The 270,002-nt window shown below is 31.6% G+C and overlaps 22 protein-coding genes and 1 pseudogene across 31 annotated transcripts; 10 read left to right on the top strand and 13 right to left on the bottom strand.

The window, feature by feature from the left end:
* Nucleotides 1-2,802: 2,802 nt before the first annotated feature.
* LOC130950547 (uncharacterized) lies at nt 2,803-5,106 on the bottom strand. Of its 3 annotated transcripts, none has more exons than XM_057879071.1 (5): nt 4,986-5,106; nt 4,651-4,864; nt 4,409-4,537; nt 4,118-4,307; nt 2,803-3,561 (listed from the first exon to the last, which is right to left on the bottom strand). In XM_057879071.1, the coding sequence occupies exons 2-4, from the start codon at nt 4,840-4,842 to the stop codon at nt 4,122-4,124; spliced, it is 507 nt and encodes a 168-aa protein (XP_057735054.1). In that variant the 5' UTR covers nt 4,843-4,864; nt 4,986-5,106; the 3' UTR covers nt 2,803-3,561; nt 4,118-4,121. The 3 variants fall into 3 exon arrangements, with proteins under 3 accessions (XP_057735054.1, XP_057735055.1, XP_057735056.1); XM_057879072.1 differs by having other exon boundaries at nt 2,803-3,558; XM_057879073.1 differs by lacking the exon at nt 2,803-3,561 and having other exon boundaries at nt 3,686-4,188.
* Nucleotides 3,207-3,572, top strand: LOC130948319 (F-box/LRR-repeat protein At3g48880-like). The gene has a single exon (XM_057877042.1). The coding sequence runs from the start codon at nt 3,207-3,209 to the stop codon at nt 3,570-3,572; it is 366 nt and encodes a 121-aa protein (XP_057733025.1).
* A 2,695-nt stretch (nt 5,107-7,801) lies between the features above and the next one.
* On the bottom strand, nt 7,802-11,301 carry LOC130948017 (multicystatin-like). Of its 2 annotated transcripts, none has more exons than XR_009072901.1 (6): nt 11,203-11,301; nt 10,923-11,081; nt 10,686-10,813; nt 10,393-10,581; nt 8,991-9,910; nt 7,802-8,201 (listed from the first exon to the last, which is right to left on the bottom strand). XR_009072901.1 is itself a non-coding variant. In XM_057876730.1 (6 exons), the coding sequence occupies exons 2-5, from the start codon at nt 11,059-11,061 to the stop codon at nt 9,887-9,889; spliced, it is 366 nt and encodes a 121-aa protein (XP_057732713.1). In that variant the 5' UTR covers nt 11,062-11,081; nt 11,203-11,297; the 3' UTR covers nt 7,802-8,201; nt 8,991-9,886. The 2 variants fall into 2 exon arrangements, 1 of the variants encoding a protein (XP_057732713.1); XM_057876730.1 differs by having other exon boundaries at nt 11,037-11,081; nt 11,203-11,297.
* A 19,149-nt stretch (nt 11,302-30,450) lies between these two features.
* Nucleotides 30,451-34,748, top strand: LOC130951066 (aromatic aminotransferase ISS1). The gene is made up of 9 exons (XM_057879678.1): nt 30,451-30,634; nt 30,816-30,863; nt 31,513-31,641; nt 31,839-31,898; nt 32,322-32,478; nt 32,773-32,879; nt 33,096-33,154; nt 33,429-33,537; nt 33,969-34,748. The coding sequence occupies exons 1-9, from the start codon at nt 30,572-30,574 to the stop codon at nt 34,431-34,433; spliced, it is 1,197 nt and encodes a 398-aa protein (XP_057735661.1). The 5' UTR covers nt 30,451-30,571; the 3' UTR covers nt 34,434-34,748.
* Nucleotides 34,749-35,083: 335 nt separating this feature from the next.
* LOC130947308 (uncharacterized) lies at nt 35,084-40,775 on the top strand. Its single transcript, XM_057875975.1, has 6 exons — nt 35,084-35,235; nt 35,549-35,680; nt 36,641-36,712; nt 37,070-37,192; nt 39,290-39,394; nt 40,544-40,775. The coding sequence occupies exons 1-6, from the start codon at nt 35,142-35,144 to the stop codon at nt 40,627-40,629; spliced, it is 612 nt and encodes a 203-aa protein (XP_057731958.1). The 5' UTR covers nt 35,084-35,141; the 3' UTR covers nt 40,630-40,775.
* A 1,555-nt stretch (nt 40,776-42,330) lies between these two features.
* Nucleotides 42,331-47,762, top strand: LOC130948313 (uncharacterized). Its single transcript, XM_057877031.1, has 6 exons — nt 42,331-42,412; nt 42,903-43,046; nt 45,396-45,485; nt 45,559-45,678; nt 46,231-46,338; nt 47,593-47,762. Exons 1-6 carry the CDS (start codon nt 42,331-42,333, stop codon nt 47,676-47,678), a joined length of 630 nt encoding a protein of 209 aa, XP_057733014.1. The 3' UTR covers nt 47,679-47,762.
* A 5,108-nt stretch (nt 47,763-52,870) lies between these two features.
* LOC130947411 (gibberellin 3-beta-dioxygenase 1-like) lies at nt 52,871-55,941 on the top strand. The gene is made up of 2 exons (XM_057876111.1): nt 52,871-53,500; nt 55,139-55,941. The coding sequence occupies exons 1-2, from the start codon at nt 52,998-53,000 to the stop codon at nt 55,719-55,721; spliced, it is 1,086 nt and encodes a 361-aa protein (XP_057732094.1). The 5' UTR covers nt 52,871-52,997; the 3' UTR covers nt 55,722-55,941.
* Nucleotides 55,942-65,673: 9,732 nt separating this feature from the next.
* LOC130947478 (probable 2-oxoglutarate-dependent dioxygenase AOP1) lies at nt 65,674-69,262 on the bottom strand. The gene is made up of 3 exons (XM_057876182.1): nt 68,839-69,262; nt 66,936-67,260; nt 65,674-66,026 (listed from the first exon to the last, which is right to left on the bottom strand). The coding sequence occupies exons 1-3, from the start codon at nt 69,216-69,218 to the stop codon at nt 65,778-65,780; spliced, it is 954 nt and encodes a 317-aa protein (XP_057732165.1). The 5' UTR covers nt 69,219-69,262; the 3' UTR covers nt 65,674-65,777.
* A 2,071-nt stretch (nt 69,263-71,333) lies between these two features.
* On the top strand, nt 71,334-75,707 carry LOC130950711 (probable 2-oxoglutarate-dependent dioxygenase AOP1). The gene is made up of 3 exons (XM_057879272.1): nt 71,334-71,785; nt 72,562-72,886; nt 75,371-75,707. The coding sequence occupies exons 1-3, from the start codon at nt 71,403-71,405 to the stop codon at nt 75,614-75,616; spliced, it is 954 nt and encodes a 317-aa protein (XP_057735255.1). The 5' UTR covers nt 71,334-71,402; the 3' UTR covers nt 75,617-75,707.
* A 1,232-nt stretch (nt 75,708-76,939) lies between these two features.
* Nucleotides 76,940-113,069, bottom strand: LOC130950616 (pleiotropic drug resistance protein 1-like). The gene is made up of 23 exons (XM_057879169.1): nt 112,981-113,069; nt 112,214-112,556; nt 111,209-111,329; nt 110,929-111,102; nt 110,013-110,172; nt 109,814-109,890; nt 109,674-109,727; nt 108,120-108,512; nt 107,207-107,488; nt 106,237-106,553; nt 105,404-105,567; nt 104,772-104,875; nt 104,489-104,645; nt 104,151-104,240; nt 102,747-102,874; nt 101,358-101,690; nt 100,548-100,838; nt 99,125-99,208; nt 98,880-99,013; nt 98,063-98,290; nt 97,237-97,408; nt 96,441-96,695; nt 76,940-77,200 (listed from the first exon to the last, which is right to left on the bottom strand). Exons 2-23 carry the CDS (start codon nt 112,552-112,554, stop codon nt 76,940-76,942), a joined length of 4,320 nt encoding a protein of 1,439 aa, XP_057735152.1. The 5' UTR covers nt 112,555-112,556; nt 112,981-113,069.
* A 4,412-nt stretch (nt 113,070-117,481) lies between these two features.
* On the bottom strand, nt 117,482-131,930 carry LOC130950484 (pleiotropic drug resistance protein 1-like). Of its 5 annotated transcripts, none has more exons than XM_057878993.1 (22): nt 131,511-131,930; nt 130,219-130,339; nt 129,920-130,093; nt 129,097-129,256; nt 128,721-128,797; nt 128,537-128,590; nt 127,796-128,188; nt 127,279-127,560; nt 126,348-126,664; nt 125,228-125,388; nt 124,419-124,535; nt 124,161-124,292; nt 123,416-123,505; nt 123,029-123,156; nt 122,237-122,569; nt 121,302-121,592; nt 121,072-121,155; nt 120,835-120,968; nt 120,362-120,589; nt 119,973-120,144; nt 118,880-119,134; nt 117,482-117,987 (listed from the first exon to the last, which is right to left on the bottom strand). In XM_057878993.1, the coding sequence occupies exons 1-22, from the start codon at nt 131,837-131,839 to the stop codon at nt 117,727-117,729; spliced, it is 4,293 nt and encodes a 1,430-aa protein (XP_057734976.1). In that variant the 5' UTR covers nt 131,840-131,930; the 3' UTR covers nt 117,482-117,726. The 5 variants fall into 5 exon arrangements, with proteins under 5 accessions (XP_057734976.1, XP_057734975.1, XP_057734977.1 ...); XM_057878992.1 differs by having other exon boundaries at nt 124,161-124,317; nt 124,432-124,535; XM_057878994.1 differs by having other exon boundaries at nt 123,029-123,141; nt 124,161-124,317; nt 124,432-124,535.
* Nucleotides 131,931-138,820: 6,890 nt separating this feature from the next.
* LOC130950487 (uncharacterized) lies at nt 138,821-142,708 on the bottom strand. The gene is made up of 2 exons (XM_057878999.1): nt 142,439-142,708; nt 138,821-142,330 (listed from the first exon to the last, which is right to left on the bottom strand). The coding sequence occupies exon 2, from the start codon at nt 142,148-142,150 to the stop codon at nt 138,971-138,973; it is 3,180 nt and encodes a 1,059-aa protein (XP_057734982.1). The 5' UTR covers nt 142,151-142,330; nt 142,439-142,708; the 3' UTR covers nt 138,821-138,970.
* A 9,707-nt stretch (nt 142,709-152,415) lies between these two features.
* LOC130949852 (molybdate transporter 2) lies at nt 152,416-154,141 on the bottom strand. Its single transcript, XM_057878466.1, has one exon. It carries the CDS (start codon nt 154,075-154,077, stop codon nt 152,641-152,643), a length of 1,437 nt encoding a protein of 478 aa, XP_057734449.1. The 5' UTR covers nt 154,078-154,141; the 3' UTR covers nt 152,416-152,640.
* Nucleotides 154,142-156,586: 2,445 nt separating this feature from the next.
* LOC130948306 (uncharacterized) lies at nt 156,587-161,851 on the bottom strand. The gene is made up of 4 exons (XM_057877024.1): nt 161,761-161,851; nt 159,514-161,141; nt 156,902-157,115; nt 156,587-156,789 (listed from the first exon to the last, which is right to left on the bottom strand). Exons 1-4 carry the CDS (start codon nt 161,849-161,851, stop codon nt 156,587-156,589), a joined length of 2,136 nt encoding a protein of 711 aa, XP_057733007.1.
* Nucleotides 161,852-161,905: 54 nt separating this feature from the next.
* On the bottom strand, nt 161,906-163,438 carry LOC130948304 (uncharacterized). Its single transcript, XM_057877023.1, has 2 exons — nt 163,198-163,438; nt 161,906-162,963 (listed from the first exon to the last, which is right to left on the bottom strand). The coding sequence occupies exons 1-2, from the start codon at nt 163,436-163,438 to the stop codon at nt 161,906-161,908; spliced, it is 1,299 nt and encodes a 432-aa protein (XP_057733006.1).
* A 22,156-nt stretch (nt 163,439-185,594) lies between these two features.
* On the top strand, nt 185,595-189,064 carry LOC130951308 (uncharacterized). Its single transcript, XM_057879961.1, has 7 exons — nt 185,595-185,803; nt 186,147-186,262; nt 186,377-186,495; nt 186,794-186,956; nt 187,076-187,311; nt 187,429-187,753; nt 187,925-189,064. Exons 1-7 carry the CDS (start codon nt 185,642-185,644, stop codon nt 188,862-188,864), a joined length of 2,061 nt encoding a protein of 686 aa, XP_057735944.1. The 5' UTR covers nt 185,595-185,641; the 3' UTR covers nt 188,865-189,064.
* A 47-nt stretch (nt 189,065-189,111) lies between these two features.
* On the bottom strand, nt 189,112-191,685 carry LOC130948301 (ABC transporter B family member 10-like; annotated as a pseudogene).
* Nucleotides 191,686-202,663: 10,978 nt separating this feature from the next.
* Nucleotides 202,664-205,321, bottom strand: LOC130947988 (coleoptile phototropism protein 1-like). Of its 2 annotated transcripts, none has more exons than XM_057876699.1 (3): nt 204,485-205,321; nt 203,360-203,680; nt 202,664-203,143 (listed from the first exon to the last, which is right to left on the bottom strand). In XM_057876699.1, the coding sequence occupies exons 1-3, from the start codon at nt 205,304-205,306 to the stop codon at nt 202,922-202,924; spliced, it is 1,365 nt and encodes a 454-aa protein (XP_057732682.1). In that variant the 5' UTR covers nt 205,307-205,321; the 3' UTR covers nt 202,664-202,921. The 2 variants fall into 2 exon arrangements, with proteins under 2 accessions (XP_057732682.1, XP_057732683.1); XM_057876700.1 differs by having other exon boundaries at nt 202,918-203,143; nt 203,293-203,680.
* Nucleotides 205,322-207,789: 2,468 nt separating this feature from the next.
* LOC130951242 (pentatricopeptide repeat-containing protein At1g15510, chloroplastic) lies at nt 207,790-210,738 on the bottom strand. Its single transcript, XM_057879886.1, has one exon. The coding sequence runs from the start codon at nt 210,642-210,644 to the stop codon at nt 208,008-208,010; it is 2,637 nt and encodes an 878-aa protein (XP_057735869.1). The 5' UTR covers nt 210,645-210,738; the 3' UTR covers nt 207,790-208,007.
* Nucleotides 210,739-212,624: 1,886 nt separating this feature from the next.
* Nucleotides 212,625-216,686, bottom strand: LOC130950542 (ADP,ATP carrier protein 1, chloroplastic-like). The gene is made up of 5 exons (XM_057879065.1): nt 215,701-216,686; nt 214,482-214,736; nt 214,060-214,203; nt 213,612-213,959; nt 212,625-213,353 (listed from the first exon to the last, which is right to left on the bottom strand). Exons 1-5 carry the CDS (start codon nt 216,472-216,474, stop codon nt 212,973-212,975), a joined length of 1,902 nt encoding a protein of 633 aa, XP_057735048.1. The 5' UTR covers nt 216,475-216,686; the 3' UTR covers nt 212,625-212,972.
* Nucleotides 216,687-250,521: 33,835 nt separating this feature from the next.
* LOC130951534 (protein DUF642 L-GALACTONO-1,4-LACTONE-RESPONSIVE GENE 2-like) lies at nt 250,522-253,697 on the top strand. Its single transcript, XM_057880208.1, has 3 exons — nt 250,522-250,603; nt 251,293-251,802; nt 253,123-253,697. The coding sequence occupies exons 1-3, from the start codon at nt 250,531-250,533 to the stop codon at nt 253,665-253,667; spliced, it is 1,128 nt and encodes a 375-aa protein (XP_057736191.1). The 5' UTR covers nt 250,522-250,530; the 3' UTR covers nt 253,668-253,697.
* Nucleotides 253,698-254,339: 642 nt separating this feature from the next.
* Nucleotides 254,340-259,118, top strand: LOC130948092 ((6-4)DNA photolyase). Of its 2 annotated transcripts, XM_057876794.1 has the most exons (14): nt 254,340-254,729; nt 255,251-255,322; nt 255,401-255,481; nt 255,630-255,800; nt 255,868-255,939; nt 256,123-256,209; nt 256,333-256,431; nt 256,528-256,611; nt 256,908-256,994; nt 257,390-257,461; nt 257,543-257,656; nt 258,037-258,124; nt 258,210-258,305; nt 258,609-259,118. In XM_057876794.1, the coding sequence occupies exons 1-14, from the start codon at nt 254,424-254,426 to the stop codon at nt 258,791-258,793; spliced, it is 1,614 nt and encodes a 537-aa protein (XP_057732777.1). In that variant the 5' UTR covers nt 254,340-254,423; the 3' UTR covers nt 258,794-259,118. The 2 variants fall into 2 exon arrangements, with proteins under 2 accessions (XP_057732777.1, XP_057732778.1); XM_057876795.1 differs by lacking the exon at nt 256,123-256,209.
* A 376-nt stretch (nt 259,119-259,494) lies between these two features.
* Nucleotides 259,495-263,474, top strand: LOC130951345 (putative cytochrome c oxidase subunit 5b-like). The gene is made up of 6 exons (XM_057879997.1): nt 259,495-259,802; nt 259,986-260,074; nt 260,514-260,564; nt 261,792-261,858; nt 261,974-262,053; nt 263,151-263,474. The coding sequence occupies exons 1-6, from the start codon at nt 259,637-259,639 to the stop codon at nt 263,211-263,213; spliced, it is 516 nt and encodes a 171-aa protein (XP_057735980.1). The 5' UTR covers nt 259,495-259,636; the 3' UTR covers nt 263,214-263,474.
* The last annotated feature ends 6,528 nt before the right edge of the window (nt 263,475-270,002 follow it).

Below are 270,002 nucleotides of genomic sequence, written 5' to 3'. Positions count from 1 at the left end.
TTCTCTAAAAAGTTTAGTATGTATAAGATTAATGTCAGTTTACGCTATCCTTTACGAGCTCATCGTAAATTAAAAAAATTTTTATAAAATTTTTTTAATTTATCAAAGATAAGAAAACTCAAACCCACAATTTCTAGATAAATATAAAAAAAAAAATCTTTACAAAATTGCTCTTAAATAATTAATTAAAAATATTATAATATTCAACTATATACAATCCAAATACGAAAATAAATCTTTGGCGTGACCTTATCCCTTAAATATTTTTATTCCATTCATTATATGTCCAAAAAACTACATACACCCATGATTTAATTTTATGTTTTGTTCTTAGATACAACACTTGTCCCCAAAGCAATAGCCGCCATCATCCAAGCCATATATTATTATTATTATTATTATTATAGCTAATAGAAAATGTTACCTAACTTAAAGGAAGCAATTAGTAGTAGTGATATATATTATAATAGAATAATCCAGTAAAACAGAGGAATAAAACTAAACTTACCTACTGTATGAAAATCACTAATATATATATAATGTATAGCAGCAAATGGCCTTGAGTTTTGCCATTATGTTGAATCAGGTCCTCACTCTTCTTTCACTTTTCTTGTACATTTCTTGAAGTGCACCTTCTCTTCCTACTTCAACCGCACCTTCAACAGAAAACGAGTATGAAAGTTCATTTTTAATATTGTTAAGCAAAAGAAAATTATAATAACCTAATTAAAAATACAGTAAAATTATAAAAATTCACAGAAAAATTAAATCTTCTCTTAATAAAATGTTTCACGAACAAACAAGACAGCTATATAATAAGATAAAATTAATAAATAATAACACTTTATTATTTAAAAATAAAATAAAAATGCATGCAATTCTAAGAAAAAAAATTTCATATGATTTTTTGAGAGGTGAAACTTCAAAAAACGAAAAGGTTTGGTAATTTTTAAAATTATGAGAACAAAAAAGGCCAAAATTACTACAATAATATAGATTTTTTTTTAGGGTTATATCTGTAAAAAAAGAATTAAAATTTGTAAAAAAATAAATTTTGTCACTATTTTAACTATGAAAATATGTTAATAAAAGTTTTGTCAAAAAAATGTATTTTGAACATATAAGTAATTGTGAAAAAAGTTTAAATATTATTTTGATAAATATTTGAAAGATTACTATGTGTTCATAACACGTAGCGGAAAGAAAAAAAAAGTAATCCTAAAGATCTATTTTGTGCTTAAATTTTATTCCAATAAACAAAATATAATATATAGATAAGATCTAAATACCTTTAGACATTTTAGTAAAAATCACTTTCTCCTTCGATGGTACGAAGGTGCTATGCGTATCCACACCGAAACCAACCTTTGCTGTCAACTCTTTGACAAATGGATATCTGATCTAAATTGAGAACCTCTTTGCAACTTTTGCGCGTTATAAAATTCTTCTCCAAGAATTAGGTTGACATACATTTATGTGTGTATAGGTAAAGGAATAAAACTCTTGTTATTCTCTCTTTATTCCCTATGTTCCTCTATTCTGGACATACATATATATAGTATGAGATTTGTTATTGATTTTAAATTTAATTCTCAATTCAAATTTAAATCATATATTTAAATTCCAAATCTGAATCCTTCAAATTTTATGAATCATATCATAACAATTTAAAATATAATCGATTTGGATCTCATCCAAATTTATAATTCAAATTTAAAAATAGAATAACTAATTATTCTCAAATCTCATTTAATATTCTCAATTATCATATTATTATTATATTCTTGGTGCTAGCAAAGAATATAATAATATTCCATTTGAAATTTTGAATTAATATAATTATTTCTTTGATCAAATCAAAATAATAATTAAATAATTCTATAGCAAAGATTAGAATACTCGTTAGTGTGTAACCCCATAAGTTCAATACTAAGCGGGTAGTAAATTAGTCATACTAAATTTACTAATCAAAGTTGGCGTCTAGCAACACTCCTCAACGACCCGATAGTTTAAAGTAATCTATTTTTACTAAGAACCTCAAAATAACAAAGTATAATTCTTTCCATGTCTCCTCTTGTTTTCATTTCGAATTCTGGATTTCTTAGATTTGGTTAATCAGAGTTGCGGTGGTGTTTGGTTATGGACTTGTTCTGTTTTGGATTTCCAACTTTTGAGATCTGGTGCAGAGAATCTCAATTGAATGTGGCAGTTGGTATTCTCTTGTTCTTTCTTATCAATTCTTCATTTCTCACTCATTTCATTTTCAATGACTGAAGATGAGGTACTTCTTTTTTCCAAAACTAGCCGTATACTCATACCCATACCCATACCAGATACGGCTTCTCCAAACAGAACAGAACTCCACCCGATTTGCGAGTTGAGATTGGTTGAGTCAAGGATCTATTTTAATCAGGGGCGAATTTGGATACAAGTTGATTGTGTGATTCAGTGATATCGAACCAGTATCACTTCTGCTAATTTCTTGAATAATAACAACCAAAGTTGTCTTGTAATTTGAAATTGTAGGTAGAGTGGTTCTTAGGACTTGAGAGTATAATAACAATTAACGGAGCACTTTTTGGATTAAATCCTCCTTTGTATAAATGAAAAGCTAGTGCCTTGATATGATTCTTAGGAAATGGAATCTACCTACATCTTTCTTAGTTATTATGGTTTGTCCCTTTTGATCATCTTAGTACATTGCATCCTCTGTTATCTATGAACATTTGTGATATTCGAGGTTGCTATTAGCTAAGATTGTGATTTTACATTGGATTGAGGGGGACACAAACACGTAAAATGTGGAACATAACATGGATCATAAGATCCTCCACAATGACATTTTCATAAATATATATGTCATGCTACTTCATATAAATACATAAATAAATCACAGTTAACCTAATTAAACTTAAACATAAATAACATCTGAGCTGTGCCCCTGTGCCCACGAAGAGGCTGCTGCTTATGACCTCACAAAAAGGCATAGCCGTGCCTTTTGCCACCTTTAACTACACTGTCGAAGACAACCAAATATTTGACAATGTGTTGATGCTGTTAATTGCTGTCCCACTCTGTTTATTTATAAATATGTATATTTTCGTTTATATGTTCTCCTGTATACTTTTTCAATTTAGTGTTTTGAACTAGTTGTTGGTATTTTTTTATAGATTGAAATTCAGTAAGAATCTTAGGAAATTGGCATAATGGAAGATGGTGATTATAGCATAAGGAGATGGGAGGATCTGGACATAGATATTTTGGTGAAAATTTTTCAGCTGCTCGACATCTTCGAGTTAACGGCTGGCATAGCTCATGTTTGTAGTGCGTGGCGCATGGCTTGCTGCGATCCACTTCTTTGGAAGACACTTGATTTGTCAATGTTAAAATCTAATTTCATCAAGATTCCATTGGAGCCATTTGTTTATGTTGATGGACGGTCTGACAGGAAATTAACCCGTTTATTGAAGATTTCCTTGAGTCTTCTTAGCAGGCAGAGTATAATGACTTTGATATTTCACTTCAACTTGTATGTGAGTGATGAACAGTTGACATACACTGCTGAAAGGTAATTTCAACATTTAAAATCAACATCTCTTTATGTAAACATATAAGTCCATATTCTCTATGGTTCTATATATATGATAATTAATTCTTATAACTTAAAGTTTGATGATATGCTGACATTTTTTATGAATTGATTGTAAAGCCAACGTTGCTTGTTGATAAAACAATAATTTTTTGAAACTAGCTTTTCATGAGACTTTCTTGTTTATTCTATCCCTCCTGTGCTGGAAAGTATCTGAAAAGTAATAAAGTGCTAGCAAAACTTACAAAACAGAGTAGTTTACTTCCATTCCCTTTTTTTCTTTGTTTTTTTGTGTTTTTTTGGGGGGGTAGTATTTTCAGTTACCGAACTATGATTACTCATGCAAGGAATTTATCAATCACAAATAATTATCTAAGTCACAATTGTATGCAAATCTTATGATAAAGTCATCACAAAGCAAAACATTATAGAAGTACAAATGCATCCCCACACAAACAACAAAGTCATAACTGAAACAAACAATATGCCAAGATACACCAAAAGAGATCAGATAAATCATGATGGTACCTGCTTAATCACTTGCCATCACACAAAACTTAACTTCTGTTCCCTTATTCATTACTTTTTGCCATACTTTGCTGCAAAAGGTTTGAAGCGCATTATCCCCAGAGCATGCAGTAAAAGTAATGTAATACATAAAGCCGGAAACAGCTTGGATATTAGCCTTGACAAGATGATCAAACTCAAAAATCGCATTCTACATGGTAACAACAAAAATAATATTAACAATAATCATTAGTGAACAAGATTATAGACATAAACTAATATCGATAAAGCAAGAACCATCATAGACAATACATTTTGGTTATTGTAGACTTGCAAGGCTTGCTTAGCAAAATCGCTCACGAGTTCGTCATATCTTCCACCCAGCTTCATGGGTCTAATTCCGCCAGCTAATGCACATCCAAACTCGGGAACATCAAATCCCTGTAAACAAGGAAGAAAATTCAAAACCCTAAAAGGTTAGATTATTATATTATATAAAAGGAATAAAACAGGACAAGAAGAAAAAAAAAACAAAAAAGGTAAATTGTGTGCACATTGCTGCTGAAGGACCGTCTATAATACTCCGAAAGTTCTTCATCAGTGAGTTTCTTCCTAAAGAGACGCATAAAAGCTGGTTCTGAATCGCAATCGTCGTCATCATCTTCACCAGAAGAAGTTACTCCCACCGTGTTATTCAATTTATCATCCACATCATCCCTACCTCTTTTTTCTCCAGCACTAGCCATCTGTCTCTCTCTAACGGTCAATCTGATTTCAGAATCAATCAATAAATAACACAGAAACAGAAGAGAAACACGCGGAGTTTCAATTCAACGACGCACAAAATCACAAGTTATGTGGATCGGAGAAGAGACGGCGGAGTACTTACTTGACTCACCGGAGCGTATGAACAAAGAGGTCGATGATGCTGGTTTTGATCGGATTCTGATTCTGTTGAATTGGGATTAGGCTTAGGGTTATTATTTTTTTCGAGCACTGGAATATTAAAATTAATTATCAAAATTAGTTACTAAATATAAAATATAAATTAAAATATAAAATATAAACTTTATATTATTCAAAAATATTATATATCTTATGCGGATAATTGAATATAGTATAATTTATTAATATTTAATAATATTAATGTTAGGAATGTCTGCAGATCGGATCGGATCGGATACGGTCAAAAATTTGATTTGATCCGCACAATTTTCATCGGATCGGATCGGATATGATATCCGTATTTTTTAGTGCTGGATCCGATCTGATCCGCACATTTGCGAATCAGATCGGATCGGATATCGGATATATCTGCATAATTAAATCTTCTCTTTTTAATCATATTTCTATGTAAAAGAATTCGATAAAAATACTCCTTTCATACTTTTAAACTTATTTATTCCTAAAATATTTTTAATCAAACTCTCTTTAAATAACAAAAATAAAATAATACAATATATAAATAATAATTACTAACTAAAACATACAAACAAGTAAATATAATACCAAACATATGTATATTTATTTATTTTTTAATTATTATAGTGCGGATCTGCAGATCCGCGGATGTAAAGCAGATATCTGCGATCCGATTCGCAAAGGGTGCGGATCCGATCCGATCGATTTGTGGATCGGATTGTATCCGCAATTTTCGGATCGGATGCGGATATTTACCGCGAATCTGCGGATACGATCCAATTCATGGACACTTTTAATTAATGTCACAAGTAAACATTGTTAGATGATGATAATCAAAATTAAGTTATAAAGCTAATAAAACATAATTAATTTTTGATATCCTGACACATAGATAATTTAAATAATCGTTTCGTCGATAATATAAATTAGATATAATATAAGTAAAAATATTTAAGTTCTATAGAGCAAATCCAAATAAACAATTGAAACCTTTTTAGATAATCAAACAAATGATTAAAATTGTTCAGTAGTTCGTATCCTGAACGAATCGGTTGAATGGGTACAAAAGAATAGTGGGAATTGGGAGGCTGGATTGGATGGTCCCTAGGAGGGAGCGACAGTGTTATACACATACAAATACAAAGTAAAACTTCATATGCAAAGGAATAATGTATAGTTGAATGCAAACGAATGTATAGGCTGCTAAGCAGTCTTGCCGATCATAATAAAATTTATCAGTTATAACTGGAGTAAATCTCTATAATAATCTCTGAGATTCAAATCGTTATCCAATGTGATTTCGAGATTGTATTATTGTAGTTTCTCAAATACAGCTTCGGATACTATAATAGTTCTGGATATCTTTCCAGTAATGAATCATTATCGAAACACTGACGTGATCACATTTTGTCACGCTGGATGGTGCCAACGGTTTGTTGAGCTGACACAATTTCAATTTATACTCAATTTGGTCTCTTCCTCTATATTTAACTTTAAAAAATTACCAAATGTTCAGTAAGTTAATTTCTTCTTCTTGTTCATCTTTCTCTTCTCATTCTTCTTCTTGTTATTCCTGGAACTGGAAGTTAATATCCATGATGGGTGGTGGGAACACTGGAGCTGGAAGCTCTATTTGTTCACCATCCAGTGGCCATCGGACAAGAACGCAAAACAAGAGTAGAAGATCGGAGGTACCAGAATGGTGCGGTTGTGGTGACAGATTCAAATCCAAACAAACCATTTTTTTGTTGTCCCCATTATAATGTGATCAGTATTAAAATATAAAATATAAGATTGATATTATTCAAAAATACTATATATCTTATACTAATAACTAAATATAGTATAATTTATTAATATTTAATAATATTTATGTCACAAGTAAACATTGTTAGATGATGATAATCAAAATCAAGTTATAAAACTAAAAAAACATAATTAATTTTTGATATCCTAACACATAGATAATTTAAATAATCGTCTCACCGATAATATAAATTAGATATAAGTAAAATCATTCAAGTTCTATGGAGCAAATACAAATAAACAATTGAAACCTTTTTAGATAATCAAACAAATGATTAAAATTGTTCGGTAATTCGTATCCTGAACGGGTCGGTTGAACGGGTACAAAGGAATAGTGGGAACACTGGAGCTGGAAGCTCTATTTGTTAGGAGCAGAAGATCGGAGGTACCAGAATTGTACGGTTGTGGCTGTCGACCAGTTCTCAAGTGGTCTGGGATAGATTCAAACCCAAACAAACCATTTTTTTGTTGTCCTCATTATAGTGTGAGTTATTAGTATTACTTGTGCTGTTATGATTGTTCTTACCTCACTATTCTTCTCTTGTTCTTCTCTAAAAACTTGAGCTACATGAGCCGCTTGAGAAACTAGCCGGATGAGCTACATGAGAAACTAAAATTTTATGGAGACAATCATAAAGTGAAAATGAACTTTAATTGGAAGCAAAAGTTGAAAAAAGATGTTTGGAATAAAAAATTGATTAACCAGTTGTTGGTATTAGTTGTGTATGTGTTGATAGTATTGATGGTTATTTTGTATCGTAAATCATGAGTGAAAAGAGTTAATAATGTGTACCTTGTATTTATTGAATGAACAATATATGAAAAAATGATAATATAATAATGGTATTAAAAATTGATGAATGGCATTTGTTGATGAAATGTGAACTTGGGTAACTATTCAATTCATGAAAATAGTAGTATGCTAAAGAAGGCAGCATAAGCGATTGAAAACCATAAAGTACTGTATTAAGATAATGATTCAAACTTAAAACATAAGTGTATTAAGATAATGGTTCAACTTAAATCAGTCATTCATAAAACACAAAAGGCAGTCAACTAACATGAACATGGTAAATATAGTTGTCTCAAAAGAGAGGGTTCACAGCAAAACATAAAGGATCATATATCCTTGTGTAGTCATTGTATAGTAAAAAGTTTGAAACCCAAAATAGAAAGTCCTATACATATTACGTTAAAGTCTTCAATTCTTCTTTCTTGGAATCTTAAATCTTAGAGTTGGGATGAACTTCATGTAATTGGCAAGTCTTGTTACAGTTCCTGAACTAACACCCTGCATGGAATTCACCGGGCCAGAGGTTGCTAGTGGAGAGGATCTTCTCCTTGGTGACAATTTTAAAGGCCTTTTTATTCCACGATTCTAGATAAATAAAAAATGGCATTACACATAAATGCTTATTCACTTGAATAAAAAAAAATTTAAGAAATGTAAATATCAAGCTATCTTTTGAGAATTTTTTGCATCGGTTGCATCGGAAGCAGTTGGCTGATAAACAAGCTATTATTCGAATAATATACCATTGTTCCTTCTTGGTGTTTTTTGAAATTACCCCCTTGATGAAACATAATATCCAACATCTCTTCCATGTGGGAAAAATTTTTTTCAAAAACCATTAATTGACAATCACCATAAACACAAACAGATTTTTCTGTCCTATTTACACTAACTATTTGCAGGATATGTACCATTCGTGAGCCACTTTATTTAAATAATGTGTTTCCTAAAACAGCAACAAAACTATACAAATTCAATCATACAAAAGAAGCTTATATACATATACAAACAATACAATGATATCTTAGATGTTTGAAAAACCAATTTGAGAACACTCACGATCATGAAACAGAGCATGGTTTCCAACTTTTTTGAGAAGCTAAACCCTCCACTAGTTAATACTCATTGTTACCCTAAACCCAAATAAACCAAATGTAAACTAGCTAAACTTTTGCTAACGATGAATGCCATCCCCCAAGAAGAGACAATAACAAAACACCATAATCAAACAGAGCATCCTCATAAAACCCCAACCTAATCAAATCCTAGAACCACAGTAACAAAAAAAAAAAGCAGATAACACCAACCACACTCACAACACAAGCATAAAGAAAAACCATCATGCATTGCAAAAGAAGAATAAAAAAAAATTACCTTCACTAACGGCAGAACCTCTTGCTTATGATGGAGGAGGAGACGAACGACGAAGTGAGACCTGATTTTGATGTCTTCCGAATGCAAGAATTTCAACCTCACCGATGGAACCCTACGGCAGCAACATTGATGAAGAGAGGAGGAAGAAGAAGAAAACGGAGGAGGGTGGAAGTGGAGAAGACGAGTGAGGAGAGCGTTTGATCAAAATCGTTTAACATTCTTATTTTGCCTACAACGACGACATTTTTTACAAAATGGGGCGCCAAACCAAAACAGCAATGTTTTGGTTCCCTCCAACGTGGCAAACTCGTGACATGTCTGCGCTTCGGTGATGACTCATCACCGGAAAGATGACCAGGGACTATTATGGTGCTAGGAACCGTATCTGGGGGACTACAATGGTGCAATTGGGATCTTAGAGACCACATTGGGGTAACGACCTGAATCTCAGGGACCATTATGGGGATTTACTTGTTAAAACTGTCGTGGATTTGAAAACCTATGTATAATTAGAGCTCTAAACAGGTTTATAAAGGGTCCAACCTTGTTTTTCTTTGGGACAATATAGTAAAGATCAACATATCGAAAGTATAAAACACATGATAAGGGACCTATAATCTCTTTCATAAGTATTAAAATTATATAATGGCATCTTTAGATTGTTTTCGTTCTTGAAAGAGCAAACCATAAAAAACAACTAGAACATGACCTAGACTCTATTTCATCAGTATTAAAATTATATAATAGCATCAGTTTTTTCCTTCTTGAAGGAGCGAACCATAAAACACAACTAGAACAGGGACTTAGACTCTTTCATAAGTATTAGAGAGTTTTCCTTCCTGAAGGAAGGACCCATCAAACACAACTAGAACAGGGCCCTAGACTCGTCCCGCGACTTACACCTGATATGTACCAGCTTCCTGTATAAATAAATTAAAATAGAATCTCAACATGCTAACATTAACTCCAATGCAAATAATCAATGCAGAAAAATAGACTAATCACATGAAAAGTAGGGGGAAATGTTTAAATATTTAATCAAAACTATGAAATACTTGAAGCCATGACATGATTTAATTTTTATTTGTCAACAATTATCAATATATACAAGAAGATCATGCTAAAATCAAATGAGATATCTTGACAAGATAAAAATTAGAAGTAATATCACTTAAGTATTGATGATTTTATAATAGGCAATAACTATGATTACTCATGTAAGGAATTTAACAATCAAAAATAATTATCTAAGTCACAATGTATGCAAATCTTATGATAAAGTAATCACAAAGCAAAACATTATAGAAGTACAAATGCATCCCCACACAAACAACAAAATCATAACTAAAACAAACAATATGCCAAGGTACACCATAAAAGATTAGATAAATCATGATGGTACCTGCTTAACAGTTGCCATCACACAAAACTTAACTTCTGTTCCCTTATTCATTACTTTTTGCCATACTTTGCCCCAAAAGGTTTGAGGCGCATTATCCCCTGAGCGTGCAGTAAAAGTAATGTAATACATAATGCCGGAAACAGCTTGGCAATTAGCCTTGACAAGATGATCAAACTCAAAATTCGCATTCTACATGGCAACAACAACAAAAATAATAATAACAATAATCATTAGTGAATGAGATTATAGACAAAAACTAATATCGAGAAAGCAAAAACCATCATAGACAATACATTTTGATTATTGTAGACTTGTAAGGCTTGCTTAGCAAAATCGCTCACGAGTTCATCATATCTTTTACCCAACTTAATGGGTCTAATTCCGCCAGGTAATGCACATCCAAAGTCGGGAACATCGAATCCTGTAAACAAGGTAGAAAATTCAAAACCCTAAAAGGTTAGATTATTATAGGAAATTATATAAAAGGAATATAACAGAACAAAAGAAAAAAAAAGGTAAATTGTGTGCACATTGCTGCTGAAGGACCGGCTATAATACTCAGAAAGTTCTTCATCAGTGAGTTCCTTCATATACAGAAGTTACTCCCACCGTGTTATTCAGTTTATCATCCACATCATCCCTACCTCTTTTTTCTCCAGCACTAGCCATCTCTCTCTCTAACGGTCAATCTGATTTCATAATCAATCAATAAATAACACAGAAACAGAAGAGAAACACGCGGAGTTTCAATTCAACGACGCACAAAATCACAAATTATGTGGATCGGAGAAGAGACGGCGGAGTACTTACTTGACTCACCGGAACGTATGAACAGAGAGGTCGATGATGCTGGTTTTGATCGCATTCTGATTCTGTTGAATTGGGGTTAGGGGTAGGGTTTTTATTTTTCTCAACCACGGGCACAGTAAAATTAATTATTAAAAGGTAGTGCTAGGGAATCAATGGCTTAAGCATACAATATTCATACTATCCAGAATAACCATTCGGACTTTTCGGATCTAAAATTCTAATACCATATCTGAAACCACTCATCCCAAAACGTAACCTGACAGGATAATGTAGCACTAATGGTCATATCTCTAATACTTCCTAAACCTCCATTGTACACATTGTACGCTTAGGCTATTGACTCTCTATACTTTCTCTTAGGGGTGTGCATGGGCCGATGAAACCGGATTTGATGTGACCTAGACCCGACTCGAAATATATACCGGACCTATTTGTTAGACCCGAACCCGATCCTAAACCCGATGAAACCTATACACTTTTCGGGTCACGATTATACCGGGTAAAAACCAGGTGAAAATCGGGCCGTTAACATTATATTACCTTGATACCTTCTTGTAAGTTAGCATGTAAAAATATCTAAATTTTCAAGACTCCAACCATTATTTGACATGGTAAAATTCACTTAGAAAAATATAATAAGAAGTAACTCTTCTCTAAAATTAAAGTATAACCATAATCAATACTAATATTGCCTAATAACACCAAATATTTAAATCAATACAAATAACACAAAATTATGCATTAGTCTAAAGTTTTATGCATTTTAAACATAAAACATTAACTTATAGTCTTATATATAATGACTAATAACACAAAATATTAAGGTTTACAATACTTAAATTTCACATAATAATAGCCATCATCCATCACTAATAACACAAAATATTAATTGTGTATGATGACCGGACCACCGGACCGATTTCGGGTGACCCGAGCTATGGCCCGGACCCGACCCGAAATAATGACCGGGTCTACTTTTGAGACCCATACCCGACCCTAAACCCGATGAAATCACATCAAATTAGCCCCCTAAAGTGTTCGGGACCGGGCCGAGTCTTCGGACCGGACCGGACCATGCACACCCCTACTTTCTCTTATTAAAATTAGTTATTAATATATATTTTTTACTTTTTATTATATTATTTTCATTAAATTCGTGTTAAATTTCAAAAATAATTTCACCAAATAGTTCCATTGTAATTTATGGTTGTAAAAAGCAAAATATTCAATTAACATAAAAATTAGTTGCTATGTAATTCACATATTTTTTAATAAAATAATAAAACTTTTAATCAAATTTGAGGTAGCAGAAGAATTAAACTTTTTAGAACAACGTAATCAAACTTTTCATTCAACTGGTGCCAAAGTGGCAATGCAAGGCACTTTCAACAGTTATGTGCTCAATTTGTTCTAACTTGTAGCAGCGAATAATTGAGGCATACCATTTTATTAATGTGATTTTATATGCAGCAATCTATTCATCAAGGAGACTAAGTTTATCATCCTAAAATAAGCAGGAAAATTATATTCCAGCAGATGCATAAGTAAGGTTATTTTATTTATTGATATATTTTTCCTTAATAAGTAATGTTATGAAGCTTTAGGGTGGAGAGCGAACCATAGTGTCTCAGGCACCATAATAATGTCCATCTTGTATTTTAGGCCTTCAAGCATTATATTGCTTGCTTTTTCAGTTATTTGCTTCCACGATTCTTCTAGTTTCTCACATTGTTCCTCTAACCACCTCCAGGATGTGCAGGCACCTTCTCTTGACAATCCACATGACGTATGCATTTGTTCTTTTAATGTTTCTTTTGAAAAAATATTGGGGTGATTAGACCTGATTTTACTTTCTAGAATTAATTACACATTATTACTTTAGAGTTTAGATGACTTCTTGGCTTCTCTTAGCAGGTTCCATCAAGATACATAACACGCATTTGTGTATTTTGAATTTGATTAGGATGTTTGTGTTTTTTTTCTGCATTTAATGCGTATATTTTTATCTTTGAAAAATTTTTTTGATAATAAAACAGAACCTGCAAATCTTTGTTGGATATTTGGATTCTATCATACTTCACATTAGTTGACACCACTGTAATATAAATCTTATAAACTAATTTCTTCATTTATTTGATCTTACACACCTCAAACTTTTACCATATACTAATTTTTAGATCTAACAAGTTTGATTATAGGATAAAGACACTGTTATCAGTAAACTTCACACCCTTTCTTTTTGTTTTTATAAATTTTTCCAAAATAATACATTAGAACTAAAAAATTATTTTCACTTGATATTATAAATTTGACACTCTATTTCACAATTACCTTCAATTGGTATATATAATGCCTCCACCTATTTATAATCCTAAAGATTACAGTTGATTATCATCTCGATCTTCATAATCCGCTACACAATGTAATAGTTTAGTATCCCATTTTTCACATAAATCATGGAATCTTTCACATAAACCGTGGTATGTTGTCGTTGAATATGTTTTTTCTTCTTTTTCGTAAACACGACTGGGTACAGTAGATTATGTTTAAGTGGACTTGCTCCTAATCCACTGTAAGGTGCAGCGAATTACATACTAATCGTAAATGGTAGAATATTCTCATTAGTTCTAATTATTATTAATTTTAGTTCTAAGTTTTAGAATAGTTAAATATGTATGAATTACTATTTAAATCCAATTTATTTAAATTTAAATGTTGACCAATGGAATCATTCACCATGGTGGTCCATGATAAGCTAAGATGGTAAATGTGCTTAAGTCAACCTAAATCTAAAACTAGTACACTATAATTCTCTCCATAGTAGTTTCCCCTTTTTAGCTTTTAGGTGAAGAAAATAAAATCATAGCTTTATTTCCAAGGAGACTCACATGGTTAAAGCAATGTTTTGTTACATTAAAGCAGGATTGATACTTAATTATTCTTATTCAAATTTATTTACTAAAAGTAATAAATTGAGATACATCTAATCGATAGGATAAGTAGAGGCTTAGTGATAAATATTTATTATGTCAAATTGATAATATAATTTAACCTTTAGAAGGTTGTTTAGCTCTTATGATATATATGTGAGTTCAAAGTTGATTATGGATTAAACTTTTTAAAATAATAATAATAATAATAATAATAATAATAATAATAATAATAATAATAATAATAATAATAATACTTTGATCATGTTTGAATCAGGATAATATAACTCACTCATGATAAAAATTAAATTATAAATTTATTAGTAATTAAAATATTATTTTATTAGTTTACTAATTTTCTCATTTTATTTTTTTTCCATTCAAATTAAATGAAACATCACATGCCACTGGATATATATATATATATATATATATATATATATATATATATATATATATATATATATATTACCATGTATAAATCTCATTTTTTCTAAAATAAATAATTAGTTTAGGACAAAAGAGGAAAATAATAATGATGGATTAGTCTATATACGTTTTACTATTCCGTATTAATTTAAAATTTAAGATTTAGTAATAACAAAATCGTTATTTTTCATCAATAAAACAATTGATTTTATATTTTGGTCCTAAGAAAATAATTTAGTCACCTAGTTAGTTAGTTAAAATTTATATTTTATAACAATGACGGATTCAAAAAATTTATGTTGGGGGATAAAAATAATACACATTATTATCAAAAGATATATTAATTTAAATTTAAAAAAATAAAAGTGCACATTAATTATTCGAATACAAAAAAAACTAAAAATTACATTAGCTGCTAATTTCTTCTCTTCAAATCTTGAAGGAACTTCTCTTCTTGTTTTTATATTTTGAAAATGTTAAATAATTATTTTATTATCAACTTGATTGAATGTCTCTTTTTTATATATATGTAACTAAACAATCATTCAACCACTAATCTTCCATTCAATCACTAAAAATATTTTTTCTAATGGAGTGACTTCATATTCTAATAGTAACTTTCTTTTAAAATATTTTTTCATCACTATTTCTAAAAATAAAAAATATTTATTTTAAATTAATAAATTAATCAATTTACTTTAGAAATTTATATACAATACAATTACATATAATAGAATAAAACTAAAGATAAACAAATGAATAATAAAGATCAGTAAATTGAGAATAAAATAAAATATATAAATTCATGAAAAGAATAAAAAAATATATTACTACCTAAACTATAATTTGAATTAAAATTTGCAATTGAAAATATCAAAAAGAGAAACAATGAAATTAAAAGATACATAGAGTCATAGAGAGTTATACAAAACAAAATAGAGAATTTAAAATGTATCTTTTGATGAAGAAAAAATGACCACTAAACAGGAAATAAAAAAAGAATGTATGTTGAAAATATGAAACTAAGAAGAGTGTTTAAAAGAATAAATAAGTGACAGATGAAATTTGAAAATAAAAAAAAAACTAAATTTAATTAAATTAATTAATAGTCAAAATAATAAAAGATAAAATAAATTTAAGATTTTAAATCATTAGACTTAATTTATTTATAGTGGAATAATTTAAAATGAGGATATATATATATATATATATATATATTTATTTATTTATTTATTTAAAAAAATGAAATCAGAGTGTCCCCCATGCCACTTTGTAGGTTCGTGTCTATTCTATAGCATTATCTCATTCACTTATATATATATTCATTCACCAATTACAAAGAACATCACCAATTCATCAAGTTTATTTACTCTTCTTCGTTCTATAAGCCGCTGATGAAATCACAACATGAATAATGTTTTTAATAAAAATCTCTCTAATAATGGAATAAGGGGGCATCTAGTGTACAGATGCATTTTTAAAGATTTTTGTCTTTTATGGTTTTGAAAACGTGTCACTAAAAGTGTTATTTAAATGGAAAGTGTTACCCTTAATTGTTAACTTGGCTCTGATACCAATTTTTCTTAATGCACGTTTTTGAAATATTTTTCTTGGGTTGGATTTGCATTAATAAAATCTTCTATTTCTTTTAATAACTTTTCTATTTCTCTTGATATGCATTCTATACAATTTTTACAGAATTGTTCTACTTCTTCTCTATTTCTTGTGTAAACGTTACTATTCTGTAATCTTACTTCATAATATCTTTTTTGACTTTTCTGAAGATCTAAATCATTTTTTAATTCTTGTAGCGTTTGATTTGCTAAATCAGGCATTTTATATTCTTCTTAGATTATAGGATTTTGTAAAGGTGATAAAGGAACTTGTAATTCTTGTTCAGATTCGATTTGTACTTGTTCTAGGGGTTCAACCTGTAGAGGTTGTATTACTTGAATATTTTGAACATGTATTCTTGATTCAAAAGCTTGTAATGCAATCATATTTTGTATGTGGAGATAGTGCAGTCTACGAGCACGATAAATTTGTTTATTTTTAATATTTTCTTTTAGACTTTTGACTGATTTTTTAGTTTTAAAACGTTGTATTAATTTTCTTGTTCTAATTATCTTCTTATTTACCTTTTTGATTTCTGCTTCTAAATCTGAAGATTCAGTTGCCAAATTTCTTATTTTTATGGCTATAGCCATTATTCTTGTTTTCATATTTCTTTTAATTGTTTTTAAAGAAATAAGACTTTTTTGAAAATCTTTCATATTAAAATTTCCGCATCTTCTGCCATAGCTTCATTATTATTTTCTAAAGATTCTATTATTTTTTCTAATTCTTCAACTTCTTTTTTCAGATTATTATAAGATAATATTAAAGCTTTGAAAGCTCTTTGATTTATTTCAGAAAACTTTAAATATTTCAAATGATTTTTTCTTTCAAAAAGTTCTTGTTTCTTATTTTGATAAGACACATATATTTCTTCTTTGTTTATTGTCATAGCTTGTTTTTTAAGGTTTCATTTAGTGTTTCAATCTTTTTTGTCAATTCTCTTATTTCAGAATCTTTTTCATCATCTTTTAAATGGGATAAGCTTAAAGGACTATTGATTTTAGATTCTCTTATTCGAAAACTAGAGGAACACGATTTTCTTGATGGTTCCCTTAATAATAAAACTGGTTTTTCAATAGGTTTGCGCTTTGGTGTTTCAGTTTTAACAACCTTCTGGAATAAATCATCAATATAAATTCCTTCTTTGTTTTTAAATTCTATACTATGGTGACTATTGGTTGATGCATAGTTTATTGCATATGTAATTGAAAAAGGTTCGTCGTTTTGTTCCATTAAACTTTGTCTATGAAACTTATAAGCTAAGCTTATGGATCTATCAAAATTCTTTGTTGATAAGGGGATAGCATATCCAATATGGGTATTAAATTTAACATTTACATTTGCCAGATTTCCATGAATAATTCCAATTATTTGATCTGTGGGATCAATAATTCTTTTATCACAAATTGCTAGACTTATTGGTGAATTAATTCCTTTCATATATGTAGATTTTACTAAAACTTGGATAGTACTAATATGAATCCATCCGATCTTAGATCTTTTTTGTTGATCTTTAATTTTCTTTATTTGTTCGTTTATTTGTTCTTCATCTATTAGAGTTATTTCAAGTTCTCCATTAGCATATTCTATTTTTACAGGTGCTTCAAACTGCATTTTTCCATAATATATTATGTTTTTTCTATTAAAAATTTCTCTTAAAAAACTTTGTTTAAAATTCTCATTTGCCTTGAGATCTAGTTCTGATTTTAAAATAGCTTGTTTTTCATTATCAAGTAAAGCAGTTATTTTATAATAATCAGATTCTTCAGTTATTTCCAAATCTTCTAAATAATTCATAATATAAATAGATTGAGATGAAGATGTACCTTTCTGGAGATGAACTTTTATTTAATGTTATTTTACAATAGGTGTTTTTCTCCAGAGGGGAGATTCTACAAATTAACTCCAGAGGGGAGTTTCTTAGAATTATTTTTCTAATGGATCAGACTCCAGAATCGCCTCAGCTACTTCCTCTTCGCCCTTCTGGCCTGTGAGTACTCTAAGCTTCCTGCTTTCTGATTTCTGATGCCCTAACAAATGACTTAGCACTCTATTTATAATGGTTGGGTCTGATGGACAAATCCCATCCTTACCCTTCTTGTGACGTCATTGTATGCGTCACTGAGCACTTAGTTTGCACCAACTACATTATTGGTGCTTTTGTGACGTAAGCTCTTACGTCATTCCACAATAATGTTGATGGATGACTCAGATGTCTCATCTTCTTCTTTTCCCACGTGGGTGGGGTCTTCGGCATTGTTGCTTTCTTCAGACATTTCTGAGGTGCACAGCTGGCACCTATGGTCTTCATTGTCTTTTAGTAAATGGCATAGATTCCTCCTTATACCGTCAGGAAGCTTTTCCAGTAATCCAGAAAAGTTGTAAAATGCTGATTCAAAATCCACTAGGAGTCTCATCTCTCTTGATTCAATTTGGTTTTTCTTACTAGAAACAATTAGAGTGTTTCTGCTTTTGTAGTTTATTCTTGTTCTGGATTCTTTGTTTATTTTTTGGGCTCTCTCGAAGACTCTTGCCAATGTGCTGGCCAATCTTCCTTCGTCGCTATAAATTGATAGATCTTGAACTTGTTCTATTGGTTGAAAGTCTCCTAGGAAGACTGACATGAAAACTACTTGAAATGCTGGGATCAAACATTCTCCTTCTTCATTGAAGATTGGCTGACTACTTGTAAATTTTAGGGATATATCCCTTGGTTCTCTTGCATCAATCATATTTTTAAATTTTTTTACTGCATCTATAAAACCTGCAGGAAATTCTTTAATGATATTTAAATTGTCAAAAATTAGGATTGTATCAATTAATCCGTATTGGAAAAACTGATATGTATCAGAGGGTGAAGCCTCTGGGAAGATTACCAGCTTCGTTAGCTGTTCTTTGTTAATGGGATAATATCCCAATATTGCTCTTTTGTCTAGAGTCCAGTTTAGAACCAGATTTAAGGTTTCTCTACAGTTTGATCTGCAGACCCTTTTCTTGTCATTTATTTCGGCCCTTGTGGGAATATTTTTCATCATTCCTGTTCGAACTTGGACTGGAGTTCTTTGGGCTTGGGCTGGAATTTTGTCAGCTCTTCTTAGAATTTGCTCTGGGTGGAGCACTTCATATTCTCTGAGGGATTCTTTTGCTTCTTCTATTGTCAAGAATCCTCCTTTGTGAATAGTTTTGGGCTGGTGAGTGAATGGGGCTGCTTTAGCCCAATCGTCGTAGACTCCTTTCATTGGGCCATTATAGATGACGTAATATTTTTTGTCCTGAGTTGATTTTTTAACTATTTCTGCCAGAGTTTTATTTTCAGGGATTTTTTCAGAAAAAATTAGTTTTGATTTTGGATTTTGTGGCTGGTCCACCACGCTCAGCTGGCTGAACTCTGATGGTGTTGTCAGCATTGGCATTGGAGTGGGTAATGTTGCTTGTTGGGTTACTTTCATGGCTTCCATGGCTTTTTTGATGGATTGAATTTGAGCTCTTAGCTGCTGACAGGGATTGCATCTTTCAAGCTCTTGTTCAAGCTTCTGGATTTCTTGATTCATTGTGTTGACAATGAACTCCATTCTCTTGTTAATGTATCTGCAATAATATTTTTATTTCCTTTAATGTATTCAATCTTAATTGGATATTGTAATAAAAATATTTGCCATCTTACCAGACGACCATGATTATAATCAGCTTGTAGATTATATCTAATAAAACCTGTTAAATAGCTTGAGTCTGTTCGTAATGTAAATTCTTTGGGAAGTAGATCAATCCTCCATTTCTTAATAGTTTTTATGGCTGCTAGAGTTTCTTTTTCATGGGTGGTATACCTCTGTTCTGTTGGTGTAAATGTTCCAGAGATATATCTGCATAGTAATTCCTTTGAGGAATGTTTAGAATCTAGTGATTCTTTTTCTTTATTCAAGCTTTTTTCAGCTTTTTTAGCTTTTAGACATCCTGACCAGGTCCTGTCTGAAGCATCTGTTTCTACTATTAAATAGTCATCTTCTTCTGGAATATAAAGTTCTGGAAGATTTTTACAAAGTTCTTTAATTTTTTGAATCTGCAGGCTATCCTTTTCTTCCCATTTCCAAATCTTTTTTATACTTATTTTTGAAAATAAGTTTTTAGTATGGTCTGTTATATTCTTTAAAAATCCTTGATCAGAAATATAATTTATGCATCCTAAAAATCTTTGTAATTGTTTTCTATCTTCCATTTTATCAGGAAATAAATCTACTTTCTCTAATACATTTGGTTGAAGTTTTAACTTCCCTTCAGTAGATAGAATTAATCCGAGAAATTCTATTTCTTGTTTTGCTAGTTTAGCTTTCTTTTTACTAAGGACTAAACCTTTTTCTTTACATCTTTCTAAGACAATTAGTAATTTTTGAAGATGATCTTCTTTATCTTATTTTGTAAAGATTAATATATCATCAATGTAAACTAGAACAAATTCATTTAAATCTCTTAAATTTTCTTCCATAAATCTCTGATAAATACCTGGAGCTTGTTTTAGTCCAAATGGTAGGACATTCCATTCGTAAAGTAATACTCCTGTTGACTCTTTTGTCGGACAAGTAAAAGCAGTTAATTTCTTTGTTTCTTCGTCTAAACGAAGTTGCCAATATCCTGATTTTGCATCAAGCGATGAAAACCAAGTTGCTCCTTTGATCTTCTCTAGAATGGAATCCTTTCTTGGGAGCTTATGAGCATCACCTATGGTTGCTTCATTCATTTTTTTATAATTAATAACCATTCTTCGTTTTCCTCTTTTAATTTCGTTATTGTTTTCAACATAGAAGGCTGGGGCCGCATGAGGGCTTTTACTTAGTCTTATAATTCCTTTTTCCAAAAGATCTCTACATTCTATTGAAAATTCTTCCTTATCTCTTGCTGAATAAGGGATTCTATTTTGAACATTTACTTCTTTTGAAGGATCTTTCAATTTAATACTTACTAATTCTTTATTTGTATTTTTAAAATCCAGAGGATTCTCGGCACAAACTTCATTTAAAAGTTGCTCTATTTTAATTTCAAGATTATTTTTAGGAATGTTTATTTGAAAGAATAGATTTAAATAACATTCTTCTAATATAGAAAATATTTTAAATTTTAAAATTTCGTTTATAGTAGTAGTTGGAATTTTTATTAATTTTGCCCTTTGATTTAAAGAGGAGTCATATGGGGCTTTTAGAACTATATATGTTAATTCTTGGATAAAAGGGTGATATAGCTTTAGGAAATTATTCCCTATAATTAAATCTATTCCAGATTCTAATTTATATATAGATGGGACAATGAATCTGTAATTTTGAATAAATATTTCAATCATTTCTGCTTTTAAATTAATTTTGTGTATAGATTTATCGGCTATTCTAATTCTTAGTGGATTTTCTAACTTTTTCCAGTTAAGCTTTATATTTGAACTTGCAAAACATTTTGTTGCCCCTGTGTCTATGAAGGCATTAATAAATTTTTCTGTAATTTTTACAGTAATAAATGTAGCACTATTACTCAGTTCCTGAGTTTGTTTCTGAGTCTGTTTCCGAGACATATTCAAAAATATATTTTAGTTCATCATCATATTCTTCTAAAGGTTCCATAAAACAGGTTTTTGCAATTTCCAGTTGTTTAGTTAGGTCTTTTTTATCCTTCTTTTTTGGACATTCATTTGCATAATGTCATTCTTCTTGGCAATACCAACATTTACAATTTTCTTTTTTATTTGGGCAATAGTTTTTTTGTTTTTTATTGATACTTTTTTCCCTGAAATATCTCTTTTTTCTCCAATTTGGATAATATTTTCTTTTTCTAAACTGATATTTTCTTTTACTTTGGATGTTTTTATAAGGATGGTATTTCCAAAAATTTTTATTAGAACCATATTTTTGAGGAATTTCCTCATTATCTTGACAACAAATTCTAATTATATTATTAAATCTTTTCTGAGTAGCTTCTTACATACAACGTTCTTTTATTTCCTCTCTTATTGCAGATGTTGCTCCACCGAAATTATTTTCAATTGTTTTATTATTTATTTCTCTTATAAATCTTCCCATAATAATTTCGTTAGCAGGATATGGAAGTTTTGTGATATACATGCTAAGATAATGATTTTTATCTTCTTCTTTTAATTTATAATAATATATTCTGTATTCACAAATATAGGATTCTATATAGCATAGATCGAATATTTGAATATTGGCCAAATGATTTTTTGCTTCTAAATACTCTTTTTCAGAAATTTCTTTTCTATGATCTATGACATTTTTTCCAAAAAATTCTTTGTATAGAACTCTCATTATGTGTGCTATTTTATCATAAGCTGTTGTTTTTGCAGCTAATTCTTCTATTATTTTATTATCTATTGATAACATATAGTTTCTTATAGTTCCTTTAGTGTGGAAACCTATGAAATTCCAGATATCCATTTCAAATAATTCATTTAATTTTGGGTTTGTGTAAGCTTCTAATAGAAAAGAGTTCATCCAATTTTCGAAAATTTCTTTTTCGTTCTTTTTGCAATCTAGATCAAGCATTTTTTCTCCTTCTAGATCTTGAATTTTAGGATTATATTTTGATGGTATTTTAGTATATTTCGAATTTTTGCTTATAAATCCTTTTTTGAAGGCATAATTTTCAAAACCTGTTTCCCATTTAAATTGGGTTTGATCATTATTCCCAGATGTTCCAGCTTCATCTTTTACTTGTACTGGATGTACTGGTTCATCATCACTTGAATAGTCTAAAACATATTCTTCTCTTTCAGAAATTTCTGGTTCTTCTTTAATCTGAAAACCTTGTTCCATAAAATTGTCTTCTTGAGCCATTTTTAATTGTTTAAAAAGCATTGTAACTTCTTCTAATTTTTCATCAATATTCATAGCTTTAGAGGTGGTCTAACCTTTAGGTTTGTTGTATCGATTTTATTTTGGACTTCTTCTTTCTTAGGAATTTCTTTTTGGAAATGTTTATCAAATATCTGTTCAATTTTATTTATTATATTAGGTTCTTCTTTTTCTTTATTTTTCTGAAATTTTATAGAAACTAATATTTCTTCAAGCATATCTATTATAGAATTTAATTGTGGATTGAAAGTATGATGAAGATGGGGATAATTATCTCCATGATAACATTTTTTAGAAACTCCGTGTGAAATATAAGTTTTTTCAGGTTTTTGAATTCCTTCAATAAAACTTAAAGTAAAATTGAGATTTTGGGAAAAATCATTTTGTATTGATTTTAAAAATTCAGTGTCATTACAATTGACATTAGTTAATATCATTAGTTTTTGATCTATTAATTTTGATAGATTAATTATTTCTTCTCTTAAATCTTCTAATTTACTAGTTTTTTCCATTAGGTGACGCTTTTCTTTGAAAAGGGCTACAGTTTTAAGTTAAAAGTGTGGTTCAGATTTTGCCACATAGCACATCTTTAAAACAACATCTTTACCATATATTTCACCATGGAATAATATAGTAAAGATCAATATAATATCTACGTTTTAAAACTGTATAGATATGCATGTTGAAATATATGAGAGTAGACAAATTTAGAGAGTAGAAGTGTTAAAATTCTTCGAAACACGGATATTTCTGCGGAAACTGTTCTAAATAGAGACTTAAAGGCGAGGAATTTTTTTCGTGGAAATGGGGATGGGACTAAAATCCTTCCGAGATAAGAATTTTTTCCATGGGGATGGAGATGGGGACTAAAATCCTCCCGAGACAGGCGCGGGGACCCGAGCGGAGATCCCTACCCCGTCTCCGATAATTTTCTAAATTCTTCAATTTATTTAAATATTCTTAATTTATTTCTAATATAGGGACTTTTTCGTAACTTTGCCTATTGAAAACCCTAACCCTACCTTATTAAATGTCTTCCATTCTCTCCTACTATTTTACTTAGTGCCATTTTCAAGCTCCAACTTTTTAAAAAAGTTCAAAACTCCCGATCCCTATAGTTGTATCCACAGTCACAGCCATAGCAGCATACCTCCCGTCAGTCGCTACCGACCACTCTTCCTGCTCAATGCTTACCCCTTATGGATTATGATTTGTTATGTTGTATTTATGGACTTATAATCTTGGATAAGATATGTTTGTAATAATGTTTTGTAGTTTGTTTTTTATTTTAATTTTTTACTATATTTTTCATATAAATGTTCAACATAGATATATGGGAGAATGAGATTCCACAAAAAACAAGAAAAACGCGGAGAATAGAGATGGAGACGATTATCCCCCATGACATGAATTGAGACAAGAATGAGAATCAATTATGCGGACGGGGACGGAAAGCATCCCCCGTCCCGCCCCGCTCCGCCTAGTTGACATCCCTACTAGAGAGCATAAAATTTTAATGGGTAATTAAAAGTTACTATATTTAGAGATTTTAATAAGATTATAAAAAAATAAAAATAAAAATTAAGTTAGAAATCTGACCACAGGGTTTTCAAGAAAGCGATGAATGCGAAGGTAAAAATAAAATTTTAAAAATGAGTTGAAATTAATTAAAAAAAATATTTCTAGTTATACTCTTAATAATTGCTATTTTTTTTTGGAGCCATAAATATAAAAAATTAAAAAGGTAAAAACTTATGTGTATATATTTTTTAGAGCTGTCAGATTAGTATATAAAAAATATTATTAGTATACTAAAATTAATTACTAAAATTAGTTACTAATATATTTATATATAAATATATGTGTAGTTTAATTTATTTTTAATATGTATTTATATTTTAATATATATTTTATATTAGTAACTAATTTTAATAATTAATTTTAGTACGTACATAATATAATTATTAATATATTTAACTAAATTATCCTGTAATAATTTTTTTTATGCACGCGAGTCTTTCTTTTTTCTGAAGAGTGCCAATTTCGATCCAAGAACTTTGGGTGTGTTTGGATTAATGTTTGAAGTATCTAAAGCTCCTTTAATTTTTGAAAGTTTCACTTTTTTTGTTTGACTGTTTTTCTTTTTGTAAACGTAAATTTAATTCTATTTTTCAACCCACGTTTACTAAAAGCTACCATTTCTAGTTTTTGCGTTCAATTTTTCAAGTTCAACTGAAATTTATTTCTATGTATCAATTGTGTCCTTTATTATTTATATGATGAATTTTGTTATTTTTTTTATAATATTATTTCTCTAATACTCTTTCATCCATATTTTTATTTTTTTATAAAATTTTTATTATTTTTTATTTATATAAATGTTTTTTATCGTTATTTTTATTTTTTTGTATAGAATATTTTTTTGCTTTGAATATGATTCTATTAATTCTACTAGAGTATTAAAAAGTATTGAGAATACTAAAAAATATTAAAATTTATTTAAATGTCTAAAATAAAATTATAAAATAATATAAAATAATTATTTAAATTTATATCTTTTTCTGTAATTTTTCATCTAAAAAGTGATTTTAAATAATGTAATTTAAATAATATTTAATTTATTATAATCCATTTTGAATAAAAATTATCAAAAATAAATTACGTTACTACCAACTCACTTTTAATCAAAATTAATTTTGTTAAATCATTTTTATACAAATTTCAATTTACAAATAGTAATCCAAACACACATATAGTTATTAAGACTTTAAGAGCAATACTAATAACCTTATAGTTACTTGAAAACAGCCATGCACATGACTAATCTTAAAAAGGTAGTGGGCCGACAAAACACAGGGATTGTTAGGGATGGCAAAATTCTCCAAGACGCGGGAATTCCTGCGGGACTGTCCCAAATGAAGATCTGATTGTGGATAATTTTTTTCGCGGAAATGGGGGATAAAATTTCTCCGAAGCAGGCGCGGAACTCGAGCGGGGATCCCTGTCTCGTCCCCGCTATCTCCCGAAATTTATGAATTATTTGAATTATTTTTAATAGTTTATTTCTCATATATATTTTTTAGTCATTTCTCACACACATATATATAGAAACTCAAAACTCATAATCTTTATTTGCATAACCCTTCTTCAATTCAGAGATCCTTACGGCTGTCCATACTCCATCCAACCTCTCTGCAACCACCCTCTCGTCACCCTTCTCACCGCATCGTCATACCTCAACGTGCCATCACCCTTACCGTGTCGTAATTTCTATTTACGGCGATCCTTTTCGTAACTCTGCCGTCGTGTCCATTCTCCTCTCTGTTGCCGCATCTCCCACCTCGTCCACTGCTTTTTTCTTTGGCTCGTCGTTGTGTCCTCCCATTGCGTTATTTCAAAAGAAGTCACCATCGTGTCATTTAGACTTTTTGTATAAAATCTTGCAGTTTTTGTATAAGATAGATACTTGCAGCTCTATTCTTATAGAAATTAATAATTAGTCAGAACTATGTAAATGAGGAATTGGGTCTCCGTGGAAAATGGGGCTCCGTGAGACATGGGGATGGAAAGCAATATTCCCCTACGACAAAGAATAAGAGCGGAAATTGAGAATAAATCTAAAGGTGGGAATGGAGAGCAGGGAGACATCCCCCGCCCCCGCCCTAGCCTTAGCCCTAGTCCTACCCCATTGACATCTCTAGGAATGGCGCGTAATGCAATCCTGAAAGGCCATGTTATTGGGCGCAGTACAAACCTAAAGGCCCAATCACTTTTTGTTCTCCAATTTAATTTATTGAATTATTCACCAAACAATTAATTGAATTAATTCTTTTTTTATTATGAATACTGTTATAACAACAATAAAAATAAAATTTTATTCCATTAGATAAAGTTGATTACATAAATCAAACAACGTCATTAAACTCTGTTATATACTATCTTGTTTATATGTAGATATTGTTTAACTATCTCATGAATGATCTTTTTAGATTTTTTCTTTCTTTCTCACTCACTTATATATATTCATTCACCAATTATAAAAAACATCACCAATTCACTATCAAATTTATTTATTCTTCTTCGTTTCGTAGGCTGTTGATGAAATCACAACATGAATAATGTTTTTGAATAAAAATCTCTGTAACAATAGAACAATATAGTAAAGATCAATATAAAATATCTATATTCTAATACCGTATAAATATGCATGTTGAATGGGGTGAGAGTAGACAAATTTAAATAGCATAAAATTTTAATGGGTAATTAAAAATTATTATATTTAGAGATTTTAATAAGATTAAAAAAAATTAAAAAAATTAAGTTGGAAATCCGACTGCATATACAGAGTTTCGAGAAGTGATGAATGCAAAGGTAAAAATAAAATTTTAAAAATTAGTTGAAATTGATTAAAAAAATAATTTTCTAGTTATATTCTTAATGATTGTTATTTCTTTTTGTTTTTTGAGCCATAAATATAAAAACTTAAAAGTGAAAACTTATGTGTATATGTTTTTGAGAGCTCTTAGATTAGTATATAAAAAAATTATTAGTATACCAAAATTAGTTACTAATATATTTATATATAAATGTATGTGTAGTGTAATTTATTTTTAATGTATATTTATATTTTAACATATATTATACTCGTGACTAATTTTAATAACTAATTTTAGTATGGACATAATATATTTATTAATATATTTAACTAAATTATCCTGTAACAATTTTTTTTTTGAATTTTTTTCCTTTTGAAGAGTGTCAGTTTCGATCCAAGGATCTTAAGTGTGTTTGGAATATCAAAAGCTCGTTTAGTTTTCTAAAAAGCTTCACTTTTTTGTTTAACTGTTTTTTCTTTATGTGAACGTAAACTTGATCTTACCCTTTACCTCATGTTTACCAAAAGTTACAATTTCTAGCTTTTGCGTTCAATTTTTTATGTTGGATTGAAATTTATTTCTATGTATCAATTGTGTCCTTTATTATTTATACGATGAATTTTGTTGTCTTTTTATAATATTATTTCTCTAATACTCTTTCATACATATTTTTTTTATAAATTTTTTATTATTTTTTATTTATATAAAATTTTTACCATTATTTTTATTTTTTTGTATGAAATATTTTTTTGCTTTGAATATAATTCTATTAATCCTATTAGAGTACTAAAGAGTACTAAGAATACTAAAAAAATATTAAAATTTATTTAAATATATAAAATAAAATAATTATTTAAATTCATATTTTTTTTTAATTTTTCATCTAAAAATAATTTTAAATAACGTAATATAAATAATATTTAATTTATTATAATTCATTTTAAATAAAAATTACCAAACCACATTAGTACTAGCTCATTTTTAATCAAAATTAATTTATACAAATTTTAATTTATGAATGATAATTTAAACACATATTTGATGGTTAAAATAATCCTCCAATTACTTGGGAAATCAGGCATGCACATGAGTCTTGACCAATGCTGAAAGGCAGTGGGCTGGCAAAACACAGAGATTGAACGTAATGCAATCCTGAAAGGCCACACATACCTGATACCTAATTGTTAAAATAACCCTCCAGTTACTTGGGAAATCAGCCATACACGTGAGTCTTGACCAATCCTAAAATGCAGTGCGCTGACAAAATATAGGGATTGGACGTAATGCAATCTTGAAAGGCTATGTGTCATTGGGCGCAGTACCAATCTAAAGGCCCCAATCACTTTTTGTTATCCAATTTAATTTATTGAATTATTCACCGAACAATTAATTGAATTTTTTTTACACATTCATATACATTATGAGTAAAGAATTTAGTGTTATTTGTTGGACAAGTAAACTTTTATAGTGCTTATTTTGCATTTAACTAAAATTTATAATTTTTCATAATTATTATGAATACTGCTATAACAACAACAATAATAAAATTTTATCCCATTGGATGAAATTGACTACATGAATCAAACAATGTTATTAAATTTTATTATATACTATTTTTACAGAGAAATTATTTATATGTAGATATTCTTTGACCATCTCATGGATGATCTTTTTAGCTTTTTCTTTTTCTTTCACCGTCTCATCCACATTTTATTTTATCGATCTTCTTCTCACATGTCCAAATATTCTACCATCTTTTTCACAATAGGTGTTATTCCAACTCTGTTGTATCTTTGTTCGTTATTCTATCCAAATATGTATGACTTAATTTATATTCGTGCTCTTTTTTGGCCGCCCAACACTAGATACCATAAAGTATAGCTGGTCTAATAATAATGTGATATAATTTGCTTTAAGTTTTAAAGATAATTTTTTGTCACATATAAAACCAGACTCACTCCGTCATTTTGACCGACCTATTTGAATCCTATGATTTATATCTTATTCAATCTTTCCATTATGCTGTATAATACACCAAAAATACTTAAAATTTTAACTTTTCATGGATGTATTTTTCAATACTTAAAACTTTTACCATTTCACCATTATGAATCCTGCTAATACACAAAAATTCTATCGTTTTATTAGTAAATTTAAATACGATGTTAATACACAAAAATTTTTTATTAATATTTTTTATGTAATTTATTTATACAATTATATGGAACACTTTTTTTTCAAAAAATATAATTTTAATTTTAATATAATATTAGTGAAATAGGTATAATTAATTAAGAACTATCTGAATTAGTGAATTTCTTTTGAAGTGTATTACTTGTATTTATTAATATATTTATGTAATTTCTTACCAAAGCTAACACAGTAACAAATCCACATAGCCGCATTGTTTGAAACTTTGAACTTTGAAGAAGGATGAACAAAACAAAATCCCCCTCTCTCTCAAATCTCATTAGTTAATACAAAGTTGTAGTTGTTTATTGTTTCAGTAGCCAATAATTGTGTAGCCGGGAAAAAAGGTGCAAAATTTTCCGGGAAAATATCGAAATTCAGAGAATCATTAATGTGTGCTAACTTGCGTTGAATACAAGAGTCGGTAGAGTGATTCCCTGATATCCCACTTGCAAAGTTCATTTTTTTAAGACAAAGTTTCAATCTTTAAACCAAACACGAAAAAAAAATCACCATAGATTTTTGTGGGGTTGTTGATCAATGATCAGTGATGCAATTAGTTGGATGAAAGGTCGGCGAAGAGGAACGAGAGAAAGAGATGCACGACTTTCAGCATGTTTGGTGAATATAATATATATATATATATATATATATATATATATATAATTAATTCGTTAATTAATTTTTACAAATTAAGAGAAAAGTACCTTGGCTTTTTGAAAATAAGGGGTTGGTGTGTGAACGGTGAACTTGCGTGGCACATGAAAAGTTAACTTTCTTTTTGTTTTTAGGTGGGTCCAAGTTTTGACGTTTCATTTTCTTATTGGTTGTGACTTTGTGCTTTGTTTTTGTGTATTGAATTCACTGTTTCACTGCGAAGCCCGATTGGAATTTTAGAAGCTCTCTTTCTAGGCAAAGGATTTGGTAAGAGAGAGAGAAAGAAACAGTTGCGGTCTGTGTCTCTGAGAGAGAGGAGAGAGAGATGGGTTCGAACAGAAATCTAGCAACGAGGGCTTTGGAAACAGATATGCCGGTAATGGTTCGGGTAAATAATCTCAACTCACTCTACAAAATCTTCTCTACTTTGCTCTTTATGTTTGTGTGTCATTGGAATTCGGCATGTTGATGAGTTTTCAATGAGTGTTTTTTTTTTGTTGGTTTGTTTGTTTGACTTTTGATTTCAGAAATCAAGGTTTTGTTTTGTGTGTTCTTGTTTGTGTTTGCAGATGCAGAAATTGCTCCGAGGAGCTAAGAATTGTGTGTCTTTGGCTCAGGTATGTGTTATTTTAGTATTTGGTTTATGTGATCTGTGTTTTTTTTATTGATTTATTTTTTTTCAATGTCTGAATTATAAATTGGTCTAAACTCTATTAAAGCTTAGTTGGATAATGTGTGAGTGTTTGTTGGAAATGTAAACCATAGAGAACATTCATGTTCCTGTTCTTGTTCTTTAAAAAAGAGCTTAGAACTCCAAGGAGAATTGGTTTATGCTAGTGTTCTTTTGGGAAGTGTTTTTCAAATTTAGCTATGCATATATGACCCCTTTTGTATCTAGAAATGGAATATCAGACATGTGTTCTTAGCTCTTATTAAAACCGAAAGGCGTGTTTGGTGTTTGGTGTGGGTTTGCAAAAATGGCAGTCATTGCAAAGGGTTTGGGATCACAGCATTGTAAATCCGTTGAGAAGGCTAGAACTTTGATTATCTGGAAAGGTTGTTTATTTTGCATTTCCATGTGGCTTTTCTCATTGGAGACTAGAATTTTGCGTTTCCAAAGGCTATAAATTTCAATTTGGAGTTTACTAATCATGTTTTGGATTTTAATGATCTGACTAATTGGTATTTAATGAACTCTTGACATCTTATTTGATCCTTACTTCTATTTAACGTGTGATTCGTGATGGGGTTGTTGAACTTTTTAAGGGTGTGGTTTATTGGAAACCACCGGAGGAAGCCTTGGAGAAGGTGCAAAAACTTGTATTTGAACCTTCTATTAGTCGTTACGGTGGCGATGACGGTCTTCCTGAACTTCGAGCGGCATTAATAAAAAAGGTAAACAGAAACAATCTAGACTCTATCTTCTTCTTACCACATGTAAATGTGTCTTAACTGATTGCAACTTCTTCTTTTTGGAGTAAAACTTGGATTTCAATAAGGGTCAACTGCATATTAAGTTAGAACTGTTTTTAGTAGCTGAAATTCTTGAGAATTGGTGATCCTTCTATTAACTCCTATGCTTTCGATGGCAGTTGCGCGATGAAAACAATTTGCACAAGTCCTCGGTTATGGTTACTGCAGGTGCCAATCAGGTGATCACTTCTCAGAAATATAAATGTGTTTTATAATTTTTCCGTGACAAAAGAAAAAATCACACATAGTTAGTGAAGACAGTGCACTTTATAAGCATTTCAGCTTCCATTTGATTCCTTATGTTCATGTGTATAAGCATTTGAAATGCTTCTTGCTTCATGTAAAAATACTATCTACAATTACCATAGTATAAGGTGCTTCTCTTCCCTTCAACTACCATTGGTTGTTTGATTTTCTAATCTATATATTCCTCTTAAAACTTCACCATTCCTATATTTAGCAGCTTTCTTGGCATAGACTAAAATTGTATGAGTTTTGTAAATCTTAGGCTTATCTCCAATGTGGTGTCTTATTTTGTTTACATAATCAGTATTGTTTGCATACAGTATTGTGGTACTCATTTCCAAACATATGCAGTGCAGGCATTTGTTAATCTAGTTCTTACTCTCTGCGATGCGGGGGACTCGGTGGTTATGTTTGCCCCTTACTACTTCAATTCATACATGTCCTTCCAGATGACGGGCGTTACCAATATACTAGTTGGTCCTGGTAAACCAGAAACACTTTATCCTGATGCAGGTAAGATGCTGCATGATCCAGTTACTGCAATTTGTTTTTTTGTTAACTATATTATTGATCCTATCAGTAATTTGATGGACTAGCTCTGGATTTATTGAATTCTAGAAAAGATTGACAAACTAGGAACCAATATGCTAAAATGTCACACATGCTTAATTATCCCACTTTGGTTTTAAGTTTTTGTGGAATACATTTATTGCTAAATCCTTGAAGCATATCATACAACATTGTCCTGTTTAATAGTTCAATGGTTTCTTTGTTTTGGCCATTTATTTTAATTTTGTTGATTTTCAGATTGGTTGGAAAGAATTTTATCAGAAACTAAACCTGTCCCAAAGCTTGTCACCGTCGTAAATCCTGGCAATCCATCCGGTACCTATATTCCAGAGTCTCTTCTTAAGGTCTCTCTCTGTCTCTCAATGTTGTTTTTAAGAATTTTTTGTTCAAGTTTTATTTCTACTGCCTCTTTTTCATTCCTCCTATGAAGGCAATCAACCTATCTTTGAATATTTTGTATGATCTTAAAACTAAAAGTTGTTTCGTTTTCGATCATTTCTATTTGTTTTACTTTTTCTGAAAATTTCTGAGCAAGCAGTATTTCTTTTTTAATTGGCCAGAGGATTTCAGATCTCTGCAAGAATGCTGGCTCTTGGCTTATTGTTGACAACACATATGAGTAAGTTTTTTAAGTTATTTTCACCTTCATATATATATGAAAGGAAAATTAAATAAGAAAGAAGTCTCAGATATATGTTTATGAAATTATGATATATTCTGCTTATTAATATGTAAGATCCTGGTACCATTGCAGTAGAATATAGGGTAAAGAATAGAAGAAGACAGAACAGAACATGAGGGGCTGCACTTGGCATGCACAAATTTTATTGTATTTATGGATCTTAGTCTTCCTTATGGTACTTCATTTTGTTTAAAATAAAATATACATACAGGTACTTCATGTATGATGGTCTAAAACACTCTTGTGTTGAGGGAAATCACATTGTTAATGTTTTCTCTTTCTCAAAAGCTTATGGGATGATGGGATGGCGCGTCGGATATGTAAGTAAACTCTTTCAATCTCTTCATTCTTGTACCATTGGATGCTGTAGAAATGTAGATAACCAGTGCTCTCTAGTTGGATTTATGATATTGATATTCCTTGATGCTTGTTTGGCAACGGAGATAGTCATTTTTTCAAGGCAAAGAAGACATTTAGGTGTCTTTCTATGTCTCCTTATCCTAAGACAGTTACCAAACAAGGCCTAACGGCCGAGTGCATTGACAAGCGAGCCGTACTCCTAATCGAGCAATGTGACAAATGTTTAGAGGATTCCCCAAGTCTTTAAATTTTTTTTTGGTCTAGATTGTGTTTCTTTCCCTATAGTTGATACAACTTTTTGATTGCATATTACATTAACTTTGCTCATGAATCTTTTTCAAAAAAAAAAAAGTTATAATCTCTACTAATTTTTATCTTTTATCTATTGTAGATAGCATATCCATCTGAAGTAGAAGGACTTGCTGATCAACTTTTCAAAGTACAAGACAACATTCCCATCTGCGCTTCCATAATTTCGCAACACCTTGCCCTCCACTCCTTAGAAATGGGACCTGAGTGGGTTACAGAACGCGTCAAGACTCTTGTTAAGAACAGAGAAATAGTCCTAGAAGCTCTCTCCCCTCTTGGAGAGGGTTCTGTGAAGGGAGGAGAAGGTGCTATTTACTTGTGGGCGAAGCTTCCTGAAGGACATGGTTACGATGACTTTGAAGTCGTTCACTGGCTAGCTAATAGACATGGGGTCGCCGTGATCCCTGGAAGCGCTTCCGGTTCGCCTGGTAATCTTAGAATCTCGTTTGGAGGCTTGATAGAGAGCGAATGCAGAGAAGCGGCCGGAAGGTTGAAGAGAGGATTGGAAGAATTGGTTAAGCATGGCTTGGTGAAGGAGCAAGAGTGAAACTTGTAGCAAATCTCTATAGAAAAAGAAAAGAAAGAAAGAAAATGTATACTAAAGGAGAAAACAGAAGAAAGAAAGAAGGTCCATTTTGCAAGTGAAACAAAAAGCTTGCAATTGCTGCAATTTGAATAAGAAGGTTGTAGCCTTGTAGGTTTGCAAGGTTTTTTAAATTTAATCTTTGTATTTTGATTTTGATATTAAAAAACAGTGATTCAGTTCAAGATAGATCCATATGCAGATGCAATGCACTTGTTTTTGTACTCATTGAATTCAGTTCAAGGTTCATAAAAGTATTATTTTCCCTTCTATTTATTATTATTTTTTCTAAGTTTTTGTGTTGAAAAAAAATATTGGAGATAAAACAATGAAAATTTCAAATTACATAAAACATATAAATATTAAAATATATAATTTATGTGTATATTTAGAGTAACCAAAGTGAACTTTAACCTTAAACAAAAATATTTTCTTGATATTGTAAACACTGATTAAGCTCTCTTCATAGTCTCCAAATTATATTTAATTATAATCTAGTTTGGCATATTAAGATTACTTTCCTTGATATTGTAAACACTGATTAAGCTCTCTCTCTATATATATAATGGAAACAATTCTTCATAGATGAAACCGAATACTAATTATAAGTTTCTCTCATGAAATTAAACTACAATAATATTTCTCTTCTTCCTTAATTTCTTCCTAATAATAATGGGAACATTCAAATGCAGAGTTTTCTCTGTTGTTCCATTTTATCTCTTCTTATTGACTCTCTTCACTTGCAACCATTCTTCTGCTTCGGAAGGTATACATACACTTAATATTATAATATATATAGTATTTGGTGGAAATTCAGATGTAGATAACTTCATGTGAAATTGATATAACTGAGAATCGTTAGATGATAATTTAGTCAAACCTATCAAATCATTTTACGATTCTCAACTATCAACTTCACATGAAATTAACTGCACTGAATTTCTATCATATTTTACAACAAAAATTAATATAATATGTTTTATATTCTAGTTATTTTATAGTCGATGTGAGTAATTAATAACTAATTTTAGTATAAATAAAACATAATTGTTGTAATTTCTTTTGGTGGTTGCGTGCAGATGAATGCAAAACAGCATTTTGTGGGATGGGAACATGCCATGAAACATGGGCAGGTTTCGAATGCGATTGTAAGCATGGTTGGTCGAAGATTCAACTTGGTCCCTTCTCATCTCCTTGTGTTATTCCTAATTGTGAGTCATCTTCTTAATTAATTACTTTAATTCCTTTTAATAAAACAAAGGTGAAAATTCAGGTACAGTGTAAACTTCATATAAAGTTAACTACACCTAAGTTTCTTCCTAAAACAATTATATAATTAAAAAAGAAAAGAAATTTTACTAACATGTCTAGTTTGATAATTTTTGTTATGAATAATAGTGAAGAGAATTGTTTAGCTTTTATAAAATCTATCAAATAAATATCACTTTTAAACCAAGTTGGGTTGGTCTAGTGGTTAGACCACTAGTCCGCTTAAGCAAGTGTTGGGGGTTCGAATCCCGCCTTGTGCATGCAGCAACCCATTGGGTTAGCCAGCGGCAAATCCTTAAATGGAGTTTAGTACCGCGGCGGATTAGTCCTTGGCCTGCCGGGTTGGGGGATACCGTGGAACCCAAAAAAAAAAATATATCACTTTTAAATCGTTTTATATAATATTCACTACATTAAAATTATTAATGCAAAGATATAATCCACGTAAACAGATAAGACCAAGGAATAAATAAATAAATAAATAAATAAATTTGAGTTTCTCGTCTTCATCGACTCATCTACCTTTGTATTTATCACCATATCTCTCTATTTCTTGTCTGCTAGCATTGTCTCAATGTCTCTCTGTGTTGGATAATTGGATTTATAGTTTATACAATATATAGCTAAATTTCATTTATTTTAATACAATAATAGTCCACATTATACATTTATACATTTCCATCAAATTAATGTTTAAAAGGATTAGAGTATTGCAACTATAATACTATATGTACATGTAACGAATCATATTTAAATAACTATCCAAAATAAATAGTTTTATATGATTATGATTATATATACCTATGGTTAAAAAAAAAAGTTTAAAAGTTTGCATTAATTATTAGGTGTAATTAAACAAATAAACAAATTAGTGAATATGTTAATGTGGATAAGAGGTGCAGGTACCTTTGATAGCCAATGTCATGTACCTCTTCCATTTCTTCCTCCAGCTCCTGCTCCTCCTTCTCATAAATGTAAGTTCATAATCAATTTATTTATATTTATTCTACACATTATTATTATTATTATTATTATTATTATTATTATTACCTCAAGTAGTTAAATAATTTGCTGTATATGTATACTATTATATATGTTCACTGTTAAACCAATTTAGATTAGCTGAATTTTAGTTTACCCGTTTGTTTAAACAGTTTTAAAAAATTTAAATGTTTCTTTGTATATATAATAAAGTAATATATCACATAACTAATTTGAGTTAGTCGAATAATCAGTTTATTTGTCCACTTATATAAATATCAGAGATTTAAATCCTACCTTATGCATGGAGCATTCAAAACGGATTTGGTAACAATTGTTTTATGTGGCAGCTAGTTGTTTTTATTGTGGAGAGGGAACGTGTGAGGAAAAAGGGTTATTGAACGTTGTATGTCATTGCAATGAAGGCGCCGCCAATCTCTTCAACGATCCACACTTCCCTTGCTTTCCCAAATGTAATCAATTTTATTAACTGCTTTTCAATTTCTTACTATACGTATTATCACTTTCTTTTATTATTTTCCCCCTTTTTAAAATATTGGATAAAATACATCATTAAACCAATTTCAATTTAGTCACAAAAAAAAAAACCAATTTCAATTTAATATTACACAATTTATCTTAATAAAAAAACATTACATAAATCTACTCAATTACTTTTCTGTGTAAACTGAATGAATCACACTAAATTTAATTCTTTATGTAAATTTAATCAACTTATTTTAATTTATGCATGTTATCTTAGTAAATCTAATTACTCTATTCGATTTATATATGCATATATACTGTCTTAGTAAATTTAATCACTCTATTTCGATTTACTAAAACATCATGCATGCATAAATCGAAATAGAGTGATTAGATTTACTAGAACAGCATTCATGCATACATAAATCGAAACAAGCTGATTAGATTTACATAGAGAACTAAAATACACAAAAACATATTTTTGGCATTTAAAAAAATTTAATAAATTTCACTAATAATTTAAGTTCAACTAGAATTTAATTTTGGAAAAAAAAATTCAAATTTCGAACCCATAATAAATTTCTACATGTTTCACGCACTATTGCTCATAGCTGGTATTCACACAATAGTAGCATCATCTTCAACCTTTGGATGGGTGATTATATCCGATTTATGATTCAACCAGTAAAAAACGGGCCGACAATCATATCTCTTTTATTTTTCATGTTCTGGTGTTCAAATATATTTTTCGGCCAAAAAATTTTGAATTTTTTTTAATAAGAATAACAAGATACAGGTTCACCATTGAAACTTAAATTTTCATTGTAATAAAGGTTAAACAAATATTTTAGAATAAAATAACTTCTTCAACAAATTCATTCTGATCTACATTCAAATAAACAAAATTTCTGCTTAAAAGAAACAAAAAAAAAAAAATGCAATCAAGGTACGGTGAGCAACAGCAAAAAAATCGACCTCCAAAAAGATTAAAGTTGTTATATTTATTTCTTTCATTAGAATAAAATTCTTTTCAGTTTTAACTAAAAAATAATTAAAATAATAAAACACATAAATCAAAATAATTTAAATAATAAAACACATAACTAAATTTAATTAATCAACCTGTTTTAATTTATGCATGCATGCTATCCTAATAAATTTAATTACCTTGTTTTGATTTATTAGGACAGTATGCATGCTTGCATAAATTAAAACAGAGTGATTAGATTTATTAGTACAACATGCATGTATATATAAATCGAAACAGAATGATTAAATTCACTTAGAGAGCTAAATCTAGTCTGACTCGTTCAATTTACATAGAAAGATAATTAAAGAGAAATCCATGTAATATTTTTTTATTTGAGTAAATTGTGTAATATTAAATTAGGTTTGATTTAATTGTATATTTTACCCTAATATTTTTGTCCACAAATAAAGAATAATATTAATTTGAACTTAATTGTTTGAAATAAATAAAATTAGTTGTATATATATAGATATATTCTAAAATGTCTATAATTCTGTGCTACGATGACTATAGTAATTTAAAAAATATTATTAAAATTAAAATAAAATATTTTTTATTATTTAATTTCACTATATTTTTTAATATATATATTACTAAAATATAAAAAGAATATCACTTTAATTTTAACAATATATTTATATTGCAAATTTTATATATATATATATATATATATATGGATAATTTTCTTTATTTATATAATTTTAATCAACCGCTACATATATATACTAATAATGTTATATATACATTTATTAATTTTCTTAGTATGTATGTTTTTTATTTTTGAACAAGATGACGATGACGATATGATAAATTTTACACTGGAAATCAATCAATAATTCATGTAATAAATCCAAAGTTCTTTTTTTTTGTAATATCAAGCTAAGGTAATGCAAATTATTAATTATTTTTGACGTAAACACGTCACTAAAATTATTATTATTATGATGAATTCCCACACAGATATTACTAATATATATCATTATATGGCTACACAGTTTTGCAATGTATTTTTATGATGAATATCATTAATTAGTTAACATGAAATATGTTGAAGGTGCTATAAGAGCAAATTGTAGTGATGGAATTGATCTTGGCTTCGGAAGTGATCCACCGCCATCACCACCACCACAACAATCTGGCTCCCCTGGATTTTCCGGCGGTAAGCACTTCACTTTGATACCAAATTTACTTTTAATATTTTTAATGCAATGTGCCCGGTTAAAAATATAAAGGATGGTATGTATAATTTATTAATCTCTATCGTAAAATTATTTCTTTTAAAAAATTAAGTTGATAAGAGGAGATATATGAATTCTTATAATTTTTAATACATTTTTTTATGTAAGAGTCTGAATTTTTTTATTAGTCTTATGCTATTTTTTTTTTCAACAAAAAAGAATTCTAAACTTTTAAATCATACAAATTTTAATATTATGTCATAAAATTATTTATCTAAAAAATTTAATCTAATAGAAAAAATACATAAATAATTATATATTTAACAATCTTAAAATTATTATTATGTATTATATATTAGACGGATTCAATATAAACAAGAAAGAAAACAACAAAACTTTCAAACAGATTATTTTGTTGTTTTAACTGTTGAGAATATTATTATGGGTTACTTACTCTGTTGGTTTCTATAGTTTCGCAGAATTTTTAATTAGATTTTTATATATTTTTTTTAATTGGGTTCATGTACTAAATTTTTTTTTTCAATTAGGTCTCTTTTAACAGTAATTGATTTAATTATACAAGGATCCAATTAAAAAAAATGGTGCAGGAATCCAAATAAAAGGAAAAAAATATAAAAATCTAATTAAAAATAAAATTTGGTGTAAAGACTCAATGAAAAGGAAAAAAAATTATAAAAACTTAAGTGAAAATTTTGCAAAACTATAGAAATCAACAGAGTAATTAAATCTATTATTATATATGTGTTTAGTTTATCACTTAGTGTTAAAAATGAATGGACTTAGTTAGCAGTTATCATTAGTCTCTAAATAATTCAAGATTTTAGGCATTAAACACCCCCTCCCCAAAAAAAAAATATAGGAGAGTTTAGATACTTATAATAAATTGAATTTTATTCGTATTATTTTTGGAATATATATATATATATTGCTATAGTCTCTAAATAATTCAAGATTTTAGGCATTAAACACCCCCTCCCCAAAAAAAAAATATAGGAGAGTTTAGATACTTATAATAAATTGAATTTTATTCGTATTATTTTTGGAATATATATATATATATATATATATATATTATTGCATTGATGGAGTTTTGGTATATGTAACAACAGGGTCAGGTGAAATGCCGAACAGCTCAAGGGAACTCCATAAACTAACTACCATGGTGTTGGCAACAATATTTCTAAATTGGATTTAAATTTGTATTAACAAATAAATTAGTAAAAGTAAAATTCCATTTGTTTCAATAATCTTATGACTGAATATGAGAAAGGTGTGATCCAACAAGGTTGAAAGAGGCAAAATCATATCTTGATTTTTTGTCAAGAGCTTAACACTATTCTTAATCAAAATCATTATTATTCGCTGCAAACAGAAAAGCTATAAAAAGAAAAAGAATGGGAATATCCAAATTTAGAATGTCTAAGACAAATGACATCTTGAAGAAGTTGCATTTTTATTTTATTGTAAAAAATTATCAAGGACGTATCTAAAAAATTTAATATGGACGGATCAAATTTTAGATAAAAAGAGTAAACACCCAACTCGGTCCTTGTCCATTTTTACGAAGGACAAAGTGATCTCTGTCCAAAAAAAAGGGACACTTTGACCCTTAACTTTTTTATTTTAGGACAATATGATCCCTTTGTTAAAAAAGTTATTTAAATAATAATAAAAATTAGTTTTGTGAGAGTTTTATTTGTATTTTGTGGGGATTTTAAACCTCCACAAACTATTAATAAGTTTGTTTTTGAAAAAATTCCTTCACCAATGGTGGTTAAGTGAAGAAAAACTATCAATGAAAATGATGTCACAAAAAAATAGTAATTATAGTACAAATACTTTTTAAAAGAAAAAAATAACATCGAATAAGAAATGAAAAAAGAAAACTTTAATATTGATAATATTGGTATTAACGATGATGATAGTAGAGGAGATAATGATAATAATAAATCAATAAAAATAATAGAAGTAGGAGCCATAATAATGAGAATGAAGAAGATAGTGGTAGTAGTGGTAGTAATTAGCTATATTACTGAAAATAATTTTGTGAAGGTTTAAAACTCCCACAAAATACAAATAAAACCTCCCACAAAACCAATTTTTATTATTATTTAAATATTTTTTTAACAGATGGATCGTATTGTCCCAAAATAAAAAGGTTGAGGGTCGAAATGTCCCTTTTTTTTATAGGGATCGCTTTGTCCTTTATGAAAATGGACAAGGATCGAATTGGATGTTTACTCCAAATTTTTTGTATGTGATCTATCTACTAAAAATTTTATTCATTATCTTGATATATAGATAATTTTAGTTGCGAAAAAAAAACCTTATTTGATATGAGCGGCATTTTACATACTGCAGAAAATACCCCATTATACATATTGTATTTTGAATTTTTCACGGATTAAGAAAAAGAATTTTTTTTGTCTATTTTCTTATTTCACAAATTACGAAAAATATGACTTTCTAATTTTTTGTTCGTTGCGAAAAACAGACCAGTCCAGATATATATATAAATTATCCTAACTATCCATTTTGATAAATTACACCAACTATAAAAAATTATTTAAAAAGTTAATTTCTGTGCATACAAAAATCCTTTCAAATATAAATATATTTTTCACTCCAAAATTTTCTGATATTTTTTTCTTGTTTTTTAATTGAGCGTTCGGTCAAGGATATATTCTCATAGTTTCCAAATTATATTTAATTATAATCTAGTTTGACATATTCAGATTACTTTTCTTGATATTGTAAAAATGGATTAAGATTTAAGAGCTCTCTATACATAATGCTGAAACAGTTCTTGATAGATGAAAATCGCTTACACATTATAATTTTCTCTCATCAAACTATAATATTTCTCTCCTTCCTTAATTTCTTCCTAATAATAATAATGAGAACCTTCAAATGCAGAGATTTGGCTGTTGTTTTCTTAGTAACTCTCTTCACTTGCAACCATTCTTCTACATCCCAAGGTATACATATACTTAACATTTTAACATATATAGAGTATTTGGCTAATTTATTTATAGCTGTTGGAATTGAATTGGTTATTTTGATTAATAGTGTAAGGAGACATACAAATGATTTTAATTTAATGGTTTGTTTCTGTATATGCATAGTAGTTTATATTACAAGCTAAGTCCCATATTTTAAAGATAAAGTCTTTGAAAAATTTAGAAGTGTGAGTTATCTTATGAGCTGTTTTATTATTTTGTATATAATTAAAAAAAAAACATACATAATACATAGAAAAAAATAATTTTAATTCAATTTATAGGATATATATTACTATAAGACACGTGAAAAATTGCGGCAGTTTTTTTGGAGATTTGTGATAGTTTTTAACCGTCACAAAACAGCATACCAACAATATAAATAAATTATTTTATGCATAACTGATTAATAGCCAAATATTAGTATAAATATATTATAAGTGTAATTTATTTTGGTGGGTGTGTGCAGATATAGATATATGCCAAGTGGTATTTTGTGGGGTGGGAAGATGCCATGAAACAAGAGAATTTCCAGGTTACAGATGCGATTGTAAGCGTGGTTGGTCGAAAATTACTCTTCCTACTATCTCATCTGCTTGCATTGTTCCTAACTGTGAGTCATCTTCTTAATTAATATCCCTTTTAATACAACAATTATATATTTTGTTAATATATTTTAGTGGAAAATCTGGCACTAACAATTACTTCGAAAAGACTACGAAACTCTTAACAAATAAAAATACTCAATTCAGCGGCTCTTAAACTTTATTTTTATGAGATTGATTAGTCTCTGTATAAAAAAAAATATATATATTGACACAAAAATTAATTAGTTCTATAAAAATAAAGTTCAGGAGCTGAGTTGAATATTTTTTTTTTTGTTAAGAATCTTATTGTTTTTCGAAATAATTGTCAAAACCCGTTTAGAATTTTTCTCTATTTTTAGTGAGAAGAGAATTGTTTAGCATTTGTAAAATCTATCATATAAATATCACACTTAAATCGTTTTATAAGACTCACTCACATTAAAATTGTTGATGCAAAGATATAATCCACGTGAATAAATAAAAGCGAGGAAAGGAAAAAAAATGAGTTTCTCGTTTCACAAAATAAAAGCACGTTAATTTTGCGGGGTTTTTTTTTTTTTAATTTGCGACGATTTTTAACTTCTGTAAATAATTGCGTTACGACAATTTAATAAACCGATGAAGTTAAATATCTTGCAAAATAATTACAACGGTTTTTTATTCTTTTACTATTTAAAATAAAAATTACTGTTGATAAAATTTTTAACAAAATAAAAGATATTTTTTATTTTTAAAATTAAATTTATAAGACTTTTTTAAAATTTCTGTTAACAAACTCCTACAATCAGGGACGGATTTAAGGGAGCAAGTAGTGGCCTTGGCTCCCCAACAAATTTTAAAAGCTCATATACTATTATAATAGATATTTTATATAGAATAAAATTTATAATGTAATGATAGTAAAAAGAATTATTATTTTTGTTAATGAGCTATAGTTTATATGGCATAGTCTTTTCATACTCAATTAAGAGGTCGCGGGTTCGAGTCTCTTTATTTTTGGTAAAAAAAAAGAGTTATTATTCTTTATGTAATAGGGTTTAAATTTTTCTACATATATTTATATTATTTATATTTTTTATTTAATTCAATTTTTTTATATTTTTTTCTTAAGATTAATTTTAACATTTATAATTATATAAAAATACTTTAATATTATTTATAATAATATTATTTTTTTCTAATTTTATTTAGTTATTTTTTTATTCCTTTTTAATTAATTTTTACTCTATTATTATATAAAAATACTTTAATATATTTTAAATTTACGTAACAAAATTGTTAGTACAATTAACTTATATTATTTTATGTCATATTTCTTAATGATATAAAACATAAAAATATAATTTATCGTCACATAAATACTTAATAAAGTAAATTAATTAATAAAATATTTAAAAATATATAATTTTATATTTCATTAGATATAAAACCATAAAAAATTATGAAAAAATTATAAAAATTGAGATAATTTTTTTATTTATTAATTTTTTAAATTAAAAAATTAATTATAATTATATCTATTATTAAATATATAATATTATATTTAATTATATAATATTTTAATTTTTGACTCCTCTATTCTTTGATTTTTGGATTTGTCCCTACCTACAATATAATTTTTTTTGGTAAGATCTTCGTCGACCTCACCTATTATTTCTATCACTTTATTTTGTATTTATCACCGATATGATGAGTTAATTGAGGCGATTCTAGAATGAATTTTGGTGAAGGCTACTTCACTCCAACCAAAAATCCACCTCAATTAAAATTTACTCTACAACAAATTGAATACTCGTCATGGGAGAATGGATATAATAAAAAATTATCCACATGATCGCTCTGGGGCGGAAGTTAATGTTGGAAATGGGAGGTAATAAGGCCCTCAAATTAAAAACTTTAATGTATAAGGATCATTAATTTTTATATTATTTTTTTTATTTTAAACTTTTTTTAGAGTTATATATTTGTATTAGTCTCTTAAAAATTGCTTTAGTCCCGCCTCTGCATGTAATGAAATATTTATTTTCTAAAAAAGTATCAAATATTAAAAAATAAGTACTCTATTTTTATTTTTGATTATTTATTCAAAGAATAAAATGTTTTTTTATGATTCAAAAATTCTTTAATTAGTTTTTAATTCATTTATAGGAATGACTTAGACCAATAATAAGAGCAATCATATAAAATGACAAAACACCACATTCAACTCAAAACTTTAAAACATCAAATTAATGAGTCTTTTATCTTATAAACTCCTCACTCTTTTTTACTTTTTTTGATATGGGACTAACTCCTCACACTTACAACACTAACAATATCTTCTCATCTTATATTATCTCACTTGATTTTTTCTCAAAATCTCTCCGGAATTGCAGGTACCATTGATAGGCAATGTCATATACTACCTGTTCCTCTTCCATTTCCTCCAGCTCCCTCTCCAACGCAGCTTCATGATCGCTCTGAATGTAAGTTCATCATCATCATCAGTTATTTCCTCAAACTTGAAGGTTTATTTATTTTAATTGTTTTATATGACAGCTTGTTTATTTTGTGGAGATGGAGAGTGTGAGGCAAAAGGCTTATACAACACTGTATGTCACTGCAATCAAGGTGCCGCCAATCTCCACAACAATCCACTCTTCCCTTGCTTCCCCAAATGTAACTTTTTCATTTATCACTACACTTACTTATTATTACTTTCTTTTATTATTTTCTCTATTTTTAAATATTTGTCAAAAAATTAAAATAATTTAATTTTTATGTATTGTTTCGATAAAATAACTTTACGCATACATTTAATCACATAACGTTATATCATTAAAAATAACTGTTATTGTTATTAATTATATGAATGGTCATCTAAAAGAACAGATATAATTTATTATATAAAATATTTTTTACTATTAATACATTAAAATTAAACTCAAATTAAAAATAATATTAATTATATTTTAATAAGAATATTAACTTAGTTGTAAGTTAAATAAATATCAACTGCATATATATATATATATATATATATATATATATATATAAAAGAGTAACTTTTTCTATTCATATATTTTTAATTAACCACTGCATATCAATATTATATTAATTATTTAATTTATCACACTTCGTTCTTAATATGTATTTTTTAAAAATATTTTGATTTTTCTTTTACATAAATATTACGTCACTAAAATTATCTTTATGAGGAGTGTGTTGTAGGTGCTATGAGAGGAAATTGTAGTGATGGAGTTGATCTTGGCTTCGGAGATCCACCGCCATCACCACCACCTCAACAATCTGCCTCCCCTCCTCCTCGAACTTCCGGCGGTAAGTACTTTGCTTTTATCAAACAAATTTAATTTTAGAGTAAATATCACATTCGGTTCCTGACAATAATTTCGAAAAGACAATGAGATCCTTAAGAAAAAAAAAAACACTTAATCCGGTTCTTAATCTTTTTTTATTGGACTGATTAGTTTTCGTGCCAAAAAAAATAATATTGATTTTTTTTTTGCATAGGAGTCTCGTTATCCTTTCGAAATAATTATTAGGGACCGAATTAGATAATTTTTATGTCAAAGGCCTCGTTGTCTTTTGAGATAATTGTCAGGGACTATTTTAAATTTTTTCTTAATTTTAATATTTTTAATGCAATGCACGCTGTTAAAAAAATAAAAGAAAAATGTCTTGATTTTTTTACTTTCTTTCAAAAAAGCAGGGGATGATTATGTATTTATCTATTTATTTAATTGCACAAAACAATAAATTGGAATGCATAGTCACTTATGAATGTTAAAATTATTATTATGTATATATTACACGGATTTGATAAAAACTAAAAAGCAACAAGAACATCACAAAAGTTTCTAACAGTTTATTTTGTTGTTATTACGGTTGAGTAGAATATTATTATATATATATATATTTATTAAAAATATAATTATTTTATGTATTCTATTAATTTAAATATTTAAAATAAGTAATTTTACGATATAATATTAAAAATATTATAACTAAAAGATCTAAAATTCGAATTATGTTAAAAAAAATTTGCTTATGGTAAAAATAAAGCCTATACAAAATATAAAAAAATATATATTAAAAATATAATTATTTATATATATTTTTTATCAATTTAAATTTTTGAGACACCGCACTATAAAAAATTGGCAAATAGCAGTGGACATTTAGTAGCGGTTTTTAAAAACCGACACTAAATAAAATCTAGCGACGGTTGCTGCGACAAATCAGAGAGGAGCTACCAAAAGCTTCTCATTTTATAGTAATGTTGTTTTAACTGCCACAAAATATCGATTTTCAAATGTAATATTCACTCTTTTTGCAACAATTTTCTCTCAACTGCTGCAATATATTTTTAATTCAAATTTTTTTACTTAAACGTTGCCTTATAAAATATACTTAACTTCTCATTATTAAAATTGAATGGATTTAATTAATGCTTAGTCTCTAATAAACTGAATTATGTTCGAATTATTTTTGGATTAAAGTTATATATATATATGTATATATATATATATATATATATTATTGCATTGATGGAGTTTTGGTATGTAACAACAGGGTCAGGTGAAATGCTGAACAACTCAAGGGAACTCCTCCATAAACTAGTAGCTACCATGGTGTTGACAACAATATTTTTAATTTAGATTTAAATTTATATTCAAAATATTCCATTTTTCCAAGAACATTATTGTCCATTATTCGACCAGCCGAATCTAAAGTGCAGCGAACTATTCATAACTGTCATACATAACGAGTATTACTGAATTCTCTAGAGAGGTCTCCGTGTTTCTATTTTATCAACTTTATGTGTTTTTTTTTTTTTTTTCAAAAGTCAAATTATTACTATATATGATAATATAAACAATTATATGTTCCTTTCCTTTCTTAGCTTTTCACCGATATTAAATTATAGTATCAAATAATGTGTTATATCTCCCTTTTTTAAATTTTGGCTATATTACAAAGAGTAGTAGAAAGAATAAAAAAGGATGAGAATTGAATGGTGACCGTTTCGGCTCATTTTTTTATATTGATTAAATATATATGTAATAAAGTAAAAAATAAAAAAGAACAAGTATAAAAAATAAATAATTAAAAATTATAAAACTTGTATTAAAATATACAAAAAATTTACAAGAGTTTGAATAAAAAAATAAATTAAATAACAGAAATAAAAAATAAAATTGAAGCTATCGAAATAAAAATGAAGTTTTTAATATTTATATGGACTTATGACTTATGTTTTTGTAAGTCAGTGTGACTAGAAATTTTTAAAGTGAGTAAATGTGTATGTGAATAAATAGAACTCCTCAAACTTATTGAAACTAATCTTATTTATAGAGAAAAATTATAAACTAATTGGTATAATCTTGGATTTCAAATAAATTTATACTTCAAGTAGTTTTAGATCTTAAACAAATTTAGACAGTAAACATAAAGTAACTTGACCACCAAACCTAGCTTATTCTTATTTTTTTCGACCATAGTGTGTTTCATGTATATATGATTTATTTGACTTTAACTAACGAATTTTTTCTGGCATCGACCATTTGTGCCAAATTTTTTGCACAACAAAATACACCTTAAAGTTTTGGATGACTTCAATTTTGATGAAGAAGCATTGGAAATTTTGAAATTGTCTCTAAACTCAATTTAAAGTAGTAGAATTGATTTTCGTCTTATATATCAGTTTTTACAAGTATGTTTATTTTAACTGTTTGTATATTATATACTTCTGTTTTTCTCTTTTGCAATACACAAAAAAATACATAATTATATTTAATTTTGATTTTCTTTATTGAATCAAAAAGTCTAATAAATTTTTACTAACTTTAAAGTATATATATTTTACTTTGAGTATGTTGATGTTAAACTGAATTTTTTTATTTTATCATGGTATTAATAATAAACTTCTCAAATTCAACAAAATTTGAGGTAGCAAAGATTTTTACTTTTAATAACTCTTTTATTTAAAAATACTTTATCTTCGACAAAATTAAGAGATTGAGAGTTTAAGACATAAATATTAGAATTATATATGCAACCAAAATATTTAATTTACACTCTATATGTCGGTATACCCCTCCCATTTTGTTATTTTAAAAATGGGGAGTGCTAGGGAAACAATAAAAATTTTAAACAACATGAATAATTACCAATCAAATAAAAATACACTATATCCTAATTTAATACTACTAATTAAATTTATTCTTTTAATCCTATTAATTCACATTATTTACAGATTATTCAAAAATTTTGTTGGTTATCTATATTTTTTCTTTAAAAATATAGTATCTCCATGCACACTCATTTCAAATATTCTTATCCGTGTCGGTGCTTCATATCATCTTGCTCTAGCTATATATTTATGTGTCATTGGATTAATATAGTGCTCCATGTACACATCATTCTGGTAGGTAAAAAGTAGTGCAGCTCTTGAATATACCAAGGGACTAATAGAATTGAAAAGAAAAAAAATTGGTGTACTAATTAAATATATGTCACATCGAAACCCTACCTATATGGAATTATATATGTGTAACGAATGAGGAAAATGTAATAATTTGTATATATATGATAAATAGTGTGTTGTTGCTATTGATTATTTTGCCAATAGAATGATGGCCCTATAATATGTTGTCTTATAGTGAATGAGTGTGACCATAACCATTAACTGAGCTGGAAGGGTTTGATTTTGATGTTATCCTCAGCTTCAAGACAAGACAATGGCACATCACATGTGTTAGTGTAGGATTGTAGGGCTACTAAGGAAAAATTATTTTTACTAGTTATTTGTTTCGTTCTTAACGATAATAAATAATCGCTAATATATTTATCTATAATTAAACGATATTAATCGTTTTATGTTTTGATATTAAAATTTTTTATTAATAATTATATAATTATTAATAAATTTTTTTAATAACTACAAAAAATATATAATTATTATAATATATAATAATAATAATAATTATATAATTATTATAAAATATAAGTTAGATAAAACGTATAGTAATTATTATTTAAATATCATTAAAAATCATTTTTATTGTAGTGAGATCCATGCTTCTTTTTCTGGGTAATATTTGTTTTAAAGTATTAGGACGAATATTAAAAAACTGTGACTCAATATTCTATTTATTGACTTAAAGATTAATATTAAAATTTTAATCTCTATTCTTAAATTTAAATATTTCAATACTTTTAAAAAATAGAAATATAAGAAATTAAAATTTTTTAGACACAAAAATTAAAATTTTAATAACATTTTATACTTAAAATATTTTATTTTAATTAATTAATTTTAATTTTATTCTTTAAATAAATTAAATTAAAACTTTATTTTTAATTTAATTTTTATCTTTTATTTTATACTAAATACAATATTAAAATTTATTTCAATTTCTATCTTTCGATCTTAGTTTTTCAATTTTTATCTTTCTTCTAAACACTACTTCATCGTTAATGCGCGTAATGAACTGATCCATGATTACTAGTGATTCGGGTGGGTTTCATGGAAAATAGATTAAGTGAAAAATAATAATTAAGGTGAGAGATTAGGGGTAAGTAAACTTGTGAGGAAGACACTTCTGTTAATGGCAAATAAACAATACAAGAACTAATAGTGAGAAAGAGAGGTGGAGAACAAGTGTTGAGACCTCCACTAATATCACAAGAGGATGAATGAGCTTTGTTTAAAGTGGACAGGAATGGTTTACAGAGAAAAGAAGCTCTCAGAAAAGGATGAAAGTGAAGGTGAAAGTAAAGGATGAAAAGGGTTTCAAGGTACGTGAAGAAGAAGATGTCAAGGTGAAAGTGAAAAGTGAGAGTGAAGGATGAAGGATGCTTTACAGAAGTGGCTTGAGGTCCTTTTTATAGTGTAAAACCATGATGAAGAGGGCACCCCTTGGCCAATGATTTTAGTCTGACATTTGGTTTACTGCTCTTTCCAAAATATCTTTAGGTATTTAGGATCACCTCAAGTCTTGTCAACTGAAAAGAGTAGGAAGTTGATTTTTACACGTTAAACTAAAGCTCCTGACATGTGATATTAGTGAAGGGATATCTAGTTTAATTTTCTTTCAATTAAATGACACATTTACACTCCAAATCCAACTAATCCACTTCCACCAATATAGTTTCCACTGAAGAAAAATTCAATTTCTCAAAGTATTATTTTGAGTTCTATCCTTTTAGCCCAATACTTTTAGGAGGAACTTAACTCTTTTTTTGACCATATTTATAGGTCATTATAAAAATAATTATGTATAAAAAAAATTTATATTTTTAGTACACAATCAACCAGGAAATAATATTTGGCTCGACTACGTATTGTAATGATCTCAAAAGAGTATCTATTACATTATCCTGTAACAACAAAAATCTTTCAATTTTCATTATTTTGGACTCGAATCTATATATAATTCTAAGTTAAATGGAAGGATAATGGTTAAAAAGGTGTTTGAAATATTACGTATATGTTAAGATTAGGCACTTCAAGTTTTTGAAAGATATAATTATAATAAATTAAATTGATTATTTTATCCGTTAGATGACATACCAAAATATAATTACTGTTATCTACGTGTTATTATTTAACTGACAGAAAAAAGTAACATTTTTATTACGTCATATATATCTCCTAGATTTCCTCTCAATTTTAATTTGTTATTCCAATAAGATATATATATATATATATATATATATATATATATATATATATATATATATATATATGTCGTTATAGTATTTTTAAAACTTGATTTACATGTACATATATAATTGAAATTCACAATTCTATAATTTATACCAGCTCTGTATACACTTTCCTAGCAAAATTCAACTCTTACACGATTGAAATGTCAAATTATTCATACACATGATTCCACACACCTTTAAAAGGGTATCGCCATCAGTTTGTACCAATAATAGTGAAGTTGGTTGTCCTTTCCTTTTTATATGTTTGTTCTTCCCTTTCTCCATACATAAATCTTTCTTTTTTCTAACGTTGATTTTTGCGGACTTGCGGTAGAGTTTCCTAATATAAATTATAAATTCACAATAATATTTTTTAAAAAATATTACATGTATATTAAAAATTATTCATTAAATCATTTTCTATATTTATTTATATATATACATGTATTGATTCATACTTTTATTTTAAATTTTTTTATATACATATTACTAATTTTTGTATTTTTTTTTTCAAAAACACTAATGTATTTAAACAATATTTGCACTCTTTATTTTTTAATAGAAGAAAATTATTTATTTTTTAAAAATTTAATGTGAAAGAAAAATAAATACCCCTACCTTGATTATTAAAAAGCACCGTAGCATATGGGGATCATTCATAATGAAAGTTCAACAATAATAATTGACTATACATAAGATTATTCTATTTTGAAAATAATATGTGGTATTTAAATATAGATATCATAGAGTTTATTTCTGCCTTTTTAAAATGTATGATTTCTAATAAAGAATTATCTTGACCTTTTAGTATCTAATTAATTACTTAAGTCATAAAAATTTTAATATTATATTATAAAATAATTTATTCTAAAAATTTAAATTGATAAAAAAACAGATACGTAAATAATTATATCACTGTCAAACTCAAGCAATAAATTTAGTTATTAATTTTGAGCCAGGATAAGTTATAAAATTATGGCACAATGAACATACACCATTAATACTATTTTCTTTAGGTTTATATTATATATGTTAATTAATAAACAAATAAAATTGTCTTCATCTTCTCCATCTTCTATTCTTCTCTCTATATATACGCACCCAACAAAATCTTGTTCCCCATCTTATTATATGTATAAAAAGGAGTAAGTTTTTTCAAGCAAGTACTAGCTAGCCCTATATTCCTAATTTGGCCACACAACTATTATATATTCACATAAACACTTATTTAATTTCTTCTTTGGTTCTAAAATTTCTTCAACACCATGCCTTCACTCTCCGAAGCCTTTAGAGAACACCCTTTGCACCTTCACCACAATAAGCTCCTTGATTTCAATTCCTTAGAAGAACTCCCAGATTCATATGCTTGGATACAAATAGATCAAGAAGATCACACAATAACTAACCCTAATTACCCTTCAAATTCTTGTCATAGTGATGAGAGTGTCCCAATTATCAACCTCAATGACCCAAATGTTCCAAAGCTTATAGGCAATGCATGCAAAACATGGGGTGTGTTCCAAGTTGTGAATCATGGGATCCCCATGAGTCTTTTTCGAGACATTCAGCAAACCGGTCAGGCTCTGTTTTCATGCTCGACTCACCAAAAGCTCAAGGCAGCTCGAACCCCAGATGGGGTGTCGGGTTATGGTCGAGCCCGAATTTCGTCCTTCTTCCCAAAACTTATGTGGTCTGAGTGCTTCACTATTGTTGAGTCCCCTCTTGAACATTTCATCCAACTATGGCCCCATGAGTACAACAAACACTGGTTGGTAACCAACAATTATAATGCATGTGTTATCAAATAGTGAAAATTAATGCTACACGCTAGTCATCAATGTTTGCTTATTTTTGTTTGATTTATTATTTTTAATTTGTCATAAAATTACTTCTCCCAACAATCTAAGTTGATAGATAAAGATATAAATGGCTATTATATCTTTAATATATTCTCATATTTTATTTTTTTTCTTTAAATTTGCCTAAACTTTATTTGTTCATAAGTTTTTTTTTTTAACTTTTTTATACTAATTTTTTTTATATTAACCAAGTTGGACTCTAAAATTTTTAATTATAGAAATTTTAGTTTGATACAATATCATAAAATTATTTTTTTTAAGTTTAAATTAATGAATAGAAAGTAGATGATATAGTTATAGTTTAATGACAAAATTGATTGATTATATGGAACTAATTGAATCACGATGAATAAAAAGTTTATATATGTATTGTTTAAAAATTTTATATAATTATTTGATTTTTATTTTAACATGTGAGTGATTGAATTTTTTATTAATATATAATTTCATCACTATCCTGTGGAGTTGTGGCTTTGAAACAGATCATTTTCCTAAGTAACATTATTAGTTAAACTATTCTTAAAAGTGGCAGCATAAAAAAATTGAAAGAATTGGCATATTTTGAATTAAAAGTTGCAATGTTCAATGTTATGAAAAACAAAAAATATTATATAGACACTAAAATTAGCTATCATGTATTTGTTTATAAATATATATATATATATATATATATATAATATACTTTATTTTATATTTTAATATATATTATATACTATTATTAATTTTGATAATTAATTTTAGTATATACCCAACATATAGTTGTATTGAAAATTAGTAAATTACCATGTTACAACATAAATTGGGTTCTCTATCACACATTTCATTAAAAATTTCCATCTGTGGCAGCAAGCATTTTCTGTATCATAACATTTAAAAAATTATTGCAACATATTATATTTTTCAAATATAATACGGGAGCAAACCCCACTATTTCAAGTCTTCTTCAATAATGTTTATGTTTGAATCTTTACCATTAATAAACTGGTTGAGGTAGAGATATTATTATTTAGTTAGTCACATTAATTAGATTCAAAATATACTTCTTATACATATTCCTTCTTTTTCTCAAGTAATTTTAACAAATACTCATTATTTATTTATTACCAAAAAATTTAAAAAATATTTCTTTTTTTTAAATACTAATAAAAAATTATATTCATTCACAAGAATATATTTTTAATATCAATTATAAAGAAATGTTACTTAATAAGCACAAAAATTGCGGCCAAATCTCATATAGAAAAAGACTATTCTTTTAATTTTATTTATTATATATATATATATATATATTTTAATTTTAAGGGTGTAGTGACCTGGAAATGTGTAAGTCTATTACCTTATCCTAATGCAATAAATCCAAGACCACAATGAGAGGAAAGGACCCACGAGGAAGATTTTGGGTGATGAGAATCTATTGAACCAAAGGTTCAAATCACCATTTGTCACTGTTAATTATTTTGTTGGAATCGAAGCCTCTTATATTTTTCAATATTGTTTTATATTTTCTAAACACAGATCCAATTGTGGGGTTCATTTGGTCTTTTCAGTGATGTAGTGGTGCAATATGAAGAAGCCATGAAAAAGTTAGCACAAAAGTTAATGTGGATGGTGTTGACTTCTCTTGGCATTTCAAAAGAAGAACTCAAATGGGCCGGCCCAAAAGGTGAATTCAAATGGGCCTGTTCAGCCTTGCACTTGAACTCCTATCCTAGTTGTCCGGATCCGGATCGGGCCATGGGTCTCGCCCCACATACCGACTCGACTCTCCTCACAATTCTATACCAAAACGATGTGAGCGGGTTGCAAGTCCTAAGGGAAGGCGTCGGCTGGGTGGCGGTGCCACCCCTTCCCGGTGGACTTGTGATCAACATGGGTGACCTCTTCCACATTTTGTCGAACGGGTCATACCCGAGTGTGCTCCATCGGGTGCTGGTGAACCGAACCCGGCAAAGATTTTCGGTTGCATATCTATATGGGCCCCCATCAAATGTCCACATACGTCCACATCCAAAGTTAATAGGCCCAAATAGACCTGCCCTTTATCGGCCAGTGACTTGGAATGAGTACCTTGGAACCAAAGCAAAGTATTTCAATAAGGCACTTTCATCAGTTCAACTTTGTGCAACGTAATGTATGTAACTATATATATTAATGGTTGGTTTGATGTAAAAAACTCTCATAATGTATAGTAGAGTACAAGTGTCTTGAATATGCTTTTTTATTATTATATTCTTCAAAGGTTAGTAGTGTTTTTGGGGGGTGGGTCTATATATATAATTGTGTTGTTTAAAGTTGCGACTGCCAAGTTGCCTTTTAGATATAATAAGTACAGTATGCTTTTATTTGTTTATAGTTAATCTATATTTTATATAAATTTATGGAAAAAGTATAAGAAATTAATTTTTAATTATTCAATATTAACTAATTTTAAAATATGTTTTTAATTTAGAATTTAAAATTAAGAAGTTTATGATTTAGGATATAAAATTTAATATAAATAAAATTATTTAAAAAAATTGACTAATGTTGATTAAAAAATATTAGTTCTCTAGTATTATTATTGTAAATTTTTTTATCGATCAGTTCCTTTATGTATCGAAATAATAGATAACTTACTGGATCAAAATGCATATCAAACCTAATTTGTTTCTTATAATTAATTAAAATCAGGAAATATAGTTGTTTAACGTCACAACTCCTACTTAAATTAGTAGCAAAAACATTATTAGATATATAATTAATTAATTATTTAACGATTTAAATTTTTAAAAGAAATAATTTTATAATAAATAATACAAAAGAAAGAATAATAGAAAGTTATCTTTTTTATATATATCAAAGATAAAAAGACTTAAATTCACAATCTTTTAAATAAATACAAAAAAAACTATATTATTTGTGTTATAATTCATTCGTATAATAGAAAGCTATCTTATTTAACTTATTTTTGTGCCTAAAACTTTTGGCACTTGTATTATTTAATTTGTCCATAAGTTGTATAATGAGCTACAAGATGGTGTATTCTCGACGATTTTATTCTGCTGGTTAGAACCTTCTACAAATATCTCTTTTTATTGGATAACTTAACAAAAAGACTAGTATAATAAATTATTACAAGATTCTGAAAAGACAATAACAATCACTACAACAAATAATTATTATAAGAGTTTTTAAAGTCTTTTATAATTTTTTTTATATTTAACATTTTAATTTAACTAGTATTCTTTTTTAAATATTGATCTCGAAATATTCTAAAATCACTCACCTCAAAATTTAAATTTATAGAAAAAGGTATTATTAATAAATATTTTTAATATTTTTCCTAAAATAAGAATCTCTTTTAAATTTATTTAATTTTTTGTATAGATTTTTTTTTCTTTATTTATCTTATGCTACTTTTTTCGCTTTGAGGATTTATCAAGAATTAAATTACTATAAACTTTTCGGATATAAAATTCTAATACTATGTCATAAAGTGACACTAAAATTCAGAGACATGTATGATACCTTTTATAAATAGTTATATCTATAACAATTTTTTTAAGCAAATAACTTTTTTTTGGATTTATTTAATTTTTTGCATAATTTTTTTATTTGTCTGATATTATTTTTTCTACTTTTGAAATTCACCAAGAACTAAATTTTAGATTTTTCGGACATAGAATTTTAATATCATATCTTAATGCTACTATTCTAAAAGTTTAAACGAATTAAAAAAATATAAATAATTATATTTCTAACATTAAAATACCTTATGTTCTTCCTATATAATTTATGGATAAAGTTAAATCTGAAAGAGAATAATGAATTCCACCCGACCAAGTAGTGATTGCATGGTGTGTGGTAAATAAGGGACTGGCGTGGCTCATAAGGAAGCCTATAAACAAAGTAAACTCCCAAAGACCCAAAGAAATGGAATTGTCAACAAAGTGAGGGAATAAATTCTCTTCAATCATTCCACTTTGGAAAAATAATCGTGCGAAAGATATTGCATTTCCATGTTCTTGTCCTCCTTGTTTCTTAAAGACACCAACCACACTCTTGAGAACCACCGGTATTAAACTACTCTTCTATCTTAATCCATGATAACAATAAAGAAGTTTTATAGTCTATAAATTCAATCAAACAGAATATATAAATTCAGTCCAACAGAATACATAAATTTAGTTCTAATTTTAGTCTTTATTATCTTATTTTATTTTATCTTTACTTTTACTTTCGTAGGCAATGCACTATATATATTTAGTTTTACTTTCATAATTTAATGTTAAAATTCAATTAATCAACAATCAATAAATTTTTTTTTACTTTTCATATTCTTTCACAATTTTATCAACCGGTTTAAAAGGATAGAGTATGGAGAATGGTTATCATTTTTCTTTTTTTTTCAACTATGTTTGGGAAAATTATTGATTATTAAACTAGTTATACACACATTATAATCTCATTTATATTTACATATTTTATTCGAGAAGTCATTATTTACAATAAAAAATTATTTTGATACTTGAGATTGACACATTCAAAACAATTTTTGAAATAATGAACTTTTATTTATAATAAATTTCAAAGAGTTGTTTATGTATATGTTACGTTTATCAGCTATTTTTCATCTAAATTTAAAATTATTATTCCATTTTTTATTATAACTAATGATTTTGCAAGGTTGCCAAACATGATAACATTTTCCAAATGGAGTTGATTATGGTAATGAGCTATTTCTAGACGTGTTATGGGATATCGTTAAAGATTTGTTTGATTAATATTTTTTTTTTTGTGTGTAAACAATTACTTTTTTTATTAAAAATATTTTTCATATATTTTTTTTATAAAATTTTAAAAATAAAATTTTAGATTCAATTTCTTAATTAAAGTAATATAAAAATAGCTTTCAAAAAGCATATTTTTATTCTATAAAAATTCTCAATCTCACAATTATAAAAATAATAAAATATAATTATTACTGTCCAACTCTTCTATTGAGCCGAAAGCTATATGGTCAGCCCATGTACATCTTTTTTGAGGGCATACCAACCCGTAAAAAAAAATCAGATCATATTCATGTAAAATTCTACAAATAACTCATAAATAAATATCCATTTAAATCTATTTTAGATCTTTCATCAAATACAATAAATAAAGAACTTGTTATCTTATCTGTTCTTGCCGAGTTTGATTGGTGTATAACTCGTTCGTCGATGAATGTCTTTAAGCTTCTCGTCGAAATGAGTTATACGTCGGCAAAGAGAGAATAAGGAGTGGATAACTGCAAAAGACACTCCGACACTCAAGTCAGTAAGTGTTTAAGAGGTATAAGAATAATTTTATGAATATAGAATGTAAGACATGAAATAGAAGTTATCATGTGTTGTGTGTTATAATAATTCTATGAATATAGAATGTATATAGACATATCTCTCGAATGTCCGGTGTATATAAAAATTGGTATCTTTTATAGACATAGAGTTGATGAATAGAGTTGATGGTATGACCGTTGATCATTAAGTCAGAATAATGGTCATTAAATCAGTAATAAAAGTGTCGGTTACAAAATGAATAATAATTAAGGCCGAGTTATCATTATCCTAATTCTTATGCATATACTTCTTTAATATAAAGAGATTTAATCGTTGAAATTCTTTGTAGATACTCATCTGATGACTCGCAAATTATAGTTGATTATTGAAAGGTTCTGTTCCATCTAAAATTAAAAGAGCAATTCAAAATAGTTATTGCTAAACAACAACAAATAATTGTAATAAAATTAAATAATTTTATTTCTTATGTTAAAATTTTGTAAAAGCAATAGCAATCAATCGAATTCTAGAATTTTTTCTTGAAAATTTAAATAATATGTCATTAAATTATTTATTTTAAAAGTTTAAAATATTAAATAAAAACACGTAAAAAATATGAAGTTCATGAGTATATTAGAGATGAAGTAAGAGAAAAATAAAGAAGTAAATCAGAGTGTTAAACTCTTCTTTTATTCATAAGTAGTTTAAATAAATTAAATAATAATTGGAGACTAAAAAATGAGGTATTTATAAAAGAATACCTGAGACACAAGCTAAGATCATCTTTGATTATTAGTTATTATATATCCCTATGGTATGTAGTTTAAAGGACACCATCATGAGAGTGATCATTACAGTATATAAAATAAAAAAAGACAGCTAAAAAATACCAACTTTAATTTGAAGAATAATTGGTGACTGGTTTAGGAGCAAAGCCAACAATCTTTTTGTGGTGAAGTCTTGATGTTATTGTGTTTCATTGTAGCCATGTTATTACACTGCTCACTGTACTGCAGAATATTCCTTCCATTTCATATCATAGTAATTGTTCTAAAATAGTAAAAATATAGACACTTTTTTTGGTAAGATAAAGTTCAAGTCTTCAATAAATACAATTAATATTATTTATATATCTTCTTTCTTAAAATTATATATTATTATTTATAATTTTTTAATTTAAAATATACAAATCGAACACATATTTATTATAAAACGGAAAGATCAGAATATTACTTACTATAATTTTTTTCGATAACTATCGATTTAAATTTTCGAAAAAAAAGCATAACATTTTAAAAAAATATTTTTACGTGAGAAAAAACGATTTAAAAATTATGATGCATGGACACTAACATGAATACGGGACACGATACAATACGGAATATGTCAACACGCGAATTTTAAAATCTTACATGGGACACGGAGACACACATACATATAAAATATAAAGTATTTTTTATATAAATTGTAATGAAGATTTGATATTTTATTAATATTAAAATATAAATTAATTTTTTTAATGTCTTATTTTAATTATATTAAGTATTTAAAATATTTTTTGTTTTATTAATTAATGATATATATTATATCTAAATTTATTTTAAGAATATATGTTAAGAATAAGATTGGACACGCTGACACATGATGGTATTTAAGTATGTCCAGGCGTGTCCGGAGAAGATTTTTTTATTAAGACATGATTCAACACGGCAGACACGCGTATCAAACGAGTGTCGGTGAGTGTTGTGTCCAACTTGTGTCCAAACGCAGATACGACAACTCAGCAAAATATCCGTGTTTCGTAAGTTAAAAATATAACTATTTTTGTGTTTTATTCTATCGATTTAAAAAAACTCAGTGTAATTTAATTACTGTTTAGAAGTTATACTTGAAGCAAGGCCTCACACATGGAGATGATACCATTATTAGGCGACAAAAGTAAATCATTAAAACCATGAAATCTTACAAATTACAATAGGTTAATGTCACCTCAAATTGTGATGAATGGAAAATTCTAGGAACCAACAATTTTATTAAATTTTGGTCAGCATGTAATCAGTAAAAAAAAGTGAGCTATTAAATAAAATTTTACATCAATCTCATACCATTAAAATTATTATTAATAGTTATTTGATGGCTATAAATCACCTACTTTCCTTTGGCATTTTAGGGTCTCCATCTCAATTTATGATTGTGAGGAATCTCTCAGGGTGTCTATTATTTGATTCTAACGAGAATGCCTCCAAATTCTAAAATCTTGTCAGTTTTTTATATTCTAATTCTTACCACAAGGATGGTCTCCTAGCTAATAATTATGGAAAATATTATATGAATATTAAAATTAATTATCAATTAATTTTAAAAAAAATATATATTTGATCTTTTTGAAAAATTTGTTTGTAATATATTGTAAAAATATTTTTTTATTATTTAACTATAAAAAAATTGATTAATATACTTATAAATTATCCATCAAAGTTACTTTATATTGATAGAAAAAATAAATATTTTTTTTGTGACTAATCTATATTCTTATAAGATATGAAATCATTTTTTGTTATGTCCATCTTTATCCTGGTGACAATTCTAATAGTTATTATAACTAATAATAATTCTAATTCTAATTCCATATGTTTCTGTTCCAACTTCTTCTTCTTTATTTTATTTTATTTTATTTTTTATTTTAAGTTTTGACCTTAACGGGTAACCTCTACTTTTCCCCCACTTTTTGTTGTCTACATCAGAGAAAGCAACATATAAATAAATCTATTAATCTCTAGTATCATAAAAGTTAATGTGATTATTAGCCATTACCGATTGTCTCTACTTTATTTTGGACAGTATCTATAATATCAATCATATGAATTATTTTATAAGATTTTTTTTTCTCCCCATAAAAATAAATATAAATACGCAAGTTAAGTGCGTTCAAACTGAACAGGCATGAGTCTATTTGAAATATGAATGAAAACAATAATGGTAAAAAGTAGTAAAATTTTGAGAGATGAGAGAAGGAGTGAGACATAGGATCAGAGTGGATTAGAACTAGAAAACATGTAAAAGATCACAGAATTTGAATCGAGAAGAATATCAACGGTTGAAAAATGAGTCTTTCTTCATTTTTATTGATAATCTTCCCGAAAACATTTTGAAGAATGAATTATTCCATCTATTTAATTGGACTAGACGCATTAACGACGTTTATGCATCACGAAAACAAAAAAAGGTGGTAATATGTATGTTTTTGCGTTCATCCAGTACACAACGAAAGGTGGAGCTCTGAAGGCTATAACAGAAATGAATCGTATGAGGTTGAAAGGGAAGATTGTGTACGTGGGAGAAGCGAAGTATAGACGAACAACTGAGACAAAAGTCCGAAAGACAGCTCAGGAAGAAGGTGATAGTCGGAACAAGACGAATTCTCAACCTGAGGAAAGAGATAACCAAAGGCAAGTAGAGAAACTAACAAGGCACCAAAAAGAGCCAGACTCGCATGGAAATGGGTGGGCAAAGAAAGTGGAAGTATCGGTGGTGAAAGAGAATCTGGAGCGGCCACAGAGAAGTCTGGTCGGCAGTACGACGAAGGCAATTGATTTAAGTTCCTTGAAAAAGATGATTGGAAAAAACCTGCCTCAAGTTGTCCAAGTACGGGAATTGGGAGCATATAAAGTTCTTTTGACTTTTGATTCTGTATTGAATGCGGATGAAGCATATACGTTTAAAATGCATAGTCTCTTGCAATTTTTCCATAGTATATGGAGATGGAATGAGACAGAGCGATGTGAAACTCGAAGAGTGTGGTTAGAATGTTATGGAGTTTCATTACATGCGTGGTTAGCAGATACCTTTAGTATGTTAGGAGGCCAATGAAAAAAAGTAGTCGGTTATGACAAAGTAACAGAATCGTGCATGTCTTTTAGTGTTGGATGAGTGCAAATTGATACTTGTATCATGGATATGATTAATGAATGGGTCCATATCACAATAGGTATCAGTGGATTTGATGTGCTAGTGAAAGAAGTGAGACGGGAGGCTTTTGGATTGAATTGTTATGAAGAAGTTAAGAAAAAAAGTGACTATAGTTGTGAACAACGAAGAACAATTGCGGAAAGGGAGTGTGTGGGTACGAGCTTAAGGAGTGCGCGGGTTACAAAATCGGCGATTTTCAATGACCAGGTTGCCGATGTGGTGATGGGGGAGCTTAGGAAAGACGGAGAAGATAAGGGCAGGTTGGTAATTTCTGAAATTATTTTGAATGAGTGGATTAATGATCATTCAAAACAAAATCAGGTAAAAACGGTAACATATCAACCAATTTATGAAGGAATTGAAGGGATAGCGGATTGTGTGGGATGTGATCATATTAATTATGAAGCTGATTCTGAAGATACAATAACATGGATTTATGAAGATAACTTTAATGGATTAGAAAGGAGGGGCAAAAGGAATAAGAAAAAGAAGGTTCTTTGTAGACTTTGTGTTAGGCCCAACAATTTAAAGATGTCCAAAAAAGATAGAGAAGGATCTTTGGATCCGGCTTCCTCAATTAACCAATTCAGTGATGTTGGGTTGGGTCTAGAATTTGAGTCAAGTTTGATGGAAATAGAGCACGGTTTTCATGATAGGGATGGACACGCTAGAGAAGGGTCTACGACAAGTGTGCAGGAAGCTGCATCTCCAAAACTTGCGCTAGAAATCGGCGCGGAGAAGATCGAGGGAGACCGAATCAGTGTTGAAGGAGGTAAGCTAAAGACTGGCCACGACAAAGGAGGTTCAACGTGGCTAGGAAAATGCGCAACCCTGACGCCACCTATGTTGGGTTATGAGATCGAGAAGAGTTGGTGCGGAGAACCAAGCCGCTACTCTTCTGGCGGTGACATTGAATGGAGGGACTGGTGGATTGGGTGTGTATGTTGATGATGATGGTGCAGAAGACGTTGATGAAGAAACGCGTGATAGGGATGACATTGTGAATAATAGTGACATGGGTTTCAGCACAAAGGGAATAACATTGACAAAGAGACATGGAGAGCTATCGAAACATGATGAAGAAGTAGTTGGGAAGAGGATGGTTGATGATGGTGGTTTGGACAAGAATGAAGGAAGTAAGGGAAACAGAAGTAATATTTTAGAGGAGCAGATGCTTGAAAATAGAAAAACTTGGGACCTAGCGTTGGAATCAGGTGCAATTTTATACAATGAAAAAGATGATATTATGGCTATTCTACAAGTACAGAATGAAGAAATGGCTCAGAAAAGAAGATTGGCAAAATAGAAAGAAAAAGTAAGACGCTGCAGGCCCAAAAAAAAGGTGTGTAATAATTTATTAAAATAATTGTTCTTGAAATGGTAGGGGTTAATGGGTGATGAAAAATTGAGCATGGTCAAAAACTTCAAGAAAAAAATTAAGTTAAATACGTTGAGCTTGTTTGAGATTAAGTGGCGGGTAGTGACGAAATTTGATGTAATAAGAATTCGGAAGAGTGACGCTGCGGGCTGAGAATATGTTGAGTCGGAGGGTGTCTCAAGTGGTTTACTATTAATTTGGGATGAAATAAAGTTTAAAATGAGTCGTTGTCATAAAAGGGAGTTTTGGTTGTGTGTTGAAGGGGTCTTACTAAAAATAATTTCAATTATGCTTTCTGTGGTGTATGGAGTTCATACAAGAGAAGAGAAATTTGTTGTGTGGGAGAAATTGAGTTATATTGCAGAATTATGTCAGCCTTTATGAGAGACTTCAACGAGATTGTACAGGTGAAGGGGAAAAAGGATGCTATCAAATTAACAGAGTTTTAGTAAGAATGGATAAAAGAAGATATGCAACTGGTAGACTTTTGCTTAGCGATCGCGATCTTACAATTGGATTGACAGAGTTTTGATAAGATTGGAGTGGTTGAAGATATTTTCATGAGTACAAAATTAGGAGTACAAAATCAGGAGGAGGAGCACAAAAAATAGTTGATGAGTTTCTTTGTAATTTTTTTGTTTAATTACTCTGTTGATCCCTATAGTTTTGTAAAATTTTCAATTAGGTTCCTATACTTTTTTTCTTTTTAATTGAGTTATTGCACCAAAATTTTTTTTAATTGGGTCTTTACACTTTTTTTTTCCCTTTAACTTAGGTCCCTATACCAATTCTTTTTTTAGTTGGGTCCTTATAAAATTAAGCCAATTACTACTAAAAGGGACTTAATTGAAAAAAAAATTAGTGCAGAGACCCAATTAAAAAGAAAAAAAAATATAGAGACCTAATTAAAAATTTTACGAAACTATAGGGATTAATAGAGTAATTAAACCTTTTTTTCTTTTTTAACTTTTCTATTTGCTTATTGTTGTTCTTGCTCCACTTATTGTGTTGAGCTCTCTTGTTCAAAAAAAAAAAATTCAACTCCAAGTCCCAAATTTCACACCCCTCCGACTGAATCAATAACGAAAATAAAGAATTTGGCGGTGGTTTGTAGAACTGCTGCAAAAAATTATAATGCTATACTTGTGTTCTAGTTCTAGCGGTGGTTACAAAACAGCAGCAATACAAATGCTGAATTTTTAAATATTATTCACATATTGTGACGGTTTAAAATTGTCCTTAATAATACATAACCAATTTTAGTTTCGAATATAGTAGCAGTTTTAAATTGTCGCAAAAAAGATTCACAACAAAATTCTAATTTACAACGGTTATTTCAACGATTTAATTGTAGAAACCACCGCTAATAAAGATAATGATGATACTCATTTAGCAATCGAAAGTTCTAATAACCATCATTCAATTGGAGAAGATGACATGACACATAATAATGGCACAATTTTATTAAGTCAAAGGTAAATAAATTAAAGTAGTGCATTCAGAAACACAAATAATTATAAATAAATAAAGCTTGTATATTTATTAAACACCACAATAAGTGCGTAGAGCAAATTGATCTGTCTGGCCTTGTGGAGAGTAATAATAATTGAGGAAGTCAACATGATCATAAGGCTTAAAGAGAAGAGGGTGATCATCATCAACCATCTCTTGTGGTGCTTTTATAAGGTACCCACCTTTTGGGATAGAGAACAACCCTGCAGAATATCTTGCTTCATTCCCACTCATCATCACCCTGTGAAAAGCTGAATGGACCCTCCCATTTGACCATGACTGAAAAATCCGGATAACAACCACAAAAATCATCATAAATTTCAAAATCTTCAACAAATTAAAACGACGACGACAACAATAATAATAATATCGATGAAATATATTTTTATTTCTAATGTTTGCGATTTTTTTTTAAAAATATCTCTAATATTTAATTACATTTAATTTTATCTTTAATATTTTTTATTTATATTAAAATTATTCATAAACGTTAATTGCAAAACAAAAAGTTTTTAGAGATAATTTTGAGACAAATTAAATGTTAAGAACAAAATTGAATGAATAAAAAATATTGAGGATAAAATTGAATGAAATTAAACATTAGATGTATTTTAAAAAAATTATAAATATAAGAGACAAAAAATATACTTTACTCTAATAACAAATTTTCTTATCATATTTATAATAAATATATGTAAATGCTTTAGTTTATATATTATTTGAAAAGCATTTTCCTATAAGAACTTTGATTTTTTAGGTCAAAATATTTTTTAAATTTGGTTTAATTTTAATTGGAAAACATTATTATAATTTACTTTCAGCAGCCTTACACTATACTTAAACCTAATTAATTATCATAAATTTATAGGGATTTTAATCAAAACAAAGACTTAAGTCATAAATTTTTTTAGCAAGCTCACTTCTTAACCAAATCAAGTTTGTAGGGACAAGATAAAAAATAATTGGTCGGAATTTAAATAAAATATTTTTATAAATATTGAACATGTACCAGAATTAATTAAAAAAATAATTTGATAGATCAACCACAACTATCATTCTCAATATTTATAGGGATGAACACTTACCTAATAAATTCTGAAACCTGAAAACAACAATAGTAACACAAGAAAATTTTTCCTTTTGCCAAATTAAAGTTGAGAAATGGTGAAATAATAAGGAAATGATTACATGGAGAGCATCACCAATCATAGCAATGAAGGTGCCAGGTTGGGAGGGCTTGAGGCTTATCCATTTTCCATCTTTAGTCAAAATCTCTAAGCCATCAACTTGATTTTGGCACAAAATGGTAACAACATTCTTGTCTGTGTGAGAGCTTAGACCTAGCTTTGTCTCACTTGTTTGAGGGCCTTTGTATTTCATAACCCTAAGAAGGTAATTGGTTGAGTTCATGTGCTCCTCTAAGTACTTCTCAACTCCCAAGCTCTCCAAAACCATCTTCCTAATAATCTTATCCAACTCTGATAGCTTTTCAGAGAAGCAATGAATAGTTTTGCTGCAAAAGTAACAAAAAAATTTTTTAATAAAAAACCCATTTTGTTGTATAGATATGATATAGGAAAAATTTTAAATGTACCAGATATACTATTGTTTCAATAATTTTAACTGTCGATTTCAATTATAAAAAATCGAAAATGTTCAATAACAAAAATATTTAGTCAAAATTAGTCAAAATTTATTTTATTTAATATTTATTAATTACTGTAATAATTAATATTTATTAATTATTACAGTAATTAATAAATACTAAATAAAATAAATTTTAACGATTTTTTTATTTTTTATTAATATTATCATAAAAAATATATATCATATATATTGATTAAAATTAACCGTTAAAATTATTGAGATATTGATATTTTCAGTACATTTGAAAACTAAAACTTTCCTACTATATATAACATGTCACTTGTGAGTGGTGAGTAGTATTGTGGTACACATGTATCAAGTAGGGGTAGCAATGGGTAGGGTAGGGTAGGATTTGGAGTCAACCCTAACCCTATCCGCGGGTTGAGATTTTTATATAAACTCAACTCTAATTCTACCCGCTCTAAACCTGTGAGTACCCGATTCTATCCGCGGGTTACAAAAAAAGATGCAATATTATTAGATAACTTGATGATAATTTAAAATAGAACTGACTTTTATGTAAAAAAAGTTTATTAAATTATCAATTAATGATCTTCTTTTAATAACTAAGGATCTTTTGCATTTAGTGAGAGGTCTTTGCTTCAACATCCACTTAAAACATATTTTTATATAAGTATATAACATATACATATATAGGGTGCGAGTTGGTCGGGTAGGGTTGAGACTCAACCCGCACCCTACCCGACCTACACGAAAACCCTACCCGCACCCTACCTTACTCGCTGCGGATCAGATTGGCAATCCTACCCGACTGGGTGGGATCGGGTTGGGTACATATTACCACCCATAGTATCAAGGCATGAAAAGTGTTTTCATAAATGGTATCATGTTATTGAATTTGTTAGAATATAAAACCTTTTATGTTATTCTTATTTATGTAATAGCTTATTTTTAAACAAAATTTGTTTAATGACATAGTATTAAATTTATTATGATATCAAGCTTTAAAATTCAATTATTATTATTATTATTATTTATTATTATTATTATTATTATTATTATTATTATTATTATTATTATTATCTCTCATTCTTAGACACTAATGTGTCTCGTTTATTCTTCTTTTAATTTATTAAATGTGTATATTATTAATAAATATAAAATTAGTCAAGATTATTTACACATTCTAACTAGCTAGCTAAGAGAATTTGGATTGAAGTTTTAAAAATAGCAAAATATTTTTTAATAAATATACATAATGAAGAATATTTCAAGAAAAAAATTATACACTAGTTTACATACAAAACTCAATCTCGCATAAAAAAAGCATCTATATATTCCTATGCATTTGTTTAAGTTTTTGGTGGGTGAAATTATTTTATAACAAAAAATCCACTCATTTGAGAAAGGGGCTAAAAGAAAAAAAAAGGTAGGTAAAAAATTACAAAATTAAGTACTTTAAATTTGAACAAGCAGTGGATACCTGAAATTAGGGTTTCCATTAGGCCACAAGATGTTGGTCATGGCTTCAACTTTCTCAAGAACATTTGCATCATCTATTCCCATGCTTTCATAAAGTGGCACCATTGGAAATTGGCCAACATATCCATGATAGGGCTTCTTAGAAGCATTGAGTTTCTTGGTTTGTATAGGGAGATCAAAAAGCTCTTCTAGTGAAGGAAACAAATCTTTGCAAAGTTCTAAAGGAACTTTATCAAATATTGCTTCAAAGCAACCATACTCTATTAATGCATTGTACACTTTTGATTTCACTTCCTCCCACTTACAATTATTATTACTATCATCTATGTTTAGGTCATTGAAGTCAATGGTAGGAAGCTTTAGAGGGGTTTCGGTTCCCATTATTCTCGCTTCTTTATTTTTTTTTTTTCCTTCTCTAGTTTATTTTGATTGCAAGTTTAATTTGGATGATATATATATAATTCTTAATTGAAGGTGGGGTTGGATCAATAATTTTGGTGATCAAGTTATAAAATAATAGGTATGTTGTTTATTTCTGTGAAAACGATATATCATATATTAAAATATTTGTGTCGTTATATGACTGTAATTATCAAATTACGCACACACACACACACACATATATATATATATATATATATATATATATATATATATATATATATATATATATATATATATAATTCTAAAGGTTGCAATCATTTTGAAAAAAAGAAAGATTTTCTTTGGATTTGAACCTAGCAGATAAAATTGGCAACAAAATTATTCGGATTTTGGACTTGTTAAGAATTGTCATATGAACATAATCTTATGCTTGCGTATCATTATTCCAAAAATAATATAAATAAAATTCTCAAAACCTTTTTAAACATTAAATAATTAATATTAAGGCTCACATTGCCTAAGAATAAAATTGTCGTCATTTTTATAAGTGAGAGACAATTCCTTATTTCTTAAGTTAAATTAGACTTGAGAGTAATTTTTAATAATAAATTTTTAATTTTAATAAATTGATAATGTAAGATGTTTTATACTATTATTTAATTATATTTCTTTTTTGAATAATCATTCGTATGATTAAAATAAAGTAATTATTTTTACTTATGTAATATTATATAATTAAATATATATACTATAAAATTATTATTTTAAATTAAATAATATAGTAAAATTAATCTTTTTAATATAGTATTAGAGTAAAGATAAAAATTGTTAATGAGTCATCCATTACCACATACACACATATCCAAGTAGTCATTCTCAAGTTTCAAAATACATTCTGATAATTCTTATAAATGTTAAAATATTTGGTTATACTTGTTTTTTTCACTTATGGTAACGCCATATAATAAGGATAAACTAAATTAAATTACAATTTAGAGAAGAAATGTAATTCAAATGATGAAATGAGTAGTATATTATAGGCAAAATGGGTATATATTTTTAGAGAGGCTGATAAAAGGTAAAATAGTAAATTAGGATATGCGTAATTAATTAGTGTATAACTGACTGATCTTTTGGGAAATAACATTTGTTTGAACAATATAAATAATAAATTAAAAAAATTAATTTTAATTTTAAAATTTAAATTTTAAGCTACTTAAATATAATCTTTGTTAATAACTTAGTGGACTTAAAATATGATCTATTATTCATGTTGTTTACATCTTTCATAGTTTATTTAGCAGGGTTAATTTTTTTGGTGTCTCATATGATCATAGAAAACGATGTCATATAATAACATAATATATATTATCTTGGTCATTTATATAAAATTTAATGGTTTGAACAAAATAATACAACACTCTTGTTGAGTGTGTGGACCACTGTACTATAAATCATTTTCATATTTTTATTTAAGGATCAAGACCAACTCAATAAATTGATTAGGTATCGTTACGTAGTACAATTATTTGCACCAAGAAATAGTACAAAATATCATAATACAAAAAGTTAAAAAATATATATCCAAAATCTAAATACTACATGTACAAAATTTATATTGGCTAACTTTTATTATTTTCACAAATTTACTACTTAAAATTTTTAATAAAAAATTTATTGTTGATCAATAAATTATTATCATATATAAAACAGAATTAATTAAAATTTTTAATACTTGTCTTATTTAAACAGATAAATAATTTGACCACTCAACCTATTATTTTATTAAGAAATGTAATAGAACTGTATATGACGACTTACTTTAGTACCATTATTATTGTTAATATGTGCTTAATTAGTAGCGTGATGAAACATTGAGATTCATAAATCATAATCATATAGTGTGGTCCATAATAATAATTGAGTAAAGAATAAAATATATGTCAAGGACAAAATTTAATAAAAAGGGTTGAATAATTATTATAACTGCATTTATTTATTTTTTTAAATTAGCGTGTCTAAAATATTCTATTTCAAAATTTCACATAATTAAAATAATTCAAAACATTTATCATTTACATATAAGATGAAATTTTAATAGACAATATCAAATATAGAGGGACTTTTATTAACTCCATTTTCTCTACCAATATTTTCTTCATGCTTTCCTGAAAATAAATCATGAATTATGAAGAACATTCATCTAATTCCCAAGTTCCTATTATCAATTTCAGTGATGAAAATTTGAAACCTCGCACTGAAAATTGGGATTCAGCTTGCCAAGTAATAAAGGAAGCCCTAGAGGACCATGGTTGTTTCTATGCACTATCTTATAAAGTTCCTATGGAACTTAACAACAAAGTTTTTGGTTTAATGGAAGAACTATTTGATCTTCCATTGGAAACAAAGATGCAAAAGATTAGTGACAAGCCTTACCATGGTTATTATGGGCCACATCCTAGTGTTCCTTTATATGAATCATTAGGGATCCCTGACCCTTTAACTATGGAAAATGTTCAACACTTCACTAAGGTTATGTGGCCACAAGGATATCATCATTTCAGGTACCTCTTCCTTAAGAATAAGTATGAAAAATTATTAATTTTTTAATTAATTAATATTAATCAATTTTTATTGTAAATTTATTTTTTTAACCCTCATCTTTTGAAATTAAGATTTAGGACTTAAAATTTAAAATTTAAGGTAAAAAGGTAATTTAAAAAAATTAAATAATATTGGCTGAAAAAATTAGTCTTTTAATTGAATTCATTGCTTAATTAAGAATTAGTTATATATGTTTCTCCTCTCTTTCATATTTTTCCTCCATAATTATTTCATTTCTTGTTACATGCATGATGATATATGGACATCGATTTCGTTTAGATTTTAGACTTTAAAGATTTGACCTTAGCTTACATAAAATAGAATATGGTTGTTGAAGAGTAGAAAAAAGTATTTATTTTCATCATATCTATAGTAAAAATTAGAATATCGATTAAATAGAAATAAAGATAAGTATATAAAAAAAAAGTTTCCATTATTAAAATTAGAAGTCCAATATTAATTAAAATGATTTATATATAGCATTATTTTTCTAGTTAAATTATGTACGTTACGTTTATATTGTTATTGAGCGTTGTAAATGCTTCTAACCTTGTCAATTCTCGGTAATGCTAGCGAAAAAAAAAAAATAGCTAGAACTTACCTTATTTAGCATTCATTAATTGTCACAACAATTAATAAATACTAAATAAGACAAGTTATATCTGTTTTTGGCTAATTTTTTTTGTTACCAAACATTTTCGCTTAATTCTCATGATTATATATATTGTTCACACAGCGAGACTCTTAATGTATATGCAAATTTGGTGGTAGAATTGGACCATATTGCTAAAAGAATGGTGTGTGATGGGTATGGTCTAGAAGAAAGGCACTATCATGACCTAATTGAATCAACAAGTTATTTGCTTCGGAGCTTTAGATATGCACTTCCAAAGAAGGATGAGAGTAATTTGGGATTGATGCCTCACAAGGACACTTCTTTCTTCACCATATTGCACCAAAATAATGTAACTGGATTGCAGGTTAAATTGAAAAATGGAGAGTGGTTTGATATTGATCCTTCACCCTTCATGTTTCTCATTCTTGCTGGGGAATCATTTCAGGTGGGTCACTACTTGCAATTTTATCATTATCTTGTGCATACTATAATGCACTGCATTAATAATAATTCATTCAAAAATGTTATATTATATACATACTAAATAATAACAACCATATTAAATATAAACAAATACGTAGTAGTTAATTTTGTGACTAATTTTAGTATATAAATAATATTTTTTTTAAAATTATTAAATCAGTCATTAATTTATATTTATATACCTCTATTTTTATTCTCATTATGTGACTCAATTGAAATAATTTATCAATTAATTTCTATAATATTTATTATAATTAAGTACGTCCAACTACCAACTATTGAATAAATGGCTGTCTTAATAATTTAAACGATTTAATTAGCTGTTTAACTTTATATAAGAATTTTTTGTTAGAATAATATTTAGGAAAACATTTTTGAATTGATGATACCTTTTTATTGTATGTTTGTTTGTGTTAATTTTAAGTCTTAATCTTATGACATTAAAATCTCACATCACCTTCCAAAAAGATTTTATAACAATTTTATTGATGGTAATTATTGGCTAAAAGAAGAGGGGGTTGAATCTTATTCTTTTTTCGCTTAATATTACTTTCTGTCTTTTAGATAGTTTTAGGAGATATTTCTGCTTTTTGTCTCATAACAAGTCAAGAGACATTTTCTTTGTCTCGTAACTGGTTAGGAGATATTTTTCAATTTTGTCTCCTACGTAACAGAATCAGAAATGAAGTAGAAGAGAAAGAGAGAATCACACCCAGAAGTATCCTGGTTCAGCTGCTAAGTGCAATGCAGCCTACATCCAGTCTCCATCACAACAGTGATGGAATTTCATTATAATCAACTGATTACATACACCAATTCTTCCCTAGAAACTACCCATTCCTATCCGGGACAAGTCCAGAATCTATCCCCAAAACTGAACTTGACTTGGACAACTGCCAAGTTTTCAAACACAAAGTGCTAACCCAACTTGCAAGGAAATCCCCACAAGATCATGAAACACAACACAGATGTACAAAGGAACTCTTAGACATCTATGCCTTTTTCTTTAATTTTGCACTCTCTGTCTTTTTCCTCTCACTGACTTTTTCTTACAAACCTCACTCTGTTTGCCTTATTCACCATAAGACTTAGACAGACAAAACTAAAGAAAATACAAAATAAAACCCATTGAAGGAAAATAAATTCAGATAGCTTCGGGTAGCTATGAGAACTCTGTACTTTTCACTCATTGTCTCAACCCTTAGCCGTTCACCCTTATTATAGAAGGGGAAGCTTCCAAGGTTAAAATCGGTTCAACCAAGCCACCTTCTTCTTCTTCAATACCAAGGTCGGTTCGGACATAGAGAAGAGAGACGAAAAACCAAAAACAAATCAACATGCATGTACCTCTCTCTCATCCCTTCTTATCAAACTTTATCAATCTGAGCCTTCCATCTTGACTTTGTCCCCAAGAAAGAATTCTGACCCTTGATTAACTCTTGATCCTTGACAGCTTCATCTGTTCCATTTTTGCTTCTTCCTCCACGTAACTACAGTAGCTACCTTTTGTTTTGGATGAACAAAAGTGGAAACGAGTTTTATCTCAGAAATCTTTTTCTTTGACCGAAATGGATTGCTTCTTCTTTTGGCATGGAGATCTTGAAGCTTCTTCTTCACATCTTCCTTTTGTGGCAAAGATTTAAGCCACGCCATGTTTTAGATCTTCTTTTTTCAAAGGTCAACAACCTAGCCTTTTTTCTTCTGTAATTTTCTAATGACTTCTTCTTTCTTCCTTTCTATAGGACATGACCGAATGCAAATAGAGAGGAGAGAGAGAAGAGAGAAAAAGCTTTGGATGCAATGAATGAAATTAAAGCAAATTAAATCCCACTTCCAATCCCTTATGTATAATAACATATGGAGCATTAAAAACAATCAAATCAATTTGAATTTTTTCTTTCATGTTACCAATGCATTCATTTAATTTAATTAAACTTTTAGTTCCATAACCCATAGAGAAAGTTAACCGTGGAAAGCATGCTCCATTACTTTCTTTTCTTCTTCAATTTTGAACAACAATTTATTGAAATATTTTTGTACAACAGCTGAATATGTTCTCATCACGTTGGGCTTGTAACTTTTGGCCCAATAACAAAATCTGCACACTTTAACAAAATTATTAAACAACCAATTGAAATAACAAATTAAGTTAATAATTTTGTAATTAATATTTTTAATAATATTTGATCATCACAATAATTTAAAATTTTTCAAACTCATCATTTATAAAATCATGTCTCCAATAACTTAAACTAATAAAAAATACATATAAATAGTTATATTTTTAATAAATTTAAATAACCTGAAACTAACCCGTGTGTCTTTATAAAGTGTAGGCAACCCAATCTCATGAATTAATTTTTGGATGAGATTGAATTATATGTTCTCAATTTTATTAATTAAATTCACTGAAATTCATTCTCCTTTATTTTACATGTGTTGCTAGGTTTGGAGTAACGATAGGATTCAAGCTTGTGAACACCGAATTATCATAAATGAAAAGAAACATAGGTTCTCTATGGGGCTATTTTCACTTGGCACCACTATTCAACCACACCAGGAGCTAGTTGATGATGAAGAACATCCAAGACATTATAAGCCATTTAATTATTATGATTATCTTAATTTCGTTGGAACAAAAGAGGCCTTGGAATCTAAGTGTAGAATCAAAACATTCTGTGGCATTGACTAGCTAGTATGTTAATAAAAGCACTCAAAGTTGTATTTGGATTATGTTTTTGAGATAAATAGATGAGGATAGATATTTTTTGTGCATACTTACATAAGAATATACATAAATTATAACACTTTTTTATCTCTAAGAAAAATTTCATATTTTTGTCTGTCTCTACAACAACTAAATTAAACAAAATTATATATATTTATATTTATTATTTCTGTATTTCTATTTTTAAGATAAAATTCAAACATAACCTTTACATATATTCACTATTCTGTCAGTATATGACGGCAGTTTTTAAAACCGCCACTAAATAAAAGAATAGCGACACTTTTTGAAATAAATTTAAATTAACTTGTAAAATCATATAATTTAGCAGCAGTTTTAAAATTAGTTGTTGCTAAATAAATAGTATACCAATTAATTAAAACTTGTTATTCCTTGTATACATTGAGAAGCATTTTCTCTTTGAGAACCTTTTTTTTTGCCTGAACACAAGGGATAAAGGCGCGAATTACTCTTTGAGAATCTTTGTCGCCGTGTAGCTCCCTTCCTTCGATTTTCGGTGTTACATCCTTTCCCCCAATGTGTTGATCACTGCACTGCTTCTTCTCACTCGACCTAGTAGCTCTTTCGGTTTATTCTTTGGTTTTCTCATTCTACTTGATTCATACTATGCTTTCTATTATAATTTGATTTAGATTTTGTCTTTCATTAACATATTTATAAACCACCATAAAAATAAACTGACACAATCTTTTAATATTATGACAGTTATACTAACGGTTGCTAAAAGTCACCACAAATTTATTTTCTAGTGCAATCAACCAAACACCTTATAAAACCGCCACTATTTTATGTACGCTTTGTATTGATTGTAGTAAACTGAACTTTGTCACAAGAGTGATTGCTAATAGTTACTCTTAATTTTAGTGTTACATTAAGATTGATATTCAGTCAAGAGCAAAGTAATAAAGATCAAAATCCAATGTAAAATTATTTAAATAAATATTTAAACTTACTCTTATATATCATACTATAATTGGAAACAAAAAATAACTAACTTTACTATTTAAATGTTATATGAGCATGCTATGGGTGAAAATACAGTTCTTATGATACAAAAAAAAAGTTTATTATAGGAACATATAAAAATAGATAAATTTTCTAATAGAGTATTTCACAAAATATAAAATCCTAAATTCTAACATTTAAATAAAGTATCTGATGATATAGAATATTTCACAAAATAGAAACAAAAAAAAAGGTTCTATTTGATTGTTACATTGCTTGTGAGGTGTGGATTGACTTAAAAATTAAAACCCAACATATGTGCTATCGTCTTTGAAAGTTTAGGACCTTGATTGCAATGGCAAAAATGAGCGCAAATAACATTGCAAACCCAAAAACCACAATTGCACAAACTCCTACGAAATCATGTTTGAAGCCATAATAACTTCTTATGAAGTCTTGCACTGAAACATGTTCTGATTCCATTATATGAGTTATGTCTCCAAATTGTGATGCAACTGTTCCATATAAGGTCCATGACACAGGACATGCCCAATAGTACCACTTCCACCACACTGGGATCCTCTAATATTGAAAAGGTATATAATAAGAAAAAAATTAAAGAAAATGAAAACGAACAAGATGCATCTCCATATACATAAAATATTAAAATTTGCAACAAAAACAATAAAAAAATTAAAAACTCTAGTAACTTATCTTGATGTTTCTAGTACTTGATTATTTAATAAACTTCTAGGTATATCCTACTAAATACCTAAATATTTGTTTTTACCAAGCAATCTCATGTTTTTAACCGTCGCAAAACAGTCATTGTTTTCATTTTCCTGCTATTTAGCGGTAGTTTGCAACCGTCGCAAAATTGATACACATTTTGTGAATTCTCTACTGATGCATTTACATCATTAGTAGTTTTAACTTGTTATTTTATTAGCTTTTTGTTTGTTTTCATGCAAATTTAGTTAATAAACAAGTGGATTCATGAAATATCCCTACATGCATTGGTTCATCAAGCATTAGTGAAATTGTAATCATTTCATGAAAATACAAGAGTTATATAGTACAAGAAGTAGTGTTAAAGAAAAGGTTTGATTAAGTGACTTCTTTGCATTTAGATAGGATAGAAAATCTTGTATTAACTCATGAACTATCAAAGCTTTGATGTACCTCCCTTGGTTAATGATAGGAGAAGCAAGGTAGAGAAAGCAGAGTCCAGAAAGCACCAAGAGCAGCGGTCAAAGTGGCACTTGTTTTGGCACTCACTTACTCAACACTTGAAGCATGCCTTAGCACTCGAAGTAGCGCTCATTTTCACGCTCATTTTGCAAGCGCCAAAGAGCACCTAGAGCATGCCTCAGCGCTCAAAGTAGTGCTCATTTCCACGCTCATTTCCAAGCACCAAAGAGCACTCCTGGAGCAAGGTCTGGTGCTCACTTGGGCGCTCGTTTGCACGCTCAGTAACTTAGCGCATTCGATACTTCATCTTGGAAAATTTGATGGTCACGCGTACGAGTAGGCGATGTGTACGCGTGAGGATGAAATGAGCGCTGGCGAAGAAGTCCACGCGTATGTGTAGGCGACGCGTACGTATGAGGAGGTGAATTTGTGCCCCCTGGAGGTGAGACCTGGTGCTCGATTTGCTGAGCGCTTGCGATGAAGTCCACGCGTACGCATAAGCGTGAAATGAGCGCCAGGATTGAACGAGTGCTGAGTTGGGCGCTTGATTGCTTAGCGTCATTGATAAGGGCCAGGCGTACGCGTGGGCGACGCGTACGCGTGATAAGAAAAAAATGCCAAGCGCTCGTTTGCACGCTCACTTACTCAGTGGCAGCATCCTGAAAGGATCCAGCGCTGGATTTGGGCAGCGCCAACCTTTGTAAAACCCGGTTAATTAACGGCTAATTAATCCATAAATGAGAATTTATTCTAGAAAGCCTAAAATGTGATTTTTATGGCTAAATGTGATAGAGGAGACTGAGACGAGAATTTTGGTACCAATTTTATAGAATTCGGACCAAGATTGGACCGAACGGGCCAAACCGGGCCAACCGGACCCAAAGTGGGCCCTTGGCCTAACATAACTAAACCAAAACCCTAGTTTTCAGCACTCTCTCTCCTCACACAACACCAAACACGCTGAAAAAGAGAGGAAATAGGGGAAGAATACTCTCTCAAACTTCTATCTCTCACTTGATCTTCAAACCACCATAACTTTTGATCTAGAGCTCCGATTGCCGCTCCGTTTGCGGCCACGCGTTCACCACGGAGAGCTCTACAAAACCCATACAATCAATCTTGAGGTAAGCCACGTGTTTCTGTTCGAAATTCCAGCCCTTATTTTCGAGTTTCATGGGTAAAATGTTGAGATTTTGGGTTCTTTGATGTTATATGACCTAACTCTCTTGAAGGAGAAGGTTAAACTTGTCTCCTTGGACCTTGGGTGTGGTAAGATTCTCAACCCTAGTGTGATTTGTTGTTCTATGATGTTTGGGTTTTGAGATGTTGTGTATGGGTATGATGGTTGTGGCTTAGGTTGTATATGTGTGGATATTGGAGCTTGATTGGTGATTTTGAAAAGCTTGGAAAGGGTTTGGTGGTGAAAAATCTGTTCTTGGAGGTGTTGAGGCCTTGAGAGCTTGTGGATAAGTGATATGGAACTGCTCCGGTTTAGCTTGGGAAATTCGGCTAAGGTATGGTTTCGGTTTTCCGTATCTAATATGTAATGTGGTAGGAAATACTTAGGCTAGAGGCCCTAAGATAGGCATTGAATTGTTGATGTTGTTGAATGATTGAGATATATGATGTGGTCATATATGTGATGATGATTATTGATGCTTTGGTGGTATGATGTATGAGAAATATGCATGTTGTGATATATGCTTGATGATTGGTTATGGTTGAATTGTGGGTTGAACCATGTTGATGGAGAGTATGATGTTGATTGTGTACAATAATGATTTATTGGAATTGGTGTTGTTGAGAATTGGCATGAGGAATAGTATATGATATGTCAATGTGTTTGAGTTTGAGCCACTTGGGTGAAGTGGGGTAAAATGATGAGATAGTGATTTTGGTAAATTGTGGTAATGTGTCAATGTGTGAGTTGAGGAGGCTTGATGTTGAATTTGATATATTTTGATTGATTTCAAAGAAAAGGGATGAACTTGGCATGTTTTGATTGGTTTTGAAAAGAGTTGGAAATGGCTTGTTTTGAAAATGGCACTTTGTGGTTTTGTATGAAAATGTGGTTTTTGGGCACACTTTGGTGGGACATAACTTGGAATACGGATCTCCGTTTTGTACCAAACCTGTTTAGAAATGAAATTGGATCCGGGATGTCCATGCCTTTCAAAGAACGGGTGAAAAACGATTTAAAATGAGGAAGTTATGTCCGTTGGAAGATTGGGGTTTAAATCTGTGAATTCTGTAGCTTTTAACTTAGAAAATTTTTAGCAGAATGACCCCTTGCGCGTGGGCGCACTTGGCGCGTACGCGCCGTTCTTCCGAAAAGTGCCATCCACGCGTGCGCGTGATGTGCGCGGGCGCGCCGATTGTGCTGCACCCAATGCTCAGCCATTTTCCAGAGAGTTATGCCAGAACTGTGCCAGTGTTGTGCCTGGGGCATGAGAACACCCACGCGTACGCGTGGTTGACGCGTACGCGTCGATTGGAAAATTTTGAATCCACGCGTTAGCGTGCATGACGCTTGCGCGTCGATGAGTTTTTAAGGCCATCCACGCGTGCGCGTGGAGTGCGCGTACGCGTGGCCCTGTTTTCATTCCAAAGTTGATTTTTGAGTTTTAAAAGCCAAATCTCATACTTCTAAGCCTCCGATCTCACCATTTATGTCTTAAATCATTATGACATGCCTAGCTGTTAAAAAGGGGCTAGTGAATGAGGTGACTTGCGAGTGAAGCAAGGGAAAAATGAATGATCAATGAGGATCAAAGATGATTATGTGAGATGCGGATGATGGTGGTGGAAGTGCTTGTTATGCCATGGGCCGAAAGGCTATAATTGTTAATGAAACGGCTGGTTATGGATTTAACCGTGAGCCGGAAAGGCTGTGTATGATATGAATATTGGCTAGTTCTGGACTGAACCGTGAGCCGGATGGCTGATATGGATGTTGATCCATGAATGAGAATTCATGCATGTTTATGCTGAATTATTGATAATTGAGATTTGCACTTCCACTATCAGAGGCACGAGATCCCTGGGAGAAAGCAGTGGCTAGCCACCACGTGCTCCAGGTGGAGGCTCGAGACTCTGTTGACCCTATGTCGTAAGTGTGGCCGGGCACTGTGAAAGACCCGGATGAGCTCGCCCCCGAAATATTCACCAGTGAGGGTGATGGATATGGATCATGTTTATGATCAAGTTTATAACGAGTATAACTCGAGTTGGGGATGCGCGACAGAGGGACAGTCCAATGGTTAGCGACCAGGACTTGTCGGGTTGGCTCTATAACCGACAAGATGATATCATCAGCCACTAGGGACAGGCATTCATCATATGCATACTATGTGAATTTTTTTGAGATTGCCTATTTGACTGCATATTATTTGCTAATTGTCTAAATGTCTTAACTGCTCCTATTTGTATATTCTTTGTCTGATATAACTGTGTTTGCTACTTTATACTCTTGCTGGTGGTTGGGAGGTGAGAAGGAATTGGAAAGGGAAGTATTAGTTAGACTGAAGAATCTTTAGTCAGATGCCCTTATATGGTTTAGCTTGTTTATAAGCTTTGAATTGTATGGAGGAAGTTCTAGGATTGCCTTTGGCTTTCCTCTATTATTATGTATTATATATGTGAAAGCTGTTACCATGCTGGGGACCTCTGGTTCTCACCCATGCAGATTTTGTGGTTTTCAGATGCAGGACGTGAGGTTTCCCGCTGAAGTATGCTGGAGACTTCTAGATTCGCGAAGATTCTTTGTTCTTGGGGACTCTGTTTAGTTTATATGTTTTGCTTAGATACTTTTATCTCCATTAAATAATACAAACTATGATGACTCCTCTTATGGGAGATTTTGGAGAATAGGTTTTATGTATTTGTGTCCCTTTGGGTTTTCTTTGGGGTTTTCCTTATTTTATCATATGTATATATTGCTATGCTCGGACCGGTTATTTTCGCAGCCAGATCTTGAGTCTTGATATTCCTGTTTTTGACACTCCTTTGTATATATATATAATCTCGCGTTGGTTTATCCTTGTTCGTTACGTTATCGATCGGAGTGTTGCGCTTTTGAGTTGCGGTTTTTTGTTTACCCCTTTTTCTACAAAGGCTCCTAGTTATAATCAATCATTCATACTTCTATACATACTAAATTTTATTTTAGAGGTCGTAATATCTTGCCATCTCTGACTTATGACTTAAGCATAAGACTCTGTATGGTAGGGTGTTACATTATGGTATCAGAGCAGTTCGTTCCTGTAGAGCCTGAGGGATGGACTGACTATGCTTCTGTGCATTCTCTGTGTGTGTGTTATGTGCTATTAGTATATCTGCTTGATATAATTGGCATAAACGTTCATGAGCATGCATTTGGGACTTTGAAGCACTAGACTTCCGATATTGAGACTGATCAACTTAATATCGATTGTTGGGTGTGTATAGGAACCAGATGGCGCCTCGTGGACGTGGTAGAGGTAGTGCGAGAGGTCGTACGAATGCTCGTGCATCGGAGAATAACCCTAATGACCCGGTGAACTTTATGGCTGCGTTAGAGAACATGACTGCTGCTATGCAAGCCACTGCTGAGGCTCTTGGTCAACAGATGAACAACCATGGTAATGATGGAGGTGGAGTTCAAGGCACGATGACTCTGGCAAACTTTTTGAAGGTTAATCCGCCTAAGTTCAAGGGAACTACTAGCCCGACTGAGGCTGATACATGGTTTCAGGCTATAGAGCGAGCATTACAAGCACAAGTGGTACCTGAAGGACAGCGTGTCGAGTTTGCCACTTATATGCTCACCGGTGAAGCGTCGCATTGGTGGCAAGACATCCGACGTCTTCTACAGCAGGGTGATGACTATATCACCTGGAATGTCTTTCAAGAAGAGTTCTATAAGAAGTACTTTCCGACTTCTGCTAGGACGGCTAAGAAACTTGAATTGTTACAGCTGAAGTAGGGTACTATGTCCATATCAGAGTATACTGACAAGTTTGAGGAGCTGTTCAGGTTTTCTCGTATGTGCCAAGGGACTCCGGTGGAATATGAGGAATGGAAGTGTGTTAAGTATGAAGGAGGACTCCGGAGTGATATCTTCAGTTCAGTGGGACCAATGGAGATTAGGACTTTCTTCGAATTAGTGAACAAGTGTAGGGTTGCTGAGGAGTGTGTGAAAAGGGCAACCGCTGAGAAAGGGAGTCACAAAGGTTCATTTCCACAGAACCGAGGGAAGAGCTTTGCACCTAGAGGTACGTCTTTCAAGAGGGGAGGCTCTTTCAGGAGGCCCAACAACAACAACTCCCAAGGAAAGAAGTTTGGGAAGCAGCCTCAGAATGATCAAGCTTGTACTAGGTGTGGAAGTCACCATCCGGGAGCACCATGCAAGGCCGGATGGGGTTTGTGCTACAATTGTGAAAAGGCGGGGCATAAAGCCGCAAGTTGTCCTGAGAGGCAAAAACAAGGTACTGGGAAGGCACAACAGACTGGTCGGGTGTTCACCACTTCAGCTATAGATGCCGAGGGATCCGAGACACTTATTCGAGGTAAATGTGAAATGGTTGGTCAAACTTTAAATGCTTTATTTGATTCGGGAGCATCACATTCATTCATTGCATTTGAGAAAGCCCATGAGTTAGGATTGAATATTGTAACCTTAGGTTATGATCTAAGAGTGTACAATGCTACCCATGAAGCCACGGTAACTAGGCTAGGATGCCCGGAAGTTTCCTTTAGGTTCAAGCAGTGTGATTTTGTTCATAATTTAGTCTGCTTGCCGATGGTCGGTCTTGATCTTATCTTGGGATTGGATTGGTTATCTAAGAACCATGTTCTGCTTGATTGTTCTACAAAGTTGGTGTACTTTATGCCGGAAGATACAGAAGGGCCGGTCGTGGTGAATAATTATTACTTGAACTCGATGATGGTGAACTGTTCTGGAATCGAATGTCAGGGTATCATGTTGTTAACCGCGGGCGTTTCGGGAGATGATCAAAGGTTGGAACAGATTCCGGTTGTGTGTGAGTTTCCGGAAGTGTTTCCCGATGATATTGATGAGTTTCCACCTAACCGAGAGGTTGAGTTTGCTATTGAATTGGTGCCCGGGGCGGGACCAATCTCAAGTGCTCCTTATAGGATGTCACCGTTAGAGATGAACGAGCTAAAGTCTCAGTTAGAGGATTTGTTGGGAAAGAATTTTATACGACCAAGTGTCTCTCCGTGGGGCGCTCCAGTGTTACTGGTGAAGAAGAAAGATGGGAGTATGCGGCTCTGTGTGGATTACAGGCAGTTGAACAAGGTTACAATAAAGAATAAGTACCCACTACCGAGAATTGATGATCTCATGGATCAGTTGCAAGGAGCTGGAGTTTTCTCCAAGATTGATTTGCAATCTGGTTATCACCAGATAAGGGTGAGGGGTGAGGATATCCCTAAGACCGCTTTCAGAACTCGTTATGGTCATTACAAGTACACTGTAATGTCTTTTGGGTTGACGAACGCTCCTGCGGTATTCATGGATTACATGAATAGAGTTTTCCGTCCGTTTCTGGATAAATTCGTTGTTGTCTTCATTGATGACATACTAGTTTATTCCAAGACTGAAGAAGAGCATGCGGAACACTTGAGGACCGTGTTGCAGATTCTAAAGGAGAAGAAACTCTATGCAAAACTGTCTAAGTGTGAGTTTTGGAAGAGTGAGGTGAAGTTTTTGGGTCATGTGGTGAGTAAGAAGGGAATAGCCGTAGACCCAACTAAGGTGGAGGCTGTAATGGATTGGAAACAATCAACTACCGTAATAGAGATAAGGAGTTTTTTGGGTTTAGCTGGCTATTACCGAAGGTTTATCAAGGGCTTTTCACAGATAGCTTTGCCAATGACAAAGTTAACCCGCAAAGACACTCCGTTTGTTTGGACTCCTGAGTGCGAGGAGAGCTTTCAAACATTGAAGAAAAAGTTGACCACTGCACCTGTGTTAGTGTTACCCGAGCCGAATGAGCCTTTTGAAGTGTATTGTGACGCCTCATTGAAGGGTCTAGGGTGCGTGCTGATGCAGCACCATAATGTGGTGGCGTATGCCTCACGACAGTTGAGACCTCATGAAGTTAGTTACCCTACGCACGATTTGGAACTCGCTGCGGTTGTGTTTGCCTTGAAGGTGTGGAGGCATTATCTCTATGGGGTTAAGTTCCAAGTTTTCTCTGATCATAAGAGCTTGAAGTACCTCTTTGATCAGAAAGAGCTTAATATGAGGCAGAGAAGGTGGATGGAATTGTTGAAGGACTACGACTTTGAATTGCATTACCATCCGGGAAAGGCGAACGTAGTGGCAGATGCGTTAAGTCGGAAGTCGTTATATGCAACTTGGATGATGCTTCAAGAGGAGAAGTTGCTCAAGGGATTCGAGAGTCTTAAAATTGGTGCTCGAGAGGTATCCGGAACCTTGTGTTTGAGCTGACTAGAAATCTCAAGTGACTTTAAGTCCGAACTCCTAAAGGCTCATCAAGATGATGAAGCGTTATGGAAAGTGTTACCGGCCATTGAGCAAGGAAAACAGTGGAGAGTGTCGGAAGAAAAAGATGGGTTATGGAGATTCAAGGGTAGGATCATTGTGCCGGATGTTGGCACTTTGAGGCAAGATATCTTAAAGGAGGCACACAAAAGCGGATTCTCCATTCACCCGGGAAGTACTAAGATGTACCATGATTTGAAGGCGATGTTTTGGTGGCCGGGTATGAAGAACGATGTGGCGGAATATGTTTCAAAGTGCTTAACTTGTCAAAAGGTAAAGATTGAACATCAAAAGCCTGCCGGTATGTTGCAACCTTTAGAGATTCTACAATGGAAGTGGGAAAGTATTGCAATGGACTTTGTGTCAGGATTGCCAAGGACTAGGGCTGGTTTTGATGCTATTTGGGTGATTGTGGACCGACTGACGAAGTCAGCTCACTTTTTGCCCATTCGTATGACTTACACCCTTGAGAAGCTAGCACGGTTATACATAAAGGAGATTGTGAGACTTCATGGTGTACCTGCTACTATAATCTCTGATAGAGATCCTTGTTTCACTTCAAAGTTTTGGGGTGCATTTCAGAAGGCTTTTGGAACCCGATTAAGCTTGAGCATGGCTTACCATCCTCAAACAGATGGTCAATCTGAGAGGACGATCCAAACACTAGAGGATATGTTGAGAGCTTGTGTTTTGGACCAACCGGCGAGTTGTGATCGGTATATGCCATTAGTGGAGTTTGCATACAATAATAGTTATCATGCGAGCATTGGAATGGCTCCGTATGAGGCCTTGTATGGGAGAAAATGTCAATCTCCGCTATGTTGGTATGAAGCTGGAGAGAAAAGCTTGTTGGGACCGGAAATGATAGCTGAGACTACTGAACAAGTCAAGAAAATCCGAGATATGATGCTTACGGCGCAGAGTCGTCAAAAGAGTTACGCCGATCAGAGGCGAAAGCCCTTAGAATTTGAGGAATGAGACCATGTTTTTCTTAAGGTTACTCCGACTACGGGAGTAGGTAGGGCGATTAAAGCAAAGAAGTTGAATCCTCGATACATTGGTCCATTTCAGATCCTGGAGAGGGTTGGACCGGTGGCGTATCGAATGGCTCTACCACCTCATCTTTCGAACCTGCACGACGTGTTTCACGTGTCGCAGCTTCGGAAGTACACTCCTGATGCTAGCCATGTGTTAGAACCTGAGTCGGTCCAGTTAAGGGAAGATTTGACGCTTCCAGTGGCTCCAGTCAGAATTGATGATACTAGTATCAAACGGTTGCGTGGAAAAGAGGTTTCATTAGTCAAAGTGGCTTGGAGTCGAGGCGGTGTTGAGGAACACACTTGGGAACTCGAGTTAGAGATGCGATCGAATTATCCGCATTTATTCTCAGGTAATTGCATTTGAATTTTGTGGGCAAAATTCCCAATTAGGTGGGTAGAATGTAAAACCCGGTTAATTAATGGCTAATTAACCCATAAATGAGAATTTATTCTAGAAAGCCTAAAATGTGATTTTTATGGCTAAATGTGATAGAGGAGACTGAGACGAGAATTTTGGTACCAATTTTATAGAATTTGGACCAAGATTGGACCGAACGGGCCAAACCGGGTCAACCGGACCCAAAGTGGGCCCTTGGTCCAACATAACTAAACCAAAACCCTAGTTTTCAGCACTCTCTCTCCTCACACAACACCAAACACGCTGAAAAAGAGAGGAAATGGGGGAAGAATACTCTCTCAAACCTCTATCTCTCACTTGATCTTCAAACCACCATAACTTTTGATCTAGAGTTCCGATTGCTGCTCCGTTTGCGGCCACGCGTTCACCACGGAGAGCTCTACAAAACCCATACAATCAATCTTGAGGTAAGCCACGTGTTTCTGTTCGAAATTCCAGCCCTTATTTTCGAGTTTCATGGGTAAAATGTTGAGATTTTGGGTTCTTTGATGTTATAGGACCCAACTCTCTTGAAGGAGAAGGTTAAACTTGTCTCCTTGGACCTTGGGTGTGGTAAGATTCTCAACTCTAGTGTGATTTGTTGTTCTATGATGTTTGGGTTTTGAGATGTTGTGTATGGGTATGATGGTTGTGGCTTAGGTTGTATATGTGTGGATATTGGAGCTTGATTGGTGATTTTGAAAAGCTTGGAAAGGATTTGGTGGTGAAAAATCTGTTCTTGGAGGTGTTGAGGCCTTGAGAGCTTGTGGATAAGTGATATGGAAGTGCTCCGGTTTAGCTTGGGAAATTCGGCTAAGGTATGGTTTCGGTTTCCCGTATCTAATATGTAATGTGGTAGGAAATACTTAGGCTAGAGGCCCTAAGATAGGCATTGAATTGTTCATGTTGTTGAATGATTGAGATATATGATGTGGTCATATATGTGATGATGATTATTGATGCCTTGGTGGTATGATGTATGAGAAATATGCATGTTGTGATATATGCTTGATGATTGGTTATGGTTGAATTGTGGATTGAACCATGTTGATGGAGAGTATGATGTTGATTGTGTACAATAATGATTTATTGGAATTGGTGTTGTTGAGAATTGGCATGAGGAATAGTATATGATATGTCAATGTGTTTGAGTTTGAGCCACTTGGGTGAAGTGGGGTAAAATGATGAGATAGTGATTTTGGTAAATTGTGGTAATGTGTCAATGTGTGAGTTGAGGAGGCTTGATGTTGAATTTGATATATTTTGATTGATTTCAAAGAAAAGGGATGAACTTGGCATGTTTTGATTGGTTTTGAAAAGAGTTGGAAATGACTTGTTTTGAAAATGGCACTTTGTGGTTTTGTATGAAAATGTGGTTTTTGGGCACACTTTGGCGGGACATAACTTGGACTACGGATCTCCGTTTTGTACCAAACCTGTTTAGAAATGAAATTGGATCCGGGATGTCCATGCCGTTCAAAGAACGGGTGAAAAACGATTTAAAATGAGGAAGTTATGTCCGTTGGAAGATTGGGGTTTAAATCTGTGAATTCTGTAGCTTTTAACTTAGAAAATTTTTAGCAGAATGACCCCTTGCGCGTGGGCGCACTTGGCGCGTACGCGCCGTTCTTCCGAAAAGTGCCATCCACGCGTGCGCGTGATGTGCGCGGGCGCGCCGATTGTGCTGCACCCAATGCCCAGCCATTTTCCAGAGAGTTATGCCAGAACTGTGCCAGTGTTGTGCCTGGGGCATGAGAACACCCACGCGTACGCGTGGTTGACGCGTGCGCGTCGATTGACAAATTTTGAATCCACGCGTTAGCGTGCATGACGCTTGCGCGTCGATGAGTTTTTAAGGCCATCCACGCGTGCACGTGGAGTGCGCGTACGCGTGGCCCTGTTTTCATCCCAAAGTTGATTTTTGAGTTTTAAAAGCCAAATCTCATACTTCTAAGCCTCCGATCTCACCATTTATGTCTTAAATCATTATGACATGCCTAGCTGTTAAAAAGGGGCTAGTGAATGAGGTGACTTGCGAGTGAAGCAAGGGAAAAATGAATGATCAATGAGGATCAAAGATGATTATGTGAGATGCGGATGATGGTGGTGGAAGTGCTTGTTATGCCATGGGCCGAAAGGCTATAATTGTTAATGAAACGGTTGGTTATGGATTTAACCGTGAGCCGAAAAGGCTGTGTATGATATGAATATTGGCTGGTTCTGGACTGAACCGTGAGCCGGATGGCTGATATGGATGTTGATCCATGAATGAGAATTCATGCATGTTTATGCTGAATTATTGATAATTGAGATTTGCACTTCCACTATCAGAGGCACGAGATCCCTGGGAGAAAGCAGTGGCTAGCCACCACGTGCTCCAGGTGGAGGCTCGAGACTCTGTTGACCCTATGTCGTAAGTGTGGCCGGGCACTGTGAAAGACCCGGATGAGCTCGCCCCCGAAATATTCACCAGTGAGGGTGATGGATATGGATCATGTTTATGATCAAGTTTATAACGAGTATAACTCGAGTTGGGGATGCGCGACAGAGGGACAGTCCAATGGTTAGCGACCAGGACTTGTCGGGTTGGCTCTATAACCGACAAGATGATATCATCAGCCACTAGGGACAGGCATTCATCATATGCATACTATGTGAATTTTTTTGAGATTGCCTATTTGACTGCATATTATTTGCTAATTGTCTAAATGTCTTAACTGCTCCTATTTGTATATTCTTTGTCTGATATAACTGTGTTTGCTACTTTATACTCTTGCTGGTGGTTGGGAGGTGAGAAGGAATTGGAAAGGGAAGTATTAGTTAGATTGAAGAATCTTTAGTCAGATGCCCTTATATGGTTTAGCTTGTTTATAAGCTTTGAATTGTATGGAGGAAGTTCTAGGATTGCCTTTGGCTTTCCTCTATTATTATGTATTATATATGTGGAAGCTGTTACCATGCTGGGGACCTCTGGTTCTCACCCATGCAGATTTTGTGGTTTTCAGATGCAGGACGTGAGGTTTCCCGCTGAAGTATGCTGGAGACTTCTAGATTCGCGAAGATTCTTTGTTCTTGGGGACTCTGTTTAGTTTATATGTTTTGCTTAGATACTTTTATCTCCATTAAATAATACAAACTGTGATGACTCCTCTTATGGGAGATTTTGGAGAATAGGTTTTATGTATTTGTGTCCCTTTGGGTTTTCTTTGGGGTTTTCCTTATTTTATCATATGTATATATTGCTATGCTCGGACCGGTTATCTTCGCAGCCGGATCTTGAGTCTTGATATTCCTGTTTTTGACACTCCTTTGTATATATATATAATCTCGCGTTGGTTTATCCTTGTTCGTTACGTTATCGATCGGAGTGTTGCGCTTTTGAGTTGCGGTTTTTTGTTTACCCCTTTTTCTACAAAGGCTCCTAGTTATAATCAATCATTCATACTTCTATACATACTAAATTTTATTTTAGAGGTCGTAATATCTTGCCATCTCTGACTTATGACTTAAGCATAAGACTTTGTATGGTAGGGTGTTACAACCTTCCCCCAAGTACACCCAACTAAAGGTCCATAAGCCCAATTCGAAGGCATCAAATGAAGAATAGAGAAGGCAGAGAACTAGTATGAATAGAGGGAGCTTTGAATTGTAAAGGAGACTCCCTAGCAGGGATTACACATCACTTTTTACTTGTACTCAACTTTAATTTTAGTTTAATTTTCAGTCTTTACATTTCTAGTTTTTATGTTCACTGTAAAGGAGTTATGAGTCACTAAACCCCACTTCATTGGGGGAGGGAGCTCTATTGTACTTTAATGGATCAATAGTAATACTTACTTTCTTCTTCTCTTCATCTCTCTTTTGATATACTAGAAAGATTTTCGTTCTTCATTCAAACACTTAATTATCTTGGGAAAGAAGTTGAATGCATATGGACTCTATGTGAGCCTTGGGAAAGGGATTATAGAGTCATGCTTGAAAATCTTTCTCACACTTGAGTAGATCTTGTAATACCCGGTCTAACCAAAATTAATTAAATAATAAGCTAAATAGGAGCGAATATGGTTGGAAGATTTGGCAATTGAAATTTGATGATTTAAATATGATATTTGGATTCAGTGAATTTTTTCGAGTCGGAAAACATAGTTTTCTGCGTAAAAGCGCGCAGTGGAATTTTGACCGGAAGTACCGGCTGAGATCTGTCTGGTGCTGCAGCTGAGAAAATTGATTATGAGTAAATAAGATTAAGAAATGAGGAATTATAATTAGGGGAGGTATAAATATTTAAAGTGCGATTTGGAGCGCTAATCTTAAAGGTTTTGGCCCAAAATTGGGCCAACGGACAAAAATAAGTGAACCGGGCCTAAGTGGGCCCAAGACCCAACATATATAAACATTAGTTATGATCATTTCAGCTCATTTTACCCTAAAAGGAAGGGTTGGGGCGCTGAAATTGAGAAGAGAGAAAACCTAACTCTCTTTGATCTTCAAACCACCATAACTTGAGCTACGGAGCTCCGATTGATGAGCCGTTTGTGGCCACGCATTGCTCTTCTCATCCTCTAGAATTCTATCTAAGTTTTGTGGTAAGTATTCCATTCATCTCTGCCCAGTTTTCGATATTCCCCATTGTTACACGTTTTTGGGTAGTTAGTGTTGAAATCTTGTGATTTTGGATGTTTAGGGATACTCCAATATGGATTCCAAGTGGGTTCTATCCCTACTTCATATGGGCTGAGGTAAAAAGTGCTCAAACCTTTGTGATTTGTCATTTTTATAAGCCCTAGGTTGATGTATGTATGTGATATTGGTTATGTTAGTGTATTTGATGATCTTGGTGTACAATTGGGAGATTGGTGTTGCTTGAGGAGCTTTGGTGAGGCTTGGGGCTAAGGTTGGTAGAGACTTCTAAAGAAGAGGCTCAATTGGTTTGGCTACAAGAGGTACGGTTTAAGTTTCATTTAAGTACCGTGTGGTGTGATGAGAATTCCTAGGCTAGATGCCCCTAGGTTTAAGTTTGGATTGTGTAAATGGTTGGTGCTAATATGCATAGTTGGTATGTAATGTGAAATAATGATTGGGTTGAGAATTGTGTGACCTTGTATGCTTGGTGTATTGAAAATTTGATGTATTGGGTAATGAGTATTGATTTGTGGTTTATGCATTTAAATTATGAAATTTGGCCTGAGGCCGTGAATTTTGGGTTGGAGGCCGGAAAGAGGTAAGGAAGGTAAGTTGACGTGTGCATTGTATGATGACACAAGTGATTGGATGGATTTCAGATAATGAATATATGAATGATTGGTTTGGTTATTGACTAATAAGGTTTGAGGAGTTGAAGTGTGGAATTTGGTAATTTTGGGTGAAATTATATAAATGAGGTATGTTTGGTTTTGGTTGAGATATATTATGTGGTCATATATGTGATCATGATTATTGATGCCTTGATGGTATGATGATGCATGAGAGATATGTATGTTGTGATATATGCTTGGGAAATGATTAAGGTTTGTTTGTGGGTGAAACCATATGATAGTGAGTATGATATTGATTATGTATAATGATGATTGATTGAAAATAGTACTGTTGGAAATTGGGATGAGGAAGGATGTATGACATGTTAATGTGTTTGTAATTTAGCCATTTGTTTGAAATGGGTAAAAATGGTTATATGGCGGTTTTTGTGAATTGTGGTAAAGTGTTAATGTATGAGTTGAGGAGGCTTAATGTCGATTTTGGTATACTTTGATTGATTTCAAAGAAAAGGGATGAAATTGGCATGTTTTGGTTGATTTTAAAAAAGAGTTGAAAATGGCTTGTTTTGAAAATGGCACTTTGTGGTGTTGAGTGAAAACATGATTTTTGGGCATATTTTGATGGGACATAACTTAGATTGCGGATTTCTATTTTGTGCCAAACTTGTTTAGAAGTGAAATTGGATCCGGGATGTCCATGTCGTTCGAAGAACGGGCGAAAAACGATTTAAAATGAAAAAGTTATGTCCGTCGGAAGATTGGGGGTTGAATCTGTGAATTATGTAGCTTTTAACTTAGAAAATTTTTAGCAGAATGACCCTCCACGCGTAGGCACACTTGGCGCGTACGCGTCGTTTTTCAAGAAGGCACCATCCATGCGTGCGCGTGGTGTGCGCGTGCGCGTCGATGCGCTGCACCCAATGCCCAGCCATTTTTCCGAGAGTTGTGCCAGAGTTGTGCCCGTTTTGTGCCTGGGGCGCAAATGCACCCACGCGTACGCATGGCTGACGCGTACGCATCGTCTGGCTGTGTTTCAATCCGCGCGTCCGCGTGTATGACGCATACGCGTCGATGAGCTTTGTGGCCATCCACGCGTGCGCGTGAAGTACGCGTGCGCGTGGCCCTGTTTTCATCCCAAAGTTGATTTTTGAGTTTTAAAAGCTAAATCTCATACTTTTAAGCCTCCGATCTCATCCCTTATGTATTAAATCATTATGATATGCCTAGCAAAGAGGAAGGAGCTAGGAGATGTGGTAACTTGCGAATGAAGCAAGGGGAAAAGTTGTGATCAATGATGATCAAAGATGATTATATGAGATATGGAGGATGACGGTAGAAGTGTCGTGTATGCCATGAGCCAAAGGGCTATATTTATTGATAAATGACTAGTTTTTGATTGAACCATGAGCCGGATGGCTAAGTTATTGCCGGGTTACGGAAAAGCCATTATTGATTATGGCTGAGTATAAATGCATATATGATTAATGAATGAATGTGTTAAATGGATAATAATGGAAATTGTTGAAATGTGATGTGTGACCCCGGGTAGTAGGCAGTGGCATTGTCCACTTGCTCCGGGTATGAGACGGGAAAGGATGTTTATGATAAATGAGTTTAATTATGGAGTTTTGAATGAATGTATTTGTGATACCTGGTTAGTAGTAAGGGTGGTAGTTCATCCCGCTTGCTCCAGGTTAATGTTTGAGATTTGATAACAATGACGATTGCTTTTTTAAACTGAACGAATGTATGTTTTGAGATCCTGGGCAGTAGCAAGGGTTGTGGTTTGTCTCACTTGCTCCAGGTCAGAGATTGTGATGCCCGGGTAGTAGCGGTAGTAGTGGTGAATCCACTCACTCCAGGTTGAGCTTTTAAACACCCGCTTGGGTAGTAACCGCAGTAGTGGTTGTTCCACTGGCTCTGGGTTGAGCAGGTAGTAGCAAGGGGGTTGTAACTCAAACTTACTTGCTCCGCAAGGGGTGTTTCTGTCCAATGGTTAGCTACCAGGACATGTCGGGTTGGCTATATAACCGACAGATGATATCATCGGCCATAGGGCAGGCATACATCATTTGCATATGTTTGAATTGTTTGGGTTTGCCTATTTGTTTTGGATTTCTACATCATATATGCTATGTTACCTGATTATGTGCTACTTGTTCTACTTGTACCTTATTTGTGTATTACTTGCCTGTATTGCTTGTGTTTGTACAACTGAAAGACCCCTCATGTTGGTGTCGGTGGATGTTGAGGGCTGTTCTTGATGAGATGAATTGATGATGCGATTGCATGATGATGATAATTTTTGAATGAGATAATTTGAGCCCCCTGGGTAGACGTAGTGATGTGATTTCACTAGCTCCAGACGAGGGTATGATGTATTGACATAGAGTTGCAGAGGCAGAACAACTGGTCATGGTTTTGCTTATGATTCTGAGTTTGATTCGTGGAAGAGTCAGCGAGTTGGGAAACATGTGTAACATGAACTAGATTTAGTATCCCCTTACGACAGTTGCCTATTCATGGATTAGTGAGAATCTAGGCTAGATATTTGGTGAAAAGGAGTTTAGGATGCTTAACGAGTTTTTATTGCAGTGCATTGTATTTATTTGGCACTTTTACCATACTGGGAACCCATGGGCCCGGGGTTCTCATTCCGTATATATCTCTTGTTTTTCAGATACAGGTCCAGGTGCTCAGAAGTGAGCTGTGGTTCGTCTGAGAGACGGCGAAGATCTTTATTTTCTCTACCTTGTGTTTTGCTTAGAATCTCTCCACCTTTGTTTTGAAAAGATTATATTATGTATTGAACTCTTTTGAACTTGGCTATAGAGGCTCTCATGTTTTCTTTGGGAGAGATTAGGATATACTGTTGCCAACTACTTTCATACTGTACCCTAGCCGGCCTAAACTTCGCGGGTCGCGACTAGTGGCTGTTTACTTATGTTATATATATCTATCTGTTATCTATCTCTTAATCTCCTTTATGCCTTGTCCGTATATCGCTTTCGGCTTCACGATTTATCTTTTTGCTGTCGAAACGTGAGTGATACGTCTTCGCGATTTTATTTCTACTCTTTTCAAGCTTCTCGATTAATACTCCTTTCAAAATTACCTATATTTATATATTAAAAATCCACCTGAGAGTTGTACCACCGTAATATCATTGACTTATGACTCGAGCATAAGAATTTGAATATTAGGGTGTTACAGATCTGGGTTTGGGGTTGATATTGTGACATGTAATCATCCCAATTTAGATTATTTTTTAGGGTTATATATGTAAAAAAGAATTAAAATTCGTCAAAAAAATAAATTTTGACACTATTTTAACTATGAAAATATGTTAATAAAAGTTTTGTCAAAAATAGTATTTTTAACATATAAATAACTGTGAAAAAAGCTTAAATCTTGTTTTGATAAATATTGACTGTAAAAAATAATTTGTTAGAAAAATTTGAGAATATATTTTCTATGATACTTATTAACCGTCAAACATACTATTTATTTTGACACTTATTGACCATAAAAAATTTTCAACAAAAATTTTCAACAAAGAATGAGATGAGATCTTAAAACTGAAAAATAAACTGAGATTTTGAAAATAAAGAATGAGTAGTATGATCCCAAATTGAGAGCAGTATGATGCCAAAATTGACAGAACCCAAAAAATAAGAGGAATAGTAGAGTAAATTGAAAACAAATAATGTCAAAATTGAGGATTAATTTTCTACGGTCAAATTATTCATCAAGAAAACATAGAGAATTTGACATTTGTGATATTTGTCAAAATATATATTAATTTTTACATTTAATTATGGCCGTTAAAAAAAATGTTAAAATAGCTCTTTTTTCTTGTAGTGACAGCAACGGCTAAAAACCGTCGCAAAATCATTTCTTATTACGCGACGGTTATTTCAACAGTTAGTTTAAACCGTTGCTAACCGTTTGCTCACAGCCTATCTTTTAGCGGGTATTTAACCACCGCAATATGTTTAGCGGCGGTCATAACTGCCGCAATATTACTCCAAAACCACCGCTATCTGTCCGTAGTGCTAGAATTAGTATTGATTTTTCAATTTTTCCTATTAATTCTTCTTACTTAGCAAGATCAAGAGAAGTCTAAATGCTTCTAGCTAAAGATGGTCTTCATCACATACTTCAATTTTCTAAAAAAAAATATTTGGACAAAATTAAATCAACCTTGTATTCTCTCACTTTAATTTAGTGCATATATTAAATATATAATAGTTATTATAAACAAGAATATAACTAAGTAAAAACTTTGATATTATTAAGAAAATTTAAATTAATCAAATGACTTATATTATTAAACAAAATTGTCAATAAAAATGACTCATATAATTGACAAAAAAAAAATACTTAACATATATGTTTCTCTTAATTAGTGGTAAGGAATAAAACTTACAGGTGGTGGAATGATAAATCCTGAAAATAGGTTCCATATTGCATAAAATGAAGAAGCCACAATGGAAGCAACATGGCGGTTTGGTGTTAATGCCACAGTCATCATGCCATAGAAAGTGTAGTAGCAAAATGCAAAGTACATGAAAAACAAATACCAAAAGAATTTTCCTGGAGTCCACTCAAATCCAATCATGGCATAAGTCATGACACCATAGATTGTAGCTTGGGCTAAGATATATGGAAGCTCTATCAAGACCTATAACAAAAGAAACAAGTTGTATCAACAATGATATGAAAATGCTACCATATGGGAAAATATTCAAGAATGATACTATATACTCATAGTTTGGTGAAGATTATTATTAAAAAATAATTAGGGTTGTTAGATAATAATGAATCCTTTAAGTATATATGTAATTATAAAAAAATAGACTGAATCAATTTTTAATTTTTTTCAAACTAAAAATTGAACTAGTCATTTGATCGACCCTATTTTGTATTTAGTCAATTAATAACGACTTAGTCAACTACGGCTAAACCTGGTAAAAATTAGTGTGCATTGACTCGATTGAACTCAAACAAATTAGTAATTATCCATATAATTTAACTTAAAGAAATTATTGAAAAAAATACTAAAATTTAATTTCTCATGTAAAAAATATTCAAATTTATTATATATTTATTTAATTAAAATCGATTTAAGTTATTTGACTAGTGATTATTGATGAAATAATCTAGTTAATTAGTTTTTTTTTTTCTTCATACAACCCTAGGGGAAAAAAACAAGCAATACTCACTTGTGCATTTGCATAGGGTAAAGCAGAATACATTCCAGCAGCATTTTCTCTATAAAAGACAACTCTTTCAATTGCTACCACTGGTTGTACAGAAGATGCATACTGTAACCCTAGAAAGAGGACAGCAATGTATATTGAGCCCATGGCGTTTGATAGATCTTGCTTGTTTGAGCTGTGAAAATGTCACCAGATGGAATTCATTATATTATAATTGGAATAATATGAAAATAAAAAATACTCTATAAATATAAAAAAAATCACCATATCAATATTACGTATTTGTGTATATTTATATATGTTATTTTACATATTTTTCTTATATAGTGATTAGTTATTAGAATGATAAAATATTTTTAAGGATAAAATATATTTTTTATCTTTGAAATTTTTTAAAAATTTTAAAAATATCTCTAAATTTGATTTTATTTCAATTTTATTACTAATATTTTTTATTTGTATCAAATATATCCTTGGCAGTTAAATTTTTAAAAAAAATTTAGGACCAATCTAGTAATAATATATTATAACTATATATGGTTTACTTATATTAAAGGTTGTTTTTGTGAAATTATTACTGAATTAGTCATAAATTTTTTAAAAAACTGGCTGTTAAAGGTATATTTAATGTAATTAAACAATTTTTGGAAAAATTTGAAACAAAATAATATTTAGAAATATTTTTAAAATGTTTAACAAATTTTACCCTATTTTTAATTACAATATAAACATTTCTTTTCATAAAACTAATATGTAATTTTGTTTGTGGTTATTTTTAATTTTATGTTGATACCGGTTATAATAAAATTGAGAATTTTATTATACTTACTATTTGCCTCCAAGGTTCCAAAATATAGTTCCAAATATGAAGGCTAAGATAATAGTGGTAAAAAATCTTATGGCTGTATATGATGGATTGCGCCAATATGACCAATGTTGCTTCCATAAGCATGCTAGGAACTGCACCCAAAATGGCTGTGCATATTTATTAGGGAAATGAAGATCATTTGAATCAGGACCAGGGTTTCCCAATTCTGCTATCATCTCCTTGTTCCTCCTGATGCACAATAATGTATGAGAGTTTAAGCACATTGCAAAAAAAAAAAAAAAAAGGTTTTTGTGGAGAATCAATTTCAGTTCTTTAAATTATATTTTTTAGGTTTAATTATTCCGTGAGTCTCTATAGTTTTATTGAATTTTTAATTAGGTCTTTATACTTTTTTCTTTTTAATTAGATCCTTATACCATATCAGATTTTGTAACTAAGTTTCTAGCGTAACAAAAACGTTAAAATTAACAGAATATTCTGTTAAACTATAGGAATATTCAAGTGTTAGCATATTCGTGTTGTTTAACAGGATATTCCGTTAATTCTAACATTTTTGTTACGACAGGAACTTAATTACAAAATCTGATATGGTATGGAAACTCAATCAAAAAGAAAAAAAAGTATAGAGATCTAATTGAAAATTCAGTGAAATTACAGAGACTGACAGAGTAATTAAACATATATTTTACAAATTCTTTAATCAATAAAATTATAACTATTTTTCTATGTAGTGTGTTATATAAAGAATAAAAAAGCAACCCAAGATACCTATTTGGATGCTATGCTAGCTAGTGTGTTAATATAAGTCCATGCTTACCTGTACAAATCAGAATTTTTGTATATCTCATGAAAATCAACACCGAGATTAAGCTCTTTTGCTGAACTTGTAGCTTCTAGCATCCAAGTTGCTGGGTTATGACCATCTTTGATTTTAGTAACTCCATCAATGCTCTAGATAATGGAAATATTAGATAAAGAGATGCTATTAATTAGAATAAAGAATTGTACATATAATTAATTTTTAAAATATTATTAGTGAATTTAAGTTGCATCATGTCATACCTCAAAATACCTGATCAATTGGCTTGAATGATGACCCAATGGTCCAACATATATTTCTTGTCCTCCACGTTTCAATAGAAATAACTGGAATCATATCGTGCGTTAGATTATGTTAAAGTCTAGTGGTTGAAAAATTATAAATCGCAATGCTATTTTAATTTTTATTCCTATTCTTTTAAATAAAGATAGAAATTTATTATAAACTCAAGAGTATATATTTAAATAGGTTTTTCAGAAATTTTACATTAGACGTTTTCGTCTCTAAAAAATTTATTATATTGAGATCTTCAACTTTAGAAAAATAAAATATGTAAGTCCTTTTTATCATATTTTTGAGAATTTATTTGTCTAAGTGAAAATAATGGATCTGATTAAGGTATAGACTTCTATATTTTATTTTTGTAAAATTTAGGAACTTCAATGTAATAAAAAAATTTAAGGACGAAAACGTTCAACGCAAAATTTTTTAGAGACCTATTTAAGTATAAGTGGAAACTCAGTTGCAGTCGACTTCACATAAAGTTGATATTTGAGAGCTGTTACATGATTTGACTAATTTGACTAAATTTTCATCTAACAGCTCTCAAATATCAACTTCACGTGAAGTCGACTTCACCTGAGTTTTCACCTTAAATATATACTCTAAACTCAAAAATAGACTCGTTTTAATTCATACTTTAAATTTATATAAAAAAATCTTGCATAAAAAAATATGTTAGATATATAATCATTTATATACTTTACAGTTTTACCCAATAACACTACAACAATATAGATTATTTTTTAGAGTTATATGTGTAAAAAAAGAATTAAAATTTGTCAAAAAAATAAATTTTGATGCTATTTTAACTATGAAAATATGTTAATAAAAGTTTTGTCAAAAACAGTATTTTTAACATATAAGTAATTGTGAAAAAAGTTTAAATCTTATTTTGATAAATATTAGCTGTCAAAAATAATGTTAGAAAAATTTGAGAATATATTTTCTGTGATACTTGTTAACCGTAAAAAATACTATTTATTGTAATACTTATTGATCATAAAATATTTTCAACAAAAAATTTTAACAAAGAATGAGATGAGATCTTGAAACTGAAGAATAAATTGAGATTTTGAAGATAAAGAATGAGTAGTATGATCTCAAATTGAGAGCAGTGTGATATCAAAATTGACATAGTCCAAAGAAGAAGAGAAATAGTGGAATAAATTAAAAACAAATGAGTGTCAAAATTGAGAAGTAATTTTCTATGGTCAAATTATTCATAAAAAACATAGAGAATTCGACATTTGTGATATTTGTAAAAAATATATATTAATTTTAACATTTAATTATGGTGTTAAAAAATAAAGTATTAAAATAGTTTTTTTTTAAGTGTAATTTAATCTAAGCTTTGGAAAGAATCAGTTTCATAAAATTCTTCACCTCGTCAAAAGCTTCAAATATGTCGATGTTGGGCTGATGAATGGTGCAAAGAATTGTTCGTCCAGTATCAACAATATTTCTAATAGTTCTCATAACAATGGCGGCAGCTCTAGCATCTAAACCAGAAGTAGGCTCATCCATGAAAATTATAGATGGATTAGCCACTAATTCAACCGCTATAGTTAATCTCTTGCGTTGTTCAATTGAGAGTCCACTTACTCCAGGTAACCCAACTAGTGAGTTTCTCAACAAGTTCAATTCCACAAGCTCCATTACTTCTTCAATAAACATCTATAACCATTTGTTAGATCTAAAATTATGAGAAACCCAATTCAAAGGAAAAGATTAAGGCATGTTTGTTTAGCAGTTTTGATTTCTTTTTCCCTTAAAAATTTTTAAAAATTAAAATAAAATAAAGGTTTAATTACTCTGTCGTTCTCTATAGTTTTATTGAATTTTCAATTAGATCCTTATAATTTTTTTTATTGGTCCCTATATCATATCAGATTTTGTAATTAAGTCCTTACCATGACAACAACGATAAAATTAACAGAATATTTCGTTAAACAAACCGAATATGTCTAACACTTTATTGAATATTCTGTTAATTTTAACGTTTTTATTACGGTAGAGACTTACAAAATCTGATATAATATAAGGACCTAATTGAAAAGAAAAAAAATACAAAGATTTAATTGAAAATTCAGTAAAATTATAAGAAACTGATAGAATAATTAAACCTAAAATAAAAATATTTCTATAAACTAAACATTCGAAGTCTTGAGATGTCTTAAGCTACAAAATACTTACTTTTTTATCGTTAGAATCAATTTTTACTGATAAACGAAGCCATGTCGAGTAAAATAAGGACTCATAGACAGTAATATGAGGAGAGTGGATATCATTTTGTTCGCAATAACCCGAGATTCTAGCAAATGTTTCTTGCTTCTTAGGGTATCCAGAAATTTTTATGCTTCCATCAATGTATCCACCGGTTTTCCTACCAGCTAGAACATCCATTAAGGTGGTTTTTCCGGCTCCAGTTACACCCATCAAGGCTGTGAGCACACCAGGCCTAAATGCACCACTAACACCCTTAAGAAGCACTAACCTATCTTCTGTTACACCTTGATCCTTCATTTCCTGCCAGTGAAGAAAATAATACAAGTGATCTTCAACTCCATTCAATTATAACCTCTTGAAAAAATTCAATAAAAAAGAGCTCACAAATAAAAATAGATTTAGTCCACCTATATATATAAATTAAGGTTGTGTTTATTTATTGTCTCAAAATAATGAAGATGTTGACAGAAAGACACACATATACACGGATAAAGATAAACATAATTAACGAAAATGTTTGGTAATTAAAAAAAATAGCCAAAACCAGCTAAAATCTTATCATGTTTAATATTCATTAATTGTTGTAATAATTAATAAATATTAAATAAGACAAGTTCTAATTTTTTGTCTCTTTAATGTTACTGTAAACATAAATATGTGTTGTCTATTTAGTTATTAAAATGCTAACAAAAAGACATAAACTAATTTTATCCCTAATAAATTGAGGGTAAAAAATAGAAAGTTAAATTACACAGTTGGTTTCTACACTTTCAATGAAATCGTAAATTGGTCCCTACATTTTAAAAAATTTTAATTGAATCCCTAAAGAAAATTAAAATTTACAATTTAGTCCTTACCGCTCAAAAAGTATTGATTTAACAAAATATTCTCAGCAGATACTGAGAATATTTTGTTAAAATAGAGAATATACTGGGAATATTCTGTTATATCAAACACTTTTTGAATGGCAGAGACTAAATTACAAATTTTAATTTTTTTTAGAAATCCAATTGCAAATTTTTAAAATGTAGGAACTAATTTGTAATTTTACTAAAAATGTAGGGACCAATTGTGTAATTTAACCAAAATAAAATTTTAAAATTTACAAACACAGAATTTTTAATAAAAATTTGTATCCCATATTTAATATTTATGTCTCAATTTTCAACGAGACATTAAATATATATATTTTGTGTGTGGTTGTGTATCCACATGCTCTTCCAAAATTTGTGCCTCATTATTAAACACAAAAAGTGAACGTATATATGTTATTTGTTCAAATGTAATGTTAATTTCAGGGCTTAGCTTAAAAGCTTTGTTAAAATACAATTATTGCTAACTTTGAAAATGACTAACCTGTGGCATATCAACGGAGTAGACAACTTCATCAAAGGTGATAGAATGTGGTTCAAATGGAAGAACCATGCCTTTTCTCCTTCTTCCGTTGCTACTATTGTTGGAAGCATTAACTCTTCTTGAACCTTCTTCAAGACAATAATACAAAGTTTGATTGATATGCATTTTGATGTATACTATAACTATTAAACTATGTTATTAATCACTAATAATTAACAGGGTTAATAAGTATGATTTTAGTTTTTAAGGTATAGGTCGAAAATTTTTTTTGTCTCTAACTTTTTTTTCATACAAAATTGCCCTTAACGTTAAACTTAATTTTAAAATCGTCATTTTTACCAAAATGTTAATTTTATTACCAAATTACTTCTAAATAAAAAAATTATAAAATTAATAAAAAGAAAGAAAACGGGTTAAAGGGAGAAGGGAATCACGCGATGGGGGAGGGAAGAAGAAGGGGAAAGGGAAGGTGGGGACAATGGAATCACGCGAGGAGAGAAGGAAATCCGCTACGTTGTCATTCTGCTCATCCTCCTCGCTAGTTCGCTGGTCACTGCTGTTCCTCGTCGATCGCCGCTGTTTTGCGTCCTCGCTGCTGGATCTCGCCGCTGCTCCTCGCATGTCATCGCTGCTCCTTGCCGCTCGCCGCTGCTCATCGCCATTGCTCCTCGTCGTTCACCGCTGCTTCGCGTCATCGCCGCTGCTCGCCGCTGCTTCTCGCATGTCGTTGCTCCTCGCTACTGGGTTCCAATTCTATTTCTGATTAAATTGATTATTCTGCTTCTGTTTCTGACTTCGTTAATTAAGTTGATTATTCTGCTTCTGCTTCTTTTGTTAATTATATTGTTAGATTTGTTGATTTGTTAATTTGTTTATCACATTGTTGTTCTTCTGTTTCTGTTTTATTTCTAATTCTATTTCATTCTTCTGCTTTTTTGTTTTAATTTTTTGATATCCGTTAGTTAAAATTTTGTTGTTGCTATTGAAATTATGTTGCTGTTATATTCTTCTGTTTTTCTGTTTTGATGCTGCTGTGATGGAGAAGAAGAACTGGGTATTGCTGTGATGGAGAAGAAGAACCAGGTATTTTAGTGAAGAAGGAGAAAGATATTTTAGTTTGAAGAACTATTTTAAAATTAAGTTAAACCTTATTGACGATTTTGTATGAAAAAAAAAAGTTGAGAACGAAAAAAATTTTCAACCTATACCTTAGAAATTAAAATCATACTTAACCCTAATTAATATCTCAACCACATCAAAATAATTATCGAAAAAATGAAATATTTGATAACAAAAAATAGTCAGAACTTACTTTATTTAATATTTATTAATTTTAATAAATAATAAATAAAGTAAGTTCTCACTTTTTTTTTTCTTTAAGAGTGACATGAAATGATAAGTCACCTATATGTGGCAATTCAACTTCTTGAGCTATATCATTAGTTGCATTGCCTTCTTCCTCTTCAATTCTTGTTGCTCGTTGATTCTCAAACGCTGCAAAAAATATACATGTATTTTAATAAAAATATTTTGTGTGAGCAAATATGTTAGGCATATAACTATTTATTAATGTCAAAAAGAAATTTCTGTGCGAGAAAAAATATGTTAGGTATATAACTATTTAATTTAATTCATGCATGTATATCTCAACGAGTAAACTTTGAAGATACTTATAGACAATACAATTACTTTAATTTCTCTAATGAAAATATTAAATAACCAAATAATGTGAAGATACTCACGAGTGAGATAAGTGAGAGCCATGGTGTATAGAATGTTGAAGAGAAAAATATATCCAATCAATACCCCAACGCCAATCCAATACCAATAAGCATGCGTGAAGAACCCATGAGACTCCAGAGCTTGAACTCCTAGTGTCTTGTTGGAATTTTGTGTAAACTATAATTGAAGAGAAAATAAATTAGGCTTTATTATTATTATTATTATTATTATTATTATTATTATTATTATTATAAAACTAACATTATCATATGATTTGGAGTTATATATAGCTTAAGAAATCACCTTGTGCCAACTTTTTCCGAGAAATTCATTCACCATTATTGCATTTAGACCATACGTGATAGGTGAAATCCAATACCCCCAAATCCACCAATCTTTGATGTTTTCTGTTGCATTGCCCAATTATGAGTGAGTTTCAATTTATGTACTTATTAATATCAAGGTTGTAAAAATTGAATCGATCATTATATCGGTAGATATTGAGATTTAAAAATTTAAAAGTTCAATCGAAGTTTAATTATAATAGAATTGAATATAATAAAATAATATATTTTTTAAAAAATATTTTTTTTTATTTTTTTAAACTAGTTAATCACTAAAAAATGTACTAAATTCATCAATTCTGTCAAATAATTAGTTTTTTGCTTGATTTTTTTAATTCTTTAACTGATTTATTGTCAATTAATATTTTATCTAAATCAAATCAGTTTGATAATTAGTTTTCAATTGAACTGACTAGTTTGGTGTAGAATAATCATGCTTAATATACTAGTGTGTTTTATTTTATTTTATTTTTTAATTAAAAAAAACTAGTGCAATAGAGCAATGTGCTACATACTAGTAGTGACTTTTTTTTTTTTGATAAATTAAATAGGAAACAAATATATAGGTATATATATGGTAATTGGACTCACTTCTGGATAAAATGAAGCCACCCAATAGCAAAATTATAACACCTATAGTTGCCCCAAATGTGTTGGCCACAATCACGTTATTCCTAGACAAGGCAGCAACTGCTCGGAACAGTCCAGAAGCCATTTGGCTGGTTAGGAACAGCACCAAATATTGCTTGAAGAATCTGCCAAAAATAATATAATATATATAACCTCAAACTATATAATTAATTTTATGTGTATGTGTGAATTGACACAAATTTGTGGCAATAAAAGAAAAAAAAAAGTGATAAATAATAGGTTTTTGCACCAGTGTCGGTAGATATCAGTGTTTTTTAAAGTCGGTTTCTGAAACTGTTGCTATTTTTCCGGTTTGTGGCAATTTTGAAAGTGATTTAATAGTAGAACAACGATATTCCTTAATTTGCGACGGTTTACATAAAACTGCCGCAAATTCTCTACTTTTATAAGCAGCCAAACCTCTCAAACCAAATCCATCTTATTTTCAAAAACTTTCAAGTTTATCACAAAAAATATTATAAAAACTTATATTTTATGAATTTAATTTTTAACATATTTTTAATATTATTATTAATATAAAAATAATTTTATAAATACATCCAATCACATAATCACATAATATCTTATTAATATCATGTAAATAAAAATAAATATTTTTACATCGATTGTATAGTTATTTAAAAGAATAAATATATATAATTAGAGATTGTATAAAATATTTTATACTGTCAATTAATTAAAATTAAAAATTTGTAAATTTATCGTAAAATTCATTAATGGAAACGTACTTTTTTTTTCGCGACACTAAAAAAGAAGAGAAAAAGACGTTGTACCTGGCAACATTTGAATCATATCCAATTACATAGTATGTGAGGAAGACCCAATTAGCAACATCAAGAAATGATAAAGGGATCTTAAGGATCCAAGTGGGTATGGCATATGCCCATGAAGGATAAAATAGATGATCCCTTTGCTTGTACAAAACTGCAAGCTTTGCACTCGCCATTGAAATTTCAGATATTCCAAGTACTGTTAGCATTGATAGTGAGAAATATAAAGCACCAAAATAAACACTTCCATCATCAATAGATTCTCGGTGCATCTTTGTTCGTAGAAACAGAGTCATAGTAATTATTGCAATCATCGTAACCTGTAAAAAAAATCATATATTGTATGAATTTAATTTAAATACATTATTATTTTTGTAAAGTAGTCTTATATGTATATCAAAATATGTATTGATATATTAATAAAAATAATTACTTTTTATATTAATTACGTAAATAATTATTTAAAAAAGTAAATTTAATTAAACGATTATATAAAACGTTTTACAAACATTAAAATTAAACTCTTATTATATACATATAAAAGCATTGATTCATTATTTATATAAGTTAGTTAGTAGATGTGCTAATAAGTTATAACTCAAATAGTATAGTTTTTCCATACTTATTTAAAAATTTCGGATTCAGAGTTTCACTTCTAACTTTGAAAAAAAAAAACTAGTCAGTAAATGTTGATATTTTATTCGTTTTATATTTTAGATTAAAATACGAGTACTAATATATTTTTTAAATTCCACCTTAATTAATTTGCTAATTTAAATATTCTTCTGATCATTTCAGCCAAATAACAATTAAAATTTTTTTTATTACTCCTGATAATTTATTCATATCTTATCACTTAATAATTGTGGATGATTATTTGTCTATAAAATTAAAAATATAAAATTGTTATACATGTTATTAGTTCAACAACAATAGCAATAATAATTGAAACAAAAGTTGCTAAAAAACTTGCCTGGCTCAACTTGAAGATATAAACAAATGAATTTCTTTTCAAGAGCAAATACTCCCTTGAGATGTTAGCCTTTACTAGTTCCATCAAATTAGTACCATATTTTTTTGTGGTTAATGCAGCTCTGTGATTCATAGACTTGTCAAATGGAATTGAAAGTTCATCAACCATTCCCTTGCCAACGTGGAATGATTGAAATGCCTCGGCAAATTGAGTAGCAGATATGAAATTATAAGGTTTATCTCTTTGTGACCAATATTGCTCTTGATCCTTTTTAGAAGTTACCTATAAGAAGAGATAATTCAGATATAAACACTTCTTAGTAATTATTTTGAAATATAATTTACAGAAATTGATAAAATTTTTAGGACATATATAGTTTACTCAAAGTAACTGCATATCATAAAAACGTCAATGCTGATAATTTTAACAGTAGAACATAAAACTAACTTGATAGGTATTAAATTGGATTAATTTGATCATCTACTCAAAATAGATAATTCATTTAAGATAAAACCTAAGGTTTTGATAACTAATCAGTCAATAAACTAATGATAGAGCTAAAAATTTAAAAGTTTAAAGTTTAATTCAAGAGTGGGGATTAAATTATATATAATAAAATAATATTTTTATTATAATATATATATATATATATATATATATATATATATATATTTTAAAATAATGTTTATATTTTATTATTTTTAAACCACCAAAAAATCATACCAATTTGATCAATTAACTAGTTTCATTAATTTTTTGTAATTCTTTAACCGTTTCATTGTTCACGAATTTTTATCTAAATCGAACTAGAACAATCGATTTTCAATTAACCTAATTAAACCGGTTCAATTCGAATCTCAGAACATAAAATCTTTAAAATAAAAAAAAAAATAAGAGGAGAAATTTGACTTACTTCTTGAAGAAAATCAGCAACACTTTTCCTTTCAGGACAATTAAAACCCATACATTGAAAAAAATCAAGAACATGTTGACGGGGTCCTTGGTAAATAATTTCACCATCAGAGATCAAAACAATGTCATCAAAAAGTTGATAAGTCTCCGGTGTGGGTTGTAGTAAAGAGATGAATGCGGTTCCATTAAGAATGTGAACATATTGCTTTAAAGAGTTCACAATCTGAAAAGTTGTGGAGCTATCCAAACCGGTTGAGATTTCATCCATAAACAAAGCATTTGCCGGTCCAACCAGCATCTCCCCTATAGTAACTCGCTTTCGTTGTCCTCCTGATATACCACGCAACATTTCGTTCCCTACCATGGTATTGGCACAAATATCCAACCCTAGAATCTAGGGTTTAAGGTTAAAGTAAATTATAACCTTTATTCCAAGAACAATACGACGTTACCAGTAAATATTATTATTATTTTTTGTCAACAATAATTTATATCCATATTTACTTATGTGTTGCACACAATAAATATATAATTTGAATTTATATTTATTAGAGTTTTACACACATGAATCAATACAATTTGCATTTATATTTTTCAGAATTTATATATATGAATTAATAAATTTATTTATTAAAGATAATTTAATATTTAATTTGCACCGGCCAAATAATAACAAAAAATACTAAAAATTGTTGAACTCAAGAGTTCTTCTTTTTTTTATATATAATAAATACCTATTTTAATAAAGATGTCAAAAATATTTTTCTATAAAAATATTTTGTTTAGCTACATTTTAAAAGTGTGATTTATGAAAAAATATTAACACTTTAAAAGGAATAACAACACTTTTAAATAAAGATAATGTTTTTATGATGTACCAAAATTAAATACTACATTTTCACTATCCAATAGTTAAAAAAATATCTTCAGAAAAAAAAATTATATATTTTCGTTAGAATATTCACCTTTTTAATAAATAAATGTCAAGTTCAAAAGAAAACATAATACAAAGTAAATACAATGATACAAACAAAATTAAAACATATAACTACTTTAACTACTTATACATACTAAATAACACACTACCTACAATCTGACCACAAAAAAAATTTAAAATATACCTTTATCCGATCAACCACTTAAATTTTAAGGAAAATAATTCATGTTCTCCTAGACATTGTACTCTAGTCTCTAGCATATAATTTATATAAATATTCTCATAAAATTACTCATTTTAAAAATTTAAATTAATAATAATAATAATAATGGTTATATTTTTAATATTTCCTTTAAACAAGAGCTTCGTTTTTGGATTTGTTTGATTTTTTACATAAATATTCTTTTTTTTTATTTATCTTATACTATTTTTTTATTTTTTGAAATTTTTCAAAAATCGAACTCTTGACTTTTCGAATATAAAACTCTAATATCATGTCATAAAATTACTCATTTCAAAAACAAACTTAAGCTAATAAACAAAGATAATACTAATAATTATATCTCTTCTTAAAAAGCTTAAGAACCTTAAGGCATAGAATCTTATTTTTAGTGTTACCTTTAGTACATAATCTGTTACCAAACTTGCTTCTTGTCCTCCAATTGTAGTTGCCTGTTATATTAGAAACCAATCAAATGTAAATATGTGACATCTATTGAATACTGATTTTATTATTGTAACTTCTCTTCTCATCATACCTTCATGTAGACATCAATATCTGAGTCAGGTTTAATCTTTGCTTCCTTCTCTCTTCTAGACAATTCAGATAGCAAGTCTATTCATGCATGGATGGCAAAATTATTATTACCAATAATATAATTATGTGTTACACCCAAAATTAGATATGGAAAAAAAAAAAATCATTCATCTCTATATAATATAGTTAATATGACTAACCATAACGTGATCCAACTCCTTGGCACCTTGCTGAGAAAGTCAACGTTTCTCTAACAGTCATTTCTCCAATATGAACATCATGTTGACTAATATATGCAGCAGTTCTTTGAGGTACAAACTCGTTCATTTCATGCCCATTATAACTCACTCTCCCAGATACCTTTAGGCCAAAAGTCATAAAAAGGTTCAATTTGGGGCATTATAGGCACTTAGAAAATAAAATTATTAAGAAACCATGCATTATTATGGAGTGCTGTATAATAAAATAGTCTTAGTTTGGTAAAATTTTTTAAAGAAGTGCTTGTACTTTTTAAAAGCTCAAGCTTTTTATTTTGTATTTGATAAATAAAAAAGCTTATGTGTTTGTACATACTTCCAGTTTTTAAAAGATCAAGATACTTTTGAAAGTATCTAAGATAGAGCTTTTTAAAGTTGGCTTGTGCTTTTCAAAATTTAAAAGTCTAATATAATCTCGTATGTTAACTAATTTTCAAATTTAATACTTGCATTTATGTCTATTATAGTATTTTTAAATTTTAAAAGTTATTTTACTAAATACAATTGTTGTTGTTTGTGTTTATTAAAAGTTATTTTTAATTTGAATACTATATACTATGTATATAGTATCATATGGCAAAAAAAAAGTATCATATCATATATTAATTATATTTTTGTTTAAACCATGTATATAGAAACAATTTTTTAAGAGAAAACACTTAAAGCATTTTGGATTACGTTTTAATCTTCAAATTTTAGTATATTTTGTTTCTATAATTTTATAAACAAGAAAAGAAAAAATAGTGAAAATAATGAAATTTAATTTATTTTCTATTTCACCTTTTCTTTTACAAAATTCTAAAAGCTTACAAAATAGAAACACAAGCCAAATAAACAATCCTTGATTTTAATTAATTACCTTGAGACTTGGATCAAGCTTTCCTGATAAGGCTAGAAGAAGAGTGGTTTTTCCAGAACTTGGAGGACCAAGAAGCAATGTCATCCTATTAGGTTTAATGATTCCACTAACATCTTTGAAGATAGTCACTTGTTTCTTTTTGCTTGACATTATGTGTAGAAAAGTCAAAACACTCTACAATATCAAAGTGATTATTTAAAGATTAATGCGAGACTAATAATAATTAACTAATTAAAAACACAACATTAATTATATTATTAATCTTCTTAATTAGGTTTACCTCCACTAGATTAATAGCAAAGTTTAGAAAAGTAGGCATAGCTCTACTCCCCACAAGAACTTCAGCCTCAACATTAAGGTGTTCAAATCGAACTTCAACTGTTGGAATGTTAAGCCCAACCCTAGCAAAGTTGTAAAGACAAACAAAAGAGATAATTAAAGAATATAATATTATACAAAATAATTACTAAATTTGAAAAGTTTTATTTAATAGAATAATGCTAGAAAATTTATTTTTTTTTATTTTATTCGACTTTTTTTAAAAATTATTTTATATATCTTGAATTTCGGACATTAAATTATAAACTCTTAATCTTGTTTTCAAAATTTTAAATTCTAAAAAAAATAAAAATAAAAAAAAGCTAATGTTATTTTTCTTAGTGTCCAGTAATTAATATTAATTAATTAAGTAAAAGTTAATTTTTTATATTTTTTAATTAACAATAATATTTTCATGCACCACATAATTGAAATTCAGTAGGGAAATTAATTCCGATGATCGAATTTTTGTATAACTATCCATTATAATACCACAATTCCCATTTATTTTCATCCCACAACTAATTAAAAAATCATTGTTATATATTTATTGATTAGAAGGTTTAATTATTTTGTTGGTCCTATAGTTTCGTGAAATTTTTAATTAGATTCCTATACTTTTTTTTAATTAGATTCTTGCACTAAATTTTTTTTTAATTTTGTCCCTACACTTTTTTTCTTTTTATTTGAGTCCCGGTATCAATTTTTTTTTTTAGTTTGGTCCCTATACAATTAAGCCAATTACTATCAAGAGGGACCTAATTGAAAAAAAATTGGTGCAAACACCCAATTAAAAAAAAATATAGAGATCTAATTAAAAATTTTGCGAAATTATAAAGATCAATAGAGTAATTAAACCTTTTTTTATGTTTAAACTTAAAACACCTGTTAACAAAATCATTAAAATAAAAAGTATAAAACTTTTTTATTTAGACATGTATATCAAAATTTTTGTCTTCTTAATTACCTATCAATCCTTTCTCGGAGTTTCAACAAGAACTTCTCATTATCCTCTTCAGCAACCTTGACCAATCTATCTAGAAGCTTCTGCCTATCTTGGAATCCAAGCTCATTGATGTCAATCTCATTAGCCACACCTCTAGATGTGGCTAATAACCCTTTCCTCAAACGATCATATGTTGGTAGCTTCTCAAGTGAGGCCCATTTAAGAGCTTCTTCATCATCTTCTTCTTCACATGATGATGCCTTTGAGAAAACGTTTTCTGAGCTTGTGGTTCTGTTTCTCCTAAGTCTAAAACTAGTTGATCTTAGACTATTGCTTCCTCTGTATATATCACTTCCTTCCATTACTGTATCACCACAAACACACACAACAACAGACATATGAATAATTATATTTTTAACACGTTTTTTTTATATATGAATCGAATTTAATTTTTTTAATTATAAAATTTTTTTATTTTATTATGAAATTATTTATTTTAAAAATTTAAATAAACAGAAAATAAACAAATTATTATATCTTTAACAACAATGACACATGCAAAAAATTTAAATAATGTGGCAAAAACAATAATATATATAAAAAGTAATTTTAGGATAAAAAAGATTATATAAAAATTTAAGCAAATTTAAAAGAGATATTTATTTAAAGAGGTGTGTAAATATATAACCATTTATTTATCTCTATTTTTCAGTTTAAATTTTTTTAAAAAATACGTAATTTTATGACAAATGAATATATATATATATATATATATATATAACTTTTACCTCAAACTTTTTGCTTTGTGGAACCATATGCAACAGTAACAAAGGATTGTTTTTTTAGAGAGACCAAAAAAAAGATATGATGGAGAAACTAAAACAATAATGAATAATTTGTCGATGTGATGCCATAATTAAATCATGTGTCTAATATTTATAGGCATATAAAGGGTGGCGATTGGTGACTGTACTGTGTGTATATATATGTTCATACTCATCATCAAGGCTCATCAATTTCTTTTAGTTTATATTTAGAGAAACTCTTGGAACCAACTATTTTAATTAATATTTGTCATTATTTCATTAACATAAATGTTAAATTATTTTTAGAAAATAAATTATATTAATATATGTATGCAAATTTTAAAAAAATATATATAAATATAAATTATATTAATTTATATGTATAAATTCTAATAAATATAGGTATAAATTATATGTTTTTTATATATAAATTTTTTTTATTATAAATACCGATGCAAATTTTTATTGACTAAAATACTATTAAAAAATATCATATTTGTTGGAGTATTATTCTTATATTTATAAATAATTGTGTGAAAAGTGAATAAAAAGCAAGTTATTAGAGAATTTCAAATTTTAAATTTTTGTAATTCCTATAGATTTTAATTATTATTTAATCCAGAAAAATGTAAATGTGAACATTTAATTAAAAACGGAAGGAATAATAGTTTGATCACTTACATGATTAGGCACTACCCTAGCCTTAACTAACCCTACAAAAAAATAGAAGAATTATCAAAAACCTCCTAACACACGACATAATAACCAATATAATGGATTACGTGGGTGGGGTAAATGCCATAATTAAATGCAACATACTTCAAGAAAAGGGACAAATTTCTATAGTTATTTCAATTCCAAACGGGTTTCCTACAGCTATACTAATTATTTATGCAAACTTTAATTTCTATAATAGGACGGTGCTGCCACGCTAGGTTTTTTGACAAGGAAGTGATGATAACACACCTTATTGTTTAATCTTGAAAAATGGTAGGTAGGGAGCAAAAAGGTGAAAGGTTTTGAATCATAGTTATCAGAATCGAACTGATAATTAATCTGGTCATACAACTGAGTTATTGGATTACTGGTTTAATTGTTGGGTCACTGATTTACTCGATTAATCTAGTCATAATTAAATAAAATATAAAATTATAAAAATAAAAATAAAAATAAAAAATTAAATGCATATTTTCAAAAAATATATTAATAATTAATCAAATATCAATTTTTAGATATAATTTATGGTACAAAAATAGATAATAAATTAGTCACTAATACAAAATATTTTTTCAATTTAAATGAACGAGAGAAAACAAAAGATAACACAATCAATATCAATATGTCAAATATGTTTGTATAATAGATATTGTCATTTGTTTAGTATTCATGTCAATTCATGTTTAAAAGGATAAAAAAAATAAAAATTCATTCATGGTTATTATATATTAAATTTTTGTCATATATGTTATGAAGAAGCTTGATGGCACAGCAGCAAGGGCTAAGGTATGTATTCTTGTCACAACGTGTTCTAACCTTCCTCACTGCGTTTTTGGAAATTTATGGTGGACCCGCGGAGCTCTTACAGTGGTTCAGCGTGCTTGTGTATGGTGGACTCGCGCGAATTTGATGTGGTGTGGAGTTCGAACTGACCGATTTTTAACGAGTTTGACCACTATTGATCGATTCAATTATTTATTCAGTTTAATTTACTAACCGAACCGATCAGATTACTGGTTTGTCAGTTTTTCAATTGAACTGATCAATTCGATCCGATTTCGATAACTACTATGTTTTGAATGGTTTAAAAAAGAGAGAGGTTGAATTTAAGATTTTTTTAATTAAAATATAAAATTTAATTTGAAAAAAGTTCTTGTCAAGTCTGTTAAACGAAAAGTTATGAGATATTGTCTCATAATAACAGTAACAAAATATAATAAAAAAGAATAATTTGTATTATTATATATTTTAGTTCAGCTACTTAACATAATGTGCTTACATTTAATTTTCATCACAATAACAGTAAAACTTTTTATTATAATTTCAGAAAAAAATACATTCACCAATTTTACAAAATTTAACCTAATTTTATTTATTATTGTAATAATTAATGAATATTAAATAAAGTAAGTTTTGACTATTTTTTTATCGTTCTCATATTACTATACAATAAAAAACACATCAAATATAATTTAATTTAGACTTTTAAATTTAGTCAAATAATATTTGTCTTGGCATTAAATAAATTACTGTTTTCTAAACTTGACAAAAGTAATGTTAAGAAAAGAAAGAAGAGGAAAAAAAGTTGAAAAACCAAAAATCAACATCTACATTTTTAAGATATTCTTTAAAAATTGTCCATTCTTTAGTCTTTAGAAGAGAGATAAATTAAAGGGTAAAGTATAAAGTATATTTTTTATTCTTGAAATTTAGCAAAAATTTTTAAAATACTCTTAAATTTTATTTTGTTCTAAAAAATTTTTATTTGCATCAAATATACAATACATATAACTATATAGACACAAAAAGACATTCAATCTTTTATTTTATTTGATAATTTAAACACAATAAAATATACAATTCAAAATTTTTACTAAAATATCAATTTTATCCTCACCATTTTTCTCCAGCACTATTTTTGCCTAATCTCTTTTTCATCAAGTTATCATCAACATCAATACCACTATAATTTTCAACCAAATACAAAAGTAACAATATGCCAATCTAAATTAAATTTAATAAAATAATTTTTTAAATTTATTGCATATCTGTAAAATAAGATATTCAGATTTAACTTTTTAATAAACGAAGAATAGAAGAGGAAAAGATCGAAAACGTTCTTTTTGGAGGGGATGAACGACTTTGCTAGAGAGAGGATGTGGAGGGAAGCGCCGTCGAAACTTGAAACCGCTAGCGGATTTGGATGACGATGGATTTGGACTCCCGTAGCTCGAACCCTTCGAAAGAGAAGGAGGAGTAGATGCAGCGGTTCTTGATGTAGGAGTAATGGCAATCGACGGCGAAAAATAATGAACGCAAATTTGACTATCCGAGGAATAGGACAAGACAGAGAGAGAAGGCACAGTGGACAAAGATGAAGAGTGGAAGAGATGAGTGTTGGGCACCAAGAAGAAAAAGTGGGAGAGAAGCAACAGTAGGCGTTGCGAAGAAGAAGAGGGAGAGGCGGCGATCGGCGATGGGAAGTAAGAAAGGATAGAGGATATGGAGCTGCTGAAAACAATGAGAAGTTGCAGAGAAGGAGGCTATGCATGAGAGAAGAACTGGAGACAGATTTGGGAGGATGGGGATTGAATTTGAAATTTTGAAAATTAAATAAGGGTAAAATTATAAAAATTTAGTGTCTCACAAGTTATGTCTAAGTTTCTCAACTATTTGGAGGTACACAAATTTAGGCTTAGTTTGGTAAATTTTTTATTTTCCAGAAGTAGCTTATAAAAGTTAACTTTTAAAAGATAGCTTTTTAAAAGTTGTAGTATTTTTGTTTGGTAAATCAAATAAAAAAAAGTTTTTAATAAACACAAGCAACATTAATTGCGTTTGGTAAAATAGTTTTTAAAATTTAAAAATACTATAATAGACATAACTGTAAGCATTAAATTTGGAAATTAGGTAATATATGAGATTATATTAGACTTTTAAATTTTAAAAAGCATAAGCCAATTTTAAAAAACTCTATCTTAGGTGTTTTCAAAAGTACCCTGATCTTTTAAAAGCTGCAAGTACAAGCACATGGTGTTTTTGATTTGTTAAACACAAAATGAGGAATTTAAACTTTTAAAAAACACAAACACCTTCTCAAAAAATTTTACCAAACCAAATCTTAATGTCTCTTATGTCCATTCATATCTTCCCGTGTTCATAAAAAAATTGTATTTAATAAACTAAAGAGACGTATGTCACGGTGTCTATGTCTCTTTGAATAACAACCAAATGTTACCTAAGTTTCTCTGTGCTATCCAATAAGCTTTGTCCAATCCATATAAGGTCCAAATATATAATAACTAATTTAGTAAATTATTAGTGTATATGTAGCAGTTTTGAAAAAATATTCACATGGCATAACTTAATTTGAGGTTCGAATAGTTAAAAGCTACATAGAATACAAACGAAGACAAAAAAAAAAACAAAAAACAAAAAAGCAAAAAAAAAAGAGATCCACTATGATGTTTTATACTCTTTTAATATTTCTATTTTTTTCTCTCTGTATGTGAGTAAAAACCTAGTTGAAAATGTAAAAGGCTAAACTTCAGATTTTTTTTATCAAATTAACAATAGAAAATGTGTTACAAATATCTGTGATTTATTGCCTTCACTTCTTTAATTTTTTCAAATTATTAATAGATGTACAATAATATTAGATATTACACTCACCGATATATTAACGGTACAAAAAAAAATAATACACTTACATTCATAAATGAAACTTTAAATTTTAATAAGAGAAACTAAGTCTAGTAGTACATGAACATAACAAATACAAATATACCTTTTTAAAAAAATAAAAAATAGAAATATGAAAATACATGCTTCAAGATGTATGAAAATAGGTGGAAATTCAGTTGCAGTCGACTTTACGTGAAGTTGATAATTGAGAGTCGTTAGATGATTTGACTTATTTGACTAAATTTTCATCTAACAGCTCTCACATATTAACTTCACCTAAAGTAGACTGCACTTAAGTTTTCACCATGAAAATATCTATCTATCTATCTATCGTTTTTGAAAGTTAAAGAGCTTGATTGCAACAGCAAAAATGAGTGCAAATAAGACTGCAAATCCAGAAACCATAATTGCACAAACTCCTATAAAATCATGCTTGAAGCCATAATAACTTCTTATGAAGTCTTGCACTGAAACATGTTCTGATTCCATTACATGAGTTATGTCTCCAAATTGTGATGCAACCAATCCATATAATGTCCATGACACAGGACATACCCAATAGTACCACTTCCACCACACTGGCATCCTCTGAAATCAAAATAATTAAAAAAAAAACAACAAGTATCATTATACACATGAATACATGATTGAATTCATTTATATATAGATACTCTGTTTTAGGAGTTATTTGTCAAGGTACAAACATTTTAGAGTTTGTGATATCTGTTTATTTGCTTTTAATATTAAGCTAGTAGTGATAAAATAAGACTTATAATTCAATTATGATAATAAAATAACCATTAATTATCATATTTTTTTAGGTTAAATTACACGGTTTATACTTTTAGTGAAATTACAAATTGATCCCTACACTTTAAAAGTTTGTAATTGGATCCTTAAAGAGAATTAAAATTTGCAATTTAGTCTCTATCGTTCAAAAAGTATTTGATTTAACAGAATATTCTCAGTATATTCTCTAAATTGCAAATTTTTATTCTCTTTAAAGACCCAATTACAAACTTTTAAAATATAAGGACCAATTTACAATTTTACTGAAAATGTAAGGACCAACTATGTAATTTAACTTTTTTTTATTAGACTTCTTTTGTTTTGTTTAAATCTTAAGCAATACGCTAAATATCCTGTAAAGTTAGATTTTTTATTCTTTATTTCTCTTTTTTTTTAGTTCGAAGAATAGATTCTTTTTTATTTTTAAATTATTTTCTTTTCATTTTAGAAGAATTAAGGTAATAAGAGTCGAATCCAAAACTTTTTAATTATATAAGCTTTGATATTATAGTATGAAATTATTTATTTTAAAAGTTTAAGCAAATAAATAAAGTTACAATAATAATTATATATCTAATGAATAAAAACAATTTAGTGCATTACCAATATTACTATGACATATTTTCTTACAAAGATATTTAATAATTTTATAACGATTTAAAAAAAGAATTAATTTATTAGAAATACTTACTGTATGAGGAATGACAAATCCTGAAAAGATGTTCCAAATTCCATAAAAAGCAGCAGCCACAATGGAGCCAATATGGTGATTTGGTGTTGCTGCCACAGCCATCATTCCATAGAAGGTGAAGTAGCAAAATGTGAAATACATAAAAAATAAATACCAAAAGAATTTCTTCACATTCCACTCGAATCCAATCATGGCATAAACTATCACACCATATGTTATAGCTTGGGCAAAAATATAAGGTAGCTCTATCATAACCTGTCACAAAATGGAATATAATTAATCACATACACATGATTATGATTAGATAAAATGTTAACACAGACGCATAATAATTCATTTAAAGTTTTGGTACATACTAGTTCACTCTTCATTTAAAGTTGTAGTTATTTGTTATATATTTTTCTTTCCAAACCATGATAAAAAAATAAGTGTCGTTTCTTGGTACCTTTATAAAACTTTAGGGTATGAGTGCCCATTAGTTATTTCTAGCTATAAGTCAATCATGCCTCACTACTTTTAAATTTTTAAATATTTTTAAAAATTATTCTTAAAATTCATAATATTAAAAAATAATTATTGATATGAAGTTATCTTTACGTAAAAATAATATGTCGAACTAAAACAATTTTCATTTATTATCTTTAGATAAAGATGATATTATTATATGAATGATCACCTTATTAAATTATAGCAATTGAATATACAAAATATATCATTAACTAATTAAAAATCAGTCATATTAAATGTGTATAAAAAAAGTCATTTGTATAAAATATATACTTAAATATAAAATACATATTAAAAATATATAAAATAAAAAAATACAAAAAAATCTCAAATTAAAAAAAATTACGTATTCAATTTTAATGTACTGACCATGTGAAAAAAAATTATATCATCATCTAATTGAATTCATACATTTAAATAATTTTTTAAGCAATCAATCTAAAAACTAGTTTTTTACTAATATGACAATACACCATTGAAAAATTCATGTAAAATCTTTTACAATATGTATGAAAATTGAGCTTTATATATACACATATGATAAAAATTCTAAGGATATTATCTTAAGAAATGAGGATAACATTACCTGTGCAATTGCATAAGGTAAAGCAGAATACATTCCAGCTGCTCTTTCTCTATAAAAGACAGTTCTTTCAATTGCTACCACTGGTTGTACAGAGGCTGAATTCTGAATTCCTATGAACAAAACAGCAACATACATTGAACCCATGGCATTCGAAAGATCTTGGCTGCTTGAACTGCAAGTCACCAAATAAATGAAATTACTCTCCAATAATATTTTCTTTAGAAAAAAAATAATAAAATTAATAAAAATACTATTTGCAATTGAAATCAGCCTAATATATATTTTGTATTTCATTATGTATTCTATACTAATAACTGATTTTAGTGTACATGTAATATGATTGTAAAATTAAAGTACTAAGGTTTAATATTTCTTTGCATTTGACTTACTATTTGTCTCCAAGATTCCAAAATATTGTCCCAAAGATCAAGGATATGAACATGGTGGTAAAAAACCGAACCGCCGTGTACGGCGGATTGCGCCAATACGACCAATGTTGTTTCCATAAGCAAGCTAGGCATTGAACCAGAAACGGTTGCGAATATTGAGTTTGAAAATATAGATCCTTTGAAGCAGGGGCAGGGTTTCCCAGTTCTGCTATAAGGTTCTTATTCCTCCTGAATCATCAACAATGTATAATAATACGGTAATGTTAGAAAAACAAAAAAATAGTCGAATTTGTCTTATTTAATCTTCATTAATTTTATAACAATTAATAAATGCTAAATAAGATAAATTCTGATTATTTTTTGCTAATTTATTTTAATTTCTAAATATTTTCGATAATAATAATGCTAAGCATTTTTCATAATTTTGATTTCTCTTTATCTATTTATGGAAAAAAAAGTTCATGCTTAATTACCTGTACAAATCAGAATTTTTGTATCTCTCATGAAAATCAACACCTAGATTTAGCTCTTGTGCTGGAGTTGTAACTTCTAACATCCAAGTTGCTGGGTTATAACCATCTTTGATTTTACTAACACCATCAATGCTCTAGACAATGGAAAAATATTAGAACAAGGGATGTTTTAAGAATCAAGAATTGTGCACATAATTAATTCTAGAATATTAGTGAATTTAAGTTGCATCATCACACCTCAAAATACTTGATCAATTGACTCGAATGACGACCCAACGGTCCAACATAGATTTCTTGTCCTCCACGCTTTAATAGGAATAACTAACATGACGGATAAAATAGTTAAATATAATATATTTAACTAAATTATTTAACATAACACATGTTTGAATTTTATCTATCATTTTTATATGAAAATATTTTTATGCGAACAAGCCATCACGGTATAAATAATATATTATTTATACCTCATCGAAAGCTTCAAATATGTCGATGCTTGGTTGATGGATGGTGCAAACAACTGTTCTTCCGGTGTCAACTGTATTCCTAACTGTCCTCATAACAATGGCGGCGGCTCTAGCATCTAAACCGGAAGTAGGCTCATCCATGAAAATTATGGATGGATTAGCCACTAATTCAACCGCTATAGTTAATCTCTTACGTTGTTCAGTTGAGAGTCCATTTACTCCAGCCAATCCAACTAGTGAGTTCCTCAACAAGTTCAACTCCACAAGCTCCATGACTTCCTCAATAAACATCTACAAGCATTTCATAGATAAAAAAGTACAATCCATCAATCTCTAATTTCACAACGTCCATTTGTCATCATTTGTAAAGTTACTTAAACTTTGATTTTTTTTTTAAAAACAAAAAGATATTAAGTAAGTAAAAAACATAGGATTAATAATTAAAATAATTCCTAAAGTATTAAGCATACATCAATTTGGTAGTCTAAAGTTCAAATGTCTTAAATTGATTCCTGAAAAATACAACTATGAATCAGAGGATTGGTCCTCCATCAGATAGACAATGACACATGTCATAATCATTTTGCTACATATTATCGAATTAGTAGAAAAAATAATTTGATCATAAGTGTCTATACTGTAAAATCGATTTTCGCTGGAATGAAAAAGACATATATGGTAGAATTGTAATCATAGAATACGACCTTAATCGAAATGTATACATCTGTCTCATACACTATGGGTTGGTGAAAAAATATATTTTACACTCCAAAAAAATTATAATTAAAGATACCATTGTTTCTGATACAAAAATTTTTATTTGTTGTTGTATTTTTTAAGAATTAATTTGAAGCGTTTGATTTTTTAGAGAATCAAATTGACGAATATATTATCTTTCATGGACTATTATTAACTCAAAAATCATAGGTGCATACCTTTCTTGCATCGGAATCAACTTCGATGGGTAAACGAAGCCATGCTGAATAGAGTAAAGATTCATAGACAGTAACATGAGGAGAGTGGATATCAGTTTGCTCACAATAACCCGAAATTCTAGCAAATGTTTCTTGCTTCTTAGGGTATCCTGAAATTTTTATGCTTCCGTCGATATATCCACCGGTTTTCCGACCGGCGAGAACATCCATCAAAGTAGTTTTTCCGGCTCCACTTACACCCATCAAAGCTGTGAGAACACCAGGCCTAAATGCACCACTAACACCTTTAAGAAGCACTAACCTATCTTCTACCACACCTTGATTCTTCATTTCCTGCCAATTAAAATTTGAAGACTTGGGGCTTATTTTTTGAACTAGAGTACTCAAAAAACAACTTGCAATCAAAAGCTTATTCGAGATTATTGTGATTGAAAAAACAAAATCTTTCAAAACTCAAAGGGAGATTATATTTTTTTTGGGGCAAATTTTCAACAAAGCGAGATTATATTTATTTTTTGGAGCTAAAGGACTACAGTTGGGAAACCACGGGAGAGTGATTTTGTGGCGGTTTAAAATTGTCGCAAATAGTAAAAAAAATCGCCGCTAATATTCGCATCTATTTGTTGTATAGCATATGATTTTATTTTTAGAGAATTAAGTAATTTAATTGGTGGTGTAGTAAAAAACCAAAAAAAAATATTTATTTGATCCAATACAATATTAACCAAGCTTGCCTTAACAACATTGTTTAGAAGCCAATTTTTAATTACAAATTTGAAAATCACTTATTACCTGAGGCATATCAACGGAGTATACAACTTGGTCAAAGGTGATAGAATGTGGCTCAAAAGGAAGAACCATGCCTTTTTTCTTCCCATTATTGCTGCTTTTGCTTGAAGCACTAACTCTTGTTGAACTTTCTACAAGGCAATTCAAAAGTTTATTGTCAACATTTAAACTTGGATTATGTATTTCTAATCAAACTTTTATAGTTAAAATTTTGGTCTAACTACATCTGTGTCATTTTAGAGCTTTAGTGTAGTATTAATAAATTCTTTTCATGGTTATCTTTTAAAAATTATGTAAATTTAATTATTTATCTATTAATTAATATGCATGTTAAACCTTAAAAAAATAACCTTTTGTGGACAAAGGGATTAATTTAAATAAGATAGATACCTATGCGTGGTAATTGAACTTCTTGAGCTATGCTATTACTTGTTTTGCCTTCAGACTCATCAATTATTGTTGCTTGTTGCTTCTCAAATGCTGCTCCAAAAAAACAAAAAGAAACATATATACATGTTAATAGAAACATCACTCTAGTTAAGAATCTTAAACAAACGCTAATGCTTGAAGAATAATAATCTAAAATTATCTTATTTAACTTAATATTTATAATTATATATTTATTATATTTAATATTACTTAATTATTTTTCCATTAATTAAAGAATACAAAATAAAATAATTTTAATTTATTTTGAGTTGGATTTCCATGGTTTTTCAAACATTAATTATATAAAAAAGATAAAGTATATTTTTTGTCCCTAAAATTTGACAAAAGTTTTAAAAATACCCTTAAGTTTTATTTTGTTTTACTTTTGTCCCAAAAGTTTTCGATTTGCATCAAATATACCTTCGACGGCTAAATTTTCAAAAAAATTTAAGCCTAATCTAACAATAATGCATGAAAATTATACTTGATTTGCTTGTATTGAGGGTTATTTTTATGAAATTGTTGTTGAATTGGTCTTAAATTTTTTGAAAAATTAGCCATTAGGAGTATATTTGATGCAAATCGAAAATTTTTGGGACAAAATTGAAACAAAATAAAACTTAAAAATATTTTTTAAACTTTTGTCAAACTTCAGAAACAAAAAATATAATTTACCCTAAAAAAAATTAAGGGTTATGATACTCACAATTGAGATATGTAAGAGCCAGGGTGTATACAATGTTGAAAATGAATGCAAATCCAATTAATGCCCCAACTCCAATCCAATACCAATAAGCTTTTGTGAAGAATCCACGAGCCTCTAGGGATTGAACTCCAAGTGTCTTGTTTGAGTTAGGGGTGAACTATATATAATTGAAGAGAAAATGATGTTGAATTAGGCATCAAATTAAATTCATTATTTCTAAACTAATAGATAGTTTACAATAGTAGGTCAAGAAATCATGATCGATCATCACCTTGTTCCAACTATTTCCAAGGAATTCATTAACCACTATAGCATTTTGAGCATACATCATTGGTGAAATCCAAAAACCCCAAATCCACCCGTCATTGATGTCCTCTGTTACATTAATCAAACAAATCAATGAATCATCAATATCAAATTGACCTTACGATATGATACAATATAGAATGAATATTGGAACACACTTATTTTAAAAATCTGTTAAAAGCTTTACATTGTTTAAAATAATTATAATAGTTCTTATTATCTCGATATGTCAAATAATTTCTTATGCTAAAAATAAATATTAATGATAAATATTACTTTAAAGCTTGTTCCAAAAGTATATATAAGTCAAGAATTTACGCTTAAATGAAATAAATTAGTACAATATTCTTTTAATCTTAGGTATATTTAAATATTTTTACTCAAATTAAGTAATTATTATTTTAAGATTCAATTTTTTATTTATACTTTTACAATATAATATATGACCCCATACTTCTTGTACCCTACTCTTTTAAGTATATGAAACAAATTTTTAATCAGTTAATATGTATGTATTAGTCAATGTCTTTTTAACAATTATTTTTTAATCAATTAATTTTAATGTATTAACAGTGGTCGTCCAATCATATTTTTTATTTTTGGATAACCATTACATTGTCAATGTAAAAACAATTATTTTTATTGATGCGATATTATGTAATTAGATGTAAGTATAAAATTATCTTAGACTTACATTCTATTAAAATTAAATTCAAAAAATAAGGTCAAAAAGGTTAATAAATATGTAAAACTAAACTTACTTCTTGAAAGAACAAAGCCGCCCAATACAAAAACAGCAAGAAGTGCAAATGATCCAAATGTGTTAGCGACGATTAGATTCCTGCCTATTGCGGCGATTGCTCGGAATAAACTAGAAGCCATTTGGCTCGCCAGAAATAGCACCAGGTATTGCTTCAAGAATCTGCATAAACAAACATAATAAAGCCTCATCACACCATAAGTTACACTACACTATAGTTACAAAGCAAATAAGAACCAAAAAAAAAAAAGTGTTTGGAACGAGAGACAAGAAAAAAGAGAAAAAGTTAGATAAAATGTGTGTAAATACAGAAATATTTATCTCTGTTTCAGTAAATTATTATCAGACTATTAAGTAGCATTTAGAAGAGAAACAGAAACTGAAAGATTGAAACTGAGAAACAGAGATTAAGAGACAGAAACTAAAATGAATCTTAGTATTGTATTTGGTGTAAAGTGGGAAATAGAGACTCAGATAAAAATAAAGCTCTAATTTAATTTGCAAAAAGGATAAAGTTGGAATTAATTAATTGAAATGGAGGTATTTTAACTATAAAATATTATTAAAATTTCAATTTTTGTTCCAAAAAGTTTCAGTCCATGTATCCTTATTTTTTGGAGGTACTGAAATACTGAAATTTTGGAGACGTAGACTAACATTTTATTACCAATCTTTGCACCAACAAACATAACATTGAATTTCAGTTTCTCAGTCTCCATCCCAATACCTCAAAATAAATGCTACCTTACTGTTATTCAACATTGATCAACACGTGGCGAAACTAGGTTAAATTTTGGAAGGAATTAAATTTAAAATTATATCATAATAAAAAAATTAAAATTAAAATTTTAAAGAAATTAAAATAAAATTTATATATAATTATTTATATAAAAAAATGAAGTTTGGGAGATCATTACCTCCTTCCTTTTTTATAAGCTGAATCTACTATAAAAAAATATCGTTAAAATCAATAAAAATAAGGAAATTTTTTTATGAACAGTAAAATAAAAAATATATGTATTATACATGATAAATAATTTTTGGTGAATTTTTTATTAAAATTTCACTTTTCACCGTAGTATTCTCTAAATAATAATGCTCACTTTAATGACATTTTTTACCTCCAAATATTTGGATCATATCCAATGACATAATATGTGAGAATTATCCAATCAGCAACTTCCAAAAGTGAAATTGGGATCTTAAGGATCCAATTAGGTATAGCATATGCCCATGGAGGATAGAATAGATGATCCCTTTGCTTGTAGTACACAGGAAGCTTTGCAATGGTCATTGAAATCTCAGCCATTCCATTGAACATAACCATTACTACTGAGAAAAACAGAGCACCGGAATAAACCATTCCATCAATAACTGATTCTCGATGCATCTTAGTTCTTAGGAACAGTGTCATTTCAATTATGGCAATCAGAGTAAGCTGCCAAAAAATAAAAACAGAACAAAGAGTTAACATAAATGCCATATAATCATATATAAAATTAATGAATTTTATTTGGATCAAAATATCAAATGCTAGTGTGCAACATATTCATTGCTATTATAAGATAACACATATTACAATCTTTTCTTAAATTATACTTATTACAAAAAATTTATATACTATTGTCAAAAGAATTTAATATTAATACACTGTAAATAAAAAATAATTTTACACATATATTTAATTACGTAATTCTACATCAATAAAAATAATTATTTTTTATTAATTATGTAAATATATAATTATTTAAAAAGACAGATATAATTGTATAACTGTATAAAACAATTTACGTAAAAAATTATTAATAAGTGCTAACACTACACCATCAAGAGTAGACACTAGACAGCGACAATTTTGGAATAGCTACTGCTATTAGATTCGCCGCTACAACCGCCACAAAACTAACAGAGTGACAATTTCAAAAACCGCCACTAAACTATTTGCCACCTCCCTTATAGTGTATAGTAAAACCAAACATTTTAACATTAAAAAAAAAAAGTGAAATCCTAAAAGTATTGATTCATTCATATAAAGTAAATAGAAGTGATCACCTGAAATAACTTGAAGATGTAAACAAAAGAGTTCCTTTTCATAAGCAAATACTCTCTTGAAAAATTAGCCTTTAACAACTCCTTCTTGCTGATGCCATACTTGTTAGTTGTCAATGCAGCTGGGTGATTCAAAGACTTGTCAAATGGAGTTGCAAGCTCATCCCCCATTCTTCTGCCCACGTGGAACGACTGAAACGCTTCCACGAATTCAGTAACGGTTATGAATCTGTAAGGTTGATCTTTGCGTGCCCAATATTGCTCTTGATCCTTTTTTGAAGTTACCTATAACAAATGATATATAACTTAGATATATAGAGACTTCTAGGTAATTATTTTATAAATAAAAGGTGGAAATTCAGGTGCAGTTGACTTTACGTGAAGTTGATAGTTGAGAATTGTAAGATAGTTTAATTGATTTGACTAAATTTTCATCTAACGACTCTCAGCTCTCAAGTTCACGTGAAGTCGACCGCACCTGAGTTTTCACCAACTAAAATAGATAATTCGTTTGACTTACTTCTTGAAGGAAATCAGCAACAGCTTTCCTCTCAGGGCACTTGAAACCCACATACTCAAAAAAATCAAGAACATGTTCACGGGGTCCTTGGTACACAATATCACCATCGGAGATCAAAACAATGTCATCAAAAAGTTCGTAAGTCTCCGGTGCCGGTTGTAGCAACGAGATCAACGCAGTTCCGTTAAGAATGTGAACATATTGCTTTAAAGAATTCACAATCTGAAAAGTTGTGGAGCTATCCAAACCAGTTGAGATTTCATCCATGAACAGAGCATTTGTTGGTCCAACTAGCATTTCTCCTGTCGTAACTCGTTTTCGCTGTCCTCCCGATATACCGCGCAACATCTCGTTCCCTACAATTGTATCGGCACAAATATCCAAACCCAAAATCTGCATTCATAACCTTGTAGTTAACACTTTACAGTAATTAATTGTTAAAAAAAAATAAAAAATGTTATTTGAACGTCAAAATCAGTTACTAAAATCAGTGTATAACTACATATGTATAATTTAATTTATTTTTAATGTGTAATTGTATCTCAATATGTATTTTATATTTGTGACTAGTTTTAGTGTATACGTAACATAATCGTAAAAGATTACTGATGTGGAAACATAGATAAACAAGTAAAAAAAGTAAAAAGTAAAAAATGAAAATTTATTTACTTTTTTTTTTCTTTTTAAAATGGTAAAAAAATATAGAACCAAAGAAACACTTATTTCTAGTGTTATTATTACCTTTAGTACATAATCTGTTACCAAGCTTGCTTCTTGTCCTCCGGTTGCAGTGGCCTAGTTTATTAGAAGAACCAAATGCCAAATATATTTTATATCCAGTGTATTAATTTCATATAAAAGCTTCTTTTTATGTAATATATATATATATATATATATATATATATATATATAGATTCTTTCTTACCTTCATGTAAACATCAATATCAACATCAGGTTTAATCTTTGCTTCTTTCTCTCTTCTAGACAACTCAGATAGCAAGTCTATCAAATGTGGATCACAAAAAGTTACAACTAATGATATATTATTTTTTTAACCATAATTAATACAAAGATATTGAAAAATAAAAATATATTTAGAGAATGACATGAAAAAAAGAAAAATAATAAAATGTTTTTATTTTGAATAAAATTTGTCCTTTTTCTTTTTACCCTAAAAATCGGAGATAGTAAAATAAGAATATTTTTTTTTAAATCTTAATTTCGTTTTTTGAGTGAACACAAGTTAAAAAATTAATGTGATGAAGAAACAAAAATCGTGTTACAAATTAAAATTAACTAACCATAACGTGATCCAACTCCTTGGCACCTTGCTGAAAAAGTCAACGTTTCTCTAACAGTCATTTCTCCAATATGAACATCATGTTGACTAATATATGCAGCAGTTCTTTGAGGTACAAACTCATTCATTTCATGTCCATTATAACTCACTTTTCCAGATACCTTTAGACCAAATATAATAATAGGCATCCAAATTAGATGGGAAAAGATTAATTAATCAAAATATTATTTTTCTTATATATACCATGCTTAACTAAACCCTTTACAAAGGGTTTTGGTTTTGGAGCATTAGTGCTTAATAAAAAATTAATTAAAGCATGAATTGATTTCGACTATGTTACATGTATACTAAAATCAGCCACCAGCATAAAATACATGTTGAAATATATATATTAAAAATAAATTAAATTACATAGGTATTTATATACAAATATATTAATGACTGATTTTAGTGATCGATTTTGGTATACGAATAATATTTTTGAATTTATTGAGATATTCAATTTATTTACTAGAAACAACAACTCAGTCTTGTTCAATTAGTTGGGACTACATGAATCGAACAATGTTCATATGACTTTATTAATCCCTTCTAAATAAATTAAATTTCTTAAAACTGAACATATATATAGTACTTCTCCAACAATTCAAAGCATGTAATGAAGAACAAAATGATAAGATGCCTGTATTTTTATTTTTAAAAAATTATAAAAATATAGAAAAATAAAATTTTATGTTCTGTTTTTATATTAACTTTTTTATAAAATTTTAAAATAAAAATATTAAAAAAATAAAATATAAACTAAACACACTCTTAATTTTTACCTTGAGACTTGGATCAAGTTTTCCTGATAAAGCTAGAAGTAGAGTGGTTTTTCCAGAACTTGGAGGACCAAGAAGCAATGTCATCCTACGAGGTTTAATTATTCCACTAACATCTTTGAGGATAGTCAATTGTTTCTTTTTGCTTGGGAGAATGTGGAAAAAAGTCAAAACACTCTACAACACACAAGTGATAATCATTCAAGATTAATGTGTGACTAATTTCTTAACAAAAGAAACACTTAAGAAAATAATTAATTAAATAAAAAACAACATTAATTAATCTTCCTAAGAAGTCTTACCTCAACTAGATTAGTAGCAAAGTTTATGAAAGTAGGCATTGCTCTACTCCCCACATAAGCTTCAGCCTCAACATTTAAGTGCTCAAATCGAACTTCAATTGTTGGAATGTCAATTCCAACTCTAAAATAAATAATACATATAACAATCAAACAAAAAAATTATGAAAAAAGAAAATACATGACAAAAGGAGAGAGGATATAGTCAACAAAAAAGGGAGAAATAATATAACGTTACTTAGTATATATGCAAATATCTTTTTATTACTTCATTTCATAATTTTTAAAAACTAAATAGTGGCAGTTTGTGTCCATTGCAAAACATAAGAAAACCCTGTTTGAGTATAATGCGACGGTTTAAAACTGCTGCCATACAATCTGACACAAAATATTTTAACAGCGACAGTTATATCAACAGTTTTTAAAAACTGCCGCAATAATTAATTTTCGTGCGCTAAAGGATGTTGGTTGAGAAACCGCTGGAGATTGGTTTTACGGCAATTTATAACCGCCGCAAATAACAAAAAAACTGTTGTTATTATCTGCTTCTGTTGTAATGTGATAATCTATAATTTTTAGTGTAAAATTAAATCATATTCAGTATGATAAATGATAGAGAAAATTATGGATAAAGAAATAAGAAAAATTAATTAATAATTAAATATTTTTTATTCTATTTAATATACATCTTTTTTGTATATTTTTTATTTTTAATAATAAAAATTGTTGATAAAAAGAAAAAGAAGATAAATATTTGTCTTTTTTGCATTATAAAAAAAATGTATAGAAAACGTACAAAAAATTGTGCAAATATTATTTCTAATAAATTTAATAGTAAAAAAAATAAGAATCATGATGAAAGAAAATACAAAAAGAAAAAATAAGATTAATTTACACCTCCGATGCAAATTAATTTAGAGGACCAAATTGAATACATACTCAAAAGAAATTAGCCATCTTACAGTTAACTCCATTTAGAATATTCCTATTATCCTTTCCAATTAGTGAAAACAGGGGAAATTGAAAAAAATTTGTATGCAATAGTTTGAGAATTTAATTTTAATACACTGTCAGTATAAAGTAGTTTTACACAAATATTATTCAATTATGTAATATCATATTAGTAAAAATAATTACATTTCATATTAACCACGTGAATGATCATCCAAAAGAACGAATATGATTATACGACTGTATAAAACGTTTTATACTGTTAGTGCATCAAAATTAAACACATAGTTGATGTCCTTACAAAAATATTAGAACAAAAAAGAGTAGAGATTTTGCAAAATTACCTATCAATCCTTTCTCGGAGCTTCAACAAGAAGTTCTCATTATCCTCTTCAGCAACCTTGATCAATCTATCTAGAAGCTTCTGCCTATCTTGGAACCCAAGATCAGTGATGTCAATCTCATTAGCCACACCTCTAGATGTGGTTAATAACCCTTTTCTCAAACGATTATATGTTGGTAACTTCTCAAGTGAGGCCCATTTAAGAGCTTCTTCATCATCTTCTTCTTCTCTTTCATTTGAGAAAACCTCTCTGGCTGTTCTGTTTCTCCAAAGTGTTGTACTTCTTGTTCTTAAAGTATTGCTTGCTCTGTATATATCACTTCCTTCCATTGATTAATTACTATATTATTCAAACACAACAAACAACAAAGCTTGAAACTTTAGCTAAAACCCACCAAAACCCAGAAGGCTTTTTTCATTATTCAAGGCCTAAAGGGAATTAAAATCAAACATTGAATAGGTGTCTAGAAAGGTTTGATGAGAAACACTCCAATATTGTTTATGTTATAAACAAAACTACAAAAGTGTTAACTAACTGATGATGACTCTAACGTGTAATTGCATGACTTATTAATTTTTTTGTTTCTAGTTACATGACGGTTGAGAAGAAAATTAAACAATTCAATTGTTGCCTAATTACTGTGTTGTGAGACCAATTTGGGATAATTAGTCGGCAAAAATGAATGTGAATTAAATACAAGAATTTATGAAATGGGTGATGTGAATTCTAAAGAATATTAAGAAACCTTTCGGCTAAGGTTTGATGAGAGAATTGCAATTGTGAAAGAAACCCAACTATTTGTGTCAGCAGGGGACCTCAGTCACAGTCTTTCTTACGTGGCAAGAAATTAAAGTTAAGAATTAGCCAAGAAGTCCAACCAACCTTTTGTTTTTGATATTGGAGTGGCAATAGTATTTTTTAAAAATATAAATTATTAGAGTGTTATTTTTAAATGTGGAATTGTTTAATTAGATAAGTAGAAATTGGACTGTCCGATTTATTAGAGATACGGAAATCGGACCGTCTGATTTGTGTTAAAAAAATTAAAAAATTTGAGTTACAAGAATCGGACCCTCTAATTTATATACCTTCCACAATTTTAAAAAACACCAAAAATTATAATGTTAGAATATATTACTACTTTTATTTCTATACCCAAAAAAAAAGCCAAGTCTAACACCTTTAGCTTAATATCTTAATTCTATATATTTTTACTTATACTTTTAAATATTACTGATTAATTATTGAACAAGAACAATAAATTATACTAATTCTAGAATATTATCCTTTTTCGAATTAATAACTTAATGGACATATTGTTTTGATATTAATTGTAATGTTATTATCAATATAAAAAATTTTACATAATTATTTAATTAAATTTATATATTTAAATTCATGTTTAAATGGTAATATACAATTTGATGATTGTACAAATTTATCGATATATTAAAATTAAATTCTATTATTTTTAATATAAAATTTATTTATAACAATTTTTTTTATCAAATTAAAATAATATCATCAATTTTAAAATGCATATTATTATCTTTCTAAAAAAGAAATTATTAAGAATTAAAGTATTTTGCTCTAAGTCTTAACATCTTTTAATAACAATAGTTTCAGAATATTTCTCCCTAAAACCCTAATTTAAAAGTTGACACATTAGCTTTCTTCTTTCGCTTTCACTTCAATAAGAACTTGCGTTCTTGACAAGACATAACCTATCAACTTAGCACACATTAAATCTAAGGAACTAATTATAGTATACACAGATTAAATATTGGGCTGTGCTGCACTTCTCTAATTCTAAACTCAACTGCATCATTAAAAGAATCGGTTGCATGAACAATTAAATTTATGTTCTTGTATGTGTATGTATTTACAAGATAACGTTCAACTTTTGTATATATATTGATGATAAAAAAGAACCTATATAAACATTTAAATTTATGTTCTTCTATCAATCATAAGTTAATTTATTTAACTATTGAGTTTAATTTTAATGTATTGACAGTATAAAATGTTTTATATAGTCATATAATTATAACCGTATTTTTAAATGACTATTCATGCGATCAATATAAAATATAGTTATTTTTGCTACTCTGACATTTTGTAATTAAATGCACATATAAAATAATTTTACAGTAACAGTGTGTCAAAGTTAAATGATTTAACTATTTATTATTTTTGAGTTTTACAAAAAAATATTTAATTGAATAAAAATATATATGTTTTACAAAAACTATTATTATATATATAATTTTGATTTGTGTCTATATAACTTTAAGTCAAGTTTATTATTATTATCATCATAGTAGAATTCTGTTGTTTGTTTTAGTAGGCCTTTATTTTTATATATAAAGGTGAATATAACAAAAAAATCAAATATAATAAATAGAGTTTAATTTTGATATATTTATAATATAAAAACGTTTATACAGTTATCTAATTTAAGCCAATTAAAATCATTCCCCTTTTTATGTAATACAGCTTACAACATTAGTCAGGTGATACACACTATGATATAAGTGATATGTGAAATTAAAGTCAATTAGGTTGGCACCACTTATTTATTTTTCTTATTCAAATTCAATAATGGTTACACAAAAAGATAAGACATAAGAGGGCTTAAAAGTCAAAAAATTAGTTTGGTATGCCTAGGTTTTGAAATTAATATGAGGCCATAATCCCCAACCTAAAAGGCAACAAATATATGCGATTCATATAGTTTTTTCAAACCGTTAAATTAATGCAAGTTTGTCTTATTTGGCACCATTATTTCTGCTAGCACCTATCTCTGTTCTTGAAGACTTCTTAATGTATAAGTATTTTGAGTTAATCAAATTTCTTTATTTATAAAATTTTTCAGATAATAAATAATTAGATAAAATATTTTTTATTATTTTTGGATAAAACTAAGTCAAATACTTTTAGAGTTTAATTTATGTTTAATTATTATATTGGTCTTTATATTTTGACAAAAGGTTTAATTAAATAACTATAGTTTAAAAATTTATAATTTATGTCTAAAACGAGCTCAACCATTATGTGCTTATTGAATAAGCCACATTTATATAGGTCATTAGATTTTATTAGATGAAAATCAAAGGCTAATATAAAACAAGAGCATTGATGGACTCTAATAAATATAGAATATCCTAGTACATAAATAAATACTTTAAATGGCAATACTTTAATACACAATACTTTAAACGGCAACAAAATTTTTTATTTTTAAATAATTAAATATAAAATATATGAGTATTTTTTATTTATTAAAATTAATTATTGCAAAAAAAATTTATAATATTAAAAAATTATATTAAAATAATATTTTAAACTATAACTAACATAAAAATATAAAATAATTAAAATTTTATTTTATATTACTTGGCAAATAATTAGATTATTATATTTAAAATTTATTAACAAACTAATTTTATTAAATATATTATTATATAATATAATTTTTTATAAAAATATTTTAAAAATATAATTTATTTAAAATATTATATATAATACATGAAAATATTAATTTTTTTATTTTTTTTAATTTTTTTAGAAAAACATAATAAATAATATAATTTTAAATACATACCTAAATAAAAAAGTTAATTTTTCATGTATTTTATATAATTTTTTAAATAAATTTTACTTTTACAAATATTTTGATAAAAAATTATATGATATAATAATATATTTAATAAAATAATTAGTTAATAAATTTTAAATATAATAATTTAATTATTTGTCAAGTAATATAAAATAAATTTTAATTATTTTATATTCTATATTAAAGCTTAAAATATCATTTTAATATTATAAAAAAATTTGCATAATAATTAATTTTAATGAATAAAAAAATTTATATTTTTTGTATTTATTTAATTTATATTTTTTTAGAACAAAAAGTTTCTACCTTTATATAGTAAAATATGTGATAATCTTCTTAATATATATTAGGGGTGGCAAAATGGGTCGAGTCCGTCGGACCGACCCGCCAAACTCGCTAAAAAAGGTGGGTCAGACTAGGATTTAAAACCGGTCAAATTAAAAAAATTTGCCAAACTCACAAAATTTTTATGCAAAATTATTTTATAATATTAAAAGATTATATAAAAATGATATTTTAAATAGTTATACTATAATAGATTTAATATGTTTTCTGATTTTAATGTTATTATATGATTATAATTATTTAATATATAAAAAATTACTAAATATATATATATATATATATATATATATAGGGGTGGAAAACGGATCTAAACCCGCCGGGTCGGCCCGCGTAATCCGCCAAAAAAGGTTGACTGGGCTGAAAAATTGGGACCGCCAAATAGCAAAAAAAAAAGAGGATATTTGGCGGGCTATGCCTGCCATTAGGCGGGGAGGGCTAGGATTTTGGGACCGCCTCACTAGGCGGGGCGGGGCGGACTTCCCCGCTTGCCACCCCTAATATATATATATATATATATATATATATATATATATATATATATATATATATATTAGGGGTGGCAATGCGGGCCGGCTCGCCCCAACCCGCCCCGCCTCACCTAGGCCCGCACCTTAAGCGGGACGGGCCAGCCCGCTCCGCCAACTAAAGTGGGTACAAAATGTTAGTCGTTTGACTTTGTTTTTTTTTTTTTGAAAAATAAAATTAATTAAAATTAACTAAAAAATAATAATTAAACAATTAATTACAAATAAAAAAATAGTCAAATTATAATATAACTTTTTATTATTATTTTTAACTTCAATAAATTTGTTTAAAATAATATTTGTCAATAGAACCATCTTTATTTTAAAAAATAAGTCTCATAATTTGAACATATATACGAAATTATAAAATAAAATAAATAAAGTCACATAATTAGAAGTTAGAACATATATACATAATTTAGCGAATTTTTTTAATTTGACAGGTTTCAAATTCTAACCCAACCCACATTTTTTAGCGAGTTCGGCGGGCGGCTCGATGAATTCGACCCGTTTTACCACCCCTAATATATATAAAAGAAGATTATCACATATTTTATTATATAAAGATAAAAAATTTTTATTTTAAAAAATATAAAATATAAATACAAAAAATATAAGTTTTTTTATTCATTAAGATTAATTATTACATACAAATTTTTTATAATATTAAAATGATATTTTAAATTACAACATAAAAATATAAAATAAATAAAATTTATTTTATATTACTTGACAAATAATTAGTTTATTATATTTAAAATTTATTAACTGATTACTTTGTTAAATATATTATTATATAATATAATTTTTTATCAAAATATTTGTAAAATTAAATTTTATTTATAACGTTATATATAATACATGAAAATATTAACTTTTTTATTTAGATATGTTTTTAAATTATATTATTTATTTTGTTTTTCTAAGAAAAATTAAAAAATAAAAAATAATATTTTCATATATTATATATAATATTTTAAATAAATTATTTTTTTAAAATATTTTTATAAAAAATTATATTATATAATAATATCTTTAATAAAAATAGTTAGTTAATAAATTTTGAATATAATAATCTAATTATTTATCAAGTAGTATAAAATAAATTTTAATGATTTTATAGTTTTATGTTATTATTTAAAATATTATTTTAATATAATTTTTTAATATTATAAAAAAATTTTGCATAATAATAAATTTTATTAAATAAAAAATACTCATATATTTTATATTTATATATTTTATATTTAGTTATTTAAGAATAAAAGATTTTATTGCCGTTTAAAGTATTATGTATTAAAGTATTGTTATTTAAAGCATTTATTTATGTACTAGGATATTCTATATTTATTAGAGTCTATCAATGCTCTTGTTTTATATTAGCCTTTGATTTTCATTTAATAAAATCTAATGGCCTATATAAATGTGACTCATTCAATAAGCACATAATGGTTGAGCTCGTTTTAGACATACCCATAAATAATTAGCTAAAATATTTTTCATTATTTTTGGATAAAACTAAGTCAAATACTTTTAGAGTTTAATTTATGTTTAATTATTATATTGGTCTTTATATTTTTACAAAAGGTTTAATTAAATAACTATAGTTTAAAAATTTATAATTTAATTGTTATATTAGATAAAAAAATTTAATTAGGTCTTGACTAGTAATTATTTATAAAAAATTGTAATAATTTTTAAAATATTCTCTTATAAAATATTTCATAATTTATCCAAGGAAGAACGTAATTAAAAAATTTTATCTTGTATAAAAATTTAATTATAAATTTTAAAATTATACGTATCTAATTAAAATTTTATAGATATAAGAATCGACAAAGTACATAATTAAACTTTTAGTTTAAATATTTCATTTGGATTCACTTATTTTAAACTTTTTTATGTTATCGAATTATGTGCAGTCACCTACATTAACAAATAATTGACCAATTGACATATAAAATATTTTACATTGTCATTCAATAAAAATCATTATTTTGATAATTATTCAGTTAGTAGTTACAAAACTTATGTACTAATATATGATTAGATATCTATATAAAAAATTTATTTTGTAGTAATAAATGTCAAAATTTAATTCTACAACTAAAGAAAATTAATATAATATTATGTCAAAGTTCTTCTGTTTCTTCATTTTTTTTTTTTTGTCCTTTTCTTTCTTTTTGGATGGATATTATTGCAAAGTTCAAGCAGGGAAAAGAGAGAGGGATGGCCCAACAAGTTAGTCATGAGATGGTCCATATTTTGATCCAAAACATAGTTATGTGTGTGTCTGTTAGAGGAGATTTCATTAGAATTTTTGGGCACATTCCTAACACTGGTGTTCCAATGGTACATTGTTTGATCCTTGTTATTCATTAAATGACGAAAGTATATGCACTATGTTGCCAATAATAACACTAAGCCAATCAGTTTAAGTTGGTCGAATAATCAGCTCACTCGTCCACTTAAATAAATGTCGAGATTTTAAATTCCGTCTCGTATATACACTAACTCATTAGCCAGTAACAGGCCCTTAAATAGAACTTAGACTTGCGACAAATTAGTCCTTAACTTATCGAATTGGAGTTATCATAGGCAACAAAAAAAATATATGTTGCCAATTCACACCCCCATTAAAAAAAAAACAAAACTTTATGTCTTCATCAAATTCTATATTGATATTATTTTCAGCTTGTTTATATAATTCTTAATCCTTGATTAAACCTCTTTATCTCAATCCTGTAGAATAAAAGCAAGCTTAGAGTAGTAAAAGGAACATTAACCAGAGGAGAAAAGCAGCAATGATTGGAGAAGATTAAAATTTGCAGAACAAAATCAAAATTCAGAATCAGTTTGATTTTGTAAAATGAACTTCTCATCATATATAACAAAACATCCCCAAGATACCTACATTTTCATGTATGTATGTTTGTTTACAACAGCTTCTGTCAGTGATCAAGTCTCTAACATCATTCTACATCAGATTGTTCTTTCTCATTTGCAGCACAACCGTTGGTACCCGGAACCAGTTCAGTTTCAGGAGACCTAGAAGACAACCTCTCATATCTGAAACTCGGGAGAAGTCTATGCCGGCCGATTGTCAGAGTCCGGCTCAGCTTCTCATAGCCCCACCTCTGTTGAATGTAGAGTACAATTGCAAGAATAATAGCAGTCACTGGAATGGCAATGTCACCAAACTTTGAGTAGAATTCCAAGCTTGGATTGACAAATTCCGAGTCCTCGGAAAGGTAAGGAGTTGGAGCCGGTGCTCGGATGTAATCATACACATGAGGAAGAATTCTGACCAAAGTTATTCCAATATAGTACAGTTTTCTGAGTGGTTTACAATGAATCTGCCAGATCAAGTTCCCAGTAATTTGTGGAAACAAGAAAAAATCTTCAACAAGACCACAGTATTCTTCCAATTCTCTTAACCAATCTGGAAGCAAATGAGAATTTTCGCCATCCACCGAATATGTCTTTGCTCTAAGAGGCTTCTGGCCGGCCTTCGCGCCATGAACTACTAGAACAATGACATATCCAATCAGATGCATGACAAAGGTACAGAGTAATACAAATTTATCACTTGGGAGACCAAGTGGTTCGTGAGAGGCGCGAGTTTGCAATCTGATGCGAGACTTCCACACCTTCTGACAAAGCCGAAGAGTTAGTAGCAAGGATACAATCAAGAGCAGTTTCACAGTGTAGTCAATGACATGAAGCCATTCACTGCTCTCAAGTTCACCTGATGCTGACACATCATAGGATTCCGAAGCCATTCTCTTGAAAAGAGCTTCAGCACCTGTTATCAATGGAATGCTATATCCAAGAGCTTGAATACCTAGCACAACAAGAGATACATACGGAAGCGAATCCACATTATCTTTTATATAAAACAGTTGGCTTAAAATGCAAGTAACAGCTAGTGTAAGCGTCAAGATGCGAAGAATCCCTTCGACACCTCTGCGTGAGAGGACATCCTCACGCTGCTTCCTGTATATGATTGGAAATGTTTGAAGTTTTATTGAATCAAAGCGAAGGGCATCATCGTCGGTTCTTTGACTTTCTATAGAAATTTTAGCTGTGGGATTGGCCAGCCACCGAGCTTTTATCGGAGGATAAGATATGACCACCTCGATCAAACAGTCCAGCCCAGACTCAAGGTCATAACTCTGATATAAGACCTTCCACGATGCTCGCACATCTCTACAGCCGATTAGATACATCTTTCCAACATGTGGATCATAAAGACCCTCCAAAGATACCACTGAAAAATTACTATAAGCTTTTCCAGTAAGAATGAGTTGTGCAGATACATTTATAAGAAGCTGCTTTTCTGTATATACATCCTTGACATGATAAGGTGTTTCTTGTTCCCAAGTTGAACCATTTCGGGCGTACCAATACCGGCCAAACAAAGGACCAACAGATAGAATTTCTATCTGAATGTCGACCCTTGGGGCCTGGATATTAGGCATAGGATCAGGATAACCGGAGACATGAAAACTGAGATCTTCTGAAAGAAGTGACAGACTATCTTGGAATGCCTCATTATCTTCCAGTTTGGGGAATGTCAGCAGCGATTTCTTGACTGAAGTTGTAAAACTGAAGGGCTCGTTTCTTTCCAAGACGGTGCCAGCCAAGTTAATCTTAGAGTAACTGTAATTTGGATGAGTGAATTTGAAATAATTCCAGAGCTCCGAAGGTAGCACAAACTTCTCAAAAGACAGAGGAAAGAAGGCATTAGCATTGTTAATGGGAGACATAGTCCCCAAGATAATACTGCGCTGCTTTATCGAAAAAGTGGTAGGGAGATAGATACAGATCCGAGTGTTACAGCTACTCTCTTTGGCATTGATTAATCCAAGGCAACCAACCATGCAAAGCTGTCCACTAGAGGACTTCCAGATCCCTTCAGCGGCAAGAGACATGTTGTTCGGACCAGATCTCTTTGCAGCAGTATATACATTTTCTGATGGAGAAACTGCTCTTAAAACTGCAGATACTCTAGCAGAGCCAGCATTTCGATTAGTAGTTGGTTGCTCACAGATAACAAGCTGCATATAAAGTTTAACATCTTGAAACCCTCCATCTGTTGTTTTGATTGCCTTATCAGACAAAAAGGGGCCTAACTTACTGCAGAAATCATCAGTGCCGTTGCATCTCCAGTTCGGCACGACATTTAGAGGCTGCTCTCTGGTAATTTCTTCAAGGATTTCACAGAATCTTTCCCCTTGATAAGCACCAATGCCATCGGTTGTTGTGTTATCTTTATAAGGGTATGGACTGCATGCCTTGGACAAGACATGTGGGGTGGCAAATTTGTATTTCGCTGACTTTCCCAATTGTGATGATATGCGAACCGGATCAAAATATTTAGGATTTGATAGGGGGTTCACACTTCTTAACTCTCCATTGATGATCCTGTTTGTTAATGTGAATGTCATGGGATATCGAAGAACTAGAAGAATTTGATCATCTTCTGACAGAGGAATATCACCATGATTCTTCATCCATGACCAAGGATTAGAAGGATCGGCCTCTCGAGTCGGAAGCATTGTACTCCCTAACAAACACAACACTCTTTCCCCACCATTCCTCCTTGATTCGGTGTAAACACCTTGAAAGGAAACCGAGAGCTGAGAATGGTTTGGCCATAATAGGAATTCAGGATTCCCACCATAATTACTATCCAGAAAGCTACCATCTCGAGTAATTCCCATCATCATAAATCCATTAATAGGAACCGATTTCTTCAACCGGTGGGCATGATCAACATCAGTCACCCAGAAAGATACCAACTTCAAAGGACTACGGTCTCCGGCCAAGGACCCCGGAGATTTCCCGGCATCAAAAGGCATTATTGGAAACTTACCCTCATTCTGCATCCAATCCCCATTCACAAATGAAAGCTCTCCTTTCATACCAGTCACAGCACTATAATCAGATCTCAATTCAGATGATGCAGATAACACAGAAGCACATTGTTTCTGAACTTCACTGATTCGATCATAACTATATGTTGGATGCGAATTCCTCTCAAAATTATAAGCATCCTCAGGGAAGTATGAGTTTGCAACACCAATGAAGAACAGGTGACAACAAACACACCAAAAAGCAACAACAATAGCTGAAAATGGAAACCCCATTATTCCAATTTCCAACACAAAACCAAAACAAAATCCCCTCACCTTCTCTTGGTAATTTCAGCGAACAACTAGCATACCCAATTGCTCATTCTTGTAAAATCTCAATAACAAACCGGGCTTCATTACCAATCCAGGGTGCATAAATCAACCACAGCTCAAAAACTCTCAAATAAGATCTCGCTAAAGACAAAGGAAAATAAACAAAAAAAAATAGTAAAAATTCTAAACTCAGGTAAATCACAAAAGCAAAAGCAGAAGCAAATAAAGAACACAAGTGAGTGAACTAACCTGAACCAGACACAGATCAAAGTTCCATTTTTTATATATTTTGTATCTGCTGCAATTGCTGTTTGATATGAATGATAACGGCAATGATAATCCAGTTTTAGTTGATAGTATTATGAAAATGAGGGGTGTTGTAGAAATGGAGAAAGATTCGATTTTTGGAATTGGAGTTAGAAGAAAGGGTTGAAGAATTTGGGAATGGAGTTGAACATACGCTTCTGAAGTGTGTCCGAAGACTTTGAAGTAGCTGTCTTACTGTCTGGTCTGGTTGGTCTTTCAAGATCCAAAGGACTCAAAATTAATTAAACAAAAAAATAAATCAAATAAATAAAGCATCAAGTGGGTATAAATATTGATTTTATTTATGAATGTGAATATATTAAATTCATTATGAGAAAACCATGATAATTAATTTGGGATAAAAGCTATACGTTATTTGGAAAAATTTCAAGTGTATCAATTGAATATTCATATTAACTGATCAATTTATTCACTTCATTCTAGTCTGATAGATCTTTTGAAGAACTGATTAATCGGACGAGAATAAAGATAGAGTCCTATTCTACATGTCAATCTCAACAACAATAAAATTTATAGGAATTCGAGTTCCTTTTGGATTTCCCTCTTGATCAATGACAACTGCAGCATTATCATTATATTATATTATCATGCCATTGCTACTGTAAATTCGTTGGCAATAAAATCCTTTTGCCGATCCACCATATTAGTGTTCCACTTATTTTAATCATTGATTTCAATTAATATATATTATATATATTTTTTATAATTTAAATCAACAGTTAAAATAATTGGAACACCGGTATTTTCGATACACTTGAAACTCTTCCTACATTATTATACTTGCTTTGAAAATTTATTTATACATTATTATACTATATGTTTAATTACTCTGTTAGTCTCTATAGTTTCACGAAATTTTCAATTAGATCCTTATACTTTTTTCTTATTTTAATTGGGTCCTTGCACCAATTTTTTTTTTAATTTTTTTTTTTTTGAAAGTGGAGCTCAACACTTGAAGTGGAGCAATACAAACGGCTAATAAAAAAAAAAAATAAAATAAAATAAAAGAAGCATCAACACAACAGAAACTTATATCCCCATGTTATCTCCGGCATTGCCATCAACAACCAAAGGGATTTGCATCTATCCACTCCTTGTAGTTCACAGAGCACATGTCAACAAGCTCCTCCACTCCTTGACTCCTGTTCTGAAACAGTCTTCTATTTCTTTCCAACCACAAATTCCAGATAATCACGCAGAAGCTAACCATCCATGCCTTACGATCCGCCTTTCTATCTGTGACCTCTGTCCAACTTAGGAAATGTTCCTTCAACGAGCCCGGACAAGACCATAATCTACCAGCATAAGATAGCCATACGCACCAAATCTGCCAAGAAAAGCTACATCCTACAAGCAAGTGGTAACTAGACTCAACACAATTATTGCATAAGATACATAAGGTATCTTGTTGGTTAATAACTCCTAGTCGACTCAGTCTCTCCTTCGTACTGATTCTGTCTGTCAATGCAAATCATACAAACACCTCCACTCTTGGTGGCACGAGTCCTTTCCAGATAGAACTTGTAAAGCTATAGCTTGAGATCTCCTCCGGGACCATGTCCGCCTGCATTACCTGCACAAGTGAGTTAGTTGTAAAAACACCTTGTTTATCATATTTCCACACAATTTTGTCCTGCCTGTCAGATGCAAGCCTAACCAGCCTTAAGTCATCAAGTAGCTGGTTCACAAGATCCAACTCCCATTGGAACAATTGTCGGCGCCATTGGAAGTTCCATATCCACTCTAGCCCATCCCAAAACCCACAATCCCCTATTACTGATCCTATTTGGTTTGAAACAGAGTAGAGTCTAGGAAATCGATCTTTCAACAACCCTCCAAGCATCCAGGCATCCTCCCAGAAACGAGTTTCTCTTCCATCTCCAACCTCCATAGACAATCCATCAATTATCCTACGCCTCAGTTCTTGACTCTTGAACTGTAACTGACAAATATCCCTCCACGGCCCCCCCCGCACTGGTAATTCTTGGGTGGACAAAGGCACAGTTGGATTTAGATTATTGCAAGAACAGACCACCTTCTTCCACAACGGACACTCTTCCTTAGAGAACCGCCACCACCATTTAAAGAGCAGAGCTGTGTTTCGGATCATAGCATCTCCAATTCCTAGGCCTCCTAGCCTTTTAGGAGCCTGCACCAGTTCCCACTTGACCATAGCCATACCATTCCTCCCATCCTCCTTACTCCATAGGAACCTTCTCTGTAATGAGATCAACTTCTCCGCTACCGTCTTAGGCATCTTGTATAAGCTCAGATAATACACCGGGAGGCTATTCAGCACAGATTTGATCAGCACCAACTTACCAGCTTTGTTGAGGACCTTGGCTTTCCATAGGCTAAGCTTTTCCTCCACTTTGTCTATAATTGGCTTCCAAGTCTTAATCAACTTCGGATTTGCTCCAAGCGGGATTCCCAGGTATTTTACTGGAAGGGTTGCTTCCTTACACCCCAACACCCTGCACATACGCCGTACCCATATCTCATCACAGTTAATAGGAATCAAGCTAGATTTGTCAAAATTGATACTTAAGCCCGACATCAACTCAAAGCACCGTAGTAACCTCTTGTAATTTTTGATAGTTTCTTCCTCAGGTGGGCAAAACAAAACCGTATCATCTGCAAACTGAAGATGTGACAGCTGGATAATATTCCTCCCTACCAACAACGGCGATATACGACCGTTCCCAACGGCCTCTGCAATCATCCTGTGCAAGACGTCCACAACTAGAACAAATAAAAATGGGGACAGAGGATCACCTTGCCTTAATCCCCTTTCCATCTTGAACGGCTTAGAAGGCGATCCATTTATCAGCACTGACATAGAAGACGTGCTTATGCATTCCATAACCCAGCCCCTCCACCTTTCTCGAAAACCCATCTTTTGCAAAACAAGATCCACAAAGCTCCACTTCACCCTATCATATGCTTTCTGAAAATCTAACTTAACAATTGCCGCTTCCTTTTTCCTTCGTTTGAACCACTGGACAGTTTCACACGCTATCAGGGCCCCATCATGGATCTTCCGACCTTTGACAAAAGCAGTCTGTGTCTCACCCACTAGACCTGGCATAACTCCCCGCATTCTCCTAACCAACAACTTCGAGATCACTTTATACACACACCCCACCATGCTGATTGGCCGCAAGTCTTTGATTTCTTTGGCTCCAGTAAACTTGGGGGCCAATGCCACCCAGGTAACATTAGCACCTGTCGGTAACTTGGATGATTGGAAAAAGTTCAATACCGCTGTTGTGAATTCAGTGCCTATTTCATCCCAGCACTTCTTTATGAAGTTCATGTTGTACCCATCGCATCCTGGAGCCTTAGAGGAGTCACAATCCCACACTGCCTCTCTAACCTCCTGTGGTGTCGGTTGTAGCTCTAATGCCAAAGCATCTTCCTCGCAGATCACATTCACTAGACCATCTCTGAAACCTATCCTGGGCGACCTCTCTTGATGATATAAGTTTTTGTAAAACCCATTGATGGCAACCTTAATCCTGGCTTGATTCCTTATCAGACGTCCATTAATAACCAGCTCATCAATCCTGTTATTCCTCCTTCTCGCAGAAGCTAAGTTGTGAAAATATCTGGTGTTTTTATCCATGTCCTTAGCGTGCTTCGACCTTGATAATTGCTTCCAATGTAGCTCTTTCCTCACATACCATTTCTCGCAGCACTTAAGTAAGGCTTTCCTCCTAGCCTCCATCGTTCCGTCATAAACCCCGTTGCTCACCATATCATCCAGCTTCTTAATCTCATCTTCAAACTTTGCAATTTTCTCATCCATATCGCTAAAATTCGCCCTATGCCACCTTCCCAGAGGACCAGTCAAAGCCTTTAATTTGTCAGTGAATTGCAAGTCGCCTAGCCCTCTCCATTCTTCTTTAACCAATCTCATAAACCCTTCATGAGTGAACCACGAATCTAGACTTCTAAATGGTCTCCGGCCATCCCTTCGCCTATTAACCTCGACGATAATAGGACAGTGGTCTGACAACCCCCGTGGCCCACCTCTCAAACGAGTCTCCGGGAACACCTCAAGCCATTCCAAACTGACCAATGCTCTATCGATACGGCTACAAGATCGTCCTCTGAACCATGTAAATTTACGGTCAGTGATTGGCAAGTCCTCCAAACCCATGTCAGCTATCCAATTCTTGAAATCTTCCGCCGATGGAGTTAACGTATCCGTGCCTTGTCTTTCCTCCACCTGTACAATCTCATTAAAGTCCCCAAGAAAGCAGCAGGGACCCTGGCACAAACCAGATATGTAGCTCAACTCCTCCCACACAATAAGTTTTTCATTTCTAGAATGCGCACCATAAACTAGGAAAAAAGCACACTCAACATTACTATTCACCAAACTCCCTTCTACACACAACCATCTCTCTCCTTTATAGCAATTACGCAATTTAAAAAAACCCTCATCCCATACTAACATTAGCCCACCAGAGGCACCATCAGATCCCACATACTCCCACCCTATACAGCCATTTCCCCAAATTTTCAAAACATCAAATCTTGTTATGGTCTGTTTTTTAGTTTCTACCAAACCTAACATGTTCAGTCTATAATTTTTCTTTAGGTCCTTGATCATCCTCATCTTCCCATCCCCCCTTAACCCCCTAACATTCCATGCTCCTATAGTCATTTTACAGTATAATTACACACCTTTTTGTGGGATTTTGGCCTGCTCCGTCTTGCTTTAGCTTTCTGTTTTGCCAACCTCTTTTTCCGAGCGATTTCTTCATTCTGTTCTTGAAGAATAGCCATGATGTCATCCTCTTCATCATACAACACCGCTCCTGATTCCTTTGCTAATTCCCAGGTCTTCCTGTTTTCTAACTCCTGCTCATCCAGGCTTGGGGCCTCAGTGCCACTGCCCTCATCAGAGTTCGCATGACCTTTTTCCCCCGGCTAGTTAATATCAACACCTGCCCTCTTGCTAGCGTTCTGATAGGTGAGATTAGTGGCTTCCATGAATCCAGCCCCATTGATTTCATTAGCATCAGTAACAGTTTTTTCCCCATGGAGGCCGAATATTGTTCCTTCATCATGGCCATTTGTGATCCTGTTAGCCATGATCTCATCCACTGTGCCCTCCCTTACTTGGTCCACCACCATCACCGATCGGCAGCCTCCATCATCATCCCCGCGTTCAGCATGGCCAAGCATCCTTGGCTCCCCTTCAACAGCTCGGACAGAGCCTTCTTCCCCCTCCACGGTTCGTTGCCCTTCGTTGTTGATCTGCCGGACTTCCATCGTGGGTTCCTCACCCACCCAAGGGCGCGCCTGAACCGGCTCGGTAATCACCGCCAGTTCCCAGCATCGTTGTTCTGCCCCTGTACATTCCTGACGCGATGAGCTGCCGTCGCGCCTCCAGACACGGGAAAGCCTTGGCCTTTCATATTCACGGCCAGACCCGATCCGTTCTGCTCGGAGCCCTCCTACCCGGGTTCGTTCACAGGAATTCGGCCCAGGAGATCCACCAGCGTCCTTGATGCGTTGTGGGCTTGGTTGCAATGTTGGACCTGATCCTGGGTCTTCTTGGCCCAAACGGAACATAACTGAAGCTTTCATCAATCCCCTCACCTTGGGCCTAGTCACACTTACCCCTTTTCCCAGCCCAATATGTGATCCACTATAGTTACATGATAAAGTGGCCTCAGATTCACCTTCATTGCAGCCATCAAATCCCGCCGAATCCGTCGCTCCTTTATGCCATTCATTAATAGGCTGTTGTGTTACCGTTTTAATTTGATTTTGTATTAAATTGTCATAACTCCACTCGTTCAAAATTAATTCTGAAATGACAGGTCTACCCTCATCTTCAACCTCCTCCCTTAGCACCTTCATGGCAACTTCCTCAGCCTGATGATCATAACCTGTCAGCTTTGTTGACGTTCCAGACGCAGTGCCTTCATTTTCACTACCTTTTGTTGTTGCATAATCCCAGTGATCGCTTCTTTGTACATCATCCGCAACATTGTTCATGTTACGATGCGAACCATAAGCTTCCTTGCCCACCTCTTTTACCAAGATATCAAATCCACTGGTGCCTACTGTCAGATGAACCCATTCATATATTAAAATTTTTTTTTTTAATTGAGTCCCTATATTTTTTTTCTTTTATTTGAATCCTTGTACCAATTTTTTTTTAATTGGGTCCCTATATAATTAAGCCAATTACTACTAAGAGAGACCTAATTAAAAAAAATTGGTGCAGGGACCCAATTAAAAAGAAAAAAAGTATAGAGACCTAATTAAAAAATTCGCAAAACTATAGAAACCAACAGAGTAATTAAACCTATACTATAAAAGTTTTTTCAATTATTACCGTTATTGTTCACATATATAGTAAATATGCAATATATTGATATAACTGAATTTTTATTATTTTTTCATAGAAAATAATTCTCATTTTCTTACTCTATAAATTAGGATATTCCTTTTTGTATTTATAATTAATTACTTACATAGTAGAAGGAGTAAGTGGTTTCCTAGAGTTTTTCTAATGTGATAGTTTAAAATTTTAGATCTTTGGAATCACCTTCTAAACCAACTAATTAATTTTCTATTAAGAATAGGGATATTTAATTTGCTCACACATAAATTGTGTTTAGGTTGCGTTAAAAATGATGAAATAAATATTTAACATAAAATAAAATAAGTATTCATTCACATACAACAATGTTGAAGTGGTCCTTTGCAATGTTCAACATAAGTAAATACTACTAACTAATTTAAATTGATGTAGTAGTTAGTTTATTAGTCTGTTTAAGTAAATGTCAGGGTTTGAATTTCGCTTTATGCATTCAGTAATTCATTGGCCAACAGCAATCTATTGTCGAACAACAAACCCTTAAATAAAACTCTAATTTGCGACAGATTAGTTATCGACTTATCGGGTTGAAAATACATGAAAAATCAAAACATAAATGAATACTACAAAAGTCTTTTAATTTCCTTAGATAATATATTATTAATGTTGAAGTGGTCCTTTGCAATGTGGTGGAAGGAGCTTTGCTTATTTTTGTGAAAATGGTTGTTATGGGTGATGAAACACACAATCATCTTAACTTCACAAGCAAGTTAGGTGAGAACTCCATTTTATATCATAAAAGCTCTCTTCGGACTTTAATCAAAGCATTGCACCATCTTATATTGTTTTCATTAAAGTTTAATTATACATGATTTAAGTAAAGAAGAGTTTGTTGATCTTTAAAATATAGTAAAATGCTAAATAGATAATAACTTAAAATTCTTTTATTTAACTTAGCATCCATAATTTAAGTTATATAATATTTATAATTACATACCTATTTTATCTAGAGCTATTCAATTATTGTTGCAGTAATTACAGAATGCAAAATAACAAAACTTAATTAATGAGTCTACTTTTTTTTTCATTCATGTATTTTAATTTTTAGATAATATATAGTTCCTAGAAAATATACAAACTACAACACATATCATTGTTGATGTCAACACTAATATAATTAATAATTGTTGATGCTTGATTGCTTGGAGGGTAGTTTGTATGTCACTAATTATAGCTTCGAGAATGAAGGATGTACATCTTATCACTCGTTTTGCTTTATTCATAGAGGATTATTATTATATTATTATTACTACATGTAAATTTAAATCTTGTTATATGGTTTTTTTTTTTTTTTTACTGTTATATGGTTTACATTAGGCTTGATGCCAACATTTTCCTTTATTTATTTTAGATTTTGTTAATGAATATTTCAGGAAGTTAGAATATTTGTTAAAGTTTAAAAAATTACGAAAAATTTTTATAACATATATAAACTTATGATTTAATAAATTCAATACATTGAAAAAATATTATTAAAAAAAATCGTATCATGTAATTCTAAAACATCATTAGCAAAACTCTTTATTTCATGAAAATGTTGCAAGTGCAATATATTTTTCATTTTTTTGGTAACCGCAATAATGTAAAATATTATTTATTTAGCTTTTAGGGGTGCAATTTTATGTCATCTTCATTCATATGATCTTCGGTTGGTTTAATATGGGTTAAATTTGATGGCTACCTCAAACTAATCCAACAGAATATACTGATTAATATGGTTAGCTTAGCTTAGCTTAGGCCCTAAAAAAATAATCAAAACAAGAAAAAGGAAGAAAAAGAAAAATTGAAGAGAACACAGTGACACACAAGTACACAACCTTGTGTCGATGTTGGAAAAAGTAAAGTAATACAACCCAAAAGGCCCAATCTACTTAATTTTTTTAATAACGATAGATATTTATGTTTTTTAATTGAAGATAGAACCTATCTATAATATAATTACAAGACCCAAACAAAATGGAACAAAAAAAAAAAGAAGACAAATGAATAAGCACATATGGGTACATCTGTCCAAGAAAAAACAAAATAAATCACATATGGTTGGTACAATTGTACGTTTGTGTTTTTGAAAAACAAAAATATCTAAAAGGGCTTGTAAATAAGTATGTGTGAATAAAGTATTAAATAATAAAAAAGTTTGCACCAGAGTATCCATAAGGTCGGAAACCTAATGACTAATCCCTCGGTTATTGTAGAGGCACACAAAGTGGGCGATCCTCCTAAGCAGACAAGTTCCATTCCCATCCTCCAGTGAGTTTTAATTTGCAATATATTAGTCATTGACTTGTTGAATTAGAAAATATCATAAAATACAAGAAAAAATATGATAAATATTTCAATGAAAAGTTTATAATTGTCTATTTGTCTTTATACGAAGATATTTCTTTTTTACCATTAAATGATGGATTGTAGAGTTTAATTTTACGAAGATATTTCTTTTTTACCATTAAAAGTTTAGTATCGCTTTTATCTAAAAATATTGCTATTCTCTTTATTCCATTATTTTCTCTTATAAATCATACTTTTAAAGTCTAGCTACATAAATATCTTTTTATGGAAAAATATTTTTAGTATTTTCGTTAGAGTAGATGCTTAAATAATAATGTGTCAACTTACTCGTCTATTTAAATAAGTTTTAGAATTTGAATTTTGCCTTATTTATACAGTAACCTATTAATTAACGATATATTTTTAAATAGAATTTATGTATATAATATATGTTGAATTTTATGAGTCATTTTAGAAAAAAAAAGTTCAAAGCAAGTTATAAAGAATTGAAATCTTATAGTTATAGGTACTTCAAATATTTAAAACATAATTCATCGTTCTATTAGGAACTTATGAAAATTTTCTTAAAGACTTATTTAATATTTTTTTAAGAAAAATATACAAGTCCATGGTAAAAACTTTTCAGAAAATTATCTGCCTTGTTTCTCTAAATAACAAAATTAGTAGCGGCAAATGCAGGGTTTTCTTTTTATATTTTTATGGGACATTTTTCATGTTTGCTTCATTGTTATGTCATTGTGATTTTGTCAGATAGAAATTGTCATATGATGGTATAAAGTAGAATGAATCTATTGGCAATGGCAAATGCCAAATGACAACTTGGCCAGAACAGAAGAAGAAGAACCCTCTGACCCCATTGTCCAATGTCCATTACCCACCTTCTTTTGTTTAACTTGATTTGAGCATTCAATAAATTAATATTTCTACATTAGAAAAAAGCACAAAAGTAACAAATGATTGTGGTTCGTCTCAAACAGAGGAAAAATGTCTGGCTCCTTAAAAATGAGCAATCATGTCCCATGTTTTCTATTCATACCCTTAGTTTCTTAGATCCCATAATAATACTATGAATTATGTTCCCCACTGCACAGGCACCCAACATTTTATTTTTATTTTTTTTAACTTATTCTTTTACAAGAAGAACATTATTTTCTCCAAACTTAGACCTTAAGATGTTACTAATTAATTTCCCAAAAACACACTTAAATGCAGATAACGCCATTACTTATAAATACAATTTATGTTACAACACAAACATTCCAACAACATAAATTCACATAAACTTAGTCCTTTCTATGAGAAGGCGATGAGAAAAAAAAAGGCACATAGATTCTCACATACCCAAGTGAGAATTTCCCACAAGATCACAAATTTATTGATCACATCTTCACATCACCATCACCTTCTCTTAATCTTAATCTTAATCATGTTGTTAATTACCAATTAAACTAGCTTCCTCATCCTTAACCTTCCTAGTAGTAAACCCAAAACAAGCACCACAATCAAGTTCCCTGAATTTAAGTAACAAATAAAGCACAATCCCAACAATGAACCCTAAAGCAGCACTATTCCCAGTAAGAGAAACCGCAGCACAAACAAACATAACAAAAGACTCTTCTTTACTGTTCATATCTCTAGAAGCCATAGCCAATTCAATCCCAGCAAAAAGCAACAAAACCCCAAGAATCCCAATCGGAAACTGTCCCAAGATTCTCCCAAACGAGTTCCCAAAAACCAATGCAAGAATCAATTTTGCCAACCCCAGAAAAACCACCGAAGCTCCACTCCTACCTCCGAACCTGTATTGCCCAGCCAAACCACCAGCTCCGTGGCAACATGGCATGGCTCCGAACCAACACCCAACAAAGTTCATCAAACCAACACTAACCGAAACTTTCATAACCGAAGCTTCTCCCTTTCCAGGGAACAAATCCCCAGACAGCTTACAAACCGCAATAACGGAATTCAAAACGGATAACGGAATTTGCGGGATTGCTGCCCGAAAGAATCCAATCTTGAGATCATCCCACGTGATCTTGATCAAGGCGATCTTCGACGGTCCAAATTTCAGATCGCCGAAGATTGAAGGGTCAGAAATGAAACAAATAACAAGGCCAAACAAGAACACTAACAAAGCGGAGGGAATGTTTGATAGGAATCTGATTCTCCTACTAATTCTTGATTGCGATGTTTTATTGAGAGAGTCGGTTTCATCCGACTCTTCTCTTTGCGTGTTCTCGGCGGCGCTATGGTCGTCCACGCCAGCACCTGTTGTTAGAATTAAAAACAGGGTGGCGGCGAGGGCGACCAGGAGGCCGTCGAGAGCAAGCCAGGACCTCGCTGCTCCTGAAGTTTGCGTGGCAAGGTCCTGCTGGTAGCGGATGTACTTGATGGCGGACATGGCGAAGGAGAGTCCTTGGGAGAGCTGGACGCCGCGAACGACGGGTAGAGGGAGGTAGCGGTAGAGGAAGGACATGAGGCCGGTGGCGCCGAGGAAGAGGAGGACGGCGGCGACGGAGAGTCCGGCGGCGGAGATCTGAGGGATGGAGAGAGGAGGGGATTCGGAGATGGCGACGGCGGCGATGGACTTCATAGGCTGGACGGGCATAGGGAGGCCGAAGAGGAGGCCGGTGGCGATGTTGTAGAGAGCGGTGAAGACGAGGGTGGTGGTGAGGTCAAGACTGTTGACTAGTGAGAGTGCTAGTACGATGGGGATGTAGGTTCCGAGATCTCCGACGGCGCCGGAGAGCTCTGAGGAGAGGCTAGTTTTGAGCTTGATGGTGGAGGGGACTTGGAACCACCACCAATTGCGGCGGAGGAGTGGGGTGGCGGTGGTGGTTTCAGTTTCTTCATGGATGGAGTGTGCCATTGTGTGTGGGTGTGTGTGAGGTGTGGTTAGTTACATGAATTTAATTTATCTGATATTTTTGTATGGAGTTTGATGTTGACTGTGTATGGAACTATGGATCTCAGATTATCATATTGCCAACTGTATTGAATTTCTCCTTACACTTATTTTATCTCCATAATAGAAAATAAACAGAAACTTAACGAATTATAACTTAAATAGTATAATTTTTTTATATTTATTTAAGAGATTGTGTGTTTGAATTCTTTTATTTTTGATGAAAAAAAGACTTTTATATATATATATATATATATATATATATACTCTGTTTTTTTACAAATATTAAGGATTGTTATAAATTTTAAAAATATTTTTAGATTTTATTTTATTTTAAAAATATTAATTAACTAGAATTCTTTATATAGTATTACATTGATTACACTGTGAAAACAATTCTTTTATTAAAGACTTTTGTGTGAATAAGAATGGAAGAGTAGTTATAACTTTTATTAGAAATAAATAGCTTTGCCTTGATTTTTTTTTTTTATGTAGTTATAACTTTTATTAGAAATAAATAACTCTTATTACAACCCATGAATTAACAACTGCAAGTGCTTACATGTGAATTAACTAATATAAAATGTATAATTTTATTGCAACTTACGGGTGCTTTCTGAGGGAAGCAACAAGCACGTTTATATTATATAATTATATTATTTGAAATTTAAAATTGAAAACTAATGTAAGATCAAATGCGCAAATCTCTATAAGTCCATTACTAAGAATGTTGACGATGACGATGTTATAATGTGACGATGCTCATGCACTTCAAGATTTCTTTATTAAAATAGTTTTTTTTTATTTCAACTTTCAATGCGTGCACGATATAAACATCTAAGGCTAGATAATTAGATTCTAATCGTGTTTATTATTATTATTATTATTATTATTATTATTATTATTATTATTATTATGGAGATTTTATTATTTGAAACTCGATCTTTCATTGTTTTTTAATTTAAGTTTTTAATATATTAAATATGGTAAAAAAAATTTCAGAATATGAGATCCATTTTTTTTTATTTTTTCGCTTAAATAGATACTGAAAAAAAATCCCGTAATTTTCACAATTCTATTACTTTTATTTATTAATTTGCCCAACTGTAACCTTGATTAGCTTACTTTCCTAATAGATTTTCTTTGTGCCTTGGATTTATACGTGGCACATAAATGATGGTTACCGAAACAAATGAATCGAAGACTTTGTATGTTCTGATTCCATTTTAATAATTGAAGGTTTTGTGAAAGATTCTGCCTAGTTCTCTTTAGTTCCACGGAAGCATTCAGGATTTTGTTGCGTAAAAAACTCTCTGTTTTGAGCACCAACGCATTTGGATAATTAATTATGGATTCTATGAAATATTATTGCCCACCACATAAATCGCAGCAATTGGCTCAACATGACTCACCCTTCAAGACAAAAATGTTGAAAAAACAAAGCAATTTATTTTTTTATTATTTGTTTTCAGTAAACAGCCAATCTACTCTATGATCATTTTTTTTCAAACGTACAGTTTTGTTTGTAAGTAAAAAATTGAGGCACACTATTATTGTGTCTGGTATCTTAGTTTGAAGACTAATTATTGGTGCCAAACTTTATTTTTATGGGTGAGGATTAGGATGAATCAGGCTCTTCAAAAGTTATTTAGTTATTTTACAAAAAAATGAGTTAATTTATAGTATTAATCACATCTCACAAATAATAAATATTATAAATTTAAAAATAATTAAAATATCATTTTATTATTTTACTAATGTTATCATTTTAAAAATTTTTTTATATTATTTTGTTCTGATTAAATTGTCTATTAAAAAAAATATTTAAGGATCAAATTAAATATTTACTTTTTATTTTTATGAGAAGTGTTAGTGTTTTTTAAATAATTATGGTTAAATATAGGTGATTTTATAAAAGATTTATTATCTTACTATTAGAGTATAAATTATTCTATATTCATAATTTAACTTAAAAGACTGTTATATTAATAAGATATTAAAGATATAATTATTTATGATATTTTTATATTAATTTAATTTGTTTAAAAAAAATATCATGATATAAATTTAATAGTTAAGTTGATTATAAAAATAAATATTAAGAATAAAATTGAAACTAAATTTAAAAGTTACAGATAAAATTAAATCAAATTAAACATTAAAATTAGGACAAATCATCAAAATAAAATATTTAGACTTTAAATTTATCGAAATACATTTTTTGCATATTGCATATGGAAATGCAATTTTTCACTAAAGTATGTAAACCACGAGAAGGGTTCCATGGATTCTGAATGAACGTAAATCGCTATACCCCTCCAGTGTTTTACATTGAGATGCGAAATGGCCAGAAATGGTGGTAGGAGTCTCGCAGTTTCTGTGTAAATAGCAAATATGTATAAATTGCGACAGAAGTCCAGCGATTTATGCTTTACTATGTCCGGTTGTTGGCTGACTGCTTCCAAGTTCAACGTCAAGAAATGTGGCAGTTGTTGGTGGACCCAGAACTGGATGGCCCCTGACGTGCTGGTGGGTTTCTAAGAGTATCCTCCTCAGTGTCCCCTAATATGTGATTTGACTCATCATTCGAATCATTCTCTCGCATCGCATTTTCAACATGATCCGGCTCACCATCACCTGAAAGACCAGGAATCAAACCAAGTGACCTAGCTAACCCTGTTGGAACAGATGGAGTTCAGCCAACAGACAATCAGGTGCAATGACAGGCATCGAAGTAGAAGCACCCCCACTGTCATCGACTGAGGATTTGGCGTTGATGCCTCGGAACTGTCGACACCATCTTCCAACTTAGCATACAACTCGTGTATTCTCACTTCCAAAAAACTGCGTCGACAATGAAACAAAACATGCATGTCTTCGTCTGACCCTATCACAAATGTTTCATACTGCACACCAGTTGACACAACCGCATTCCGAATCTTGTAGAACACCTTCTTCACCCACTTGGCCCCACACAACCCTGCCTTTTGCAATATGCTCGTCTTTAGTTTTGACAAAGTATTTGTTGGAATGGATAAAAACACTCACCGGTTCTTTATCAGTGAACTTAACATCGTGCCTTTTATTTATTTATTTATTTTTTTACTAGAGCAGTGGACTAGAACCAAAAAACTCTTCTCACTATCCATTTGTGAAGATGTAAAAATGACTCTCTACCGTCACACTACTCCCTCTTGGTTGGTATATATAGGCGAATTTGGTGTGAGCATAAACCGCTGGACTCCTGTCGCAGATTATGTATATTTGCTATTTACACAGAAACCGCACTATCCCTACTACGATTTCTGGTCATTTCGCGTTTCAACATAAACCGTTAGAAGAGTATAGTGGTTTATGTTCATTTAGAATCTATGGGACTCCTCTCGCGATTTATATAGTTTTGTGAAAAAATATATTTTTGTATGTAATATACAAAAATTGTATTTCGATAAACTTAAAATTCAAATGTTTTATTTGAGTGATTTACCTCTAAAATTAATTTTAAAAATTTTAAAAACATTGAAGATAAACAATATATTTTATAAAAAGAAATCGTTGCATAATCATATTGAACCCATTATATCATGATCCCACATGAATCTTTCTTGCAAATGGAGGAATATATGAAGTGACCCCATTGATAATAATTGAGTTTAATTTTTATCTATAGTTTTTTATGGTGTTATTTTATTTTGAGATGTGCTCAACTATTTCGGCATTTATGTTATGGCATCATAATTATAGTACGTAACAAATATAAAGAATAATTTTTATATGCTCCTTTTTTGTTGTTGATATTTTATATGTCCTTTGGGTATGTTGAAAGTGTATTTCAGAAAAAAAAAATTCTGATCGAGTGAAAGGTCGAATAATGATTTGGAATTTTTCTTAGGCAGAAATATTTCACATCAACTAAAACAGAATATTTTTTGTGGTGACAAGTAAAACAGAATATGATGACAACAATAAGAATTTTAAAAACATATAATATCTTTCTTCTAAAAATGAAAACCAGAAAGCAAAAATCAATCTTTAGTCTAAAGAAAAAAATCAATAATAATATCACTGCTCTCTAAGAATGTTTAAGATTCGGCCCGGTTCGAATTATGGTCCGACCCAAAATATATTTTTGTAGGATTCGAGTTTATTATTTCTGTCCGGACTACTTTTAAAGTTAAGTTTGGATTATATTTCAATCATCTAATTCGATTTATAAAATAGTTTGTTTTCTTTTTTTATAATTAAAAATATTTTAGAATTAAATTAATAATATTATATTACATTTTTATATTTTAATTAATATTTTTTTATATTATATGATATTGTTTTTTAAATATTTTATTTTTGAATAAATATGATATGATGTAACATTTGTTAAACTTGATTTTTAAAAGTAAAATTTTATTAATTTAATATATAAAATTTACAATTTTGTATATAATAATTTTATATTGAATCGACTCGATTTAATCCGATCTATTTCGAATCACTTTTAGATCGAATTAAAATAAATCTAATAATATCTTTTAAGATCGAATCTGAATCTAATTAAATTCGATAGGATCCAATCCATAAACACTCCTCCATCCTACTACTCACCATGGCTTTGTGCAAATATTCTCACTATATATGATTGTGGTTTTCTATTTCTCCTTTTGGTAGCTTCTTTTTGAAATGCAAGCTCTCAAAGGCTCAAAATATAATCATAACAAGTTTAATCACCCGTGCCATGCACGTGATAAGATTGAAATTATAATTTTAAGTTGTTATGTTAAATTTCATTTTAATTATAATAATTTAATTAATAAAAAAATAACTTGTATGTATTGTTTTTCTTTTTTTAATATAGTGTTAATTGTATTAACTATAAAATAGTTATTTAATCTACTTTTTTCAATAAATCAGGCATATATACTCAATATGACCATAAATAATCTAGTAATACTTAAATCTACCAACAAAATTTTATATGTTAGTTTATTGTGAAATAAGAAAATATCAAAATCAGCTCAAAATGAAGAACAAATTAATAGGGAATCCTAATGCAGAAAGTTTTGTAATAAACAATAAATATTTTAAACCTAATGAATAACAATTCAATGCTATCCTTTGATACCTGCAAAATATATACATAAAACAACACTGTATCAATGTTTGTATATAAAATTATATGATTAACGTAATTATAAAATTGTTTGTCAAGAGAATAAAATTATACGAATTTTTAGGATAATTTTAATATTCTCAAACTATTAATATACAATAAAAATTCATCTATTAGTTCCTAGAATTTCTAATTTTTTTTTAGTGATAGTAATAAAGTTTAATAAATAAATAGATTTAGTAAGACATTTTGTTATTACCTTTTTATTATAGGCTCTCAAAAACTTCTCTATATACCACATTCATCGTGCAGTTATCTTCCAAGTGTCCATGATCTTGCAACAGCACTCGCAGACCATCTTTACTCGTTACCCTTGATAACGCAACATACAATTGACCATGGGTGAAAACTGGCCTTGGAAGGTAAATTCCAACTTTCGATAGAGTTTGTCCCTGAGACTTATTTATTGTCATTGCAAATGACATAATAATTGGGAATTGTCTTCTTTGAAACCTGACCGGCAATGTTTCATTATTTGGAATTAGATTCAGTCTTGGGATAAGAACAATACTTCCAGCTTTGTTACCAGTTAAAGTCTTGCATTCTATCACATGATTTCCCATTCTTCTAACTTGCATCCTCGTTCCATTGCACAAACCATTAGTTTGGTCTATATTCTGCAGCAACATAACAGGAGCGCCAACCTTTAGAACCAACTTGTGTGGTGGTAGACCTGAACAATTTATTCCATTTAGAATCTCCGGCGAGAAAGCATCTAACTCAAATTTCATATTTCCCTCTTCAGCACACACAGAGTCTGAACTTAAGTAGACTCTTTCATGTCCAGGTAATCCTACAGTCATCTTGTTGTTGACATCACTGACACAATCCAAAGTTGGTGCAATAATTGCTCTATCCTTGAAATAATTTTCAACGGATAAATTGGATAACATATCTGGATACACGAAATCAACGAGGTCATCCAAAGCTGTCTCAGAGTTCTTAATCAAAATGTCAGATGGTATATGAACGATCGATTCACCATCTGTTGTATCACCAGCCAAACCATCACCAATTTTGAGTAGCCATTCTGCAAAATTTATGTGTTCTTGTATGTTGTTGTTTTCATCTAGTGACAATCTCATGATTTTTGTAAGCTTCAAAACCTTACAGTTATGCCACAAATATGAAGAATTAATAGAAGACTGAATTATATCTTGCCTTGAGCCTCTATGAATCACAGGTAAAATTTGTCTAAAATCTCCTCCGAGAACAACAACTTTACCTCTAAATGGCAAATGAGCATTATACGAATTTGAGCACTTTAAGATGTCTCTGAGGCATTTGTCTAAAGCTTCGTAACAATACTTACTTATCATTGGAGCTTCATCCCATATGATTAATTTGGCCTTGGATATTAACCTTGCAAGAGGACTTCCTTGTTTAATGCTACACAAAGAATCCTCATTTATGGCCAAAGGAATTTTAAACCTTGAATGTGCAGTTCTTCCATTAGGCAACAAAAGTGCAGCAATCCCACTCGAAGCAACATTTAAAACGATACCTCTTTTAGACCTAATTGAGCATGATATAGTTGACCATAAGAACGTTTTGCCACAACCACCTTGACCGTATAAGAAGAAAAGTCCACCCATATTACCGCTAACAGCACCAATTATTTGATCGTATGCAAATTTTTGCTCATTAGTTAGCCTTTCTAAATACCCACCTAGTTTATTCGCAAGAGCATTAACGTCAAAGTTCAACTTTTCCATTATAATTCTGTCTTCTAAGCTGGACACCAAATTTTCTGAAGGATATGGCATTCCACAATATTCTTTCAATGACCTGCCATTTGACTTGAGCAAATCCTCAATTTTTGCAAGTGCAATATCTTTTATTTGGACTTCTGACATGATCAAATCTGTATTTTTTCAATTTAAAATAACACAATTACTTGAAAAATTATTAAATTAATCTCTGATAAAAAATGTTTGAAATGCACTATTGAATGATAAATAACACTCCTTGTTTTCTATTTAAAAAATGCTTCATTAGTAACATATCCTTTTAAAAAATATTATTGTGATTAACATGAATATCAAAATCATTATAACATAAAATAAAAAAGACACACAAATAACCGATGCAAATGCAAGTATTGGAAGTATGTGGATTTAGTTACGGTTTCTTAGATTAAGTAGATATGGTTTACAGCAATGAATCAAAATTTGTATTAAGAGGAGGAAGTAAAGCAAGTACGAAATTAATTTATATATATATATATATATATATATATATATATATATAATCCAATTTTTAAGTAATGTTTTGTTATATTTCCTAAATATTATCAGAGAAAGAGAAAAAGTTAAAGTGATCACCAATAAACAATTTGCGATATGTATGATAATTTTATTCCCAAAAAAAAGCATTCTGTTAAAGAAAATAACTCTAAAAATTTCTTATCCAATACTTTTGTTATAATTATATGATAAATTGAATACTAACAGGGAAAAAAAATTATAATAGACTATAGTTACCTTCCATTTGCAGTAATCTTCTCTGTTCATATAGTACGTCATTGGAGAGAAAGTTCCAAGTCTTTTGCCAAACAAAATCTGGCCTACTCATGTTATTTGATGTTAATAAAACAACAAAAAGTCTCCTTAAAAAAGTTGCAGAGTGTCATGTTCCTGCTTCAGAGATTGCATCAATGAATTCTCTGTCATCCTGCAACAGTCCTAAAGCATAGCATACATCTTTGAAGGAGTCATAAACGACACCATCAACTGTTCTTAGATCACTGAAACTCGTGCATCCCTTTTGAATGTTCAAAAGTAGCCTTAGATAGTAATCTTCCTTATTCATTGGTGGTATATGAGATATCCTTCCTATGGCATAGCCTTGCTTTCTATGAGTCCACGTATGATGCTCTCCATTCCAAACAAATTTTGTTGGAAACTCAGAATAAGTCAGATTTTTGGCATCATTATGGACTTCATTTGCTTTGAACCATCCAATCAACATAGATTCCTTGAAAAAAGAAGTCTCAATAACTGACTGAATTGTATCGGTATCTTTGTAGACAATTGGCATATCATCAGGAAGATGAAATGGCAATCTTATTACTGCTGGTTCCTTCATTTGAATAGGATAACCAAACAATCTCCATGCAGCTTCACATGCTGATATATATCTACAATCATAATAATTACGTATTTCATCTACCTGAGATTCATTGCTTTGATAAAATGCAGCTGTCACCATGTCATTACCCTTGTGAAGATACTTAAACAGATATTTGATTGCTGAAGTTTGGCAAGTATACTCAACATTGATGTGACATCCAAATTTTAGAAGAAGGCCGGGATTGTATGGAACTATGAATGAATTGTCAACCTCTATATTTTTCTTTGATACAGTTCGCCCATCATCTCTTCTTTGATATCTTGGAAAGCCTGCTTCGTCAATAATTGTCCTATCTCGAAATGCCTTGGGAAAAAACTTTGAGCATTTACCATTGATCATGCATTGGCTCTTTCTATTTAAATGACCGCATGGACCATGAACCATATATTTCTCAACAGCAGCATACAATTTTGGATTTTCCCTCTTATCTGGAATCTCTGTCTTAATAACCTTGTCTATGTCATCAACAGTTCGTGGTTTTGATTCCGGATGCATGAATAAAAGAAGATGGGCATGAGGTAGACCTCTCTTCTGAAACTCTATGGTTAGACAATCTGCAAATTTAAAAATATTAACTATAGATAATATAGATAGAGTAAATAAAAAGTCGTAGGAAGATTAGTTATACTTAAATCCAATAATCTTTCCAAAGAATGTTCATCTCTTCAATTCCTTAATTAATTTATCAACCTTCAACTTGAATATTCTACATAAGATGTCTGGTCTATCCTCTGCATGGAGTCCTTGGGGTGTTACCTCTCTTTTTATCTCATTCCATTCTGGATTACATGTCATAGTGATAAAGTAACTTGGATATCCAGCATATTTATATATTGCAAAAGCATCTTTGCAATTGTTGAACATGTACCTTGGACCACCAGTAAAACTCTTTGGGAGAATAATTCTTTGTCCAGTGTTAATGGCATTAGTTTCACCACGAACCATACACTCATGCAATTGCTTGAACTTGCCTAGCCTCAAGTTTGGTTGTTTCAATCGTAAGTATAAAAGCCGTTCTAACTCAACCATAGTGTAGACATCTACTATGAATTATTGCAGTAATCTTCTTGACCGCAAAAGGACCTGAGACTCGTTAGTCCTTCTCTGAAGTCTGTATGCAAAGAAGTCTCTCATGCTTATTGTTGATCTTTTCTGAGTTCTCCTGACATTTGGTCGAGAAGAAGTAGCTATATGTAATCTGTAACCATCCTCACCGTATGGAAACAACAAAGGATATTGAAGAGCAAGGTACATTGGATGTGATACTTCTATCCTCTGCAAGACTCTTGATTTTGTCTCAATTATTATATCCCTATTAACTCCGCTCTCGTCAATATCTCCAACTATCAGTGCAACAACTTCAGATGCCGTTGGCAAATTATATGTCCTTGCATCAGTATTTCTTCTGGTTATTAATCGTAACTTAACATCAGCAGACCCATCAAATTGGTATCTATCCCGTGCTGAACGAAATACCTTTGCTAGGACATTATTTTCATCCATCATGACTTTCAAGGACGAAACAATTTCAGTTTCCATCAATTCTGCACTGGTGTTTGACCTGTTAATGAATAAACAATATATGAGAACTTTAACTCATTTGTCAAGCTTCGAGAAGATCGCATGAGAATTTAACTCCTCATTATATTATATTACTATAATAAGCATTTTAGATAAAATTAGGAAACAGAAGAATTACACGCGTGAGTCGAACAATTACCTAAATGATTCCATGCGGTTTGTAATCTCATTATCAGTATCATAAATGTATAGTTGGGCAAATTTTGGTTTCTCACTTTCCGGTGGTAGTAAACTGCCAATACGGTGATAATTTTGACCTCCAATGCGAAAGATAGGAGGTGCACCACCTTTGTTTATCGAATGGTCAACTCTTCCTGCCATAGAAGTGAATGCAAACATTCCGTTGAAAGCCCTTATGTTTTTAAGAAAGTATATGCTTTTTTTGTCCGTTCCACTATGTAACTCTTGCAACGTTTGAGGTGGATGCTTCAAGAAAGGCAATTCAACCTTTCCTTCCATACAACATAAAGAAAATATAGGATTGGAGCTACGTCTTGACTTTTCCAAGCATTCATCTAGCCACATCAAGGCCTGACAGTGTATACATTGGTATATGGGATCTCCAAGATCCAATGTATCTAAAGAATTTATAACATCAGTTAATTGTTGTCCAGAATTCAAGAGATTTTAAAATAAAAAAGAGAATACATCAATACCTTCTTCATCTATTGGGTTTAGACCATGGTACCCATGTGATATTTCAATATCTTCTGGCTCATAATTGATATCATCAACGGCTTCGATCACTGAATTGAGATAAACGTATATCAATATAATAACAAAAGTTCAAATTCTCACTTTTTTTTTTGCAGAAATAAATAGGATTAGAAATTAATTCCAACTTTATCGAAAATAAAGCAAAAAACAAAGATATCAACCTTCATAATCTCTAAGAGGATCAATATTAGAATTTCCGCATGCTTGAATTGATGATTCACTAATGCAATGTCGAGACTCTCTAAACAATTTATTTCCACTCTTTGTGACAGACTTTATAACCTGTGAAGCTTGGATCATTGTCTTTCCAATAGCTATCCTAATGTCATTAGCAGTTTTTCCAATAAGAAAATAGCAAAGAAATATTGAAATAGTTAATGTTATATAATTTTCACATGTACCTGTTTGATAAATATTCAAAAGCTGGTACAATAGTTGACTGAAAACTCGAAGAACACTGATTATTACCACGATGATCATCATGATTTTTTATACTATCAGTGTTTTTTCCTGAATTAGTTGTTACCAATATTGGTGTTTGAATTATGTTTTCACGTCCACGTCTTGGGTTTTCATTTGAGAGCAAAGGAATAGGAGACTTTTTATTCACCAAATCTGAAAGTAAGTTAAAAAGAAAACAAACGAATATTATAGTATCATAGGAGAAATAGAATTAATAAAACAAATCAAAAGAGAAAATAGAAGAGTGAAAATAAAATAAAAAATTGGATGAGAGCCACCAGAAGTCAAAACACATGCATAATCAAATTGCCAAATCACCAATTAACCCATATCCGCTATTATTAATATTGACCACTGATGAGCGGATAATTTATACGCTTTTTGGCATTGTTTTTAGTATGTTTTTGGTAGTTTTAGTTGAGTTCTTAGTATATTTTTATTAGTTTTTAGTTAAAATTCACTTTTCTGGACTTTACTATGAGCTTGTGTGTTTTTCTGTGATTTCAGGTATTTTCTGACTGAAATTGAAGGTTCTGAGCAAAAATCTGATCCAGAGACTGAAAAGGACTGCAGATGCTGTTGGATTCTGACCTCCCTGCACTCGAAGTGGATTTTCTGGAGCTACAGAAGCCCAATTGGCGCGCTCTCAACGGCGTTGGAAAGTAGACATCCTGGGCTTTCCAGCAATATATAATAGTCCATACTTTGCCCAAGATTTGATGGCCCAAACCTGCGTAGCAATTCGGCCTCAGAAATTCCGGCGTTAAACGCCGGAACTGGCATAAAACTTGGAGTTAAATGCCCAAACTGGCATGAAAGCTGGCGTTTAACTCCAGAAAAGGTCTCTACACGAAATTTCTTCATTGCTCAGCCCAAGCACACACCAAGTGGGCCCGGAAGTGGATTTTTCTGTCATTTACTCATTTCTGTAAACCATAGGATACTAGTTTACTATTTATAGGATCTTTTGACATTGTATCCGTACCTGATGACCTCATAACATTTTAGACGTCTCATTGTGTACCTTCCACAGCATGAGCCTCTAAACCCCATGGTTGGGGGTGAGGAGCTCTGCTGTGTCTTGATGGATTAATGCAATTACTACTGTTTCTTATTCAATCATGCTTGCTTCCATTCTAAGATATCACTTGCTCTTAACCCGGATGAATGTGATGATCTGTGACACTCATCATATTCTCAAACTATGAACGTGTGACTGACAACCACCTCCGTTCTATCTTAGATTAAGTAGATATCTCTTGGGTTCTTTAATCGGAATCTTCGTGGTATAAGCTAGAACTGATGGCGGCATTCAAGAGAATCCGGAAGGTCTAAACCTTGTCTGTGGTATTCTGAGTAGGATTCAATGACTGGATGACTGTGACGTGCTTCAAACTCCTGAAGGTGGGGCGTTAGTGACAGACGCAAAAGAATCACTGGATTCTATTCCGGCCTGATTGAGAACCGACAGATGATTAGCCTATGCTGTGACAGAGCATCAGGGACGTATTTTCACTGAGAGGATGGGAGGTAGCCACTGACAATGGTGAAACCCTACATACAGCTTGCCATGGAAGGAGCCTTGCGTGTTTGATGAAGAAGACAGTAGGAAAGCAGAGATTCGGAAGATGGAGCATCTCCAAAGCCTCAGCCTATTCCCTATTACTGCAAAACAAGTACCCTTTTTATGTTCTTTTGCTTTTTACAATCAATCCTGATAATTTCTGATATCCTGACTAAGATTTACAAGATAACCATAGCTTGCTTCAAGCCGACAATCTCCGTGGGATCGACCCTTGCTCACGCAAGGTATTACTTGGACGACCCAGTGCACTTGCTGGTTAGTTGTGCGGGATTGCAAAAGTGTTATTGCATTTTCGTGCACCAAGTTTTTGGCGCCGTTGCCGGGGATTGTTCGAGTTTGGACAACTGACGGCTTATCTTGTTGCTTAGATTAGGACTGTTTCCTTTTTGTTGGTTTAGAGTCTTTTAGTTGAGTCTAGTTTCATATTTTAAGTTTGGTGTCAATTGCATGCTTTTGTTTTTCTTTTGATTTTCGAATTTTGCATGTTCTTAGTCCCTTTTTGATTCATAAAAGTTCTAAGTTTGGTGTCCTCTTTGTGTTTTTCCTTTAAAATTTTCGAAAAAAAATTGGTGTTTGATTTTCTAAAATTTTAAGTTTGGTGTCTTTTTGTGTTTGTCTCTTTCCTCTTTTCAAAAATCAAATCTTTTTCATAAAAATTTTTTCAATCATATCTTTTTAATTGCTGTTTTCAAAATCTTTTTAATTAACTAATTGATTCAGTTCTCAATTTGCTGTGATTTTAATTTCTTTTTGATTTTCGAATTTTTCTTTTAATTTCCTTTTATTTTATTTTTATTTTTTTTCGGTTAATTCAAAAAAAAAAAAAAACAAAACAAAATTTATCTCTTTGCAATCATTATCATTTCCCTTTTGTCCATTATGGACTTAAGTGGAATTAACCAGTCCAGAAGGACTCTGGGGTCATATGCTAACCCCATTACAGCTGCATATGGGAGTAGCATCTGTATACCTCCCATCAAAGCAAGCAGATTTGAGCTAAACCCTCAACTCATTATCATAGTGCAGCAAAATTGCCAGTATTCCGGTCTTCCACAGGAAGAACCTACTGAGTTTCTGGCACAGTTCTTACAAATTGCTGACACAGTACATGATAAAGAGGTAGATCAGGATGTCTACAGACTATTACTGTTTCCATTTGCTGTAAAAGATCAAGCAAAAAGGTGGTTGAATAACCAACCTACAGCAAGCATAAAGACATGAAAACAGTTATCAGACAAATTCCTGAATCATTTTTACCCTCCAAAAAGGATGACACAGCTAAGGCTGGACATCCAAGGCTTTAAACAAGAGGATAATGAATCCCTTTATAATGCCTGGGAGAGGTATAGAGGTATGCTTAGAAAATGCCCCTCTGAAATGTTTTCAGAGTGGGTACAGTTAGACATTTTCTACTATGGGCTCACAGAAAAAGCTCAGATGTCTTTAGACCACTCAGCTGGTGGATCTATACACATGAGGAAGACAATTGAAGAAGCTCAAGAGCTTATAGACACTGTTGCTAGAAACCAACACTTATATTCTAGCAATGAGTTCGTTCCAAAGGAGGAAGGCATGGCATTAGTCACTGACCCTAATCCTCAAGAACAGATGAATGAGCTTAATCAACAATTGCTCCTGATGACTGAACAGTTAGCAGAATTTAAAGAAATGCTCCATGATACTAAGGTTGCTAACAAGAACATAGAACTGCAGTTGAATCAAGCAAAACAGCAAATATCTAAACAGATAACAGAGGAATGTCAAGCAGTTCAACTGAGGAGTGGAAAAACACTGAATACCACTGCTCAAAGGAGCAAGAATCCAACCAAAGAACAATTGACAGAGGATAACCAAACCACTGTTCAAAATCTCTCTGAGGACAATAAGAGCCCAGAGAGGAATACTATTGGCGTTCAAACGCCAGAAAGGGAAGGAAAGTTGGCGTTAAACGCCCATTCCTTGCCCAGTTCTGGCGTTCAAACGCCAGAAAAGGGGGAGAAGTTGGCGTTTAACGCCCAATCTTCACCCATTCCTGGCGTCCAAACGCCCAAGGAGGATCAGGCACCTGAGAGTGCTGATAATTATCCCTCTAACAAGGCTTCTTCAACCACTTCTGTAAGGAATAAACCTGCAGCATCTAAGGTTGAGGAATATCAAGCCAAGATGCCTTATCCTCAGAAACTCCGCAAGGCGGAACAGGATAAGCAATTTGCCCGCTTTGCAGACTATCTAAGGACTCTTGAAATAAAGATTCCGTTTGCAGAGGCACTTGAGCAAATACCTTCTTATGCTAAGTTCATGAAAGAGATCTTAAGTCATAAGAAGGATTGGAGAGAAACTGAAAAAGTGTTTCTCACTGAAGAATGCAGTGCAGTCATTCTGAAAAGCTTACCAGAAAAGCTTCAAGATCCTGGAAGCTTTATAATACCATGCACATTAGAAGGAGCTTGCACCAAGACAGCCTTATGTGATCTTGGAGCAAGCATCAATCTAATACCTGCATCCACTATCAGAAAGCTTGGGTTGGCTGGGGAAGTCAAACCAACCAGGATATGTCTCCAACTTGCTGATGGCTCCATTAAACACCCATCAGGCATAATAGAGGACATGATTGTCAAGGTTGGGCCATTTGCCTTTCCCACTGACTTTGTGGTGCTGGAAATGGAGGAGCACAAAAGTGCAACTCTCATTCTAGGAAGACCATTCCTAGCAACTGGACGAACTCTCATTGATGTACAAAAAGGGGAAGTAACCCTGAGAGTCAATGAGGATGAGTTCAAGTTGAATGCTGTGAAAGCAATGCAGCATCCAGACACACCAGATGACTGCATGGGCGCTGACATTATTGACTCTCTGGTAGAAGAGATCAATATGACTGAAAGCCTAGAATCAGAGCTTGAGGACATCTTCAAAGATGCTCAACCTGATCAAGAAGAACTAGAGGAAGTAAAGGAATTTTCGAAAATTCCTCAGGAGGAGGATAAACCTCCCAAACCTGAACTCAAACCTCTACCACCATCTCTGAAATATGCATTTCTAGGAGAGGGCGACACCTTTCCAGTGATTATAAGCTCTGCCTTAGATCCACAGGAAGAGGAAGCACTGATTCAAGTGCTAAGGACGCACAAGACAGCTCTTGGGTGGTCCATAAGTGATCTTAAGGGCATTAGCCCAGCTAGATGCATGCACAAGATCCTGTTGGAGGATGATGCCAAACCAGTGGTCCAACCACAGAGAAGGCTAAATCCAGCCATGAAGGAGGTGGTGCAGAAAGAGGTCACTAAATTACTAGAGGCTGGGATTATTTATCCTATTTCTGATAGCCCCTGGGTGAGCCCTGTTCAAGTTGTTCCCAAAAAGGGAGGCATGACAGTGGTTCATAATGAAAAAAATGAACTGGTTCCTACAAGGACAGTCACAGGGTGGCGTATGTGTATTGACTACAGAAGGCTCAATACAGCCACTAGAAAGGATCATTTTCCTTTACCATTCATAGACCAAATGCTAGAAAGACTAGCTGGTCATGACTATTACTGCTTTTTGGATGGATATTCAGGCTACAACCAAATTGCAGTAGATCCCCAGGACCAAGAGAAAACAGCATTTACCTGCCCTTCTGGCGTGTTTGCCTATAGGAGGATGCCTTTTGGTCTGTGCAATGCACCTGCAACCTTTCAGAGGTGTATGCTCTCTATCTTCTCAGACATGGTAGAGAAATTTCTGGAAGTCTTCATGGACGACTTTTCAGTATATGGAGACTCATTCAGCTCCTGTCTTAACCACCTATCACTTGTCCTGAAAAGATGCCAAGAGACTAACCTGGTTTTAAACTGGGAGAAATGTCACTTTATGGTGACTGAAGGAATTGTCCTTGGGCACAAAATTTCAAGCAGGGGAATAGAGGTGGATAAGGCAAAGGTAGAGGTAATTGAAAAATTACCACCACCTGCCAATGTTAAGGCAATCAGAAGCTTTCTGGGGCATGCAGGATTTTACAGAAGGTTTATAAAGGATTTTTCGAAAATTGCAAAACCTTTAAGTAACCTGTTAGCTGCTGACACACCATTTGTGTTTGATACACAGTGTCTACAGGCATTTGAGACCCTGAAAGCTAAACTGGTCACAGCACCAGTCATCTCTGCACCAGATTGGGCATTACCATTTGAATTAATGTGTGATGCCAGTGATTATGCCATTGGTGCAGTGTTGGGACAGAGGCATGACAAACTTCTGCATGTCATTTACTATGCTAGCCGTGTTCTAAATGATGCACAGAAGAATTACACAACCACAGAAAAAGAATTACTTGCAGTGGTTTATGCCATTGACAAGTTTAGATCCTACCTAGTGGGATCAAAGGTGATTGTGTACACTGACCATGCTGCTCTTAAGTACTTACTCACAAAGCAGGATTCAAAACCCAGGCTTATCAGATGGGTGTTGCTTCTGCAAGAGTTTGATATAGAAATAAGAGACAGAAAAGGGACAGAGAATCAAGTAGCTGATCATCTGTCCCGAATAGAACCAGTAGCTGGGGCGTCCCTCCCTTCTACTGAGATCTCTGAGACTTTCCCAGATGAGCAACTCTTTGCCATTCAGGAAGCTCCATGGTTTGCAGATATGGCAAACTATAAAGCTGTGAGGTTCATACCCAAGGAGTACAGCAATGTGCAAAGAAAGAAATTAATTTCAGATGCCAAGTACTACCTCTGGGATGAGCCATATCTCTTTAAGAGATGTGCTGACGGAGTGATCCGCAGATGTGTACCCAGAGAAGAAGCACAAAGGATCTTATGGCATTGCCATGGATCACAGTATGGAGGACATTTTGGAAGTGAGCGAACAGCCACTAAAGTCCTCCAGTGTGGCTTCTACTGGCCTACTCTCTATAAAGATTTCCGAGAGTTTGTGCGTAACTGTGACAGTTGCCAAAGAGCTGGTAACCTGCCTCACGGATACGCCATGCCTCAACAAGGGATATTAGAGATAGAATTGTTTGATGTTTGGGGAATTGACTTCATGGGTCTATTCCCACCATCATACTCAAACACTTACATTCTGGTGGCAGTGGACTATGTATCTAAATGGGTAGAAGCAATTGCTACACCCACTAATGATACTAAGACCGTGCTAAAGTTCCTCCAGAAACACATCTTCAGCAGATTTGGTGTTCCCAGAGTACTAATCAGTGATGGGGGCTCTCATTTCTGCAACAAACAGCTATACTCTGCTATGGTTAGATATGGAATCAGCCATAAAGTGGCAACTCCGTATCATCCACAGACAAATGGGCAAGCTGAAGTCTCTAACAGAGAGCTAAAAAGAATCCTAGAACGGACTGTGATAGCCCGAAGAAAGGATTGGGCAAAGAGCTTGGATGATGCTCTGTGGGCATACAGAACAGCATTCAAGACTCCTATAGGCACCTCTCCATACCAACTGGTGTATGGGAAGGCCTGTCATTTGCCTGTGGAATTGGAACATAAAGCCTACTGGGCAACCAGATTCCTAAACATGGATGCTCAGTTAGCTGGTGAAAAAAGATTGCTCCAGTTAAATGAGCTAGAGGAGTTCAGACTCAATGCCTTTGAAAATGCAAAAATTTATAAGGAAAAGGCAAAGAAGTGGCATGACAAGAGATTGTCAACCAGAGTCTTTGAGCCAGGACAAAAAGTTCTGCTCTTCAACTCCAGGCTCAAATTGTTTCCAGGAAAACTCAAATCCCGGTGGAGGGGTCCGTATGTGATTACAGGAGTATCACCATATGGATATGTTGAGCTTCAGGATATTGATTCTGACAAGAAGTTCATTGTTAATGGACAAAAAATCAAGCATTATCTTGAAAGCAATTTTGAGCAGGAATGCTCAAGACTGAGACTTGAGTGATTCTTAGCAGAAGTCCAGCTAAAGACAGTAAAGAAGCGCTTGCTGGGAGGCAACCCAGTCATTAGGAAGGTATATGATTAGTTCTTACAGAGGCAAGTATCAAAAATGAAGGAATTCACAGAGTTACAGAAGGATTCAGCTCAAAAAGCAGAGAAAATGAGCTTACTGGCGAAAAAACGCCAGTAAGGGGCATTTTGGGCGTTAAACGCCAGAATGGGTACCATTCTGGGCGTTTAACGCCAGAAATGGTGCCATTTTGGGCGTTAAACGCCAGAATGGGCACCATTCTGGGCGTTTAACGCTAGGTGTGCAGCATCCTGGGCGTTCTGAAAAACGCCCAGTGACAAAGGATTTCTGGCGTTTAACGCCAGCCAGGGCACCTGGCTGGGCGTTAAACGCCCAAAAAGGGTAGCAAATGGGCGTTAAACGCCAGAATGGGTGCCATTCTGGGCGTTTAACGCCAGAAAGGTGGGGGGACCACATTTTTGTTTTCAACTCAATTTTTTTCAAACTTTCCTCTTTTTAACCATACTCTTCTACATAAATGCACTTCAACCTTTCATCATTCACTTTCAAATATTCACAAATCAAAACCATTCTTCAAATCTATTTCAAATTAATCCCAAATCTTCTTCAAAAACTCACCCTTTTCTCAATTTCTCTCCATATCTTCTCAAATCTTCTTTCTAATTTTTATTTTTTCGAAATCTCTTCTCCCCTCCCTTATAAATTCACGTTTGGAACCCCCTTTGCCCACACCATTCGAATTTCCTCTTTCTCTCTCTCTCTTCTTTCTTTTCTTTTGCTTGAGGACAAGCAAACCTCTAAGTTTGGTGTGCTTTTCCGTGATCACTAAGCCAAGATTCATCAATATCATGGCTCCTAAGGGAAAACAAACCAATTTAAGAGGCAAGAAAGAGACTAATCCAAAGAATCTTTGGAATCAAGAGAAGTTCTTAACCAAAGAACATGAAGACCATTATCACAAAATAATGGGTCTGAGGTCAGTGATCCCGGAAGTGAAATTTGATCTGAAAGAAGATGAATATCCGGGGATCCAAGAGCAAATTCGAAACAGAGGATGGGAAGTTCTAACCAATCCTGAGACAAAGGTTGGAGGGAACATGGTTCAGGAATTCTACTCCAATCTGTGGCTGACAGATAAGCAGAGAATGACTGGAACCGCTTACCATACCTACAGAACCATGGTCAGAGGGAAAGTTATGTACTTCCATCTGGACAAAATAAGAGAAATCTTCAAGTTGCCTCAACTGCAAGATGATCCTGACTCCTTTAATAGGAGGATGGTGAGAGTAGATAAAGGGTTGGATCAAGTTCTAGAGGACATATGCCTCCCTGGAACTAAGTGGATAACCAATTCAAAGGGTGTCCCAAACCAACTCAAGAGGGGAGACCTCAAACCAATTGCAAGAGGTTGGCTAGACTTTATTGGGCGTTCCATATTGTCCACTAGCAACAGTTCTGAGGTCACCATCAAGAGAGCAGTGATGATTCATTGCATTATGCTTGGAAGAGAAGTGGAGGTGCATCATGTGATTGCTTGTGAGATCTACACAATTGCAAATAAGAATTCCACTGAAGCCAAATTGGCTTACCCAAGCTTGATCTCCTTGCTCTGTAAAGAGGCTGGGGTGAAGATGGGAGTAGATGAGTTCATACCCATTGAACATCCAATCACCAAGAAGTCAATGGAAGGACAAGTGCAAGACAACTCTATCAAAAGGAGGGCGCATGAGTTCCTCCCTGAATTCCCTGAAATTGGCTACTGGGCCAACCTAGAAGCATCTATTAACAAGTTGCAAGAGACTATGGAGCAACTGAAGGAAGAACAGCAGAATCAAAACTGCATGCTCTGCAAATTGCTGAAGGAACAAGAGAAGCAGGGGCGTGAAATTCAAGAGATGAAACGCCAAAAGCTCTCCTCTCAAGCTGAGGGAGCATCCACTTCTCAAAATCAAGGTTGTTGAGTCCTAACTCTGTGAAAACCTCTATCATTATGAGCCTATTTTTGCGTTTTTCTTTTATTTTCTAGTTTAATCTTCTATTTATTTTTGAGTCTTGTTCTTAGTTCATAATTAATAAGATTTAAAGTTTATGCCTTAAAGTTATGAATGTCCTATGAATCCATCACCTCTCTTAAATGAAAAATGCTTTAATCACAAAAGAACAAGAAGTACAGGATTTCAAAATTAATCTCTGAAACTAGTTGAATTAGTTTGATGTGGTGACAATACTTTTTGTTTTCTGAATGAATGCTTGAACAGTGCATATGTCTTTTGAACTTGTTGTTTTGAGAATGTTAAAATTGTTGGCTCTTGAAAGAATGAGGAGAAAGAGAACTGTTATTGAGGATCTGAAAAATCATCAAATTGATTCTTGAAGCAAGAAAAAGCAGTGAACACAAAAAAAAAATTTCGAAAAAAAAAAAGAAAGGAATAAAGTTGTGATCCAAGGCAATAAGAGTGTGCTTAAGAACTCTGGACACCTCTAATTGGGGACTTTAGCAAAGCTGAGTCACAATCTAAAAAGGTTCACCCAATTATGTGTCTGTGGCATGTATGTATCCGGTGGTAATACTGGAAGACAGAGTGCTTTGGGCCACAGCCAAGACTCAATAAAGTAGCTATGTTCAAGAATCATCATACTTAACTAGGAGAATCAATAACACTATCTGAGTTCTGAGTTCTCATAGATGCCAATCATTCTGAACTTCAAGGGATAGAGTGAGATGCCAAAACTGTTCGGAGGCAAAAAGCTACTAGTCCCGCTCATCTAATTGGAGCTATGTTTCTTTGATATTTTGGAATCTATAGTATATTCTCTTCTTTTTATCCTATTTTAATTTTCAGTTGCTTGGGGACAAGCAACAGTTTAAGTTTGGTGTTGTGATGAGCGGATAATTTATACGCTTTTTGGCATTATTTTTAGTATGTTTTTGGTAGTTTTAGTTGAGTTCTTAGTATATTTTTATTAGTTTTTAGTTAAAATTCACTTTTCTGGACTTTACTATGAGCTTGTGTGTTTTTCTGTGATTTCAGGTATTTTCTGACTGAAATTGAAGGTTCTGAGCAAAAATCTGATCCAGAGACTGAAAAGGACTGCAGATGCTGTTGGATTCTGACCTCCCTGCACTCGAAGTGGATTTTCTGGAGCTACAGAAGCCCAATTGGCGCGCTCTCAACGGCGTTGGAAAGTAGACATCCTGGGCTTTCCAGCAATATATAATAGTTCATACTTTGCCCAAGATTTGATGGCCCAAACCTGCGTAGCAATTCGGCCTCAGAAATTCCGGCGTTAAACGCCGGAACTGGCATAAAACTTGGAGTTAAACGCCCAAACTGGCATGAAAGCTGGCGTTTAACTCCAGAAAAGGTCTCTACACGAAATTTCTTCATTGCTCAGCCCAAGCACACACCAAGTGGGCCCGGAAGTGGATTTTTCTGTCATTTACTCATTTCTGTAAACCATAGGATACTAGTTTACTATTTATAGGATCTTTTGACATTGTATCCGTACCTGATGACCTCATAACATTTTAGACGTCTCATTGTGTACCTTCCACAGCATGAGCCTCTAAACCCCATGGTTGGGGGTGAGGAGCTCTGCTGTGTCTTGATGGATTAATGCAATTACTACTGTTTCTTATTCAATCATGCTTGCTTCCATTCTAAGATATCACTTGCTCTTAACCCGGATGAATGTGATGATCTGTGACACTCATCATATTCTCAAACTATGAACGTGTGACTGACAACCACCTCCGTTCTATCTTAGATTAAGTAGATATCTCTTGGGTTCTTTAATCGGAATCTTCGTGGTATAAGCTAGAACTGATGGCGGCATTCAAGAGAATCCGGAAGGTCTAAACCTTGTCTGTGGTATTCTGAGTAGGATTCAATGACTGGATGACTGTGACGTGCTTCAAACTCCTGAAGGTGGGGCGTTAGTGACAGACGCAAAAGAATCACTGGATTCTATTCCGGCCTGATTGAGAACCGACAGATGATTAGCCTATGCTGTGACAGAGCATCAGGGACGTATTTTCACTGAGAGGATGGGAGGTAGCCACTGACAATGGTGAAACCCTACATACAGCTTGCCATGGAAGGAGCCTTGCGTGTTTGATGAAGAAGACAGTAGGAAAGCAGAGATTCGGAAGATGGAGCATCTCCAAAGCCTCAGCCTATTCCCTATTACTGCAAAACAAGTACCCTTTTTATGTTCTTTTGCTTTTTACAATCAATCCTGATAATTTCTGATATCCTGACTAAGATTTACAAGATAACCATAGCTTGCTTCAAGCCGACAATCTCCGTGGGATCGACCCTTGCTCACGCAAGGTATTACTTGGACGACCCAGTGCACTTGCTGGTTAGTTGTGCGGGATTGCAAAAGTGTTATTGCATTTTCGTGCACCAACCACTTAAATAATTCATTACAAACCATGCAACGCTTTCCACATAGTGTAATTTTCTAGTTGCTGCTGTTAAAATAACATGCCAGATACACATGCCCGTGTTTTACAGATTCAATAGAATAAAAAATGAACTGTTCTAGTATAAACCTCTTTTTTCTATGATATATTTTCAAATTAGACATATACCAATTTACCATTTGATCCATTTATCAAAATAGCATGTTTTATATATTAAAACATATTATATTTATAGCAAGATTCATTTATATTAGACACATTAAAATTTTAATATATTAAAACAATATTCATGTGAATTTTAAAATTAACGTGCCTAACATGTATCTAAGTAATAACGGCCTGCTGATGGGCCCACTTTTCATGTATCTAAATACCTAACATTGATGATTTGAATAATAGGCAGCACAATTAGCCAAATTCATTTCATTTAATTTAATGCTACCAAGTGTGAGTTTAATTAAGAACTGAGACGTTGAACTCTGTTTGAGCAATCAGGCTTCTCAAATCATGTGTGGATAGAAGAGGTCAGTGAGAAAATTTGTAATTCAGCCTATTTAGACATATTGGGTATATAAAATCAGACTAACAGAGATTTGATAAACAACAAATTAATAAATAGCTGTCCTAAGTTAATAATAATTGACTATTACGACTTATATATATATATACACACTAATTACAAATGATATGAATTTTTAATGGAAATACTTGATACTAATAGAAAAAAATTATATAAATAGAAATTATTAAATTTCAATTTCAATTTCATATAATAAAATAATAGTTTTCAAAAAAAAATTATGATTTTAAATTATTTTATTACTATGTTGATAAGACACTGCGATTATTTTGAAATTATTTCACGGGTAATAAATATTTATTAAATTAAAATTATCTTTTTTAAATATTACTAAACTATTTATTTATTTAATTTAAAATCAATTATTACCCGTGTATATAATCTAATACATATATTTATTAAATTAAAATTATTTTTAAAATAGACATTAAATTTAAATAAACGATATGATTTTGCAATAATATTTAAATTATTTTGTTAATCTTAATTTCAATTTTAATTTTATATGTATAATATTATTATTATATATGAAGCAGTTTTATATTGTTTTAATTATAGAGATTTACTATAATTATATAAAATTTAATTTGAGAAAATAATTTATCTTGCCCTAAATAATATACTAAAACCGTTATTATATTATTTTTTTTATGATTAATTGAATTATCAATGATTTTTTTTGTGTAAATCGTTATTACCCAGTTTTTAATAATTACTTAATATACAAAATTTGAAATTGAAAATTGTTATTATTAATTCAATTAACTGGTTAATTAAGTAATAATTGTCAAAATATTAAAGTACAAAATTATTGATTTACTAAATAATGAACGTGTATTAGCAAATGTAATAAAAGCATTATCGAAATTATAATTTTATTACAAATCATTATCGTAATTAATCAATGATTTTATTACAAATCATTATCGAAATTAAAGTACAAAATTATCACGTGCATTAATTACTTAATTAAAGTACAAAATCATTGATTTATTCAATCTTATTCATTGGTATATAATTTTCAATCTTATTCATTTGATTTACCTTTAACAAAATATTCTATTACTTCAAATTATATTTTTGTTAAGATATAATTATTTAGATTATTACTAATTTTATTTTATACTAATTAATAAATTATGATTATATGACACGGGTGTAATTTAAATTTTATCTACGAATTATTTATCGTAAGAATATACAACATATTATTTACCGTGATAATTTAATTTGATTGATTTCTATTTTATTTACGTACATAAATAATTAAAATATATAACATAAATATCGTAATTATTATAATTCTATGATATAATTATAATTAACATATTTTATCATAATTAAATATTGATTTGATATAATTATAATGAAAATACTTTCCCAAAATAATATAATCTACTATTATTCATCAACTAATTATTTGGTAATAAATCTTAATATGATTTTTTACATCTCCACTATGGGAAATAATTACTTAGATATACCAAATAATATGTAACATATTACTACCTGTATAAGTTAAGGCACAAAGACAGGATTTAATTAAGGTGATTGTAACTTTCACCAATCAGAATATGACCTCAATCGAATAAAAAAGGGTACTCAATTTTGTATTAATTAGCTAGTCAAAAAAAATAACATACTCATTCATTATTCATGTTTCATTATATTTTTAAAATAATATATAAAAAACATATATCATGTGTATAAAAATATGACTATTAGTAATTTTATTAATAAACCTTTTTTTAAACAATTTATAATTTCAATTTTAATAAAAAATCTGACGAAATCATTTCGCTTGCCATAGATAATATACTAAAACTGTTAGTATATTATTTTCTATATGGTTAATTAAATTTCTCTAAAATTAATATTATAATTAGAATTTCAATTTAAAATGTAAAATTAAAATTATTAGGGAAATAAGTAATATAAAACAATATAAAATTCGATTAGATTTATTTTATATTCGATTATATTGCATTTTTATATTATCTAAATTTATTATAATTATCTAAAACAATAATTATAAATATAAAATTATCTTAACATTATAATTTATCTTATTTTCAAAATATGTTATCACGTGCTGTCTTAAATAAATTCTCGATAAATTACAATTTAAAACACGGGTGAATTTCAACTTTTGCCATCGATTATTGGTAAATAAATTTTATTCCAATTATAAATAAAATTTGTTTTTATTGACAAATAAATTGTCTTTAGGTCAACGATTTAATATATGTGTAGGTTTATTTTGTGTCAAATATAATGAAAATACAAATAAAGAAATAAAGGATAAAAATAAACTTAATAATATTGGACACTACTTCATTGTATTAAATTATTTAAAAATAGCACATCTACAAAAAATAATCATAATATATAAATTGATGCAATAATTTAAAATTCTATAATTATAATTTAATCAAATACTAATAGTAAAACCAAATTACCTAAACAATATTGAACCTATTCTAGTTCTTAGTCACGTATAGTATAGAATCATTCGTGTAACGACAACCAACTGAAATAACATCGTAAGTTTCAATATTTAGAATTCGTGCAAACTCAGACCATCCTCTTGTTAGATAAGCTTCATCATCCGCTATCCATGCAATGTGGCAAGGTATAGAATTGCCACACCGAGAAACCAAACTAACTCTTATTCCCCTCAATGGCATTGCATGCATGCAAAAGAAAGTTGGTAATTTTTGAAAAAAAAAATCAAAATATGTTAAAAAATTATTCTAATAATGAACAGTTTAAACTAAGAAATTTTAAATATATTACCAATCGTTGAAATTGCATATCTGAATTTGTCACGAATTTAGCAAAACTGAACTGAAACTGAGGGAATTCAATTTCATTATGTGCTCCACTTCGAAGATTTTCAGGCAGACGTAAAAAGCATGGAGGGGATGGAACTTGAACTTGCCCTATAAAGTTCCGTGGATGCAATTCCTCAATCAAAAATCGAGCTCCTCTTAAGAAATCTAACTTTAACCACATTCCATTGGGTTGGTCATAATAGGTGAGTAGATCCAACCATCCTTCGGTAAAGTAGAGACTATTGCCTCTTCTTTGAACACTTACATCCATGTAGTTGGAACCCGAATCAGTGAAGACAACTCGATGAGGTATTTCATGGATGTGATGCATTATAAACGATTGTGGCAAAAGACAATCGAACTGAAATATTAGACGATAAGAATAACTTAGAATAACAACAAATAAAAAATTATTAAAAGAATAATATCATATAATGAGTATATGAAAAATATTATAAAAAATTATAAATTGTACTTTAAAAGGATCAACTTCAATAAAAAACGAAGAATACATTCTTATTCTATGAAGTAGTAAAAAAAACACTAAATATAAAATTATGAATTGACTCTCAAATTTAGATTCGTGTACAACAGGAAAACACTATATATAGACTTTAGTAAAATAAAAATAAATATGTAAATTACCTATTATTAAGGTAATTTTTTAATAATGCATTAAATATTGATTTGATACAATTATAATGAATATATATTCCTAAATTAGTATAATTATATATTAATTTCATCATATCCCTGAACGAAGATTAGTACAATAATTTGAATGTGAATCAAAATAGATTGAAATATATGATGAATACAGTTAGGAACAATAATGAATAATTTTAATGAAATTATTAACCATAATCAATTAGTATAATGAACATATGTTCCTAATCTTTGTTATGTATCAAAAATAATTTAACGGAATATAATTTGAATAAAAAGTATTTTTAATTGATAATTGATAAGTAGTTTAGTAGTGTATTAAATTTTGATTTGATACAATTATAATGAAAATATATTTTTAAATTAGTATAATTATATATTATTAATTAAATATTAATTACAATATACTAATATTAAAAATCTTTTTTATAAAATAATTTAGAAAAATTATTTGAATCGGATAACAAATATTTTTTATTATTATTATTACTATTATTGATATTATTATTATCATTAAAATTATTAAAAGTATTTTTAATTAATAACTGATAAGTAGTTTAACAATGCATTAAATATTGATTTGATATAATTATAATGAAGATATGTTGCTAAATTAGTATAATTATATATTATTTATTTAGCAGTAATTATAATATAATTATATTAAAGATCTTTTTTATAAAATAATTTAGAAAAATTATTTGATATACGGGTAACAAAGATTATTATTACTATTATTGATATTATTATTATCATTAAAATTATTAAAAGTATTTATAATTGATAATTGATAAGTAGTTTAATAGTGCATTAAATATTAATTTGATATAATTATAATAAAGATATGTTACTAAATTAGTATAATTATATACTATTCATTTAGTATTAATTATAATATAATTGCAATAAAATAATTTAGAATAGAAAAAAAAATTTCGTTTTGGAGGGAAAACGGATGCATGAGAGATCGACACGTCACCTTTAGCAGTCGGGGGAAAACCCAGTTTTAGTATATTAAGTAGATATATTAATAACTATAACTATATATACACTAATATTGATACGTAGTACTTCATCCAAATTTGTTATATACTGTAATAGTCTAAGCAGTTTCTGAGTTTGGTTTTTCAAGCATACACGTATATAGTTATAGATAGATAGATAAGATTATATGAATCTCCAATAAAAGAAAGATTGACAATTACACTCATTCCCTTGGAGGAATAACACCTGCAATTTGGGTTATGTTTTGGGGTGTATTTTTTGCTGAAAAGATCTTTTTAGGTTGCCATTTGATTAAAAAAATATATATATACGATAAGATATTGAAAATAAAATAAAAAATTAATATTTTTATATTTTATTCGATGATAAATTAAAAAAATTAAAAAAATTTAATTTATTTTTATTTTTTTATATAAAAATTCGAAAAAAGAAATATAGTAAAAAAAGTTAAAAAAAATTATGAGAATTAGAAAAAAAATGTAAAAGATAAATTGTGCTTATTGTTAGTATTTTTGTATTTTTTTTATCAAAAATAACACAAAATAACTAATTTAATATTTCTGAATATAATATTTTTATCTTTATTTCATATGCTAAATATAATTTTGTGTTTTTTTAGTCTCAATGTCTCATGTATCTAAACAAACACAACTTTTTTGTTCTGTTTTGTTTTTTTCTCTACTGATATGTTCAAACTTAGAGTATCTCTTAACAAAAATCGATTAAATATAAAAGAAAAAGAAAAGGAAGAATTAATTTTATTTTATTTTTTAAATAAAAATACTAGACAATTAAAATTATTATAAGAGTTTTGTTGTTAAAATAATTTGGCATTATTTTTAGTGTTTATAAATTTTATCTCATTATTTTTTTTTTGGTAAAAATTTCTACACAATTATCTTCATATAAAATTAATATTTAAAAATCGATAAATTTAATTAAATTATTAATTTATCATCTAATAATTTTTAACTATCAATTTCTAATAAAAATAATTATACGTGAATCTTCATATCTTTCTTTTTGTTTTATGATTTAACAACTACTATTACAGTCACCGGAATCACTCTTCTTTCTCTTCTTTTTATTATATTTTATAGGTTTAATTATTCTGTTGATACTTATAGTTTTACTAAAATTTTAATTAAGTCTCTATATATTTTTTTTAATTTAGATTTTTATATTACTTTAATTTTGTTATTAAGTTATTTCTAGTGTAAAAAATATTAGAGTTAACTGAATATTTTTTTACAAATTAAAGATATTTATAATTAAAAATTTAATTAAATTTTTGACCGTGTGTATTTTAGTAAAAATATTATGTTAATTTTAATATTTTTAATATAAAAAAATATGATTACAAAATTAAAAATAGTATAGAGATAAATTAATAAAAAAATATAAATACTTAATTAAAAATTTGATGAAATTATAAGAATCGATAGAATAATTAAACCTATTTTATAATACTCCTTGAATTAAACGGCCACTACAATCTTTTGTCCCAACTTTAGGGCGCCAGAAAAAAAAAAAATTCCCTCAAGGTTAATTTTTTTTTCCAAATGTGATTAGCTTCTTAAAGTTAATGTCGGTCCTAACTCCTAACAAATTGAACATATTTAAAACTATAGTTGCATTATTGTTACCAAATAGTCATTGATGTGGGTCACCAACCTTTTCATCCAATTTGCTCGTTACACTCACATGACAACAACTACCACATGTAGTTGTTACACTTAAGTTATCATATTTTGAAGGGATCACTATTATTTTGGTATCTAAACTATAGGATCAAAATCAAAATTGTTCGTAATCTTATTTTTTATTTAAAATCGCTCCCAACGTTTTATTTAATATTAAAATCGTGTTTTAAAAAAATTTACCTTTCAATATATCACAAGAGAAAGAAACAGAAACTCACAGAGAAAGAAAGAGAGAAGAAAGTCTCGTCGTCGTTGTCTCCGTCGTGGACGTTCTTGCCCTCGCTCTCGCTCTCACCTCGCTTTTCCCTTTGCCCTTGTTTCACCGCGTCTCGCCCTCGCCTCATCTTATCTCACCGCACCTGGTCCTCGCCCTCGCCTCTTGTTCTTCGTCGTCGTTGGGGAGGTGCTGGTGGTGGTGGTGGTCGTCGTATTCCTTGCGTTTTCAGCATCACTGTTGTGCCTCCTTTCTCCTTCCTTTCTTACTCTCCGTTATTCAGTTTCACTACCACCACCAGTCCACCACCACGCAACTCCCCCGTCACTGCCATCACATGTAAGTTAAGATTCAAGTTCCTAATTCTTTTTCTTATTCATCAGAATCCCAAATTTTCAAATTCATCACAAATCCTGCAGCGGTTTCTGTCGAGGCTGAAGGAGGTCGCCGCCGAGCTGCTCCCCTCCCTACATCGCTGCTGTTATTGCAACCACCTTCTCTAATTTTTGTTCTTGTTTTTGTTCTATTTTTGTTTCTGGATTGCAGTTATTTTTTTTATTTTTTATTTTTTATTTTTTAAGATTTAATTACTCTATTGGTCCCTATAATTTCGCAAAATTTTCAATTAGATCTTTTATCTTTATACTTTTTTTCTTTTAATTGGGTCTCTGTACCAATTTTTTTTTTAATTAGGTACATCTTGACAATAACTGACTTACCTATATAGAGACCCAACTAAAAAAAAATTGATTGTAAGAACCTAATTTAAAAAAATTGGTGCAAGAACTCAATTAAAAGAAAAAAGTATAGAAACTTAATTAAAACAGCTAAAATTTATTTTATTTAGTATTTATTAATTATAACGATAATTAATAAATACTAAATAAGATAAGTTTGGACTGTTTCTTTCTTTCTAGTATTTTTGATATTTTAATTATAAAAAAATATTGAAATAAAAAATAGGAAACATTCATTAAGAGAAGAGAGTTTATTCAAGGTTAAGATAAACAAACCTAAGCCCTTATACTTTACATGAATAACTCAAATTAAAAAAGAAAAAATCATGTGGTCTTTTAAGTAATTAATCACCTTTGATAATTTTAAATCTCAATTATAAAACTATTGATTTTATTTACTATCATATTAGATCATTTTTCTCAAAATTGTCGATAAAAATTAATTATTTTTAATATTTATTATTTAAATAATTATTCAAACAAACAAATTTAAATCGTAAACAACGATTTAGAATATTATTTTTGTAAATAAAAAAAAACTAAAGGAAAAAATTGATTGTATGGTTGTGATTCAAAAGTGTAATTAAACTTATTAATTACTCTTATTATACTTATATTATATTGGTTTAAAATTTGAAATCTCCAAAAATTAAAACCAATTGAACTTTACACCAACCAAACCAATAAGTGAAAATGAAATCAATTCGACCGTTAGAAAAGCTCCTATGAATAAACAAAAACAGAGTCTCCTCTGTTTCATTCCCCTGCATCTTACACCATAACTTCATCATCATAAGAAACCCCAAATGGCAGAAGAAGATTATGGATTCACCAAAGAAGAAATGGTTGTTAGTGAGAATCTTGGGTACCCAAAAGCCTATGCAAAGCTCTGCCGCAATAAGGATTTAACTCCTTTCAGCCATGGCCCTCCCTTCACTTTCTTACCTTATGCTTTGAAGGAACATGAGGTAAGCGAATGGATCCATGCCCTTCATCATTTTGATTGGATTTACTGTAAAGATCTATAACTTTTATGGGAATTTGAATTCTGGGTCATGCTTATGTAGTTAACTTCTTTTGTTTTTTTGAGGGTGTTGTTAGTTGAGTTCAGCTATGTCATGTATCTTGAAATTATTTGTTTTTTGTTGAGGAAACTTGAGATCCATGGTAATCAGAGAAAACCAATTAACAATTAGAAGTGATTGCAAGCCTTATATAAGCATATGAGATAACCAATTGGTAAGTAATATCTAATTGCCTAATTGATTCAATCATATTTCTAATAATCTTGTTTTCTGAGGTTATTTTTAGGCTGAGAGAGCAAGGGATTTGGATAAGATGTTTGCGGTTATCGATCCAAAGGCGAAGCCAACTACAAAGCCTAAGATCTTTGCCAGTCTCTTGTGGAAGCAGCTCAACCATCTTGGGTAGGATTAGGAACTTCAATTTATAGTATGAACAATTTTGCTTTAGATTTTTTTATAAGCAAAGGGAAAAAATAAATCTGGTTCTGGTGTTCTTGTGAATTAATTAAATTCTAGGAATGCTGGTTTCGACCCTGCTGTGATTCGAGTCGATGCCTATGGCAATGTCGTGTATTATCATGCAGATTCAACCTCTCCACTGGCTTGGGACATTGATCACTGGTTTCCTTGTTCAAGTAATATATCTCTCAAAACAAGTACCAATAAAACCTTTATAAGGGTGTTTAAGTTTTGAATTATCATAATTTATTATTCTAAATATGTGTTTATGTTTTTCCCTCTACTATTTTAAGGTTATTTAGTTTTTCTAGATTAACTGATTCTACTTTTACTTCTGAGAATTTATGCTTTGGGGGATCTTTACAAAGTACTAGTTTCAGAAGTTTATAATTTTGTGTAGGTGCACCTAATTTGAATATTATAGGTTTATCACAAGAACAATTTAATTTCTCTTTTCTGGATTGAAACACTTAGGAGGGGGATTAACTGTTGTAAGCAATCTGAGGATCATGCAGAAGCAAGCTTGTAAGAAGAAGAAAAACAAGCTGGAGTTCTTAATCCCATGGTGGGAATTCCAACTAGGTGTATCTGTAAACCAGTTCTTGTCTATTTTCACTTCTTCAAATTCAGACTTCAGGTTGTTGATTCTTTTTTCTTTTTCTTTTTTTTTTGAAATTAAATTCTCATTTTCCATCAAAGATCAAAGTGGATTGGAATGGTTGCTGATTTTTGTAGTGCAAATTGAAAACAAAACAGGCATAGAGGCTTTTCATTTCTGTTCTGTGAAGGAGAAGATCATGAGTTGAATGGTTCACAAATTGTGGATTCTCATTCTTTTCCACAACATTTCTTTGCATTGAAAGAGGAAATTGGCCTAGCTCCGGCTGCAATTGTAGAATCTCAAAGGGAATCACGAAGAGAATCTTACAGCGCGTTATCTTCAAGCCTAGTGGATTACAATAGGAATCCAAAGCCAATGTCTGCTGCTATTGGTAGTAAATATGACATCAATCTTAATGTGATAGTTAAGAGTATCTTGATTTGAGTTTTGTGCAGATTGAAGTTAAATCTGACCAGCTTATATTTGCAAAACCAATGATCTTTTGCAGTAGCTTCAAGAAAAAGCAAGGGAAATATTTTGAAGGAAAATGAAGATCCACAGTTGGGTAAAAATCCCTATCATGCCATTGTCATGGCTAGAGATTCCCTAAAGCAAAGAGAAGAAAGTGCAAGATTTCAAGCAGAGATACAGAAGCTAGATAATGAAGTGAAAGAAATGAAGCTCATGAATGAAGAAGAAAAGCTCATAGTTCAGGACCTAGAAATAGAGCTGATAAAATGTCGGCGAAAGGCAGAGAAGTGCCGGAGGTTAGCAGAGGCTCAGTGCTCTTACAGGACCATGCTGGAGAAGATGATTAGAGACACAATGCACCAGTAAGACTACCAAAACTAAGGGGAGAAAATCAATAATTTTCATTAGTTTTTAAACTTTTTAGAAAAAAATAGCGATTTTTCATCCAGTATAGGAACTTAATTGAAAACTTTTTAAACTATAGGCACATATGTAAACTGAGAGAAATGTTTGCACTTGTTTTTGTCCTGTAGGACTGTCATGTATAAGGAACAGATTAGATTGAACCAGGCTGCAAGTAATGCATTGATGGCTAGACTTGAAGCGCAGAAGGAAATTTGTGATGCTGCAGAGAAAGAGCTTCACAAGAAGTTCAAACAAAGAGATGAACTAGATAATGAGATTAGGCATGAATGGGAGCAAGGAAGAAAGAGAACAAGAATAGACGCGTCCGCTTTTGAGGATAAGGAAGATGATGGAAAACCTGTTCTGTATTTGCATGGAAGCAAGCCAAGAAACCATTTGCACAAGGAGCTAAGGATTCTTTTGGATGAAGAACAAAGAGGATGCGAAGATAGATTGCTTGCAAAAGAAGAAAAAGAGAAAGAAGAACATGAGAAAGAGCAAAAAACATCAGCAGATAAGAACATGACAGAAGAGAAACTTGAGGAGCAAGAAAGATCACTTGTTGCATTGGAGGAAGACAACTCCATTGAAAGGAAACTTGAGAGGCTAGAAATAAGTGAAAGTGAAGAAAATAGAAGACGTGGCAAAGGGAATGTGGAAAAGTGGCTTGAAATGCTTCTAGAAGGCATGGATCCACAAGAAACAAATGAGAATGAGCATATGACCTTGACAGTTTCAGACAATGATGCTAAAGAGAAGCAGATGCAACTGGCTGAAGAAGATAGAATAGAAAATGAAGCAAGCAAGGAAAAGATAAATGGTAGTACAAGGTTTAAAGGGGTGGAAAAGAAGGAGAAACAAGCAAGGCTTGTTAGATCAGAGAGTGCACGGATCTTGAGGCGAATACCATCATCACCATCTTTGTTTCTGGGGATGAGAAAAGGTCTAGAAAGCTTTAGGAAGAAGCCTGCAACAGGAAATGATATTGAGGATGGCAGACACAGTGTTGTTGGAAACAAATTCTTTAGTTCACCCTTCAAGACACTCAAGAAAGCAGTGAAACTTTGAATAGATTGAGTTTTCTTTGGTGTTAACCAAACCTCCTATACTTTATGAGTGATTCTTGATGAATAAGTGATGGAAAATATTTATTTTATAGATAGATGGGAAAGAAAAGGCAGAAGAAAGAAAAAAAAATTGATTTGCCATTTTACTGTTTCATTTGTGTAATACTAATAGGTCTCTTGAATGTGATTGTAATAACAACTTGTTTTATTACTACCAGAAATACAGTTTTCTATAAATCCAAAGTGTATCAAATTAACATAGAAATACAGTTTTCATGTACATTCTGCTGCTGAAGACTAACTAATTTATAATATGCTCCACTCTTGTTCTCTATGGCTGCGTTTGTTTACAGAGACAGGACACTGAAACAGGGACACTGAGACACAAAATCGTGTTTGGCAGAGAAGACATGGACAGAGACAATGTGTCCAGAGACACTGAATTAGTGTATTTTGTGTCCATCCTGACAGGAAGGACACAGAGACACTAACAAGGGACACAACTTATTTTTTATTTTTTCTTTCATTATTTTTGTTAATTTTTCATAATTATATTTTTTATTATTATATTTTTCATCTCAAATTTTTTGGATGGAAAAAAATAAGAATAAATTGAATTTTCATAATTTGTTCTAGTTTATTGCCAAACAGAATACAAAAACACAAAATTTTGTGTCTCTGACACATGTCTTGTCCTGTCCTGTTCTTGGAAACAAACGCAGCCTATTAGACTTGGATGAGTTCCTTGCTCAACAATCTTTCCATCATTTACAACAGAGATTTGATATGCATTTCTTATTGTGGATAGCCTATGAGCAACCATAACTGTTGTTCTATTCTGCATCAATTTTTCTAGTGCTTGATGTACCACGCGCTCTGACTCTGCGTCAAGCGCGCTAGTGGCTTCATCGAGCAACAAGATTGCAGGGTTTTTCAAGATTGCCCTGGCAATAGCTATCCTTTGTTTCTGACCACCAGAAAGTTGAACTCCTCTTTCCCCTACTTTGGTGGAGTAGCCCTCAGGAAAACTATTGATAAAGCTATGGAGCATTTGCAAGCTTAGCTGCTTCAACTATTTCTGAATCAGATGCTCCTTCCTTCCCATAAAGAATATTATCATAAACGGTTCCGCTACGTTACCAACAGTATATCTGCCAACTTCTGCCAACTCTTATTTATAATTGTGTTTCATGGGAGTGTGTTCGTGGATGTGTCTAATAAAAATGTCTTTTTTATAACTGTGTTTAATAAAAGTGTCTTTATAGATATATTTTCTGGATGTGTCTCTTTATATATGTATTTAAAATATATTAATTATTAGACACATCTACGAACACACTTCCATGAAACACATAAATAAGAGTTGGCAGAAGTTGACAGATCATATGTTGGTACCCTATACTTTTCCTATCATAAATTGATGTTGCGAAAAGAACCGGTTCTTGTTGCACAAAACCAATGTGTTTCCTAACAGATTTTAGGTTTAGATTCTTGATGTCTTTTCCTGCAAGAATTTAATGAATGATATCATTGTTAGAACTTAGAAGAATGTTTTCACATTTATGATAACCAGGACTACTGACTGAATCCATATAGAGGTCCTGAGATTCATGATATGTACCGATTTAAAGAATTCACTATTAAGAATTCAGTCTAAGACTACTACATTGGTACTCCATGCACATTGAAGATTTAAGATTTAAGGTTTGTTCAAAATCTTACCATCAATCATTACTCTTCCACTGTGTCCTTGGGAAAGACACAGTCTTCCCTGAAGGAACTCTAAGATTGAAATCATTAAAAATAACCACATCAGGCCTTGAAGGGTAGCGAAAATGGATATTTTTTAGCTCAATTGTTCCTTCAACTGCAAGCAACTCTTCTCCAACATCATTTCTTATACTTGTTCTTCTATCCATCACTTCAAAAACTGATGCAGCCATTTGATTTCCTTTCAGCATATCCGGCGCCATTGCCAATGTCTCTCCCATGGCCAGCGCGGTTATGATTAAAACCATGAATGACTTACAGATCCATACCTACAAAAAGGTACTGACATGAAACCATTCATCCCAAAAGCTTAAACTGATGAGAAGGCAACATTAACGGTTATATCTCTAGTAGATACAAAATTACAAGCCTAGTCTAGCTAATTTTCATCTTATAACATATTGAAGGAAAAAAATGAAGTTAAAGAATGTACCATATTTAGCATATAGTTGGAGGAGTTTTTCTTCGGAACAGACTGCTTTAACGGTTCGCATATTGCTCAGAGCTTCGCCGGCCAACATGTTTGCTTTGAGATATGCTTTGCTCAAGTTGCCACCAAAGCCTTTCATAAAGAGTTTCTAAAACAAAGAAAGAAGCAATAGTAAGAATCAAGAAGACGAATAACCACTCTTCCTAAAAGCTTAAGCTGATAAGAAGAAACACATAAATGGTTGTATCTCTGACCTCGCTAATGTGACCACTGATGATCAAAGGGTATGTAGCCAAGACAACAAGGGTAATCCTCCAGCTCAAAGTGAAGACAATTATAAATCAAGTAACAATCAGAGCAATATTCTGTAACTACAATAATTATAACATAAACCACAAAAAAAAAAAAGTCACCGGATCAATTATATATATAATATATATTAAAAATAAATTAAATAATAAAAAAATATAATCCAATATCAGGCTATAGAGTGGCATACCTATTCTTACATCCTCCACTTAAATTCTGTTAAACCCATATGCAGCAAAAAGTCCTTTGGATCAACCTTTGGAAGATGAAGCTCCCTCACAAAATCAATCTGTTCATTTAAAAGTGTCTTCATGATCGACTCCCGGTTCTAGCCCAGATTCACGGGAGATTTCCTACAACACCTGTGTCCCCGTTGCCAAAAAGAGGACGAAACAATCTCTCACTGTCTTATGTAATGTCCAGCTATAAAAGATATTGGAAGCCACTTAGATAAATATGTTAAAAACGTCTTTTTTTTTAAGATATTTTTTGAAAATTAAAATTTAATATATATAATCAATTAAATTGTATTATTTTTATTAAAATTAAACTAGACAAATCAATTTAGCAAAAAAATTAATAAATTAAATTTTAAACTGATATAAATTAATATTTTTTTATAAAAAATTACTACAAAATCCCTATTATAAAACATAACTAAAATATATCCCTATTTTATATATATATATATATATATATATATATATATTAATTTTGAAAACTTTAAATTCTTCTAATCCTATAAAGACAAAGAAAAAAAGTGTTAGAATTTAGGATTCTCAAAATTAATATAAATTATAAGTCATTTTATATAATAAGGGTATTGTAGTCATTTTTTATAAAAAATAATATTAATTTAGACCAATTCAAAATTTGATTTACTATTTTTCGATCAAATTAATTTGTCTGACATAATTTTGGCAAAAATAACATAATTTAAGTGATTATATATATTAAATTTTAATTATTAAAAAATATCTTTAAAAAAAGACCTTTTATACGTCTTTATAGGAGCATCTTCCCTATTTGGTCCAATAGTTATGAGTTTATGCCTCCCCACCCATTCAACTACTGAATTTTGGTCTTAGTGAAACACCATGACAGCCTCAATGGGTGGTGACAATCGGAGCCAACAACCACTTGGAATCTCTTTGTCTTTGAAGAAACTAACTGTTACGGTAGGTAACCGGAGATTGGTCCAATGGATGGCGTTTGGCGGCCCAAGTGTATAATGGAGGAGGACTCCGTGTAGGTCCGCAACTCGGGAGGCTCCGTCCGACTTGTGCTCGCGTATGAATGGGGGGTGGTACCTGCAAAGACACTCCGATGCCTAAGTTAGCAAGGGTGTAAGCAGGTCTTAGAGAGTATTGGACTTAGGAATACCTGAGGTGTGTCAGTGTACTTATAGTGGTGAGCCAATAACCACCGTTGGTGTAGTGCCGTATCTTTAGGATAATAACCGTCCCATTATCTTAGGGAGGTTAAGATATGGCTTTATGAAGTGGTTAGAGAGATTTTAGGGGCGGTTACTCATTTGAATGAGTATTTATCTGCCAGTTAATCTCACAACCGACTTCTTCGTACAAAGTCGGGGTTGACACCGACCTCTTGCATGGAGGTGGTGCTTTGCTAAGCTTAATCTAATGGATCAGGCTTTTCGGTTGGACCTGGGCCCTTATCATTGGGCCAGGGTATGAACAGTGCCCCTACTTGAGCCCAAATTTTCTTTAAAGTTTGGGTTCAAGTATTCAACTCGGGTTCGTGGTCGACTTGTTTGAGAGAATACGGATCTTGGAAACCGACGTGATTTTCGCGACCTTTGAATTCTGACAGTTACGTCAATTCAAGCGTCGTGTCCGTTGAGGGATCATTTAGGGATTGAGGGCTTTGGTAACGGTGCAGTCTCGTTAATGACTGCCTTGCTTTTACCATTATGCCCCTTAGCCCTTTTTATAAATACTTTCCCTCTCTTTCCATTTTCCGTTTCTGCAATCTTTCAAACTTTCTTCTTATCTTGTTCGTACTGCATCCTTGCGTTCGAAGACTTCTGTTCTTCTCTAACCTCCATTTTCGGATAAAGGTTAGTTTTGCTTTTTTCATGCCATGCTTTATGTTTGCATGTTTTGTTTTGCGAGTAGATAGGTTGACCTGTAGATTCTAGTTTCGAATCTCTCTTCTTTAGTGGCCGTATTTTTGATTTTCTTTTTCTTTTTCCCTTTTGTAGGTTTTCTGCCACTTTTCTTTACATAAAAAATGGCTTCTGTAGACATTCTTTCTCAGTGGGTTGACGATACGGTCCTTGGGGAGGAACCATTGGTCGACGCTGAGTTCGTCACCCATCTTCGTACTCATCACAGGCTCTGTACTTCGGATGAGGACGAGCCCAAATATGAACTGATAATCCCGGGTCCTGAAGACCGGGTCTGTTTTGGGAGAGTTGATGAGGCAACCCCTCATTTTTTCTTTGTATATGAAAGCATGATCACCCGTTTGGGTGTCTTTCTTCCTTTCTCGGATTTTGAGATATCCGTTCTGCACCATTGTAAGGTTGCCCCTACTCAACTCCATCCCAATTCCTGGGGTTTTTTGAAGATTTATCAGTTTATAAGCCACGCTCTGGACTTCCCGACTTCCTTGAGAATCTTTTTTTATCTTTTCCATATGACTAAGCCCTTTAGTGGGCTAAATAATAAGCAACAATGGGTATCCTTCCGAGCCATTCAAGGTCGGAGGATTTTCACCCTTTTTGACGAGTCTTTCCACGACTTCAAAAACTTCTTCTTCAAGGTTCAAGCTGTAGAGGGTCACCACCCCTTTTTCCTGGATGAGCATTCCTCCCCTCGCTTTCCCCTTTACTGGCTGCCGGCCACCCCTTGCGAAAAGATTGGTCTAGACGACCTAGACGAGGTGGAGGCGGCCATTGTAGGGTTTTTCCGAGAGGCGTGGGGGAAGTCCCCCTACTTGGATACCAGGAAAATTCTCCAGGGTACACCGACCTTCGTTCAATCTCAAATAGGTAGTGCATGTATTCTTTATTTCCGAGTAGTTTTCGCCGACTTATATTTTGCCGATGAGTTGTTGCCTTATATTTTACCGACTTGTAACTCGGTTGTTATTTGTTTTCTTTTGTAGATATGGCAAAAAAGAACGCTCAGGAGGCCTACCAAAGGGTCCGGGAGGCCAAGGCGAAGTCCCGGGCTAGGTCCGGGGCGGTCACCTCTCCTCCCCCTCTACCTCCTCCTCCTAAGAACACTGGCACTCCTACTCAACCTATTGTGATCTCTTCCTCAAGTTTGCCGCGACCACCCCCCTCTGCCCAAATTCTCTCCGAACCCGAGAAGAAGAAGCGCAAGGCTTCAGAGTCTGGCTCTTCTTCCTTCGATGGTGGGGTTAAGGCGGATGCTATGGCATTCGTCCGAAAGAACATCTATCCTTTTATACATATGGATGATGTTTCTGTTCGAAACCACCTCACCACCATGGCCGAGGAGAGTTTTAGGACGGCGGGTGTTTGCGGCAAGCTTTTAGATATTTTCGAGAAGGCTCCCCTTAGCTCCTTGGGTGCAACCTCAAGGGTTGAGGAGTTAGAGGGGAGACTTCGTATTTTTGAGAAACATGAAAAGGAGCTTAAAGAGGAGAGAGATAGGTTGAGGAAGGAGAGGGATCACCTGAAGGAGGAGGAGGGTAAGCTACGGGCCCAATGTACCTTGGAGGCTAATCTGAGGAAGACGGCGCAAGACAGCTACCATAGCTTATTTCAAGATATTGTGGCCGTGAGGAAGGACTTGTTGAATTCTCGGAACGCATATGCCGAGTTGGAGGACTCTATCGCCGATGGTGCCGAGGAGTCCTGGAGGATTTTCTTGGAACAAGTCAGAGTTATTGCTTTCGACTTGGACCTTTCTCCGCTCCATCCCGACAAGGTGGTTATTGACGGCGCCATCGTTGATCCTCCCGTCCCCGAGGTCCTTTCCGAGTCAGACCTGAAGACTCGGGGACAGAGAATTATCGAGTCTCCTCCTCGTCCTGCAGATGCCTCCGGTTCTTCTTCCATTCCTCCTACCGGTCCTGGTGGTGTTCCTCCTGGTGGTGGTGATTCCTCTGCAGCTTCCAAGAAATGACTTCTTTTTATTTTTGTGGCTATATGGGGGCCCGGCCTGTGGGTCCCCCCTTTTTTGAACTTATATTTATTTGTTGGTGGTTTGTGAACAATTTGCTTCTGGCCTTTCAAGGCCGTAAACAAAATATTCTTTTTGCTGCCCTTTTTGGATAAGGGTTTTTGTGATCGAAGTAGGTGCCCCTTTTTGGATAAGGGTTTAAGTTACTTTGCGTGCGCACATGCTTTTCTATTTTGAAATATGTTTGATCTTTTCGAAAGACCTTCTGCTAGCTTGCATTATTTTTTCGAGCCTTTTTCGTGGGAAGGCTTGTATGCAAGCTTTAAACTTTTCAGGTTGTCATATCTCTTTTGTTATCCTTTATACTCGACTTTGCTTTAGTGAGTTTTTATGACTTAGGTTATTTTTGCGATGCGTTTTTCTTCTACTCGGTGTTATACTCCGATCTGTGGATCAAAGTTTTCCAAGTTTCTCTACTCGGGATCTCTTTCCGACTTATGAGTCGGGTGGGTTCCCGAGCTTTTACGACCGACTTGTATAACCTCTTTACACCGACTTGTACCTCGTCGTTTTATCCTGACGACCATCTAGGTCGGTTCATGGGATTTTCACGCTTTGTCGAGCTTAAGTCGGCGCGTTTCGTAGAAAGACTTAGAAAAATAAAGGAGGATATTATAAGAGATATTATGAATGAAAAAGATCTTTATTAATCTGGAAGGTACCTTTTTTGCTACTAAGGGTCTTGACAGTATATTTTCCCTTAGCCTCTACTATGATGCCTCGTTAAAAACCCCTCTCCAGAAAAAACCCTTTTTTGGGAAAAAATCGTGAAGCTGGGAAAAGAGTACATCAGGGAGTAGAGTTTGCTTTTAACTGTAGTACCTTTTTAAATTACAAGCATGCCACGACCTTGGTAACTCAGTGCCGTCCAGGTCGGTTATTTTATAATAACCTTTCCCTAAGACTTCCTTGATTTTGTATGGCCCTTTCCAATTTGCGGCGAGCTTTCCATCTCCTGATTTGTTGACCCCAATGTCGTTTCTAATTAGGACCAGGTCATCTGCGGCGAATGTTCTTCGAATGACTTTCTTGTTGTATCTGGTAGTCATCCTTTGCTTTAATGCCGCTTCTCTTATCTGGGCGTTCTCTCGGACTTCGGGGAGCAAGTCGAGCTCCTCTTTGTGCCCCTGTACATTTCCGACCTCATGATGAAGAATTACCCTTGGGCTTTGCTCACTGATTTCTATAGGAATCATGGCTTCTACGCCGTAGACTAGTCGGAAGGGTGTTTCTCCTGTGGCGGATTGGGGGGTCATCCTATAAGCCCATAGCACTTGGGGGAGCTCGTCAGCCCAAGCTCCCTTTGCTCCCTGTAATCTCTTCTTCAGTCCTGCCAGTATGACTTTGTTAGCTGCCTCGGCTTGCCCATTGGCTTGTGGGTGTTCTACCGAGGTGAATTGATGTTTGATTTTCATACTGGCTACAAAACTTCTGAAGGAGGCGTCGGTGAACTGAGTCCCCTTATCCGTGGTGATGGAATAAGGTATCCCATACCTTGTGATGATGTTTTTGTAGAGGAACCTGCGACTTCTTTGAGCAGTGATAGTGGCTAACGGTTCTGCTTCTATCCACTTTGTGAAGTAATCTATTCCCACGATTAAGTATTTAACTTGCCCTGGTGCTTGAGGAAAAGGACCTAACAGATCCATCCCCCATTTTGCAAAAGGCCAGGGGGAAGTTATACTAATGAGCTCTTCTGGTAGAGCTACGTGGAAATTTGCATGCATCTGGCATGGCTGGCATTTTTTCACAAAGTCTGTGGCATCTTTCTGCAAGGTCGGCCAATAGAATCCTGCTCGGATTATTTTCCTGGCCAGTGATCTTGCTCCGAGGTGGTTTCCGCAGATTCCACTATGTACTTCCTCTAACACCTCGGTGGTTCTTGAGGTTGGTACGCACTTCAGCAATGGTGTTGATATCCCTCTTCTGTAAAGGACATTTCTCACCAAAGTATAATGTTGTGCTTCCCTTCGGATCTTTTTAGCCTCTTTCTCCTCTTTGGGGAGGATGTCGAACTTCAGGTATTCGACTAAGGGGTTCATCCATCCGAGGTTTAGGTCGACTACCTCAAGTACCTTTTGTTGATCCTCTGTTTTTGATACCGAGGGTTCTTGGAGGGTTTCCTGGATCAGGCTTCTATTGTTTCCTCCGGGTTTGGTACTTGCTAACTTGGATAGGGCGTCAGCTCTGCTATTTAGATCCCGAGTTATGTGCTTAACCTCGGTTTCCGCAAAGCGCCCGAGGTGTTCCAAGGTTTTTTCCAAGTATTTCTTCATATTGGGGTCCTTTGCCTGATACTCTCCACTTATTTGGGAAGTCACCACTTGTGAGTCGCTGTAGATCATCACCTTTGTAGCGCCAACTTCTTCTGCTAGCTTTAATCCGGCTATCAAGGCTTCATATTCTGCCTGATTGTTTGAAGCCGGAAATTCAAATTTTAAGGAGACCTCTATCTGGGTCCCTTTTTCATCTACCAATATTATGCCTGGGCCGCTCCCTGTCTTGTTGGAGGATCCGTCTACATAGAGTTCCCATGTGGTCGGTTTTTCCTCTTGTTCACCTGCATATTCCGCTATGAAGTCGGCGAGGCATTGGGCTTTAATTGCAGTCCGAGTTTCGTATCTCAAATCGAACTCGGAGAGTTCTATCGCCCATTGAACCATTCTCCCTGCAATATCCGTCTTTTGGAGGATTTGCTTCATGGGTTGGTTTGTACGGACTCTTATTGTATGAGCCTGAAAGTAAGGTCGTAGCCTTCGTGAGGCTATCACTAAGGAGTAAGCAAACTTCTCTAGTTTGTGGTACCTTAGCTCAGGGCCTTGTAGAACCTTACTTGTAAAATAGACCGGGTGTTGCCCGACCTCGTCTTCTCTGATCAGGGCTGATGAGACAGCCCTGTTTGCGACGGATAAGTATAGGACGAGGTCTTCTCCCGGTGCTGGTCGGGTTAAGATGGGAGGTTGGCTCAAGAATTTTTTGAATTCTTGGAACGCCTCCTCACATTCCGGAGTCCATTCAAACTGGCATCCCTTCCTCAATAGGGAGAATAATGGAAGGGATTTTAGTGCTGATCCTGCCAAAAACCTGGAGAGGGCTGCAAGCCGACCGTTGAGCTGTTGAACCTCTCTTAAACAAGTCGGGCTCTTCATTTCTAGGATGGCTCTGCACTTGTCGGGATTGGCCTCGATCCCTCTTTGTGTTAGCATGAACCCTAGAAATTTTCCTGCTTCTACTGCGAAGGCGCATTTTGCGGGATTTAGTCTCATCCCATGCAACCTTATAGTGTCGAAGACTTGTGAGAGGTCGGTTAAGAGGTCGACTTCTTGCTTGGTTTTTACTAACATGTCGTCGACGTACACCTCCATTAAGCTCCCTAGATGGGGGGAAAATACTTTGTTCATCAGCCTTTGGTACGTGGCTCCTGCATTCTTTAGTCCGAATGGCATGACCACGTAACAATAGTTGGCTTTCGACGTGATGAACGATGTTTTCTCCTGGTCGGGTTTATGCATCGGGATTTGGTTATATCCCGAGTAGGCGTCCATGAATGATAGGTATTGATACCCTGAGCTGGAGTCTACTAGGGTGTCAATACTCGGTAGAGGATAAGGGTCCTTAGGACAGGCCTTATTCAAGTCGGTGTAGTCGACGCACATTCTCCACTTGCCATTTTGCTTTTTGACTAGCACTACATTTGCTAGCCATGTTGGGTATTTGACCTCTCTGATAAAGCCGGCTTCCAGGAGCGTCTGTACTTGCTCTTCTACTATGGAGGCCCTCTCGGGGCCGAGCTTGCGTCTTCTTTGCTGTACAGGTCGGGACCCTGGGTAAACCGAGAGCCTGTGAGACATGAGCTCGGGATCAATCCCGGGCATGTCGGAAGCTTTCCAGGCGAAGAGGTCGGAATTAGCTTTTAGGAGTTCACCCAATCTTTGTTTCAGGGCTTCCCCCAGGTTGGCTCCTATGTAGGTGTTTTTTCCTTCCTCCTCACCGACTTGTATCTCTTCGGTTTTTCCTCCCGGCTGGGGTCGTAGTTCTTCTCTGGTTCTTGCTCCACCCAACTCTATGGTGTGGACTTCTTTGCCTTTTCCTCTCAGATTTAGGCTTTCGTTATAGCATTTCCTCGCCAATTTCTGATCTCCCCTCACCGTTGCTATTCCCCCTGGAGTTGGGAATTTCATGCAGAGGTGAGGAGTTGATACCACTGCTCCGAGTCGATTAAGGGTAGTTCTGCCAATTAAGGCGTTGTAGGCTGACCCTTCATCGATGACTATAAAGTCTATACTCAGAGTCCTTGATTTTTCCCTTTTTCCAAAGGTGGTGTGAAGGGGTAAAAATCCCAGTGGCTTTATTGGCGTATCCCCTAACCCATATAGAGTGTCGGGGTAAGCTCTCAATTCTTTTTCATCTAACCCTAGCTTGTCGAAGGCGGGTTTGAAAAGGATGTCCGCCGAGCTTCCTTGGTCTACTAGGGTTCTGTGGAGATAGGCATTGGCTAGGATCATGGTTATTACCACAGGATCATCATGCCCGGGGATTATCCCTTGCCCATCTTCTTTTGTGAAGGATATAGTGGGGAGGTCGGGCGTCTCATCCCCGACCTGATAGACTCTCTTCAGATGTCTTTTGCGAGAAGATTTGGTGATTCCGCCTCCCGCAAATCCTCCTGAGATCATATGGATATGTCTCTCAGGGGTCTGTGGTGGAGGATCCCTCCTGTCCATATCATCCCGCTTTCTCTTTCCGTGGGTGTCCGACCTCTCCATGAGATATCTGTCAAGCCGACCTTCTCTAGCCAGCTTTTCTATCACATTTTTGAGGTCGTAACAGTTGTTGGTGGAGTGACCATATATCTTATGGTACTCGCAATACTCGCCGCGGCTTCCCCCTTTTTTGTTTTTAATAGGTCTTGGGGGTGGCAGCCTTTCAGTGTTGCAAATTTCTCTGTATACATCCACTATAGAAGTCTTTAGAGGAGTATAAGAGTGATATTTTCTGGGCCTCTCGAGACCGAGTTCTTCCTTCTTCCTGACTTCCCTTTCCCTCTCCCTAGAGGAGGAAGCAGGTCCAGGTCGTGAACTCGGGTCTCTTAGCTTTGCATTCTCTTCCATGTTGATGTACTTCTCGGCCCTTTCTTGTACATCACTTAGAGAAACGGGGTGTCTTTTAGATATGGACTGTGAGAAGGGACCTTCTCTAAGTCCATTGACTAACCCCATTATTACTGCCTCCGTGGGCAGGTCTTGGATTTCTAAACATGCTTTATTGAATCTTTCCATATAGGCTCGTAGAGATTCTCCGACCTCCTGTTTTATCCCCAGGAGGCTCGGTGCATGTTTTACCTTATCTTTTTGGATTGAGAACCTCATCAAGAATTTTCTTGAGAGGTCTTCAAAACTGGTGATGGATCTTGGGGGAAGGCTATCGAACCACTTCATCGCTGCTTTCGACAAGGTGGTCGGGAAAGCCTTGCATCTCGTAGCGTCGGAGGCGTCAGCCAGATACATCCGACTTTTAAAATTGCTAAGATGATGCTTTGGATCCGTAGTTCCATCATAGAGGTCCATATCAGGGCTTTTGAAGTTTCTTGGAACTTTTGCCCTCATTATGTCCTCGCTGAAAGGATCTTCTCCGCCTGGGAGTTGATCTTCTCCTTCATCGCGGGAGTTCTTGAGAGAGGATTCTAGCTGCAAGAGTTTTTTTTCTAACTCTTTTCGCCGTTCCATCTCTTCTTTAAGGTACCTTTCGGTTTCCTTTTGCCTTTCCCGTTCTTGTTCCAATTGTTCCAGGCGACTATGAACCAAACTCATTAGTTCGGTTACATGAGACGGTCCGCCTTTTTCTGATTCGCGTCCATCTGAGGAATTTACCTTCGGATTTTTTACTCCGGAGGTACCCTCTCGGTGTTGGTCGTTACCTTGATGTTGGGCTGTGTCTTCATTGTCGTTGCCCAGGCCCAGATTCTCTTGCTCAGAATCTGTCTCAACATGGCCTTCTTCATGAGATCTTTCCGCCATTGATGGATGATCTCTCGGTTCCCCGGCAACGGCGCCAATGTTACGGTAGGTAACCGGAGATTGGTACAATGGATGGCGTTTGGCGGCCCAAGTGTATAATGGAGGAGGACTCCGTGTAGGTCCGCAACTCGGGAGGCTCCGTCCGACTTGTGCTCGCGTATGAATGGGGGGTGGTACCTGCAAAGACACTCCGATGCCTAAGTTAGCAAGGGTGTAAGCAGGTCTTAGAGAGTATTGGACTTAGGAATACCTGAGGTGTGTCAGTGTACTTATAGTGGTGAGCCAATAACCACCGTTGGTGTAGTGCCGTATCTTTAGGATAATAACCGTCCCATTATCTTAGGGAGGTTAAGATATGGCTTTATGAAGTGGTTAGAGAGATTTTAGGGGCGGTTACTCATTTGAATGAGTATTTATCTGCCAGTTAATCTCACAACCGACTTCTTCGTACAAAGTCGGGGTTGACACCGACCTCTTGCATGGAGGTGGTGCTTTGCTAAGCTTAATCTAATGGATCAGGCTTTTCGGTTGGACCTGGGCCCTTATCATTGGGTCAGGGTATGAACACTAACATTGTCCCAATTTCTATTTTCATGAGTTAGTTCACAAGTCCTATTTTTATCTTGACATAAATCCTGTACTTTATTTATCAAATTTAATGAAATATATTTTTATCTTTGAAAAAAATAAATTAAATAATATATACATAATAATTTATTTAATAATTAATTTTTAATATATATATAATAATTTTATTATAATATAATTTTGTCACTTTTTATGATCTCTAACAGCTCATTCACCTGTAGCGGCTCATTTATTTTTAATTTTGGGATAATTACATTTAAAAAAAATTAAGTTAAAAGAATTAATTGTTTTAAGAGAAATAATGTTTTAACCTAACGAGAAAAAAAAAAAAAACCAACTAACAAAATATGATTTTCCCCCTCTTTTATACAAGTTTCCACATGTACATATCAAGTCAAATTAATAAAATTGTCTTGAAAAACACACACACACACACATATATATATATATATATATATATATATATATATATAATGCCAAAAAATGCAAGAATCATAGTATTCACACAAATTTATCGAGTTTATTCAAAATACAACAATATCTTATGTTACATTTATGTCTCACAACCCTAATAACAATAAACCTAATTACACATTTGCCATTGCATTATTAACTTACACAACATTATAACTTGCTTAATAATACAACTAAACAAAAGAAATTCTAAATCATTCATTCTATATTATATATTTTTTTTAAAAAAAAATTCTTAATCCATAAGCATCTAAGAATTTCATTTCTTCCACAAACCATGGAAAGTGTTGTCTCAAGACAAGGATTTCCTCCACTTGTGAGGAGTCCTACCTTTGACCAACTTGGTTTTGATGTCCATTGGTGTTTGCCTTCCAAATCCAACTTCTCCTTCAACAACTTCATCAATTTTCTCCACTCCTCCAAACCCTTTGCTTCCAAATGCATTAGGCATCACCCCAAATCTCATCCACTTGAAGAACCCTTTCTTCTTTTCAACCATCCTCTCCATTTGTACCTATGTTAAAAATCGCGACGATAAGAGAAAATTGTAACAAACATTATAAGATGGAAACTCACGTACAATTAACTTCATGCGAAGTTGATAGTTGAGAGTCGTTAAATAATTTGATAGATTTGACTAAACTGTTATCTCATGTCTCTCACCTATCAACTTCACATAAAGTTAACTGCTGCACGTGAGTTTCTACCACACAATAATATCTCTAATAACCTGCATTGCATTGCACTGGCTTTGCACCCTATACAGCTCTTCCTTGAGCTTCCTTATCTCCATGTGTTGAGCATTCATCTCGCGCTTCGAAAGACATGCGTCTAGCACGCCATTTGGGCTCCTAGTGCTGCTGATCAAGGAGCCACTCCAATCTAGATTCCGGTTCAATTTAGTTTGCTCGGACAGGAGCACCTGAATCACAGCTCTCACAGGGAACCTTTCATTTTGAGCCGCGTGAAGCGACGCCTCCGGCGTGAGTTTCCGGCTATCAATAAGCCTACACAAACCCTTCCTATCTTCCTTGGACACACTTGGATGTGCCTACAACAGAGTTGACATATCAAACTTATGTGAAGTTGGTGATAAAAGAAAAAGTAACGCAACATCAGCAGAAATAACTACTTTTTATATTGATCGCGTGAATGGTCATCCAACAGAACGGATGTGATTGCAGGACTGTGTAAAACGCTTTTACACTGTCAAGTGCATCAAAATTAAGATAGGAAGTAATCTAGTGTTCACAGTAAATTTTGATGAACTCAAATATTTACCCTAATCTTTTTGACTTGCATGATTGTGAAGACAACAGAAAAGCCAAGTGTAGAGAAGTGTGGAATTAAGTTCAGTGTCTCCACTTAGAAGAATATTCTCATGCATGTAACAACATAAGAAACTGTTTGTGTAGAGATATTTAGAATAAGACTACAAATTCACCATCCTTTTGTTTGTTTCTCACACTATCCTCTTCTTTTTCTTTTTTGTTTTTTGAAAAAAAGAAAAGTCAAATCAATAATGTGCAAAGAATCCTGAATTACAGAGGAACTAGGAATTTGTTATTTCCATACACAAAAACTAAACCTATTTGTCACCTTTTCCATGTTTAGGTAAATAACTTGAGTATAGAGAATGTGTTATAATAATAGTAATGTGAGTTCTTTTTGAATGAAACTACTCTACTACTCTAGTAATCAACCAATTTTAAACCATTAATCGCTTCGTTCCACAATATCCGTCACTTTTGGAATTTTAGTACATTCATTCATAACACAATGAATGAATGAATGTAATGCAATTCCCAAAAGCGATGGGTTCTGTGGAACAGATGAAGGAGAATAGAAGGCATACTTTAAGATAAGTGTCAATGGCTCTGTACAATCCATCATCTGTTGCTCTAGCATGGCTTGGAAGAGCTCCTGCAAGAGTGACAAACTCGGACAAGCTCAAATTCGCATCGACAGCAGCCTCGGCGAGGTAGCAGTCAACCAACTTAGCCACCTTAACAAGAGCAGCACCACTCTTGGCTCCCTCACTATCCAAACCCACAAACCTCTTAACAAGCCTAATAACAAGCTCAACATCCAAAAGAGTTCCACAAGTGTGGCTGAATGATGGAATCACAAGCTCTCTCAATGAAGCTTGGTCAAGCTGCCATGAAATCCGCCTCTCAAGCTCGTGTCTATAACTAGCCTCAACACCAACCATGTTCGCCGTTCGGAGAAGCCGAAGGAGGAAGTTGCAGGGGATTGCATCCTTCTCAGGAGGCAGAACTCCCACCAATGTTTCCACAAAGAACCTCTTCTTCATCCAAGAAGCTGTGACGCTCTCTGGTGATTCCTCGAATTGCGTAAGGCCTTTTTCGGCCAAGTCACCTGCAGAGAGGTCAGGTAGCCATTTGGAGGCGTAATGTGTGATTATGGAACCAATCAAGTCGGCCCGGACGCCTTTCGCTTTGATTCCGGAAAGGGTCTTGACAAAGTAGTCCATGTCAAGGATGCATGCATCATCAAACCAGCATTCAGAGGAGAATTGGGATGATGGAGATCTTGGTGGTGGAAAATTGATGGAATCTGTGTTGGTTTGATTCTTCATCTCAGTGAAAAGCTCAAGTAATGTAGAAGTAGTACAATCTTTTGCTTTTGTAGCTGTCATAAGCATGTTATGCTGCATTACAAAAAGTATATATCATCAAAAATATCAAGTTGATTTTTTTTTTCTATGTTGGCCCTCTTGATTTGGATGTGAGATTTTCTTGAATCAGTTGAAGCTAAGGAATGAAGAGAGGATGATGGATAAGGCCTTGTTTGTTGATATATATGGGTAGGACCACTCATACAACTGTTAATTTTTCTCCCTATAACAAACAACAAATCATATCAACTGTTTACCAGGAAACTGGCTAATTCGACTCAACTCGACTCGATTGAACCTGAGACCTCTAGTTAAGGGACTAGAGTTGTATCTATCATCTTAACCAATCCTACATTTTGGCCCCTCATACAACTGTTTATTCTCTTCATATGATATGGAGAACAAAAGCAATTATAGCATGAAAGGAACATGAAATAGACACCTTTGTTCACTCTCTATCTCATGTATTGCACAAGGGATTTGGACTTTGTCCATTGTACACTTATGCTGATTGCCATTATAAGGAATCCAATTGAGATAAGCAAAGAAACTTGGGGAACCTTTTTTTTTTCTTTAGAAGGAATTGCCTGTTACATTCATAATAACATCATGGGGAAGTGGTCAGGTTCCAAGAAAAATGAACGCCATGATGCAATCTATAATAAGTGCACTCATCCATGATTTTTTTTTTATGTCTCTCATCAATGATTTTGGTACTTGGATCTTTTCTTTTAGTTTCTTTTTGAAAAAGAAAAAATATCTAGTAGGGTTACATATATAGTATAAACCAACTTGGGTTGGTCGAGTGATTAGCTTACTCGTCCGCTTAAGCAAGTGTCAGTGTTTGAATCCCGTATTGTGTATGCAGCTCAAATCCATGGCAGATTAATCATTGGCCTATTGAGTTAAGGGATACTGTGACATATATATGACATATTTATAAACCAGTTTCATGGAACAAATTTGTCCTGGAAAAAAAATACTCTGAACTTTATTTCTCTGAGAAAAATCTGTCAAATACTATCATATAGTCTAGTAATTTGGAAGCTTACTATAAATAAAATATCAATAAGGGTATGTATCAGAAAAAATTAGCAACACATTCTAAGATTAAAATTTAAAACAATCACAATATATAAAAGAGATAATGACATTACAAATCACCTAAGACCACACATGTACTTTAAATTAGATTCCAAAAGAAAGAAATCCCATAGTTTTGTTGGGAAAATGAGAGCCAAGCACGTGAACATACTCATTTGTCAAATTTGAAGCAGACAAATGAAGCTCAAAGAGATATTGGTCCACTGCATTTATAATTTTGTTTCATCCACTCCAGCACAAAATGTCACAGCCATTGACAACAAAAAGAGGGTAAAAGGTGAAAAAAGAAAGGTGAAAATGGTGGGACTCTTCTGAATGATTCTAGAAATAAGTACATATTATAAAGTTCTGTATTTCATAGGAAAAACAAAAGTGGCTTCACCTACACGTTACAACTAGAAAGGAGTAAGTAAAAACTCTGAAGCAAAACAAAAGCCTAATAGAACAATGATGGTGACTTGAAAACAATAAGTAAGCAAACCTTTGTTTTATATATATTTCACAGAAAGCAGCATAGGTTGTAAAATGTTGTGAGGTGATGAGGCTCCAAGGAGTCACCGGCTGCCGGATTTAACAGCTAACTGCCTGCAAGAAATTTGTTACCGCCCTTGTTCTTGACCACCATTTCATAAACTGTTTTTCTAGAATTACTAGAAAGAATTTACTGTCCAAAAAGAGAAAATACAAGCGAGGAAAAAATCCATCATTCTGTTTGCTTAACTAATAATGATCAGTTAATTTACCTTTTATTTCAATTAGACGAGTAACTAAAAAGAAAATTCATGATTCGAAACAAAATAATTATCCTCACTCTGAGTATTATTACTATGTTTTTTAGAATGTTATTGCTATTATGAGATTATATATTAACAAAACAGTCACAACAAAATATTGAAGGTATATGATAATAATTAGATGAACTTAATGTCAGTTTAAGGAAGAGAGTAAGAGACTATGGGTCATGAACATAATTCATCAAATCCAGTGAAATCATATCTCCAATTTTTCACTTTACTGTTCTCTGAAGTTTCAACAAGAAGTAATTGAAGAGAAAAGTAGAAGAAATGACCAAATATAAGGAATGCATATACAGAGGAAGAGATGAAATTTTGGATACTATTGTTGCTTTGCACATCTATATGAAGCTACTTATCTGATTTATTATGCCATTACCATTCTCATGAAACTCATCCAAATATAAAGATAATGAATCAAAATCAGCATAGAAAGAAAATATGGAATAGACAGAAGCTAAACAATCCAACAGTTAATCATGCTAAGCAACAATAGCAAAATCACATTAAAACAAGTTTAAAAGCAGAACAATTGCTTATGTAGGAATCAAATAGCAGATTATTGAAAAATGGTAACTAAAATACCATGATTGTATTTGTATTACTCATTGGATAGTAGGCTACAATTTAATTTTGTTTTTTATATGGGGCATAATATTATGCAGATAATATATGTGCAACAAACATAACACAGCCCTTTAGTTTTTTTTGGTATAGTGTTGCTATTGCTATGTATAGGGCACATTAATCACTTTGGTGCAGGCTCACAAATTTGAAATTTCATGCAATTCTAACTTTGTAATACTGTGCTACATATATTACAGTTTTCCTGCTAATCAGGGCTAATTCCTATAATCTTCATCCATGCAAGAGCAGATACCTCCCTTGAAATGGTGAAACTGATCAGCATCCCTTACCGAAATCTCTCTGCGAACTTCCTTGGAGATGAATTTGACAGTGTTGTGACAACTTTGGCACATATACAGATTCTTTGTCACCCAAATAGGCATCCCGGGGGCTGAATTAACTAGTCCAAAGGCAATGGCCAGTCTCTCACTGTGTCCACAAAATATATCGGCCTTCGAAGCTTTGGTTATGTCTAATTGATTGCTCTCTGGCCCTTCAACACCAGCTTCCTTCATTTTCTTGTAAAACCGGTCCAAAACTCCATTTAATTCCTTCATTTGGGGATGGTAGTTATCATCACTGAGAAAAGCATGCACTTTTCCCTTGACTTCCACCCAGCTGCATCCAGGATCTACTACTAGCCCATTTTCTCTCATCATTTTTCTTACTCTTGCAACATTCTCCCATTTTTCGCTGTCAGCATACATATTAGATAGAAGAATGTAATATCCAACACTTCTAGTGTCATCTCGGAAGATATTCGCAGCAGCGAGTTCCCCAAGCTTGACATCTTGATGGATCCTGCAAGCATTTAATAAAGCTCCCCAAACTGCAGGATCTGGTTTTATTGGCATTTTTTGTATGAATCCATAAGCATCCTCCAACAAACCTGCACGGCCCAGTAAATCAACCATGCATGCATAGTGTTTCAGATTAGGGGTAATATAATATTTATACTTCATGCTGTCAAAAATTTCCAAGCCTTCTGTCACCAAACCAGATCTGCTGCAAGCACATAGTATGGAGATAAATGTGATTTCATCCGGCTTGATGTTTGACTCTACCATTCGATGGAACAGTTCGACAGCAAGTGATCCTTTCCCATGCTCAGCATACCCTGTAAGGAAAATGTTCCATGCTGCAACATCCTGATCACCTGAGAAGAATTGTTTCCAAGCATATTCCATTCTTCCACACCTTACATACATGTCCAAAATCGCATTCGGCAGAAAACCATCAATGCTAACTCCAGTTCTAAATGCATGGGCATGGATCTCTTTCCCACACATCAAAGCTCCTATTCTAGCACATGTTGATAGGACAGAAATTAATGTAACAGAGTTTGGCTTTAGTCTAAGCATCATCTCCTTGAAGAAACATAAAGCTTCAAAACACCGGTTGTTTATCCGTAGACCAAGGATGATAGATGTCCAAGATATAATATTCTTGTTGTGAGTAGAGTGGAAAACTTCTAGAGCTTTGTCAATGCATTTACACTTAGCATACATGTCAATGAGTGTGTTTGCAACTATAATGTAAGAGATGAGCCCTGTCTTCTTGGCCACCTCATGAAGGTATATTCCTGAATCTAAACGACTTAAACAAGTACAAGCGCATAGTGCACTCGCTATGGTGATTTCGTCCGGCATGATGCCTTCCGATTCCATCATTTTATATGTTTCAAGTGCTTTATGGGGAAGAAAACTATTCTCATACCCTGATATCATTGCAGTCCACGTCACGACATCTCTGTGTTCTGTTCTTGAGAAAACCTTTTCAGCTTCCATAATAAGCCCAACAGATGAGTACATCTGAATTAACGAGTTATAAACTGAAGGGTCTCTCCAAAACTCTGTCCTCATGACATAGCCATGGATCTCCCTCCCCAACCTCTCATCACCAAGAATCTCGCACGCAGTAATCACACTGGTCATGGTCATCAAATCCGGATCAACAGGAAGTGCAAGCATCATACAGAACAATCTCAGTCCTTCCAAACACTCTCCATTCTCGAAATATCCAGCAATCATCGCATTCCACGAAATCCTGTCCCTATTAGGCATTTTATCAAACACCAACCGGGCAGTCTTGATATCCCCACATTTCACATACATTGTTATCAATGCATTAACCACATCCACATCTGATTCAAAACCAAATCTCATAACATGTCCATGAACCTCTTTTCCCCTCACCAAATCCGGGATGCCGCCGCAAGTCCTCAAAACACAAGGGAAAGTGTAAATATCAGGCCTCATGCCACCCCACAACATCCTATGGTAAAGATCAAGTGCTTCATCAAAGAATCCAGCTTTGGCATATCCTCCAACAAGAACATTCCAAGAGAACACATTTCTCTCTTCCATTTTCCCAAACACATGCCATGCATCAACTAAGTTCCCAAACCTCACAAACATACTCAATAGTGCATTACCAAGCTTAAGGCTCAAAAGGGTCATCATCAATGAAGAATTTGAAACATGAGCATAAACCTTTGACCCTTCTTTCCTTGCACGCTTAGACTCACATAACCGCAACAAAGCAACATAGGCTTCTTCATCAATGGGAACTTGAAGGTCTAAGTAGCTCATAGCATTTTCCAAGTTCCCAACAAGGCAAAGCTGGCAAATTTCGTAGCTTGGGTTGTTGTTGTTGTTAATGGTGCTTCTTGTGGTGGTGGTAATGGAGTTTGAGTTTGAGACCAAGATTGGTTTTTTAGCTCTTTTGAACTTACGGGTATGGAAATTGTGATGGGAAAAAGTGAAAGTTTTGAGCTTTGTGGAATTTGAAGTGGGAAGAGTTGGAGGGTCCCTTTGAGGATGGAATTTTGAGGAGTTGGGAAACGATGCCATTGTTGGAGTTTAAGAGAAAGAGATAACATGTGAAGATGATAAGAGGGGTTTATGGTGTGAGGTTTAACGGTCAAAGGACAAAGATTCAAGTGAACTGAAGATTCAACCAGAATCAGCATGTAGTTCTAGTTAACCTTATCCATAACCATAAAACAGAAATGTCTTAAAAAAAGTTCAAAAGTTATTAGATAGAAAAATGTTTAGTGAAAGTCTAAATCTTGTCACAATAATTAAAAAAAAAACCAAAATAAGGAAGTAACATGGTATAAATGAAAAATCTTATAAGAATGAACATGATTGACTTTAGAATATTTTAGAAGACTAATTTAATTGAATGAAAATTTGAAAGACCAGTTTAGTTAACAAGTGAACTATTTATTATTTATCTATTTTCTCCAATGAACTATTCATGTTCCAACTTTGCTAATTATTATTATTATTATTATAGAAGAAGAAAATAAGCATAAGTTTAATCATCTATCATAACTGCAGAATTGTTTAAACTATTATTAATAACCAAATGAAAATTTGAAAATATCAAAATAGTATGCTTTACTTATTTTTATTACAGTAAATTTTATTTACACCTAATTTTGAGTGATATTCTACACAATATCTATTAATATGTCATACCTATTAATATTATGAGGCATGTTACATATACAAGCCTTTTTAGCTTATAAATTGTACAAGTTGGTCAAATCTAAGAAAAAAACATGCGCACCACTCCTTTAAAATCGAGCGTCCAACACACGCGTTTATTATGCCGCACCCTTCCTCTTCTTCCTCGATCAAAACGCAAATCGTCAAGATTCGCACTCTTCCTCTTCTTCCTCAATCAGAACGCAAACCGTCAATATTCAAGCGACATTCGAAACAAAAGACACGTTCCAACTCCTCGTGAAAAGTAGAAGAAATCAAGAAGAAAAGATACAAATCTCCAAAAAAACACCAGAAAAAACGAAGAAACATTATTCAAGGTACTGTTTTACTGTTCTTCTAGGTTTTTTTCTAGATTGTCTTGTCATGTGCCTCATTCTTAACCAGCAAAATATTAAAAGATTTCAAGAAGAAATATACTGTCTCCCCCATGTTTTTGGTGTATTTCTGTAATTCTTTCTGTAACCGTTTGAGTGTATTTTTGTAATCGTTTGGAGTAATTTCTATAATCATTTGGGTGTATTTTTGAAGTTTCATTATCTTCAAAACAATTTCAAAGCTTGATTCAGAAACCATGAAAATTGAAAAAAAAAACGAAACAAGAAGGAGATCCAACAAATTTAGCAAGAAATTCGAAAAAAGAAACGAAATCTTTTGAAAAATGGAAGTTATATATTTGCGCGTTAATTGATATGAATTGATTTAAAAGTCTGTTAAAGAGACACGTAACATAAGCAACATGTTTAGTGGGTTTTGTTTTCTTCAGAATTGTAAAGCTTGTAAGCACAAAACACTTGTATGTAGAGATTAATCCTAATATTATATTTGGAGAAGTTACTCTCACGTTTTATAAAATTAGACTATTAGAGTTATTAAGTGTTATATAATTTAAATTTTAGAAAATATTAATATATGCATTCACAAATTAAAAATATATAACGACACCCAAAAAAAAAATTAAAAGTACATAATTTTATCTAATTTTCAGAAGCTAGTATGGCTTCACTTTGTCAAATTATCTTTTTGCTAAGACAAATTTTTTCAATATGCATTGTCCTTTTTTGTTCCCTCAAACTATCCTCCAAATCCATTTTAACAACAAAGTCAACATTAGGAGGATGTTCTCTTCATTCTAAATTAAACAGAATAACAAATATAACATATATAACTAGAAAAACTAACATTACAAAATCATGTAACAATACAAAAACCTCAAAATTCAACCTTTAAAAGTTTAACCATGCATTTGTACATCTATGAAGCATTGGAAGAAAAAAAAATTACCATGATATATACACAAGCATTTGAACACTTTGAAGAAATTTCAGAAATAAATACATACCATACATACACTACTATTATTACAAAAGTTCTATATTTCATAAGTAAATTCAAAGTGGTTAACCAAATTGGTAAACCTTGATGATAGTAACTAGTGAGGAGTAAAACAAACTCATCTTTTATCTGTGGGAAACAAAAAAATAATGTGATCCTGATGAGTAAACTTCAAACTCATTATTCTATAAGCTTAGTCATAACCCTACAACAATGTCATTACTTTTCTTCTTGTTTTTAACCTATCACTGCACTCAACAGTTAAAATTATTCTCCCTGTCAGGAAATTTCATAGAAAGAAGCATTTCCTTCTTTTTCTTTTTCTTTTTTCTTCTAATTATTGCGAGGATATGAGGATTCCGATGAGGATTCGGATGGACTACTTGATGAGTCATCAGATGCCGGATTTAACGGTGAGCTGCTCGAAAGAGAACCGTTTCCATCCTTGTCCTCGGACACTACCGGTATCTTAACAGCAGATGCTCTTTCCATCTCTTTCTCGAGTTCTTCTTCCCGGCGCAATGCGGTAAACTGAGTGTCCAAGGACTTGGCTGCGCCTAACCACGCAAGAACAATCGCCAGAAGCACCCCTCCAAGGTATGGAGTCGAATTGGCTAGTGATCCGAAAGTTAAGATCATGAATTGCTGAATAAGAGCACCTCCGGATTTTCCCAATGGGTTGCACACAACATCAATTGCTGCCTTCCCTTTAACCTAAGTCAAGGAATTCGAAACCAATGAATATTTCTTTTTAATACAACTTTCTAAACATAATGAATGAAAATGTGTAGTTGTGAAGATGTTCTAGAGTAGCATTACTTGTGCTCTGGAGCATGCAAATATTTCTTCTAGAACATGTTGAAATAATAGACTTAGTGTAGACACAACTTTGCACAATGACACAATCATATTCGTAAATTTCGGATCGATTTTGGTATTAGATATGATGGATTAGCAAGAAAGAATCCGAACCTTGGTATCTTCATCCAAGGGTATGTAGGCCATTTCTTTGCAGGGATCAAATAAGCTGTATTTAGCACTCTTGCTGAATATGTTCTGCATGGCACCAACATACACAGCTGCTAATAGTGGCGTCATTCCAAACTTTGCGAGAGCAGGGCCAAGAGGGTCTCCGAACAATATAAGAGAAAAGAAGCCAACTCCGGTCAATAGAAGGACCGTCGGTGTGATCTTGGCAGCAACTCCCCATCCATATTTCTCAAATATAAATTGGCTTAGAAGCATCATTGTGAATGTGGCAATACCAGTTGCGGTCGAGAAGTCGCCCATAAAAGAAGAGTATTCATTAGGGCTAGGAAACTGCAAATTTGTAGAGATTTGTGAAGAAGAGAACAATAAAAGCGGGGTGAAATAGCTAGTTATCCAACCAAAACTATGACAGAAGTAATTGAACATTTACCTGAGCTTTGAGCTTAGATTTCCATGTCACCTCAACAAGATTAATGCTAATTCCATATGCAACCACTAAAGTGGCAAGATCCCTGATGTAATTTGAGGACACCAAGAATTTCAAGCTCTCCATTGTTCCCATTTTCGGTTTCTCCTATAAAATTGAATGGTAAGATAAGAAGTAAGCTAACTTATTCAAAAATGTTTTTTTCTTTTTTAAATAAAAAAAATGTTAGTACCGTTTAGATCATTTGTAAACAAAATAAAACATCACAACAACAAAGTCTTTTTCCAATAAGCAGAGTCAGTTACATGAATCAAGTGATGCCTCCTCAAAGAATGTTTAATATTTGAATAAACTTGAAATAAACTTGGCTTTGTCTGCATCCGGTACAAAGACTAGTGGCACAACAATAATGGCATTCAAGTTACCTTCTTCTTCTTGCTACGTGTAGGAAGAGGAATGAAATTATTCACCCACCAGTACAGGAAACAGATCACAAGTCCCATAAGCACGACTATGCTCATCATTGCTTTTAGTGAGATGGCCCAACCATCGACTCCGGGACCTAAATTCTTCCTCAAATTAGAAAAGTATTTCACTGTCCGGCCAGAGAACACGAGGGCAACATTGGCCCCAAGTCCAAACAATGGGTAGAACCGTTTTGCTTCATCAACTGTAGTTATCTGTGGGGAAAACAGGGGTATTATTATATGACAGTTTTTCTGATCAATACATTTCTACCATATTGACTGAATAATTCAGTGGAGAATTCGACAACATAAAAGTGGATGCAAAATTTGACACCCAATACTGCAATTAAACAAGCACCTAGCAACCATCACTAGTGCTTTGCTAACTCGGAAAAATGTTAAACAAGGGTTATTAACTTATTATATTGAATATGACTTGGGAATCCCATTAACCAAAAAGAAAAGAGAATGCATGAATAAAGTGATGCCAGTAAAATACACTACCGAAAAAAATTTGATCTGGTGAAGCAAGTTTTTTTGGCAAATTATGCCATAGATGTAACACAAAAAGACATAGACTTCAAATTATATCATGGAGTTCAATTCCATCATTCTATTTACTATTTAGTAAACTACCAGCATCATCAGCTGAGATTAATCCAACTATTTAGTATAAGTGATGACAGAAATGTGATAATTACATCATTTTAGAGGAACAAATGGAATTGGTATATTCTACCTGTTTAGGAATCTAAATCAACTAAGGCCAGTATTTCTATATACCATTTCTATCAAATTAAAGGTCCTCACAAACTGATTAAATCTAAAATTTACACATGCAAGCAGCTTATCAAAATTGGAGCAGCAATAATTAACACCAACATGCAAATTGAAGAAATATTAATGAAAAGAAGCAGTAAGATGACAAACAAGGAATAATGAGAAGTAAAACAATCCAATGGCTAATCATTCTGAGTAACCATATCTAAATCCCTTCCAACCATGTTCAAGCACCATATGGAATATGCGTATCTAGGAACCAAATGGCTTTAATTAAGATGCCATGTTTTAAGATACCATAATTAAAAATATAACCTAATACTAACACATAACATCAACAGAATGAAATCAAAATCAAACATATAGAAGGTTCTCTTCATGAACCAAAATTAATTACCTGATTAGCAAACCCCCAAAACAACACTGAAATGACCACACTCCCCCACAATTCAGCCATGACATAGAACAAACAGAAGCTCCAAATCCTCATGATTGCAAGAGGACCAAGGAACCTTGGTCCAAGGATGTTGAGAAGCTTGTCAGCAAGAGCCTCAGGGTGGATATAGTTGCTGAGAGGGTACAAAACAAACCCAAAAGCACCAAAGAAAGCAATGAATGGAACAATCACAGTGTAGAAAAGTGCTTGTTTTGACAAAACATTGGCCAATTTTGTGTACAACAACATGAACCCAATAGCCATGGGAAGATTCACCCATGTCTTCAAGAATGGTATGATCTCAGCACTGCTCCCTCTTGCAGTAACAACAAGAACATCCTTTGTGTCCCTCAGGATTGTGTAATTGAACAAGATGCAAAAGAACATCAACCCCAAGGGAACAATTTTCTTGAGTGTGGCTAACTCAATTCCCACAAACTTTTGTTTCTCAGCTTCTCCACCAGACCCATCAGCAGCAGCAGCCGCCTCAGCTTTGCAAAGGAACAAAGTTTTTTCATTTTTGGAAAACCCATGATAAATGTTAGATTTTGAGGGAAACCCATTAATCGGTTTGGGGAATAATAATCCATTGTTAATTGTTAGAGAAGACCCATCAAGGGTTTTTGGTTTTGGTGTGAAAAATCTGTGCTTTAAGCCTTGTGATGAGTGGAGAAACCTGTTTCTGGGATTAGTTGGGAGAGAGTGAAGCCCCCTTGATTGAAGAACAGCTTCCATTGTGTCTCTCTCTCTCTGAATCACACAACCAACAAACAAAATCGATTACCTCAAGAGAAGAACATTGAGAGAGAGAGAGAGAGAGAGAATCTTATTCTTCTGAAAAAGGGAAAGAACAGAGACAAATATCTGTTTGATGATGGTCTCTGAATATGATCTGAGAGAGAGAAGAAAACAAAAGCCTATTTGACAAAAAGAGAGAACAACACACGAGTAGGATCAATGATTTCAATAATCGTAGAACTGAACCAGTTATCTCAGTTTTTGGGATTATTACTTTATTAGTCGACTGTTTAAATTAATCCACAGTGTGTGATTTTAATGTGTCTTTTTATCACATAACCTTTTTCAAAAATATTTAAATACATAAAAATTAAGTATTCATAATTATGTAACAGGTAAATATTTGGTAATCAAAATAAATTAGTAGTTCGAATTTATTTTATTTAATATTTATTAATTATTATAATGAATAAAACAAATTTTAGTTAATTTTTTTATTTGTTTAACATTATTGATATTATATGGTTAAAAATTTATATAAATTTTTAAAAAAAATATATATTTATATAAACATTTTACTACATTAAGCCGATTTAAATTGGTTGTTAATTATCTCATCCCTCTGTATAAATAAATATTTGAATTTAAATATGTTTTATATATGCTACTATTAGTCAATTATAAATATTTAAATAAAAGTCAAATTTACAATAAATTAATCTTTAATTGTCAAATAGAGAGATAGCATGAGAATTGAGAAATAAAATAAACAAAAAAATAAATATATTAGATTAATAATATAATTAGGACAAATAATTTAGTTAAATCAAGTGCATTTCAATATGTTCTAAATGTCCCAAATCGAAAATTCCAACGTCAAACTTTTGATATCGGTTTGCATGTGATTTTTTGAACTCCTTCCGTCCCTTCTAAATAATTATTTTTTAACAATATTATATTTGATTATAATAAATATTTGTTTTTTAATATTATAAATTGTTAGAATTATTTTTAATATTTATTAAAATAAATTATAAGTATAATTTATAAAATACTCTTAATATCAATAAAAATATTTAAATATAATTTACATTCACACCACATCATATTCATGGTTTTAAACTAGTTTTATTTTAAAAGTTGCATATCTCTAGTCAATGATGATGATCGGTCTTTTTCGATACAATTAAATACGAGGTTAACAAAAAATCATAACAATAAAAGTTCGTATCAATGACTTATCAAAATTATATATTTCTCTAAAATAAATACTTGAATAGTAAGACAATTTTCATAATTATAATACGAATTGGAAAATTATTAGAAGTTCTATCTAACTTATTTATTTTATTTTTTTAAATAATATATGTATTTAAATTTTTATTTTTTTAAGTATTAAAAGAATAATAAGTTGGATAAATTAAAACTCCTAATCATACTCATGAATTATTTTAAAAGATTTTATGTATAACGATAAGAAGTAGGTTTATTTTCTCGTCTTGTTGTGGCATAAAAAAGTGCTATAAATGGAATTGAAAATGATGGGCGAGATTGCGAGGAAAAGCGCAATGGAAATGGTCAAGCAAATGATGTATACACCTACATTATTTTTATTAAACAAAATTTATATTTGAAACATTATGAGCTGATAATTAAAAATAAAAATTACTTTAATATATTTTTGTGATAAAATTATTCTATTAGTTAAAGTTTAATATAGAATTACGATATTGTAAGACACCTTTTTGCTATAATATATAGAGGTGATAATAATAATTCTAGTCCTAGGTATTTTACCTCATCTAATTTAAATAGAATTGTCAATTTGATCCGTTGCAAGTAGAATTAAGTGTGAAATAGATTAATTTATGAATCGGATAAAAATGTATATTGAAGTTCAATCTTATCTAAACTAAGAATCTTTTATTATTATAAAAAATCTTTAACTACTAAGTTAATATTTTTAATTAAAAATTTTACACTTTTGTTTATATAAAAATCAAATTTATTTAGTGATATATAAATAGCAAATTACAATTCTAATATCTCATCAGATTATTGAATATAATATTTTTTTCATAATTCACGAATAAGATCAGATACCAATAAATAAAAAACAAATATGATTAGAATTGACATATTATAAACTCGCTAATAAAATTAAATTAAATTTTAATAAAAAATTAACGTATAAAATTAAAATTTGATCTAAATCCTACTTTACTCTATTTATTGTCACTTCTAGCAATAAAGAATTGTCCTTTAACTTAAAATATTTGGTATGTTCCTTTGTTAACAACAATTCCACTGTTTTTTTCATGTTAATTTAATTTTTCTTTTTCACTATATCGTTTACTTTTATATTATTTCATTAAGTAGGAGTTATTAGTGTAAAGAAAATTTTAATATATCTAATTATATATCCGTATATTAGTACAATTAACTATTTTTTATAGTTATCATGTGAATAATAATCATCTAAAAAATAAATATAATTAAATGACGCCATAAATTTTTATCAAAATACTTAATAAGTATATTAAACCAACAAAAATTTATTATAATGAAAAATATTGGAAACCAAAAATAATAATTTTTCACGAAAACCTAACATTTGAATTCAGTAGTAATTCATAATAAATGTCAAAATGTTTTTAAAACACTTATATAGGGACGAATGGACGATATTGCTCTGAAGATATTTTGTGGATTCCCACCATGCAACATGTCCTTTTTTCTTCGTCTCGCTTTTATTATTATTGTTATTTATTTATTTATTTATTTATTTATCTTTTTTTTTTTTGTGGTTAGCAATAATATGTTAATTTAGAAACTTACGTGTGGGATTTAGAAAACCATGGAACGTGAATTATAAGTGTACATTATGCAATCAATAAAACTAGATTTAATCTTATAAAAAATGATTTCCTGATTTTTTTTTTTTAATTTTAGCATGAATTTGATCTTTTTTTTACTTTTCTTGTTATGATTGTGTCATTTTTAATCTTGGATAGACTTAATTTAATAATTTTTATTTCTGTTATATTTGTCAAATATTGAGAAACTAGATATTTCATTATTAATGAAAAAAAAATTATTAGTAGAGTTGGGTGAAAATCAACTTGCAAATAATATCTGGTTGGAGAAATTTAACATCCATGAATAAGGTTCCTCTCAATGTTCTTTTTTACTGATGTTATAAATTGTGATCTTTATCATATGTCACTTTTTTCTCACATTTTTTTCTTAGTTAGAATTAAAAATATAAGATAAAAAATCACAATTTACAACATTCATTAAAAGAAAAAATTGCAAAGACCCATTCACTATCATATCCAACTTATAGCCACCTCTATTGGTAGAGAATTAATTGAATTATTGATAACAGTATCTGATAAACTTTTTTAAGTTTTCACATGAAAAATTAAAAATAGGTTACAGTTTACAACTTACAAATTTTTGTTTTATTTTTTATTGGATCTTCAATCCAGCAAGTCAAAGATTAATTTATTACGGGTTTGAATTCTATTTAAATATTTTTTTTGATAGTCAACAAATTGCTTATGCATAAGATAAGATTCGAATTTTCAATACTTGTTTAAGCGACTCGATATTTATTTAAGCAGACAAGTGGATTGACTACTCGATCAACATAAATTGGTTGATTAATTTATATGAGTTTTTTTTCCCTTTTTTTGGCTGAGATTATAAGTGTTAATGTGCCGGCCCACTGTCTAAATTATGGCCCACTGGGAATTTTATGCATGGAAGCAAAAAAGATGATATATTCCTTCTGTATGGCCCAACACTAATGCATAATAATAGAAGCATACTCTATGATCCCCCATTATAAATGGAAGCTTTTATGTCCACGTTTTCTCACATTCTTTGCAAATTGACACATCCTTTTCTTTTCTTTCTTTTTTTTTAAAAAAAAAAATAAGAAAGTTTGTGAAAAACTATTTCTCTCCTTAAGTCCAAATTACGAGTGACAAAACGTTTATTGAATAAATAATTTAAATAATATTTCTTTTAAAGAAAAATTTAAAATATAAAATTTTTTATTAATAATAGTTTATAAATAAATTATTTTGTGTTTAAATTTTAATTATAGAAGTATTTATTTTAAAGTTATAGCATTTTAGACAAATAACTTAAAAAATATAATTTTTTTTACACAAAAAAATAGATATTAAAATAACAATGATAAGAAATACTTTTTAATATTAAATGTTAATTTTACATAACTTAATCACTAAGATTACAATCGATTAGCCAATTAATTTTTTATTTATTCTTTTATTAGTTCTATTTTTCTAGCACTTCTCACTGAATATCATTAAAAACTGATTCTTCTACTTCACCTCACCTATAACAGTGTTTTTGTATGTGGTGAATACTAACAAAATTCTAATCTTTTATACTAGTAAACTTAGAAGAGTTAGTGCTGACGTGTCATTTTCTTAGCATTTTGAATTTTTTTTAAAATGAATTTTACTTTAAAAATTCAAAAGGTAAGTAATTTGGTGAGAATAGTAAAAAGGAGTTGGTAAAAACTTGTTTTTTACTTTACTCCTTTTTCTATTTTCGTTACTTTCTTACCCTTTCTTTCTTCTTCTATTTTTATTGAAAAACTCAAATACCCTTCTTCGGATTTTGAGTTTCTACAAGAAGAATCAATCCATTCAAATGATGAATATGTTCATCAGCTGAAGAATATGCACAAGTCAGCTACAGCATTATCTCCTACTTCTTTAATATTCTCTTCTGCCTCCATCAAACTCCATCGCAACCAACTCCAATTCACTTCTCTAACTTTGGCAGCGCCAAACAAAAGAGAAAGGAACCCATCTGGGCAGCGCGATAGGAGAGAGGAGTCGAACCATCTTGAGCGGGACGCGAAGGTAGAGGAATTGAACCCATATTGGCTTGCTTATGATACCACCAATTTCGTACGTTATTCAACTTTGATATTATTTCTTACTTCTATGATCCTTGATTTTCTTCAAAATTTTGTTATTTTGTTTATTTTTTTCATTGTGCCCCTCCAACTATGGCAAATGTTAACTTCAGTGATTAGATTTTTCAATGATCAATATTTGTTAAAAGTGTTGGTGATACTTGTAAGGGGTTTCAATAACTGGGCCAGAATCAAGAGTTTCAACTTATTGTTAAAAGGTACGATATTTTTGCTAATTCATGGTTTTCGTTGTGTTTTTTGTGGAAAAATGTGTTACTTGCATAATTTTACTAGCTGAAAAAGGGAGCATGATACAAAAAGTACAATTACATTTACAAGGCAAAGCAATTTAGATTGCCTGAGTTTGATGGAATTTAATCCTTTTTTTAGTTAGTTTTGGTTAGATACTAAGTTAAGAATTAACATATTGTTGGAAAAATCTCAACTCTAATAGCGGAAGCACCAAAAATAATTTTTCCACAACCTGTGCGATTAAATAGGCAATATCAAAGATACTCCAAGCAACAAATATAATGGCAGAAATTAAATAATCAGACACCAGAATTTTAATGTGGGAAACCTCCCAAAAGAGGGACAAAAAACCCACGGAACCTAGTCCAGTAAAAACTTCTACTATCAGAATAATGGGTACACAAACAGTCTTCCTAGTGACACTAGGACATCTCAACAATCAACAAAATACATCATCAAAACTGATGTAATCAACATAAACCCTTCACAAGGTGGGTATCTCAAATCAGGCAAAAGAGAATGTTATACAACAAGCAAGTTATATCCTAATGTTCATCTCTACACCAGATCAATCAAATCAAGATAGCTTGCCCTTTTCCCCCAAATTTTCTCTTCTCCCTCAACGCCGTTTTTCCTTTTCATTCAAAATGAAGCTTCGTGCTTCCGGTCTCTCTCTCTCGTGGCTTATATGTCATTTTCTTTTCATTATTTTATTTATTTTTCTTTTTTTTAACTTGTGGGCCCCACTTGGTTGGAGACTCACCAATAAATCTCCCCCTCACAAACTCAAGTGGGGATAGGCTGCTCCACCAAACCCGCCTTCTCTTTGCAGGAATTACACTTCATTACAGGTAAATTTTTAGTCATCATATCTGAACCATTATCATCAGTATGGATCTTCTCAAGTGCATATGACTTCATCTCAAGCGCTTGACATATCCAATGATACCTCACCTCCATGTGCTTCGATCTGGAATAAAATGTCAGATTCTTGCTGAGATGGATAGCACTCTGACTGTCACAAAATAACACAAACTTCTCTTGATTGATGCCTAACTCTTATAGAAATTTCTTCATCCACAAGAATTCCTTAGAAGCTTCAACAATAGCAATGTATTCTGCCTCTGTAGTAGACAAAGCAACACATTTATGAACTCGAGATTGCCACGACACAGCTCCCCCTGCAAAAGTCATCATATAACTAGAAGTAGACTTCCTTAAATCAAGATCCCCAGCCATATCTGCATCTGTGTAACCATCCAACACAGGTTGGCCACTCCCAAAGCATAAACAAACTCTGGAAGTACCATTAAGGTATCTGAGAATCTACTTCACTGCTTGCCAGTGTTCCTTGCCAGGATTAGAGAGAAACTGACTAACAACTCCAACTACATGAGCAATATCCGGCCTGGTGCATACCATGGCATACATCAAACTACCAACTATAGATGCATATGGAATCTTCTTCATTTCTGCTTTCTCTTTCTCACTTGTAGGACATTGCTGCGAACTAAGATTGAAATGACTAGCAAGTGGAGTACTAACAGGTTTAGAATTAATCATGCTAAACCTCTCTAAAACCTTCTCAATATACTTCTGCTGTGACAACCACAGTTTCCCATTCTTCCTATCACGAGTGATATTCATGCCAAGAATTTGTAAATCATGTTGCTTGTATGCGAAATTTGTATTCGTAGGTTTTGATGAATGACAAACCAACAAACGACATGAAAGACAAACCATCAAACAACTTGAATGAACAAGCAATGTTGAAAGATCAACCAACATTCAACGTTGAGGAATGAAGAGTTGAAAGCAACACAACAACAACAAGAAACTCAAGTCCACAACATTTGAAGACAAGTATAGTGTCTTAGGACTTAGGTAACTTCTTGTTAAGAACCAATTGCTAAATCTCTCAACACACACTCACAAAATGTTTTGATGCACATCTTACAATTCGATGCTAGCCAAATGGTTTAAAAACTTGTTTTCAAAGGTACAAAAGCATAGGAATTGACTCCAACAAGTTTGAGATCAATCCTAAGCATTTTGAAGTGATTTTAAGCCATTCTTTAAGGTTTGCATCGATGCACACTCATCTTGCATCGATGCAAAGCATGCAACGACTTGTTGCATCGATGCAACCTAGCTGAAAATTCAAATTTTAGCGTCGAAGACACATTTGCATCGATGCAAAGTGTTATGCATCGATGCAAATAATTTAAAAATATAAAAAATGGCTAGTTTTGACATAAAGGCTCCATCCCATTTGTTCATACCCTGACCGAGGTCCTCCAACCCGGCAAATTCATAAGAGGTCCGACCTTGTCCTAAAGCTCACACCTAAAGGTCGGACCTCGGACAATAACCAAGGAAGGCCCATCAAAAGGGACGAAGCCCAAAACCTAAAAGCCGAAAAGGCCTAGGAAAGGCGGTTCCACAAAGATAGAGATAAAACTCCCAAAGATAAGATAAGATAAGAATATCTTATCCAGGGGAGATCACCGCCAACTACTATAAATACACTGGAGCACCCAGGTATGGCATTCATTCCAAATCTACACATATCTGCTTGGACCCATGCTAACTTAAGCATCGGAGTGTCATTGCAGGTACAACCACCAACCATTCCGCATATCAAGCTCGGGTCACAGAACCCCCCACCTCGGGCCTTTCCAGACGACCGAGCTACACGTTTCAGGCAAACCCTCGGAACACCATTAATTCCCCAACGTTTCTAAGGTTTGGGGAATCTATAAATGGATGGATTGAAGCCTTATTTCATAATCTTGAGTATTTAGAAACTATCTTGTTCATATTCTTTCATTCTACACATTTTTAAAGTGATATAATACACAATTTGAGAGAGCAATATCAATTGGTTCAATAGTGCTAAACTTGTAATCATACACTCTTCTAGAGAGTACTCATTTCATCTCAACAATTCTCTGAGAATTGTTTTCTTGTACACCTTGTAAATTGGAGTGTGATCTCCAAGGTTGAGTCAAGAGTTATAAACACTATAGTCGGTGAGGATACCAAAGAGGTATACTAAGTACTCAAGGCAAATCTTAGAGAAGGTATCTCTAAGTGGAGTGGGTTAGTATACGAGTGGTGATCATATACCGTGAGGTGTTAGAAACTAAGGACTCGGATTGTAAAAGGTTTTGCGCGAGCACCTTGAAGCTTGGCAATAGTGGAACTTCTCAATTGCGATTGAGAAAGAAAGTGGACGTAGGACAAGGATTGTGCCGAACCACTCTAAATAGCGTTTGCATCTCTCCAAACTCATCTCTTCAATATTATTGTCTTTTACTTTTGAGCAAATAAATTGTGATCGAAAAGTAGCTTCGTAAGTACTTAAGGAGTGGCTTAAGTCCGATTGGTGAAAAGCTTGATCAATTTATTTGAGTTGGTGTCTATTGGAAAGTAAAAGCTCCTTATAAATGCTTAGCAATTGAGTTAAGCTCTTGGAAAAATACTAGTACAATAACACTTATATATATTGTCTTTAACTTTCGCAAAAAGATTCATTGTTGTTGCATTACTCAATTCACCCCCCCTCTTGAGTAATTGTGCATAGGTTCTACAAGTGGCATCAGAGCTTAACCCTTTGAAAGACTTAACCGTTTAAGGGAAAAGATCATGGCAAGCACAGGCTTTAACAACAACAACACTAGCGAAGGTAACTCAACCGCTAGACCTCCTCTTTTTAGCGGAACAAATTACTCTTATTGGAAAAATAAGATGAGGATTTGGATCCGTTCTCAAGATGTGAGAATTTGGAAAGTAATTGAGAATGGAAATCACATTCTAACAAAGACAACAAGCGCTAAAGAAGAAGGAGTCTCCGTCTCAAAACAAGTACCGAAAGGAGAAGATGAATATAGTGACGATGATTGGAAGAAAGTGGCAATGAATGATAAAGCCATCAACTTCATTCATTGTGCACTTAACGAGCATGATTATATGAAGATCTCTACATGTGAAACCGCTAAAGAGATTTGGGATAAACTCCAAATCACTTATGAAGGAACCGACCACGTTAAAGAATCAAAGGTATTTATGTTGGTTCATGAATGGGAAAATTTTAAAATGAAAGATGAAGAGAGCATTGAAGAAGCTCTTGAAAGACTCTCCAAGATCTTCAACAATCTAAGCATGCTTGGCACAAAATACAATGATAAACAAATTGTGACCAAGGTGCTTACAAGCCTTACACCAAAATGGAACTCCAAGGTAAACGCCATTGTGGAAGGAAGGCTCTATGATCAACTTACATTTGATCAACTACGAGGTAATCTACTCACCTATGAAATGACTATGCTAAATAGACAAAAAGGTGAAGAAAGCAAGAAGAAAAGTCTCGCCCTTAAAACAACATCACTGCAAGAAGAGAGTGATGATAATGAAGAAGAAGGAGATGAAGAATTTGCACTCTTATTAAAAAGATTCAATAAGTTTGCAATGAAGAAAAATTTCAAGAGCAAAACAAAGGTACCAAAATGCTATGAGTGTGGAGAAGTTGGACACATCAAACCCAATTGTCCAAAACTTCAAAAGGAGGACAAAAACAAGAAATTTAAGAAGAAGGAGAAAGCATACATATCATGGGAGAACGAGGATGAATCCGACTCCGATAACGACGAGGTTGCAAATCTTTGCTTAATGGCAAGCGAAGAAAAGGTTAGTGATGACAACCCCACTTCTTTTAATTTACAAGATGAATATGATGCCTTACTTGAGGTGTACACAAAACTTACCCAAGATTATTCTCTCCTAAAGAAAAAGAATATGGAACTTTTAAAACAAAATGAGACGTTGAAAAATGAGAATATCAATCTTGGAAAAGATAAGTGTAGCACAAGTAGTGATCCATACAAATCTTGTAAAATGCATGAAAATGAAATTACAAATCTTAAGAACACTTTAGCTAAGTTCAATGAATCTTCAAAGAACTTAGATAAAATGTTGAAAAACCAAAAGCATGTTCATAATAAGGAAGGCTTGGGTTTTGAAAAAGGAAAATTTAAAAATGCTAAAACTCCTATTAGGCAACCGCAAGCCCAAAAGGTAAGCATGCCTAAAAGGAATGAAGCCTTTAAACATCCTCCTCAACATGCTTCATTTAGAAATTATAATCACAATGCATATAGATCAAAAGATGTTGCATTTAGGAAACAACCTAGGCAACCATTTAAAAACATGCATAGGATGCATAATCCAAATGTCATATGTCATTATTGTAATAAAGTAGGTCATATAGCACCCGTATGCTTTACTAGAATTAAACATATAAACTTTCGTAGTCAAGATACGAGATGGGCACCTTATGGGCATTATGTTCATACTAACCATCAAGGACCCAAATTCACTTGGGTACCTAAATCCCAATTTTAATTATTTTGTAGGTACGTGTTGGAGCTAAGGATACAAATTGGTATGTTGATAGTGGATGCTCCAAACACATGACCGGCGATGAATCAAAGTTCACCGCAATAGAGCCTACAAACGGAGGAAACGTGATCTATGGAGACAACAACACCGGCAAAGTAATCGGCGTTGGAAAAGTTGGTAAAAATCCTTCTACCTCCATAGATAATGTTATACTTGTCAAAGGTCTCAAACATAATCTCATTAGTGTTAGCCAACTTTGTGACAAAGGAAACTTAGTCATCTTTGATTCAAAATGTTGTTTGATAAAAAGGCAAGACACTAATGAAATTGTGCTAATTGGGCACCGTGTTGACAATGTATACATGATTAATCTAAATGAAGTTTCCTCAAATGATGTGAAATGCCTTGTTAGTAAAAATGATGAAACTTGGTTATGGCATCGTAGAGTAGCTCATGCTAACAAGGACCATCTTAACAAGTTGGTCTCTAAAGAGTTAGTAATTGGCTTACCAAAGCTACGTTTTGAAAAAGACGTCCTTTGCGACGCATGTCAAAAGGGAAAACAAGTAAAGGCCTCTTTTAAATCCAAAAACATTGTTTCAACAACAAGGCCATTACAACTTTTGCACATGGATTTATTTGGTCCTTCTAGGACTATGAGCTTTGGTGGCAATTACTATGCTTTAGTTATTGTTGATGATTACTCTCGATTTACATGGACCTTGTTCCTAGCAAACAAGAGTGATGCATTTCGAGCATTCAAAAGATTAGCCAAAGTTATTCAAAATGAAAAGAATTTGCATATATCATCTATTAGAAGTGATCATGGTGGAGAATTTGAAAACAATCTTTTTGAAACTTTTTGTGAAGAAAATGGCATTGAGCATAATTTTTCCTCTCCTAGAACACCACAACAAAATGGTGTGGTTGAAAGGAAAAATCGTCATTTAGAAGAAATGGCGAGAACTATGCTCAATGAGGCTAATATTCCTAAGTACTTTTGGGCGGATGCGGTTAGTACCGCGTGTTATGTTATGAATAGGATTATCATTCGACCTATTCTTAAGAAAACACCGTACGAATTGTACAAAGGAAGAAAGCCAAATATTTCCCACCTTCACGTCTTTGGTTGTAAATGCTTTATTCTAAATAATGGAAAAGATAACTTAGGCAAATTTGATGCTAAGGCTGATGAAGGAATCTTCTTAGGCTACTCTTTAACTAGCAAAGCTTTTAGAGTATATAATAAACGCATCATGACTATGGAAGAAAGTATTCATGTCGCTTTTGATGAAACTAACCGTTGTTGTGCTAGAAAAGATTTTGATGAAAATGTAGAAAACTTTGATTCACTAAATTTGAATGGTGAAGACAAAGAAAAAGATTTAAATGAAGCCTCTACAAGCTCAACAAAGGATAGTGTTCAAGTTGAAGAAATTGAACCATCACAAGCACAAATAAATGCACTTCCAAAGGATCGGCGTACTTCAAAGGATCATCCTCTAGACAACGTCATTGGTGATGTTTCGAAAGGGGTAACAACTCGATCCACTTTTAGAAATTTATTTGCATATAGTGCTTTTGTTTCTCAAATTGAACCATCTACCATTGAGTCCGCAATTGATGATGAACATTGGGCTATGGCAATGCAAGAGGAGCTTAACCAATTCAAATGAAATGACGTTTGGGAATTGGTGCCTAAACCAAGTAATCAAACAATTGTAGGAACAAAATGGGTTTTTAGAAATAAACTCGATGAAAATGGTACAATTGTTAGAAACAAAGCTAGATTAGTAGCTAAAGGTTATAATCAAGAGGAAGGCATTGATTATGACGAAACTTATGCTCCCGTAGCTAGATTAGAAGCAATTAGGATGCTATTTGCTTTTGCATCCTCTTATAACTTCAAACTTTATCAAATGGATGTTAAGAGTGCCTTTCTTAATGGTTTCATTAAAGAAGAAGTATATGTTGAACAACCTCCCGGTTTTGAGGATTATGAAAATCCTAATCATGTTTTTAAACTTAAGAAAGCTCTTTATGGTCTTAAACAAGCTCCAAGAGCTTGGTATGAACGTTTGAGCAAGTTTTTAATAGAAAAGGGTTTTAGAAGAGGGAAGGTTGATACAACTTTATTTATCTTGATTGAAAACAAAAATATCCTTTTGATACAAGTTTACGTCGATGACATAATATTTGGTTCAACTAACGAATCACTTTGCAAGTTTTTCTCAAACCTCATGCAAAGTGAATTTGAAATGTCCATGATGGGCGAACTCAACTTCTTCCTTGGTCTTCAAATCAAACAAGGAAAAGAAGAAACTTTCGTTAGCCAAACCAAATATTGCAAGGAACTGCTCAAAAGATTTGGAATGGACAATGCCAAGGCAATGGACACACCAATGAGCACTACTTGCTACCTTGACAAAGATGAACAAGGTAAAAGCATAGATGTAAAGAAGTATAGAGGCATGATAGGATCATTACTTTATCTAACGGCAAGTAGGCCAGATATCATGTTTAGTGTATGCATGTGTGCGAGATACCAAGCTAATCCTAAGGAATCTCACTTAAGTGCGGTAAAAAGGATTATGAAGTATCTCATAGGAACATTAAATGTTGGATTGTGGTATCCGAAAGGATCCACTTGTGATTTGATTGGTTATTCCGATTCCGATTTTACCGGTTGCAAATTGGATAGGAAAAGCACTAGCGGCACTTGTCACTTGCTAGGAAACTCTCTTGTTTCATGGCATAGTAAGAAACAAGTAAGTGTAGCCTTGTCTACCGCCGAAGCCGAGTATGTAGCCGCCGGTAGTTGTTGCGCCCAAATTTTATGGATGAAACAACAACTTATGGACTATAGACTCATGCTTGATCACATTCCTATCAAATGTGATAATACTAGTGCAATAAATTTAACCAAGAATCCGGTTCAACATTCAAGAACCAAGCATATTGAGATTAGACATCACTTCATAAGAGACCATGTTCAAAAGGGTGATGTGGTTATTGAATTTGTCGAAACTAGTAAACAACTAGCGGACATCTTCACTAAACCTTTATGTAAAGAAAGTTTTTTTAACATCCGAAATGAACTTGGTATCTTGGATTCTACTCTAATATGATTTGTTTGAATTCATTGTATTTATATTGCTATTTTTGTATCTCTTACTAACTTAAGCATTGGAGATATCCAATTAGCCATTATTTTGTAGGTTTATGAGTTGATGAATGAGTGATTAATCTTGAGGTAGATTGAAGAATTTAAAGATTATAAACAATGGAGGATCAACAAATTGAAGTCTATCATGGTTTAAGTGAGTATATACATGATGAAACTCAAAGGATTGAAGAAAGAACCACCAAAGGATGAAAATTTGGTGATTTTGGGCGAAATGATGTATGTTGCATCGATGCAACCAAGCTCTGCATCGATGCAAAGCACACGACGTGCTATGTGCATCGATGCAAAGCCTATTGCATCGATGCAAACACAACCAAATTGCACAAAAACACGTGAATTTGGCATTTTTGAGCAACAAAACCCCACATTTTTGCACTAAAGTCACTTTTTATTGCTTTATGTTTATTTGATTATATGAATTGTTAAACTAACTCCTAGTAAGCTAAGAATTTCTATTATGGTTTAAATACTTTGATATTTCCTTCATAATTTTGTTTAATGATTAATGCTTGTATGCTTATTTGGTGAATAACTCAAAATAGGCTTGGTACCCCTATTTTAAGTTAATGTGCATGCCTTGATATATTTCACTTCTTTAGGAGAAATTATGCATGCTTGTTATATATAAAAAGAGGAAATCAAATTCTTTTTGAAAGGGGGAATATCTCATCCTTGAGATTAATAGAGAAATTGAACTTAAAAAAAAAAATTTTCATTGTTTTATGCGTGCTTCTATGACACATTTCAAACTCCTTTCTTTTTGATAATGTCAAAAGGGGGAAGAAAAGTTTGAGGATATTTGAAGTTTTAAACTTTTGAAAAAGAAGAAGTTTGAGGATTTGAAAAGAAGAAATAAGTTTGCGAAACAATGATTTCAAAAAGACTTCCGCTAAGCAAAAACTTTGATATCTAAATCGTTTTCTTTGATAAACGCCCTTTAAGGGAACAAATGCACATATTTAGGGGAAACTCCTGCAAAATTTTTTTGTGAAGTCTTCTCCAAAGCCTTCTATAAAATAAAGTGCATTATTGTTGCTTTCAAAATCATTTATAAATGCATATCCTCAAAATTGGTTTGTCATTATCAAAAAGGGGGAAATTGTAAATCATGTTGCTTGTATGCGAAGTTTGTATTCGTAGGTTTTGATGAATGACAAACCAACAAACGACATGAAAGACAAACCATCAAACAACTTGAATGAACAAGCAATGTTGAAAGATCAACCAACATTCAACGTTGAGGAATGAAGAGTTGAAAGCAACACAACAACAACAAGAAACTCAAGTCCACAACATTTGAAGACAAGTATAGTGTCTTAGGACTTAGGTAACTTCTTGTTAAGAACCAATTGCTAAATCTCTCAACACACACTCACAAAATGTTTTGATGCACATCTTACAATTCGATGCTAGCCAAATGGTTTAAAAACTTATTTTCAAAGGTACAAAAGCATAGGAATTGACTCCAACAAGTTTGAGATCAATCCTAAGCATTTTGAAGTGATTTTAAGCCATTCTTTAAGGTTTGCATCGATGCACACTCATCTTGCATCGATGCAAAGCATGCAACGACTTGTTGCATCGATGCAAAGATGTTTGCATCGATGCAACCTAGCTGAAAATTCAAATTTTAGCGTCGAAGACACATTTGCATCGATGCAAAGTGTTATGCATCGATGCAAATAATTCAAAAACATAAAAAACAGCTAGTTTTGACATAAAGGCTCCATCCCATTAATTCCCCAACGTTTCTAAGGTTTGGGGAATCTATAAATGGATGGATTGAAGCCTTATTTCATAATCTTGAGTATTTGGAAACTATCTTGTTCATATTCTTTCATTCTACACATTTTTAAAGTGATATAATACACAATTTGAGAGAGCAATATCAATTGGTTCAATAGTGCTAAACTTGTAATCATACACTCTTCTAGAGAGTACTCATTTCATCTCAACAATTCTCTAAGAATTGTTTTCTTGTACACCTTGTAAATTGGAGTGTGATCTCCAAGGTTGAGTCAAGAGTTATAAACACTATAGTCGGTGAGGATACCAAAGAGGTATACTAAGTACTCAAGGCAAATCTTAGAGAAGGTATCTCTAAGTGGAGTGGGTTAGTATACGAGTGGTGATCATATACCGTGAGGTGTTAGAAACTAAGGACTCGGATTGTAAAAGGTTTTGCGCGAGCACCTTGAAGCTTGGCAATAGTGGAACTTCTCAATTGCGATTGAGAAAGAAAGTGGACGTAGGACAAGGATTGTGCCGAACCACTCTAAATAGCGTTTGCATCTCTCCAAACTCATCTCTTCAATATTATTGTCTTTTACTTTTGAGCAAATAAATTGTGATCGAAAAGTAGCTTCGTAAGTACTTAAGGAGTGGCTTAAGTCCGATTGGTGAAAAGCTTGATCAATTTATTTGAGTTGGTGTCTATTGGAAAGTAAAAGCTCCTTATAAATGCTTAGCAATTGAGTTAAGCTCTTGGAAAAATACTAGTACAATAACACTTATATATATTGTCTTTAACTTTCGCAAAAAGATTCATTGTTGTTGCATTACTCAATTCACCCCCCCCCTCTTGAGTAATTGTGCATAGGTTCTACAGAATTTTCTTTACAGGACCCAAATCATTCATAGTAAAGGATCTGTTCAAGTCTTTCTTAAGACTTTCAATCTTCTTAGTGTCATGACCAACAATCAACATTTCATCAACATAAAGCAAGAGAATTATAAAATCACCATCAGAGAATTTCTTAACATATACACAATAATCAGAAGAAGTCTTACTATACCCATGACCTTCCATGAAGGAATCAAACATCGTGTACCACTGCCTTGGTGCTTGCTTCAACCCATATAAGCTCTTCTTCAACTTGCATACAAGGTGCTTCTTTCCTTTAACCTCGAAACACTCTGGTTGCTTTATGTAAATTTCTTTATCTATGTCACCATGAAGGAATGCAGTCTTCACATCAAGCTGCTCAATCTCTAAATTCAAGCTAGCTGCCAATCCAAGCACAACTCGAATAGAGGACATCTTTACAACTGGAGAGAAAATCTCCTCAAAATCAATACCTTTCTTTTGGTCAAAGCCTTTCACAACCAATCGAGCTTTGTACCTTGGCCGTGAGATATTTTCATCCGCTTTCAATTTGAACACCCATTTATTCTTGAATGCTCTCTTACCCTTCGGCAACTTCACCAATTCAAAAGTATGATTCTCATGCAAGGATTTCATTTCCTCTTGCATGGCCTTCAACCAATCTTCCTTATGCTCATCAGACATAACTTCCTGGTAGCTCTGTGGCTCCCCAGTCTCAGTGTTTATCACATACTCATGAGGAGAGTATTTCTGAGAAGGATAACGCTCTCTAGTAGATCTTCTCAATTCAGGCTCAACTGGTGGTTCAGGTGGAACTTCAACATTTGGCACCACAGGTTGGGGTGTAGGTTGATCATGCAAATCATCACCATCATTATCAACTTGTACATCTCCCCCATCAACAGGAGGTCTAGTGAAAGGACCAAGTTCATCATCAGCAGAACGTCTAACAGTTATTGTTGGCTTATCTGTCTTCTCAAGATCTTCAATAGTTTGGTCTTCAAGAAAAATCCCATCTCGGCTTCTAATTATCTTCTTACTCACCGGATCCCATAATATGTAACCAAAGTCTTCGTGACCATAACCCATGAAGATACACTGCTTTGACTTTCCATCTAGTTTAGACCTTTTATCTCTTGGAATGTGAACAAAAGCTCTGCAGGCGAACACTCTCAAGTGACTATAGGAGACATCTTTCCCTCTCCAAACTTTCTCTGGAATATCACCATTTAGTGGAACTGAAGGAGAAAGGTTGATCAGATCTACTACAGTCCTCATCGCTTCACCCCAAAAGGATTTAGGCAACTTTGCATGAGAGAGCATACACCTAATTCTATCATTGATAGTGTGATTCATTCTCTCTGCAACTTCATTATGTTGAGGAGTCTTAGGAACGGTCTTCTCAAGCTTGATCCCATGTCTTTTACAATACTCTTCAAATGGACCCCTGTATTCACCACCATTATCTGCACGAACACATTTCAATTTCCTTCCTGTTTCTCTTTCAACACTTGCATGAAAGTGTTTGAACTTTGAAGATACCGAGCACCTGGTCTTTAGATTTCAAAACAAAAGCCCACACTTTTTGAGAATAATCATCAATAAAAGTAACCAAATATGATGCACCACCTAGTGTCTTAGCATCCATAGTGCAAACATCAGTGTGAACTAAATCTAGAATATGTGATCTCCTATGAGGTCCAGAACTATGAAATGATACTCTAGCATGCTTTCCAACAAAATAATGACTGCAAGTATTTAAAGTTGTACCTTCTTGGCTAAGACTCTTAGTCCTTTCTTGCTCAAGTGACCAAGACGTATATGCCACAAATCAGAAGAGGAATCATCAGCTACATTCATCTCTTCTTTGCACAACTTTGCTTGCAACTGGTAGAGAGTAGTGAGACTATTGTCTTCTTTAGCAACAATGAGAGCCCCTTTGGTAATTTTGTATTTTCCACTACCAAAGGAAGTGCAATACCCTTCTTTATCCAATACCTTCGCTGAAATAAGATTGAATCGCATATCTGGCGCATGCCTAACATTCTTCAATTGCAACTTGCATCCCATGTTAGTTTCAAGCCACATATCACCGATACCAATGATATCACACACTCCTTTATCTCCCAATTTGATCTTGCCAAAATTTTCAGCAGTATAGGAAGTGAAAAATTCACGCCTCGGAATGACATGACATGAGGCACCAGAGTCCATAATCCAAGTGGAATCATCGCAGACAAGATTCACATAATTTTCATCATATGTGATAAGAATATCTTCATAAACAATAGCAACAGTTTCTTTATCACTATCTTTACCTTTGTCTTCGTTTTTTCCCCTTGATTGTTCTCTTTTCAGGAACCTACAATACCTCTTGATATGGCTTGGCTTGCCAATGAACTCCTTTCTTGGCTTGTACTTTCCTCTTGACTTGCTTCAACTCTCTGACTTGTCAGAATTGTGAGGTTTTCTACTTCGACTTCTCCCCTGTGACTCTAAAACAAGTGCTTTTGACTGGGAGGAGGCATTAGTCAAACCTCGCTCTTTTCTTCTGCCTTCTTCATTCAACATACTCTCTTTAACCATTGCTAATGTCATCTTCCCATTTGGAGTTGAGTTAGTCAGTGTCACAACCAGAACTTCCCAACTATCAGGCAAAGAGCTCAACAACAACAAGGCTTGCAACTCATCATTCAAAGTGATTTCATTATTTGTCAGTTGGTTCATCGTCTCCTGAAAAATGCTCAAGTGCTCCGGCATTGATTTACCTTCAGTGTACTTCATATTGACAAGCTTCCTAATCAAGAATGCTTTGTTTTGCACATTCTTTCTCTCATATAACTCCTTCAATTTGTTCCACATCTTCTCGGCATTCGTTTCGGTGTCAACATGTGGATACACGCTAAGATCAAGTCATTGCCTAATCAAAGCAACTGCCTTCCGATTCAACTTCTTCCATTCAGCATCGGATTTAGTACCTTTAGATTTATCTCCCTCCACAGGATCATACAAGTCCTTGCTTCCATGAAGGTCTTCCAAATTGAATAATTTTGGGAATTCAATTTGACCATATTCGGTCCATGAGTATTTTTCTCTATTTTATCAGCACAGAGACAAACAACCAAAGCTCTAGATACCACTTTGTTGGAAAAACCTCAACACTAACAGCGGAAGCACCAAAAATAATTTTTCCACAACCTGTGTGATTAAATAAGTAATACCAAAGATACTCTAAGTAGCAAATATAATGGTTGAAATTAAATAATCAGACACCAGAATTTTAACATGGAAAAACCCCCCAAAAGAGGGACAAAAAACTCATGGGACCTAGTCCAGTAAAAGCTTCCACTATCAGAATAATGGGTACACAAGCATTCTTCCTAGTGACACTAGGACATCTCAACAATCAACAAAATACATCATCAAAACTGATGTAATCAACATAAATCCTCCACAAGGTGGGTATCTCAAATCAGGCAAAAGAGAAGGTAATACAACAAGCAAGTTATATCCTAATGTTCATCTCTACACCAGGAATAACATACTAAAATTTCATAAGAAATGGAGCGAATTTATCAGATCAATCAGATCAAGATAGCTTGCCCTTTTCCTCCAAATTTTCTCTTCTCCCTCGACGCCGTTTTTCCTTTTCATTCAAAATGAAGCTTCGTGCTTCCTGTCTCTCTCTCTCATGGCTTATATGCCACTTTCTTTTTATTATTATTTTTTTTAAACTTGTGGGCCCCACTTGGTTGGGGACCCACCAACACATATGTGGTGCTCTTTTTCCTTTTACGCTTTTATGTTTCTTCTTCATTATATCATGGTTTCTGTAGTGAAAACTTTTAATCTTCATAATGTGCACTTTCAAGGGACTTTTGTACTCGTAGGTTCACTTGACTAGATTAGTTGTATGTCCTAAATCAATAAAATTCGTTGCGGGTGAATTTTAAGAAAGTAGTGGTAAATTTTGTTATAGTTGGAGTGTGGACATTGATGCTAGCCCATGAAAACGATATAAAATATCTTTGCAGTTTTAGAGGGCTGTAAAATAAAAATTTATTTATTTGCAACAATCTCTTTTATGTTCTTTTTTCTGAGTTAGTTTAGATTTGTGACATTTTTATGTATTTTTTCATTTCTTTTGGACAAGAAGAATGGAAGTCATGGCAAAGTTTCTAGCTACTGAGAGTTTTTGTTAAACCATTGTAATTTGTAAGTAGAAGAAGATAACCTTTGAATTTTTATAGTTTTTGTGATTGTGCTTTATATCTGGGCATTGTTTGTTATTGAAATTAATATGCTTTATCAAGAACTTAAAATATTACAAGAAAAAAAAGGATGTATATGTATCAGTATGATTTAAAAAATCCTGTGCTGTTTGATTTATAAAATCATCCCCATTTGGTGGACAATTCTAAAGTAGGTGAGTGTAAATGTATTTTACTCAGACATTTTTTTTATGCAATATGGCTTTGGAAGATGACTTTGACAGGTCAACGGCTGAATATATTTGTAGATTAGTGAGAAACAATGTCATCTTCTAATGGATCAACCTTTTCTGCCTCATCTAATTATTGATGTTGCTTTAATTTTGTAAGATTTTCATCACCATCTTGTGCTTAACTTGTGTTGGATATTGTGCATCATTGTTATTCTGCCTAAAGCTGACATAGTTAGTTATTTCTTATAGATGCGACATTGATTCTAATAGAAGTTAAACTTGAAAATTGTTAACTTGATGTCATTGGTTAGGTACATTGTTTGCTGAATTTTATTGTTGTTTACGTAATTGGTGTGAGAAAATATCAAGAAGTTTTAGTCAAGGAGAGTAAGTGAGTCAATGAATGCATATGAGTCAACGAAGTAGGTGATGCACTTATTTTACTTGTGGCTTACTCCACTGTCTCTTTCACTTTCTTTTTCACTCTTCTCTATACCAAAAATAGTTATCAATAGTTACTAAGTTATTGGCAACCTTAATAAACAAGTATAAGAAAATGAAGTTAGATTTAGACAAGATACATAAAAATTAACTGTCAATAGATAGATGTCAAATTAGTAATTTCTTACTTCTATACATTCAAAACCATAAATTCAGGTCAAAACTCAAAATACCATATTTTAAATAGTGACCAAGTCGACAACTATGACATAAACTAAAAAGAAAAAAGGAAAAAGACTACACTTTATGTAAAACGTGTAATGCAAGTTTTGTTCTTTTATGCTTATGTTGTTGATGTCGTCATCTCTTGCTTCATTTCATTTAGTGTGAGAATCATTTTATATAGCAAAAGAATATACACTCTACATTTTTCACTTATACCTTCCTATTATGGTTCTATGCTCATGTTTGTTTATAAACTTTTTCACTTTTACATACTTTGATATTTCTATCCCTGTTTGATGAATATTTAAATTTGCATGATAGCAGTAATAAATTTGCTCTTATTTGCATGATTCTATACTCAAATTAATGATTATGGTGTTTCAGATTAGTTGTTTATATGGCTTATCTTATAGTGTTCATTCTTATTTTCATAATTGATTTAGAATATAGAGCCTTAAATCCTTAATATAATTGAAATTTATCTTTGTTAATCTAATACTGATAAATATCATTGCTATTATAATATAGTTTTAAATTTTAACATTGAGATTACATGATTAAAAAAAGGTGGCAGTAAAAGACATCACAGTGAAATTGGTGAATGGTGATGATAGCAATGGTAGAAGAACCATGGTGATATTGATAATGATGGAGCTATGATAGGTTATATGTTCCTATTAAATTAGAAAAATTTTCTTCTACTTTTGATCTTTTTAATCAATATATCAAGCTGAAGAATAAGAATATTGGGTCTCAGTGTATCAAGTGTAAACTTTTTGAACTATTGAATGCGCACATTACGTTCATCCACTTTTGCTTTCCTTTTGAGGAGTGTTGTTCGTTTGTGTAAAATTGCTCAGCAAAGATGCAAAATCACTGGAATTGCAAGTTCACCTCCAAGAAAGCAGTTTAAGCCAGAACCTAACTGAAAACAAAATTATAACCCGTTTTGAGGATTAGGAAATAGGAACCCTAGGTTTTGTTGCAGTGCAGCTGTGATTACAGCATTTTTAGTTAGAAAAAAAAATATGTTGTTTAAGGGATGACCCAAGATATAAATATATGACACACAAGGATAGGGAGATTTTGTTCAATAAGTATATATCTAAATTAAAAGCTACTGAACATGCTGCAAAATGAGAGAACAAAGCCAAAAGGAAGGAGCGGCCGGTATAAATGTGTTTCTCTAGCACTTTTGTGATACATCTCAAAGATGACTTTTTTTTTATAATGTAGTTGATTCTCTGCATCTATTATTTGTGTTGATTTATTGCTTTAGTCGTATCCTGGTGTTCACTCAGCAGTTTATTTTGAATAGCTTTTTTGACATGTTAATTATATTTAAAATATTTACAGGATACGTTGAGGGAGAGAGAACGGGAGCTTCAGAAAAGGAAGGAAAGAGAGGAGCTGAAAATGGAAAGGGTGCACGTGAAAATTTAAAGAAAGGATGCAATCACTTCTTTTCAAGATTTACTTGTGGAGACAATCAAAGACTCTTTGGTATAACTTTCACTCTATATGTGGTACCATTAATCTTATTGCTATCTTTAGGATGAGTTTGGTATGTGGTTAAAATGGAGAGAAAAATTATCTATATCTATGTGCACAAATATCTTGAATCCATACATAGCTCACCCCTAGAGGATGTACAGACTCTTCTCTAACACTTGATGGTTGGAATTTGAAAGGTTCTATACTTTTATTGCTTGCGGGTAATTTCAATTATTTTATGGGAGGTTGTCTACTAACAACAACAATAACATGATATTTAAGGGAAAAAATATAAAACTTGAGGAGCTGATATGAAAAATAAAACAGTGGAGCCAAGTATCGAAAAAGGAGAGGCAGACACAAAATAAGGTTGCAATGGCTTGAGGATGGATACTTAGTGAAAAAGAGAGTAGAGAGGGATTCGAATGATCCAAGGGGAGAGATAGAGAATATGCACTGCTTTTTCTTTTCTTACAGGTTAGCGTGGAATTTATGGACTGTATTATTGGAGCTTAGAGACAAATTTGGATATGGCCAGGAACAAAACAATGCTTTGAAGCTTGGCCAGTGACAGGTATAGCAAAGAGAGAAAAAGGTATGAGAGTCTTTATTTTTGTAACAATATGGACTATATCAAGAATAAGAAATAGCATTATTTTTCAAAATAAGATTTTAAACTTTGATGAGATGAAGAATGAGGTGTTATATTGGCGAGATACATGGGAAAAGGAAAGAGAAATCCGAGCAAATGGGGTGGAAGAGATAGGTGGAATCCTATAATATAGCTGATTTGTTATTGATTTTATTGTTACTTATGTTGTTGTTTTTGTTTGTTTTGATTTGGATGTTAGAGATTATACTGTGATGAACATGGAATTTGTATGTTGTTTGAGAACTTGATGATTTTAATTATATAAAAAAAGTCATCCCAAAAAGAAAAACACACAATACTAAGGGTTGAAATACATTAGAATCCATTAAATTTGTCTTGAAAGTTGGGAGATCCCATGAGAGAAGATGATTCTTGAAAGATTAAGTCTCTAATTTTGAAGCCTTGATGTTGTAACAGATGAATTTCTAAATTCTGTATTCATTGCATCATATATTAGATTGCTATAGAGTAGTATGATATAATCATATTGTCATTATGTTGTAAAATGAAAAAAGTATCACTCTTGAGTTTGGCCAATGCTTCACGTCTTATTTTAATTTCCCCATGCAAATTGCAATGAGAAATTTCTAATAATTTCATTGTAAACCACTAAACATTCGTTCAAATTCCTTGACATTATCAAGTTAGTTTGTCCAAATGTTGAGTGCCTCAAATAAGAAAAATAGATGAAAAATAAAATGAAAAAAATAAAAAAGCATATGTATGATACATTTTTCATCCCTTTTAATACTTGATTTTACTTACAAGCTATTTTGAATCGAAACATAACTATCATAGTGCAAAAGAAAATTGTAGCTCATCCTGTAAAAAAAATTTATCTATTATTTGATTTTGTGCAGTGAAAACACAAAAAGTGCATCCAGTATTGGTGCAATAAAAAAAGAGACATAATTTGTGAGATATGACATCAGGCATGTTTTGGTGTTTTATTTGTGTGTGTAATTATATTCTTATAATTTTATATTCTATCAGTTTTGTTGTTTTGTTTCCAAGTTACTATCTTACGAGAAAAATGAGGATGTTGAACAAGAATGTTAAAAGAATGGGGTTAACTTTATCTTAAATTTCTTAAAGTGAAGAGATCTGTTTGGTCCATAAGTGGAGAGGCTTTTAGGCAGATGGCTATTATTTTTTAACTCTTGGAACCATATAAAAAATTGATATCCGCACTTTTTGCTTTTAACAAGAAAATTTTTGAGTTTTTATCTTGAAAGATGTTTGCCTTCCATTTAGGATAGTGTAAACTCTTTGGTTCTTGAACTTACATTTACACATTTTTTTGCTGCAAAAATTGGAGGGAGAATTTTGTTAGATCATAGGACTGGTGTGATTATTGGTGAATCTGTTGTTATTTAAAAGACTTTCATTAATGCAAGTGAGTTTGTTTTACTTCTAATTATTTTATGTGAATTTTAACAAGTTGAATGTTTCTCAGTCTGTTTTTAGATGAAATAATTGGGTATACTAATTAAAACAAAACTTTCATATTTTGCTTTTTTTATATAAAAATCTTAATATATTTGTTGTTTGTATGGTTTGATATTTTGAATTCTTTTATGTGTATTATTTATGTTGTGTAACTATATTAATGTTATTTAATTTTTTAAAAAAAAAATACAGAATTCTATTAGTAGTTTAAGAATTCATACTACGATTCAGAGTTCAACGTGATCCATATAAAATTGTGTAATCAATAAAAGATATTATATTAATTTATATTTAGAATCTTACTTAAGTCCGTTGTATGGATGTTAGTTTCATTGTATTGAATACATAATTTTTTTTTCATGTTATGTAGGATGTTATTTAGTTGCACAACATATTAGCACATTGACAACTAGATGGGAGCTACAATTTGCTTTTAATAAATATTTGAACAGTATTTCGGATGAACATATGGATAAATGTAGTGCTTAATATCTAAACCCTAAACCCTAAACCATAAACCGTATCATGTTTAAAAAAGTTTAAAGTATATGAAAGACAATAATTATAATTTAATTTAGTAAAAAACAATTAACAATGCATAATAGTAGTTAAAGATAATATGTAAATAATTATGGAAAAATGCTATTTGTACAACAAAATTCAGCTTTTATTCAGCCTGTAAATTTAATATTTTATTATTTTAATTTTTTAATTAATCATATTTTCTATTTTTAAGGAATTACTTTTATTTTGAATACTTATTACCGTAAAATTTGTAACTACTTACAATACATTAATTTTTTGCAAACCAAACCATAAAACTCGTAACAAACTTTTCGTGTACTAATTTTTAAAAAATCAGTGAAGTTTTCAAAATCAATTAAACTAACTTCAATTATTTTTTTTTATTCAAAACATTCAAAACTCATGTCAAAAAAACATCTAAAATTAAATAATCAACATAAACACATTTAAAATTATGTATTAACACATCTAAATTATTGTCATTGTAGTTCTAAATTATATATTGAATACAGACAAAATTAAACTCAAATACACATCCAAAATTATAAGAATGCATTTTAAATATTTTATCAACACATCCAAAACTCATGTAAAAAAACTTATATATGTATATCAGAATATAATGAACAACATAAACACATCTAAAATTAAGTATTGACACATCCAAATTAGATTAACATTACAACTCCCAAATCAAACATATGAGTGCAAAAAAAAAAGTATAATCACAAATACATTTAAAACAAAGAAAAAAAACACATACACTTCCAATATTATACATAAATTTTAAAAAATAGAACTTTTTATTAAGCGAAAAAAAAAGGATAACATATCTTCATGAATGAACTCAACCAAATTTTTTTAGAATTTTGCAAGCAGAACTACCAGAGACAGAAGGAGTGTGACGTAGGGGAGGAGACAGGGGAGGCGCGAGAGAAGAAGGCGGTTGTGCGTGGCGCGAGGGAGGAGACCAGGGACGGGAGGAGCCCATCGATGGAGGAGGCGCGGGGTATGTGCAGGGGAAGTGCGCATCGCGGGAGGAGCGCGTCGCCGAAGGAGGAGATCGTCGCACAGGAGTGCGCAACGCGAGAGAAGATAAAAGCGGCCACAGATGAGGAGGGGAAGGCGTTGCAGCTTTGGATCTTTACGGAGTGAAGATTTTACTAGTGATTTAAGATGGTTTAAGATTTATTTTAGAATTTTAAATTTGAAATTTTGAATTCTAACTAATTTGATTTTTGGATGTATATTTAAATTGTAATATATTAATAATTAAATATATTAAATCTGAAATAGAAATTTAAAATTAAAATTAAAATTTTAAATTTCAGTTTTATTTAGTTTGTATTTTGAATGTGTATTTAATTTTAAAAAGACATTAAATCTGTTTATAATTTATAGATATGTTTGTTTTATTTTTTTTAAATTATTGTAATAAAAGGATGAATATTGTACAACTTTTAAAGAATACCTAGTTGAATTGATAATTATGTATGTTTTTAGAAACAGTCAAATTATTGTGTAAAGATATTAAAAAATTTATTCTTTTGTTTCAAAACTTCTATATTTTTTTTCAATCTCTTTAAATACTTTGGAATATTAAAAAGGATTAAAGTTATCTTAAAAAATACAATAGTTTAAGTAAGTTCAATTATATTATTAGTTTAAGTAAGTTATTTTAAAAAAAAAAAAGGTAATTTAGGGATTTTATTTAATTTTTTAGGGTTTGAATAATTTTACTCGTAAAAATCATATTTTATGGGTATAAATGGTAATTTCTTTTTCTATAAATAGATATATTAGCGTTTTCAACTTTTATGGGTACAAATAGTAGTTTACTCTTATTCAAATATAATAGTATATATACAAAAGATGAATTCCTCCTCCGATTCTCCCCTTTAATTGCAAAGGTTAAATATCACCAATTTGATTTAACTAATTTTTACAAAAAAAAATAAAAAAAAATAAAATAAATTGAAACAATGCTATTTGCACATTAATTAGATTTATTACATACAAAATATAAATTGATTATAATAATACTATAATTATTCTTTAAATTGATTATTGTTTAGCTTTATTTTGATTTTCTTTCATTTGTCATATATAGTATGTTACATCATTTTCTCCACGTCTTTCACTTCTTCGCGGCCATAATCAAGAATATATAAGAGGAAATATCATCTTCGAGCTAGGTCGAAGCACGAGAGGAGGACGTGGATGTGTTCCCCACTTCCCAGTTACTTCATTATGGTAACACTCTTTGAAGATTGGCGATGCCTACATTCTCTTTTTTTTTTTTTTTTTTTTTCCTTTCTTGATCCATGAACATTTAGGAATGATATAGTTTGTGAATATTGTTACTGGAATCTTTATTTTTTGGTAAGCCAATGGAAAATTAGGACAGAATTACTTGTTCACAATTATTTTAATGGCAATGTCAAGGAAATTAATATTTGTTGTTTTATTGTGTATGATATGGTAGGTTAAAATAAAAAATAAATGTAAAATGTATGCCAATGTATATTTTGTTGTTGTTTTTTATTTATTTTTTACTCTTGTTAGAACTCCATCCTCTTTTATTGAAATCAAGAATTTGCTATAACTAACTATAAAAATAATAGCAAGCTATATAAAAATAAAATCACATGTGAACAAATAAAATAAAAGTTAAAATTTTATATCACACACAATATTAAATACAAATTTAATAATAAAAATAGAGTAGTAAAATGATAAAAAAAAATACTTTCAAATGGTTCGGATGAAACATGGTCTGAAAATGGTAGTGAAAGACCAGTATTTCTAACAGATGGAACCTTACGTGAAAATGGTAGTGGAAGACTAGTATTTCTAAGAGAAACAAAAAACAATTTTTATGGAAGAAAAAAGTCATATATTTCTACTTTTTTAAAAAATTGTGAATTAATTTTTCAAAAAATTAATTTTTTTTAAATGATGCCAAACACGTATATTCTGACTTTTTATAATTTAAAAGTAAAAAAAATATATATAATTTCTGCTACTTTCTAATCAAACTCTTTTTCTCTCTTCCATCAATATATATTCTACAATTTTTTGTACCACAATGAATAAAAAAGAGAATTTTTGACGGTTATAGATAAATCTATCTATTAATATTCTATTTATTTATTCTATTTTATTTGTTTATTTGTTCATCTATTTATCTACTTCTACTTATATATATAATACAGTGAAATTCGATTTTCATCCAAACTTATTATTGTAAGATGTCATATTCTACTATTTTTTTACAAAAAAGAACATTACAAGTTTACAACTTACTATTATTCTTATATATTTTTATGATGATATTAGTATTACTATTCTTATATACAGTAACGGATTTCCAGGGTTTAAGGTGTTCATGGTTCCTCCAATTTTTTAAAAAAAAATATTACTATTAATTTATTATTATAGATTAAATATATTTTTATATATTACACACTAAAAAAAATTTATGTGTTAGTAATTTAATATGTATAAATTATAATGTGTATTATAATATTAGTAACAATTAACAAATAAATTTAAAAAATAATAAAAACGTATAAATATATAAATAATTGAAAAATTATTGAAAAATATAAGTTTGGATTAATGTAAAAAGTAACAATTATAAAAAAAATTTCTTATTTTGACTCTTTCTATAACAACAGTAATAGCTGAATAGATTTTTTAAACAATAAAAATTATAAAAATAATACTTTAAAACAAGATGAAAGACGAACTTTTAACAGATTATATGATTGTATATGTTGAAAAAGAGAATGCTTCAAAATTTATTTCAGATGGTAAATTGATAATTTTAGTTATATTGCAGAATAAATTTAAAAATACCAAAATTTAAAAGTAAGTAGTTGAATGTTAATTATTATATAATATAATTATTAATTTTGACTTATATACTATAAATTATATTTTGTTAATTTTTTATTATGTTATATTTTAATTTATTTTGTATTTAATTTGGTCCTCTCTAATAAAATTTCTGGCTCTGCCATTAAATTATATATATATTCTTAGTATCTGAAATTAATTTTTAAATAATTTGTTAGTTGGTGTAATTCAATAAAACAAGTGACTGTATAGTGATGTACCAAGATATGTATAACTAATTTATTTTAAATTAGATAAGGTTGTTTTTCGTAACTTATTATAAAAGGTATGATATATATTGGTGTAATACATTTTATATGTCCATTTTGGTAAAATTTTCGATTTTAAACTCACATTTAATAATATTATTAAGTAAATATTTTATGATTATCATATATTTTGTACTTACTTTTATAAGTACCTCATTTGTACTCATACGGTATGCAATAATAGAAGAGATTAATTAACAGTTAGTAGCTAATAAAAACATTCAAAAAAACCAAATAACAAGAATAAAATAGAACAAATAGCTTTATAAAAGAAAACCAAAAGATTGTACAAGAGTGATATGCTGAGGTGGAAGAGGAAGTTAGAGTCTGTTAATAAAGATCAGTTAGAAACAGTTATGGTGTACAAATTAGTTGTAACGAAAGTGGTTGTAATGTGATGAGATCATAATGATGATAAGAGTTACAGAATATAATTATTTATTGATGACACGTGTCTTTTTCTACCCATTTAAATTTTTAAAAAAATGATAAGAGATAAAAAATGAAGCAAAAGTATAATATGGTATATATATATATATATAAAATATGCTTTTTCTTCAATAGCTTCAATATGAACCTACATAGAAATATAGTTGTAACAACGGAATCGGATCGATCGGTTTGACAAAAAAAATTGATAAATTAAATTTTTGATTGATCCAATTGATCAATATGATTGGACAAAGAACAGAATCATTGAAAATCAGTTTGAATTGATCAATTCTGATAAAAACCGAAAAATTGGTGATTTTTGTTCAAGTGTCCGGTTCGATTTTTTTTTTTAATTTACTTGCCAAACGACGTCATTTTGGTTTAAAAAAAAAAAAGAGAGAGAGACTCAAATAACCCCCCAATCCCTGTTTCCCTTAACCAGTAATCACAACGGCTAACCCTTCCTCTTAGACCCTTACCTCTTCATCTCACTCTGTCACTCACCGCGCCACCGCCGCTCGTCGTTTGCCGTCGTCTTCTTCGTCTTACCTTAGAACCGCAGCTCTGCTTCGTCTCACCTTCGTCCCTGTTTCTCATATTTGTCGTCGCCGTCGTTAACGTCTTCGTCCTCTGCTCTGTCAAACAGGTTAGTTGAATATGTTGTTCTCTTCTGTTCTGCTTTGTTCTTCTAATGCTAAACTTGAAAATTAAAATTATGAAGCTGTTATGAATAATGTTGTTATGTTGTTCAGTTGTTCTGTTCTGTTATGAAAATTTAAAATTTATGGGATGAATAGGTGAAATTTTTGTTGTTGAGATAGCTGATTATTGAATATGGTTGTTGAAAACTTAAAATTATGAAGCTATTATGAATAATGTTGTTATGTTGTTCTATTCTGTTATGAAAACTTGAAATTTTTGGGATGAATAGGTGAAATTTCTGTTGTTGAAATAGCTGCTTGTTGAAATAGGTGATGTTAAAGTAATTGTTTAATATGAAACTATGAATTTAAGGTTGCTGTATTGCTGAATAGGAAATAGAAAATAGAGAATTTAGGGTTGCTGTTGTTTTATACTTTTAATTTACTATTTCATATTGTTTTAGAATGGCTTCCACGAATATACCATCAAAAAATACCATCTTCACAAGAACAAAGATCAACTCCTGATACATCAATTGGAACCCAAAAAAACAATAATAGTAGTACTAACTAATTTCATATTTATCTTTGTATTAGTTATCTTTAGACTTTGAAATTTAGTTATTTTTAAAATATTGGTAAAGAACTGAAAATATGTATTTTGAATTTTTTAAATTTATAATTATTTTTAGTATTTTATATTTTTTATTTACGTAGAACTAATTTTATTATTTCAACTCATAATTTATCGATTGAATCAATAAATCACTGAACCAATAACCTGATCGATTTAATCACCGATCCCATTTTTACCACTATATATAAAAGTGACCACAACACGAACTAAATTAATTCACAAAAACAGTCCTGACTTAAAAAAGAAATTACAAAAACAAATACAAACATGTTCATTAATTGTTGCCTAATATTTCTACAAAATGCAATTATTCTCAATAAGCCTGCCCCTAATAAAGCCTGCCGTCAAATTTACTAGTTGCTAAGTTGCTTAATTATCACCCAACTTATCCATTCCAAAAATATAATTAATAAATCATGATTTATATTATATTATTAAAAATAATATTATACATCCAAACTTTTTTATTAACTAAATCTAATCAAATTAATTTAATATAATAAAAATTAATTATAATTAATATTATTTAAAATTTTATTTTTTAATTTAAGTTGATTCATAAATATATTTAAATATATAATATTACTCATATTATTATATATTATTATACGGGGTATAGGTTGATGAGGACACATTGATATCAAAAGGTCTCAACTCTCAAGTGTCATATCTCACGAATTTTTTATTTTTAATATTGGAATGGTAGTAGTATTTTTTTAAAATGTGGATTGTTGGGGTGTTATACTCAAATGTGGGATCATTTAATAGATAACAGAAATCGGAATATCTGTTTTATTAGAGGTGCAGAAATTGGACCGTCCGATTTGTAGAGGTGCAGAAATTGGACCGTCCAATTTGTGGGAAGTGCAGAAATCGGACCGTCCGATTTATAGAGATGCAGAAATCGGACCGTCCGATTTGTGGTAAAAAAAAATTTTTTTAAGGTACAGAAATCAGATCCTCCGATTTATGTACTTTCACAATTTTAAAAAACACCAAAAATTACAATATTAAAGTATATCACCACTTCTACTTCCATAATAAAAAAAAATTACCCTCATATCTCACATGGTCTTTGCCTACTTCATAGGATTAAGATCTGATTATCATTTATGAATCTCTTTTACCTTCTCTGGAACCGACAATGTATTTTATTGGAAAATAATATTAGAAACCGGAAAAGCATGTGCCCTCCAATTACAACAATTAAGAAATAAACACACGTGTCCATTTCTACAAGGATAGAATTACACAATTTGTAATTTTTTATTTATTGTAATATACTCGAATGTGAAAAATTTTAGGAAAAAAAAAGGTTAAATACTCATCTTTAGAAATATAACTATATCTATGTTATTTTTTTATCGGTTTAAATTAAAAACATAATATTATGATATATATTAAAATTTAATATTAATAAAATGTAGAATTCAATCATTAATAAATCTAAAAAAATTAAATAAGGTAAATAAAAAAAATTTTATATAAAAAATTAAATAAATTTAAAAAAATTTTATTTGAAAAACGTATTCAAGATATAACTATTCTTATTATATTTTATTATCAGCTTAAACCTTTTAAAATAGTAATACCATATAAAGATTTACATATTTAAGTCCATAATAATTTATAAAATATAAGAATTAAGGATAAATAATATATTTTAGATATGTGTTTATTTGTTTAATTATAATATTTGGAAAGAGATAATTTAAAGAAAATCTAAAATTAATTCATACAAAATATACGTAGAATACTACGTAAAAATAATTTAAAATACGTTATTTATAAACTAATATATATTTTCCAAAATAATAATTTTTGAAGTTGATTTCAACTTTACATCGTATAACAATATATATCATAATAACATGTTCATTTGTTATAAAAGAAAAAAAATCATTTAAATACGAAACTGAATATATAAGAAAATGCATGAATGAATAATGAAAGATACCTTGTGAAAAGAAGGAGAGTCTGCAAAATAAAAAATATAAAAATATGATAGTGGATAATTCTGAAAATGAAGTAGCCGCTTTCATAATTCAAAAAGACAAAATTTGGTATCAATCTCATTATTGCACTATAAGATAGAAAACCAATTATAATAATAATATACATTAAGAAAATCTTTTAAGTGTATTAGTATATTACTTTAATAATTTAATAATTTTTAATCGTTAATTTTAATTATAATTTAACGATTAAAATTCACTAAATCATCAATATATCAATATACTTAATTTTTTTTTTTTTTACATTATTGATCTTACATTGTCAGATTTGCTTAGTACTACGGTTGACATATCTTCAGGACAAAGCTATCTCTCTTCCATATCCTGCTGCTGGAAATTGATGGAATCTTGTGAAAAAATTGATTTATAAATTCTAAATCAATTAATTTACATTATAGGATAGTTCCAGTGGCAATCATGTAATTTCACTTCAAATTCAGTGTCGGTTTCATGAAATCATTCAAATAAAAAGCCATTGTGTGTTCTCAAGTCTCAAGCCTCAAGTCTCAACACATACACTTATTCATGGAGAAGCTCAAATTGCTCTCAGTGTTGATATTCTTAGCAATTTGCCACACTTCTTTGGCTATCACAGATGGTAAGCTATACATTATTATGCATATAATGGGAGAGGTTATTTTTATTTGAATATATCAATCGTAACTAAAAGTTTTCTTAATGAGAAATTTAAATTTTCTGAGAAGAAAAAGTGTTGTTTAATTTATTTCCCAATATACATATATATAGTTTTGACTTTGTGAATTATTATTACTCTATTAGATTTCTAATGAGATTTTCTTTTCTGAAATTAATTATTACATCTCTTATTATGTGTGTATTTAGTTTACTACTTCACTAGACAAATGTATGTATGTGTTGAAACTTTATTTTTTTTCTAATTATCATGAACTTTCAATTAAATGTTTACTTAAGTGTTCATCGCCTAAAGATAATAATTAAGATATAAATATGTATTATTTTAATTTATTTAGTCAAATATTTTAAAAATATTATATTTCATATAAGATAGAGAGAAATTTACAGAGTTATATTTACGTAAAATTGATAGTTAAAATTTAATAGTTTTTAATTATTAACTTTGATAAAAATTCAGATGCAGTCGACTTTACGTAGAATTGATAACTGAGAACTATTAGATAATTTAATTAATTTAACTAAATTTTCATCTAACAATTCTTAACTATAAAGTTTACGTGAAATCCACTGCACCTGAGTTTTCAGTTTCATCTTTACATGTGAATTTATACTAAAAGAAAAGTTGATTAGGTTTGTTACCAAATGGAGACTTCGAACAAGGACCAAAACCGTCACAACTAAAAGGATCAGTAGTAACTGCTCCAAACGCCATTCCACATTGGACAACCTCAGGCTTGGTCGAGTACATAAAATCCGGCCAGAAACAAGGCGACATGGTGCTTGTCGTCCCCCAAGGTTCCTACGCCGTTCGCCTCGGAAACGAAGCGTCAATCAAACAGAGAGTTCAACTTTCAAAGGGGATGTTCTACTCCATCACGTTTAGCGCTGCGCGCACGTGCGCACAGGACGAGAAGCTCAACGTTTCTGTGACTCCTACGAATGAGAGAAGAGATTGGGGCGTGTTTCCGATCCAAACAATGTATGGTAGCAACGGTTGGGAAGCACTTTCATGTGGTTTCAGAGCGGATTATCCTGTGTTAGATATTGTCATACATAACCCTGGTGTGGAGGAAGATCCTGCTTGTGGTCCTCTCATTGATTCTGTTGCTTTGAAGCTTTTGACCTCAACAAGGACTAGAGGTAATTACTAATTAATCAAATTTAGTAAGAAATTATGATAATCTAATCAAAGTTTCTATGCAATAATGACTAAATAACTAACGCATAATGTTATTATTAAGTGCACGAGAATCAAAGTTTATAATAATAAGAGAGAGAAGAAAAGCAGAGGAATTCAAAATCAACTTGAAATTTTAATGGAATTATAATTAAAATCTGACTATTTATATAAAAAGGTTTTAAAAATACTATTTATATACTAAAATCGGTTATTAATATATTTGTATATGTATATATAGTTTAATTTATGGAATAGGTAATCAATATTATTAAATAATATGAACAATATAGTTAAAAAAGTAAATTTATCCTAATTTTAATTAATAGCATTAAATTAGGACGTAGTGTCTTTTTAATTAAAATAAACCAATTTTAAAGTCGTTGTTCATGTTATTTAAATAAATCATTAGTTATCTAGTATTGTTCTTTATTTATTTTTAATATTAGTGACTGATTTTAGTGTACACATATTATAATTAAAAGATTTTTTTAAAATAATAATTAATAAATTTTAAATAAATTGATATATCTAACTAAATTATAAAACATAATATATGTTCATATTTAGTTACGAAGGCATATTTTCATAAAAATTAAAACTATATTATTTAAGCTTTTAAATTTTTAATCAAGTCTATAAATTTAAAAAAAATGTTTGTAATCAAATCCATACAATATGATTTGTAGTTAATAAATTAAATTTTTATATTATTTAATTTTGTAAAGTTAGACATGAATCTATTGAACTATAGATATTTATTGGGATGTAAGAACAATCCATTCTCCATTTAGATTAAAAATAAGCTTAGAAAAATAACAAAAATCAGGCAACCAATAACCAACCAACATGAATTTGGACGTAGCACAATTAATTTAATTTTTAAAGTTAAAAATTCAATTACAATTAACTTCACGTAAAATTAATAATAAAAAATCGTTAAATAATTTTATATATTTAATTAAATTATTACTAATAATTTTTAGTTATCAACTTTACATTAAATTAACTGTAATTGAGTGTAATTAAGATTTTACGGTTTTTAAAAGCGTGAAAAAATATTGGTGGTTTTTCTAACATAATTCGTGTGTTTATTTAATTTTAGGTGGAAACTCAAGTGCAGTCGATTTCACTTGAAGTTGATAGTTGAGAGCCATTAGATGAAAAATGAATCAAATCAGTCAAATTATATAACAGTTGTCAATTATCAACTTTCACGTGAAGTCGACTGCATCTGAGTTTTCACTTTAATTTTAACGATATTACATTGTTGGTAAATGCAGATAATTTGCTGAAAAATGGGAACTTCGAAGTAGGACCATACATGTTTCCTAACACACCATTTGGAGTCCTAATCCCACCCCAAATTGATGATGCCCACAGTCCCCTGCCAGGCTGGACGGTAGAGTCTCTCAAAGCCGTAAAATACATTGATTCCAAACACTTTACCGTTCCCGAAGGCAAAAGAGCGATCGAGCTCGTGGCCGGCAAAGAGAGCGCCCTAGCACAAACGGTCGTCACCTTTGTCGGCCGAGTCTACGACCTCATTTTTGCCGTCGGGGACGCTAACAATGCTTGTGAAGGCTCAATGATGGTTGAGGCATTTGCTGGCAAAGACACTGTCAAAGTTCCTTACAACTCTAAGGGTAAAGGAGGGTTTGTTAGGGGGAAGCTAAGGTTTAAGGCTGTGACAACACGCACAACAATTAGGTTCTTGAGCACTTTTTATACCATGAAAAATGATCATTCTGGTTCACTTTGTGGTCCTGTTATTGATGATGTTAGATTGCTAAGTGTTCGTTATCCTAGACGTATTGGTAATAATTAAGATTATTTGCTTAAGTGTGGTTGATCTATATATTAGGTGAGCATATTATAGTATAATACAGATTAAATTTCTAGTAATAAGACAGATCATCAACATTCAACAATCTAGTCTTGTATGTTTGATCATGAGTCTTTATTATTCTTTTGTCTAATGTTCTTATTTTTACACTCTCTTCACTCTTCTCTTTATTTGTTTTTTTTATCCACTAAAACAATTCTGCCAATATTTCATATAGGTACAATTTTTTTCCTAATAAGAAAAGGACTTGTATGTATGTCCTTAGAGAATTCATTTTCATGTTATAAAGTTTTAATTAATCAAAGTATAAAAAATATTGAAAAACATAAAAAAACTACTTCACATGTGAAGAAAAAAAAAATTAATGGTGAATATTGGCATGCAATTATTAGGTAAAAATCATTAAATAATTTAATATATTTAATTAAATTATTATTTAACAATTTTCAATTAATTACTCCTTACTACTGTGAGTTTCTATCGAGTTTACGTGGCTGAGAAAGAAGCTACGTGGCAGCCCATGGACCCTTAACAATTTCCTCCACAGTATTACGTGGCAAAACCCACACCTCACACTAGCAATAGCATCGAACTTGGTTAGTTATTACTACTTGCAGCGCACGTTAGAAACCAACCACCCTTGTTCACGTAAAAAGGCGCGAACGTAACAATAACCCGTAACACTCAAAATAGATTCAAACATAGTTTCCCTTCTCTTCCATCATCTCCTTCGTTACGATGTTATCCGGGTCGGGTTCATCAGTGATGTGGTTTCGGAAAGGTCTTCGGATCCACGACAACCCGGCGCTACAACTTGCTTCACAAGGCGCGTCTCATCTCTACCCGCTATTCGTGGTGGACCCGCATTATATGGAGCCTGACCCGACCTCATTCTCGCCCGGTTCGACGCGCGCGGGTCTTAACCGCATCAAGTTCTTGCTGGAGAGTCTTGTGGACTTGGATCTCAGCCTCAAGAACCTTGGCTCGCGTTTATTGGTTCTTAAGGGTGACCCTGCCGAAGTTCTCATTCGCTGCTTGAAGGAGGTAGCTACTGCATTTTCTCCTTCGACATTCTTATGTCATTCAATTGTTCATGTTTATGCTGCATCTGATTATAAATTGTCATATCGCAAGAGGAACTGAATTTCATAGTCACTGCTTGAATGTATGATAATTTGATGGTATATAATTGTTCAGTGTATCAAAATTAAACTGATTTAGGGTTTAATTACTCAATGCAAATAATTTTCACGAAGACATTTAAATCGTTGTTGTTGAGTAGATAAAAGAAATTGGTTGTTTCTTAGAAAATGAGCATGAAAGCTTATTGGATGAGTTTTACATTTACAGTTCACGAAAATTAAACTCAAAATAATATTATCTAACTATTTTCAAACACAAAGTAGTTTGAATAACAAAAATAGGTTTCTTTCCTTATCTTTGTTTTATAAGGGTATTTAGCTTTTTCACTTTCTTTATTTTTTATTTCTCCCTTTTGGAATCATTCTGAGGATAGAGACAAACTTTGAGGTATTTATTTCTGTTTGTTCTTTTGCTTGAAGCAGTGGAACGTCAGAAAGCTATGTTTTGAGTATGACACTGAGCCATATTATCAGGCTCTAGATACTAAAGTAAAGGTAATGTTTGCTTGGATTTTGGCCTCTTGATCAACCAACTCCTTATTGTTTATTCATTTTTAATTTTTCTTTTGTCAGAACTTTGCACTTGGAGCTGGGATTGAGGTTTTCTCTCCTGTGAGTCACACACTCTTCAATCCCACAGAAATTATAGAGAGGGTAAATTTAATACTTGAACAATACTCTGCAATTTAACAATTGATGAATTTTATTTGCATGAGTGAATAGTCCCTCAACAATGTTTGCATTATGGTTCTCTTAACTGATGATTCATTTGTCCATCTTCTTCTGTTACTTCCAAAATTAGAACGGAGGGAAGCCACCACTTACTTATCAATCATTCACCAAAATTGCGGGGCAACCACCGCCACCTCTCACAATCACACACTCTTCGCTTCCTCCCATTGGTATTCTTGGGAGCTGTGATATTTCTGAGGTTCCTACAATCGAAGACCTTGGATATGGAGATGCTAAACAGGTACATATCATTTTTTAGATTAGATTAGCTCTCTTTACGAGCACCAAATGAGATATGTTAAATTCAGGATGAATTCTCTCCTTTCAAAGGCGGTGAATCAGAAGCGTTGAAGAGGCTGGCAGAATGCATGAAAGACAAGGTAATTTCAGCATTCTAGCATTAGAGAATTAAAAGTTGCAAGCTCCATGCTGTGATGTCACTTCATCATTAACATATAAAGTTGCATTTTGTTGCTGAAAGATCAAATGCATGTAATTTGTAATAACGTACTTCTATAGCTTGTTTTATCTGAACCCCTTTTTTTGGTTAAATATGATTTTAGACATGGGTCGCAAAGTTTGAGAAACCAAAGGGTAATCCATCTGCATTTCTTAAGCCTGCAACAACTGTTTTATCACCTTACTTAAAAGTAAGTCAAATTATGTAATATTGAATTTTCAACTTGACCTTTTCTGTTCTTTTCAATTGCAAATCATGACAGAATCTCGAGATTCTTTCTTTATTTCTTGCTTTTTATTAATTTCCTGGGCAGTTTGGTTGTCTTTCCTCCAGATATTTCTACCAGCAGATTCAAGATGTTTATGAAACCATGCCGAAGCATACATCACCACCTGTGTCTCTTCTAGGACAGGTAAATGGTATTTCCCCAATTTAAGTCTTGCATTGTTTTCCAAGATCTATATATCTTGAAGAAACTGAAGCTGTTACCTGTTGTCAACATTTCCAGTTATTGTGGAGAGACTTCTTTTACACAGTAGCTTTTGGAACTCCAAACTTTGATAGGATGAAAGACAACAAGATATGCAAACAGGTAGAATAAATGTTTGCTAATGTATATTGCATACGAATATTTAACTTTGATTCAATGATATGGATTGTTTATTTAGATATAAAAACACTTCCACATCTAAAGATAGATTTGGCTAACTGGTTATCTGGTCCTTATTTTATTCTTCAAGATTTTATTATTTTGTGTTGTACTTGTTATTGTTGAATATTTTTGTCAACAACTGTGAGTTTGTCCTCAGATCACTACTTCTTTGTCAAAAGCCAACGTGACACAATTTCTTAATAGATACGAATATTGTTTGAAAAATATTGTTGTAGATTCCTTGGAAGGATGATGATAAACTGTTACAGGCTTGGAGGGATGGTCGCACAGGATTTCCATGGATTGATGCTATCATGGTCCAGGTTTGAGCTTTGACATCCATTTTAAATGATGCATTGAGAAGCACTAGTTCTATTATTGCAAACTATTCAAATTACTAGTGTGAATGAAAAAAACAAAGCATGATATTCTCAAAAGAGTCAACAATTTGTTATTTTCAGTTGGTAAGAACCAATATATAAAGGATTGTAGCTTTTAGGCGAAAGTTAAATTCGGTTTGGAAGAGATAAAGTGGGACATGTGTGCGCACGCATATGTGTGAAGAGTATGAAGACTAAGCTCAATTTCACAGTCTTGGCTTAATATATGAAATCTCCTTGAGAACCCATCTTAGGAATGCAGTGCTCTAATAGATAATATTGGCCATCTCTATTCTCACTCGGGGATACATATGAATCCATCTTTTCTTCTGTTGTAGCTACGTCAATGGGGTTGGATGCATCATCTGGCACGTCATTGCGTTGCGTGTTTTCTAACTCGAGGTGATCTGGTATACGATTCAATCCTTTAGACATGCTGAACTTTCTATGCTCCCTTATTCTGTACCAATGTTGTTTGTATTTGCTGACAGTTTGTTCACTGGGAGAGAGGGCGTGATGTTTTTGAGAGGCTTCTGATCGATGCAGATTGGGCTATTAATAATGGAAACTGGTTGTGGCTCTCATGTTCTTCCTTCTTTTATCAGGTATGAATTATACATTGCTAGTTGTTAGTTTCAACTTTCAAACTTGTAAATAGAATCTTTATTGCATCCATTTCTTTCTCTATTTTTTTGTCTTATCTATAATTCTGAGTGTTAATCTTCATCTTAGGTTTCTAAAGTGAATATAGTATAATATTGTAGATGTCTTGGATTTATGTCAGCTTTCTTTTTTTCCCCTGTTAATGCTCACTGGCGCTCCTTCTTGAATTAGTTTTCGTCTAGTTTCTTTTATGTTTTTCTGACAATGATGCTCGTTGGTGATCCTTCCTATCTGTATTTTGTTATTAGTTATTGAAATTTCAGAGCTTGAATCTTGTATTTTGCACTCACGTCTTTTCTTGTGTATTGCATCATATGACCAGTATAATCGTATTTACTCCCCGACATCCTTTGGTAAGAAGTATGACCCTAATGGTGACTACATTAGGCACTTTCTCCCTGTCTTAAAAGGTATGATTAGGATTGCTTTGTGTTCTATCATCATGTCAGTTTTTGCCAAATAAGGTGACGTGTTAATAAGAAATTATTTAAGCAGATATGCCGAGGCAGTACATATATGAACCATGGAGTGCTCCTCTAAGCATTCAGACCAAAGCAAATTGCATTATTGGCAAAGACTACCCAAAGCCAGGTCAGTTCTGCTGCTTCGGTTAGTGAATGTTCGATAAGGCTTTATAGTTTACACTGCAAGTCATGCGTATCCTGCTTTGTATGTTTTCTGATTTATCATCAATGTTACTTCCTCTAGGTAGTTTGAAGTTTCTCAAAAGATCACTATCTGGGTGTGATTATATTCTACAAATGTATGGATGTTAATGGCCAGAAAGGATAACTTGAACACTTTTCCTATTCAAATTTAACATCTCTGTTGTTGGACAGAACTGTACGAGGTTCCATATTATCCCTTTCTTATTCTCCATGGGTTTTGTTTCAGTTGTTTTGCATGATTCTGCGAGTAAAGAGTGCAAAAGGAAAATGGGCGAGGCGTATGCACTGAGCAAAGAACTGGATGGTGTTGTTAATGAAGATGATCTGAAAAACTTGAGAAGGAAACTAGACGAGGGTAAAGAACAAGAGACAAAAGCCAAGAGATCTAGAAACACATCTGGTTTAGCCTAGTGAAATTTCACAACTTAATCCCCCCTTTTTCTCCCTCTTTCTGATGCCTTGCTGTGGATTTCAAGAGTATGCATGTTTAGAATGTTGTTTTGCCTTTTATCACATCCTTGTGTTGTAGTGAATAGCCGCATATATGCTAACATTTCAAATTGTAGTAGTCAGGGGAACGTTGTTAATTCCATGAAAAGTAGTATTCTAACTTTACAAACTAGTTAGTAGTTAGAGAATGTTATAATATTGTATGAACATTAAACAGGGGGACACCATCTTTGTAATTTTATAGTTGTGTACTGTATTCAACTGAATTAACTTGCTTTGATGTGGAGTATCTTTGTTGGATTGATTTGACCTCTAAAAAATGGTAAAGATCTCCATTAGATTATTTCAATTCTTAATTAACAAAAGGCTAATCTTTGAAGTCACCAAAGGAATAAAAAGAAAATGCCTAATTACTAAATGAGTAACTTGGGAGAGCAAACAACCAAATAACCAGTAAAATTCCATAGATGGAATGGAATCCTCCATTTCCATAAGAAACTCCAATTAGCAACAACAAAAACAGTGGTTAGTTTTATGTCCCAGCTAATAGCACATTGGAAATTGGCAAATTGCATTTGATTTGCACTTTCCATCCTGTGGCACGTGCCACATAACCCTTCTCACGTGCCAAGTCAATCCCCTAGTAAACTACTCTAGTCCAAGACTCAACCCTCTCTCTCGGTCTGCGAACAACTCAACACAGAACGGCAACAACTCCAGCTTCAGCAATCTGCATCCATTGCTCTTCAAAACGACGCCGTTTCCATCAATAAAAGGGGCGTGACCTGAGATCAACCATCAACCATGTGGCGGAGGCTACTCTCTTCTAACCTCAAATCCCTAATTTCCCATTCTGCCCCTCTTTCATCTACCACTCCCCGATCTGCTTCCGCCGCCGCCAGATTCGCCACTGCCGCCACCGCTTCCCACTCCTCCACCCTCCTCTCCCGTCACTTCTCCACCCAATCTGGTACTCCGTCCTCCACTCTTTGCTCATGATTTTCTTAGAACTGTGTTAGGAATAGTTTATTTTCAACAATCTTTATTATGACCTCAAAATGTTGCTTAAAAAAAGGAATAGAAAAAGAAAAGACAAAGTGTGTTTATTTATTTAGTTTTGGTGAGGATTAATGGTGTTGTGGGCTTGTGGCAGATGATGGTAAAGCAGTGAAGAAGACTGTTCAGGATGTAATGCCAATTGCTACTGGGCACGAAGCTGAGGAGATTCAGGCTGATCTTGAGGTAACTATTCTTCCTTTTTCTTTTCCTTCATTTAATGTTTGAGTTTTGTTCTGAATGAAGTGTTGACTGTTGAGTAACTTTTCTGGTGGTTGGGTTTCTCTGAAAATAGCTGAAATGCCAAATGGGGGTGCCTTTGTAATTTTTGTTCTGAATTTTGTGATTAGGAAAAAAAAAATATATTGTTTAAAGTGTTTTAAAAAATCTACTCATTTATGTGCCCTAATTTTGGGGCTAAGAATTGGGGCATTTATGGTTTTATAATTAGCTGGTTTTGTGATCAGATAAGCATATAATTTTAGTGTTGACGAAAGAACTATTAACAGAAGAGCTTTTGTCTATGTGTGCGAAACTGATTTGTAAATGTAACAGAGTGATTTGCTGCTAACTATGTGTTTTCGGCACCTTAAGAGCATATCTAATTTCTTTTCTGTTTTGTCAGGGGAGGGATATCCTTGAAATAGATCATCCTGAAGGTCCTTTCGGTACAAAGGTTGGTGTTATTGCATGCTATTCCCCTGGTCTTCTACACGGGTTTCGCTTTCTCTATAACTAGAGTGACATTTCTTGTAATTGTTGAAAATTTCTTGGGAAATCCTTAGGAATGCAGATGGATAAATAATGGTTTTTGTATATGTCAAAGAAAAATGGAGCATATGGAACGTTAGTTTATATAAATTCCAATTTAAGAAGAAAATTAGAAATGGTACCATACATAGGTTACAAGATTATAGTGTCTTGGATCAATTATCCAATATGATCGGAAATAGAGGGAGACATAAACAATGAGGTTCTAGATGGGTGGTTAATGGGGAGAAGTGCTTAAGCTATTTTTTCTGATTAAAATATGTAGTTATAAGGATCAAGCATAAATTTTTGCGCAAAACTATAAAATTGGTAATGTTATGTGACCGAATATTGAATGGTGAGTCAACAAGAAAGTAATTCCTAAGTTTCAGAGATGTGACGCTGTTAGATTAGTTAGTGCCTTAGTGGGCACACTAGAAAGTTGATATAGTGCTTACTGGAAAGAAAATGATGCAATCTCACCTTTGGTTATTTGGTAATGTATGGAGAAAACCTCCCAATAAGGATAGTGGATTAAATAGATCACAGTCCAATAGCTAGATGTAGGGGGAGACAGAGACCTAGAAAATAAATACAATAGGTGAAATTAACGAAAGAGATTTAGATGATAATGCCTTAATTCCTTAAATGTAAATATAATTTATGATAGAACGCTATGGCATTGCTTGACGTGTAATGACCCACCTAGTGGGACAAGGAAAGTGTTGCTTGTTTTGAATTTTGTTGTTGATGTTATGATCCTCTTTATAAGCAATTGCAATCCAACAAGGCATGAGGATGTAATGATGGTAGACTAAGTAAGAGTAAGCATAAGGCAGAAAATCAATCAAGGGAACTCATCTATTGTGCGATTTGATGTGTTTATGTCTTTTTGTGTTGAATCATTTATGAGATTTTCTAAGGTTGGTTTTTTTCCTTTTTTAATAAAAATAAATTCCTGTCTACATTTATTGTTGATGCAAGGACATGTCTGCTATGCATCTAATATTCATGTTTCCTACTTTCTTCCCCAAAGGTTAATAATGATTCTTATGGCCATAATATATTTTTGGCATAGCGATAATATTCACTATAATGGTTTTGAAGAATGTTACATCAATATCTACTTTTTGTCATTGGTTTTGTCAAACAGGAAACACCAGCTGTTGTTAAATCTTACTATGATAGAAGAATAGTTGGATGCCCAGGAGGTGAAGGTGGTGAGTGCTCCTAGTCTTTCTTAATGTGTCCTTGATTGTTAGCTTCTTTACAAATTCATAAAAAATATGTTGCATTTTGATTACGACATTGAGAAGGTGAATAACATGATTGCAGAGGATGAGCATGATGTTGTCTGGTTTTGGCTGGAGAAAGGCAAGCCTCATGAATGCCCAGTTTGCTCTCAGTACTTTGTGGTAAGCTGAGAATCACACTTTACCGAGAAAAGGACAAATTAGTCCCTCATCTTTTATCACGAAGACAAATAAATCCCTCGCCAAATTAAATTACAAGTAAGTCCCTGACCTTTGTAAATGGGAGACACATGGATCATTCTAGCAATGGTTTGAATCTGGTACATAAGGACCTATTTGTAATTAAATTTGGTGAGGCACTTATTTGTCTTCAGGATAAAAGATTAAGGTAATATTTGTCATTTTCTCTTAATATTTTGCTGTCACAATCTTCTGTGGCAAGTTGAGAATCACAAAATATATCTTTTACTGTTAACCTAAATATATTTCCTGGACTTGTATACATTGAATCCTCAACAACCGTTGCTTGTTATTGGCTAATACAGACTGAAGCTGCTTCTGCATATTATGTTCCAGGGCTTATAGTTCCTTTAACAATTTAACTTCAACTAATATTTCCGCAATCTGAATGCATGGACTAGTGATATGTGATATTATCTGGTATTGCATGGTTTTGGTGTTTTAAGCCTATTGCAAGAACATTCTAAATTAGTTGGTTTGAAAGTGTGGGCCTTCAATCTTCGGTGTCTATTTTGAACATTCTTCGGCATTGTTATTCACGACCATTTAAAGCTTTAAGTTCGGCTTTACCTGTCCTTTTCCTTGCAAAAGCAAATTATTAGTCCAGCAAGGATTTTTATTTTGGGTTAGATCAAAGATTTTAGTGGCTGAAGATCATCTTAAATCTAATAAAAGTATTAACGCTCAACGAGGTTAACATCCACAAAAGCAGTTTGAAAGGCTGCAGGAATCTGATTTTTGTTCTGATCCACTAGTTTCATAAAAGCTTTGATGTATCTGAAAACTGATGGTTTGTCCAAAAACATGTATAGCGGCACGTAAATCGTTGTTATCGCCATGCCACTTTTTGTTCTTATGGACAATCAGACCTGAAGTAACGCATTGCATAGGTTTATCTAAACTGTTGTCATGTGTGCATCTTTTGCATGAATGAAGCCAGCAACCAATTAAGAACATTAGTAGTTGTAATTATCAGTAGAGAATGACACTAATTATTGTATGCTCTTTGGCCATTACAGCTTGAAGTGGTGGGACCTGGCGGAGATCCTTACGGACACGGGGACGACGAACACCACCATTAATTTGCATCCTTCAAATTTCCTTCTGGAATAAATTCGAGAAAGATGGAGAGACATTGTTTAGCATACACTGAGAGGGCTTTCCAAAATCCTGGAGCCTATGTTTGGTTTTGATTTGTCTATACCTTTGTTGTGTTGTTGCAACTTTCCTGCTGAGATAGAAAGTTTCGGTGATTATTCAGATGCTTGAGCTGTCAATTCCCTTTAGATCTTGTGGTGCCTTTGTGAAATAATTGATGGCAACTTTGATGATTCTTTAACTCAGGTTGGATTTATAGAAAGAGATTTAAGCATCCAAAGTCCTAAACCATGAAAATGAATTAAGGCATCATTTTTATAAGGAATTTTTCCATATTAAAGACTTGTGTGTGCTTTTTATAGTTGTTTTCTCACTAGTGATGTTACAAGAATATGATGGGTTATTGAGTGACATTTCAAATTGTAAGACTTAAAATATGAATGTTTGTTAGCATTGAAAACCATATTCTAAGTTAGAATATAATATCAATGTCAATATCAATGATCATTGTCTATTTTGTTTACACTCAACTAAAAAATTTTCAGTGTCTTAGACTATTTGGATGTGAAATTAATATTACAATATATGGACAATGTTTTAGATGGTTTTAGATGAATAAAAGAATTTGTTGAATCTAATCTTAATATTGGCATAAGATATTTGTCTAAATAATTCATGTGTTAATAAAAGAATTTTTTAACTTTATTTTGATAAAAATATTTATTACAACAAATTATTTTGTTTAACAATATGATGTACAAAAGTTATTGAAATTGTAATTTTAACAAACTTCGTTTAAGACTTGATAAGAGTATAATTTTATCCCATCCTGTGATATTTCACTTGGTAGATGGATAAAAATAAATTGCATGTTTTTTTATGAAGGAATTAATGCGTAAACCATATATAAATTTTACAGAAAATGCTATTTGTACACCAAAATCAGTTATTAAAATCAGCCACCAATGTATTTATGTATAAATACATGTGTAGTTTAATTTATTTTCAATGTGTATTTATATTTCAGCATGTACTTTATACTGATGGCTGATTTTGATAGCTAATTTTAGTGTACACGTAACATGACCCAAAATTTACATGTGATAAATTTCGTTTTCAACTAAACATATCCCAAGTAAGACTAGCGACCATTTAAATTGGAGTAAAGAAAATGATGCTTAGTGGTGGATATCAAAAATGAATTTGCTTCATATAAAGCATAGAAATCAGAATATGCACTGTTGCACACAACACATTTTCTTTTCTTCATTCAACAAAAATCAAAAGAGAAATTTGAGTGAAAGGCTACCATTTTCTCCCTCTTTTGCCAAATCAAACTAAACGAATGAAAGATAGAGTAAGTACTGAAATACCGAAATGACAACTAAATATTCTAAATTCTTAGTAAGATTTATCCCAAAATTCCTATTCTCGTTTTTAGCTCCCTTAGAAATAAAATATAAGTGAAGCATATTACTTGCACACTAAAAATTAATCGATAAATCAGCTATCATATATTTATATATATTTTTAACTAAATAATCAAATTTATAGTAGTCGAATAATCAAATTTTTACAGTAAAATAACAAAAGATTCTATAAAATATTAACTACGTATATTTATATAATAACTTATTTTGAATTAACTTTTTATACGTATGTAAGATTATTAGTGAAACACAATCAAGTAATTGGATTTTGGGACAGAATAGATTCTACGGCTCGTTTCTAGCATCTTATTAATCATAAGTAGTTAGGAAATAGTTACATTATCTTTGAAATTGAAACTATAAGAAGTGACAAATGTACATTGAATTATGGGAAAAAAATATTTCGTACGTAGCTTTATATCTAATATTATTATTCCCTATAGATGAATCATATTTTCTCATTGAAGATGTTATGCTTTAGCTAGCATATATTTCACAAAAACTTGGACGACTATTAACGGTGCCAGCTTCCAATATTCCTGTCAGAATCAACCAAACTTTACAGCTTAGTTAATGGAAGCAAAGTCACATTATGAGGATATTCAATTCAATTTAAAGCATGTTTTCGGAATTCATTGTATTTCTTTAAAATTTGAAGGATATATATACATATAATCTTAGACAATTCTTGTATAATGTAATATGAGTATATATATGACCCAATAAAAAATAAGGAGAATACTATGACTAGCAACTTTGTCAATTTTAATAAATCAAAATATCGATAAATAAGTATTAATTTTAGATAATATTATCGACACAATGGGTGTCGATTTTATTAAAAACTTATTGACAGTTCAGTAAGTCCTATTAATTTTATTAGCTTTTTAAAAAATCGACACGTTAAAAAGTGACAATTATGATCGTCAATTTTGCTGTCAATTTTTAATATTATCGATAGTTTTGCCGTTGATTTTGTCGTCAATTTTAATAGTGTTTCTTGTAGTGTTTTTAATATTTTCAGTTATTTTTTAAATTAATTAATACTTTATGATGTACATATTATTAATTATTTACATATTTGATGATAAATATGATAAAATAGTAACTCCTTATTATGCATTTATATATATTTGTGGAATTTATCTATATGCAAGATCTAATGCTTAAATATAATTGTTTTTCAAGGAAGTTAATTAGTATATGTAGAATAGGAGTTGAATTTTCATGGGAAAAAAAAAAGTTATTCTTATGTATATGTATATAATCTTACATGAAAATTATTTTGAAGAAATATATGTCTTTGATATATATAAACTTGCATTCAAGAATTGTCTTTTTGGAGAAAGAGATAATATTTATTAGTCCCCAAAAAATATTCTTGGATTGAAGCTCTCTCCCTAATTTTTAAATGAATCTTCACCTAATCAATTATATTATTATATAGCACAAAACTTGAAGAAAATTAAAATGTTTTTTTCCCTATAAATCATCGATCAAATCCTGAAAAATTCTTCATCAATGCGTCCCCTTTATATAAACGCACAAACGAGGCAAACAGTTCAGAAACTTATTGGAAGTATCTGATCCTCAAAAAGACAATTATCCCATTTTTCTAGTGCATTTTTTACATTTTGTTTTTCATTTAATTTGTCTTATTATAAGTATATAAGTTAATTTATTTTATTCTTATCTTATGATTAATCTAAGTAATTCATCCAAATTAAAATATTATGTGCATACTAAAAATTAGTTATTAAATTAATCTTTATTATTATTATATATTTGTGTATGTCGTCTATATATTTTAAAATTTAATATATTATATGCGAATAGCTAATTTAATTTTATGACTAATTTTTTATACACGTATCATAATTGATATTTCGTGTTAAAAATTAAAATTAGAAATAAAGAGACTTATTAGTTGTAGTTCACAAATGTCTAGTCAATAGACGAATACTAGCTTAATTCTCTGCCTCTGGTCTAGCTAGAAGAAAATAATTATTTGAGTAAAATAATAATTAGATTTTTGAAAAAATTGATTTTTAACTAATTAGTTTTTGAAGGGAAAGAAAAGTATCAATTAAATCTTTTAAGATAGTAAATGGTGGACATGTACGTCCTTTTGTCAATAAATAATGTAAAATAAAACAAAACGAAATTATTTATGTATTTTATTATTTATAATGGTACATGTATGTTTTGTTACTATTACATAAGTAGAAAAATGATTTAGTTTTTGATAGTTGTTTATTTTTTATCTTTTGATTTTTTATATATATATATCCTTTATCATCTACTCTTTATTTATCACAAATTTTATTAAAATAAGCGAAGTTTCGCTAAAAAAAATTGTTATCTATATGACTATATATCTTTCATAGATAGATACAATATATATAAATATCACACTTAAATTTTAGTTAATGAATTGATAGAAAAACATAATGTGTCCATTTGTTATTTTAAAAAACCAAATTGATATTTTTTTTAGACTAATTAATTTAAAGTCAAAATCTTAAAAGACATAATTGTCACCGATTGTTCTCCTGTAATTTTCTTCAAAAATAGAATATTTTTCCGGTGTCCATGCTAGTTTATTGCAAATGAGATCTCTAAAATAATATATCTAAAAAAAATCAAATCAAAACCCAAAGAAATAGATAAATAAAAAAAAATAAAAATAGTCATATATATTAGAGTTGCATGCACTTATTATATATTTTGGAATATTTGTTTGATTATAGTCAACTTTTGTCTACTTAAGTCACCTAATATTGCAAGATTACACCTATACTACCATATAATAATTTCTTTTAATCTTCAACGATATAAGCTAAGTGGCAACAGCATATATTGTCTGCTATAAATAAATACTCCTATGTGCACTAATTTTTTTAGATATTTTAAGAATTTAATTTTGATATATTATCATTATACAATAATTTTATATATATATTATTTAATTATATAATATCACATTAATAAAAATAATTATTTTTTATATTAACTACGTGAATGATCATATAAAATAATAGATATAATTATATAATTGTATAAAATATTTTACATTATCAGTATAACAAAATTAAATTTTTATTTTAATTTGAAGCTATTAATTAATTTAGTGTATATTGTATTGCATTAGTTGGCAGAAAATGTTACTTTAGCAGAGTTCTCTCCTAAGATGAGGGAAAACATGATTTAATTATTTTTTAAAACTAACTAGTATATGACCTTATTAATTATTAGGTATTCAACCATTCCTGGCCATCCATTTAGAATTGACAAGTTATTTTATTCAACTTTTGGTTAAGATACCATTTAATTTCAATATGAATACATAGTGTATTCTTATATATATATGTAGATCTCGCAGCACAAGTTAAAATAGAACTTAAACCTACCCTACCCTCTCCTATGTACCCTATTTATATGCAATAACCAAACCTAATATATATTTATTATCATGTACAAAATTATCACTTATTATTACATTAAACTTTAAAATAGATAGACACCAAAAAAAAAAAAACTTTAAAATAAATTAATTAACCTGTAACTTTTCTTAAATTATAATTAGTCATTATTTCATGCTTTAGACATTATGGATCTACGAAATATTTTTTATATCAAATTGCTGTCCTTTTTCACCTTTCAAAATATTTTATTTTTATCTGATCATGTCAAATCAAAACTTTATTAGAACCTTAATTATATATATAATACTTTAGTTAACCCTAACCTATTTTTAAATATAATATATAGGCACAAATTATACAGTCATTTGTTTAAAAATTATTACAAGTAAAATAATTTTTGTATGCACACTATTTAACATAAATCATAACAAGATATAACGATAATTTATTCAAAAATTATTACAAGTATAGTAATTTTTGTATGCACACTATTTAACGTAAATCATAACCAGGTATAACGATTTACGTACAATTCTAATTTATCGAAGGGTGTCGCAATTTTTATAAATTTGTAAAAGTTGTATTTGCGTCTATATTTTTTAAAAATTATAATCTGATAAGATAATTCTCCAAATAATTTAAATAAGTAAATTACTCATAAAAAAAACAAATAAAAGAGTTGAAGTTAGCTGAATCACTACAACATTTTAAGGTTGAGGCAACATTTAAAAAGTGTTGCCTAAAAGCTGATAAAAAGTTGCTTTTGATTTATGGCAATACTTTTGGACCTAAGGCAACGTTTTTGGGCGGCGTTGCATATGCAGCCGTTGCCTTAGATCAAGGCAACACTTTTTTGTTTCAAAAGCAACACTTTTGAGAGCAACGCTTGGTAAGTGTTGCCTTTGGTTGAAAAACAACAACACTTCAAAGGTGTGTTTGAGACAACACTTTTTCAGTGTTGTCTTTTCTCTTATATTTTGGCCACTCTAAAAAGTATTGCTTATTTGCAATAAAATGCAACCCTTTTACGTGTTGCTTATAAGTTTGAATTCGCAATACTTTAAAGTGTTGCCTATTAGTTATAAATATGCAACCCTTTAAAGCATTGCCTTTTCTTTTGGATATGCAACCTATACAAGTGTTGCCTTTTCTTTTGAATATGCAATCTATACAAGTGTTGTTTTTTCTTTTGGATATGCAACCATACAAGTGTTGTCTAATATTCAAAATATGCAACTAATAGAAGGGTTGCCTCTTTGGTAAAAATAAAAGTTACTTTTTAATAAAAATACACAAAAATAAATTATTTAATAAATAAGAGACAAAATAACTAATAATAAAATTTATAAAAGAGACAAAATAACTAATAATAAAATTCTAATTAAAATAGATATTAAAAGGTTTAATTAGTATTTGAAATACATGTTCATCAATAATTCTCAACAAAATAATAAAATTCTTATCTAACAATAATTGTCATAACAAAATAGTAAGTAATATTTATCAAAAAAAATATCAATTTACTTGCATATTTTATATCCATGCTTGACTTGTCTCATATGCTAAATCTGCAAATAATACACAACAAAAAAGTATAGTATTAAAACTGAAAAATTATAATAAAAATTTCTTTATGATATTAAATAATATAGATATAAAAGCAAATTACCAGCTCATACTTTAGGATCTTTATACGAGAGGAGAAGCAAATTAAAACATGTTTAAAATTAGCAAAACAAATTAAAACATGCCACTCAATCACAAATTACAACAAATAGTACAGGTTTCAAATAGTTGTGAACTTAAAAATATCTCCGGAGAAGTCCTGTTGACCTCATTTGAGACCATAATTATCAAATTACTTTCCCTCGTTTACAATGAATGAATTAGCACGGGGTGGTTTCTAACATCTGATGCA

This window comes from Arachis stenosperma, chromosome 9 (assembly GCF_014773155.1).
Source record: "Arachis stenosperma cultivar V10309 chromosome 9, arast.V10309.gnm1.PFL2, whole genome shotgun sequence".
NCBI classification, from domain to species: Eukaryota; Viridiplantae; Streptophyta; class Magnoliopsida; order Fabales; family Fabaceae; genus Arachis; species Arachis stenosperma.
The sequence above is the reverse complement of the archived record's forward strand: the minus strand, read 5'-3'. Positions and strand labels throughout refer to the sequence as shown.

Coding starts and splice junctions, on each gene's coding strand:
- LOC130950547 (XM_057879071.1), bottom strand. CDS start 4,842: ATGGCTAGTGCTGGAGAAAAAAGAGGTAGGGATGATGTGGATGATAAA. Junction 4,538..4,650: donor GACGGTCCTTCAGCAGCAAT/GTGCACACAATT, acceptor CCTTGTTTACAG/GGATTTGATGTTCCCGAGTT. Junction 4,308..4,408: donor AAGTCTACAATAACCAAAAT/GTATTGTCTATG, acceptor GTTACCATGTAG/AATGCGATTTTTGAGTTTGA.
- LOC130947988 (XM_057876699.1), bottom strand. CDS start 205,306: ATGCAGCATAACATGCTTATGACAGCTACAAAAGCAAAAGATTGTACT. Junction 203,681..204,484: donor CCATTGACACTTATCTTAAA/GTATGCCTTCTA, acceptor ACTCTGTTGTAG/GCACATCCAAGTGTGTCCAA. Junction 203,144..203,359: donor GCCAGTGCAATGCAATGCAG/GTTATTAGAGAT, acceptor TTTTTAACATAG/GTACAAATGGAGAGGATGGT.
- LOC130951308 (XM_057879961.1), top strand. CDS start 185,642: ATGGCAGAAGAAGATTATGGATTCACCAAAGAAGAAATGGTTGTTAGT. Junction 185,804..186,146: donor ATGCTTTGAAGGAACATGAG/GTAAGCGAATGG, acceptor GGTTATTTTTAG/GCTGAGAGAGCAAGGGATTT. Junction 186,957..187,075: donor TCTTCAAATTCAGACTTCAG/GTTGTTGATTCT, acceptor AAAACAAAACAG/GCATAGAGGCTTTTCATTTC.
- LOC130948092 (XM_057876794.1), top strand. CDS start 254,424: ATGTTATCCGGGTCGGGTTCATCAGTGATGTGGTTTCGGAAAGGTCTT. Junction 257,462..257,542: donor TTCTAACTCGAGGTGATCTG/GTATACGATTCA, acceptor ATTTGCTGACAG/TTTGTTCACTGGGAGAGAGG. Junction 258,306..258,608: donor CAAAGACTACCCAAAGCCAG/GTCAGTTCTGCT, acceptor GTTTTGTTTCAG/TTGTTTTGCATGATTCTGCG.
- LOC130951345 (XM_057879997.1), top strand. CDS start 259,637: ATGTGGCGGAGGCTACTCTCTTCTAACCTCAAATCCCTAATTTCCCAT. Junction 260,075..260,513: donor AGATTCAGGCTGATCTTGAG/GTAACTATTCTT, acceptor CTGTTTTGTCAG/GGGAGGGATATCCTTGAAAT. Junction 262,054..263,150: donor TTTGCTCTCAGTACTTTGTG/GTAAGCTGAGAA, acceptor TGGCCATTACAG/CTTGAAGTGGTGGGACCTGG.
- LOC130947478 (XM_057876182.1), bottom strand. CDS start 69,218: ATGGGAACCGAAACCCCTCTAAAGCTTCCTACCATTGACTTCAATGAC. Junction 67,261..68,838: donor AATGGAAACCCTAATTTCAG/GTATCCACTGCT, acceptor TTACTTTTGCAG/CAAAACTATTCATTGCTTCT. Junction 66,027..66,935: donor TGATTGGTGATGCTCTCCAT/GTAATCATTTCC, acceptor CGGATTTTTCAG/TCATGGTCAAATGGGAGGGT.
- LOC130948017 (XM_057876730.1), bottom strand. CDS start 11,061: ATGGCTAGTGCTGGAGAAAAAAGAG. Junction 10,814..11,036: donor TAGTGCTGGAGAAAAAAGAG/GTAGGGATGATG, acceptor CCTTGTTTACAG/GATTCGATGTTCCCGACTTT. Junction 10,582..10,685: donor AAGTCTACAATAATCAAAAT/GTATTGTCTATG, acceptor GTTGCCATGTAG/AATGCGAATTTTGAGTTTGA.
- LOC130949852 (XM_057878466.1), bottom strand. CDS start 154,077: ATGGCACACTCCATCCATGAAGAAACTGAAACCACCACCGCCACCCCA.
- LOC130950484 (XM_057878992.1), bottom strand. CDS start 131,839: ATGGAAGGAAGTGATATATACAGAGCAAGCAATACTTTAAGAACAAGA. Junction 127,561..127,795: donor TTGCTGATTTCCTTCAAGAA/GTAAGTCAAACG, acceptor CATTTGTTATAG/GTAACTTCAAAAAAGGATCA. Junction 119,135..119,972: donor TACCTTATGCAATTGCACAG/GTAATGTTATCC, acceptor ATTTTGTGACAG/GTTATGATAGAGCTACCTTA.
- LOC130950711 (XM_057879272.1), top strand. CDS start 71,403: ATGAATTATGAAGAACATTCATCTAATTCCCAAGTTCCTATTATCAAT. Junction 71,786..72,561: donor CAAGGATATCATCATTTCAG/GTACCTCTTCCT, acceptor TTGTTCACACAG/CGAGACTCTTAATGTATATG. Junction 72,887..75,370: donor TTGCTGGGGAATCATTTCAG/GTGGGTCACTAC, acceptor ATGTGTTGCTAG/GTTTGGAGTAACGATAGGAT.
- LOC130948319 (XM_057877042.1), top strand. CDS start 3,207: ATGGAAGATGGTGATTATAGCATAAGGAGATGGGAGGATCTGGACATA.
- LOC130950487 (XM_057878999.1), bottom strand. CDS start 142,150: ATGGGGTTTCCATTTTCAGCTATTGTTGTTGCTTTTTGGTGTGTTTGT.
- LOC130948306 (XM_057877024.1), bottom strand. CDS start 161,851: ATGAGTAGGCCAGATTTTGTTTGGCAAAAGACTTGGAACTTTCTCTCC. Junction 157,116..159,513: donor ATAACTGCACGATGAATGTG/GTATATAGAGAA, acceptor TCAAAACTAAAG/ACGAGCATATTGCAAAAGGC. Junction 156,790..156,901: donor GTTGGAAGATGGTGTCGACA/GTTCCGAGGCAT, acceptor CTGTTCCAACAG/GGTTAGCTAGGTCACTTGGT.
- LOC130948304 (XM_057877023.1), bottom strand. CDS start 163,438: ATGGTTGAGTTAGAACGGCTTTTATACTTACGATTGAAACAACCAAAC. Junction 162,964..163,197: donor TTACTTTATCACTATGACAT/GTAATCCAGAAT, acceptor TTAAATTTGCAG/ATTGTCTAACCATAGAGTTT.
- LOC130951242 (XM_057879886.1), bottom strand. CDS start 210,644: ATGGCATCGTTTCCCAACTCCTCAAAATTCCATCCTCAAAGGGACCCT.
- LOC130950542 (XM_057879065.1), bottom strand. CDS start 216,474: ATGGAAGCTGTTCTTCAATCAAGGGGGCTTCACTCTCTCCCAACTAAT. Junction 214,737..215,700: donor TTTGGGGGTTTGCTAATCAG/GTAATTAATTTT, acceptor TTTTCCCCACAG/ATAACTACAGTTGATGAAGC. Junction 213,354..213,611: donor CCTTGGATGAAGATACCAAG/GTTCGGATTCTT, acceptor TCCTTGACTTAG/GTTAAAGGGAAGGCAGCAAT.
- LOC130948313 (XM_057877031.1), top strand. CDS start 42,331: ATGAGAACCTTCAAATGCAGAGATTTGGCTGTTGTTTTCTTAGTAACT. Junction 42,413..42,902: donor CCATTCTTCTACATCCCAAG/GTATACATATAC, acceptor GGGTGTGTGCAG/ATATAGATATATGCCAAGTG. Junction 43,047..45,395: donor TGCTTGCATTGTTCCTAACT/GTGAGTCATCTT, acceptor CCGGAATTGCAG/GTACCATTGATAGGCAATGT.
- LOC130947411 (XM_057876111.1), top strand. CDS start 52,998: ATGCCTTCACTCTCCGAAGCCTTTAGAGAACACCCTTTGCACCTTCAC. Junction 53,501..55,138: donor CATGAGTACAACAAACACTG/GTTGGTAACCAA, acceptor TGGTCTTTTCAG/TGATGTAGTGGTGCAATATG.
- LOC130950616 (XM_057879169.1), bottom strand. CDS start 112,554: ATGGAAGGAAGTGATATATACAGAGGAAGCAATAGTCTAAGATCAACT. Junction 101,691..102,746: donor ACTCCGTTGATATGCCACAG/GTTAGTCATTTT, acceptor CTTCACTGGCAG/GAAATGAAGGATCAAGGTGT. Junction 77,201..96,440: donor GATTTATCATTCCACCACCT/GTAAGTTTTATT, acceptor TTTCAATATTAG/AGGATCCCAGTGTGGTGGAA.
- LOC130951066 (XM_057879678.1), top strand. CDS start 30,572: ATGGGTTCGAACAGAAATCTAGCAACGAGGGCTTTGGAAACAGATATG. Junction 32,880..33,095: donor TTCCAGAGTCTCTTCTTAAG/GTCTCTCTCTGT, acceptor TTAATTGGCCAG/AGGATTTCAGATCTCTGCAA. Junction 33,538..33,968: donor TGGGATGGCGCGTCGGATAT/GTAAGTAAACTC, acceptor TATCTATTGTAG/ATAGCATATCCATCTGAAGT.
- LOC130947308 (XM_057875975.1), top strand. CDS start 35,142: ATGGGAACATTCAAATGCAGAGTTTTCTCTGTTGTTCCATTTTATCTC. Junction 35,236..35,548: donor CCATTCTTCTGCTTCGGAAG/GTATACATACAC, acceptor GGTTGCGTGCAG/ATGAATGCAAAACAGCATTT. Junction 39,395..40,543: donor CTCCCCTGGATTTTCCGGCG/GTAAGCACTTCA, acceptor ATGTAACAACAG/GGTCAGGTGAAATGCCGAAC.
- LOC130951534 (XM_057880208.1), top strand. CDS start 250,531: ATGGAGAAGCTCAAATTGCTCTCAGTGTTGATATTCTTAGCAATTTGC. Junction 250,604..251,292: donor TTCTTTGGCTATCACAGATG/GTAAGCTATACA, acceptor AAAGTTGATTAG/GTTTGTTACCAAATGGAGAC. Junction 251,803..253,122: donor GACCTCAACAAGGACTAGAG/GTAATTACTAAT, acceptor TGGTAAATGCAG/ATAATTTGCTGAAAAATGGG.